Source organism: Oncorhynchus clarkii, chromosome 15 (assembly GCF_045791955.1).
Source record: "Oncorhynchus clarkii lewisi isolate Uvic-CL-2024 chromosome 15, UVic_Ocla_1.0, whole genome shotgun sequence".
Classification (NCBI taxonomy): domain Eukaryota; kingdom Metazoa; phylum Chordata; class Actinopteri; order Salmoniformes; family Salmonidae; genus Oncorhynchus; species Oncorhynchus clarkii.
In genome coordinates, this window is record NC_092161.1 from 20814542 (window position 1) to 21019847 (window position 205306).

General features: G+C 42.2%; 2 protein-coding genes across 7 annotated transcripts; both read left to right on the plus strand.

The window, feature by feature from the left end:
• The first annotated feature begins 1092 nt into the window (after positions 1-1092).
• On the plus strand, positions 1093-148525 carry LOC139367031 (lethal(3)malignant brain tumor-like protein 4). 6 transcript variants are annotated; one of them, XR_011626832.1, is made up of 21 exons: positions 1093-1165; positions 9077-9184; positions 25578-25663; positions 25785-25839; positions 26120-26208; positions 34634-34738; positions 35244-35379; positions 35958-36049; positions 44169-44320; positions 46853-46929; positions 52635-52720; positions 53377-53487; positions 56145-56259; positions 60507-60618; positions 74572-74751; positions 76483-76629; positions 91793-91866; positions 130280-130449; positions 142864-142926; positions 146695-147042; positions 147232-148525. XR_011626832.1 is itself a non-coding variant. In XM_071104935.1 (20 exons), the coding sequence occupies exons 3-20, from the start codon at positions 25595-25597 to the stop codon at positions 146848-146850; spliced, it is 1989 nt and encodes a 662-aa protein (XP_070961036.1). In that variant the 5' UTR covers positions 1093-1165; positions 9077-9184; positions 25578-25594; the 3' UTR covers positions 146851-148525. The 6 variants fall into 6 exon arrangements, 4 of the variants coding, with proteins under 4 accessions (XP_070961036.1, XP_070961038.1, XP_070961039.1 ...); XR_011626833.1 differs by having other exon boundaries at positions 26123-26208; positions 147232-148103; XM_071104935.1 differs by having other exon boundaries at positions 146695-148525.
• A 12518-nt stretch (positions 148526-161043) lies between these two features.
• LOC139366732 (transmembrane protein 200C-like) lies at positions 161044-171150 on the plus strand. Its single transcript, XM_071104424.1, has 2 exons — positions 161044-161307; positions 168475-171150. The coding sequence occupies exon 2, from the start codon at positions 168519-168521 to the stop codon at positions 170145-170147; it is 1629 nt and encodes a 542-aa protein (XP_070960525.1). The 5' UTR covers positions 161044-161307; positions 168475-168518; the 3' UTR covers positions 170148-171150.
• The last annotated feature ends 34156 nt before the right edge of the window (positions 171151-205306 follow it).

The window sequence follows — 205306 nt, forward strand, 5'->3', positions numbered from 1 at the left end:
AGCACAATTACTTTCCATTGTTCCTCGAAAATGCAGTGTATGATATACCATTTTGTAGCTCTGAGTCTCTACTTTTATCCAATGTAAAAAAAAACAATTAAAAATGTTGCTACATAAAACCGATTTGAGTCATATATTCTAACTCTGGTGTCTATTCTAACTCTGGTGTCTATTCCAACTCTGGTGTCTAGTCTATTCTAACTCTGGTGTCTATTCTAACTCTGGTGTCTAGTCTATTCTAACTCTGGTGTCTATTCTAACTCTGGTGTCTAGTCTATTCTAACTCTGGTATCTATTCTAACTCTGGTGTCTATTCTAACTCGGGTGTCTATTCTAACTCTGGTGTCTATTCTATTCTAACTCTGGTGTCTATTCTAACTCAAGTGTCTATTCTAACTGTGCTGTTTATTCTATTCTATCTCTGGTGTCTATTCTATTCTAACTCTGGTGTCTATTCTATTCTAACTCTGGTGTCTATTCTATTTGAACCCTGGTGTCTATTCTATTCTAACTCTGGTGTCTATTCTATTGTAACTCTGGTGTAACGTGGGATATAGGCCACTCTAGTTATAGAGATGTGTGCCAAAATGTGTTACATTTCATGATTGCATGTAATTCAATTAGATTACATTGTCAATTGAATTGACCCCATAACACCATTTTTATAGATTAGCACATACAGTATGCATCATATTGGCTATACAATCATATTATATGACATAGGCTACATTTCATTTAACTTTCTATCAATAAAACTGTTATAAAATCAAACACAGCTGAATTAGATTATTTTAATAACAGCACAGTAAGTAGCCTACACAAACTTGAAAATAGGTCATTTGATGAAGGTGACTTGATAAGGAAAGGTCAACTGCTTAGTCTTTTAATATTTTCTTTATAATTATATTTACACAGTAAGAAAGTATGTACATTTTATACAATCCCCTTTACTCTTTTTTTGTCTTGTACCTTTTAAAAATATATCCATATATCGTGTTCCCTGCCACGATATTTCACACCTGTTCGATCACAATCTAATATTTCGTTTTGACTCTTCCAGTAGAGGGCTGTTCGAGAGCATGCGCACAACCGCAGCAAGAGAACATTATTCCTCCTGTCACCAGTGCCTGTCACAACATTGAGGGGCAAAACGACAGCAGTGTGGGTAAGGACTTCAACATTTCATACAACTGCACTTTGTTTTTAAAAGATAATCAAGCACACACTATAGGGGTGCTCCAATATGTGGGACGAAAACAATTCGAATGGCGTGTCGGGTTTTGCCATCGTGTTCAGATGCGTTGATGACAATCCTCGCTCTAATCTCTCATGTTTTCTCCTGTTAAACTAGCGAACATATAAAATGCCCCTTCCCTCAACTACTGACCCACTAAATTAAGTAAAATAGCTGTCTATGTATTCGTCAATTTGTTGCTGTAACGTTTTCCAAACATGTGACACGATAGTGTAGGCTAAACAATGCGCAGCAAGGCAGTCAAGCTAAGTGAAACTATAATTTTTCTCGGAAATGTTTCGTCTTAACCTTGCACGTTAGGATTTTTGGTAGGTAACAATGTGTCATCGTGATGAGTTACTGTCTGTGTGCGAGGAGACTAGTTACAATTGTAACAAGTTATTAACGAAGCTTTGCTACGTTGTTTTTATTTCCTTGACTTCAGGGCTATCTTCTCATCCAGGTTGTTTTCTAGTTGGGTGGAGTGTCAGTTTTATATAGTTGTTTGGCCCTGATATTTAAATTACCTCTACATTTTGTTGAACAACATCTACATTTTCTGCTTATTCAAACCAACCAGGTTTAAGGTTTGTCATGTTTTGTTTGTAAAACCTTGGGCCTAAATGTCAACTTGTCAAGTGTTTTTTCAATTACACTGTAACATCAACCCATTGTTTGTTTCATTCCTGCAATTTATCCAGAAAGTGCATATAAAATACTATCTCATTCCCGAGATTAAGGTTAGTTTCCTTATTCTAACAATAATGATTTTCATTCAACCCAACTAATAATTGTCAACCCCTTATCCTATTCAAATGAAATGTTTTGATGCACTCTTATAATTTTACCTGAAGAAAACTGAAGAAAAATAGGTACATTGGGAATGATATACACCGGTTGAGTTAAGAATGATGTAAGCGCTTATTTTTTTATGTTATGCATAAAGATGTTGCCACAGGCAAACAAACAGTCACTAAAGTATCAAAATGAGAATAGATAGGCCTAAAACATACCAGTAGACACCCCGATTTATGTTTTGTTGCTTTTTCAAATATTGTTTTAACTTTAGTTCTCTAGTCATTCAATTATTATTACTCACTAAAACACTACTCATTAGTGTTTTAAGGAATAACCTCTGTTTGCTGTAATTTCTGAGAGAATAAACCCTTCCCACTGGGAACAGAAGTCAACTTCATTTCAATGAAATGACGTAGAAACAACTTTGATTCAACCAGTGTATGCCCACTGGGTTATGTCAAGTTTATACTATAGCATCACAACGTCATTCCCATTCAATATTTCATCATTTACATTCACTTTGAAGGAGAGTGATTTTGTGTCTTGCTGAGTGATTGTCAGAAAGACACATCAAAGGATAGATCGTTGTGGTGTTTATTTCGATGTCAGTGTCGGGAAGTTGTTCATAAGCTTCCTGCTTTCCACACTGCTCTATTGCTGCCACACAACACTTCCTGTTATAGCACACACAGATTAAACATGAATAAATTGTTTTGGCTTGAGAATCCACGATTCAGTTTATGTGTATCCATGGAAGAACTATTCAACAATAATAAATCACATAAACTGTGATTTTTGTCTCTGGTGTGTTAGTAATTGTAAATCTTATCTGACAACGTGTGGAACCGTATCCTAACTTACGTTGTGACTTCAAGATCTCTAGAGAATGTTGCACAGGCTTTGTGAAGTCATCCCTTAGTTTTTGCATTTTTCTTCTGCTGTCAAGCTAAGATGGTATGTCATATTACATTTATGATTATATTTATGTTGTAGAACTGACATTTTTTTCTAATCTGTTGAAATGGTATTGAACTTGAACTTTCATGTGCACTTCATGTGATTTGAGTGAAGGGAACCTTTCTCCTTTCTGATGGACATGCTTCTTGCTGATGGATCAAGGGCTTTTTTGGAGGCTGAGAGTACATTCTATTTACTTACATGGACACTTTATATCATAAATCAAGTATTTTCCTCTTTAAAGTCGTCTTGCAGGTTGTGTAGCCTACTGCCTGGTTGAGAGACATTTCATACTGACTGTAAAGCATATAAAACAATGCTATAACACTTAATTATAAGACTTGTAATGCAAGCCTAGGGTTTTTTAGTCATCTAATGTTTCAGCTTGAAAAATCTGTTAAGGAGCATCCAGCCATGTTTTCCTGCATTATTTGCTCTCATGGCACTTATTTGCTCTCATGGCACTGTACAGTACACACAGTTAAGTATTACAGAGTTTTCTGTCACGTAGACTATCCTGTTAACTTAAATACTTCAGTATTGCAGTATTGGCTTGGCTCTCTCCCTTCACAGAACGTGTCAGTGATCGCATCTGTTTAGGTTTATTAGTTATAGTTTTATTGTGTTTGTTAAAAACGATGTTGAATGGATGTAATTCTTTGTGTATGTCCATTTTTTGGGACATGGCACTAGTTGGCCATTGTTTTAGATTTCAATAGGAGGAAAGCCAATCACAGATCTGGGGCACATAGCCATTTTTGAGCAACATGCTGGCACCTCAATAGGGGAAAACACTGTTGATTTCAATTATGCGTTTAGCCTCAATTATAGAACCCAGGCATTACTAGTAATGTGACTGAAGTGTATAATTTCAGTCAAATCCCTGCATTAAATATGTGATTATTTAATCTAATGCAACAGGTTGAGCAATATATGCTGTATGTATCTGGAAATGTTATTCACAACTGAAATAGAGAAGGCATTGCCCTAAAATAGAAAAGGTCTCTCTAGTTTTGGATTACACTGTCTTATCTTTCTTTGACAGGATTACTGAAAGAGAATGCACTGACTTTCCAAAGCAGTTGTAAATGGGCTTTCTGGTTATCTACCACTATACAAAACAATAATAGATGTTGTTAAGTAATTTCAATTGATCAAGATCAGTTTTTCAACTTAATCTCGCAACAGACATGCTGTAGACATGAAGTTTCTACTTTGCCATCCCATTCATCTCTTGCCTCAGGTCCTGAAATCTTGATGATCGGAATTGTCATTGAAATCTGGTGATAAAATTATATGATGCATAGTCATTTAACGGATTCTTAATTCATGGATACGATGTGTTATCAGATACTGGACCTATTCATTTTGATTTGAGATTGAATTGAGTAGCTTAGTCAGTGCCAAGGCTGGTCTGACATTCAACTAAGTTAAATGATGTGGCCTTCATGTACAGAACAAAAGGGTGTCAGCATAATTATTTTGAACATACTTACGTATATGTCACTGAGAGAGACAAATGTGTGTCTTGAGTGTAGTTCTGCATCTATAATATTTATTCTCCTCATATATGCACTCTGATGTAGTCTATATGATAACATGGTGACATTTGTTGCCATTGTATGCCAAGGACATTTAAGCCTAACTGCTCAATTTCATACGGTGCTTAGTGTGCTATAAGCTTATATCTTCATGGCATTGACAAAGCAGATTGTCTTGAAACAGCAGGTTTCCCGTTTCAATAGAATGTAAATGTGTGCAAGTTACATTTTTCTCACCAGCCTCAGAGACCGACTATTGATCAAGCCTACGTTGACTTTGAATCAGGAGCCATTTTACTACACTTGAGGAGTATATTGAGAGTGCCACCAGCATGCAGTCTGGAGGCATTGTTTAGATTAAGAACAAATCAATTTTTTCCCTTTGCAACCGAATAAAACAGGACGTACCCTGTAGTCATTTGTGTTGGAAATCCAATCATTGTGCTTGGCACGTTTTGTCACAACTTGTTGGTGTGCTATTCATCACTCGCCAGGCATTTCCATAGGCAGTTCCCAATAAAATCAAAACAAATTTGATCCCAGTTTGCTTGGTTTCTTTGAGCCAGTTTCTATGAAAAATGAAAACCCAGGGCACAATAACACTCCGTTGACCCGGTTTGTCTATGGCCTCCAGGCTCTCTCCTTTTGTTGTGTTGAAGCAAATGAGACGCGGGTATCTGCTAAGTCCAGGAAAATGTGCGAATTTGTGTAGCCTCATGCTGTGTAGACTCAGGGGGGAGTGGGTGGTCCCTATTCCCTGAGCATACCGCATACTAAAGCTCCAAAAACCCTTAGCCAAAGTGCCCTCATGCATTACAGTGTTTGTACACTGTTGTAGACAAAAACAACTGTGTTTACTGATAATCCTCAAATAGAAACTAAGGATGAAGTGATTGGAGCCATAGGAGAAATGTGCCTTAAGCCTATAAAGCTAGTCTTTAAATGTATCTTTTGGCCTTCTTCCACAGCTTTAGACATTTTCTCCTTGCATAGGATAAATCAGACTTTGCAAGTGTTAAAATCTCGGTGTTACGGTTAAAAGTGCTGTGAGTGTTATATCTGAGTGTTGATTCTAGTGGGATTGAAATTGACACCACTTCTGGTGAATAAATGAAGTGTTATTTGAATCATAGTGGAATAAACACTGCGTGGTGTTGTTACTCCACTGTGTTTAGTTCATTTTCTTTAATTCTCTGAGTGAAAAAGTCCTAGGAGGGGCCTCTATCCTTTTTCCCAGAATGCTTTGTTGCAGGTAGATTTTTAGAATAGTTTGTTTTTATATCAATGTTTCTGCATGCATGTTGTTTGATTCATTGATTTTATACAATTTCTAAACTAATCCAACCTGTAACGGGTTGGACCTATTGCACCCGTTACTGAGATGGTTGTTCCAGTTTATATGGTTTAGGTAGTCTTGTTTGTCAAGTCCTTCACCTTAGCAGTCATTCTGAATGCAGGTTTTGGGTGATATAATATTCCTATTATTTGCTGGATTCTGAAAGGAATTACTAATCACTTCACAAACCAGTTTATTGTGATTTGCAGGTCTGATGTGGCCCATGAGCCAGGATTTTTAGACCACAATGTTGAGGATAACTAGTTCACAATTAAAGACCTTACCAAATTTGCAATATATGGTCATAAAGTGTTCACTTTAAATTGAAACATATCCACTTTGGCAGTCACCTGGACAGCTTCAGGATGAAGAGTTATTGAATGCAACAGGCATGTCTCTGTCACTAACAAACACAGTCATGGGTTGGTATCTCTCAAATTGACTTGAATGGCATGCTGGGCAATATTCAAATAAGGCTTTACTTTACTAACCTGTGATGTTACAATACCCCCCCCCCCCCCCCCAAAAAATACTGTAACCCTAAATAAAATAAAATCTAAGTTTATTGGTCACGTACACATTTTATGTTTTGCCTGTTCAATACAATCCTAATTTAAGTCCGAATTTGCCACACCCACGGTGTTAAGGCACAACACTCTAAGGGTGTTAGTTTGTGAACACTTTGAAAAGTGTTAGTTTAAATCTGTTTCGGTGGGTGACATATCATTTCTAAGAAAGTGCTACATTTAACACTGTGTGCTAAAATTCTGATCTCAAATTTGTTGTGTAGTAATTACATTTTCGAAAGGGAATAGATGATTCCCCAGCAGTAAATGTATGAAAAAGGGTTTGACGCCACCACATTCATTGTGTCTAGTAGGATGATATGAATTCCCCTTTTTCTTTTCTATTTTCCAGAAAGTATGCATTTACCAGGCTATATTTGACACTTAACAGCATTGCTTAATAATATCTGTACATTTAATTCAGCCTGCATTCAAATGTGCCAGTGAACCGAGAATAAGCATTCCATAAGTGTTCTATAAGCGTTCTGTGAATCCCCAACTATCGGACGCAGGGTGTATTCTCAGATGACACAGGAGATAATTGGGGATCCACTTCCAGCAGGAGTCGCAACCCAAATAATTTAGGGAGACCAATTATAGATGTCTCAGAGATATTTCATCTGTATGGCAGCCTACGGCAGGGCCTCTGCCATCAATCAGATTAGGACAGATTACAATTTGTCTTTCTTTTGTCCCACGGGCGGTTGAATAGTGATTTGTTTTGCTCCTCATTGTCAGCGCACATAGAGAGAGACTGAGCTAAGCTGCTCAACAGACAAAGGGAGAGTTTAACTGTAGGTTGAAAGGCTTGTACTGACTACACACACCAAGCCTTAAAACTTTGAGAAAGGACCGATTCACTTCCCTCCTTTTGCCATGAATGCACTGAAAACATCAGATAACCATTAACATATTTTCCTCAATGTCCCTGCTGGTATCTTTCTCTTTTCCCTTTTCCATCCATTGAACACTTTTGTCGAGTCTCCATTATAATGTGAATGCTGTTTTTGTGCAGTGTTTATTGGATGCTCTTAGCGAGCTCTGTTATTGTGAACAAAAATAGACCAGCCTCTGTGTGTCAGATATTTCGGTTTCTTGTTATTCAGAAGTGACATAAAGGAGCCGTGTTTATGATGGATCTGTCTTGGACGGATTCATTGTGGAGGCATGAAAATGGCCACCACTTTCAGTTAGATTTTTCAATGTAAGACATAATGGGTCCCTTTACTGTAAATGCATGTAGTGGGCAAAAAATACACCTATACATATCCTGCTGAGGTCTCTCTCTTTTTTTTTCCTCACTCTTTTTTAAAATCCTGCTCCCTCTTTTTCTTTTTTCGCTCTATCTAGATCTCTCAATTTTTCTCTCACACCTCTCTTTCTGTCTGGAGAATGATGTATGCTTGTAATGGCCGCTTGGCTGCCATTATCTTTTTTCGACTTATGCATGTTTGTGTAACACAGCTCATTTGTGACCAATGAACAATACCCAGGAGTAGTGCATTACGCCATCAAGGTAAATGGAATCTATTTTAGGTAGCACCCATTAATAACCCCCCCCCCCCCCCCCCCCCCCCGCTAGCATCAGGTCAAGGTGGCAACATCCATCCTATTATCTCTATGGAATTGGAGCCTGTTGATAACTTTATTAATTCCTGTCAGGTACACAGTTCATGCTGCATTACAAAGGCCTGTTGCTGTAGCTGGTCTCCTGGGGCTGGGGTGTAATTGTCTCTTTGGATAACAGCAGTGGAGTTGGCTGGAAAATATAAATTGTGCTTAGCTTTTAGTGTTGTGATGGGCTTAATAAGGCTATGTTGTTTACACGGTTGGTCCGTCGCCAACCACTTTACTGAAGGTCAAAGGACATGCTGTGGGCTGAAACCTCTGCTAAATGACTAAAATGTAAACTCGATGTGCAATGCAATATTTACATGAAGAGCTAGCCCTACTGTACTTAACATGCACACATGCAGTTTAGGATTCAGTTCTCTACTCCCACAAACCTGGTCTTCTCCGCTCTCTTCTGTACAGCACACACACATCATACACCTCCTGGTGGCTTTTTCACTGTCAACTGAAACAATTAGATCAACGTAGCCCCGCAAGGGAGGGTTACGCCACACAGCGGCACCCCATGCCCAGAGCCTTGGCAGCCACCCTCTCCCAGTTAATCAGATAGGCTGTAGTCAGATCATCCACACTCACCTTCAGGCCTCCTCAAGCACTAGCTCCCTTCCCCCTCTCTCTGTCACACCTCCTGGAGACCTTCCCGTCACTCCACCAATTAATTATAGGCCCTCCCTATCTAATATGGAAGGTTCTATTGACTGCCTGGGAATGCAGTGGCATTTAGAGGGAGAATATGGGAGCCATTCAATCAAATCCTCATTGCAGTATTATTTAAGCTGTAGTTTATAAACAAACCTTATTGATAACAACAAAAAAATGAAATCTCTAGGTCGTTTTGGGGAAACTTAACACTAGATAGCAGAGGACTTTGCCTCACAAGTAGTTGTTTCTACTTTTTAGAATATGGTACGTTTACATGAATTGGAGTGTAAACAAAGTAAAATGCATTGCATTAATTGACTATTGCATGTTTGCCTATCATTCTGAACCAATGTGTTTTTGTTGTTTTCAGTCTCTGGCTTCTAATAGATCTGTGAAGACATAGAATGTGATTGGAATGGAAGCTCGGAGAAGGAGTCCCTGATTGGCCGAAAGACTGGGCGGGTGCACATACCAAACGGTGAGTCACTTTGGAGGTTCACAGAACCGCTAGAGAGTTCACTTAACATTAGGGTGGTCAGAATGATGATTTGAGTCCCTTTCAGGGTCATACATGATTATCTTGTGGTTACAGTGCCTTCAGAAAGTATTCATACCCCTTGACTTATTCCACATGTTGTGTTACAGCCTGTATTCAAAATTGATGAAATATTTTTTTTAAATCTCACCCACTTACCTTACATTCAGTCCCAGATATACAGTGCTTTCGGAAAGTATTCAGACCCATTGACTTTTTCCACATTTTGTTACCTTACAGCCTTATTCTAAAATAGATTACGTTTTTTTTCCCCCTCATCAAACTACACACAATACCCCATAATGACAATGTGAAAACATGTATTTTTTTGAAATATTAAAACATTTATTGAAAATGAAATGCAGAAATAACAAATTTACGTAAGTATTCACATTCTTAAGTATTAACTCAAGGGTGTGAATACTTATGTAAATCTGATATTTGTGAGCCTTTCTTGGTGAAAGGCTCTGCATGGTCGTTCCAATGCAGAAATCAGGGCATTAATACTTATTGCGCTTCGCTGAACAGAGCTGTTATGAAGGAAGTTGTCAAGGAAGTGAGTTTGTGTTTATACTGGCCCTACCGTCAACCAATTATGTCAATGCAGTGCTATACGACGCTCTCCGCATTGTTACAAAATTTGGGCAGGACACGGCGATGCGGTACAGAGCTCAATTTGTCCTTATGTATGCCGATGGAGGCTCCGCAATTGCGTCACAATACGGCGCTTCTGACCACATTTTCGTCTCAAGCATAAATGGGCTTTTAGTCTCTAAGAGCTTTGCACACCTGGATTGTACAATATGTGCACATTTATTCTTAAAAAAATATTCAAGGAAGGTCAAGTTGGTTGTTGATCATTGGTAGACAGCCATTTTACATTTTTCCCATATTTTCAAGACGATTTAAGTCAAAACTGTAATTATGCCACTCAGGACCATTAAATGTCATCTTGGTAAGCAACTCCAGTGTAGATTTGGCCTTGTGTTTTAGGTTATTATTCTGCTCAAAGGTGAATTTATCTCCCAGTGTCTTTGGGAAAGAAGACTGAACAAGGTTTTCCTCTAGGATTTTGCCTGTGCTTAGGTCTATTCCATTTTATTTGTATCCTAAAATACTCCCTAGTCCTTAGATTCAAGATGGCGCCGATAAAGATGGCAGCTTCGCTTCAAGTCCTTAGGAAACTGTGCAGTTTTTAACATTTTTTATGTATTATTTATTAAATTGTTAGCCCAGAAAACCTTAAGTGTTATTGCATACAGCCGGGAAGAACTGTTGGATATCAGAGAGATATCAACTTACCAGCACAACCAGCACTACGACCAGGAATACGACTGTCCCAAAGCGAACCCTTTGCCTGCAACTCCCAGGGCATTTGAACTGATTCCAGAGGCTGACCACAAAACAATGCCGTCGGAGGAGAGGGTGCTGGCGCGGTCTTCTAGTGCGGCTTCGGATGCACGCACACCACCCACCGCTTCCGAGTATTTTACACGCTAATGTTCAATCCCTAGTTAACCTGTCTGGGAACGGGGTTCCGCTAGCCAACAGCCAATGAAATTGCAGGGCGCCAAATACAAATCAAGGAAAATCTCATAAATCAAATTTCTCAAACATACAAGTATTAGGTACCATTTTAAAGATACAATTCTCGTTAATCCCGCAACAGTGTCTGATTTAAAAAATGCTTTACAGCGAAAGCTCCACAAACGATTGTTAGGTCACAGTCACAGTCACCAAGTCACAGAAAAACCCAGCCATTTTTCCAGCCAAAGAGAGAAGTCACAAAAAGCACAAATAGAGATAAAATGAATCACTAACCTTTGATGATCTTCATCAGATGACACTCATAGGACTTTATGTTACACAATACATGTATGTTTTGTTCGATAAAGTGCATATTTATATCCAAAAATCTCATTTTACATTGCAGTGTTATGTTTAGTAGTTCCAAAACATGCAGTGATTTTTCAGAGAGCCACATGAATTTACAGATATACTCATTATAAATGTTGATGAAAATACATTTGTTTTACATGGAAATATAGATACATTTCTCCTTAATGCAACCGCTGTGTCAGATTCCAAAAAAACTTTACGGAAAAAGCATAATCTGCGTATGGCGCTCAGAGCCCAAAACAGCCAAAAGAAGTATTCGCCATGTTGCGCAGTCAACATTGGTCAGAAAGAGCATTATAAATATTCACTTACCTTTGATGATCTTCATCAGAATGCACTACCAGGAATCCCAGTTCGACAATAAATGTTTGATTTGTTCCATAAAGTCCATCAATTATGTCCAAATAGCTTCTTTTGTTAGGGCGTTTGGTAAACCAATCGAAACACGCGTTCAGGTCCAACCGAACGTCGGACGAAAAGTTCAAAAAGTTATATTACAGGTCGTAGAAACTTGTCAAACTAAGTATAGAATCAATCTTTAGGATGTTTTTATCATAAATGTTCTATAATGTGCCAACCGGAGAATTCCATTGTCTATAGAAAAGCAATGGAACGAGAGCTACCTCTCATGTGAAATGCGCTTGACTGAGAATGAGGCTGCTGCCAGACCCCTTAGTCAAACAGCTCTCATTCGGCCCCCCTTCACAGTAGAAGCCTGAAACCACGTTCTAAAGACGGTTGACAGCCTTAGGAAGTGCAAAATTACTCATATCCCACTGTGTATTCGATAGGGGCTGAGTTCAAAAGCTACAAACCTCAGATTTCCCACTTCCTGTTTGGATTTTTTCTCAGGTTTTTTCCTGCCATATGAGTTCTGTTATACTCACAGACATCATTCAAACAGTTTTAGAAGCTTCAGTGTTTTCTATCCAATACTAATAATAATAATATGCATATATTAGCATCTGGGACTGAGTAGGAGGCAGTTTACTCTGGGCACGCTATTCATTTAAAAGTGAAAATGCTGCCCCCTATCCCAAAGAAGTTAACAAAGTTGACGAAATTAGGGAAAGAGTTGCTTTCTTTACAAAGAGATATCCGGGATTGTAGTAACATACTCTGTTTCACGGAGACATGGCTAGCTGGGGACATGCTGTTGGAGTCTGTACAGCCAACGGGATTTTCAGTCCATCGCGCCGACAGGAACAAACATCTCTCTGGTAAGAAGAAGGGCAGGAGTGTATGTTTCATGATTAACAACTCATGGTGTAATTCTAACAACATGCATGAACTCAAGTCCTTTTGTTCACCAGAACTAGAATTCCTCAAAATCAAATGCCGACCGTATTATATCCCGCCTCGGTTATCGTCACAGCCGTGTATAGTCCCCCCGCAAGATGCCATCATGGAACTTTATTGGACTTTATGCAAACTGGGAACCATATATCCCGAGGCTGCATTTATTGTAGCTGGTCATTTTAACAATGCTAATCTGAGAACAAGGCTACCTAAATTCTGTCAGCATATCGATTGCAGTACATGAGCGATTAGCACACTCGACTACTCTAACTTCCGCGATGCATACAAGGCCCTCCCGAGCCCTCCTTTTGGTAAATCTGACCATGACTCCATCTTGTTGCTCCCCTCCTATAGGCAGAAACTAAAACAGGAAGCACCCATGCTTAGGTCTACCCAATGCTGGTCTGACCAATCGGATTCCACTCTTCAAGATTGCTTCGATCACGTGGACTGGCATATGTTTTGAAGATATAAGCCACCTGCATGTGTTTATTAGGCTACTGTGCAGTCTGACAAGTAAACATAGCCTACAGTACATACTGTAGTAAACATGGGAAAGTGCCAAATTCCTTACATAAGGGAGAGCAGGCCATGTCCAGACTTTCTCGTGACATCAAGTACTCATTAACTCTTTTTCGGGTTGCATCAGTCATGGACAGAAACTTCTGAGACACAGTGTTAATGATGAACACCCGGAGGTTCACTGGTAAGCCACATTTGCCTCGGGATCTATCCCAGTTGGTATTCTGTGCCCACTTGTGGTATTTCTCTTCAGTTACACATCCTTGGAATAACAGAGCAGAATAACTGTCTGGATGGCCCTTGCTGTGCCTGGTGAGCAGTTGGTCAAGTTATTTTTGTCAGAAGAGGGAGGAATGGAAATATCAGGGTGAACTGACAACCTGACGAACCCGGCAGGTATGTTGACTCTGCCTGTCGGAGGTGGAGTTCCAGAGCTCATAGGTGTGCCTGGTATGGATTGTGACTCCATCTCATTCCTCGCCCTCTTCAACGCGTCATTCTCCGCCTGACTCTCCACCAATGTCGCCTGGCTCTGGACCAATGCATCTGCTGTCGCCCGTGTCTCTGCCTGGTTGCCAAGAAAGCTGTTTGTTTCTAGTTATTTTATTAACGAAGCATAAAGATGTTGATGAAGAAATACTGTACTGCTGTTTTTAGTTAGAAATGTAAAACTTCAGAGTACTTAAGCATCGAATACATTGCAGGTAGGGGGATGTTCACACCTACAGTAGCTGGGCTATAAAGAGTCGTTTGTCCTGCTAATCGGGCGACAAGTGTTTGAAAACCTGCTTTCAAAATTCCACCAGCTGTCCATCACTACTGTAAATAAAAACACAGCATCTTGTTTACGTCTTGTTTACATTCTTTATTGTAACCACAATGTCACAAATCATTTGTATCTACCTTTCCAATTACTTTTAGAGTTTGGGATTAATTTCATTCATATTATGGTGTTTCTATTCTAAGAAAAATTAAAAACCCTCTGGGTTTCCGTAAGGATGGAATGGAAAATATGGTGCTGTACAACGTGACAGTCGGGAGTACAGTACTGGACTATTTAGCTAATGAATCCCTGTTTCGTGCCGGCCGCAGGAGACTGGGGTTAAATTCCCCGACATGGAGGAAGGAATAGGCTGTCCTTGTAAATAAGCATTTGTTCTTACTTGACTTGCCTACTTAAATAAAGGTTACACTAACTTCAATATGCTCTTTAAGTAAGACCTACACCACTTGTAACAAACAGTACATTACTCAACACTAGTGAGACTCAGGTCACCTACGGTAAGCCTACAGTATATTGGAAAATATGACGTGACTCTCCGCCAATAATTACATATACAGGATTGGAGGATATATACGTAATTCAGTGATATTTATTCCCATAGTAATTTGTTATGGATCCATACCTAAATAAACATGGGCATTTTGAAAGAGTATTTTGATCATTAATTTATTAACTTCTTATGTTGCTGGTGGGAGGCTACCGTCCCACCTGGCCAACATCCGGTGAAATTGAAGACCGCGAAATTCAAAAATACCAAATTCAAATATTGAACATTCTTGAAAATATATGTGTTATACATCAAAATAAAGCTTAACTTCTTGTTAATCCAGCCGCTGTGTCAGATTTCAAAAAGGCTTTACGGCGAAAGCAAACCATGCAATTATCTGAGGACAGCGCCCTGCATACAAACACATAAATCATATTTCAACCAGGCAGGTGCGCCACAAAAGTCAGAAATAGCGATATAATTAATGCCTTATCTTTTGAAGATCTTCTGTTGGCACTCCAAAAATGTCCCAGAAACATCACAAATGGTCCTTTTGTTCGATAATGTCCTTTATGTCCCAAAAATGTCAATTTATTTGGTGCGTTTGATTCAGAAATACACTGGTTTAAACTCGCCCAACATGCCTACAAAGTATCTAATAAGTTACCTGTAAACTTGGTACAAACATTTCAAACAATGTTCCTAATCCAACCTCAGGTACCCTAAAACATAAATAATCGATCAAATTTAAAATGGAATAAACTGTTTCTAATACCTGATAAAAACAATGTGAAGCGCGCTCCAGTTCACGCTCACCAAAACAGTAGAGTCCACCTGGAGTGACATTTACAATGAATAGGACTACTTCTTCATTTCTCAAAAGAAAAACATTGAACGACTTCTAAAGACTGTTGACATCTAGTGGAAGCCATAGGAACTGCGACAGGGTAGCCTAGTGGTTAGAGCGTTGGACTAGTAACCGGAAGGTTGCAAGTTCAAACCCCAGAGCTGACAAGGTACAAATCTGTCGTTCTGCCCCTGAACAGGCAGTTAACCCACTGTTCCTAGGCCGTCATTGTAAATAAGAATTTGTTCTTAACTAACTTGCCTAGTTAAATAAAGGTAAAATAAATAAATACAAATAATAAGGGTATCCCATAGAAAACAATTGGGAAATCCTATGACCTCAATTTTTTTCCCCCCTGGATGGTTTGTCCTTGGGGTTTCGCCTGCCATATCAGTTCTGTTATACTCACAGACATTATTTTAACAGTTTTAGAAACTTTAGAGTGTTTGCTATCCAAATCTACAAATCTAATTTTATGCATATCCTAACTTCTGCAGGTCCGGAGGTGAAAATACTGCCTCCTACCCAAGAGAGGTTAACGAAGCATAAAGATGCCATTATTAGTTACATTGTTTTAGTTTGAATCTGCAGACTGGCACAAAGAACAGAACAGCGGGAATGTTTCCCTAATCAGCGCCATTTATTAGTGCAATGCCCCTTAAAGTGTAGCCAGTGTAGCGCCAGTGTAGCCCCATGGGCTAGGTCGGTCTTCTGTGTGCGGCTCTGCGGCCCATTCTGTGCCCTCGTGCATTGAACCTCGTGCACTTTCAGTGGATACAGCTGGAGAACTGCAAGGCAATCCCATTGTGCGCCACTCAGGAGCCATGAACAATTTGACCAATATATATTGTCCTGCTAATAACAGGGTTAATAATATATCTGTGAGAATATCCAAGGGGCTTTTATATAATTTAAAATTAATAATAACAATTGCTTTGTTTAAAAAAATAACAATACTTTGGGGATTTTGTTTTCAAATAATATAAAATGAGAGAGGGAAAAGGTCATTCTTGAACATGGGGTGAGACATTGTTACTAATTTGTAAATAAAGCCAGTTTGTTATTTAGAATGATTTATTTCTGTTTTTAAGGAGAAAAAACAAAAACCTACAATCATATCATGGGTCTCCCCGTCGAGGGCGGCAGGGTATTGAACTTTTATTTTATTTTGAATTAATAAACATTTTTGCTTTGCTATTATGGGGTATTGTGTGTAGATTGATGACGGAGTAAAAAACTATTTCATCTATTTTAGAATAAATCTGTAACTTAACAAAATGTGGAAAAAGTTGAAGGGTCGGATTAGTTTCCGAATGCACTGTATGTACTATACATATAGGTAGGGGTAAAGTGACTAGCAGCAGTGCATGTGGTGAGTGTGAAGGTATGTGTGTGTGTTGGGTTGTCAGTATAATGTAAGTGTAACCTGTTCTGTACCGGTACCTTTCTGCATTGCGTTCTGGTAAGGTGTAGATGGAAGATTAGGCTCTGCGCCAATTCTGCCGGTTGTCTCTCTTTTAAGGACTGCAAGGAATGTGTACAAATACAAGGCAAAAGTTAATGCTGCCGTCTGGGCTCCCATACAAGTATATTCTCCTTTCCTCATCACGCTCTGAGCACACCTAGGAGTAAAAGCATCAACAAGAAAATGCACATTTCAGTTTATACATTTTGTACACTAATAATCTGCTAATAAGTGCTCAATATTCCTTAGAGAGTATACTATTGTACCATTATACCTGAGGCATACTAATGAAGCAACAACGCCATTTTTGAAATGACCGGACAGGTAACAAAATGAACGAAAGGTAACTAGGCACATTAAACATACAAAATCGTCACATTTCACAACATACCTGCATGGAATGGGTACAAATACAAGGCAAAAGTTAATGCTGCCGTCTGGACTCCCATACAAGTATATTTTATTTATTTATTTATTTATTTATTTATTTATTTCACCTTTATTTAACCAGGTAAGTTCTCATTTGCAACTGCGAGCTGGCCTAGATAAAGCATAGCAGTGTGAACAGACAACAACACAGAGTTACACAGGGAATAAACAATAAACAAAACAATAAACAAAAAAACAAGTCAATAACATAGTAATTTTTTTTCATCTATATACATTGTGTGCAAAAGGTATGAGGAGGTAGGCAATAAATAGGCCATAGGAGTGAATAATTACAATTTAGCAGATTAACACTGGAGTGATAAATGATCAGATGAACATGTGCAGGTAGAGATACTGGTGTGCAAAAGAGCAGAAAAGTAAATAAATAAAAACAGTATGGGGATGAGGTAGGTAAATTGGGTGGGCTATATACCGATGGACTATGTACAGCTGCAGCGATCTGTTAGCTGCTCAGATAGCAGATGTTTAAAGTTGGTGAGGGAAATAAAAGTCTCCAACTTCAGCAATTTTTGCAATTCGTTCCAGTCGCAGGCAGAGGAGAACTGGAAGGAGAGGTGGCCAAATGAGGTTTTGGCTTTAGGGATGATCAGTGAGATACACCTGCTGAAGCGCGTGCTACGGGTGGGTGTTGCCATCATGACCAGTGAACTAAGGCAGTGCTTTACCTAGCATAGACTTGTAAATGACCTGGAGCCAGTGGGTCTGGCATAGAACATGTAGCGAGGGCCAGCCGACTAGAGCATACAGGTCGCAGTGGTGGGTGGTATAAGTTGCTTTAGTAACAAAACGGTTGGCACTGTGATAAACTGCATCCAGTTTGCTGAGTAGAGTATTGGAAGCTATTTTGTAGATGACATCGCTGAAGTCGAGGATCGGTAGGATAGTCAGTTTTACTAGGGTAAGTTTTGCGGCGTGAGTGAAGGAGGCTTTGTTGCGAAATAGAAAGCAGACTCTAGATTTGATTTTGGATTGAAGATGTTTGATATCTGGAAGGAGAGTTTGCAGTCTAACCAGACACCTAGGTACTTATAGATGTCCACATATTCTAGGTCGGAACCATCCAGGGTGGTGATGCTAGTCGGGCGTGCGGGTTCAGGCAGCGAACGGTTGAAAAGCATGCATTTGGTTTTACTAGCGTTTAAGAGCAGTTGGAGGCCACAGAAGGAGTGTTGTATGGCATTGAAGCTCGTTTGGAGGTTAGATAGCACAGTGTCCAAGGAAGGGCCAGAAGTATACAGAATGGTGTCGTCTGCGTAGAGGTGGATCAGGGAATCGGCCGCAGCAAGAGCAACATCATTGATATATACAGAGAAAAGAGTCAGCCTGAGAATTGAACCCTGTGGTACCCCCATAGAGACTGCCAGAGGACTGGACAACATGCCCTCCGATTTGACACACTGAACTCTGTCTGCAAAGCAGTTGGTGAACCAGGCAAGGCAGTCATTAGAAAAACAGAGGCTACTGAGTCTGCCGATAAGAATATGGTGATTGACAGAGTCGAATGCCTTGGCCAGGTCAACGAAGATGGCTGCACAGTACTGTCTTTTATCGATGGCGGTTATGATATCGTTTAGTACCTTGAGCGGGGCTGAGGTGCACCCGTGACCGGCTCGGAAACCGGATTGCACAGCGGAGAAGGTACGGTGGGATTCGAGATGGTCAGTGATCTGTTTGCTGACTTGGCTTTCGAAGACCTTAGATAGGCAGGGCAGGATGGATATAGGTCTGTAACAGTTTGGGTCTAGGGTGTCTCCCCCTTTGAAGAGGGGAATGACCGTGGCAGCTTTCCAATCCTTGGGGATCTCAGATGATACGAAGGAGAGGTTGAACAGGCTGGTAATAGGGGTTGCGACAATGGCGGCGGATAGTTTCAGAAATAGAGGTTCCAGATTGTCAAGCCCAGCTGATTTGTATGGGTCCAGGTTTTGCAGCTCTTTCAGAACATCTGCTATCTGGATTTGGGTAAAGGAGAAGCTGGGGAGGAGTGGGCGAGTAGCGGGGGGGGGTGGGGGGATGGGGGGGGGGGGGGGGCTGGAGCTGTTGGCCGAGGTTGGAGTAGCCAGGAGGAAGGCATGGCCAGCCGTTGAGAAATGCTTGTTGAAGTTTTCGATTATCATGGATTTATCGGTGGTGACTGTGTTACCTAGCGTCAGTGCAGTGGGCAGCTGGGAGGAGGTGCTCTTGTTCTCCATGGACTTTACAGTGTCCCAGAACTTTTTGGAGTTAGAGCTACAGGATGCAAATTTCTGCTTGAAAAATCTGGCCTTTGCTTTCCTGACTGACTGCGTGTATTGGTTCCTGACTTCCCTGAACAGTTGCAAATCGTGGGGACTATTCGATGCTATTGCAGTCCGCCGCAGGATATTTTTGTGCTGGTCGAGGGCAGTCTGGTCTGGAGTGAACCAAGGGCTATATCTGTTCTTAGTTCTGCTTTTTTTGAACGAAGCATGCTTGTCTAAGATGGTGAGGAAGTTACTTTTAAAGAATGACCAGGCATCCTCAACTGACGGGATGAGGTCAATATCCTTCCAGGATACCCGGGCCAGGTCAATTAGAAAGGCCTGTTCGCAGAAGTGTTTTAGGGAGCGTTTGACAGTGATGAGGGGTGGTCGTTTGACCGCGGACCCTTAGCGGATACAGGCAATGAGGCAGTGATCGCTGAGATCCTGATTGAAGACAGCAGAGGTGTATTTGGAGGGCAATTTGGTCAGGATAATGTCAATTAGGGTGCCCATGTTTATGGATTTAGGGTTGTACCTGGTGGGTTTCTTGATGATTTGTGTGAGATTGAGGGCATCTAGCTTAGATTGTAGGACTGCCGGGGTGTTGAGCATATCCCAGTTTAGGTCACCTAACAGAACAAACTCTGAAGCTAGATGGGGGGCGATCAATTCACAAATGGTGTCCAGGGCACAGCTGGGAGCTGAGGGGGGTCGGTAGCAGGCGGCAACAGTGAGATACTTATTTCTGGAAAGAGATTAATTTTTAAAATTAGAAGTTCGAAATGTTTGGACATAGACCTGGAAAGTATGACAGAACTTTGCAGGCTAACTCCTCCCCCTTTGGCAGTTCTATCTTGATGGAAAGTGTTATTGTTGGGTATGGAAATCTCTGAATTTTTGGTGGCCTTCCTAAGCCAGGATTCAGACACGGCAAGGACATCAGGGTTGGCAGAGTGTGCTAAAGCAGTGAGTAAAGCAAACTTAGGGAGGAGGCTTCTGATGTTGACATGCATGAAACCAAGGCTTTTTCGATCACAGAAGTCAACAAATGAGGGAGCCTGGGGACATGCAGGGCCTTGGTTTACCTCCACATTACCCGAGGAACAGAGGAGGAGTAGGATGAGGGTGCGACTAAATGCTATCAAAACTGGTCGCCTAGAGCATTGGGGACAAGGAATAAAAGGAGCAGATTTATGGGCGTGGTAGAATATATTCAGGGCATAATGTGCAGACAGGGGTATGGTGGGGTGTGGGTACAGTGGAGGTAAGCCCAGGCACTGGGTGATGATAAGAGAGGTTGTATCTCTGGACATGCTGGTTATAATTGGTGAGGTCACCGCATGTGTGGGAGGTGGGACAAAGGAGGTATCAGAGGTGTGAGGAGTGGAACTAGGGGCTTCATTGTAAACTAAAACAACGATAACTACCCTGAACAACAGTATACAAGGCATATTGGTATTTGAGAGAGACATACAGCAAGGCATAAAGTAATCGCAGGTCTTGATTGGGAGAGCTTGCTAAAACAACAGGTGAGACAACAACAGCTAGTCAGCCAACACAACAACAGCAGATAAAATGGCGATGACTAGGCAGAGATGGTCCGATTATCTACACACAGAGCCTGAGTTCGCGGTTGTGGCCGACAGATAAAACATAAATAAACATAATAGAGTATCGTGATTAATGGACTGTCCAGCAGGAATCAGCTATGTAGCCAAATGATCATAGTGTCCAGTGGGCAGCAGTAGATGGAACAGGGAAGCTGCCACTACGCTAGCACGCGGGCAACACAGCGTTTAAAATTAGTAGCCCGGGGGTGGTAGGGGGGGTCTGCTCAGACGGAGGCCGGTTGAAGGCACAGCGGATGGAGTATTCGTCGGCAGACCAGTCGTGGTGGTGCGGCGGGGGGCCGTGTCGACATAGAATCCAAGCCAGATGGCGAAAGAGGTGTTGTATATTTTAGTTTGCTAGCAGGGAGATTTTCCTGGCTCACGGCTAACTGGTGCTAGCTTCGTGGCAGTGGCGTTAGCCAATATATCCAATCGGTAGCAGCGGTGATCCGGTGCCAAGGTCCAGAGTTTACAGCAAGGATCCGGTGGAGTATTGGGCTCCAGCCGTGTATGAGTGGGGTTCGGGTGAACAGCTGAGTAGGCTGGGACGTGGGCCTCAGGGATAGCTTCGGTACTGGGTGCAAGCTAGCTGTGAAGATCAGAAGAGGTGGTCCAGGGATTACGGCAGGAATCCGGCGTTGTTGTGGAGAGACAGTTCGATACTGGAGAGTATTATCCAGGCTAAAAACAGGGCTGGCTGTGCAGAAGGTAAAAGCCGCTAACCATGACTAAACAGCTTGTAGCTAATTAGCTGGTTAGCTTCTGGAGGTTCTTGAATGTATTCTAAAATAAAAAATAATAGCGATTCCGTATCACATTGGGGGAGGCAGGTTACCGGAAGGTATAATCGAATTAAAAATCGAAAATTGATTGAAAATAAATATGGGTCCAGTGAGTGGTTGGGCTGGCTGGGGACACGGCAATTCAGACAGTTAGCAGGCCTGTGCTAACAAGCTAACAGTTAGTAGGCCGGGGCTAAATAAGCTAGCAGTTAGCAGACCGGGGCTAAACAAGCTAGCAGTTAGTAGACCGGGGCAGGCTAGCAGTTAGCAGGCCAGGTTAGCAAGCAAGCAGATAGCAGGGGCTAGAAAGTTAGCCTTTGGGGGACGTCGCAATGGGGTTAAGTCTGTTTTTGGCTCTTCATGCGGTGAATTCGATAGACCGGTCGTGGAATTAGTAGGGTTCCAAGTAGCTCTAGGTAGCTAGCAGGCGTAGCTGGTTAGCATAATAGACCTTCAGCGGGCGTCGCGCCTGAGGGGCCTGTTGGAGTCCTCGGGCAGATTATGTCAGTATTCCAGTCGTAGGGGATCTGCGGGGTTCCATGCCCCGTACCGGCTGTAGAAGGGGTCCGGATATTGTAGCCCAGGAGTATGCTTCGGTGGTAGCACAGGAGCTCTGGCCGTGCAAGCTTCAAGCTAAGTGGATGGAAACGCTAGCCAGGAGTAGTCATCCGGGGTTGCGGTTAGCTAGTTGTGAAGATCCAGATGAAAATGTTCAGTTTGCGGTGGGAATCCGGGGATAAAAATAATAGGTCCGTTATGCTCTGGTTAGAGTCACGTTGTTCGAACTGGCGAGAGCTATTCGAGCTGAAGGTTAGCTGATGACCGCTGGCAATGGTTTGCTGACTGATAGCTGGTAGTTAGCTGGCTAGCTTCAGTTGAGGGATTCCAGATCCGAAGTAAATATAGATACTTTAGAAGAAGAAAAAAGCAGATCCGTGCTACATTGAGTGAGGCAGGTTGCAGGAGAGTATTTATATATTTTAAAAGATATGCGAAGAAAAATATGTAAAAAAGACATGGACACGGGACACGACAGGACAAAGACGTCTGACTGCTACACCATCTTGGAGTCAAAAAGACAGTGCAGAATACCCGTTAGAAAATCATCATAGAACACATGCTGTCTGCACCTGAAAGAGACCCTCCCCCACAACAAAGCTAACAGTAGCTGGACTAGCCTTGCAAAGTTGCACTCCAACATTATTCACCTTTAATATATTTTCCTATAAACAGCAATGCAACACTAAATCAGTGACGATATAACTTTTGCTTGTCATTTCTTGTGCATTTGTGAACATTTGCGAACATGTACATACCTCTCCTGTTCACGCTCTGAGCAAACTGAGGAAAAAAAGCATGGCTCCCGTTGATGACATCACAGCATTAACACAATTTAGAATAAATACAATCAAATAATTCACTCTTGAAAGTAGTGTAATCCACCTCAAAATAACTTTTAAAATAATAAATATGAGGGATTATCAGTGAAATACATAAAGTATATTTTACACCTGTTACATAAGTGTGTGGGTACAGTCCAGTGTGTGTGCCGAGTTAGTGAAACAAAGAGTCTATGAGGGTAGTCCGGGTAGCCATTTGATTAGCTATTTAGCAGTCTTGTGGCTTGGGGGTAAAAGCTGCGGTTCTAATCAAATTCTAATAAAAAACGAAACAATGACTTGTTTTTAAATATGCTGTCTACAGTTACAGGCACCATAATTGCTTTCCATGGGCGTATAATACAGAAAAGGTAACTTAGTCTATGGATGGTTTTACGCACATCCAAACCTTTCACAGGAGCTTGATAAAGATCCAATATAAAGACAAAGGGGGAATGCCAACTCACCCTTATACTGCTCGGAAATGTAATGCTCTATAAACATCATGGAACCATCTTATAAGATCATACTGGCACTTCTCCAGAAACAACAGACGAAATTCCATTGCATTCAGCCATGCACTTTCTCAGCATAAACCAATGGATGGTGAATCTTTCTAATAAGTTTGGTTTTTAATCAAATTATTATTTTATTTTTTAAAAACCAACAACAATATTTCTAAATAGGATTGGATCAGAAGCATGATATCATAAATCTCTTCTCTAACTACATGGCACTGTGTGCACAGGCCTAAAATGCCTTTACGCATAACATTCACATGTCTATACAAAATACTAGGCTCCTGTCAATTGTATCGTTGCCTGTGCGAAGCAGATTCATAAAAACAATTGCGGTTAATATAGCATTATAGAAGAACTGCGTAGTTTGGTGGAGCGTGTTTTTGGTAATCGGACGAGGGGTGCTCCATGAAAATGGGTACGCATAGCCTACTTGCACAAGCAAAATGCAGGTATGTGAATAGTGAATAAGTGTGAGGGCAAAACCTAAAATATTACAAAGCACTCGCCGTAGATCATTTAAAACCCCTTTATTTAAGGCTTCTTTTGGCTAATGGCCAGGAAAAAAAGACACCTACGTGATGTTGCTAAACCAGCCTTGATTAATGTGTGGGTAGGTTATGCTTGATTATTAATTCAATTAAATGGGGGAGAACCCCCCCCCCCCCCCCAAAAAAATGATGTTTCTAAATACGTGATTTACCAGCAGAAAATTTATTTTTCTCCCCATGGTCACTGTCTGTCATGGCTGAATAGGCTGTGCTTTCGCTCTCAAAATTCATTCGATTATAAAACTGCTTTACCTTTTAAGACCTGCTTTTTGTTGGTCTTAAACTGTCTCATGCACTCTAATGTTAGACAGGTAAATTGCAGAACCTGGTGTTAGGGCTGGAAAATGCCCTAACAATTTTAACGAAATTGAAAACTAACATGTGTCTGGCGTTTGCACCTCCTTAGCGCCAGACGAAAATGGACACCCATGACACATTGCAAAAAGGCCAGAAAGCAACAATTATTTTGTCAGAGCAACTGCAAACCATATACACTGAGTGCACAAAACATTAACAGCACTTTCCTAATATTGAGTTGACCCCCTTTTGCCCTCAGAACAGCCTCAATTCGTCGGGACATGGACTCTACAAGGTGTCGAAAGCGTTTCACAGGGATGCTGACCCATGTTGACTCCAATGCTTCCCACAGTTGTATCAAGTTGACTGGATGTCCTTTGGGTGGTGGACCATTCTTGATACACATGGGAAACTGTTGCGCGTGAAAAACCCAGCAGCGTTGCAGTTCTTGACACAGTTAAACTTGTGCGCCTGGTAGCTAATACCATACTGCGTTCAAAGGCACTTAAATCTTGTGTCTTGCCCATTCCCCCTCTGAATGGCACACATATACAAACCATGAGAGTGTCCTATTTGAGAGTGTACTATTGTATACAGTAATTAATATACAGGAGTCGGAGTGCAGTGAATCCATTTAGTTTCCGGCCAGCTACATACAATCGATTAATCTGCATTGGAAGGCAAACAGTTGCTGCTTCCCACTGCCTTCTGGGAAATCCGGGCCCCTCCAGCTGCGGCCGCCCCCTCCGCCACAGACCCAACTCTTTCTTAATTTGACTTTCATGGGAAGCAGTCCTTATCTCTTACCAGGAACTCAATCCAATTTACATCATATACTGCAGAAAGAGATGCATTAATTTCCTCTTTATACAGTAATCATGGGGTTGTTACTGTACTAGGACTTGAGAAAAAACATTTCACTTTGTCTCTTACAACAGGCAATAAGACAGCCAAGCTGCGTATGCGCCCAGTGAACAAATAAAGTAAAATGTAATTTGCTTTGCATTATATGGGTAAACTTCAGAGGACTTTTATGTTTTTATAAAAGGAATGGTGGTGGCTTTCATTGAGTCTGTTCAGAGTGAAAATAGAATGCAAGAGATGTTCTTACAAATAGGAGTAAATTGCGATGTCTCAACTTAAAGCGACTCACACCGTGGAACTTAAATAGTAATTGATTTGTTTTTGCATTCAAATGGCCTGCGTTTGTATATCATGTTGTAGAATCGATCCTGTCTCAAATGATGCAGGCAGAGGATAGGAAGAAAAGGAGTTTCAGCAAGGGCGTGGCGGAGGAATATTGTCTAAGAGTGAGTAGGCCTGGACCTGACCGCACCTGAGCTCATTATCATGACAACATTATACCTGTTGGCTGAAAAGTTAAGTGTTGCCCAAGTTTCTGTCAGCAAACTAACAACTGTGTCATTTCAGGAGCGACCAAACGAGGACACCGTAAAAATGAAGAACAAAGTGACAAGCACACAAGGTAAACTCTTGAAATGTAAACACTACTAACAAAACAATTAGAGCATTACTGAATGCTACAGTATTAGTGCTTATTGATATGAATGCGCAGACCATTTTTTAAAATTCCTATCAAATTATCTATCGCTGTCAAATGCTATTTAGAATGCATACATGAATTTACACACAGGAATTCTCCATTGAGAATGCTTTTTAGACTAGGACTAGACTTAATCTGGGTCCGGGAATCTGAACCGTGGTGTTATAAGGAAAGGTGTAATTCAGATCAATGTGGTGTGCAGCAGTGAGGGGTAAGAAGAAGGCATGGTCGTGGGATCAATATCTGGGAGAGAAGAAGGTCATAGCAGCTCCCCTAAGACTCTTCACTGAGGTAAGCATCACCTTCATCAACCAGTAGGTATATAGTGCATTCGGAAAGTATTCAGACCCCTTGACTTTTTCCACATTTTGTTACGTTACAGCCTTATTCTAAAATTGATTCAATTGTTGTTTTTTCCCCATCAATCTACACACAATACCTCATAATGAAAAAAAAAAAAAAAAATCTAGTAAAAATAAATAAATATCACATTTTACATAAGAATTCAGACCCTTTGCTCAGTACTTTGTTGAAGCACCTTTGGCAACTTGAGGCTGTTATCATTTTCTTGGGTATCAAGCTATAAGCTTGGCACACTTGTATTTGGGGAGTTTCTCCCATTATTCTCTGCAGATCCTCTCAAGCTCTGTCAGGTTGGATGGGGAGTGTCGCTGCACTGCTATTTTCAGGTCTTTCCAGATATGTTTGATCGGGTTCCAGTCCGGGCTCTGGCTTGGTCACTCAAGGACATTCAGAGACTTGCCCCGAACCACTCCCACATTGTCTTGGCTGTGTGCTTCAGGTCGTTGTCTTGTTGGAAGGTTCAGAGCGCTCTGAAGCAGGTTTTCATCAATGATCTCTCTGTACTTTCCTCTGTTCTTCTTTCCCTCGATCCTGACTAGTCTCCCAGTCCCTGCCGCTGAAAAACATCCCCACAGCATGATGCTGCCACCACCATGCCTCACCGTAGGGATGGTGTCAGGTTTCCTCCAGACGTGACACTTGGCATTCAGCCTAAAGAGTTCAATCTTGGTTTCATCAGACCAGAGAATCTTGTTTCTCATGATCCGAGAGACGTTTAGGTGCCTTTTGGCAAACCCCAAGCGGGCTGTCATGTGCCTTTTACTGAGGAGTTTATTTTTTACATTTTATTTCACCTTTATTTAACCAGGTAGGCTTGTTGAGAACAGGTTCTCATTTACAACTGCCACCTGGCCAAGATAAAGCATAGCAGTGTGAACAGACAACAACACAGAGTTACACATGGAGTAAACAATAAACAAGTCAATAACAGAGTAGGAAAAAAATAGTCTATATACATTGTGTGCAAAAGGCATGAGGAGGTAGGCAATAAATAGGCCATAGGAGCGAATAATTAGAATTTAGCAGATTAACACTGGAGTGATAAATGATCAGATGGTCATGTGCAAGTAGAGATAATGGTGTGCAAAAGAGCAGAAAGTAAATAAATAAAAACAGTATGGGGATGAGGTAGGTAAATTGAGTGGGCTATTTACAGATGGACTATGTACAGCTGCAGCGATCGGTTAGCTGCTCAAATAGCAGATGTTTGAAGTTGGTGAGGGAGATAAGTCTCCAACTTCAGCAATTTTTGCAATTCTTTCCAGTCACAGGCAGCAGAGAACTGGAACGAAAGGCGGCCAAATGAGGTGTTGGCTTTAGGGATGATCAGTGAGATACACCTGCTGGAGCGCGTGCTACGGGTGGGTGTTGCCATCGTGACCAGTGAACTGAGATAAGGCGGAGCTTTACCTAGCATGGACTTGTAGATGACCTGGAGCCAGTGGGTCTGGCGACGAATATGTAGCGAGGGCCAGCCGACTAGAGCATACAGGTCGTAGTGGTGGGTGGTATAAGGTGCTTTAGTAACAAAACGGATGGCACTGTGATAAACTGTATCTAGTTTGCTGAGTAGAGTATTGGAAGCTATTTTGTTGATGACATCGCCGAAGTCGAGGATCGGTAGGATAGTCAGTTTTACTAGGGTAAGTTTGGCAGCGTGAGTGAAGGAGGCTTTGTTGCGAAATAGAAAGCCAACTCTAGATTAGATTTTGGATTGGAGATGTTTGATAGGAGTCTGGAAGGAGAGTTTGCAGTCTAGCCAGACACCTAGGTACCTATAGATGTCCACATATTCTAGGTCGGAACCATCCAGGGTGGTGATGCTAGTCGGGCATGCGGGTGCAGGCAGCGAACGGTTGAAAAGCATGCATTTGGTTTTACTAGCGTTTAAGAGCAGTTGGAGGCCACGGAAGGAGTGTTGTATGACATTGAAGCTCGTTTGGAGGTTAGATGGCACAGTGTCCAAGGAAGGGCCAGAAGTATACAGAATGGTGTCGTCTGCGTAGAGGTGGATCAGGGAATCGGCCGCAGCAAGAGCAACATCATTGATATATACAGAGAAAAGAGTCGGCCCGAGAATTGAACCCTGTGGTACCCCCATAGAGACTGCTAGAGGACCGGACAACATGCCCTCCGATTTTACACACCGAACTCTGTCTACAAAGTAGTTGGTGAACCAGGCAAGGCAGTTATTAGAAAAACCGAGGCTACTGAGTCTGCCGATAAGAATATGGTGATTGACAGAGTCGAATGCCTTGGCCAGGTCGACGAAGACGGCTGCACAGTACTGTCTTTTATCGATGGTGGTTATGATATCGTTTAGTACCTTGAGCGTGGCTGAGGTGCACCCGTGACCGTCTTGGAAACCGGATTGCACAGCGGAGAAGGTACTGTCGGATTCGAGATGGTCAGTGATCTGTTTGTTAACTTGGCTTTCGAAGACCTTAGATAGGCAGGGCAGGATGGATATACAGTGCCTTGCGAAAGTATTCGGCCCCCTTGAACTTTGCGACCTTTTGCCACATTTCAGGCTTCAAACATAAAGATATAAAACTGTATTTTTTTGTGAAGAATCAACAACAAGTGGGACACAATCATGAAGTGGAACGACATTTATTGGATATTTCAAACTTTTTTAACAAATCAAAAACTGAAAAATTGGGCGTGCAAAATGATTCAGCCCCCTTAAGTTAATACTTTGTAGCGCCACCTTTTGCTGCGATTACAGCTGTAAGTCGCTTGGGGTATGTCTCTATCAGTTTTGCACATCGAGAGACTGAATTTTTTTCCCATTCCTCCTTGCAAAACAGCTCAACCTCAGTGAGGTTGGATGGAGAGCATTTGTGAACAGCAGTTATCAGTTCTTTCCACAGATTCTCGATTGGATTCAGGTCTGGACTTTGACTTGGCCATTCTAACACCTGGATATGTTTATTTTTGAACCATTCCATTGTAGATTTTGCTTTATGTTTTGGATCATTGTCTTGTTGGAAGACAAATCTCCGTCCCAGTCTCAGGTCTTTTGCAGACTCCATCAGGTTTTCTTCCAGAATGGTCCTGTATTTGGCTCCATCCATCTTCCCATCAATTTTAACCATCTTCCCTGTCCCTGCTGAAGAAAAGCAGGCCCAAACCATGATGCTGCCACCACCATGTTTGACAGTGGGGATGGTGTGTTCAGCTGTGTTGCTTTTATGCCAAACATAACATTTTGCATTGTTGCCAAAAGTTCAATTTCAAAAAAAGTTCAAATCATCTGACCAGAGCACCTTCTTCCACATGTTTGGTGTGTATCCCAGGTGGCTTGTGGCAAACTTTAAACGACACTTTTTATGGATATCTTTAAGAAATGGCTTTCTTGCCACTCTTCCATAAAGGCCATATTTGTGCAATATACGACTGATTGTTGTCCTATGGACAGAGTCTCCCACCTCAGCTGTAGATCTCTGCAGTTCATCCAGAGTGATCATGGGCCTCTTGGCTGCATCTCTGATCAGTCTTCTCCTTGTATGAGCTGAAAGTTTAGAGGGACGGCCAGGTCTTGGTAGATTTGCAGTGGTCTGATACTCCTTCCATTTCAATATTATCGCTTGCACAGTGCTCCTTGGGATGTTTAAAGCTTGGGAAATCTTTTTGTATCCAAATCCGGCTTTAAACTTCTTCACAACAGTATCTCGGACCTGCCTGGTGTGTTCCTTGTTCTTCATGATGCTCTCTGCGCTTTTAACGGACCTCTGAGACTATCACAGTGCAGGTGCATTTATACGGAGACTTGATTACACACAGGTGGATTGTATTTATCATCATTAGTCATTTAGGTCAACATTGGATCATTCAGAGATCCTCACTGAACTTCTGGAGAGAGTTTGCTGCACTGAAAGTAAAGGGGCTGAATAATTTTGCACGCCCAATTTTTCAGTTTTTGATTTGTTAAAAAAGTTTGAAATATCCAATAAATGTCGTTCCACTTCATGATTGTGTCCCACTTGTTGTTGATTCTTCACAAAAAAATACAGTTTTATATCTTTATGTTTGAAGCCTGAAATGTGGCAAAAGGTCGCAAAGTTCAAGGGGGCCGAATACTTTCGCAAGGCACTGTAGGTCTAACAGTTTGGGTCTAGGGTGTCTCCCCCTTTGAAGAGGGGGATGACCGTGGCAGCTTTCCAATCCTTGGGGATCTCAGACGATACGGAAGAGAGGTTGAACAGGCTGGTAATAGGGGTTGCGACAATGGCGGCGGATAGTTTCAGAAATGGAGGTTCCAGATTGTCAAGCCCAGCTGATTTGCATGGGTCCAGGTTTTGCAGCTCTTTCAGAACATCTGCTATCTGGATTTGGGTAAAGGAGAAGCTGGGGAGGCCTGGGCGAGTAGCTGCGGGTGGGGGTTGGGGGGGGGGCGCAGTTGTTGGCCGAGGTTGGGGTAGCCAGGAGGAAGGCATGGCCAGCCGTTGAGGAATGCTTGTTGAAGTTTTCGATTATCATGGATTTATCGGTGGTGACCGTGTTACCTAGCGTCAGTGCAGTGGGCAGCTGGGAGGAGGTGCTCTTGTTCTCCATGGACTTTACAGTGTCCCAGAACTTTTTGGAGTTTGAAATTCTGCTTGAAAAAGCTGGCCTTCCTGACTGACTGCGTGTATTGATTCCTGACTTCCCTGAATAGTTGCATATCGCGGGGACTATTCGATGCTATTGCAGTCCGCCACAGGATGTTTTTGTGCTGGTCGAGGGCAGTCAGGTCTGGAGTGAACCAAGGGCTATATCTGTTCTTAGTTCTGCATTTTTTGAACGGAGCATGCTTATCTAAGATGGTGAGGAAGTTACTTTTAAAGAATGACCGGGCATCCTCAACTGACGGGATGAGGTCAATATCCTTCCAGGATACCCGGGCCAGGTCGATTAGAAAAGCCTGCTCAGGACTCCCAGGTGGCTCAGTGGTTAAGGGCGCTTTACTGCAGTGCCAGCTGTGCCACCAGAGACTCTGGGTTCGCGCCCAGGCTCCGTCATAACCGGCCGCAACCGGGAGGTTCGTGGCATAGCATCGTCTGGGTTAGGGAGGGTTTGGCCGGTAGGGATATCCTTGTCTCATCACGCACCAGCGACTCCTGTGGCGGGCCGGGCGCTGTGCACGCTATCCAAGGTTGCCAGGTGCACGGTGTATCCTCAAACACATTGGTGCGGCTGGCTTCCGGGTTGGATGCGTGCTGTGTTAAGAAGCAGTGCGGCTTGGTTGGGTTGTGTATCGGAGGACGCATGACTTTCAACCTTCGTCTCTCCCGAGCCCGTACGGGTGTTGTAGCGATGAGACAAGATAGTATCTACTAACAAATTGATACCACAAAATTGGGGAGAAAAAGGGGGTAAAATAAAAAAAAATACAAAAAGAAATGTCTGCTCGCAGAAGTGTTTTAGGGAGCGTTTGACAGTGATGAGGGGTGGTCGTTTGACCGCGGACCCGTAGCAGATACAAGCAATGAGGCAGTGAACGCTGAGATCCTGATTGAAGACAGCAGAGGTGTATTTGGAGGGCAAGTTGGTTAGGATAATGTCTATGAGGGTGCCCATGTTTACGGATTTAGGGTTGTACCTGGTGGGTTCCTTGATGATTTGTGTGAGATTGAGGGCATATTGCTTAGATTGTAGGACTGTCGGGGTGTTAAGCATATCCCAGTTTAGGTCACCTAACAGAACAAACTCTAAAGCTAGATGGGAAGCGATCAATTCACAAATGGTGTCCAGGGCACAGCTGGGAGCTGAGGGGGGTCGGTAGCAGGCGGCAACAGTGAGAGACTGTTGGTGGCCTTCCTAAGCCAGGATTCAGACACGGCAAGGACATCAGGGTTGGCAGAGTGTGCTAAAGCAGTGAGTAAAACAAACTTAGGCAGGAGGCTTCTGATGTTGACATGCATGAAACCAAGGCTTTTTTGATCACAGAAGTCAACAAATGAGGGTGCCTGGGGACATGCAGGGCCTGGGTTTACCTCCACATCACCCGAGGAACAGAGGAGTAGGATGAGGGTGCGACTAAAGGCTATGAAAACTGGTCGCCTAGAGCGTTGGAGACAAAGAATAAAAGGAGCAGATTTCTGGGCGTGGTAGAATATATTCAGGGCGTAATGTGCAGACTGGTATGGTGGGGTGCGGGTACAGCGGAGGTAAGCCCAGGCACTGGGTGATGATAAGAGAGGTTGTATCTCTGAACATGCTGGTTATAATGGGTGAGGTCACCACATGTGTGGGAGGTGGGACAAAGGAGGTATCAGAGGTATGAAGAGTGGAACTAGGGGCTCCATTGTAAACTAAAACAATGATAACTAACCTGAACAACAGTATACAAGGCATATTGACAATTGAGAGAGGAGTGGTTTCCGTCCGGCCACTCTACCATAAAGGCCTGATTGGTGGAGTACTGCAGAGATGGTTGCCCTTCTGGAACGTTCTCCCATCTCCACAGAGGAACCCTGGATCTCCGTTAGTGAACATCAGGTTCTTGGCCACAAGGCTCTTCTCCCCCAATTGCTCAGTTTGGCCGGGCGGCCAGCTCTTGGAAGAGTCTTGGTGGTTCCAAACTTCTTCCATTTAAGAATGATGGAGGCCACTGTTTTCTTGGGGACCTTCAATGCTGCAGAACGGTTTAGGTACTGACACAATCCGGTCTTTGAGCTCTACGGATAATTCTTTCGACCTCAAGTCTTGGTTTTTGCTCTGACATGCATGGTCAGCTGTGGGATCTTATATAGATAGGTGTGTGCCTTTCCAAATCAAGTCCATTGAATTGAATTCACCACAGGTGGACTCCAATCAAGTTGATCATCTCAAGGATGTTCTGTTTTTTTTATTTGATAAATGTGCAAACATTTCTAAAAACCTGTTTTTGCTTTGTCATTACGTGACATTGTGTGTAGATTGATGAAGATTTGTAATTTTATTGAATCCATTTTACAGTAAGGCTGTAACATAACAAAATGTGGAAAATGGGAAGGGGTCTGAATATTTTCCGAATGCACTGTATCTACTACTATAGCCTGACTCCAGTCCGCATCGTAGCAAGTTCAAGTAGTCCCTCTGTTTTCAGTCCGAGATGTCATTTACTAAACTATACAGGCAATAAAGTTATGATTTGCATTTTAAGGCCATAAGCCAGCTGCATGATGTTAAAAACATAGTCTGTTGATTTAAAAATAAGGATGTTGGGGACCTTAAACTGCAGGACAGTACATGGTTTACTTTAAACTGCAATGCAATCTTCGCCACATGATTAATGTCAATGTATCTGTTTTGTTTTGAGCAAAACAAATCAAATTGCAAGCCGTTGTCCTTCATTAAAGGCTTCCCCTATCTCAGTAGCAGGATTTGTAGGCCACGCAGGCAGATTTCAGATGAGAGAGGGAGGAGAATGTGCTAAAACTGCAGAAAAATCCCACACCCAGCCTCGCCTTTCCTGCTGCATTTCTACAGCACTTATTTCTAATGGGCTGACGGGGGCCTGTAAAATAGAAGAAAATCCCAGTATGTGTGTGTGTGTGTGTGTGTGTGGTGGATACCAGGGTGTCTATTGTTTCTAATAACTGCCTTTGAGGACAGTCAGACTTCTCTGTCGCAGCACACCTATTAGACCGCAGGGAAGATTAAGCAAGGATTTGAGAATTGGCACTAAAATAGTTAAAGTATCAAGGTGTGCCACTGCCCCAGAGCCTGTATAGTCTAAAGGGGAGTAGCTTCACCTGCCAGGCTTCTAGCTTCTCCTAGAGAACAAGGATACATAGGGAATGCAAGGATATGTGATCTGGCTATGCATGACTTGTAGGGCAGTTTTTCCTATGCCATTTTAGGACTTATCCAGCCTTTGGACCAGCACTGCATTTGTTGTGTGTTCCTTACAGGAGAGTTGCTGCCTGGTGCAATGCTCCACTGTTTATCAGCCCCCCCCCCCCCCCCCCCCCCTCTCTCTCCCTGACAATGAATCATGCTGAACTAATTCCTCCGCTACAAACACGCGGTGTGGTGGAAGACATTTTCTATGAAGGGATTTGACGGGACATCTGTTCCGTCGGAGGCACAAACACTCATTTCTATGGCAACCGTGCTGTTGAGACACTTGAGTGTGGCGGTCCAACCACCATGACTTATATGTATGGCTTTTCTGGAGAGGATATTTTATTCATCAATATTTGGTTTATTCTCCTGCTTTCCTGTAATTTATTTTTGTGGTCTCCTTTTTCGCTTTCTCTGCTCCTTCCTTCCCTCTCTGTCCTTTGTCTCCATCACATTCGCTCTCTGTTATGCTCTCTATTCTCCTCTCCCACACTCTCTCACTTTGTCTTCATCCCTTTCTCCCTCCCTCCCTCCATCCCAGGCCCAGTCGTTCCCCCTTAGCAGAAATGGTTTCAAGGTGGGGATGAGGCTGGAGGGGATCGACCCTCTGCACCCCTCTATGTTCTGCATCCTGTCCGTGGCAGAGGTGAGCTGCAGCCGTCAGCGAGCTGGCCCAGCTCCAGACCAGCCTCAACCAAGGGCTCTCCCAGCACACTGGGCAGGTCACACTGTAATTGGATCTGTGATTGCAGTCCAGGCGCCACTGTATTGGGTGGAGGAAATGATCGCCCTTAACTGTCACTAACAAAGCCCTTGGTAGTTTTGTGTTGTCGATCTGTTTTTGATGTCATCCCTTTTGTGTTTAAATGTACAAGACGTTAGCACCTGGCATGATATCGACCACTTTACAAATGTACAAGATTGACATTAGCTGTTTGTTGTTGTATTTCCATTAGCAGACATTATTTTGCGTCATAGTCTCATAAAATTTGCAGTGGGAAAAATGATTGCTGTTAAGGGCAAGGCCCTTCAAGTAGCCTGCTCTATTGGTCATGGGAATAGAAAGCAGAATTACATCATGCCATGGATTGATGTTTGGGATAGTGACCGCATGTACATCCATACATAATACTGTGTTTTGTTTTTCAAAGGTGATTGGTTACCGATTACGTCTCCACATCGACAGCTACTCAGAATGCTATGACTTCTGGGTAAACGCAGACTCTCCGGATATCAGGCCAGCCGGATGGTGCGAGTCGACAGGACACCAGCTCCACCCACCAAAAGGTGAGCTACAGCAGATCAGCACACTTTTGTCTTTACCCATTTCACTGTGACTCGTGACTATCGTGTTGACCCAAACCAAACTGTGCTGGCTCTGATATATTATTTTCACATGGTCCTTGTCGTCTGAGACCAGCCACCGGGACAGCTGATAAAACGGAGGAATATTTATATTTGTCCTTTGTGGGGAAAAACTCATTCTGATTGGCTGGGCCTGGCTCCTCAGTGGATCAGGCCCTCCCATGGTTGTGGCCCTGCCCAGTAATGTGAAATCCATAGATTAGGGTCTAATTCATTCATTTTTTTCAATTTTCTGTTTTCCTTATATGAACTGAAACTCAGTAAAATATTAGAAATCAGTATTTAAAAAAATATATACAAATGAATATACAATAAATACAAATAAATAATGATATTTCCTGAAGTGGCGATTTACCAGCGGTGGGGCTTCTGACACAACAATATTTGTCACCACCCTAATCCCCATTTACTTTTTTTTGTTCTCTTTCTCCACCCTTCTCTCTCTCTCCATTTTTTTTCTCCCCTTTCTCTCACCCTCTCTCTGCACCATTTATTTTCAGGCTACAATGAAAGCGAGTTTAACTGGGAGAAATACCAAGAGGCTTGCAATGCTGAAGCTGCACCAAAGAATCTGTTTAAATCCCAAAATGGTGTAAGTGCTTGGTTGAGGTACGGGAGTCAATGGAGGCTTAGCTCTACTTTCACCTTTAAAGACAGCTGGGGCCAAATGCTGACCTTCATTCACACAGCAGAACAGAACAATATGTCCCAGTGGCTGTTGTAAAGCTCCCTCCACACTGCGGCAGAGATGCACCACTTTACTTCCTGTAGTTTTTTTACAGTTACAAAAGCTGAAATTTATATTGACTTGTCATAGTAGTAGATGATTTTCAAATCATGCCACAATATTTCCACTATATTGTCGTATGTACAAAGGGGGTTGAAGGCATGTGAGATACTGCTTGATTTTAATGAAAGGAAATTGATGAAGGGAAATTATAAATTATATGGTCATATCTCATGTTAAAACTCAACGTTTGTGCACTCAAGCCTTTCCCTTATGGAAATGAAATCTCACATCTGGAATAATGTGGAAATGTGTTTTTGGAACACTTTACATGTAACATTTAACTTCAAGTGTGACATTTCACATTTCACTTCAAGTGTGACATTTCACATTTCACTTCACATGTGAAAATGTGTTTTTGGAAAAATGTGTCATTATGATACACGCATTACTTTTAACAGTGTTTTCAAATGACATATTTGACACACTTTGACATACATGACTACATTGTATGTTTTATTGATACAGTAATTATTATTCAAAGTGGGATTTAAACACACTACCTCTTGTAAATGACTGATTTCACCTGTATTCCCGACACTTTAGATTTCAAAGTAAATCTCAGCTTCCTTAAAAATACACTCAAGAAAAACTGTTATATTTATCATAGGGATTCAGAAGTAACATTGAAACAGAATACTATGCCCCACCAACATTAGACAACTATACAGAAAACCCTCATATTGCTGAAATATGTACATCGATGATGAGAGAGACAATAGTCAGATTAACTGGCACTAAGTGCAGAGATGTATAATAGTTCATGAATGTGTAGGGGAATGTTAGACACTGTGGTGCAGCAGAAAGATCAGTGCACCTCAAATCCATAGATTCTGAGTTCAAGTCCCAGGTGGGGTAATATCTTATCTGAACAGCATACCACTTACTTTAAAACCACTATACCATTACTTTACTTATGATTGTTTGGGACATCTGGGACCATCGCGTGACATTCTGACGACTGATAAAATACATTTTTGATAACATCCTCACCCTTAAGGAAAAAACACATGAATTTCATGTGATGATGTGATCATATGTAAAGCAACGTGATAAGATGAAATTAAACGTGACAACGTGAGCACATGTTAAAATAAATGTGACATGGGTATACACATTTTCTCATGTGATAACATGAAATTACACGTGACAACATGTAAAAACATTCTCGTGTGAAGTGTTCCAAAATGCACATGATTTCACATGTGAAATTTCACGTGAATTGTTCCAGAAACACAATTCCACATGTGAATCATGTGATTTTTCACATAAGGGGATGCCAGCAACCTGAATTTTTTGCTATGTCACCAGAACATTGTATGGCTCTTTTGTGTAATTTGCATAGACTAGAGAACTGACAATGTACAAGCTTAGTGTTTATGAACAGAATACAACAGAACACATTAACTGGGATGACATTCCCTCTCATGGGAGACCAGAAAGTACTAGCGGAAAGACACACCTCCAATAAACCACACCTGCAATATTCTGATAGGCTGCCACTGCGACACCATGCTGCCAATCAGCAATTAATGTTGCATGTTGTCAACAGAAGAGTCAGTGAAGGTAAAGTAGGTCGCCTGTAGGTTACTGGCAACATTTTGCAAGTAAGTTATTGTGAATTTTACATCAACTTACTGACAAATGGTTTCCAGTTCAACTAGTTTCCATTAAGTTGCTGGAAAATGCACAATAACCTATTTACAGTGCTGTTCATAAGAGACAAATGCTCTTACAAAGGTTGCAGAACAGACAATGTCAAAGAAGGTGCTCAATTTGCATCTGCATAACCATCAAACACTTACACTGCCGGTTGACACACATACATAGAGTGCCTGCCTGTCACAACACCTACTCAATCAAGGGTTTTTCTTTATTTTTACAATTTTCTACATAATAGTGTAGAATAATAGTGAAGACATCAAAACTATGAAATAACACATATGGAATCATGTAGTAACCAAAAAAGTGTTAAACAAATCAAAATATATTTGAGATTTTTTTAAGTAGCCAGCCTTTGCCTTGACAGCTTTGCACACTCTTGGCATTCTCTCAACCAGCTTCATGAGGTAGTCAGCTGGAATGCATTTCAATGAACAGGGGTGCCTTGTTAATTTGTGGAATTTCTTTCCTTCTTAATGCGTTGGTACAAGGTAGGGGTGGTATACTGAAGATAGCCCTATTTGGTAAAAGACCAAGTCCATATTATGGCAAGAACAGCTCAAAGAGAAACGATAGGGTATTGTAAATTAAAGACAAAAAGGACAGTCAATTCGGAAAAGTGCAGTCGCAAGGTCCTCATGTCTCTCATGAGGACCTTCACAGGAAAGGAATACCCAGGGTTACCTCGCTGCAGAGGATAAGTTCATTAGAGTTACCAGCCTCAGAAAATGCAGCCCAAATAAATGCTTCACAGCGGTCACGTAACAGACATATCTCAACATTAACTGTTCAGAGGAGACTGCGTGTGTCAGGCCTTCATGGTCGAATTGCTCCAAAGAAACCCCTACTAAAGGACACAAAAGAAGGAGAGACTTACTTTGGCCAAGGAACACGAGCAATGGACATTAGACTGGTGAAAATAAGTGATTTGGTCTGATGAGTCCAAATTTGAGATTTTTGGTTCCAACCACCACGTCTTTGAGACGCAGAGTAGGTGAACTGCATGTGTGGTTCACACCGTGAAGCATGGAGAAGGAGGTGTGATGATGTGGGGGTACTTTGCTGGTGACACTGTTGGTGATTTATTTAGAATTCAAGGCACAGTTAACCAGCATTGTTACCACAGCATTCTGCAGCGATACACAATACCATCTGGTTTGGGCTTAGTGGGACTATCATTTGTTTTTCAACAGGACAATGACCCAACACACCTCCAGGCTGTGTAAGGGCTATTTGATCAAGATGGAGAGTGATGGAGTGCTGCATCAGATGACCTGGCCTCCACAATCATCCGACCTCAACCCAATTGAAATGGTTTGGGATGATTTGAACTGCAGAGTGAAGGAAAAGCAGCCAACAAGTGCTTAGCTAATGTGGGAACTCCTTCAAGACTGTTGGAAAAGCATTCCTCTTGAAGCTGGTTGAGAGAATGTGCAAAGCTGTCATCAAGGCAAAGGCTGGCTACTATAAACACTTTTTTGGTTACTACATGATTCCATATGTGTTATTTTACAGTTTTGATGTCTTCACTATTATTCTACAATGTAGAAAATAGTTAAAATAAAGAAAAACCCTTGAATGAGTAGGTGTGTCCAAACTTTTGACTGGTATTGGTATGTATTTGACCATGCGACAAAATATGCTAATGAGCCCCACCAGTACATTGCCCCCACTTATCAAAGCGCAGTGATGATCGTACCTTTTATATTAGAAATATTGGGTAGAAAAATGTCACATTATACCTACAAGGTACCGAACTATACCAATTGAGTTCATATGTGTGCCTGTGAAGTGTACCTTAGACTTTTTTGTACCCCAGAGAACAACACTATAACCCAATCATAACCTTATAGTGTGTTAATACATGTTCCAAGCAATAACTATAAACCTGGTGGCACTGCAGAAACATTGATGCACTCAAACAAGAGGTTGCAAGTTCAAATTACCAAAGCATCCATGTATACTCTGTCAAGTGTCCTTGAGCACTGCTAGTTTTACGTTGATGTTACATTTGTGGTGATAAATGGACAATTATTTATTTGATTCTGGGAAGTTTTTAGCAAAGGGCATGAATGTATTATTGCCAATACGTCTGTGGCCAGATCTCTTTTATGTTCACAGACCTGGTGTCATAGCAGGACGTACTGTAGTGGGACATTTCAGGTTATTTCCGACCATTAAAATCCCAGTAAAAGGAATACTTTGGGATTTTGGCACTTTATTTACTTCCCCAGAGTCAGATGAACTCGTGGTTACCATTTTTATGGCTCTGTGTGCAGTTTGAAGGAAGTTACTAACTAGCGTTAGCACAATTGCTGACTTGCATTAACACAATGACTGGAATTCTATGGTTATATGCTAGCAGATAACCATAGACTTCCAGTCATTACAGTAACGCTAGCTAGCATTGGCTCGTGAAACTACCTCTAACTTCCTTGGTACTGGACACCGAGCCATAAAAATGCAATCATTGCCAAAATCCCGAAGTGCGGTCCAAGTGTGGTCACAGTACAAAATTATCCAATATGTTTTACACTATTTGAAATCAGAATACAGCAGCACACTGTCATAGTAATGAAATAACACCTTCAAGTTGTTGTATATAATTTAAGCAAAGTGCAAAATGTATTCTTACAACTAGTGCCTTATTCATATCTAGTGCCGTATTCAACTAGTGCCGTATTCATATCCCTTGACTTATTCCATGTTTTGTTGTTACAGCCTGAATTTAAAATTAATTAAATGTTTTTTTCTCACCCATCTACACGCTATACCCCATAATGACAAAGTGAAAACATGTTTTTAGAAATATTTGCTAAATTATTGAAAATGAAATACGGAAATATCTCATTTAGATGTGAGTCCAATAGTTTGTAGAAGAACATTTGGCGGCGATAACAGCTGTGAGTCTTTTGGAGTAAATCTCTAACATCTTTGCACACCTGGATTGTACAAGCAGACTGAACCAGGTTTTCCTCTTGAATTTTGCTTAGCTCCATTCAGTAGATTTTTTTTTTTATCCTGAAAAACTCCCCAGGCCTTAACACTTACAAGCAAAACCATAACATGATGCAGCTTATATGAAGAGTGGTACTCAGTGATGTGTTGTGTTGGATTTGCCCTAAACATAACGCTTTGTATTCAGGACAGAAAGTTAATTTCTTATAATTTTTTGTTTAGTGTTAATGAAGTGCCTTGTTGCAAACAGGATGCATGTTTTGGAATATTTTTATTCTGTACGTCCTTCTTTTCACTCTGTCATTTAGGTTAGTTTTGTGGGGTAACTACAATGTTGTTGATCCATCCTCAGTTTTCTCCTATCACAGCCATTAAACTCTAACTGTTTTAAAGTCACCATTGGCCTCATGGTTAAATCCCTGAGCGGTTCCTTCCTCTCTGGCAACTGAGTTAGGAAGGATGCCTTTATCCAAAGCCAAATTAATAACTTCTCCATGCTCAAAGGCATATTTTTAACATCTACCAATTTGTGCCCTTCTTTGCGAGGCATTGAAAAACGTCCATGGTCTTTGTGGTTGAATCTGTGCTTGAAATGCACTACTCGATTGAGTGTCCTTACAGATAGTTGTATGTGTGGGGTACAGAGATGGGGTAGTTATTAAAAAATAATTTTAATCACTATTATTGGACAAGAAATGAGTCCATTCAACTTATGTGATTTGTCAAGCACATTTTTACTCCTAAACTTATTTAAGCTTGCTGTAACAAAGTGGTTGAGTACTTATTGACTGAAGACATTTCAACTTTACATTATTTATTAATTTCAAAAATGTTCTACAAACAAAATTCCACTTTGACATTATGGGGTATTGGGTGTAGATCACTTACAGTTGAAGTCGGAAGTTTACATACACTCAGGTTGGAGTCATTAAAACAAATTTTCCAACCACTCCACAGATTTCTTGTTAACAAACTATAGTTTTGGCAAGTCGCACCATTTTCCCATGATGTCAAGAGAAGAGGCACTGAGTTTGAAGGTAGGCCTTGAAATACATCCACAGGTACACCTCCAATTGACTCATATGATGTCAATTAGCCTGCCAGAAGCTTCTAAAGCAATGACATCATTTTCCAAGCTGTTTAAAGGCACAGTCAACTTAGTGTATGTAAACTTCTGACCCACTGGATTTGTGATTATTCACTGTATCACAAATCCAGTGGGTCAGAAGTTTACATACACTAAGTTGACTGTGCCTTTAAACAGCTTGGAAAATGATGTCATTGCTTTAGAAGCTTCTGGCAGGCTAATTGACATCATATGAGTCAATTGGAGGTGTACCTGTGGATGTATTTCAAGGCCTACCTTCAAACTCAGTGCCTCTTCTCTTGACATCATGGAAAAATCAAAAGAAATTAGCCAAGACCTCAGAAAAAAATTGTAGATCTCCACAAGTCTGGTTCATCCTTGGACGCAATTTCCAAACACCTGAAGGTACCACGTTCATCTGTACAAACAATAGTACGCAAGTATAAACACCATGGGACCACGCAGCCGTCATAACGCTCAGGATGGAGACGTGTTCTGTCTCCTAGAGATGAACATACATTGGTGCGAATAGTGCAAATCAATCCCAGAACAACAGCAAAGGACCTTGGGAAGATGCTGGATGAAACAGGTACAAAAGTATCTATATCCACAGTAAAACAAGTCCTACATCGACATAACCTGAAAGTCTGCTCAGCAAAGAAGAAGCCACTACTCCAAAACCGCCATAAAAAAGCCAGATTACAGTTTGCAACTGACAAAGATCGTAGTTTTTGGAGAAATGTCCTCTGGTCTGATGAAACAAAAATAGAACTGTTTGGCCATAATGACCATCATTATGTTTGGAGGAGAAAAGGGGAGGCTTGCAAGCCGAAGAACACCATCCCAACCGTGAAGCACGGTGGTGGCAGCATCATGTTGTGGGGGTTCTTTGCTGCAGGAGGGGCTGGTGCACTTCACAAAATAGATGGCTTTATGAGGAAGGAAAATTGTATATCTATTGAAGCAACATCTCAAGACATCAGTCAGGAAGTTAAAGCTTGGTCGCAAATATGTCTTCCAAATGGACAATGACCCCAAGCATACTTCCAAAGTTGTGGAAAAATGGCTTAAGTACAACAAAGTCAAGGTATTGGAGTGGCCATCACAATGCCCCAACCTAAATCCTATAGAAAATGTGCGGGCAAAACTGAAAAAGCGTGTGCGAGCAAGGAGGCCTTCAAACCTGACTCAGTTACACCATCTCTGTCAGGAGGAATGGGCCAAAATTCACCCAACTTATTGTGGGAAGCTTGTAGAAGGCTATCCAAAACGTTTGACCCAAGTTAAACAATTTAAAGGCAATGCTACCAAATACTAATTGAGTGTATGTTAACCTCTGACCCACTGGGAATGTGATGAAAGAAATGAAAGCTGAAATAAATCATTCTCTCCTATTATTTTGACATTTCACATTCTTAAAATAAAGAGGTGATCCTAACTGTCCTAAAACAGGGAATTTTTACTTGGATTAAATGTCAGGAATTGTGAAAAACTGAGTTTAAATGTATTTGGCTAAGGTGTATGTAAACTTCTGACTTCAACTGTACAGAAAATCAAAATTGTATAAATATTCAATTCAAGCTGTAACACAACAAAATGTGGAAAAATAAAAGGGGTGTGAATTCTTTCTGAGGGAATTGTATAGACAATCCATTATACCCATAGACGTGGTGGCACATCAGGAACTTGAGGAAGCTACAGTAGCAACCAAGAAGTTGTGAGTTCAAATCCCAAGTGAGGTTTTACTCTCTTACTGTTCTTTTAACATTAACACCTTAATTTAGCTGTACAAATACAGTAACTTATTATAGATTTGCTGTATTTTCACTGTAACTACACAAAAACCTACAGGGGAGCATAACACAGCGTTCTAAGAATGTTTCTGTAAAAACCGGGAACTAGACAAAACCTGCAGTAAAAGTGAAATATTCACAATTACATTTGACACCTGAGTTTTCACGTGCTTACATTTTTTTCATGTTAAGTGCTCAAATATTGTCACGTGTAGTTTCAAGTTATCAAATGTTGCTTTAAATTAAACCATGTTATCACGTATGAAATTCATGTGTTTTTTCTTAAGGGTTAATGGTAGAATCTGTGTATGGTATGTCAATATTTACTTAAATCCTCCATTGACATGAATGCATGATTTCTTCTTTTAAGTTTAAAGTCAGAAAGTATGAAGCCCTTTTGTGATTTGTCTCTCTGTGTCAACAGACTACGAGCACCTCTAAGTTTCAGGTGGGCATGAAACTGGAGGCAGTGGACAGAAAGAATCCATGCCTGGTATGTGTGGCCTCGGTGGCCGACATCGTGGACAATCACTTCCTGGTTCACTTTGACAACTGGGACGACACCTACGACTACTGGTGAGACACCTACAATTTAGTTAACCCTTTACACTTGTGGGAATTGGCCTATAAGCATAGGGCTACATTTAAATGTTTCTTACAGAAGAAATAATAAATGCATATGCATAAACATGGTAGCATTTAAAAGGGAACAGTTTGGAGATTAGGGGGACACAACAGTTCTCCTGACACAAGACTGAATCCAAACATGACACTGTTGATTTTATGTGCATTTTACATTTTATGTACAATTTGCCGCATTTGTTGATAACGAAATCTGAAAATACATTCAGTAACATAAGAACATTCCTGGAAAATGTTGGGGTAGGTGCAACATAAGACATAAAAATGACAAAGGTTTGAGTGAGAAGACTAACTGGTATCTTCAAGGGGCCACACACCTCTCCAAAGTGTGCACAGTTCTTAAGTTATTTCAAGGAATTTCTTATGACTCAAAAAAAAGTATTCAACTATAAGGACCTAAAAATGTTTATAACCTCTACTACAGTAGAAGTACTAGAGTTGACCACAACCCTACGTCCCTGCCATCACCCAATTACTGTTGTTGTTTACGCAATCCAAAAACTGCCCATTTTTAAAGCTCGTTCTGTTACCTACATCACTAACGAAATTATAAAATAGGATCTTACAGTGCTAGGCTTTCACAAGGCAATTCAGAGAAATGGATCGTAATTTTGGTGCGCATAGAAAGGAGTCATGGGTGCATTTTCCGCAGTAAATCTTCTTCACAATAGACAAACAGGCTCATTCTGTTCAGAACAACCCAGGGTATGTGGCCATCATAAACATTGCCGCTGTATATGACGTGAGTTTTATGATATGGAAATGTGAAGGGCACATTTGGCTTGCTTGTATTACATCAAAGCAGCATTTACTAAAATCCTCCACGTCTCAGCTTTCATAATTAATCGAGTCCTCTTAGTTTATAGCATTTCCCAGAGCTTTGACGTCATTTGTAGCATGTTACTGTTCAGTCACTGTGTTACAATTTAGGCGCTTATTAATGCCCAAATCTGCCATTTTCAACACGTGCACGAGTGTAAAGGGTTAAAACAGTTTTTATTCTTTTAAATTCAGCTTTTTGTGAGTTAGAAGTTGATGAGAATATGGAAAACTGCGTGTGTGTGTGAAATTGATCATTTCAGTTTAACTTCTCAGACTATGTTATGATACACTATTTTTGATATAACTGAAGTAAACTTCAGCAGAACTTCAGTCTTCTCAAAGTTTAAAAGGAAGTGTCTGTGTAGCGTTACATTTTGGGGATATTGTTGCTACTTTGAATGTTAAATGAAGGAATTTGTCAAAATCAGACCAGAGGTTAAGGTGTTCGAGCCAGAGGAGATGTGATCAATATTTGTTTATTGATGTTTGCTGTCAGTAACTGATAGGTTACACTTCAATGTTGTTTTGTAGCTGTAGTGAATGTGTCATTCAACTTTATATTACATTGTGTATAATTAGCTTTGTTACCTTATAGAGTGTGTGTGTGTGTGTGTGTGGGTGGCTGGGTGCGCCCATATGTGTACCTGTGTGTACATAATCTTTGTGTGTGTACATGTATCATCTTCAATGTAACATCTCTCTGAAGTTCTGTCGTCAGTGACTCAGTGACAGTTTACCAGCTAATTGCTAAGAGGAGTTTGATTGATTACATAGCATGTGACATGGCCCAATTCATCCAGTGAAAAGCTTGATGTGGGAGAAAAATAGAAGCTGTGTAATTAGATATAATGTAATGGTTGAAGAGGAGAACTGACAGCTGTCTCTGGGAAAAGACAAACGTTTGTTCTCAAGAGTTGCCTGGCTGAGATATTTTCAGGGTATTTTATTTTTCATTTTTTCCTGTATTTTTCCTCTTTCCCTGTGTCATACCGAGACATTCCAGTAGGAGAAGCTCCTAGCTTCCTAGCCTCCTAACTGCCTACAAAGACATGCAGAAATCATGGTTCCCCACAGCTCATTACATTCACACACACATGCACACACTCAACATGTACACCCACACTCACAGTGTCTCTTACACACAGGCTCAAACACACTTGCATGCTCACACGTTCACAAACTCGCGCACACCTTGCACACAATTGCATTCTCTCAGACACTCCACTGGCTCACCAGGGAGCATGTGTGGAATTGTTGGTCAAATACCATGGCTGTCGGAACATGGCAAGCCCCATGATTGGCTATTCTGCAAAATGACACAGCTGCTGTGTCATTTCAAAGCACACCGAAGATGAATGGAATTCCTATTGTATTGTCTGATTGATTGTGTTTGTAGATACATGTTAATCTAGCTGGCCTGTACAATAAGTGAAATTGCAATATTCTCTCGGTCACAAACCGGGTATTGTACATGTAAATTGCATTTAGAGGTTGTTGTAATATCTTACCTCAGGATGATTGAAATCAAATTGTACGTGTGCGTGTAGATGAAGAAGTGGGTGTGTAGATGAGGAAGTGTATGTGTGTAGGAAGATGATGTAAAGTATGCTATGGTAAAGTGTAGTGTGTGTCTCTATGTTTTAGGTGTGATGCCAGCAGCCCTCACATCCACCCAGTGGGCTGGTGCCAGGACCACGGAAGACCTCTCACTGCACCTCAGGGTGGGTAGCTAGTCCAGCACACACAGTATACTGTCATTGAGGATGCTATTTGAATAGTGTCTGCTAAAATGACCTTGGCTCCTCCCCACTTCAGCCATGTTTTGCTATTCCTCCCTTTAGTCCCCATATTAGTACAAAGATATGAACCTTTATCTTAAATCCCCCTTCATCTTCCATGTAAAATCATGAGTTATTCATTTAATTTCCCCTCTAATTTGCTGGTAAATTGCCCCCTTCCACCACACACTTTATAAAGACCTTGAAAGAACTCATATTGTATGGAGATAGGACATCAAACACCTTGAAAGAATCATAACTCATATTGTATGGAGATAGGACATCAGTAGGACATTCATTTCTATGTGCAATATGACACGTGCATCATCCTGAATGAGACTTCATCACAGCTGTTCTTTAGTAATGCATGCCCTTCAATGCATAACATAAATCTAAACATTAACTATTTACTTGACAATTGTTTTTGTTTATATACAGTTGAAGTTGGAAGTTTACATACACCTTAGTCAAATACATTTAAACTCAGTTTTTCACAATTCCTGACATTTCATCCTCGTAAAAATTCCCTGTCTTGGGTCAGTTAGGATCACCACTTTATTTTAAGAATGTGAAATGTCAGAATAATAGTAGAGAGAATGATTTATTTCAGCTTTTATGTCTTTCATCACATTCCCAGTGGGTCAGAAGTTTACATACTCTCAATTAGTATTTGGTAGCATTGCTTTTAAATTGTTTAACTTGGGTTAATCATTTCGGGTAGCTTTCCGCAAGCTTCCCATAATAAGTTGCGTGAATTTGGCCCATTCCTCCTGACAGAGCTGGTGTAACTGAGTCAGGTTTGTAGGCCTTCTTGCTCGCACAAGCTTTTTCAGGTCTGCCCACACATTTTCTATAGGATTTAGGTCAGGGCTTTGTGATGGCCACTCCAATACCTTGACTTTGTTGTCCTTTAGCCACAACTTTGGAAGTATGCTTGGGGTCATTGTCCATTTGGAAGACCCATTTGCGACTAAGCTTTAACTTCCTGACTGATGTCTTGAGATGTTGCTTCAATATAGCCACATCATTTCCCTTTATGTCGATATAGGACTCGTTTTACTGTGCATATAGATACTTTTGTACCCATTTCCTCCAGCATCTTCACAAGGTCCTTTGCTGCTGTTCTGGGATTGATTTGCACTTTTTGCACCAAAGTACTTTCATCTCCAGGAGACAGAATGCGTCTCCTTCATGAGCAGTATGACGGCTGCGTGGTCCCATGGTGTTTATACTTGCATACATTTGGAAATTGCTCCCAAGGATGAACCAAGACTTGTGAAGGTCCACAATTTTTTCTTTTGATTCTATGATGTCAAGCAAAGAGACACTGAGTTTGAAGGTAGGCCTTGAAATACATCCACAGGTACACCTCCAATTGACTCAAATGATGTCAATCAGCCTAACAGAAGCTTCTAAAGCATGACATAATTTTCTGTAATGTTCCAAGCTGTTTAAAGGCACAGTCAACTTAGTGTATATAAACGTCTGACCCACTGGAATTGTGATACAGTGAATTATAAGTGAAATAATCTGTCTGTAAACAATTGTTGGAAAACTTACTTGTGTCATGCACAATGTAGATGTCCTAACCAACTTGCCAAAACTATAGTTTGTTAACAAGAAATTTGTGGAGTGGTTGAAAAACGAGTTTTAATGACTCCAACCTAAGTGTATGTAAACTTCCGACTTCAACTGTGCCATGACATCGCAGAAGAAAGTGGTAATAAGATGGTACACATCAGATCATGTAAAATGTTATCACAATGCCTTAGTTGTCAATAGCATTTCCATTCAAAGTGTAGCTTGTGTTTTAATCCAGACATCAGCACACTTGTCAGCATTCACCTCCACCTCCTCCTCCGCAGTAGATGTTACTGTAGGCTACATCATGCCCCATAGCTCTGCTTTAATCTCATCATATGGAACGGTTGATCCTTTGACAGCCCAGCTCTAAGATTTCTCTCTTGATTTACATAAAACCAAGGATCTCATATCAGCACCCCATCAGTCCTGATTCTGTCAATCATTTAAAAGTCTCTGATCTGCAGTCAGTAGCTACGATGATAAAGTAAAGTTTGTGGGTTTGTCGGTGTAACGTTCAATGGGACTAGGCAACAGGAGGTGTCTAGAATTTCACCTTGTGTTTCCGACATAAACATTACATACAGTGGGGCAAAAAAGTATTTAGTCAGCCACCAATTGTGCAAGTTCTCCCACTTAAAAAGATGAGAGAGGCCTGTAAATTTTCATCATAGGTACACTTCAACTATGACAGAAAATCACATTGTAGGATTTTTTATGAATTTATTTGCAAATTATGGTGGAAAATAAGTATTTGGTCAATAACCTAAATTCTCTCTCTCTCTCTCTCTCTCTCTCTCTCTCTCTCAGCTAGGGGGCACAATTTTTTTATGTTTGGAAAAATAACGTTCCCAAAGTAAACGGCCTATTTCTCATGACCAGATGCTAGAATATGCATATAATTGACAGATTAAGATAGAAAACACTCTAAAGTTTATAACAAAACTGATATTGCAGGCAAAATCCAATCAGGACGAGCCTCTTATTTTGAAACCTCTGTGTTCCTATGCGTGCCTGTCCTCCATTTAAAGGGATATCAACCAGATTCCTTTTTCTGTGGCTTCCCTAAGGTGTCAACAGTCTTTAGACATAGTTTCAGGCTTTTATTTTGAAAAATGAGCGTGAAGGATCACATTGCGTAAGTGGAGAGGTGGGGGCTACACACTCGGTTGATACATTGAATATATATTTTAAAAACTACCAGAGGAATGATTATAAAAAACGTTTGACATGTTTCTGTGGACATTATGAAGACTATTTGGAATTTACGTTTGCGTTGTCGTGACTGCTCTTTCCTGTGGATTTCTGAACATAACGCGACAAACAAACGTCGGTATTTTGGGGGGTAAAAATAATCTTTATGGAACAAAAGGAACATTTGCTGTGTAACTTGGAGTCTCGTGAGTGAAAATATACAAAAATCATCAAAGGTAAACGGTTAATTTGATTGCTTTTCTGATTTTCGTGACCAAGCTTCCTGATGCTAAGTGTACATAATGCTATGCTAGGCTATCGATAAACTTACCCAAATGCTTGGATTGCTTTCGCTGTAAAGCATAATTTCAAAATCTGAGACGACAGGGTGATTAACAAAATGCTAAGCTGTGTTTCAAAATATTGCACTTGTGATTTCATGAATATGAATATTTTCTAGTAATATTATTTGACTGTTGCGCTATGCTTTTCAGCGGTTGCAGACTAAAATTATCCCGCTACAGGGATTGGTAGCGTCAAGATGTTAACAGCTCCGCGTTACACTCGCTTTAAAGCACAAAAATGATGAATATTTCAGTTTTATGACATACAGTTCACGGGGAGAACGTTAGCCAAATGGCACAACTGAGCACCTTTGCATATTTTATTTATTTATTTAACCTTTATTTAACCACAAAGGGCTCATTGAGATTAAAATCTATTTTTCAAGAGCTCCCTGGCCAAGATAGGCAGCACCAAGTCATTACAAAAAAATTAGACAGACAACATGAAAAACTACAAGTAATCTAGTAAAAACCATTGAATTCACAAGAGTATAAAACAGCAAATTAAAAACATTGACAGGTCATGGAATCAGCCTCAAAATCCTTCATCAGTGATTTAAAAACACCAATCGGGACAAGTTCTTCCAGTTTACAAGTATTTTGTAAGGTGTTTCAAGACGATGGCGCAGAGTACATAAAAGCCCTTTTACCAAATTCAGTTCGGACATTTGGAACAGTTATCAGGATAAAGTCCAGCGAACGAAGAGAGTACCCACCACATTTCTGAACAATAAAAATACACAAATAAAAAGGTAGTAAACCCCAAATGGCTTTGTAAATAAAAGTATACCAGTGACTGAGCCTACGAGTGACTAGAGAAGATCAGCCAACTCTGGAATAACATTAGTGTAACTCCTTGATCCATGCCTTGTCTTGTGCAGAGAGCATTTAATTGACCATTTTGAATAGGTTTACACTCTCGCTGTCTCTCTCTCTCTCGCCAGACTCCTATCAGCTCCTATCAGACCAGATAGACCTTAGCTCAGCTAAAGCCGTTACAGTGGTGCATACAGTATGAGGTAGTTTGAAATGCAGGTGCTTTTCTGGCTGGCTTTAGTGAACACCAACATGATGGTATCTGTCTGTTTGGACTGAATGTTTTTTTTCTTGTAAAATAAATGTTGTACATAAACTGATTGCATCAAACATCAATATGAAGTGAATGTGTTGAAACCACATCCCTTGTTTTAACTTAATATGGACTCATCATTTCTGCCATGTGCAGTATGATGTCACATCCTTTTCCTCAAGTAATTTGAGATCAAGTGAACAACTGCTGCTCTGGTGTACTTATATTATATTATACACTGAGTATACCAAACATTAGGAACACCTTCCAAATATTGAGTTGTACGCCCTTTTGCCCTCAGAACAGACGCAATTCGTCGAGGCATGGACTCTACAAGGTGTCGAAAGCGTTCCACAGGGATGCTGACCCATGTTGACTCCCACAGTTGTGTCAAGATGGCTGGATGTCCTTTGGGTGGTGGACCATTCTTGATACACACAGGAAACTGTTGAGTGTGAAAAACCCAGCAGCATTGCATTCTTGACACAGACCGATGCGCTTGACACCTACTACCATGGCCCTTTCAAAGGCATTTTCATCTTTTGTCTTGCCCATTCACCGACAATGGCACATATACACAATCCATGTCTCAATCGTCTCGAGGCTTAAAAATCCTTCTTTAAAATGTCTCCTCCCCTTCATCTACACTGATTTGAAGTGGTTTTAACAATAAGGGATCATATCTTTCACCTAGCTTTGTTTCCCTGAGAATCTGGGTAGGTGAAAGTTCTCATTACTTTGAAATAGATGCATCTATAGGCACTTTACCAACATATTTACTACCACTACTTCCAGCTGCCTCTATGCACAGAACATATTTTGTCTAACATGCATTTAATGTTTTATACATTCTTTGTGGCTGAAGCATCTGCCAAATTGTGAGAAGGAGTCACTTTAGCCTATTGAGATGCACAAATGCGTTTTCTCTTGGATGTTTTACTGGAATGAAATCGAGTTTCAAAGTTGAGTTTCATCATAAAGACACAATATATGAACAGTTCCCAAGTAGCCATTCAAGTTTATTATTGAACCATTTGCGATTGGCTCAAATGCCCAAGGCCTCTAACTTCCTCTTACTCCTCTCTGGCTTGGGACTGGAGTGTGTTATTTCTGTACAGTCATTTTCCTCTCTTCTATATTAGTTCAACAAAAACTACTGAGGCAGTGTCCTGTAGAGCCAATCACTTACTAATTGGAGCCTCCACAACTCAATCTCCAATAGCTAACTATAATTATCTCCGCAACCAGGCGATATGTGTACATTTGGTTCCCCTGCATATGTTGCACCCATCTGTGTGTGTGTCGCATTCAAGTTTTCAAGCACATTTTTTTTTTGATGAAATTGTCACAGCCGTTAACAGTCACAGTTTGAAGTTGTTGCATGTGTTTGTGTGTGCATGTGCGTGCGCGAGCTTGCAAGTGTGTGATTAATTTGATTTGTGTTTTGGATTGTGTTCAAGGACACCCCAATCCAGAACATTTCCTGTGGGAGGAGTACTTACAAGACAACGGTTCCACGGCGGTTCCAAGCCAGGTTTTCTGTATGGTAAGCAATAGGCATGGAACAGCAGGCTAGCCTTGTATCAGCCAACTGTGTGTGTGTTGCACAGCGCCATTGTTATTCCCAGCCTCTGCTGCAATCTAATGGCTGATTTAGTGTTTCATAATGATTCCTTTTATTGTCTAAAAATAACTACGAAAAATTGTAATTGAAGGCAGTTTAATAACTGTTGTGGTTCAGTTCCTTTTCACAATAATGACACAAGTCATGTTTTTCTCAGTTTGACATTAGTTTGTCTCTTTCCCAGACCTGTCTTTCTCATTCAGAAACTTCTGTTTCAAAACGGTTCTTTCCCATAAAGAACTCCACTGTCAGCCTCCTCTTCCCCTGTGACATCTGCACAGCACAATTTCACACCCTCAAATCCTCACCTCTGGCTGACAGGGCCTGTCCTCTCCTCTGCTCTCCTCCACTCTGCATGTTCTGCTATTCTCTCTCAGAGATGTGTACAGTGTCCTGTCTTCTGCCTCCTCCCTTCCTCTTTCTCTCTCACTCTTTCACATGTCCTCTCCTGTCTTCTTTCTCTCTCCCTCTCTTTTGGCTGGGAAGTGCATGGGCCTTTTTGGGAGTCTCGACAGGCTTGACTGCCATCTCTAACGCCCTTTCTCTCCGCCCCCTCTCTTCCTCCTCTCTCGTCACAGAGAGCGCCTCACAGTTTCCAGGTGAACATGAAGCTGGAGGTGGTGGACAGGAGGAACCCCATGCTGGTCCGCGTGGCCACCGTCTCAGACACTGAGGACTACAGGGTCAAGGTGAGTGGAAAGGAAAGGGAGATACCTAGTCAGTTGTACAACTGAATGCATTCAATTGAAATGTGTCTTCCGCATTTAACCCAACCCCTCTGAATCAGAGAAGTGCGGGGGGCTGCCTTAATCGACTTCCACGTCATCGCCGCCCGGGAAACAGTGGGTTAACTGCCTTGCTCAGGTGCAGCATGACAGATTTTTACCTTGTCAGCACGGGATTCGATCCAGCAACCTTTCGGTGACTGACCCAACGCTCCTAGCCGGTGAAGGGTTGGGGTTAGAGAGAGAACAATGTAGTGAGAGAGAGAGAAGTGAGGAAATGAGTAATAGATGAAATGAGAGGAAGAGCTTTTTAGAGTGAAAAAAGGAAAGAGTGAGGCAGGGGATGCGAGGAGGTTGTGCATGTGGGAAGAAGTGAGGGGAGTGGTAGTCAGAGTGAGGAGGCCTGCTGAAGTGACATGGCAGATGGAGGTTTTAGGGTTTGGTACGTCTCTGTGAAATGAGCAGGCTGGCAGTCTGCAGAAACCACTTGGTGGTGCTGCTCTTGTTAAACCACTAACAAGCTTAACAAGCCTTGTACTGAGACTTGATAGGTTGTAGTGTGTGTGTGTACTGCATGCCTATATGTTTGCGCATGCATGATGTGTATATGCATGTGTGCATGCAGGTCATAATTGACAGAGCAGAGTGCCTTGTATCTCACCATTTTCGTCCTATGACATCACACTGCTCAGTCAGTAGAGGAGGAATCCACTGATTCTTTCATGATTACGTGATCAGGCAGGCGCCATTAACCAACCATGGCTTTAGCATGGGTCAAAGCAGGTTATACAGGGCCTTCAGAAAGTATTCACACCCCTTGACTTTTTCCACATTTTGTTGTGTTACAAACTGGGATTCAAATGTATTTAATTGTTATTTTTGTCAACGATCTACACCTAATACGCTAACATTTGTAAATAATTAATGAAAAACAACACTAATATATCTTGATTAGATAAGTATTCAACCCCCGAAGTCGATACATGTTAGAATGACCTTTGGCAGTGATTACAGCTGTGGGTCTTTCAGGATAAGTCTCTAAGAGCTTTCCACACCTGGATTGTGCAACATTTGGCCATTTATTATTTAAGCACTGTCAAATTTGGATGTTGGTCATTGAAAGACAACCATTTTCACGTCTTGCCATAGATTTTCCAGCAGATTTTAAGTCAAAACTTAACTAGGCCACTCAGGAACATTCACTGTCTTCTTGGTAAGCAGTGTAGATTTGGCCTTGTGTTTTAGGTTATTGTCCGGCTGAAAGGTGAATTCATTTCCCAGTGTCTGGTGTAAATTAGACTGAACCCGGTTTCCTCTGGGAACTTGCCTTGTGCTTAGCTCCATTCTGTTTCTTTTTTTATCCTGAAAAACTCCCAGTCCTTAACGATTACAAACATAACTATAACATGATGCAGCCACCATTATGCTTGACAAAATGGAGTCATACTCTGCAATGTGTTGTATTGTATTTGCCCCAAACATAACTTTTTCTATTCAGGACAAAAAGTGAATTGCTTTGCCACATTTTTTGCAGTATTACTTTAATGCCTTGTTGCAAACAGGATGCATGTTTTTGGAATATTTTTATTCTGTACATGCATTCTTCTTTTCACTCTGTCAATTAAGTTAATATTGTGGAGTAACTATAATGTTGTTGGTCCACCCTCAGATTTTCTCATACCACAGCCATTTAACTCTGTAAATGTTTTAAAGTCATCATTGGCCTCATTATGAAATCCATGAGCGGTTTCCTTCCTCTCATGCAACTGAAGCTGGAGACCCATATCTCCCTCTCTAACTTTTAGCGTCAGCTGTCAGAGCAGCTTACCGATCACTGCAGCTGTACACAGCCCATCTGTAAATAGCCTATCCAACCAACTATTTACCTCATCCCCATATTTGTTTTTGTTTTTCTGCTCTTTTGCACACCAGTATTTCTACTTGCACATCCTCATCTGCACATCTATCACTCCATTGCTAATAGGCCACTATTGGCCTATTTATTGCCTTACCTCCTTACTTCATTTGCACACACTGTTGTGTTATTGACTGTACGTTTGTTTATCCCATGTGTAACTCTGTGTTGTTGTTTTTGTCGCACTGCTTTGCTTTATCTTGACCAGGTCACAGTTGTAAATGAGAACTTGTTCTCAACTAGCCTACCTGGTTAAATAAAGGTGAAATAAATTAAAAAAAAATAAAGTTTCAAACAGTGCTCAACTAGGAGCAGAAACAACTGTGGATTTGGAACTGGGTCTATTATTGTTAATCCTGGTGTCTCAAAACGTTATTTTTTTTGTTACTGTCTCTTTATACGATTGAAAGAGCATTTTAAACATGATTTCAGTGCTCTGTCTTTAGGAAGGCTTTCTGTTGATAGCTGTGCTCTTTGGTGTCCTTGTCTCCTGTAGCGTCAGCTGTGTTCTTTGTGTATGTTGGCCTGTTTAATTGTCCATTATAATACATGTTTTTCTATTTGGTTTAAATGTTATATTTTCTGTACAGTATTTTGAGATTATTCTGTATAGAGAAAAGCCCTTTATGAATGTCAGATATTATTTTTAGTACTAATGTTGCTGTCTCTCCCTTTTGCTCTCTCTCGCTCTCTCTGTATTACTCAGATCCGTTTTGACGGCTGGCATGAGAAGTTTGACTTCTGGGTGGACTCTGACCTGCCGGACCTTCACCCTGTGGGCTGGTGTGCCCGGACAGGTCATCCCCTGGAACCCCCCCTCTGTGAGTTCACCACCCCTGTATGTGTGTGTGCTCTTCGCTAACCATTCCAACTCAACGCTCACATGTACACACAAATCAATGCACTCGTCCATGCATCTCAAGGACCTCTCCATCCATTAAATCCCCACTATTGATTTTGTCCCTTTCAGAGGTGAATCTCACTGACATTAGAGCACAGCTATCTGATGTATGGGTGCAAAGTATTTTCTATGGCACAAGGCTTTGTACTGCGCTCTAAATCCTAACCACAACTCCACAGCCAATAGCACAGTATCCCTGCCCTAAAAACAACTTTAAAGTAACTGTCCAGTGAAAATCTCACTTTTTAAATGTTCATATTCACTTATCCAAATAATGTAGTTGACTCGTCTTATAATCATATTTCTGGCCAAAGCATAAATTGGAGATAAAAACACACCTCAAACATTTATCTCAAAACATTAAAAAGAAAAACACTTGAAATTTGCTTGGATAATGACATCATTATCTTTGGCGGAGACAGGCCCGTGTGTCACTAATCCAGCAACCTTTTCATTTTTTTCAAATTCTCCGGTGGGGAGAAGGATTTTTCTCGAGACTAGGTGAGACATGTGCTCACTGCACACAGGCAAGGTAGTTAGCTAGCAAGCAAGCCAAGCAATCCACAGCTGATCTTGGCAAAAAGGACAAAGCCTATCTCGCCAGTCACTTCTATTTCACGTTATGTGGTTTGTAAAAGTTGGCCTGCTGGCAGTTATCTAAGGTTAGCATGCTAATGGTAGCAATCGTTAGCTAAGAAAGCAAGTCAAAGCAGATCTTTTACACAACAACCATCTTGCCATTCCATTTTATTTTAAATCCTGTAGTTTGTAGCTAAAAGTGTTATGTCAAGAGAACTTCGCTGTTGTGTTAGCTGTTGTTGACTGATATAGATAGCAGTAGTAGCTAGCTAGCTTCATGACTAACGTAAACTCACGTAAACTCGTACATCGCCTTGGTCCGTACAATTGCCCTTATTTTAGCGCCCCAAAAATGTAATACTTTCAGGTCAACTGTAATGTCAATACCATTGTAAACCACAAATTCCAACAGAATCAATTACATGACCTAAACACTGCCCGTTTCTGCATAATTCAAGCAGGCAATGAGCCCATTGGGTCTTTTTAAAAATGGCAGGTGGGGAAGCAAAACTAATGCGTGATAGTGAGAGTGTGGGAAAATTGCTTTTTTTCACTCAATCTGTCCAACTTATCACCTTATCGCCTCTAAAATGTAAATAAAACACTATTAAGAGTGTATATAATGTGTCATTAGATACCTATTTGAAGGTTTGTGTCGAATTTGAATCGGGTTTTTATGGCGGTGCTAAAGTGATCTAAGAAGTAAACAGCGGCTTTGAGAATGATGATCGCATGCAATGATGACGCAAAAAATGACTGTCCATTTCTTGTTTTTAAAGGATGAGAGAAGTGCTACACCTGGTGGAGAGAGATTGTAAGACAGAAATAGTTGCTTTATATGCGTGCTGTACTTTACGACATGACACGTCTAGATGTAATGGAGGGTCCGTTTTTTAAACTTTTCTCCATACTATAGAGCCGTTACCATGTCGATCAATGCTTGAATAGAAACCTAGTTCACACCCCCGATTTTGATGTCAACACAGTCGCTACAGTCCCATTAGTTTTCTTTGTAGCCTCGCTTGAATGTTGCGGTTGGGGTGAGTTTACGTTAGCTAGTTACGTAGCTAACAACAAAAATATCAGCAATATAGTGACAGTGAAGTAAAGAACAGAAATGACTCACACTTGTGAAATAATCAGACTGCATTTATTGCTGTTATAGTGACGTGCCCTAGTAGTTCCATTGTGCATTTCCATATTCTGAATCCATCCATACTATTTGACTTGGTGCAGACAGGCTCGGGCAGTCTGCCCCAGTGCCCCCATGTGGGAGCTAATGTGAATATCCAAGTGTATACATGTCTCATTGGCTGAGCAGTCAAATCAGTAAAAAAAAAATGTACCAGTATACACCCAAACCACTCAGGGCACAGGGAAATATACTTTTTATAACATCCAAAATTAAAAAATTTTGGAAGGACATCTATTTAATTCATATTGTATTTCATTTTAAAATCTGGAACACTGGACAGATACTTAAATTTATAACAAAGTAGTCGTTGTGATTGACAAGTTGGCACAGTGCGAGAAATCGACAAAAGTATTTTTGTCTGCACAGACTAATCACTTGACCTTTGAAGAATGCCTTTAATTTTTCTTCATTTTCGATGTTGGCTGTGATTTGTTTTTCTTGATGTATTACCATTGACAGTTCCATAGTGATTTAGGGATACAATATAAATGGCTGCAACAGAAATCATATTAGAAATAAAAAAACACAACTCTAATCTTATTCCAAGTGGAGGACTTGTGACTAGTGGAATAAATCTTTTCAATTTCCCCTTTTGGTAAACACATTTGTGTGTGTGTGTGTGTGTGTGTGTGTGTGTGTGTGTGTGTGTGTGTGTGTGTGTGTGTGTGTGTGTGGGCTTGGCTTGGCTTGGCTTGGCTTGGCTTGGCTTGGCTTGGCTTGGCTTGGCTTGGCTTGGCTTGGCTTGGCTTGGCTTGGCTTGGCTTGGCTTGGCTTGGCTTGGCTTGGCTTGGCTTGGCTTGGCTTGGCTTGGCTTGGCTTGGCTTGGCTTGGCTTGGCTTGGCTTGGCTTGGCTTGGCTTGGCTTGGCTTGGCTTGGCTTGGCTTGGCTTGGCTTGGCTTGGCTTGGCTTGGCTTGGCATGGCAATACAGGCCATAAACGTGACTTGAATTCTATGTCTTATTTGGTTCAGAAGCTTGGTGCTTGATATATTATGGCAAGATAAATGTTTGATGTTGCTCTAGATGTCTTAATCTAACACATAAGCAGAACCATAAGGGCTATTTGTCTACCCTGACACTCAAAAGACTTATTGATCTACCCCAGCTAATCCTCTGTAAGGTCTCATTCATTGTAACTTCATTTCAAATAGATACTCATAACGCATGGGTTTGCACAGTTGGATAACTAAAACCCATGTTATAGGCGATGAGGCTATATAGGCTAAAACATGGGTTTAAGTTATCCAACAGTGAAAACCCTTGCATGATGAGTATCCATCTGAAATTAAGTTACAATGAATGACAATTTATGGAATTCAAGTTAGGTTTATGGCCTGCACAGTGCCTTCGGAAAGTATTCAGACCCTTTGACTTGTTCCACATTTTGTAACATTACAACCTTATTCTAAAATAGATTAAATAATCAGCAATCTACACACACTAACCCATAATGACAAAGCGAAAACAGGTGCATCCTGTTTCCATTGATCATCCTTTAAATGTTTCTACAACTTGATTTGTGTCCACCTGTGGTAAATTCAATTGATTGGACATGATTTGAAAAGGCACAAACCTGTCTATATAAGGTCCCACAGTTGACAGTGCATGTCAGAGCAAAAACCAAGCCATGAGGTCGAAGGAATTGTCCGTAGAGCTCAGAGACAGAATTGTTTCGAGGCACAGAACTGGGGACGAGTAACAAAACATTTCTGCAGCATTGAAGGTCCCCAAGAACACATTGCCCTTCATCATTCTTAAATGGAAGAAGTTTGGAACCACCAAGACTCTTCCAAGAGCTGGCCGCCCAGCAAAACTGAGCACTCGGAGGAAAAGGGCCTTGGTCAAACTTCCAGAAGGACAACCATCTCTGCAGCACTCCACCAATTAGGCCTTTATGGTAGATTGGCCAGACGGAAGCCACTCTTCAGTAAAAGGCACATGACGGCCAGCTTGGAGTTTGCCAAAAGGCTACTTAAGACTGTCAGATCATGAGAAACAAGATTCTCTGGTCTGATGAAACCAATAACTCTTTGGCCTGAATGCCAAGTGTCACATCTGGAGGAACCTGGTACCATCCCTACGGTGAAGTATGGTGGTGGCAGCATCATGCTTTGTCAGTATGGGGTATTGTGTGTAGATTGATGATAAAACTATTTCATTCATTTTAGAATAAGGCTGTAATGTAACAGAATTTTGAAAAAGTTAAGTGGTCTGAATACTTTCCAAAGGCACTGAATGTAGTTAATATACCACTGAATACATATGCTGACCCAATTTTACCTACTTGCCTGTTGACTAAATCAATCAATGAATAGCAAGCGTTATCTTCAAACTCTTTCTTGCCAGCCTCAAGCAAGCCTTGTGATTGGTTTGTTGGTTGTCATCCCCATCTAGCACACGCAGGACCTTCTGACCTTAAGAGCTCCGTGACCCAGGGAGTGTGCCCCACTCCGGGCTGCAGGGGTGTGGGCCACATCAAAGGAGCCAAATACACAGGACACCACAGGTAAGACACCTATTGATGACTACATTGTCTGACAATATCTGCCGGTCCAGAAAAATCGCCAAGCCCCTAAACCCTGTAGATCTGAAGGGATTAGAAAGGTATCAGCAATATGATAGTAGTTCCACCTTGCTCTCTGAAAGGCTTGGTAGCATGTTCACCATGTTGCTTATACCCATCAAATCAAACACATCCTTTCCAATCCCTACAAGTTCTTAGAGGGTAGCAGCTAAGAATTGTTTCTGGGCCAGACCTATCCCCAGCTTGGCTTTTCTGATAGCATGTCACCATTGTTTAGAGGCATATTTAGTTTGCTCAATTTGCTTCTTGTGTGCCCATTGACACCCAGATCAGGAAGGACTGTCACGATTGTCGTAATTAGCGGACCAAGGCTCAGCATGATTGAAGTTCCACATCTTTATTACGGTGAAACTTGAAACAAAAACAATAAACCAATAATGAAACGTGAAAGTAGTGGTGCACATGCACAAACACAAAACAATATCCCACAAACACAGGTGGGAAAAATGGCTACCTAAATATGATCCCCAATTAGAGGCAACGATTACTAGCTGCCTCTAATTGGGGACCATACAAAATACCAACATAGAAATATTGAGCTAGAACACCCCCTAGTCACGCCCTGACCTACTACACCATAGAGAACCAAGGGCTCTCTATGGTCAGGGCGTGACAAGGACTAATTACACAAATTAAGGTATTATCCACCAACAGCTGGCTTTGGCAAGGTGAGATGTGGATGCCATTGTCTGTGGGTAATAAATATGCTGCTGTAACTGCAGCATTGCATGGCCTGTTGGTTGGCTCCATGCAACAATAGTGAGAGTATGTTGCTAGCATTAACATCTAGCTGACCTGGGCTTCTCTGTGGGGGAGAGGGCTGCAGCCAGACGGGTTCTAAGATGTTTACCTAGGGGAGCCAGAGGTGCCTCCACAAAGGAGAGGAGAAAAAGGGATGATGGAGGAGAGGCACTCCTGGACCATGTTCACTCACGGAGCTCACATACGAGTAGCCTAGAGAAGTTAATCCTGCAGCTTGCAGGCCTGCTCCATGCTCTTCTCCCTGCCAAGACTCTGCCTGACTAACTGCCAGAGCAGCAGCGCACAGTCTATCACCGGCTGTCATACCACTGAGGTTATGGCCCTCTCTAACCCATTTGTTTTACAAAACACACCGCTTTGCAGAGTGCTTGGTGGAAATTCTTAGTTTTTGATTATTGAAGAGGATGTGTCTGAATATATGGCACTTTAGGTGAGAAAATTAGGAATCTTGCCGACTAATATTAATTTTATTAATTAATTTTATTTTGACAATGCCAGGTGTTGACTTTTTCAATAAACAAACTGTAGATCTCTCTCTGTTTTTATAATGTAGTTGTCAATACTATATCACAATGATAGTAGTAGTCCTTACATTCACCCCTCTGCTCCTCCCTCTCTCCCTCTCTCTGTCTCCCTGAGCGTCTGTCTGAGGATTCAACTCGCCCTCTGCTATTTTTGTGCCTCACCTTTTCCAAGGATATAATCAACTCTGAATGGAATGAGGGTGGAGTGTGCATATCCCCCCCCCCCCCCCCCCCAGCACACCCCTCTCCACAGCCCACTGGTGGATCCTTCTGGTCAAGAAACAGAAAGACATTCATTGACAGAGTCCTCCACATCCACAGTGCCATGCTTTAAGCCCTGTTACTGCAGCAAAATAAAAACTCTCTAGAAACGTGGCTCTAACCCAACTTCATTAGAAAATAATTTGAATTTCATCTGCATCAATTATCATAAACTCAGAACTTCAGTTTTATGTGGAGAATAACATATGCGGGTAGGAATATGTGACCGACCGGCTCGATTCGGTCTTATGTAGCAAAATTTCAAATTGTGTATTTTACATTGGATAAAAGTAGAGACTCCGAACTAGAAAATGTTGCTAAACTTGTAACGTCACTTTTTGAGAAAATGGACCTTGAATGTTTTGGTACACCTACTGGAGAGCTCTTCTTTGTCTACACCCATACAGCATAATTCACACCCTCTTAAGCCTTAGCCCCACCCATGTTTTTATGTTATCCAGAGCATTGGTGACTGCAACTGTGCTGCAGGCAACAATTAAATTGCTATTTTTTGCCAACGTTTACTGACACCGGAGGTATTCAACTGGTGTTGATCATTTGTAAATTCGTATACATAGATGGATGTTTCTCCCTCTTTCACGGATGGATGATTGCACTTGGTTTGAAGATGTCATCCGGAGACAGGTGTTTTATACAACAGTCTACTGTGTGTTCTCTTTTTGACTCCGTCTGCATATTTGCAATCAAACGCCAGCATTTTCTCAATTTCCTTAACTATCAAACTCTAATGCCACTGATTTAAAACTCGGTTCTCCAGAAAGTGGAGAGCAACACTTTTGCAGTTCTCCTACGTGATATCTTTCAAAAAAGCTCTGTTACTAAGGATTACCTACACAAACTGATCAGCGCATGTTATAGACCGAAGCGTGCTACATGGCAGAACAATCTGAACTCATCTCTCGGCATGTCCAACCCACCCATTATCTCAGCCAATCATGGCTAGCGGAAAGGTTCCTGCTTTTTCTATGGCTAAACCAACTAGACTCGTAATTTAACAAATTGTATTCCTATTTACAGATGGCATACAAGTGTGTTATTAAGGCACATGAAAGTTTGCATGTTCCAGAAGGCATTTCTGCCCCCCAAAAAATATTTTTATAAAAAAAAAGTTTAAGTTCAAATGGCTCTTCTATGAAGTAGTGATGCGCGACATACGTGTAGTTTCCTGAAACGAGTCACATATAATCACTTATTTTATGTTATTGTGGCATGTTTTCATTCTTTAATGGCCCCCGTCATTTGAGTAAACGGTTGTGACTGCTCAGATGCTGTTGGGAGCAGAGACACTGAGGCTCACATTATTACGACTCACACACAAACACATACGCAAACACACAGGAACACAAACACACACAGCTGTATTCAGTCATCTGTGCAGTGCACGGTAATAAAAACATCATTCGACATCCATATTAAAATAACTAATCAGGAAGCTGAGAGCTATTTCATACCCCCACACGACATTATGCTCCGGCACCCTCAATGATTTTGATGAAAGTATTATTTTTAATTCCAGAGGCGTTATTGGTGAAGAGGTAATATTATCCAAGTTTGAATTTTGGCATTAGCCTGAAGGTTTGGGAGTGTGGGAGCTCATCTACTGCTCGAGTCGAGCGTTATGCAATCTCATTATAATAATCTCATGAATATTTATAAAACGGTGACTTACTTTACTTTGAAGAAAAATAAATGTACATTTGTATGTGTTGAGGGACCTTCAGGGTGTTATACAATTCACCTTTCAATGATTATGGGTTTAACTTTTGACCTCAAAGGGTCAACTCATTTACAGAATACGACGCCGCACAAAGACAGGGCATGTTCATTTCCATTGAGATAACATTTGAATGGAAAGTGCCCACTTTAGCGCCCTGCCTGGGCGTTAGAAGAGCCCAGCACGGCTCTTTCCTGCAGTACAAATTGATCTTATCTCTCTAAACCATCTGCAGTGGAGGAAAGGGCTCAGAGTGGGGCGACCAACCCCTCTGAACAGCGTCATTTTAGCTTCTCAACACTCAGACTACTGCTGCAATCTATTTTTGAGCTACTAAAACCCTCCCGCTTCAGTCGCCTGTAGTTCCATCATGCAGCATTTTGTTTTAATGAACGCAAGCATGGTCGATTTCCACAGCTGGCGTCAACATAAATTGTCTCATCCCGACTTAAAGTCTCCGGTCTGCTGAGAGCGCAGTTTCCTCCCCTTATCAAAATGCACAGATGCATGTGTTTTTCCTTGGCCTGTGCTACGGTTAAGTTGGTTCCAAGGTAGAAGTGTGTCTGTGTCTGTCTGTATGTGTGTCGGCTCAATTTATGGCAACAGATGCAGGCCTACAGTGCATTCGGGAAGTATTCAGGCCCCTTGACATTTTACACATTTTGTTACGCTACTGCCTTATTCTAAAATGTATTACATTTTTTCTCATCAATCTACACACAAAACCCCAAAATGACAAAGCAAAAACAGGTTTTTAGACATGTTTGCAATTTTATAAAGAAAGTATTCAGACCCTTTACTCAGTACTTTGTTGAAGCACCTTTGGCAGCGAATACAGCCTCAAGTCTTCTTGGATATGATGCTACAAGCTTGTAGCCCTGCATTTGAGAAGTTTCTCCCATTATTCTCTGCAGATCCTCTAAAGCTCTGTCAGGTTGGATGGGGAGTGTTGATGCACAGCTATTTTCAGGTCTCTCCAGAGATGCTCGATTGGGTTCAAGTCCGGGCTCTTACTGAGCCACTCAAGGACATTCAGAGACTTGTCCTGAAGCCACTCCTGCGTTGTCTTGGCTGTGTGCTTAGGGTCGTTGTCCTGTTGGAAGGAGAACCTTCGCCCCAGTCTGAGGTCCTGAGCGGTCTTTTTTTCATCTTTTCCTCGATCCTGGCTAATCTCCCAGTCCCTGCCGCTGAAAAACATCCCCACAGCATGATGCTGCCACCACCATACTTCACTGTAGGGATGGTGCCAGGTTTCCTCCAGACGTGAATGCTTGGCATTCAGGTCAAAGAGTTCAATCTAGATTTCATCAGAATCTTGTTTCTCATGATCTGAGAGACGTTTAACTTCTTGGTGACAGGGAGGCAGTATTGAGTAGCTTGGATGAATAAGGTGCCCAGAGAAACTGCCTGCTACTTTGTCGCAGATGCTAATATATGCATATTATTTGTACTATTGGATAGAAAACACCCTGAAGTTTCTCTAACTGTTTGAATGATGTCTGTGAGTATAAAAGTACTCATATGGCAGGCGAAAACCTGAGACAAATCCAACTAGGAAGTGGGAAATCTGAGGTTTGTAGTTTCATTTAAGTGATTGCCTATCCAATATGCTGTGTCTATGTTGCCAGATTGCACTTCCCAAGGCTTCCAGGAGATGTCAACAGTCTTTAGAAAGTTGTTTGAGGCTTCTATTGTGGAAGGGTGTCGAATAAGAGCTGTTTCATCAAGTGGACTAGGCTGAGGCCAATCAGTTGTTTACTGCGTGGTGACACGGGTGTGCCATTCCTTATTTTTTCTCTGTAATGAATATGCTATTGTCCGGTTGGAATATTATTGAAGATTTATTATAAAAAGACCCTAAGGATTGATTGTAAACATCGTTTGACATGTTTCTACAAACTGTAATGAAACTCTTTTGACTTTTCGTCTGAATTTTGCCCTCGCGCATTGTGCCTTTGGAAGAGTGAACTAAACGCACAAACAAAAACATAAATAAATAAATAAATATGGACATAATTGAACAAAACAAACATTTCTTGTGGAAATTGGAGTCCTGGGAGTGCATTCCGATGAAGATCAGCAAAGGTAAGTGAAGATTTATAATGCTATTTATGACTTTTGTTGACTCTACAACTTGGCGGGTAACTGTATTACTTGCGTTTGTGGCTGAACACTGTTCTCAGATTATTGAATATTGTGCTTTTGCCATAAAGCTTTTTTTAAATCTGACACAGCGGTTGCATTAACAACAAGTTTATCTTTAACTCTATGTAAAACATGTATCTTTCATCAAAGTTTATGATGAGTATTTCTGTTATTTGATGTGGCTCTCTGCAATTTCTCCGGATGTTTTGGAGGGATTTCTGAACATGGCGCCAATGTAAACTGAGGTTTTTGGATATAATTATGAACTTGATCGAACAAAACATACATGTATTGTGTAACATTGAGTCCTGGGAATGTCATCTGATGAAGATCTTCAAAGGTTAGTGATAAATTGTATCTATATTTCTGCTTTTGGTGACACCTCTCTTTGGTTAGAAAATGGCTGAATGCTTTCTGTGACTAGTTGCTAACCTAACATAATGATATGTTCTGCTTTCACCGAAAAACCTTTTTGAAATCGGACACTGTGGTTGGATTAAAGAGAAGTGTATCTTTAAAATGATGTAAAATACTTGTATGGTTGAGGAATTTTAATTATGAGATTTCCGTTGTTTTGAATTTGGCGCCATGCAATTTCACTGGCTGTTGGCGAGGTGGGACGCTAGCGTCCCGAACGATCCCAGAGAGGTTAAGTGCCTTTTGGCAAACTCCAAGCGGGCTGTCATGTGCCTTTTACTGAAGAGTAGCTTCTGCCTGGCCAATCTACCATAAAGGCCTTATTGGTGGAGTGCTGCAGAGATGGTTGTAATTCTGGACGTTTGACCAAGAACCATTGGGTTCTTGGTCAACTCCCTGACCAAGGCCCTTCTCCTTCGAGTGTTCAGTTGGGCAGGGCGGCCAGTCTAAGAAGAGTTGGTGCTTCCAAACTTATTTTATTTAAGAATGATGAAGGCCACTGGGTTTTTGGGGACCGTCAATGCTGCAGAAATACTTTGGAACGCTTCCACAGATCTGTTCCTCAACACAATCTTGTCTCGGAGCTCCACGGACAATTCCTTTGACCTTATTACTTGGTTTTGCTCTGTCATGCACTCTTAACTGTGGGACCTTAAATAGATAGGTGTGTGCCTTTTCAAATCATGTCCAATCAATTGTCTCCTTATCTATGCCTGTTAACACTGTTTCCAGTGGACATTTTTTTTTAGTAAAATTCATGGCCGGATTTGAGATGCATCGAGGGAGCTGGGCTTATGGACTGTAATGGAGCGTGAAGAAGTGGGCTTTTGTGATGTGTCAGAGGAACCTTTTATTGTTCTCTGATCTCCCACTCCAAACCAGCTGTAAGTTCCAGTGTTTCCTTTAGCATTGTATAGGCGGATGTGGCCCCCAGCTAAGAGAGTTTGGCCTCTATTGGTTGACAGTTGTCGTGTCAGAGCATGGATGTTGCTTTGGGGGACTTAATTAAGAGGTGCCCAGCCTTGAAAGTAATCTTGGTGGGGTAAACATGTACAACAAATGAGAGCAGTTGGCCCTCACCACCCCATTGACTTGCTTGCTGTTACACTTATAGTGAGTGACCCCTCATTTACTCGTTGCTGTATATTTCTTTGCAGCCAAAATAATGTAAGAGTTGTCAACTATTGTTGCCTATCAACAATGACAAGCCACCAGGTTCTGACAACTTGGATGGAAAATTACTGAAGATATTGCCACCCATATTTGCCATATCTTCAATCTAAGCCTACTAGAAAGTCTGTGCTCTCCAGGTAAAATCAGGAATTCCCCAGGGCAGCTGTCTAGGACCCTTAATTTTCAATCTTTACTAATGACATGACACTGGCCTTTAGTAAAGCCAGTTTGTCTATGTATGTATGCGGATGACTCCACACTATACATGTCAGCTACACCAGGGAGTGAAATCACTGCAGCACTTAACAAAGAGCTGCAGTTAGTTTCAGATTTGGTGGCAATGAATAAGTTAGTTCTAAATATTTCAAAAACTAAAAGCATTGTATTTGGGAGAAATCATTCACTAAACCCTAAACCTCAACTAAAACTTGTAATACATAATGTGGAAATTGAGCAAGTTGAGGTGACTAAACTGCTTGAAGTAACCCTGGATTGTAAAACAGTCATGGTCAAAACATGTTGATACAACAGTAGCTAAGATGGGGAGAAGTCTGTCCATAATAAAGCGCTACTCTGGCTCCTTAACTTCTCTAGGGTAGGGTGCACTATTTTCACCTCCGGAAGAGAAGCGTGCCCAAAGTACTCAGGCCCAGAAGCTAGGATATGCATATAATTGGTAGATTTGGATAGAAAACACTTACAAAACTGTTAAAATAATGTCAGAGTATAACAGAACTGATTTGGCAGGCGAAAACCTGAGAAAAATCCATCCAGGAAGTAGGATTTTTTTTATTTTTGTAGTTTTCTATTCAATGCCATCACAGTATCCATTGACTCAAATTGCATTTCCTATGCATTCCACTAGATGTCAACAGTCTTTAGAAATTGTTTCAGGCTTGTATTCTGACAAATGAGGGAGTAAGACCAGTCTGAATGACTAGATCCTAAAGTGTCAGAGTTTTTTTCATGCGCAATCCCGAGAGCGCGCCTTTCTTGTTTACCTTTTATATTGACAACGTTATTGTCCGGTTGAAATATTATTGATTATTTAGGCTAAAAACAACCTGAGGATTGGATATAAACATCGTTTGACATGTTTATTTGAACTTTACAGATACAATTAGGATTTTTTTTTTGTCTGCCTGTTGTGACTGCATTTGAGCCTGTCGATTACTGTAGAAAACACACAAACAAAACAGGGTTTTTGGATATAAAGAGAGACTTTATTGAAGAAAACAAACATTTATTGAGTAAATTAATGTCTTCTGAGTGCAACCATATAAAGATCATTAAAGGTAAGTGATTAATTTTCTCTATTTCTGACTTGTGTAACTCTTCTACGTGGCTGGTTACTGTTTGTAATGATTTGTCTGCAGGGCGATGTTCTCAAATAATCGCATGATATGCTTTCGCCGTAAAGCCTTTTTGAAATCTGACACCGTGGTTGGATTCACAAGAAGTTAATCTTTAAACCTATGTGTAACACTTACTTGAAGGGCCTCCCGGGTGGCGCAGTGGTTAAGGGCTGTGCCACCAGAGACTCTGGGTTCGCGCCCAGGCTCTGTCGTAACCGGCCGCGACCGGGAGGTCCCTGGGGCGACGCACAATTGGCATAGCGTCGTCCGGGTTAGGGAGGGATTGGCCGGTAGGGATATCCTTGTCTCATCACGCACCAGCATCTCCTGTGGCGGGCCGGGCGCAGTGCACACTAACCAAGGTTGCCAGGTGCACGGTGTTTCCTCTGACACATTGGTGCGGCTGGCTTCCGGGTTGGATGCGCACTGTGTTAAGAAGCCGTGCGGCTTGGTTGGGTTGTGTATCGGAGGACGCATGACTTTCAACCTTCGTCTCTCCCGAGCCCGTACGGGAGTTGTAGCGATGAGACAAGATAGTAGCTACTAACAATTGGATACCACGAAATTGGGGAGAAAAAAGAGGGTAAAATTTAAAATAAAAAAACCCACAAAAAAACACTTACTTGTATGTTTTCTGAATTTTTATAATCAGTATTTCTGTTTTTGAATTTGGCGCTCTGCAATGTCACTGGATGTTGGTCAGGTGGGACGCTACCATCCCACGTACCCTAGAGAGGTTTTAACAAGGCAGGTCCTACAGGCTCTAGTTTTGTTGCACCTGAACTACTGTTCAGTCGTGTGGTCAGGTGCCACAAAGAGGAACCTCTGAAAATTACAGGGCTGCACTGCTGGCCCTTAAATGGACACAGAGAGCTAATATGCATGTATATTTCTCATGGCTCAAAGTGGAGGAGAGACTGACTCCATCACTACTTGTTTCTGTAAGAAGTTTTGAAATGCTAAATGCACCCAGGTGTCTGTTTTAAATTACTAGCACACAGCTCGGACACACATGCATACCCCACAATACATGCCACCAAAGGTCTCTTCACAATCCCCAAGTCAAGAACAGACATTGGGAGGCGCACAGTACTACATAGAGCCATGGCTACATGGAACATTCTTCCACATCAGGTAACTGATGCAAGCAGTAGAATCAGATTTTAAAAAACAGATCAAGATACACCTTATGGAACAGCAGGGACTGTGAAGAGACACACACACATAGGCACAGACACACATACACATGATAAGACACACACTCTACACACATACACATGGATTTTGTATTGTAGATAAGTGGTGGTAGTAGAGTGATGGCCTGAGCGAACACACAATGTTTTGTGAAAAATGTTATGACATGTAATGTCATGTATTATTTTAAATTGTTTATAACTGCCTTAATGTTGCTGGACACCAGGAAGAGTAGCTCCTGCCTTGGCAGCAGCTAATGGGGATCCTTAATAAATGCAAATACAAAACTGTATCTGTAAATATATACACTCACTCTGTTAGCCAAGGCCTTAAAAGATAGCTATAGCCTCAAGTTTAAAGAAATAGAGCCAGCTAATTATGCAGATTAGAGTCCATATTATCAAAGGAAATTGAAGGACTAACAGAACAGAGAGATAGCAATAAAAACTGTACCATAAAGGCTCAGAGTAAGTTGGAGAAAAAACAAAACGAAATGGAGGAACTTATACAAGAAATATCCAGTGTAATATATTATAAAAAAATAAAGCAAACTGGATGGAATATGGGGAAAATGCACCAAATTCTTTTTCAATTTTCAACATATAAATGCTACCAATTTTTTATTTTTTTTACTGAAACTTGTTACAAATGATGGAGTCACTCATGATTCACTGAACGATATTTTGAAAGAGGAGGTAAAGTACTTTAAGAATATGTTTTCATTTCAGTCTCCTCCATCTCCACTAACCTCAGCTAATTGTATGGACTTTTACCCTATTAATAATGTAAAATTAACATCTGTACAGAAAGACTCATATGAAGGCCAAATTACAGAGGGGGAACTTCTTGATGGAATTAAAGCCTTTAAGTATGGGAAAACTCCAGGGCTGGATGGCATACCAGTGGAAGTATACCAGAGGACCATTATAAGCATGTTTTAGCCACTCTTATATAAACACTAGATTATCGGACACGCAACAAGGTCTGATTTCAGTATTACTGAAACAAGATCCAAGTGGTGTATATATAAAGATCCAGTCCATTGAAAAAAATTGAGGCCTCTTACACTTCAGTGTTGTGATGCAAAAATTCTAGCTAAATGCTTGGTGCATAGAATTAAAATGTTATTATTCATCCTAATCAGACAGTTTTTTTTACATGGACAATACATTGGAGATCATATAAGACAAGTACTGGAAATAGAATACTATGAAATATCGGGGAAACCAGGCCTGGTTTTCGTAGCTGACTTTGAAAAGACTTTTGATAAAGTACGACTGGAGTTTATATATAAATGCCTGGAATATTTCAATTTTGGAGAATCTCTTCTAAAATGGGTTAAAGTTATATATAGGTGTAAAATATTAAATAATGGCTACATCTCAGAAAGTTTTAAACTGTCAACAACGTTTCTATTTATTATTGCCATCGGAATGTTAGCTGTTAAAATTAGATTCAAAAATAATATTAAAAATCCATGGATTAAAAACTAAGGTGTCATTGTACGCTGATGATTCATGTTTTCTTTTAAAGAAATGTTAATTATTATACAAAATTCATTCTACCAATAGAATGTTATATGTGGGGATACAATCTTCCCAGCTCTGCAGATTTTGCTGCGAGGAGGCAGAGTCAATAGATCATTTATTTTGGTACTGTCCATATGTAGCTTGTTTTTGGTTAGAGGTCCAGGAATGGCTGAAGAATTGCAACATTTACCTAGAACTAACGCTGCAGATAGCACTACTGAGGGATTTGAAAAGTCATAGTCAATCGATCAATAATTTAATAATTATTTTAGCAAACATGTTTATCTTTAATTTACAATCTTTAGAAACTATGAGAATAGATAAATTCAGAACTTTTGTGAAGCATCACAGCACAGTTGAAAAATATATATGGCAAATAGAAATCCAAAATGGATGGTGTTAAGAGATAGATGGGAGGGGTTTAATTAATGGAGCTGAAAGGTGGGACTAATAACAACAAGGTAACAAATGTAAAACATACGAGGTCTGTGAAATGTATATAGGTTCAGAACTTTTGTGAAATAGCACAGTTACAAATAGAAATCAGATGGACATCAGAAATAGAGGAAGGACAGGACTAAAAATAAACAAAATATAACTATTGTAAAATAGATTGTCTGTAAAATGTGTATAGTTTGTATAAACTGAAGGTAGAAGCCTACGTGTTATTGTTTATTAGTTTACTCCAATTGGGGGAGGGGTGGTAGGGTTTACAGGGAATAATAAAGGTATATTTAAAAAAAGAAAAAAATAGTGTGTACAGTTGAAGTTGGAAGTTTACATTCCAACCTAATTGTGTCATAAACACATAAACACAGCCTTTAAAAAGCTTGGAAAATTATGTCATGGCATTAGAAGCTTCTGATAGGCTAATTGACATCATTTGAGTCAATTGGAGGTGTTCCTGTGGATGTATTTCAAGGCCTACCTTCAAACTCAGTGCCTCTTTGCTTGACATCATGGGAAAATCAAAATAAATCAGTCAAGACTGAAGCTCAGGAAGGAGACGCGTTCTGTCTCCTAGAGATGAATGTATTTTGGGTGCGAAAAGTGCAAATCAATCCCAGAACAACAGCAAAGGACCTTGTGAAGGTGCAGGAGGAAACGGGTACAAAAGTATCAATATCCACAGTAAAACGAGTCCTATATCGACATAACCTGAAAGGCCGCTCAGCAAGGAAGAAGCCACTGCTCCACAACCGCCATAAAAAAGCTTGACTATGGTTTGCAACTGCTCATGGGGACAAAGATCGTACTTTTTGGAGAAATGTCCTCTCGTCTGATGAAACAAAAATAGAATTGTTTGGCCAAAATGACCATCGCTATGTTTGGAGGAAAAAGGGGGATGCTTGCAAGCCGAAGAACACCATCCCAACCGTGAAGCACAGGGGTGGCAGCATCATGTTGTGGGGTTGCTTTGCTGCAGGAGGGACTGGTGCATTTCACAAAATAGATGGCATCATGGCGCAGGAACATTATGTGGATATATTGAAGCAACATCTCAAGGCATCAGTCAGGAAGTTAAAGCTTGGTCACAAATGGGTCTTCCAAATGGACAATGACCCCAAGCATACTTCCAAAGTTGTGGCAAAATGGCTTAAGGACAACAAAGTCAGGGTATTGGAGTGGCCGTCACAAAGCCCTGACCTCAATCCTATAGAAAATGTATGGGCAGAACTGAAAATGCGTGTGCGAGCAAGGTGGCCTACAAACCTGACTCAGATACACCAGATCTGTCAGGAGGAATGGGCCAAATTTCACGCAACTAATTGTGGGAATCTTGTGGAAGGCTACTCAAAACGTTTGACCCAAGTCAAACAATTTAAATGCAATACTATCAAATACTAATTGAGTGTATTTGAACTTCTAGGAATGTGATGAAAGAAATAAAAGCTGAAATATATCATTCTCTCTACTATTATTCTGGCCTCTTCATTGAAGTTTGTAATGAATATTTCTTGTTTATTTCAAGGTTTGTCACGTTGTTTTGTGGAATATTGTTGTCGTCTCTTCCGTGTGAGTCATGATCCAAAGTAGAATTCGCTGAACTGAACCAAAAGGAGGGAGAGAGAGAGAGAGAGAGAGAGAGAGAGAGAGAGAGAGAGAGAGAGAGAGAGAGAGAGAGAGAGAGAGAGAGAGAGAGAGAGAGAGAGAGAGAGAGAGAGAGAGAGAGAGAGAGAGAGAGAGAGAGAGAGAGAGAGAGAGAGAGAGAGAGAGAGAGAGAGAGAGAGAGAGAGAGAGAGAGAGAGAGAGAGAGAGAGAGAGAGAGAGAGAGAGAGAGAGAGAGAGAGAGAGAATTTTTAAAACAGTGGTTTGCTGCAGGAAAAGTGCTCTGGCTCAGCAAAGCCTAGAGATGTATATAATTAATTTCTTTCAGCACAATAGCAATGTGTCTCTACTCTTTACTGTTTCTGGTTGACCGGACCTCAGCACCACATTGTGGCCAGATTCACACTGTGACTTTCTCCACATGGTAATTTTGAAGGGATGGTTTGACTGATGCGCTGTGACATGCCGGGCCAAATGAACTCTCACACACAAACATGTCCTGCTGCTGCTGCATGGACTGGCCGGATGAGAAGGGCATGTTTTAACAGCCAGGTCTATCTAGCACCATTTATTTTCTCTCTGTCTTTCTCTTTCTTTCTCAATCATGCCTTTTCTTCTCTTACTGGCTCAATCTTTAAATCTGTCTACTTCTTTCTTTGGTCTCACTCTCTCTCTCCATCCCTATCCCTTTCTCTCACCCCTCCCCCTCCTTTTCTTTCATTTCTCCACAGTGCCTTCGGCTGTCCCTACTCCGACATCAACATGAAGAAGGAGGCTGTGCTGCCTGACCGGCTGGGCGGCGAAAAGCAGATCACCTTTGTCCCTGTGCACTTTGTCCAGAAGACCAAGAGGCTGTGCACTGCCGACGAACAGGAGGAAGCCACGTCCCAGGACACTCCCATGGAAACCAGGTGGGGGGAAGTGATGTCATTGTGATGATGTGTCAAGATGGCCAGCTGGCCCTGTTTCCATCCTCACTGATCTAAAATGATTGGATAGGTAAGAGCAAAGGTTCAACTTCATAGCTTTTACCCATCCAGACATGTCAGATCAGGGAGTGAAGAAAGGAATAATGCAATTTCCAATTATTTAAACATTGTCCGTGTCGCCACCCAACAGATATTTCTAATTGGACCTGCAGCCTTGGATGGAGAGGAGGCTTGGCTAAATGCAATCCCAATGTCATTGAACCTCTGTTTCACTTTCAGCTGAGAGGCCCTGACACTGTTCCAAACTAGAACAATTACAGCTGTCTTGACATTTTCAAAGTATTTATCTTAAAGTCATAACAGAGGACTGCACACTACTCTCTGCAAATTTAAATTTTTCCAATGTTACAGTGTTGGAGTCTGAGACGAGGCGGATGACGTGCCGTTGGCTCCTCGGCAGAGAAGTTTAAGGGTGGCATATTGTATTTTTTCACAATGTCCACAGCAGAATCAGAAGCGTTTCGAATCAGAAGCGTTGGGTTAAACGCCGACTCAGCACTGCCGATCGGCTTAACTTACGCACTGCTCAGAAGGATTTTCTACTATTGCAGTGGGCTTGCTCTATTTGTCTAGACCTGGCTGGGCTGTGGATGGCTGGCTGCCAGAGTTTACAGTCGGAAGCTTGTCAAGTGTAATAGCGGAGCGGGAGCCGAGCTGTGATGAACGGTTTTAATATAAAACTAACTTGATTATCAACTTTTTAAATTCCCGCCAGAGGAGTCTTTAATGTGTCGGTTGTAATCGTACATTGTTCTATTAATACATCTTTGCCGTGCCATTGCCAAAGGTTGATTTCAGAAGCCTGCCAAGAAGTCTGCTAGAGTAGGCCGTACTCTACTCATAAATAAATACTGAAAAGGTTTTGTTCGAGGTCAGCATTTGTGTAAGGGACTATTGATCACTTACAGTACATGAAAATGTTTATTTCAAGATATATCTTTGGTCTGGGCAGGTAGTAACAAAGCACACACAAATGCATCTATTACAATGAACTATGGACTACGGCCGTCATTGTAAATAAGAATTTGTTCTTAACTGACTTGCCTAGTTAAATAAAGGTTAAATAAAATTTAAAAAATACCTTCTACCTGTCAGAGGTGTCGGAGATAGTTTTCTTACAGCATCTAAAACAGTATTTTTTTGGACTGTACTGCTGATAAAGTATGTTTACCACCGTACATCACACTACTGGCTTGCCATTGAAGCTAAGCAGTGTCGGTCTTGGTCGGTCCCTGGATGGGTGACCATATGTTGCTGGAATTGATGTTGGAGGGCCAGTAGGAGGCACTTTTTCCCCTGATAAAGAAAAACAGATCTCAATTCCCCAGGGCAGTGATTGGGGACTTTGCCCTGTGTAGGATACCCTCTTTCGGATGGGATATTAAATGGGTGTCCTGATTCTCTGTGGTAACCATCTCTGTTCAATGCCTTTTCTCTCTCACTCTTAACCTCTCCCTTTTATCCTCTCTCCCCCCTGCCCCTCACCCTATCTTTCTCTCTGTTTCTACCTTTTGCTCTCTCTATATTTCTTTCTCTCTCATTTTTATCCTCCCTCACTCAATCTCTCGCACTCCCTCCCTCACTCCCTCTCTCGCTTTCTCTCCCTCTCTCCCTCTTTCTCTCCCTCCCTTTCTCTCTCCCCGTCGCTCTCAGGGCTATGTTGTCAGGGTATGAGGAGGCTGGTCGTCTGAGAGGACGACCCCCAGCCAACCCCCTGGTGAAGAGAGAGCCAAGGGAGGAACCAGCCACAGCTCAGGGACAGAAGCTCCTCTCTCTGGGGAAGAGAGGCCTACCCAGCAGGTAAGATAAGATGACTGTATTTGTAAATTGTACACAAGGTCCAACCGAAATGTGACTTCCGCTTTTAACCCAACCCCTCCGAAAGACACACTACCGGTCCAAAGTTTTAGAACATCTACTCATTCAAGAGTTTTTCTTTATTTTGACTATTTTCAACATTGTAGAATAATAGTGAAGCCATAAACTATGAAATAACACATATAGAATCATGTAGTAACCAAAAAAGTGTTAAACAAATCAACATATATTTTATATTTGAGATTTTTCAAAGTAGCCAGCCTTTGCCTTGATGACAGCTTTTGCACACTCTTGGCATTCTCTCAACCAGCTTCACCTGGAATGCTTTTCCAACAGACTTGAAGGAGTTTCCACATATGCTGAGCTTGTTGGCTGCTTTTACTTCACTCTGCGGTTGGACTCATCCCAAACCATCTCAATTTGGTTGAGGTCAGGGGTTATCGAGGCCAGGTCATTTGATGCAGCACTCCATCTCTCTCCTTCTTGGTAAAATAGCCCTTACACAGCCTGGAGGTGTGTTGGGTGATTGTCCTGTTGAAAAACAAATGATAGTCCCACTAAGCCCAAAACAGATGGGAAGGCATATTTCTGCAGAATGCTGTGGTAGCCATGCTGGTTAAGTGTGCCTTGAATTCTAAAGAAATCACTGACCGTGTCACCAGCAAAGTACCCCCACACCATAACACCACCACCTCCATGCTTTACTGTGGAAAAATACGCATGCGGAGATCATCCGTTCACCCACACCGCGTTACATAAAGACGTGGTTGGAACCAAAAATCTCCAGACCAAAGGACAAATTTCCACCTGTCTAATGTCCATTGCTCATATTTTTTGGCCCAAGCAAGTCAGTTGCACAACTGAATGCATTCAACTGAAATGTGTTTTCCCTATTTAACCCAAACCCTCTGAATCAGAGAGGTGCGGGAGGCTGCCATAATCGACATCCACGTCTTCAGTAGTGGTTTCTTTGCAACAATTCAACCATGAAGGCCTGATTCACACAGTCTCCTCTGAACAGTTGATGTTGAGATGTGTCTGTTACTTGAACTCTGAAGAGTTTATTTGGGCTGCAATTTCTGAGGCTGGTAACTCTAATGATCTTATACTCTGCAGCATAGGTAACTCTGGGTCTTCCATTTCTGTGGCGGTCCTCATGAGAGCCAGTTTCATCATAGCTCTTCAAAGTTCTTGACATGTCTTAAAGTAATGATGGACTGTCGTTACTCTTTGCTTATTTGAGCTGTTCATGCCATAATATGGACTTTTACCAAATAGGGCTGTCTTCTGTATACCACCCTACTGTGTCACAACACAACTGATTGGCTCAAACGCATTAAGAAGGAAATAAATGTTACTTTTAACCAGGCATACCTGTTAGTTGAAATTAATTCCAGGTGACTACCTCATGAAGCTGGTTGAGAGAATGCCAAGAGTGTGCAAAGCTGTCATCAAGAGAAAGGGTGGCTATTTGAAGAATCTCAAATAAACAAATCAAAATATATTTTATAACACTTTTTTGGTTACTGCATGATTCCATATGTGATTTCATAGTTGTGATGTCTTCACTATTATTCTACAATGTAGAAATTAGTAAAAATAAAGAAAAATCCTCCCTTGAGTAGGTGTTGTGACTGGTAGTGTTCATATACAGGTTTTGGAGAGGTGCAAGGGCTGCCACACTGGGTGCTCTAAGAGCTCTTGTTGTACGGCAGCCAAGTGCCTTGCTAAAGGGCACAACGGCAGACAATGGCATCTCATATTTGATACCAGTACATTATACACTATATTATACACTATATACCTCAGGCCATAAGGACTTCTTAATCATTTTACACTACTGATCCGTCCGAGCTGTACTGAGCTGACCTGGTAAGGCATTCTCCATAGTTGCTGGAACCATGCTGCAAAGGACAATGTGAAAGGAATATTACAAGTCAGCACTCTTTGGTTCGGGTCAACAAAATAAGTGAAAATGTTTTATACTTTATTGCCGTACTCACAGCAGGTCAAGGCCGTGAGGCCTTCCTATCTCCCTACTTACTATCACCACCATGCTGGGAGAATAGAAAAAAATATGTTTTATTGTCACTTACACCGGATAGGTGCAGTGGAAAGTGTTGTTTTAAAGGGTCAGCCATAGTAGTACAGTGCCCCTGGAGCAAATTAGGGTTAAATGCCTTGCTCAAAGGCACATCGACACATTTTTTCACCTTGTCGGCTTGTGCATTCGAACCAGCGACCTTTCGGTTACTGGCCGAACACTCTAAGTACTAGGCTACCTGCTGCCATAATATGACCTGTAATTGTGTGGATGTGGGTAACGCAAATCTTTGGCTAGTGTTTCACCACTCTGCATCTTCAGATTAAACCGGTTTCTCTGGTGAACCATACAATAGCATTTATTGACCATGCTGTGGCAGGTGATGTGTTTTTGAGTGAGAGAAGTTCATTGCTGATCTCAATTTCTTGAAATGAAATCAGCATGCTTTCTTTTTGTTTTAAAATAGTTAGCAGTACTTCAGAAGGTCAGGGCCTGGTTTCCCAGAAGCATCTTAAGGCTCAATGGTTTTAAAAATAAACTTAACCTTTAGATGTTTTTGGGAAACCAGGTCCTGGTCATTTGTACTGTACATCTTCCAAACGGCAGCCATCTTGTCATAGAAATTCTGAGATAGAGATTTCCGAATCCTACTTTTTGTGAATTGGTTTCACCTCCAAATCCAATTTCCTGTTCTGTCAATAATTTATAAAAGTGTTAGTCATCTCTTCATATAGCACCACCTGCATTTCCTATCTCAGCGTCTCAGAGCTCTGTGTCACCGTCACAACTCTCTGTACTCTCTAACAGGGCGTTTTGAGACAGGCGCTTGCTCTGCCACCCGGCTCTTAGCGAGGCCCCCCTGGGGTTCCTCTCGGTCGGGTTGACATGGTGTTAATGCAAGGGCACTGATCCAGAATCGTCCATGGGCCACACTCGCTCTGTCTGTCTCTGTGGTTACTGTGTTTAGAGCACTGAGATGCAGTGCAGATCACAGAGACACGAGGCAGGAGTTTACACACACACACACTCTCACCCATAACGCTGGATTGTTTCAATTGAACCCCCAATCTCCCTAAGCCCACAAAACCTATTTAAAAAAGAACAGATATCTACTGTATCTGCGGCATCGATTCAAGTCAAACCAAATACTGCCACAAAATATTTATAGCTACAGTCTGATTTATCACTACTTCAGCCATAAAATGGCTACAGATCCCTTCAAATTGTGTTTTAACCCCTATCATAACTCAGCCACTGTGATTTCACTTCCCTGTCACCATACTGTCACCATACTGATGTCAACGACCCACACACCCACCCGTCCAAAGCTCATGGAAATACAAATGCTCTGTCATTTAAAGAGCCATACTGTCGCAGATGGCTCCTCAGAAAGAGACGGTTGAGAGGGGAAGAGACGGTTGAGAGGGGAAGAGACGGTTGAGAGGGGAAGAGACGGTTGAGAGAGATGGGAGAGAAGGAGAGACGGGGGGGAGAGAGAGAAGGAGAGACGGAGAGACGGAGAGAGAGACGGAGAGAGAGACAGAGTGTGTGTGTGTGTACAGTAATGCCGTATAGAGCGAGCAGATTAGAAAACTCTACATCCCAGTGTGATTGAATTTGTTTTCCCTCATACGGCCCGCTCTAGCCAGGTTCTCCTGTGTGTACGTTTACGACGAGGAGCTGATTTATTAAAGATTTACCGCATGCCTTGAACATTATGTAAGGCTGCTGTTATATAAAAAATGAAAATAAAAAGTGTCACACAAGCCTAAAATTAGGAACAGTTACCTGACATATCCATCGTGGTTGATCCGGCTATATTTTACCGAAATACATTGGAGCTTGTTATGTAAGATACTTGTATCAATATTTCCTGATCTGGCATGCCTCCCTCGATGCAGTGAAAATAAAACCCAGTATTGCGTTATTCTCTAGTCCATTGTTTGAGTGCAGCAATGCAGCAGAGATGTACACTACCGTTCAAAAGTTTGGGGTCACTTAAAAATGTACTTGTTTTTGAAAGAAAAGCAACAAAAAAAGTAAATTCAAATAACATCAAATTGATCAGAAATACAGTGTGGACATTGTTATCGTTGTAAATTTACTATTGTTGCTGGAAATTATTTTTTAATGGAATATCTACATAAGTGTAAAGAGGCCCATTATCAGCAACCATCACTCCTGTGTTCCAGTGTTAGCTAATCGAAGTGTATAATTTTAAAAGGCTAATTGATCATTAGAAAACCCTTTTGCAATTATGTTAGCACAGATGAAAACTGTTGTGCTGATTTAAAGAAGCAATAAAACTGGCCTTCTTTAGACTAGTTGAGTATCTGGAGCATCAGCATTTGTGGGTTCGATTACAGGCTCAAAATGGCCAGAAACAATGCACTTTCTTCTGAAACTTGCCACTCTATTCTTGTTCTGTGAAATGAAGGCTATTCCATGTGAAAAATTGACAAGAAACTGAAGATATCATACAACGCTGTGTACTAACTACTCCCTTCACAGAACAGAGCAAACTGGCCCTAACCAGAATAGAAAGAGGAGTGGGAGGCCCCGGTGCACAACTGAGCAAGAAGACAAGTACATTAGAGTGTCTAGTTTGAGAAACAGACGCCTCACAAGTCCTCAACTGGCAGCTTCGTTAAATAGTACCCGCAAAACCACAGTCTCAACGTCAACAATGAAGAGGCGACTCCGGGATGCTGGCCTTCTAGGCAGAGTTCATCTGTCCAGTGTCTATGTTCTTTTGTCCATCTTAATCTTTTCTTTTTATTGGCCAGTCTAAGATATGGCTTTTTCTTTGCAACTCTGCCCAGAAGGCCAGCATCCCGGAGTCGCCTCTTCACTATTGACGTTGAGAAGTTGAGACTCATTAATCATTCAATGTTTGTCGGCTCGACTTTCAACCGGGGAGACAAGACCCCTTGAGAGTTTTGAAATAATGAACTTGATACTCTTTGAGCTGGTTTGTGTATTATGAAACATCAACAACGTAGTCCTCTGAGATAGCTTTGGCTTCATTTTGGCTGATCCTCAAGGTTATTTCTGTCTGTGGCCAGTCTTGGAAATACTGTCAGGACTTTTCCATGGGAACTTCCTTTAGTGCCTCAATTTATTTATCTCCTATTCACTGTCACAATCAATTCAAAAGCATGGCTTTCACTTTACACAATGTATGCAGTGTCATGGTCTGAAGTAGACCTGTGCTGTAGCTGTAGACTCTAAAATCTATTATAACATAATAAATATGGCCTTTTTGTTTTTTTAATTTTCACTATATCACTGGATTATTGAAGCTGTAAATCCCGTACTTCCCATTGACAATGATAGAGTTAGCTATAGCTAATGCAGGATGGGAAGTTACTGTAGTCTGAATTAGAAGTGTATCATTTCACTGGTTCTTAATAGTTTGTGCTGGAAGTGTTTGACTGGACCTTTTTTTATTTAAATGTTTTTATTTTTTATTGATATGATTTATTTAAGTGTCATACACCTACCGGTGCCCAGTCCACATGGGCTTACAAGACACTAGTAAACACAGTAACATTTTCCTTGTACTCAACAAAATAACATTTAACAAATGATATCCAGTTGAAGTTGGAAGTTTACATACACTTGGGTATGAGTCATTAACTTGTTTTTCAACCACTCCACAAATGTCTTCTAAACAAACTATAGTTTTGGCAAGTCGGATAGGACATCTACTTTGTGCATGACATGACATAAGTCATTTTTCCAACAATTGTTTACAGACAGATCATTTCACTTATAATTCACTGTATCACAATTCCAGTGGGTCAGAAGTTTACATACACTAAGTTGACTGTGCCTTTAAACATCTTGGAAAATTCCAGAACATGATGTCATGGCTTTAGAAGCTTCTAATAGGCTAATTGATATCATTTGAGTCAATTGGAGGTGTACCTGTGGATGCATTTCAAGGCCATCGTTATGTTTGGAGGAAAAAGGGGGAGGCTTGCAAGCTGAAGAACACCATCCTAACCGTGAAGCACGGGGGCTGGCAGCATCATGTTGTTGGGGTGCTTTGCTGCAGGGGGGACTGGTGCACTTCACAAAATAGGCATGAGGCAGGAACATTATGTGGATATATTGAAGCAACATCTCAAGACATCAGTCAGGAAGTTAAAACTTGGTCACAAATGGGTCTTCCAAATGGACAATGACCCAAGCATACTTCCAAAGTTGTGGCAAAATGGCTTAAGGACAACAGAGTCGAGGTATTGGAGTGGCCATCACAACGCCCTGACCTCAATCCTATAGAAAATGTGTGGGCAGAACTGAAAATGCGTGTGCGAGCAAGGAGGCCTACAAACCTGACTCAGTTACACCAGCTCTGTCAGGAGGAATGGCCAAAATTCACCCAACTTATCGTGGGAAGCTTGTGGAAGGCTACCCAAAATGTTTGACCCAAGTTAAACAATTTAAAGGCAATGCTACCAAACAGTAATGTAATGTATGTAAGCTTCTGACCCACTGGGACTGTGATGAAAGAAATAAAAGTTTAAATAAAAAATTCTCTCTACTATTATTCTGATATTTCACATTCTTAAAATAAAGTGGTGATCCTAACTGACCTAACACAGGGAATTTTTACTAGGATTAAATGTCAGAAATTGTGAAAAATTGAGTTTAAATGTATTTGGCTAAGGTGTATGTAAACTTCCGACTTCAACTGTACATACAATAATCATGACAGATAGCATCTCGCCACATGTTTACATAGTAGATAGAATTCTAACTGTTCTTGTTCCCCTCATCATCTGTCACTATATTCTCTTTAACGGTAGGACCTAGCATTTCTGTATCTGTGGATGGGATTTGCATTGTGCAGTAGATTTGATTGGCGATTCAGGTATGGTCTCTGACTGCTTAGACCTCTGTCAATATCTTCCTGTAGAGGTAGCATCATCCAGGGGGAAGGGCAGAGGCTCACTATAGTCTCCTTTAAATCCCTGTCTGATAGAACATAACAATGAGAGGACTTCTCCCAAATGGAGCAGACAGGTCTTATGCCTTTGGAGGAGACGCATTAAAAGTTGTGCTGCCGTAGAATTACTTCTGTTGAACATACATTCCCATTTAAGTCAATTTAATTTATGTATATAGCCATGTCCTTTCCAGTTATGCTACTCTAATGCGCTCCCCTGAGCTCAATTGTTCCCCCAGGCATATTCGGGACATGCATTCATTTCATTGCCTCTAAGCACGTACTAGAAGATGTCTCGCAGTTATTACAAGAAGAATTCTGTAGCCATCCATATTACCATAGCCATAACTTTTTAAAATCTGCATTGCCAAAGTATTGTGCACTGCTGTAGTTTGTCCCCATAGACACCTGGTCCAGGTCATTTAGAATATGTTTTGGGGTTTTATATTTCTCACCTTTTTATTATTTTATTTGTTAAGCACTTTGAAATGCATCCGCTGTAAGAGATTTTACTCTACAAATAATGTTTGATTGATTGATTTCTCATAGAGAACACAGTCCCACTGTAAATGAGGTGCAACTTATAAAGGCTTCATAAGCCCTACATAAATGCTTCACAAATCATCTATAATTGTATGTCATACTCTATAAATGGTGTACAAGAATACATAGTATTTTATGTCACGTTTGGCAAATCACCCTACAGTGGTAATGGATGTCATCCTTTATACACCATTTATAAAGTATTGGATAGACTTATAGATGATTTATGAAGCCTTTATGTAGTGTTTATGAAGCCTTTGTAGTGCTTATGAAGTGTTTTATGTATGCTATATAAAGCCTTTATAAGTTGTAAAATCTGTTGTTTTACCTTCATGGGAAAGACCTGCATCAGGTGTGGCTCTATGGTGTTTCTCCTACAGTCTTCTTTACTGTCATACCTTAAGGGAACATTTCGGCATTTCGTGTATGATCAGTGAGAAAGTCCATATTGCAAATGTACGGTCCCTTACTAGACGTCCGAAATCGTTTGTAAAATTCGCGGTCGGCGTCGGGCCGTGCGGTAGGGCCAGACCTACCGGGAAGTCATCAAATGAACTTTGTCGGACATTCGGTTTCCGTTTTATAAAATAAACAAGTTTTTGACCGTTTTTCCGCTATCCCGGAATTTCCCACAAGAGGGCATACGGAATCATATGGCAATTTGGCAAAACATCACGAATCACGACGGGGCCTTATCTCGAAAACGGAAAATATTTCGAAGCCTAAACTTGGTGAGCGTAGGTTTGGCATAATGGGCAGTTGGCCCCGAACAAGATGGCGTCTAGGCCTCGACGGTTTTTGAGTTATGGCCGTTTTTCTGGGATTAAAGGTCCTAAATGGAAATAGAGAAATTATTTTTCCACTTCAGGTCAAAGTCAAGGAGCCTCCGGTGTCAATAAAAAAAGAACCAGCCATTTATCTATCGTCATTTAAGAGAAACGGAACAATGACAACTTGGCGATGGTCACAAATAGGCGGGGTTTTTTTTCAACGGTTACAGATCCAGTTGCAGGGTGTTCATACGAATCTTTTTAAAGTGTGCTGCGGAGCTCTGCGAGATTTCTGTGATTTTCTATGATTTTCTGAAATAACACACACATACTAAACCCTCCGTAAATAACTCAGTTGTTAACGTAAAGACTTAAAACTCAGGATTCTGTAACAGCATACCCCAATGAGGATATGTGGTGATTTATAGCTTCCTGTGCCAACCGGAAGTGCCATAATTGGTGTCTCAGGGGCTGTTTCAAAGGGTTAAAAAAGTCTGATCTGTCCAAAACTTCATATATGTGATTAGGCAACCCCCATGAACTGTAAATCAGTCATTTTTCCCCAAAAAATTCAAAGGAAAAAAAAATCACACTAAAACACAACTTGAATGGAGGGACGTATTGGGGTGCGTAGAGACAGACAGTGGCTGCAATAGTTAGCTTTGTTGGAGCTAAAAAAGAACCGTCAGACCTAGAGTTCCGAAACTTTAGAAACCTGTTCTAGACCTCCGGTCGATGGTGCGTGGTGAGTTACGTGGCTCTAGACGGTTCTCGGACCGAGAAACAGCCTCGTACATTTGCAATACCTTCAATTCATTTTGACCATTACGAAAATGACGACGTTTAGAAAAGTCTCAGAGACGCAAGGCTAGGTGCATTGAAACCGGCTCGGCCCATAGAGACAGACCCCAACGTTTCTGTCCGATAGCTCGTTCAAGGACCCCGTAGCAAGGCATGGAAAGAAGTGGATTTTCAGCACCAATTAGGGTTTTTCTCGGACACCAAATGACCTATCGAGCCGAAACTCGGGATTCGGGGTCGCCTCACATAGGACTTCACATAATGTCCGAACTGGACCCGCAGCTAGAACGTAACTATGTGTTTTACCTTTTTATTATGTTTTAAACTAAAGGCGCTGTGAATTATGGGACTGCTCTGACATATGTGATAGTTGGCTTCTAAATGAGTAGTAAAAAGTGGGTTTGGTGTCATAATGACATCTAATTGACTGATGGACACTGACTTGCTAGTTGACTTTTGTGCATTTGCAATATGTTTAAACGGAGAGGGACCATCACCAAAATGGCATTCTGAAATCAACACAAAAAATGGCATCACCATAGTCTCCAGACTGTGCCGAGTTCAAGGAGACGCCCCGCTTGACCGTAGCTCGTTCTGAGTGCAGCAAACTTGAAAAAAAGAAGGCCCAAAATGAAGCCTGCACCACAATGTCATTTGATTTTGGGTGGCAGTGAGAGAACCGTTAGGGTGAGAAGCACAATTCCACCACATGAATGTTCCTAAGGTCCTCCCGATCTGAACAAGCCTAACCTTGACCGTGTGGCATTAACCCTTCACAGTAAAACAGGGTTTTTTGATCTCACAGATTACAGTGACATCTCTCCCCATAGGAATACATAGCCTGCACCACAAAATTCAACCTGAAGCCTATATGGGTTATGAATGCCGTATGAACCTGTCTTCGGTACCAGTCCATCAGGCCACTATGAGATCTACCTGTGTCGAATCTAAGCTTCCTGGAGCAACCGGAAGTGGTTAAAATGCCCCTAAAAGTGTTTACCCATACACTGCCTGCAGTTTGATAGACATAGTGCATTCAACCCTGTGTAGATCAGTCAATTCTTAACGTAAAGACTTAAAACTCGGGATTCTGTAAGTGGCTATGTAAATCAAGACGTGTTTACTTATAGCTTCCTGTGCCAACCGGAAGTGCCTTTAATTGGGTCACACTCTCTGTTTCGAAGGGTTAAAAAAGTCACATCTCTCCAAAACTTCATATGTGTGACTAGGTAACCCTTCTGAACTGTAAATCAGTCATTAATCCCAACAGATGTCAAAGAAAAGCTCCCTCACACACACACAGGAAGGATGGAGTGATAAAGTGCGGTGCTTAAAGACACAGAGAGCAGGAAATGGCATTACCATAATCCCTAGGCCGTACCGAGTTCAGCGAGATATCCCGCTTGACCGTAGCTCGCTCGGTCTAGGCGCAGCGAGCATTAGAATAGTAGGCCCAAAATGAAGCCTGCACCACAATGTCATTTGCTTTTGGGTGACAGTGAGAGAACCGTTAGAGTGAGAAGAAAAATTGCACCACATGAATGTTCCTAAGGTCCTCCCGATCTGAACAAGCCTAACCTTGACCGTGTGGCATTAACCCTTAACAGTAAAACAGTGTTTTTTGATCTCACAGATTACAGTGTCATCTCTCCCCATAGGAATACATTGCCTGCACCCCTAATTTCAACCTGAGGCCTATGTGGGTTATGAATGCCGTATGAACCTGTCTTCGGTACCAGTCCATCAGGCCACTATGAGGTCTACCTGTGTTGATTCTAAGCTTCCTGGACCAACCGGAAGTGGTTAAAATGCCCCTAAAAGTGTTTACCCATACACTGCATGCAGTTTGATAGACATAGTGCATTCAACCCTGTGTAGATCAGTCAATTCTTAACGTAAGGACTTAAAACTCAGGATTCTGTAACAGCATACCCCAATGAGGATATGTGTTGATTTATAACTTCCTGTGCCAACCGGAAGTGCCATAATTGGTGTCTTAGGGGCTGTTTCGAAGGGTTAAAAAAGTCTGATCTTTCCAAAACTTCATATGTGTGATTAGGCAACCCCCATGAACTGTAAATCAGTCATTTTTCCCAAAAAAATTCAAAGGAAAAAAAAATCACACTAAAACACAACTTGAATGGAGGGACGTATTGGGGTGCGTAGAGACAGACAGTGGCTCCAATAGTTAGCTTTGTTGGAGCTAAAAAAGAACCGTCGGACCTAGAGTTCCGAAACTTTAGAAACCTGTTCTAGACCTCCCGTAGATGGTGCGTGGTGAGTTACGTGGCTCTAGAAGGTTCTCGGACCGAGAAACAGCCTCGTACATTTGAAATAACTTCAATTCATTTTTGCATCACGAAAATGACGACATTTAGAAATGTCCCAGAGTCGCAAGACTAGGTGCATTGCAAACGTCTCGGCCCATATAGACAGACCCCAACGTTTCTGTCCAATAGCTCATTCAAGGACCCCGTAGCAAGTCATGGAAAATAGTGGATTTTCAGCACCAATTAGGGTTTTTCTCGGACACCAAATGACCTATCGAGCCGAAACTTGGGATTCGGGGTCGCCTCAGCTAGGCCAACACATAACATAAGAAATGGACCCGCAGCTAGAACGTAACTACGTGTTTTATGGTTTTTTTATGGTTTGAACCGAAGGGGTTGTGAATTTTGGGCCAGCTCTGAAGTATGTAATAGTTGGCTACTAAACGAGTTGGAAAAAGTGGGTTTGGTGTCAGTTTGTATCAGTTTGGTGGTCAGAATGATATCTAATTGACTGATGGACTCTTGTCCACTTGACTCTTGTACATTTGCAATATGATCCTATAGTGAAAAAACATCACCAAAAGCGACATTCTGAAATCAACCCAAACGAGCGATTGAGATGACCCAGAATCACTGCAAAGCCATCCCGAGTTCATCGGGCCAGTCAATTTCACATTCCTGCAAGATTTTTATAGCATGACAAATTCGTGATGGTACCTGCCCTTTAAAACATATTGCAAATGCACAGTGACTTTGAAAAAGTAAGAAACAAAAAAAAATACATCTAAAAAATTTTGAGCATGACAAATTCGTGATGGTACCTGCCCATTGAAACATATTGCAAATGCACAGTGACTTTGAAAAAGTAAGGAAACATAAACAAATTCGTGATGGTACCTGCCCATTAAAACATATTCCAAATGCACAGTGACTTTGAAAAAGTAAGGAAACAAAAAAAAATACATCTAAAAATTTTTGAGCATGACAAATTCGTGATGGTACCTGCCCATTGAAACATATTGCAAATGCACAGTGACTTTGAAAAAGTAAGGAAACATAAACAAAAAAAATCTCAATTTTTTGGGGGGGGATGACCAGTTGCATGTGCATTTGCAATATGATTCTATAGTGAAAAAACATATTGCAAATGCACAGTGACTTTGAAAAAGTAAGGAAACATAAACAAAAAAAATCTAAAAAAATTTTTTGGGGATGACCAGTTGCATGTGCATTTGCAATATGATTCTATAGTGAAAAAACATATTGCAAATGCACAGTGACTTTGAAAAAGTAAGGAAACATAAACAAAAAAAATCTAAAAAATTTTTTGGGGGATGACCAGTTGCATGTGCATTTGCAATATGATTCTATAGTGAAAAAACATATTGCAAATGCACAGTGACTTTGAAAAAGTAAGGAAAAATAAACAAAAAAAATCTAAATTTTTTTGGGGGGGATGACCAGTTGCACGTGCATTTGCAATATGATTCTATAGTGAAAAAACATATTGCAAATGCACAGTGACTTTGAAAAAGTAAGGAAACATAAACAAAAAAAATCCAAAATTTTTTGGGGGGGGTGACCAGTTGTACGTGCATTTGCAATATGATTCTATAGTGAAAAAACATATTGCAAATGCACAGTGACTTTGAAAAAGTAAGGAAACATAAACAAAAAAAATCTAAATTTTTTTGGGGGGATGACCAGTTGCATGTGCATTTGCAATATGATTCTATAGTGAAAAAACATATTGCAAATGCACAGTGACTTTGAAAAAGTAAGGAAAAATAAACAAAAAAAATCTAAAATTTTTTTTTGGGGATGACCAGTTGCACGTGCATTTGCAATATGATTCTATAGTGAAAAAACATATTGCAAATGCACAGTGACTTTGAAAAAGTAAGGAAACATAAACAAAAAAATCTAAAATTTTTTTGGGGGGATGACCAGTTGCATGTGCATTTGCAATATGATTCTATAGTGAAAAAACATATTGCAAATGCACAGTGACTTTGAAAAAGTAAGGAAAAATAAACAAAAAAAATCTATTTTTTTTTTTTGGGTGACCAGTTGCACGTGCATTTGCAATATGATTCTATAGTGAAAAAACATCACCAAAAGCGACATTCTGAAATCAACCCAAACGAGCGATTGAGATGACCCAGAATCACTGCAAAGCCATCCCGAGTTCATCGGGCCAGTCAATTTCACATTCCTGCAGGATTTTTATAGCATGACAAATTCGTGATGGTACCTGCCCATTAAAACATATTGCAAATGCACAGTGACTTTGAAAAAGTAAGGAAACATAGAATCAAATTATTTTTTTTTGGGTTACCAGTTGCACATTTCAGATCACCAGTTGCACATTTCAGATCACCAGTTGCACATTTCAGATCACCAGTTGCACGGAGGAAAATCGTTACTTTTGACTTTGACTTTTGACTTCCTATGACATCATATTGCAAATGGACAAAACATATTCCTTATGCACAAGTAAAAAAAATAAAATTATGATAATAACATTTTACAAAAGTATATTCATACACTTCTTACACATGATTAATTGTCTTAAAATCGAAACAATTTCGAAAAACGGTCCAGAAAGCACTTTTTTAAGGATGTGTGAAGTTTTTTACCAAATTTTGACATTTTTGACTTTTGACTTTTGACTTCCTATGAAATCATATTCCAAATGGAGAAAACATATGCCTTATGCACTAGTAAAAAAAAAAAAAATAATGATAATAAAGTATGACTAAAGTATGTTGATAAAGTTCTTATACATGTGTAATTGACATAAAAATTGAAAGAATTTTGAAAAACGGTCCAGAAAGCACTTTTTTAAGGATGTGTGAAGTTTTTTACCAAATTTTGACATTTTTGACTTTTGACTTTTGACTTCCTATGAAATCATATTGCAAATGGACAAAACATATGCCTTATGCGCATGTAATTAAAAAAAAAAAAAATTTATATCAAAATTGGACAAAAGTATATTCATACAGTTCTTACACATGTGTAATTGACAAAAAAAGCGAAAGAAATTCGAAAAAAGGCCCAGAAAGCACTTTAAGGGGTAAAAAGTTTTTGAAAAAAATATCATTTTTTCAAAATTTTTCTTTTGGATGTTGACTTGGGTTGCATTTCCAATATGAAAAACCCAGGTGGAGCGCACTCACCCCCTGTTGGATTTTTGAGGTGTTACAATTGGCAATTGCCATATGGCATTTGCCATATACTTTGCACGAATCAACGCCGCTTTGGGTGGTATTGGACATCGTGTACATGGTTTGTCCAATGCCAATATCTTGACATTCATTTTTGTACAAATCAGGGGGGTATTCCCTTACAAGAGAGACTGCCCTGCCAAACTGCATCACAGTCCCCCTTTCAGCTAGCACCCAATCACTGTGGACATGCTATCATAACCACTATCCATAGAGCTATCATTACTGTATCCTCAGTACTGGTGTTTTTCTCTGCCAAGAGCACATCGATGTACAGCAGTTTGTAAGATGGTGCAATGATGTGAATGCTATAAAGTAGATACGTATGTGTGCTTTATAATAGGATATATTTTTATACCATGACGATATATAGATTTTATGTAAGCCATCTCAGGTTTATATTCGCTCTGTTGTTAGGACTTAAAAGCAGTTCCACCTCAATGCTTGTTTGCTTGGTAATCTTCTAGCCCCAATAGTGAATCACTTTCTCGCTGTAAGATCATCTCTCTCTCTCTCTTTCTTTATCTCCTCAGGCTCTCCCAGTCAACAAAATATCTGCGAGTCAAAGAGGAGGAGGAAGAGATTGACTTGAATAGCATGATCACAGGTAATGGAAACAGCTGGGGTAGATGGTTCAAAGGTTGTCGTTAATGGTATTATTGACATCCTGGATGCTTTCCCTCGCTCTGCTTGCTCTTTGGATTGTCGTATGGGCTGGAGATACTACATTACCTCCAGTCATTTCCCCCCGTACCTTCTGGCAGCCGGCACCCCAAGTGACTCAAGGCAACGAGAGCATAGACCTATCTATGTTCCTGTGGCACCTTTTTAGTTGTTTTTATATATATATAGAGAGAGAGAGAGATGCCTGGCCACTAAACACTCACTAATGATGACACTGTAATGCCCTTTTATAGTCGAGTCTCCTCACCCAAAGCTATTCAGCTAGTGACAGGTTTTTATTTTTAAATTGTGTAAGTGGCTTGCCGGCTGCTTAGCATCTGACAGGTAGTTACTCTCCACGAAGATGGCTGGTTGTGTGAGCGAGCAATCACTGGAGAGTTGGATACCCAATTTCACCTGAGGTAATTGATGTCAATCACGGTTGCTACTGGGGTGATTTCTCTGTGAAATTGGGCGTTTTCAAGTAGCAAGGAAGTATTAGTCCTAAGTCACTGGATCACCTGGCCTCGCAGTCACTCATTTTGATTTCAGTGAGCACAGGTGTAATGGAGTTTTGAGACTGGTTCAAAACCTAGTGGGGAAAAACACAGATCTTTTAGTTTAGTTTTTCTTTTTACTACATTGGCGAGGCCCAATAACATCTAGATTCCTCTATCTATTTGGATAGCTGCATTGATTGCTATGATTTGGTGGGTGGTTTCCATGGCAACCTGGCCCAGTCAGCAGGAGAGAGGTGGGGGGGCACAGGGAGTGTGTGTGTTTTTTTGTGTGTGCGCGCGTGTGTATTTTTTCCGTTAAGCTGTCAGTTTCTCCCAAGGAAAAAGAGACGACGTAGTCTGGAAGGAGCCCTGTTTCGTATCCTTTCAGGCCGAATGCATTTCACCGGCTGTGTATCGGAGTGAATAACTAATTTTAGGTCCACTACCCGCGACGACAGCTCTTCCAACTCTGTGAGGACGATAAGAGGAGGTGAAAGAGCTCTAGTTGTGACGACAGAACGCATTACTGCTACAGCCGGAGTAGCCAGTCAGGCAGGCCACACACACACACACACACACACACACACCAGATACACATACCCAAACACATACTTGTGCACACAAACCATACCACACTCACCTTACCTCCAGGCCACAAGGACCCAATTGCTTCTGCCATGAGTTTGTTCTTTGCTGCCTCAACGAACTAACCAAACTGATCCGTACTCTACTGTGAAGGATGATTCTGGAACCTGGATTTCATTCAGTACATTCTGTACCGGCAATGTGATAAGATAGTTAGAGAACACCACACAATGAGAAATTAAACTGAAGAACACTCAAAAATCTCATTCTTCTCACTCCATGCAGGAATGTCCATTCTTGTCATTCTTTCCTCCTTTGTTTTGTGGGACTTTTTCGGTAACTGTGGGATGGCAAGTGATCAGAAGAGACTTGTCGGGTCACCCCACCCTTGGACTCCTTTACAGCTGAAATCCCTTCTGAAAGGGACAGATGAGAGAGAGAGATTCACCTCTTTTCTATCCCTTCTCTCCTCCAGCCTGTCCTATTCTCTCTCCTTTTTCCTTACCTCTCTCTTCTTCTTTCCTCTCCTCCATCCTCTCCTCTATCTTCCTGGTACAGGAAGAGACAGTCCACCCATGGCCTTGGCTACAGCATACTTTTCAAACTGGACTTTTTGTAGTTATAACAAATATTGTTGCTAAAGCATATAGTTATTACTCACTATGAGTTTATATGGTAGTTATACTATAGTTAAAGCATTTGTGTAAGTGGTACTGCAATGTTCATTACTGAGCTGTAGTTTACATTTCTTGTCCCACACTAGCAGATAATCATATTCTGGTCTTGATTCATTCATAACTGTCGTAGAGTTGAATACACTTCTGAGAGTCATGACAATCCATCTCTATGAACAATGTTAAATATGTTAATGTACTGAATGATTGTGTTAGTGAGAATGATCTGATTGCAATATCATCCATTGAAGATCTTGACTCATGACTTGCGTTCATATATCTATATCTCACACACACACACACACACACACACACACACACACACACACACACACACACACACACACACACACACACACTGGGACAAAAAAGTATTTAGTCAGCCACCAATTGTGCAAGTTCTCCCACTTAAAAAGATGAGAGAGGCCTGTAATTGTCATCATAGGTACACTTCAACTATGACAGACAAAATGAAGAAAAAAAATCCAGAAAATCACATTGTAGGATTTTTTTTGAATTTATTTGCAAATTATGGTGGATATCGACATAACCTGAAAGGCTGCTCAGCAAGGAAGGGAACCCGATGGTCACTCTGACAGCATTCTAGAGTTCCTCTGTGGAGATGGGATAACCTTCCAGAAGGACAACCATCTCGGCAGTACTCCACCAATCAGCCTTTATGATAGTGGCCAACCGGAAGCCACACCTCAGGAAAAGGCACATGACAGCCCGCTTGGAGTTTGCCTAAAGACTCTCAGACCATGAGAAACAAGATTATCTGGCCTGATGAAACCAAGGTTGAACTCTTAGTCTGGATCGAGGGAAAGATGAACAGAGAGAAGTACAGAGACATCCTTGATGTGAAAGCCTGCTCCAGAACCTCAGACTAGGGTGAAGGTTCACCTTCCAACAGGACAACAACCCTAAGCACACAGCCAAGACAATGCAGGAGTGGCTTCAGGACAAGTCTCTGAATGTCCTTGAGTGGCCCAGCCAGAGCCCATACTTGAACCCGATCGAACATCTCTGGAGAGACCTGAAAATAGCTGTGCAGCGATGCTCCCCATCCAACCTGACAGAGCTTGAGAGGATATGCAGAGAAGAATGGGAGAAACTCCCCAAATACAAGTGTGCCAAGCTTTTAGCGTCATACCCAAGAAGAGTCCATATTTATATATTTTTTTTTTATTTAACTAGGCAAGTCAGTTGAGAACAAATTCTTATTTACAATGACGGCCTCGGAACATTGAGTTAACTGCCTTGTTCAGGGGCAGAACGACAGATTTTTACCTCAGGGATTCGGTCTAGCAACAAACACTCTAACCACTAGGCTACCTGCCGCCCAGAGTCGAGGCTGTAATCACTGCCAAAGGTGCTTCAACAATGTGCTGAGTAAAGGGTCTGAATACTTATGTAAATGTGATATTTCAGTTTTTTATTTTGTATACATTTGCAAACATTTTTAAAATCCAGGTTTTGCTTTGTCATTTTGCGGTATTATGTATAGATTGATGAGAAGGAAAAAAATGTTTTAATCCATTTCAGAATAAGGCTGTAACGTAACAAAATGTGGAAAAAGTCAAGGGGTCTGAATACTTTCTGAATGCACTGTATATACAAATCTTTTAAAAATATGTATTCCTTTATTATTTTTCACTAACCCTCCCCTAATTGGAGTAAACTAATGAACATGAACGCTTCTACTTACAGCTCAAACATACTATATCAATTTTACAGACACAATCTATTTTACATTGGTTAACTTTTGTTTGTTTTTAGTTCTATCCTTCCTTTACCCTCAACTCCTCCCATCTATTTCTGAAGACCATCCAGTTTGATTTCTATTTGCCATATATTTTTACCAGTGCTGTTTCACAAAAGTTCAGAACATATTAAAAAAAGTGTGTCTTTCATGTGTCTGATTGGGCCTTCCACGCATGCAGAATGACACTGCGCTCTATCACGCGCACTACTCTACACCATTTTGAAGATTCACTAAGTAATGTGCTGCTCTCTTCTTTCTTTCTTCCTTTCTTTCTTTCTTTCTTTCACTCTTTCTTTCTCTCTTTCTCTTTCCCTCACTCTCTATTTCTCTTTCTCCACCCAATCGTGAAGAGCAAGTGGTCTCGCAGTCTCATAACTGTGCAGGGAAACAGATGGTCCCTATCTGACACTCGCTGGGGAGAGAGCCACCCCATACACAGTCATTTTCTAGTGCGCCAGTGGCCCCCACCTACTGTGGCCTGCTCACATTTCCCTGCTGCTGTTCAATATGGGCTAATGCTGCTGGGATCCTCAATGTCTAGTCTCACATGAAAAGTATCTGGGACTCTTTGTTTACATACCAAGCTGATTTGGAACAGTGGAGGCCTTTGCTATTGTTGAGCTTCTGAGGGAGTTGGAATTTCAGGGTTGAGGTGAAATCCATGTCTGAAGGGATGTTTTGGTTGGCATAGTGCTAGTTAGGACTGTCCCCGACAAAAAAAAACAAAAATGGTGGTCGACCAAGATTTGTCCTGTTCAATCGATTGGTCGAAATGTTTAAACATATTTTTCCATATATAGACAGACACACTCTGTTTGAATAAAATAAACTACATATGCACTGAGCTTGTCTGATGCTTTAAGCACACTGTTTGATTAAATAATTAAGACACACAAATAACTCAAGAGCCCGATGGTCACACTGTGTTGAAAAGAATGACAGTGAGTACCTGTGTAACTGGCGCACGTTGTCTCGCTGTCCTCCCTACTGCAGCGAAAATGCACCACAGCACAGCAAGTGTTTATTGTGCTGTCCGTGCTGAAGCTGGAAAATCATTTCAGCCATTTGGTTTCTTACTGTCTTTTCTGTCTGTTTGGAACAGTGTAAACAACACTAAATCAATTATACGTAATACCAGTCTGTTCTAACCCCAAAAAATGTAAAGCTTTTATTACAGCATAGCAAAGATTAAGAACAGACAAATCTGTGAAATTGCTTTATCCAACATTTTGCTGTTGCATGAGGCTTGGTGCTCACGGAATCAGTAGACTAAACACTCAAACAAGCAACAGAAGCAAGATCTGTCTTATTTTTGTTGATATATATATATATATATATATATATATATATATATATAGATATAGATATAGATATAGATATATAGATATAGATATATAGATATAGATATAGATATATATATATAGATATATAGATATATAGATATATATATATATAGAGATATATATATATATAGAGATAGATATAGATATATAGATATAGATATATATAATAGATATAGATATATATAGATATATATATTAGATATAGATATATATATTAGATATAGATATATATATAGATATATATAGATATATATATATATATATATAGATAGATATATATATATATAGATATATATATAGAGATATATATATAGAGATATATATAGAGATATATATAGAGATATATATAGAGATATATATATATATAGAGATATATAGAGATATATATATATATATATATATATGAGATATATATATATATATATATGAGATATATATATATATATATATAGATATATATAGATATAGATATATATATGGATGATTTATAAAGCCAGGCACATCTTAACAGTTAGGCTATTGATTATAGACCTAATTAAGTTGGGGGTTTCCTCTCTCCTCAATATTCTTAGACAATAAGGCTAACATGCTGACCACACTGGTCGCGCACGTGCGTCCGCCCGCCATTGCGCACGTGTTGATTTTGTCCACCCACACCAGACGTGATCAGGACATGCAGGTTGAAATATCAAAACAACCTATTAATTTGGGGACAGGTTGAAAAGCATTAAAAATTATGGCAATTTATCCAGCTAGCTTGCTGTTGCTAGCTAATTTGTCCTGTGATATAAACATTGGGTTGTTATTTTACCTGAAATACACGAGGTCATCTACTCCGACAATGAATCCACAGATAAATGGGTAAACCGAGTTTGTTTCTAGTAATCTCTCCTCCTTCAGGCTTCTTCTTTGCAACTTTAAGGTGCATTACCAATACCAACTGGAATGGAGTTAATCTTTCAATCACCTAATGCTCCTAAAAAACAATGAGGAGATGGCACGTGCGTATATGCTCCTAAAAACCAATGAGGAGATGGGAGAGGCAGGACTTGCAGCGTGTCATGGGTCACAAATAGAACCAAGTTCTATTTTAGCGCCTGGCTACGTCGACGCTTGTTGGCGCAAGCAATGATTGAATAACATGTATGTGTACATTTATTTTGCATCGCACGTGATGCGAGCGGTGTGGTCAGCATGTAAGGCAAGGACTGTTTCCTTGTCTGCTGCTGCTGCCTCCGCCAGATTCGTCTCATTCCCAATATGTTGGTTAACTTTGCTATTAAGCACACATCAACATAGGAAAATGCGGCAATTCTACGGCGCACTGAAGATTGTTTCCGAACCGCAGACAGCGACTGTATCCAATGCGGAAAGAAGTGCATTTGTTAGAATATTAGATATATTATTTTTACATAATATAACCATATACAATGTCAGTATCACATGTCTTGCAGTGATGGACTGTGCCATTCCCGTGACCTCCGCAATGGATTAGTCCACAGAGATAGGGGCAAATCAGACAGGTGTCTTGTATACCATGAAACATTTTTTTTATATTTGACTGCTCGACTAAATAAATCTTGGTCAACCAACAGCCTATCGACCAAACAATCGACCAGTCGGCTAAATGGGGTCAGCCCTAGTGCTATGCCATTTACGAAAATCCTAGTTTTGATACCAAGTTGGTATAGACAGCATTGCCAGTCACTGTTGTGAGGACAGGGGGATAAGCAATGCCATTTTTAATTACCATTATTTTGGCTTTAGGTGGCTGTAGGCAGCCCTAGCGGTGTGTAATCTGTCTGTTACTATAGCAGCAGAGGGGGAATTGTATGGCCAACTCGACCAATAACTAGGGCGAGACCACCGCCACCCAGTCACCACCTAAACAGGGTCTGCATGTCTTACCAGCTGCTACTTTCGGGTTGAGGAGGAGGGAGGCGGTCATGAACTGGTTATGCTTAGTAATGACTAGTCTCTTTGCTGAGCTGTCTGTGTCAATGCAGTAGTGCTGCGGGTGTGTGCCTGCGTGCCATGCATTAATTCAGAACAGTTCAGAACAGTTGTTTATTTTGACTTAGTGAATTAAAAAAGCTGTAATTGCAATGCAGTTTGTAGACTCTGCCTGTCACGGATTCCCCTGGTACTGCTGCTCTTTCCGTGCACCAGTTCCAGAGGTCTACATCACCGGCCTCTAGGCTTCACTGAAGTTTCTAATTACGCACTTGATGGTTCCCATATCCCCTGATTAGTAATTGTATATATGTGCCCTCTGTTCCCCATTGTCTTGTCGGTTATTGTTCCCATGTCCGTTGGTCTTGTGAGTACCTGTGCTTTGTTGTTTCAGCTTTCGTGCTGCGTGTATTGTGTTCTCGTTATTATATGTCTCGTCCCGTGTATTGTTGTGTACTTGTTATTACGGGTCTCGTCCCGTGTATTTGTTAGGGGTTTAACCTCACTCTTTTGTTTGGGTTACATTCCTGTGTTTTTCTATACGTGTTTGTTTTGGGCTTCATCCCCGTGCCTTTTCATGACTGGTTGTATTTTGGGGTTGAGTATTAAAACTCCCCATTACGTATTCCTGCACCTGTCTCCAATCATTTATACAACATGACACTGCCGACTTGATTTGAGTGCTTTATATGTGTGTAGCTAGTCTTATGTACCCAGTAGCCTTTGTCATAATATCTTGAGTCTGGTAGAGGGTATACTGTGGTTGTTGTTATGGTACACATATGGTACCACATATGGTACCAATTCTTGACATCATTGTTTTATGCTAAACCAATTTCAAAAACTCCTTAACCTCATTGAGACGCACCTACCCTGGCGGGCCAATAACCGAAAGATAGCAGGATCAAATCCCCGAGCTGACAAGATAAAAAATCTGGCATTCTGCTCCTGAAAGACAGTTAACCCGGTGCTGATGACGTGGATGTGGATTAAGGCAGCCCCCCACACCTCTTTGATTCAGAGGTTAGGTTGGGTTAAATGCGGAAGTTGTACAACTGACTAGGTATCCCCTTTTCCCATTCCCTATCTCACCATCTCGCCCAGTGCCATCTCTGAAGGAACATGTTCATCATTTATTTTATTGATTTTACCCCCCTTTCTCACACAGCAGAGGGTGAGAGGGCTGTTGTAAACCAATCAGATTAGCTCCCGTCTCGTTTGTAGTGGCGCGCTAGAGGTGATTGGATGATTGTCCATGGGCCTCTGGTGGAGCAGAGGGCCACTATCAGGGGTCCGCTATCTGACTTCTGTCTGACATGACTGATGGCTCTTATAAAGAGTGTCTGAGGAGAGGTTTCACTTGATTAACAACCAGTAGTGGTGTGTGGGTAAAATCATTGAGGAAGCCAAGCCAGTAAAACAGCCATATTACAACCTGTTGTGATGATAGTGTTGTTTGCTCTATAACCCATTTGTTCATACGCCACCATGATATACAATAAGGCAGTGACAACAAAAAGACAACAGTCACACAGTGGCGGAATAAATTCAACTACACGTACGTTTGTTTCATCACAAAACCGAAGAGCAACATCTGTTCAGTGACGTCCACAAAGCAAATATTGCATATAAAAGTTATATAAAAAAAAATATTTCACCTTTTATTTAACCAGGTAGGCCAGTTGAGAACAAGTTCTCATTTACAACGGTGACCTGGCCAAGATAAAGCAACGCAGTGCAACACAAACAACAGAGTTACACATAGACGTACAGTCAATAACACAAAAGAAAAATAAAAAAATTTATGTACAGTGTGTGCAAATGTAGGAGAGTAGGGAGGTAGGCAATAAATAGGCCCTAGAGGCAAAAAATAATTACAATTTAGCATTAACACTGGAGTGACACGTGTAGATGATGTGCAAGTAGAGATACTGGGGTGCAAAAGAGCAAGAGGGTAAGTAATAATATGGGGATGAGGTAGTCGGGTGTGCTAATTACAGATTGGCTGTGTACAGGTACAGTGATCGGTAGGCTGCTCTGATAGCTGATGCTTAAAGTTAGAGAGGGAGATATAAGACTCAAGCTTCAGAGATTTTTGCAATTCATTCCAGTCATTGGCAGCAGAGAACTGGAAGGAAAGGCGGCCAAAGGAAGTGTTGGCTTTTGGGATGACCAGTGCAATATACCTGCTAGAGCGTGTGCTACGGGTGGGTGTTGCTATGGTGACCAGTGAGCTGAGATAAGGCGGAGCTTTACCTAGCAAAGACTTATAGATGACCTGGAGCCAGTGGGTTTGGTGACAAATATGAAGCGCAGGTCGCAGTGGTGGGTAGTATATGGGGCTTTGGTGATAAAACGGATGGCACTGTGATAGACTACATCCAATTTGATGAGTAGATTGTTGGGGGGTTATTTTGTAAATGACATCGCCGAAGTCAAGGATCGGTAGGATAGTCAGTTTTACGAGGGTATGTTTGGCGTCATGAGTGAAGGAGGCTTTGTTGCGAAATAGGATGCCGATTCTAGATTTACTTTTGGATTGGAGATGCTTAATGTGAGTCTGGAAGGAGAGTTTACAGTCTAACCAGACACCTAGGTATTTGTAGTTGTCCACATATTCTAAGTCAGAACCGTCCAGGGTAGTGATGCTAGTCGGGCGTGAGGGTGCAGGCAGCAATTGGTTGAAGGTCATGCACTTAGTTTTACTAGCATTTAAAAGCAGTTGGAGGCCGAGTGAAGCTCATTTGGAGGTTTGTTAGCACAGTTTCCAAAGAAGGGCCGGTTGTATACAGAATGGTGTTGTCTGCGTAGAGGTCGATCAGAGAATCACCAGCAGCAAGAGCAACATCATTGATATATACAGAGAAAAGAGTCGGCCTGAGAATTGAACCCTGTGGTACCCCCATAGAGACTGCCAGAGGTCCGGACAACAGGCCCTCCGATTTGACACACTGAACTCTATCTGAGAATTAGTTGGTGAACCATGCGAGGCAGTCATTTGAGAAGCCAAGGCTGTTGAGTCTGCCGATAAGAATGGAGTGATTGACAGTCGAAAGCCTTGGCCAGGTCGATGATGGTTATGATATCGTTTAGGACCTTGAGTGTGACTGAGGTGCACCCATGACCAGCTCGGAAACCTGATTGCATAGTGGAGAAGGTACCGTGGGAATCGAAATAGTCGGTGATCTGTTGGTTCACTTGGCTTTCAAAGATTTTAGGAAGGCAAGACAGGATGGATGTAGGTCTGTAACAGTTTGGGTCTAGAGTGTCTCCTCCTTTGAAGAGGGGGATGACCGTGGCAGCTTTCCAATCTTTGGGCATCTCAGACGGTATGAAAGAGAGGTCGAATAGGCTAGTAATAGGGGGATGCAACAATTTCTGCAGATAATTTTAGAAAGGGAGGGTCCAGATTGTCTAGCCCAGCTGATTTGTAGGGATCCAGATTTTGCAGTTCTTTCAGAACATCAGCTGTCTTGATTTGGGTGAAGGAGAAGTGGGTGAGTGGGATGGGGCGCAAGTGTCTGCAAGGGGTGCTGAGCTGTTGGCCGGGTTAGGGGTAGCCAGGTGGAACGCATGGCCAGCCGTGGAAAAATGCTTATTGAATTTAGCGATTATCGTAGATTTATCGGTGTTGACAGTGTTTCCTAGCCTTAGTGCAGTGGGCAGCTAGGAGGAGGTGCTCTTATTCTCCATGGACTTTAGTGTCCCAAAACCTTTTGGAATTAGAGCTACAGGATGCACATTTCTGTTTGAATAAGCTAGCCTTAGCTTTCCTAACTGACTAGGTATATTGATTCCTGACTTCCCTGAAAAGTTGCATATCGTGGGGGCTATTCGATGCTAATGCAGAACACCACAGGATGTTTTTTTGCTGGTCAAGGGCAGTCAAGTCTGGAGTGAACCAAGGGCTATATCTGTTCTTAGTTGAAGAGCAACCAGGCATCCTCTACTGACGGGATGAGGTCAATATCCTTTCAGTATATAAAGTGTTTTAGGGAGAGTTTGACCAGTGATGGGGGACAGTTTGACCTCGGACCCATTACGCACGCAGGCAATGGGTCAGTGATCGCTGAGATCCTGGTTGAAGACAGCAGATGTGTATTTAGAGGGCTAGTTGGTCAGGATGATATCTAAGAGGGTGCCCATAGTTACGGATTTAGGGTTGTACCTGGTAGGTTCCTTGATAATTTGTGTGAGATTGAGGGCATCTAGCTTAGCTTGTAGGACGGCCAGGGTGTTAAGCATGTCCCAGTTTAGGTCACCTAACAGTACGAACTCTGAAGATAGATGGTGGACGATCAATTCACATTTGGTGTCCAGGGCACAGCTGGGTGCTGACGGGGGTCTATAACAAGCAGCAACGGTGAGAGACTTGTTTCTGGAAAGGTGGATTTTTAAAAGTAGAAGCTCAAATTGTTTGGCACAGACCTGGATAGTATGACAGAACTCTGCAGGCTATCTCTATAGTAGATTACAAAATGTTATAGTTAGGGATGTGTGTTGCTTCCTAAGCCAGAATTCAGACACGACTACGACATCCGGGTTGGCGGAGTGTGCTAAAGCAGTGAATTAAACAAATTTAGGGAGAAGGCTTCTAATGTTAACATGCATGAAACCAATGCTTTTATGGTTCCAGAAGTCAACAAATGAGAGTGCCTGGGGAATGGGAGTGATGCTTGGGGCTGCAGGGCCTGGGTTAACCTCTACATCATCAATCAATCGAGTGATACTCTTTTGGTCCAGACAGCATCAGATACATGGGCTACACATACTGAGACAGAGCTGTTTCCCTTGCTCAAATTATTTCTCCCGTGCGAATTGACTGAAAATGATGAAAACACGGAGAGAGAGACGAAAGATAAATTATTTTATCATTTGTATTTTTGTACAATTCAAGTTAAACTTTGTGGGTAGCACTTAGTTTATCAAGTACTGTTTCCACTGGTATTTCCCTGGTTTTTCCTTGGTATTGACTAGGAAATTGTGGTAATAATGGCTACTTTTTGTTTTTTACATAATTGTCCTCTGTTTTCTCTGTGCGAAAGGCTGTCAGTTGGAGAGAATATTTGACAATTATTAAATGGATGTAGTCTTTGTTTGTATTAGGATAGTTTCTTAGGGGGTGAGAAAATATTTCAAACTTCTCCAAAGTTGCTATTTGTTTTCAAGTGGCAAAAAGTAGACTGGGCATATTTTGTTGGCACAAGCAGAAATGTACGGTCTTCTTTGTCACTGAACAAATGCAACATGCTGATTTGTGTTTTTGGTACTGTTTTATACTTTTCTCTTCAGCCCCAGAGAAGACAAATATCTGACATATTTTGTGTTGGCATTTACAGCACATCTAATTTGTACACTGAGGCTTCCATGAAGAACTGTAGCCTAGGGCGACAGGTAGCCTAGTGGTTAGCGCATTGGGTTAGTAACCGAAAGGTTGCTAGATCGTTCTGCCCCTGAATAAGGCAGTAAACCTACTGTTCCTAGGCCATCATTGTAAATAAGATTTTTTTCTTAACTGACTTTCCTAATTAAATAAAGGTTTAAAAAAAGTTTTTTTAGATCCTTCACCCTCTATACCCTTTCACCCTGCATTTGCTAACTTGGGTGACAATATTGTTGTTCTCAGTAATTATAAATCTAGACAGCTCGCTTATCTCACCTCTTTGAAGCGGCTGTATCCTCCATTCTTCTCTATTCTCCTGTTTAGCCTGCGTTTAGCCTGCGTTTAGCCTAGATAAAAGGTGGAGACGGCGATCCTATCTATCTCCTGCATCAAAGCTCGGAGCATCGGAGCTGAGCCCTCATGTAGAAATCACAGGAATACATTATGCTAATCTACAACACCAGAGCCTCAGAGCTGCCTCAGTAATAAAGCCACCTTGATGTCTACGGGGGCACGTTTTTATGAAACACATCATCATCATTGTCGTCATCGTCTCCATGGGTCGAGAGGCTGTCTTTAATTTAATCTTGTTTTTGAAGTGCTCTGAGCTGAGGGAGGAGGAACCTGGGTTGCTTTTGAAAGAAATGCAACAGGAAATGGAGTGAATGTGTAGATTGGAATGGAGTGTCTCATACTGTTCTCATCTGACTCCATCTAGGCACAATTACACTCAGAGATGGTGAGGTAACACATGCAACAGAAGTCTGCAACTGTCAGTCTGATAGCAAAAACAACCAAACACCTGATGATAAACACCTTTTAAAAAATACATGGCATGATGATGATAACTGTTGAATCCAGTTAATTGACGAGGAACTATCAGCAGAAAGGGGAATGTGTTTGAAATCTGATACCACTATGGGACAATAATGAGACCTCTTTAAGATGAATTGTGTCTGGCCCCTCTTCAAAGTACAGTTCTCCAAGGTTTAGCTCTGTGGGGGGGGAGAAAACTTGGCCAAATTAAGCCTTAAAAGCCCTTTGATCTAGATAGACAGAAGGATTTTACTTGAATGTGATGACACTCACGACAACTCATAGTTGTTCTAGGACTCTAGGATTGAAAGGAATATCAAAAGCATTGTCATTGACAAAGATGAAAGTTAGTCTTAAGTGAATGTAATTTGATAAAACACCCAACAGATGGTTTCAGTTCATGAGCTGGTTCCATTAATCAGTGTGTCGTCCGTCAATATTCATCCGTGTGCCCTCCGTCAATATTCATCCGTGTGCCCTCCGTCAATATTCATCCGTGTGCCGTCCGTCAATATGAATCAGTGTGTCGTCCGTCAATGTTCATCCGTGTGTCGTCCGTCAATATGAATCAGTGTGCCGTCCGTCAATAATCATCCGTGTGCCGTCCGTCAATATGAATCAGTGTGCCCTCCGTCAATATGAATCAGTGTGCCGTCCGTCAATATGAATCAGTGTGCCGTCCGTCAATATGAATCAGTGTGCCGTCCGTCAATATGAATCAGTGTGCCGTCCGTCAATATGAATCAGTGTGCCGTCCGTCAATATGAATCAGTGTGCCGTCCGTCAATATGAATCAGTGTGTCGTCCGTCAATATGAATCAGTGTGCCGTCCGTCAATATGAATCAGTGTGCCGTCCGTCAATATGAATCAGTGTGCCGTCCGTCAATATGAATCAGTGTGCCGTCCGTCAATATGAATCAGTGTGCCGTCCGTCAATATTCATCAGTGTGCCGTCCGTCAATATTCATCAGTGTGCCGTCCGTCAATATTCATCAGTGTGCCGTCCGTCAATATGAATCAGTGTGCCGTCCGTCAATATGAATCAGTGTGCCGTCCGTCAATATGAATCAGTGTGCCGTCCGTCAATATGAATCAGTGTGTCGTCCGTCAATATGAATCAGTGTGTCGTCCGTCAATATGAATCAGTGTGCCGTCCGTCAATATGAATCAGTGTGCCGTCCGTCAATATGAATCAGTGTGCCGTCCGTCAATATGAATCAGTGTGCCGTCCGCCTAATTTTTTTAATTAAAAAAAAACAACATTATTTCAACCTTATTTAACCAGGTAGGCCAGTTGAGAACAAGTTCTCATTTACAACTGCGACCTGGCCAATATAAAGCAAAGCAGTGCGACAAAAAACAACAGAGTTACACATAGGATAAACAAAAGTACAGTCAATAACATAATAGAAAAATCTATGTACAGTGTGTCTAAGTGGAGTAAGGAGGTAAGGCAATAAATAGGCCATAGTAGCAAAGTAATTACAATTTAGCAAATTAACACTGAAGTGATAGATGTGCAGATGATGATGTGCAAGTAGAAATACTGGTGTGCAAAAAAAGTAAATAAATCCAATATGGGGATGAGGTAGGTAAATTGGGTGGGCTATTTACAGACGGGCTATGTACAGCTGCAGTGATCGGTAAGCTGCTCAGATACCTAATGCTTAAAGTTAGTGAGGGAGATATAAGTCTCTAACTTCAGTGATTTTTACAATTTGTTTCTGTCATTGACAGCAGAGAACTGGAAGGAAAGGCAGCCAAAGTAGGTGTTGGCTTTGGGGATGACCAGTGAGATATAGAGTTGAATTCAGAAGTTTACATACACTTAGGAGTCATTAAAACTTGTTTTTCAACCACTCCACAAATTTCTTGTTAACAAACTATTGTTTTTGCAAGTCCGTTTGGACATCTACCTTGTGCATGACACAAGTAATTTTTTCCAACAACTGTTTACAGACAGATTATTTCACTTATAATTCACTGTATCACAATTCCAGAGGCTCAGAAGTTCGCTGTACCTTTAAACAGCTTGGAACATTCCAGAAAATAATGTCATTTCTTTAGAAGCTTCTGATAGGCTAATTGACATTATTTGAGTCAATTGGAGGTGTACCTGTGGATGTATTTCAAAGCCTACCTTCAAACTCAGGGCCTCTTTGCTTGACGTCATTGGAAAATCAAAAGAAATCAACCAAGACCTCAGAGAAAAAAATTGTAGACCTCCACAAGTCTGGTTCATCCTTGGTAGCAATTTCCAAATGCCTGAAGGTACCACGTTCATCTGTACAAACAATAGTATGCAAGTATAAACACCATGGGACCACGCAGACGTCATACCGCTCAGGAAAGAGACTCATTCTGTCTCCTAGATATGAACCTACTATGGTGCGAAAAGTGCAAATCAATCCATAACAACAGCAAAGGACCTTGTCAATTAGCCTATCCTCCAGCATCTTCACATCATTTGAGTCAATTGGAGGTGTACCTGTGGATGTATTTTAAGGCCTACCTTCAAACTCAGTGCCTCTTTGGAGGAAAAAGGGGGAGGCTTGCAAGCCGAAGAACACTATCCCAACCGTGAAGCACCGGGGTGGCAGCATCATGTTGTGGGGGTGCTTTGCTGCAGGAGGGACTGGTGCACTTCACAAAATAGATGGCATGATGAGGAGGGGAAATTATGTGGATATATTGAAGCAACATCTATCAGGAAGTTTAAGCTTGGTCGCAAATGGGTCTTCCAAATGGACAATGACCCCTAGCATACTTCCAAAGTTGTCGCAAAATGGCTTAAGGACAACAAAGACAAGTATTGGAGTGGCCGTCACAAAGCCCTGACCTCAATCCTATAGAAAATTTGTGGGCAGAACTGAAAAAGCGTGTGCGAGCAAGGTGGCCTACAAACCTGTCTCAGTTACACCAGCTCTGTCAGGATGAATGGGCCAAAATTCACCCAACTTATTGTGGGAAGCTTGTGGAAGGCTACCCAAAACATTTGACCCTGTAACGGCAGATTTCCTCCTCTTCGTCTGAAGAGGAGTAAGGATCGGACCAAGATGCGGCGTTGTAAGTGTCCATATCGTTTATTATAAAACATAAACTGAACACTAAGAAATACAAAACAATAAATGTGACCATGAACGAAAACCGAAACAGTACCGTGTGGTGACAAACACAGACACGGAAACAAACACCCACAAACCAACAGTGAAACCCAGGCTACCTAAGTAGGATTCTCAATCAGAGACAACTAACGACACCTGCCTCTGATTGAGAACCATACTAGGCCGAAACAGAAACCAAACATAGAAACACAAAACATAGACTGCCCACCCCAACTCACGTCCTGACCATACTAAATAAAGACAAAACAAAGGAAATAAAGGTCAGAACGTGACAGACCCAAGTTAAACAATTTAAAGAACTGGTTTAGATTATTAAATAGGCCTACAGTAATAATCATGATTTACAATAATAATAACGACTAAACAACTGATAATAAATACAAAAATAAATTAGGGAAAGGTCGAAAATTACATCGAACCTGAATAGCAAGTTGCACACAGTCCATTTGGTCGTGCCAACTTTCTTCTCATCTTGTCAACTACAATATTTAAACTTGTCCCCGAGGACATTCCCCTTGTCGGCTTCTTTTCACTATACCCTTTCTCCTTGAACTTTCCTTTATTTCAATAAAAAATAACTCCATCTTCGCAATCAAAAGTAGGCTAGCCTAGACCAAAGCTCCTTTTACTCACTCACTTGCAACTGATCCTCAGCAGCAGATGCATGTGAGGTGAGCAACCAGTTGCAATTGGCTGACACATAACAAGCTCGTGCAGTTTTCTTCCCACAAACACTAAATTAACAGAGGACTAAATTAACAAAGTCCAATCGGGTCCGGTCGATAAATACATTTTAATTGCACTAGGGCTGACTGGATTTACTTGGCTGGTGGATTGTTTGGTCGATGTGCTGAGGCCGCGGGGATGGCACACCAGTATCCCCAGCACCATCATTTCTAATCTACAATGTTTGTTGATTACGTCATTTCTGTTCATGCACTCAATATATTATTATTGCAGTTACCGTTGTCATTTTCGGAGTAGACATGTTGTTTACAGAGTGCACAACCCAGGCTACACTTGTGAGAAAAACGCTTTGGTTTATTTCATTCCATTTATGAGTTGTCAATTCATGCATTGACTTTTTTGTTTGGAGCGCTTCTGTCAATTTTGAGTAAGGCCTCAAACCAGATTATGCATAGAAGTACAGGTAGGCCTAGGCTACCTGGCCCTCGTGCAAATGTAGAGCTGTGTTCGAATACTCATACTAACTGCACTATTTGTGATGTAAATTGAGTATGTAGTATGCTTATTGGTTACCCCCTTGGGTCCCGGGTCAGATCTCGAATTTCGAGTCTGTTGGACCCATTAAGACCTCTAGTTTATAGTCAACGTTTTCACTGACTTTTCCCCCCAAGCAAACACTTTGACTCAAACCGTTGGGCTATTTGAAGTTGCATCTGGCTTTACAGAGATGATTTGTACAGAAAGTTAGCTACACTAGTCTGACTGAATGAGACTGTCTTTTGACTGACTATACAACAATGCTGACTAAAGTGAGTTTATGTACACTCAACAAGCCATACCAAGTCCGTATCTGAGTCGGAGTAATGAGACATTTGTGTACCAGGCTCAGATCCATTTAAATTGCCTACAAAAATAACTTAGATCAGCTTGGGAAACAGACGTCTACATAAAACAAAAAGACAATAGACAAAATGTCTAAGTTGCAGCCATATTGACGTTACTCATCTAATTAGCCACTTGCTTTTTGGAAATTCTCTGTAGTCATGGTGTTGGGTTAGTGAGACTTTTAGTGAGTCGTGACACATATGCATTCCCCTTAGCACAGCATGTCCCCAGGAATCTCATGCTACATAAATGCCCTTTAAAGCACTCACACTTTGGAGTCAACAAATATCTAGGGAGCATTGATTATTTCAGGATTGCGTCACTACACATTTTTCAGCAGAGTTTCTCTGAAAAGCTTTGTCATGTCCCCTTGTCTCAATCGATCTTTCGTGTCTGTTCTTTGTCACTGTCTTCGACCTGTCACTGTCAGTCTTTGTCATCTTATTCATCATGAAAAACCTAAAGTAGGGGATTAAAGGCTTTCTCCACATTCCTTTTCATTGCTGTCCATAAATGAATAAACCCTTGATTTAAAATCAAAGTACTAAGGATGACATAAAATATGAAATAAAAGTTATTCTAGGTCCCGAGAATCATTATAGAAATACTTGCCTGAGGGCCTGAAGGCTTCCAAAATGCATGAGCAGTTCTGAGAAAAGACTATTAATCATTCGGCTCAACAAACAGAGAGACTGTCGGCAGGCAGAAGATAAATATCTCTGTTTGACAAGATAAGTTGGCTTTTCAAACCCACAGCCTGCATTGTATTCACCAGCATGGGGGTTTATATTCTCCCGAGTGGAGCAGCGGTCTAAGGCACTGCATTTCAGTGCAAGAGGCGTCACTATAGTCCCTGGTTCGATTCCAGGCTGTATAACACCCAGCCGTGATTGGGCGTCCCATAGGGCGGCACATACAGTGGTGAGAACAAGTATTTGATACACTGACGATTTTTCAGGTTTTCCTACTTACAAAGCATGTAGAGGTCTGTAATTTTTATCATAGGTACATTTCAACTGTGAGAGACGGAATCTAAAACAAAAATCCAGAAAATCACATTGTATGATTTTTAAGTAATTAATTTGCATCTTATTGCATGACATAAGTATTTGATACATCAGAAAAGCAGAACCTAATATTTGGTACAGAAACCTTTGTTTGCAATTACAGAGATCATAGGTTTCCTGTAGTTCTTGACCAGGTCTGCACACACTGCAGAAGGGATTTTGGCCCACTCATCCATACAGACCTTCTCCAGATCCTTCAGGTTTCGGGGCTGTCGCTGGGCAATACGGACTTTCAGCTCCCTCCAAAAATATCTATTGGGTTCAGGTCTGGAGACTGGCTAGGCCACTCCAGGACCTTGAGATGCTTCTTATGGAGCCACTCCTTAGTTGCCCTGGCTGTGTGTTTCTGGTTGTTGTCATGCTGGAAGACCCATCTTCAATGCTCTTACTGTGGGAAGGAGGTTGTTGGCCAAGATCTCGCGATACATGGCCCCATCCATCCTCCCCTTAATACGGTGCAGTCGTCCTGTTCCCTTTGCAGAAGCATGTCCCACAAACCCTAGTGAGATTGACCTGTTTGGGATAGGGGGCAGCATTTTCATGTTTGGATGAAAAGTGTGCCCAGAGTAAACTGCCTGCTACTCAGCCGCAGTTGCTAATATTTGCATGTTATTAGTAGATTTGGATAGGAAACACTCTGAAGTTTCTAAAAATGTTCGGATGATGTCTGTGAGTATAACATAACTCATATGGCAGGCAAAAACCTGAGAAATATCCAACCAGGAAGTGGGAAATCTGAGGTTTGTAGTTTTTCAACTCTTGGCCTATCGAAAACAGTGTCTATGGGGTCAAATTGCACTTCCTAGGGCTTCCACTAGATGTCAACAGTATTTAGAACCTTGCTTCCACTGTGAAGTGGGGGCTCATAAGGGCTCTTTGAGTCAGTGGTCTGGCAGAGTGCCACAAGCTCGTGATGCTTGTTCACATGAGAGCGAGCTCTGTTCCATTGCATTTCTACAGACAAAGGAATTCTCCGGTTGGAACAGATTTATGTTTAAAACATCCTAAAGATTGATTCTATACTTCGTTTGACATGATACAACGGACTGTAACTGAACTTTTTTACTTTTCGTCTGCTCGTGCGTCATGAAGTTGGATTACTGGGCTGAACTCGCTAACAACAAGGAGGAATTTGGACATAAATTATGAACTTTATTGAACAAATCAAACATTTATTGTGGAACTGGGATTCCTGGGAGTGCATTCTGATGAAGATCATCAAAGGTAAGTGAATATTTATAGTGTTATTTCTGAATTCTGTTGACTCCAACATAGCGGATATCTCTTTGGCTTGATTTGTCGCCTGAGCGCCGTACTCAGATTATTGCATGGTTTGCTTTTTCCGTAAAGTTTTAAAAAAATCTGACACAGCGGTTGCATTAAGGAGAAGTATATCTTTAATTCTGTGAATAACAGTTGTATCTTTTATCAATGTTTATTATGAGTATTTCTGTAAATTGATGTGGCTCTCTGCAAAATCACTGTATGTTTTGGAAGCAATACATTACTGAACGTAACGCGCCAATATAAACTGAGATTATTTTATATAAATATGCACTTTATCGAACAAATTATACATGTATTGTGTAACATGATGTCCTATGAGTGTCATCTGATGAAGATCATCAAAGGTTAGTGATTCATTGTATCTATATTTCTGCTTTTTGTGACTCCTCTCTTTGGCTGGAAAAATGGCTGTGTATGTTTTTGTGACTTGGCTCTGACCTAACATAATCATATGTTGTGCTTTCGCTGTAAAGCCTTTTTGAAATCAGACACGATGGGTAGATTAACAAGAAGTTTATCTTTCATTTGGTGTATTGCACTTGTTAATGTGTGCAAGATACATATTTCAACCAAAAAAATTGAATTTCTTGTGCTGCCTTTTCAGTGCAATGTTTTCGAAAAAAAGTGTTTTGTTTCATTTTGTTGAGACATTTTCGTTGGCTGAATTAAGGTGTAACTGTCATTTTGATTTTGTGCTCTGTATTTAGTTTAAGGTTAAAAGTAGGCCTGTTGTAAAAAGACATAGCATTAGCCTATTGCTGTCATTTGTTGGGTAGGCAATCCCTTTGTTGGTAATAGCTGCCATATAGACCTAGCAAATAGGTTTCATTCTGTTGAGCCATTTTCATTGTTCAAATGAAGTTCCGGCTATAATGTTGTGTTTGCCGCAATATAATAGAATTATCGGTAGGCGTACTATGCTACTCGCATTCAAACCATGAAAAGGGAAAACCAAAGAGGGCAAGATGCAAAATGTAATTTAATGACCCATTATAATAACCTGTTTGTATTTTCCTTACAAACAATGACTTGACTTGACTTTTGATATTATCATAATAAAGTTAAGAAACGTTTTGTTTAGGTTTGGTGTGGAATGTCTATCAGGCTATGCAGGCCTATGAAGGCAGTGCACAACTGACAGTTGAACATGAGGTGGGGAAGAATGTTTTAGGCCTACCAGGTGTTACTCCTTTAATCTAATAATATAATCATTATCTTTAAAAAAAATACCCAGATCAAAAATGTATGAATTAGATTCCTTCTGTACACCTATATCTGCATAGCAGTAGTAGCTGCTATCTGACAACTATGAAGAAATCCATGTCGATATCGGGAACATGGTGCCGGCATATCTCCATCTTTGTCTCTGTCTCTCTAGGGCTTTGCCTAAGCTTGTCTCCCTTAATATTTGATTTAACAAATATGAATATCATGCAGTGGATGCCTAGGCCTGTAGGTCTATATGCATGCAATGCCCTGATACATTTAGCTCTCAAATCTTTGACTGCTGAACCGTGAGTTAGACAATTATTGTTTTAGGAAGTAAAAACCAATACAACGATAGACTATGACGTTTTGAATATGCTATACATCCAACTTTGCAAATCATGTATTTGGGAGTAATTCTAATGATGAACTAGGTTCTCTCTGGGAAAACTGAATAAAGGTTTTTCGCAGGGGTGTGCTCCTTTTATTAGTCTTCCACCCGAAAGGGGCAGATCTGCAGGACTCTCGCCAGTCTCCTCTGGGAGAGAGATTCAACCTTCATTTTCCCTACCTTAAATGTATTCAGACCTGGACAGAGGCCCTGGGTCCAATTCATCAAGTCATTCCCCCTTTTAAGCAGAGGCCACTTCTAAAGATGGCACTTGGCTGATTGCGTTAAAAGTCCCCCATCCTTGAGGACAGCGTTTTGAGGTTACGCAGCAGTTGGTTGGAAAGCTGGGGTGTTTCTTCCTTTTACATTATACATTATTGATGCTGTAGCAGAGCGGTCCATTGATGCTTTTATTCTTGAAGAGAAGCTCAAGAAAAATAGTTTGTCAGTCACACAGTTCTTCAGTCATCATTACATTGGTTTTAAAGTGCTGCTTTGTGTGTACAATCAGAATGATGATTATTGATGTGCTATGATCAACGTCATCTGTTTGTGTGTGATTTACCATGATAATACATAGCCATTCATCTTTGTTATAGCCACTCAGGCAACAGCGTGACGCATTCCCATTACCTGGGGAGGTACAAATCTATGCACCAAAAAAAACAGTCATGACAAGCCGCCAGCCTCCTGTAGTCGCCCAGGTAATACATTGTGACCGTTGCCATGGCAATCATATCCAGGGCCTTTCTGTGTGTGCCTGCTAGCAGTGCAGTGGTAGCTTACCTGGGATACCACTGTCACTGTCTGGCAGGCTGACATGTACGACTCTCTTCTCGTGTCTACTCTCTCTCCGCCCAGGCACAAGCAGCTAGAGTTTAGCTGGAGGCTGAAGGCCTCAGCCAGTGCCAGAGAGTGTGTAGAGTGTGTAATATGTGACATGTTTGTCCCAAGGTACCCCAGTGCTCAGCTGAGAGGACCCAGGGCGTCTTCATGTAACATACACGTCTGAGCTGCTACCACAGACGAGTATGCTGGGGTCACACAATCCCAGCTGGCGCCACAGTGAACACATACACACACATACAGACTGGCTCAGCGCGATGAGCAGATCTTTTATTTTCAGATGTGGCTATTATCTCATTGCCCTGTGAGTATTCTGGATGACTATTGAAATATGTTTTTTGTTTGTTTGTTTGTAGTGTGCTTGTGTTCAGGTGAAGAGAAGTAACTTATCTAGATGTAGAATAGCTCCTTAAGATTCACAGTACAGTCCACTTTGTTGTCTTTTATAATATTTTCTAAGAAAAGCATTGCGAACTACCAATGATTAATCTCCTGTAACAGCCAATAACTGTTTCGCTAGCATAGACAAGAAGATATTCTGGGATGCGCATCGACGATGTCCGTACGTATATACTGTATCCCAACCAGAAGCCATGGATCACAGGAAACATCCGCACTGAGCTAAAGGTTAGAGCTGACACTTTCAAAGAGCAGAACACTAATCCAGATGTTTATAAGAAATCCTGTTTCGGGGCTATCCCACTACGGTTCGATCCCAGGCTGTATCACAACTGGCCGTGATCGGGAGTCCCATAAGGCAACGCACAATTCGCCCAGTGCCGTCCGGGCAGGATTGTGGCTCATCGCACTCTAGCGACTCCTTGTGGCAGGCTGGGCGCTTGCAGGCTGACTTCGGTCATCAGTTGAAAGGTGTTTCCTTCGACACATTGGTGCAGCTGGCTTCCGGGTTAAGCGGGCGGGTGTTAAGGATTGCGGTTTGGTGGGTCATGTTTCAGAGGGCGCATGACTCGACCTTCGCCTCTCCCGAGCCCGTTGGGGAGTTGCAGCAAGATCGTAATAACAAATTTAAATATAACCTATTACACCAGCTCTGACGCTTGTCAGATGTGGCAGGACTTGCAAGCTATCAATGATTACAAAGGGAAATCCAGCCATGAGCTGCTCAGTGATGCAAGCTAATCAGACAAGCAATTCTGAACAAAAATATAAATGCAAAATGTAAAGTGTTGGTTCCATGTTTCATGAGCTGAAATAAAAGATCCCAGAAATGTTCCATATGCACAAAAAGCTTATTTAGCTCAAATGTTGTGCACACATTTTACATCCCTGTTAGTGAGCATTTCTCCTTTCCCAAGATAATCCATCCACCTGACAGGTGTGGCATATCATGAAGCTGATTAAACAGCATGATCATTACACAGGTGCACCTTGTGCTAGGGACAGTAAAATGTCACTCTAAAATGTGCAGTTTTGTCACACAACACAATACCGCAGATGTCTCAAGTATTGAGGCTGCTAACAGCAGAAATGTCCACCAGAGCTGTTGCCAAATAATTGTATGTTGATTTCTCTAGCATAAGCCGCCTCCAATGTCGTTTTAGAGAATTTGGCAGTACGTCCAACCGGCCTCACAACCGCAGACCATGTGTAGCCACGCCAGCCCAGGACCTCCACATCCGGCTTCTTCACCTGCAGGATCGTCTGAGACCAGCCACCCGGACAGCTGATGAAACTGTAGGTTTTCAAACCAAAGAATTTCTGCACCAACGGTCAGAAACCATCTCAGGGAAGCGCATCTGAGTGCACATTGTCCTCACCAGGGTCTTGAGCTACTGCAGTTCTGCATCGTAATTGACTTCAGTGGGCAAATGCTCACCTTCGATGGCCACTGGCACGCTGGAGAAGTGTGCTCTTTTTGGGTGAATCCTGGTTTCAACCGTATCGGGCAGATGGCAGACAGTGTGTATGGCTTTGTGTGGGTGAGTGGTTTGCTGATGTCAATGTTGTGAACAGAGTGCCCCATGGTGGGGGTGGGGTTATGGTATGTGCAGGTATAAACTACAGACAACGAACACAATTGCATTTTATTGATGGTAATTTTAATGCATATAGATAACGTGACGAGGTCCTGAGGACAATTTTCATGCCATTCATCAGCCGCCATCACCTCATGTTTCAGCATGATAATAGCCACAATCAACAGCCTGATGAAGTCTGTGAAGATGTCGTGCTGCATGAGGAAAATGGTGGGCACACCAGATAGTGGCTGTATTTCTGATCCACTCCCCTTATTTTTTGGGAGGGTGTCTGTGACCAACAGATGCATATCTGAATTCCCATGATGATTCCTTAGTTGTTAATTTTCTTGATATCTAAAAACACAGCCTACATTCGAGCCAATGTCTTAAGTAGTCAAACATGTTATTACTCCAACCTCGTAAAAGTAACAAACTGACACGTTTTCATTTTCGTCAAAAACATCAATCGAAGGAGTGCCTTTGATTTGACAGCTTGCACATGCGCGAGACGACCGTTAGACCCGATGATGTGTTTCTGCACATGAGCGTAGCTAGCCAGCGATGCTATGACATCGCCTACAAGTGTGATTGGGGATTTCTATTGGAGAAGCTGGTTCTATCTTTATACTGTACTGTCTTTGTTGTTTCTTTGTAGACAATAATAAAGATCAGTGCTAAACAGTGGAGCGTACATACTGTGAAAAAAAACAAGAACAGGTTATCTTTTGTAAAACAAAAAAGATGGCCATGGCCATGATATGTGAAAATGGTTGCATATGTAATTTTTGGTTCCAACATAATGATAAATTATTCATTGTGCTTTAAATCATGTGCATTGTCTCTCTCTATATGAGAAAAAATAATACCTATCCTCCAGAAAAGGCATTGGCAAGTATAACTTTAAATTGCCTCCTCTCCGCGAAAGGCGTATCATGCCTCAGCAGAGATTGAGCTTCAAAGTGATTTTCTGGCTGCTCCCATCATTTCTTATTTATTGTTGCATCATTAGATTCATATTTCAAGGAGACAACACGAGTAAGGCTGTGGTTTGGAGGTCTTCCATTTGTGCCACGTGAAGACTGTTCCAAACCTTAATTCAACTTGAATTCACCCTTATTCTGTTATATCGCCTTCACATAATTAATTTACGTCAGCACATTTGACTTTGGTGATGCAGCCTTTCTGAACTGGGATTGAGGTTCCGTTGAATTTGGAGTGACTATTTAAAGCCACGGACTCTGCAGTAAATCGGCTGAAGCACTGGATTCTTCTTCCCTCTCTTTTCCCTCTTCTCTTGTAATAGCAGATCAGGCCTGTTTTGTGATCGAGAGGGAGGAGGAGCGGAGATAGATTTAACAGAGCTGACTGGTAGCCATCTCCACAGCGGGAGTGTAATTTAATTACTGTGCCTCGCTTTGCAGGTCGTGCTGCTGTACATCAAAAAATGATCCTTAAAGCTGAGAACCACGATAGGCCAAACGGCGTCACTGCCCGCCCAAGACGTATGTGTTTTTGTTTGAGGAAATGAGCATCCAGCGCTGTGGTTAATAAAACATAGTACATACCAGTGGCGGTCACTGTCGTTTAACATGAGGGAGGATGATTCTTTTTTTTAATGAGCATGGCCTTATTTCTATTACAGCAAGTTTGATGACTGTCATTCATATTTCATTCCCCCAGCTCAATGTAACATCGATAGGTTTAGGCTACCACATGATACTCAAATTCTCCCTGTACCCAACATGAGGTTGCTACAACCTAGTCTATGAATGAAAGTTTACAACGTAGGTAGACGGGTTGAGAGAATTTTGAGTAATCAAGGTGACAAGCAGTGACACATTTAGTACTGCCTTGCACACTCTTGCCTGCATCTAGCTGATCTGTTTCCAACAGAATTGGCGGAATGAATACACCTCTGATCACTCGCAAACAGTTAACTTTCATACAGCCACATAAAAACAGCATGCTCACTTTTCTGGTTGTACATATAATTCCTTCTCGCTACTATCTACAGCCTCTCATCTTACCTTTTCCCTTCGCTTCTGGATATCAGTGCACAACACATCAGCTGTCTGTGACCAGATGAAAAAACCTTTTCAAGCCAAACCTTTATATCATGACAGCTAACCACTACACACAGGGTACATTGTTGTCTCATCATAGTCAACTAGAACTACTACAACTAACACATTAGTAAACCCGCTACAATAATGCAGTACGGTGTACAGTCAGAAACCGGTTTAGCAGTTACACTGGTGGCAATAAATTAATAAAACCAAAAGGTGCATGGCAACAGCCGGATAAGATGAGGAAAAAGAAGGAACCCGCACACTGCTCTTGATCGTATTACTGATCTTTAATAAGCTTTACGTATCGTCCTTACGACCTTCGTCAGAGCTTTTGTGAGTTAAAAAAAAAATAGCACCCTTATGTAGACCTAGCCCCACCCACACCCGTTCCACGCATCTAAAGGGGTTGCAGGTGAAGGGGAAAAAAATAAGTGCTACCAAATAACAATATGCATTTCAGAAATATTCAAATAAAGTGTGTACATAAAACGTATTAAACACGTCTGTAAAACCACAATGACTACATTGACCTACCAAGCAAGTTTTCATAAATCATTGTGTACAGTGTAAGAAAAACGTCAGAGTAATCTGAAATAGAGACATAATTCCTGTTCAAATTTACAACATAACATACATAGGCATTTCATCATTAAGACCTTTTAGGAAATAATATCTGGAGGGTGAAAATCCCAAAACATTCTGGCTGATTTTCTTTTTGTGGCTGACAGACCAATTTATCGCGTAAATAAAACATGCCAGTGTTTCCTGACTGCATCTCCCACTTTTTGCAAGTTCAAAGTATATGTAGTTGTGAACATTACAGAGTGTTCTTTAGCTTTAGCGGGTCTTTTTTGTAGCAGTTCATCTCGTGTTTTTCCCAATGCCAAATGAAGAGCTTCATCCACACATTGTGGAGAATAGCCTCTTCTTAGAAACCTATTGCGCATCTCTGCTGCTTTCTCTAGAAAGTCCTGACAATGATTTGTTGCAAGTAGGGGAGGAGGGGGGGGGGGTTCACACCTAACTCAAGTTGGGGAGGGGTTCACACCTAGCTTGGCTATTAGACAGTTCTTTAGTAAAGGTTAAATAGTCTACTGTTCAGCTAATAGACCATCCTGCTATGCTTGTGAAAAACGAATAATACTTTTTCCCCTTTCCACATGTTAATGATTCCAATTGATAATGTGTTTTTGGCCACAATCGGCCCCAACCCCAATTAATACATTTGGGCACAGTCGATAGCGTGCTGGACTTCAGGCTAGAATGTTGAGGGTTCGAAACCTGCTCCCTGCTTTCTATAATTAATGCGTTTGTTTCTCCTGGTATTGGATATGGCTGACAAAAAACTTGCTAAATAGCGATTTTTGTAAATTAACTTTATGACAAAAAAATATGCACAATCGTTTGTCTCTACGTTAACTAACATATTCCTCTCAATTGTACATGTTTTGCTTGACTCGTGACGTTATAAATAAATACATTTGCTTCCCCGTAATGTTGTGTCAGCCATCTTTGCTGAAGTCACCAGGGACGGGTGGCCCGCGTCAAATTCATCATTCAACTCGATATGGTTGGTAATATAAAAACTAGAGGTCGACCGATTAATCGGAATGGCCGATTAATTAGGGCCAATTTCAAGTTTTCATATCAATCGGAAATCTGTATTTTTGGACACCGATTTGGCCCAACTAGGCAAGTCAGTTAAGAACACATTCTTATTTTCAATGACGGCTTAGGAACGGTGTGTTAACTGCCTTGTTCAGGGGCAGAACAACGACAGATTTTTACCTCGGGATTCAATCTTGCAACCTTACAGTTAACTAGTCCAACGCTCTAACCACCTGCCTCTCATTGCACTCCACGAGGAGCCTGCCTGTTACACGAATGCAGTAAGAAGCCACGGTAAGTTGCTAGCTAGCATTAAACTTATCTTATAAAAAACAATCAATCATAATTACTAGTTAACTACACATGGTTGATGATATTACTAGTTTATCTAGCGTGTCCTGCATATAATCGATGCAACGCAGGGGGATGATTAAACAATAGAGCATTTGCGAAAAAAGCACAATTGTTGCACGACTGTGCCTAACCATAAATACCAATGCATTTCTTAAAATCAATACACAGAAGTATATATTTTTAAACCTGCATATTTAGCTAAAAGAAATCCAGGTTAGCATGCAATTTTAACCAGGTGAAATTGTGTCACTTCTCTTGCGTTCATTGCACGCAAAGTCAGGGTATATGCAACAGTTTGGGCCGCCTGGCTCGTTACGAACTAATTTGCCAGAATTTTACGTAATTATGACATAACATTGAAGGTTGTACAATGTAACAGCAATATTTAGACTTAGGGATGCCACCCGTTAGATAAAATACAAAATGGTTCCGTATTTCACTGAAATAATAAACGTTTTGTTTTCGAAATGATAGTTTCCGGATTCGACCATATTAATGACCAAAGGCTCATATTTCTGTGTGTTATTATGTTATAATTAAGTCTATGATTTGATATTTGATAGAGCAGTCTGACTGAGCGATGGTAGGCAGCAGCAGGCTCGTAAGCATTCATTCAAACAGCACTTTCGTGCGTTTTGCCAGCAGCTCTTCCCTGTGCTTCAAGCATTGAGCTGTAGATGACTTCAAGCCTATCAACTCCCGAAATTAGGCTGGTGTAACCGATGTGAAATGGCTGGCTAGTTAGCGGGGTGCGTGCTAATAGCGTTTCAAACGTCACTCGCTCTGAGACTTGGAGTAGTTGTTCCCGTTGCTCTGCAAGGGCCACGGATTTTGTGGAGCGATGGGTAACGATGCTTTGAGGATGGCTGTTGTTGATGTGTTCCTGGTTCGAGCCCAGGTAGGGGCGAGGAGAGGGAAGGAAGCTATACTGTTACACTGGCAATACTAAAGTGCCTATAAGAAGGTATAGGTATATGAAATACAAATGGTATATAGAGAAATAGTCCTATAAATACTATATTAACTACAACCTAAAACCCATTACCTTGGAATATTGTAGTCTCATGTTAAAAGGAACCACCAGCTTTCATATGTTCTCATGTTCTGAGCAAGGAACTTAAGCGTTAGCTTTTTTAAATGGCACATATTGCATTTTTACTTTCTTCTCCAACACTTTGTTTTTGCATTATTTAAACCAAATGGAACATGTTTCATTATTTATTTGAGGCTAAATTGATTTTTATTGATGTATTATATTAACTTAAAATAAGTGTTCATTCAGTATTTTTGTAATTGTCATTATTTCAAATTCATTTTAAAAAATCGGCCGGTTAATCGGTATCGGCTTTTTTGGTCCTCCAATAATCGGTATCGGCGTTGAAAAATCATAATCGGTCGACCTCTAATAAAAACTTTGGGACCTAAATGCATAATGGGTGCTCTAACTCCCCCTTGTGGTGTTCTGGAGCAATGAAGCCGTGATGCTGGGTACCTCTAAGTCCCGCGGTGTAAGCTCGCAGCTTTTAAAGGAGGAATCACTGTAAGTGTGTCCAAACCTTTGACTGGTACTGTATATAAATATTAGGACGAGCAATGTTGGAGTGGCATTGACTATAATTCAATATAATAGAATACAGTATATACATTTGAGATGAGAAAATCAGTATGAAAACATTATTTTAGTGATAGTGTTCCATTATTAAAGTGGCCAGTGATTCCATGTCTATGTATGTAGGGCAGCAGCCTCTAAGGTGCCAGGTTGAGTAACCGGGTTTGCCCAAACATCTGGTTTTCATTCTCGCCACAGGTACTGATTCAGACCTTGGACACCAGGTGAGTGCAATTAACTACCAGACAGAAGCAAAAACCATGTTTCAGCCCTCCATGCAGGACTTTAATTGGATATCCATACAACATATTGCGGCATTGTTATTTTTGTGGAATTGCACCCGTATGTCCATACCTTTTTATATAACTAGTGTATGTCATTTTGAAGCTGTTGATTGTTAATGCACCTTTTAGAGGTTATTTCTCTCTGAGACCATGGATGGGCCTTTCTGCTGTCCTGGCTCTCTCTCACTCTCTCCTGGCTCTCTCTCACTCACTCCTGGCTCTCACTCACTCTCTCCTGGCTCTCTCTCACTCTCTCCTGGCTCTCACTCACTCTCTCCTGGCTCTCTCTCACTCTCTCCTGGCTCTCTCTCACTCTCTCCTGGCTCTCTCTCACTCTCTCCTGGCTCTCTCTCACTCACTCCTGGCTCTCTCTCACTCTCTCCTGGCTCTCTCTCACTCTCTCCTGGCTCTCTCTCACTCTCTCCTGGCTCTCTCTCACTCTCTCCTGGCTCTCTCTCACTCTCTCCTGGCTCTCACTCACTCTCTCCTTGCTCTCACTCACTCTCTCCTGGCTCTCACTCACTCTCTCCTGGCTCTCACTCTCTCCTGGCTCTCTCTCCTGGCTCTCACTCACTCTCTCATGGCTCTCTCTCACTCTCTCTCACTCTCTCCTGGCTCTCACTCACTCTCTCTCACTCTCTCCTGGCTCTCTCTCACTCTCCTGGCTCTCTCTCACTCTCTCCTGGCTCTCACTCACTCGCTCTTATCTCGAGTACATGTGGCCGTTAGGGGGATACTTAAGGCAGTCACTTGATACGCATTTCAACCCCTCTGTTCACATCTCTCTGTGAATATTTTGAAACGGTGTGAGCTGCACTGTGTTAGTTGAGGATTCAAAGCCTCTTTAAGCTTCTCCACTTAGATAAACCTCTCCTCAAGCAGTCTGATGATTTAATGCATTTTATTATTAACTTCATCACGATTGATTAGGCTTACTAATAACCATAGGCATCTATCTCATTTAGCGTAAGTAACCTCAAAGCATTTTTAAAACAAATATCTTGTTTCACTAATCACGATTAATAGTTACACTCAAATACACAGCGTGAGGTCGGCGCTATCGTGTAATTAACGCTACGAAACACATTGTTCTGGTTTCTGCCTGGCGTTGCTGCTATCAATACATCAGTCCAGTGACAACAAAGACTGCTTGCATCACCGGGGGAATAATAATGGGTGTAGGTTGAGTTGTGGGCTCCAATTTGAAACCAGGGGTCAGCGGCTTATAGATTTTCCCACATTCACGAGTGAGCGAAGCGTCACGAGATTAGCTTTCATTAGCTCTAGCACTAGCCCGGCAGTAAGTAATTGTTTTCTCGGTGGCGGTGCAGGTAGTCAGTATACGGTTAAAGCTCATGCGGCGGCTTTGGTAGCAGCAGTCTGTTTTGGATTGAGAGAAGTTTCACGCTCACTGGGGGATGAAAAAAACATGTTTCACCACCACAGGGGATTCTTTGAATGAAGACGTGTTTGCCAGGAATAAATGTTTAGCGCTTTTCTTTTGTGTTGGTGAAGTGTTTGAAGTCTGCAGGGCTCGCAGCATTAAACAAACAAACTGTCCTGACTTCACAGGACTCCATCATTTTCGGATTTACAGTTGAAGTCGGAAGTTTACATACACTTAGGTTGGAGGCATTATAACTCGTTTTTCAACCACTCCACACATTTCTTGTTCACAAACTATAGTTATGGCAAGTCAGTTAGGACATTTACTTTGTGCAAGACAGAAGTAATTTTTCCAACAATTGTTTACAGACCGATTATTTAACTTATAATTCACTGTATCACAATTCTAGTGGGTCAGGAGTTTACATACACTAAGTTGACTGTGCCTTTAAACAGCTTAGAAAATTCCAGAAAATTATGTCATTACTTTAGAAGCTTCTGATAGGCTAATTGACATCATTTGAGTCAATTGGAGGTGTACCTGTGGATGTATTTTAAGGCCTACATTCAAACTCAGTGCCTCTGTGCTTGACATCATGGGAAAATCAAAATAAATCAGCCAAGACCTGGTTCATCCTTGGGAGGAATTTCCAAACGCCTGAAGGTACCACGTTCATCTGTACAAACAATAGTACGCAAGTATAAACACCATGGGACCACGAAGCCATCATACCGCTCAGCAAGGAGACACGTTCTTTGATGCGAAAAGTGCAAATCGATTCGAGAACAACAGCAAAGGACCTTGTGAAGATCCTGGAGGAAACGGGTACAAAAGTATCTATATCCACAGTAAAACGAGTCCGATATCGACATAACCTGAAAGGCCGCTCAGCAAGGGAGAAGCCACTGCTCCAAAACCACCATAAAAAAGCCAGACTACGGTTTTCAACTGCACATGGGGACAGAAATCGTACTTTTTGGAGAAATGTCCTCTGGTCTTATGAAACAAAAATAGAACTGTTTGGCCAAAATGACCATTGTTTTGTTTGGAGGAAAAAGGAGGAGGCTTGCAAGCCAAAGAACACCATCCCAACCCATGTTGTGGGGGTGCTGTGCTGCAGGAGGGATTGGTGCACTCCACAAAATAGATGGCATCATGAGGAGGGGAAATTATGTGGATATATTGAAGCAACATCTCAAGACATCAGTCAGGAAGTTAAAGTTTGGTCACAAATACGTTGTTCAAATGGACAATGACCACAAGCATACTTCCAAAGTTGTGGCAAAATGACTTAAGGACAACAAAGTCAATGTATTGGAGTGGCCATCACAAAGCCCTGACCTCAATCCTATAGAAAATGTGTGGGCAGAACTGAAAAAGCATGTGCGAGCAAGGAGGCCTACAAACCTGACACAGTTACACCAGCTCTGTCAGGAGGAATGGGCCAAAATCCACCCAATTTATTTTGGGAAGCTTGTGGAAGGCTACCCGAAATGTTTGACCCAGGTTAACAATTTAAAGGCAATGCTACCAAATACTAATTGAGTATATGGAAACTTCTGACCCACTGGGAATGTGATGAAAGAAATAAAAGTTTAAACAAATCATTCTCTCTACTATTATTCTGACATTTCACATTCTGAAAATAAAGTGGTGATCCTAACTGACCTAAGACAGGGAATTTTTACTAGGATTAAATGTCAGGAATTGTGAAAAACTGAGTTTAAATGTATTTGGCTAAGGTGTAAGTAAACTTCCGACTTCAACTGTAGGTGAATGGAAATCGGTCTGGAACATTCAATCAATTTAAAGACGTCACTGAAGTGACAAATGTGTGTTTGACGAGGCTTCATGGTCGAACCATTATGTCATACTGCACGGGACACCAGCAGAGTTTCAGTCTCCTGACAAAACTGTGTGGTATTTCTTACATAGTCACACACAGACAAACGGACACACACACAAGTCGAGATGTTTAGTCTTGAGGGAGAAGCCTTCTCTGGAGCCAGGCTGTCTCTCTAGTGTGGCACACCATGTCCACTCTGTCCCCCCTGCAGCTCACTGACTGACTCCTATACTGCCCCAGAAAATGGCAGCCAACACATCCCCAGTCTTCAAGTCCCACTGTCTCTTGGTTCTCCACACTTTTGAAATTCAGCTCTGCTCGCCAGTAACATTTTAGCGAGATGCTTCCCGGGCTATGCCAAAATACTGTGAAAGGCCATTTCTGTTTTCCCCTGCTCTCCCTGTTTCTCTCTCTCTTTCTCCATCTCTCACTCTCTCTCCACCTCTCTCTTTTTCTCTCCTCGTCGCTCCACCTCTCTCTCTTTCTCTTGCGCTCTCTCTATATCTGCCTCTAGAGCCTACAAGCTGGGAAATCGCCGTTTCACTCAGAGTGGTGTGTGTGTACTTTAGTCATTGAGGCACAGCAGACAGATCCGCAACACAGAAAAGTCGCTGCTTTTGAAGGAAACATTGCCATGGTAACTACAGTATTGTAGGTAGTCTTTTTTTCTCCCGAGCTTGTTTTATTGATGGAGCAAAATAGGTCAGGTTAATTGAATTTGTTTGTCTAAATATACAGACGCCAGATGTTCCCATTATTGATAGTGTATTTTTCATAGCTTAATACCTTTTCCATTTGATCAATCTCTTTTGTTGTCAAATCAAATAGCAAAGTGACGGTACACCTTGTGACCATTCTATTAATAGAAAACACAGGAGGAGGATGTTGGTTCAAGAACAGGAGGGTAAAATGCTAGAGGGATCCAATCAGGGATCCAATCCGTGATCCCTGTCTAGTTTTTTGGCCCTATATGTTGTTGTGGCGTAATTGTGCGCTACACATTATGGAGCTGTGCTGTGTACTTCCTGTCTCTGGGGGTGCTGTGCCACGGCCCCATCATCAAAGTTTTATGATCAAAGTGGGCCTGTGTTCGTGTAGTGACATTAAAGCTTTTTGTGTCGTGCCCTTTTTCTACAAACAGGAAGGAGGTGACTGGGTTTTCCCATGTCACATTGAGGCTGTGGTGGGGTTTGTGGCTGTGGCTGCTGTTAGCAGGAAGTCAGCTAAATGGAGGGAGCCCTAAAGTTGAATTGACAATACTTTTTTAGTTTTTTTTGTTGTTGTTGATGTTTTGTATTGTACTAGGTCTTAGCATCTCAAAATCCACATTCATGTTGGTGACATTATACTGTCATATAGCCCTTATTTAACCAGGATCAAATCCCTTGAGGTTCTTTTTCGCAGGTTGACCTTAATTGTTATGAATCTTGTGCTGAAGGCAGAACTTAGTTATTTCCCCTTAGAAAGTCAAAATTGATTATATTGTCAAAATTCATAAATACAAGCATTTGCTTTTTGGTCTTAATTTAAAGTTAAGGTTAGGCATTAGGGTTTGTCATGTGACAAAGGTTAGGATTAAGGTTAGGATTAGGTTTAAAATATGATTTTATGACTTTGTGGCTGTGCCAGCTAGTGATTACTCTGCAGAGCTGCCTCCAGAAGAAGATTCATGACGAAAAACGCTTACCTGCTTCTTTGTCGAGGGAGACCTGAAAGATGTCGAAGAATTATGGCGTTCCAAAAGAAAGTGCTTTCTTAAGAAAAGTCTGCTCGATCTTGCTGCGTTTTCTTGGCTCACACTGTACTCATGTAATCCTTTTAACGTCTTGCTAAGAATGCTCTGATACGATGGACCAACAAAGAGATAAAGATCTACCATGCAGATGTCAGACATCATATGCTGCTTCTTTTATTTAGCAAAAAAACAACAAAAAAACATCTTAATTAGGCCGCACTTCAAAGCTACTGAGTTGTCTCTGCAAGTTATTTGATTGTTCTTAATAATAATAGAGTACACCACAAAATGCAATAGGATCAATGCTTCAGAGAGAGTAGAAGTGCAATAGAAAGGCAATATCAAACAAGGCACTCGAAAGGGTAGTATATCTGTATGTTTTAAGTTCTCACAGAAATCCACTTGCATTATACAGTATGATTGTGTCTAATATAACACTGATTTGAATCCTATTAATCATAATCCTCTTAATAACTACTAAAAACCCTTTGGGGACTCATCGTAGCGTTGCTTGGGTTACAGATGTTAGCCATGTTTGGCCATCGGAGCAGCAAACGTAGACAAATGTCACGGTTAACAAGCATGTCAAACCCAGCTCTACTCCTTCGAGACATAGCTGGGAGACAACTGGAAGAAAAACCACATGTCCTGTAGCTGACCCTGTTCCTGCTGTCTGTACACACACACACACACACACACACACACACACACACACACACACACACACACACACACACACACACACACACCACCCCCTCAAAGCTTGCTTTGCTGCCTGCCAAGACAGAGGGTGCATCTGGGGTATAGTAGGGCATCAGTCATTACATAACAATTTGGTATCTCCCCTAGTCCATCAGCCTACTAAGAGCTCAGGAACACTTGATTCTTCTTATCTACTGCTGCGGTTAAGGGAGAAAGATGCATCTACATTGTGCTGTCAAGAGGGACTAGGTAGTGGATCCTTCCATTAGAAAATGAAGGATTAGAAAAGAAAAGAAAAGAAAGACAATAATGAAAGGAAGGAAAGGAACCTCGTGAAGCTGAAAGCAAAACGGTTTGTTTGTTGATGCACAGTAAAATCAAAAAAAGGAAGAAGAAATGGAACAAAAGTCGAGGTCGGTCGCCTGTCATTTTTTGTTGAATAATGTGGACAAAGCCTGTACCATTGCTTATCAACCTTCAGCCCTACCCCCTGCAGCCCTACCCCCTGCAGCCCTACCCCCTGCAGTGATCACACTCCCACTCTACTATGCAGGTCATTGTAACTTTTGCTTAGCAGACTATGTTAATCTTCCCAGCAGGCCTTTGCTGTACTGTGCATTACCTCTACAGTGCCTTCAGAAACAATTCATACCCCTTGACGTATTCCACATTTTGTTCTTACAGCCTTAATTAAAAATGTTTTTTCTCACCCATCTACACACAATAACACCATAATGATAATGTAAAAACATGTTGTTTTTACATTTTTGCTCATTTTAAATGAAATATAGAAATATCTAATTTACACCCACATGTTATAATCACCTTTAGCAGCGATTACAGATGTGATTCTTTCTGGATTAGTCTCTAAGAGCTTTGCACACCTGGATTGTACAATATTTGCACATATTTTTTTAAATTCTTCAAGCTTTGCCAAGTTGTTGGTTGGTCATTGCTAGACAGCCATTTTCAAGTTTTACCCAAGATTTTAAAGCTGATCTAAGTCAAAACCGTAACTAGGCCACTCTAGGAACATTCAATATTGTCTTGGTAAGCAATTCCAGTTTATTATTGGCATTGTGTTTTAGGTTATTTTCCTGCTGAAATGTGAATTTGTCTCCCAGTGTCTGTTGGAAAGTAGACTGAAGCAGGTTTTTCTCTAGGATTTTGCCTGTGCTTAGCTCTATTCCGTTTTTTTTTCTAAAAACTCCCTCGTACTTGCTGATGGCAAGCATACCCATAACAGGGTGCAGCCACCACCATGCTTGAAAATATGATGAGTGGTACTCAGTGATGTGTTGTTGGATTTGCTCCAAACATAACGCTTTGTATTCAGGACATAACATTTATTTCTATGCTACATTTTTGCAGTATTACTTTAGTGCCTTGTGGCAAACAGGATGAATGATTTGGAATATTTGTATTCTGTACAGGCTTCCTTCTTTTCACTGTCATTTAGGTTAGTATTGTGGATTAACTACAATGTTGTTGATCCATCCTCAGTTTTCTCCTTTCACAGCCGTTAAACTCTTTAACTGTTTTAAAGTCACCATTGGCCTCAAAGTGAAATCCCTGAGTGGTGTTCTTCCTCTTTGGTAACTGAGTTAGTAAGGACGCCTGTATGTTTGTAGTGACTGGGTTTATTGATACACCATCCAAAGTGTAATTAGTAACTTCTCCATGCTCAAAGGGATATTCAATGTTTTTACCCATCGACCATCGTTGTTGAGGCATTGGGAAAATTTGCTGGTCTTTGTTGTTGAATCTGTGTTTGAAATTCACTGCTCAAACGAGGGACCTTACAGATAATTGTATGTATGGTATACAGAGAGGAGGTAGTCATTCTAAAATCATGTTCAACACTATTATTGCCCATGCAACTTATTATGTGACTTGTTAAGCAAATCTTTACTCTTGAAGTTATTTAGGCTGACAATAACAAAGGGGTGCAATACTTATTTACTCAAGACATTTCAGATTTACGTTATTAATTTGTAAACATTTCTAAAAACATAATTTCACTGGCATTATGGGGTATTGTGTGTAGGCCAGTGACACAAAAGCTAAATTTAATCCATTTCATTTCAGGCTGTAACACAGCAAACTGTGGGAAAAGTCAAGGGGTGTGAATACTTTCTGAAGGCACTCTCTCCTCACTCTCTCACTAGCTCACTTTCTCTTTCTTTCCCCACCCTCTTTTTCCCTTTCTCACTCATTAACAAATTCACATTGGCAACCCACTAATGACATGTACACCCTTCCCCCTCCAGAGCACAGCGTGGACAGCCTGCAGCAGGCCCTCCACCAGTCGGTGTTCCTGTCGGCAATGTCGGCCCACCCTGGCCGGGACCTGCCCCTATGCTGGGAGCAGCACTGCAAGCTGCTGCCTGGAGTGGCCGGAGTACAGGCCAGCCGTGTGGCCCACTGGACCGCGGACGAGGTGAGAGCACACACACATCCACACATGGATATGTGAATTGATGGTTCAAATTATGTAGAGACAAGCAGTGGCACATTTAAGTGATAATGCCCTCGATGCCGGTGTTTGGAGGATATATTGGCACGGGTGTTGTTAGGCCCAAGACGTGGCAATATATCCTCCAAACACCAGCTTCGAGGGCATTATTACTATATTATTGACATTTTCATAAATAAAACTTTTATTTTGATTAATTTATTCATACTATTTCATCCTTCCACAAGATATAGTCCTGACACAATTCTAGGGTTTCTACCCAAACTGGCTGTCGTTGTATCGGTTCGCTAGCCAACTACGAAAATAACTTACAGTCACGTCAAAAAGTGCAGGCAGAGTAACAGCAAAGTAGCTGCATTTGCATTTGTTGAAGCTGTTTCCTAGTGACATTTATTTGGGTACATCCATAACTTTGAGCTAATGAGGCGCAATTTCACCTGGCAAAGAAAATGGGCTCACTTGTCAGTACACTGTTGTTCAAAGGAGCTAGCCAACAACACAGCTAAAACATTCACTTCAAACTGAAGCTGGAAAGACTGCAAACTAACTGCACTTTGTTTCATTTGACCTTTTTTCAATTGACATTTCTTTGTATATATCCATAAAATGATGCCAGCTGACTCATGATTTTGACTGGCTGAGAAACGCTGCCTGCCTATTTGTCTCGTCCTGACTCCCGACACGTTCATTACAATGGGACAGCTGGAGATCGAATTTGAATATTGAAACAATGTTGAAAATGTCAGAGAGACAAACAGCAAGGTTTATACAAATCTACACTGTTGAAAACTAAATGTTAGTCTAAAAGAAACGTGAGATAATGTCTATATGTTTTTTATAGTGGAGATCAAGTTTGGGCTTGATGAGACTGGCTGGGCTGATGAGACAGTGGATTGCGCAGTCAGATGGAACAGAGTAAATAGGCATTTTAACATCATAGATTTAGCCGGTGGTAACTTGTGGAATAGACACCAGCTGGAATGCGGTTTTAACCAATCAGCATTCAGGATTAGACCCACCCGTTGTATAAACTCATACAGTTCACACGCATAGACACACACACACTCACACACACACAGACCCGTTGACATATGCTTGAGGATGTCTCACCTTAGTTTATTTCATCATCTGGTATAGATCCCTGTATTGTTGAGATTGCTCTACATGTGGCTTTGCAATGTGCTGGGATTCTATTGCCTCTGACTTCACTTATAGAAAACCTTAACCCAGTCGTCTGTCAGTTGGGTTTATAGTGAACCAGAGTCTCCTCACATACAGTACTGTCCTGTCTGTTTCCACTTTGTCATTTCTCTTCTACTGCTGATGTCAGTTTTCACGCTCCAGAGAGAGCTTGACACCATAGCAACCAGGTGTGACAATAAACTTTGACCCTTGCAGCCAGAGAGCCTAGTTGTAAATAGACTCGTGTGTGTGTGTGTGTGTGTGTGTGTGTGTGTGTGTGGACAGAATAAATAAGCAATCTTGGGGTCGCTGTGTCTAATCATACCAGATATGATCAACTGTTTATTTACAGTTGATGAATTATGAACATAAGGAGAAATGCAATGACGCTAATGTGTAGGTCTATGAATCATAATGTTTTTAACCATTTTATTTATGCGGTTCAATGCATTGTGCTTCATAATTTATCGTATGTCTACTCCATTGATAGTCTGTCAGTCCTCTCGTATTGTTTCAAACCTCCTCTGTCAAGCCAAATTGATATCAGTCCAAATCAATTGAAATGTCAGCTGTCACTCGAGAGAGAAAAAAAACAACCTTGGAAGTTTCCCTCTCTGGTTAGAATACGAGACACAAATTAAATGTCAGGATCCCTCAGCGGGCACCGCTCCACTCTAAGAATGAATTTACATGCACGACGTCCCGGTCTAAATGGCATGTGCGATGTGGCCAATGCCAAGGTCTGCCGTGCCCCATGCCATGATCCTCCTGTGGTTGCTAAGCACTCTCTCCATCTACGGGTGACTTTGATTGATGAGACGAGGACGGCTACCGGACACAAAGTGATTTTTCAGCTTTCGCTACATACACACCACACCTTCTCCATTCCACACCGCTATTGAGCATCTCCAATAGGCTTGGACAGCATAAAGTATACAGTGGAGCAAAAAAGTATTTAGTCAGCCACCAATTGTGCAAGTTCTCCCACTTAAAAAGATGAGAGAGGCCTGTAATTTTCATCATAGGAACACTTCAACTATGACAGACAAAATGAGAAGAAAAAAAATCCAGAAAATCACATTGTAGGATTTTTAATGAATTTATTTGCAAATGATGGTGGAAAATAAGTATTTGGTCAATAACAAAAGTTAATCTCAATACTTTGTTATATACCCTTTGTTGGCAATGACAGAGGTCAAACGTTTTCTGTAAGTCTTCACAAGGTTTTCACACACTGTTGCTGGTATTTTGGCCCATTCCTCCATGCAGATCTCCTCTAGAACAGTGATGTTTTGGGGCTGTTGCTGGGAAACACTCCCTCCAAAGATTTTCTATGGGGTTGAGATCTGGAGACTGGCTAGGCCACTCCAGGACCTTCGTAAAGGGGGTAAAATATAAATATTAAAGTTTATCTTGCATTGACCGGAGAAAATAGCCTGGCTACAAGAGAGAAGTACAGAGAAAAGTAGCAACACATCAGTCAGAGCACTGTCTGCTGATAGAATACCCTTTTGTGAATTCTTATCCGAGTTTAGAAGTACAACTGAAGCACAAAATTAGTCTGATGCAGAGCAACAATTACAATAAGAAGTATTTTAGATCTGCGTTTACATTTATATTTTTTCCTGCGTGAAAATGCAGAATTCTGCATTAACACAACCCCTAAGTTTAACTTGCTATCTAAGTAAGTGGCTGAATAAATAAGGTGACGGGGCATCATAAGTTTGAGAAGTCAAAGCCCTTTTGGATGAGTTATTTGTACAGCTGCCACTGATATCTTGATTTCCGACGTTTTTTCTCCTCTCTGTTATGGGCCGATCTGCTGCTCGCCTATCTTCTCTGAGCAGAGCAGGCAGGCCCATTGCCCTAGCGACTCCAGACTCCACACAGAGACGGTGTGTAGACATGCTGTTAGAGATCCAGTACTGCTCTTCCTTCAGACAAGCATGCGTCAAAACTTTGTTCATTTGTACAATGTCTCTCGTTCACATTCGCTTGGAAATGTCTAAACTCACCAGAAATTATTTTCGGTAGCTCCTACCTATATATGTATAACTTTAGGAGCTGGATTCCCTGACTTGGCAATTGTTAGCATATTTAGCTAGCAGCCTCCATGGAAATTATCAATTACTTGTGCTAATTTTGTTAGCATTCTAGTAATAGACGTTCAAAGGACTTTTTTGCGGTTTTGGGACTCCCTTGTGTACTAAGCCGGTACGGTAAATACGGTAAATCCCAGGGTGAGAGAAGGATGGTATGATGATATGAAAGTCTGGATACCGCCCAATCCTAATCTCCAATGGTAACGACAAATAGGTCACCCACCATTTGTAACGGGTTGGAGTTATTTCCAAACACCACGGCAGTGTTGAGAAAAGGGGGGGCAACAAGGTACCCCTAGGGAAAGAAAGAGAGCGAGAGAAGGGATGGGGAATGTTAAGATGTTATGAGTTAAGACTGAATAGTAGTGCTGAGCGATTAGTGCTTTTTGAGGTCGGTTTGATCATAAAAAAATTTATCACAGTTTTCAAATACGGTTTCGATTATATTTTTAGACATTAAATGTACTATGCATTTGGTGTGTATATAACATTTGTTTTATTTGATTGTTATTATTTCATTCCAAGTCATCATCTCTGTTGTCTGACCAATTCACTATTTTAGTAGTTCTTCAAAGTAAATAAGGCATACTTTTATGACAGCTGAATACTAACTGTCAATCACTTAGATCATGTATTTTCAGGTAGAGATACCTCTCAAAGAATCTGCTTAGCATGTGCTGTCTTCTTTCTTGATCGCGCGCTCTTCTGTCCGTCTCTCAATGGCCGGCGCTCAATGGATTATGGTCATTGTAGTTAGTAGCGCAGACAACGTGGCAATTATGTTGGCCTGTTGGAACTACAGTATTGGCCTGTTGGAACTACAACTCCCTACTACATCGCACAGTTCAGGCTTGATCCGATTTATCTCTAGAGAAACTGAATCGAGCTCACAGAAAAAAATTATAATAATGGAAGTCAAATAATGGAACCACCGGCAAAATTTCAGTAACCGTCATTTCAGTTCATCACTCAGGCGCACTGAACAGAGACACAGGCAACTGTGGCTTTAGTTAGCCTATTCGTTCACCATGTTAAGAAACGGGTTAACCGTGCTTTATTACAGTAACCAAGCACCGTAGTACACGTATCAATGTGCAAACTGTACACTTGTATCAATGTGCACCATTACAGGGAAGATAGTTAGGAGAGCAATAGGAGAGAGAGGAAGATTGAGGGATCGGGCCCCCTCGGAGCACAGACTGATGAGAGATGGTCCAATAGAGGTAACCAAGACTCACAAAAGCAATGCACAGTGTTGTGGCACGTTCAGATAGAACTATATGATGTACTGTAAAACAAACCCCTCTGACGTGTAGAAAAGGGCATCTTGTCAGTTCTATCTGCAACAGTGTTGTGCCTACCGAATGTGGCCCAGGCTTGTCTTGTGACTGCAACCTGCAGAGAGGGGGCAGCACAGAATGTCATTGAGTTGTACCAGAAGATGTTTTATCTTGGCGGTTGTGGGGATTTGGCAGAGTGGAAGGAGCGAGATTGCAGTAGAGAGAAAAGGGGAGGGAGAGAGCAGAACTGTAAAGGGATCGACTAGAGGGAGAGGAGCAGTGCTTATATAGGCTTTTATAACACCCACTAACCCCCCCTAAGACTACAGATGTATCCATACTTCACCACCCACGTCCCTTAAATCAAGTCCTTAGCCGAGGTTCTATAAAGTGAGCCTATAGCTTAATAGCCTTGAGCAGTGCTGAATGGGCACATTTCACTATCTCCATCAGCCATCACTTCTCCAACCTAACCACTAGCTAATTGGGTGGGGTTAGCATTGCACTATGTACTATCATCCAAAGCTTGAGCATACATTTTTAGTTTGTCTATGTGATCCCTGTGGGAATTTAACTCCCGGCCTTGGCGTTGCTAACATCACACTGGTTTGCTAGCAATGCCATTTCCTTTCAACATTAAGCTTGACGTACTCTAATTAAGATACAAGAACCCTAGGAGCTATTTCCTTGGGAGTTAGTTTATCTGCAAGGCTTAGTCTTTAGTTCATTGGGTTCATAATCCTGCCAGCCCTTGATCCCCGTCATACATGATGTACATTTCCTGTTGCTGTAAGATTTTATATGTATTATGTGGATTATAATTAATGGACATTTTTGTAGGGTTTGATGAATGTTTTGTTAGGGCCAATCAAAACTGAAATGTCAAAGTGGAAATTACAAACGTTAGAAGCCTTTTTAAACCTCAAATACACCCTTTTCTTTTCCTGCCGCACAGGAAAATTCTCAGCAATAAAATAGTGATCAAATTATTTTTTATTTTATTTAACCTTTATTTAACTAGGCAAGTCACTTAAGAACAAATTCTTATTTGCAATGACGACCTAGGAACAGTAGGTTAACCGCCTTTTTCAGGGGCAGAACGACCGATTTTTACATGGTCAGTTCTGGGATTCGATCTAGCAACCTTACTGGTCCAATGCTCTAACCACTAGGCTACCTGCCATCCCAATTAAGATCCTACATATGGATCATTGCTCTCATTCCACTAAAGTTACACCTGTCCTTCTACTCCCACCCTCCCTCGCTCTCTCTCTCTGTCTCTCAAAGCAAGAGTCAAAGTTCTTTAAAAGTGGTGCTTTCAAATGGAAAAGTCAATGTTTCTGCCCCTTTGCCTGGATTCCTAGCCCATCATATTTTCCTAAAAGCAGAAAAGAGAGGGTGTCCGCAGGGGAGAAGAATGTATTTTGCCACCGTCCGTGCGAGTATTGGTAGTCACAAAACAGCCATGGGAACAGCCTCGCAAAAACACCGCTCCTTGACTGCTGCTCTATCACCCAGCCTCACCTGGGACTCTGTCTGTAACAGGCTTTTTCCTGGTCCACTACCCACTCCTGTCACGCTTTAACGCACACTGGCTGGAGACGTTTACCACCCAAAGATGACAAATGAAATGCTTAGCTGGCCCCCCGATTTGCATTTGTTGGGCTGGAGCACACACTTGGAATTGTACAGTGTGTTAGTGTGAAACTTGGATCAAGTTGTGTGTTGACCAGGATTTACAGTGCCTTCAGAAAGTATTCAGACCCCTTGACTTTTATCACATTTTGTTACGTTACAGCCTTATTCTAAAATGGATTAAATCAAATATTTCCCACAGCAATCTACACACAATAATGACAAAGCAAAAGCAGGTTTTTAGAATTTTTTGCTAATTTATCATAAACATTTTTTTTAAAGATACCTTTCATAAGTATTCCGACACTTTGCTATGGGACTTTATTTTTTTACCTTTATTTAACTAGGCAAGTCAGTTAAGAACAAATTCTTATTTTCAATGACGGCCTAGGAACAGTGAGTTAACTGCCTGTTCAGGGGCAGAACAACAGATTTGTACCTTGTCAGCTCGGAGGTTTGAACTTGCAACCTCCCGGTTACACTCTAACCACTAGGCTATCCTGCCGCCCCAAAATTGAGCTCAGGTGCATCCTGTTTCCATTGCGATGTTTCTACAACTTGATTGGAGTCCACATGTGGTAAATTCAATTGATTGGACATGATTTAGAAAGGCACACACCTGTCTATATAAACTTCCACAGGTGAAAGTGCATGCCAGAGCGAAAACCAAGCCATGAGGTCAAAGGAATTGGCCATAGAGCTCATAAACAAGATTGTGTCGAGGCACAGATCTGGGTAAGGGTACCAAAAAATGTCTGCAGCATTGAAGGTCCCCAAGAACACAGTGGCCTCCATCATTCTTAAATGAAAGAAGTTTGGAACCACCAAGACTCTTCCTAGGGCTGTCCACCTTGCCAAATGGAGCAATCAGGGGAGAAGGGCCTTGGTCACTCTGACAGAGCTCCAGAGCTTCTCTGTGTAGATGGGAGAACCTTCCAGAATGACAACCATCCCTGCAGCACTCCACCAATCAGGCCTATATGGTAGAGTGGCCAGACGGAAGCCACTCCTCAGTAAAAGGCACATGACAGCCCGCTTGGAGTTTGCCAAAAGGCACCTAAAGACTCTCAGACCATGAGAAACAAGATTCTCTGGTCTGATGAAACCAAGATTGAAGTCTTTGGCCTGAATGCCAAGCGTCACATCTGTAGGAAACCTGCCACCATCCCTAAGGTGAAGTGTGGTGGTGGTAGCATCATGCTGTGGGGATGTTTTTCAGCAGTAGGGACTGTGAGACTAGTCAGGATCGAGGCAAAGATGAATGGAGCAAAGTACAGAAAGATCCTTGATGAAAACTTGCTCCAGAGCGCTCAGGACCTCAGACTGGGGTTAAGTTTCACCTTCCAACAGGACAACGACCCTAAGCACACAGCCAAGACAATGAAGGTGTGGCTTTGGGAAAATTCTCTGAATGTCCTTGTATGGCCGAGCCAGAGTCAGGACTTGTACTCAATCAAACATCTTTGAAGAGACCTGAAAATAGCTGTGCAGTAATGCTCCCCATCCAACCTGACAGAACTTGAGAGGATCTGCAGAGGAATGGGAGAAACTCACCAAATACAGGTGTGCCAAGTTTGTAGCGTCATACCCAGGAAGACTCAAGGTTGTAATCGCTGCCAAAGGTGCTTCAACAAAGTACTGAGTAAAGGGTCTGAATACTTAAGCTTTTTTGCAAACATTTCAAAAACCTGTTTTTGCTCATTATTGGGTATTGTGTGTAGATTTTTGAGGGGGAAAAAACAACTTAATCCATTTTAGAATAAGGCTGTAACGTAACGAAATGTGGAAAAAGTCAAGGGGTGCACTGTATATGATTGTTTGGGATTTTTTTTCAAAAGCTACAAATTGATGTTGTTGGTAGTAAGTGGGTGATTTGTGTATGCAAAGTATTCTCATTGTTAATAACATCCTCATAGGAACTGGAGAACTGTTTCCGCTCATGAATAATTCCAACACAAATTAAGATTTCTGATTGAATTCCAACCCACTCTAGAAATATGTAATGGAATGTTTTGAACTTCCATAAATGGCACTTAGCTAGTAGAGAATTTTACTAATCCTGTCCTGGAGACTACAGTGTGTTTCAGTTCAGATGCCTCTCCTCACTATAATGTGCTGTATACAGACTGATATTTATGCTCTCTAATGTTGAGGCCAGGTATTTGACATGACACTCAGGTAGCAGGCAGTCCTCTGTAGCTATTGTTAGCAGAATAATTCCTCCTGAATAGACCTACCACTGCAGACCTGGGTTCAAATAGTCATTCGGATTCTGAAAGCAATAGAATTAAAGGTGCAAACACCACCCATCTGGCACTCTAGGCAGACTCAATCAAACACTCAAAATATTTCAAGGAAGCCAAATATTACTTGAGCCCAGGTCTGCCTCAGTACAGACTACTGGCCAGTTGCTTCAAGGCGGCAGCTTTGGGCGCTGCATTATCATGATTCTGCATTGCAGATATACAGTGCTTTCAGAAATTACTCACACCACTTTTTCTACATTTTCTTGTTACAGCCTGAATTTAAAACTAATACAATTTAGATGTGTTTGTCAATGGCCTAGAGACAATACCCCATAATGTCAAAGTAGTATGATGTTTTTCTAAATTTTTACAAATTAATTAAAAGCTGAAATGTCTTGAGTCAATAAATATTCAACCCCTTTGTTATGCCAAGCCTAAATAAGTTCAGGAGTAAAAATGTGCTTAACAAGTCACATAAGTTTAATGGACTCACTCTGTGCAATAATAGTGTTTAACATCATTTTTGAATTACTACCTCATCTCTGTACCCCCCACATACAATTTATCTGTAAGGTCCCTCAGTTGAGTTGTACATTTCAAACATAAATGCAACCACAAAGACCAGGGAGGTTTTCTAATGCCTCACAAAGAAGGGCCTGTTGGTAGATGGGTAACAAATAAAAAGAAGCAGACATTGAATATCCCTTTAAGCATAGTGAAGGTATTAATTACACTTTGGATGGTATATCAATACACCCAGTCCATCACTTGGTCAGTCTATGTCATGGAAAGAGCAGGTGTTCCAAATGTTTTGTACACTTAGTGTATACAGGGAGTACCAGTACCAGATCAATATGCAGGTGTACGAGGTGCTCTATATATACAAAAGTATGTGGCCACCCCTTAAAATTAGTGGATTCGGCAATTTAAGCCACACACGTTGCTGACAGGTGTATAAAATCGAGCAAACAGTCATGCAATCTCCATAGACAAACATTTTCAGTAGAATGGCCTTACTAAAGAGCTCAGTGACTTTCAACGTGGCAGTGTCATAGGATGCCACCTTTCCAACAAGTCAGTTTGTCAAACTTCTGCCCTGCTAGAGCTGCCCCAGTCAACTGTAAGTGCTGTTATTGTGAAGTGGGAAATGTCTAGGAGCAACAACGGCTCAGCCGTGAAGTGGTAGGCCACACAAGCTCACAGAACGGGAGTGCTGAAGCGCGTAACGCGTAAAAACGTGTCTGACCTCGGTTGCAACACTCACTACCGAGTTCCAAACTGCCTCTGGAAGCAGCGTCAGCACAAGAACTGTTCGTTTGGAGCTTCATGGAATGGTTATCCATGGTCGAGCAGCCGCATCACCATGCACAATGTCAAGGGTCGGCTGGAGTGGTGTAAAGCTCGCCGCCATTGGACTCAGTTGCAGTGGAAATGCATTCTCTGAAGTGACAAATCTGGGTTTGGCGGATGCCAGGAGAATGGTACCTGCCTGAATGCATAGTGCCAACTGTAAAGTATTGGTGGAGGAGGAATACTGGTCTAGGGCTGTTTTTCATGGTTTGGGCTAGGTCCCTTAATTCGAGTTAAGGGAAATTTTAACACTACAGCATACAATGACATTCTAGACAATTCTGTGCTTCCAACTTTGTGGCAACAGTTTGGGGAAGGCCCTTTCCTGTTTCATCATGACAATGCCCCTGTGCAGAAAGTGAGGTCCATACAGAAATGGTTTGTCAAAATCAGTGTGGAAGAACTTGACTGGCCTGCACAGAGCCCTGACTTCAACCCTATCGAACACCTTTGCGATGAATTGGAACACCGACTGCGAGCCAGGCCTAATCGCCCAACGTCAGTGCCCGACATCACTAATGCTCTTGTGGCTGAATGGAAGCAAGTCCCCACAGCAATGTTCCAACATCTAGTGGAAAGCCTTCCTAGAAGAGTGGAGGTTGTTATAGCAGCAAAGGGGGGGGACAACTCCATATTATTGCCTGTGATTTTAGAATGAGATATTCAATGAGCAGGTTTCCACATACTTTTGGTCATGTAGTGTCTTTGAGGTAGTTATGTAAATGAAGGCAGGGTAGAATGACTAGGCATTCAGGCTACATAATAATGAGAAGTACAATAAATAACAGAGTAGCAGCAGCATATGATGAGTGTAAATGTGTGTGTGTGTTTGTGTTGTCCTTATGCATGTGCATATGCAGTGTATGTGGATGTGTGTGAGATGTCATGTCAGATCGGCGATAACGACAAGGAAGGAAGGCAGGAAGGATCCATTTGTAAGAGTACTCAAACAGGGCCTGTGCTTAACACAGGGTGAAAAGGGACATTTGTGTTTATTTTGTACTGGTCAGTGATGCACAGTGAGGTAATAGATTTTGGGAGATGTTAGCTGGGTGAGATGAGGACCTAAGGGTCTTGGACTGGAACAAACAGCTGTTTCATAATGTACTATATTAAATAGCTGTTTATCACACCCTCATGTAACACGGATGCAGCCGGGGTTCTCTTCACGTGTGACTTTTGTTTTAGCTGTTGGGACCATGCTCAATACAATACATATTTTTTTACCCATTTGCACAAAATTGATACATTTGCAGTCAGCACTGGGATTTGAACCGACAACCCTCCAGTTACTGGCCTCGTTTCTCTAACCTCGAAGCTACCGCCAACTGTACTGAGATGGTTCAATATGACTCTGAATAAACTGGTTGTTCTGTTGGTGTCCGGTAATTTAGCTTTATGACTAATTTCCATGTTTTCATTACGGTAAGAATGTCCTGACAGAGGAGGAAGAGTTACCTTGTTGTTTTTTGGGGTACTTAATTGAAGTCATTTTCACTAGCAAGTCCTGTGGCACTTTACGCCTCACCATCTCTTTCATTCCATTTTTTAAAAGCCTCATTTGACAATGTTTTGGCAGGATACAGGCTTTCTAAAGGCTATTGTCTTACGTCAGTGGCTTCCAGCAGATTGTCTTCTGTTGTAAAGCAGTCGATATCCATCATACAGGAGCTTCTTACGCTCTCTGACCCCCCTTTATTCCCTTGGCTGTTATCCCAGTAACAGCTGCAGTCAGGCCCACTAGAACCCCAGCTACCCTGGGCTATTATTGGAAGTTTCCAAACCCCTCTTCAGAAAGTTTGAGTTTTCTCACTCTTTCCAACTCCTGTAGCTTAAATGGTTCAATAGAAGCCCAAGGAGGCACTGGATATGTGCAGCTTTGGATTGAACGCTATCCCTTCACTTTTTTTTCCCCTTTTGTATTGATGGAATGGCAATATCGCTAGCTTCTTTAGAGCATCAGGAAATGTCAGTGCCCACAGGCAAACACGTTCTCAATATCAACATGATTTGCTCTTCTGAGTGGTAATAATTAGGCTATAGCTTCACACATCACTCACTGATCCCCTTATGTCTGTTGATTTTCCATCAACAGTTACAACCCCTCATCATAAGGCCTATATTACATTGTCATAACAACGACATAACGGATGTCATAACCAGTCATGACTTGTGGTGTTGGCCTTATGACTGGGAAGGTTCAAGCAAAGTGTTACTCTGGTAACTCCACCAGATGCTCTCCATTGAGATGGTCTCCCAAACTGTAACGTCCGTCGTTAAATGAAGACCAAGGTGCAGCGTGGTCATTTTAAATGTTCCACCAAAAACAATAAACAACTCAACGAACGTAAAGCTAGGAGTGCAACACATGCAACACACAAAGACAAGATCCCACAACAGAAGGTGGGGAAAAGCACAGTCTAAGTATGATCCCCAATCAGAGACAACGATAGACAGCTGCCTCTGATTGGGAACCATACTCGGCCAACAAAGATATATAAACATAGATTTCCCACCCTAATCAGACCCTGGAGTGACACAAACACTAACCAGTGTGTCTGTCTTCTACATGTCTTTGTCCAGGTGGCTGACTTTATCCACTCTCTTCACGGCTGTGATGAACAAGCCAAGCAGTTCAAAGAGGAGGTAAGAGATGACACACCCTCTATCCACCCTCTGGTCCCCCTCCTCTAGTCCCCCTTTAGTTGCCCTCTAGACCCCTCTGGCCCCTCTCTAATCTCCCTCTAGTCCCCTTCTAATCCCCTCAAGTCCCCTTCTAATCCCCTTCTGGTCCCCCTCTAGTCTTCCCTGGCCCCCTCTAATCCCCTCTGGTACCCCTCTGGCCTCCCTCTAATCCCCCTCTAGTCCCCTCTGGTCCCCCTCCTCTAGTCCCCATCTGGCCCCCCTCTAGTCCCCCTCTGGCCCCCCTCTAGTCTCCTCTGGCCCCTCTCTGGCCTGCCTCTAGTCCCCTTTAATCCCCTCTGGCCCCCCTCTAATCCCCTCTGGTCTGTATCTGGCCCCCCTTTAGTCCCCTCTGGCCCCCCTTTAGTCCCCTCTGTCCCCCCTTTAGTCCCCTCTGTCCCCCCTTTAGTCCCCTCTGTCCCCCCTTTAGTCCCCTCTGTCCCCCCTTTAGTCCCCTCTGGCCTGCCTCTAGTCCCCTTTAGTCCCCTCTGGCCCCCCTCTAGTCCCCTCTGGCCCCGCTCTAGTCCCCTCTGTCCCCCCTCTAGTCCCCTCTGTCCCCCCTCTAGTCCCCTCTGGCCCCCCTCTAGTCCCCTCTGTCCCCCCTTTAGTCCCCTCTGTCCCCCCTTTAGTCCCCTCTGGCCCCCCCCCTAGTCCCCTTTAATCCCCTCTGGCTCCCCTGTAATCCCCTTTGGTCTCTATCTGGCCCCCCTCTAGTCTCCTCTGGTCTCTATCTGGCCCCCCTCTAGTCCCCTCTGGAACCCCTCTAGTCCCCTCTGGAACCCTTCTAGTCCCCTCTGGCCCCCCACTAGTCCCCTCTGGCCCCCCACTAGTCCCCTCTGGTCCCCCTCCTCTAGTCCCCTCTGGCCCTCCTCCTCTAGTCCCCTCTGGCCCCTCTCTGGCCTGCCTCTGGCCCCGCTCTAGTCCCCTCTGTCCCCCCTCTAGTCCCCTCTGGCCCCCCTCTAGTCACCTCTGTCCCCCCTTTAGTCCCCTCTGTCCCCCCTTTAGTTTCCTCTGGCCCCCCTCTAGTCCCCTTTAATCCCCTCTGGCTCCCCTGTAATCTCCTCTGGTCTCTATCTGGCCCCCCTCTAGTCCCCTCTGGTCTCTATCTGGCTCCCCTCTGGAACCCTTCTAGTCCCCTCTGGCCCCCCTCTGGAACCCTTCTAGTCCCCTCTGGCCCCCCTCTAGTCCCCTCTGGCCCCCCACTAGTCCCCTCTGGTCCCCCTCCTCTAGTCCCCTCTGGCCCTCCTCCTCTAGTCCCCTCTGGCCCCTCTCTGGCCTGCCTCTAGTCCCCTTTAATCCCCTCTGGCCCCCCTCTAATCCCCTCTGGTCTGTATCTGGCCCCCCTTTAGTCCCCTCTGGCCCCCCTTTAGTCCCCTCTGGCCTGCCTCTAGTCCCCCTCTAGTCCCCTCTGTCCCCCCTTTAGTCCCCTCTGTCCCCCCTTTAGTCCCCTCTGTCCCCCCTTTAGTCCCCTCTGGCCCCCCTTTAGTCCCCTCTGTCCCCCCTTTAGTCCCATCTGTCCCCCCTTTAGTCTCCTCTGGCCCCCCTCTAGTCCCCTTTAATACCCTCTGGCTCCCCTGTAATCCCCTCTGGTCTCTATCTGGCCCCCTTCTAGTCCCCTCTGGCCCCCCTCTAGTCCCCTCTGGCCCCCCACTAGTCCCCTCTGGTCCCCCTCCTCTAGTCCCCTCTGGCCCTCCTCCTCTAGTCCCCTCTGGCCCCTCTCTGGCCTGCCTCTAGTCCCCTTTAATCCCCTCTGCCCCCCCTCTAATCCCCTCTGGTCTGTATCTGGCCCCCCTTTAGTCCCCTCTGGCCCCCCTTTAGTCCCCTCTGGCCTGCCTCTAGTCCCCCTCTAGTCCCCTCTGTCCCCCCTTTAGTCCCCTCTGTCCCCCCTTTAGTCTCCTCTGGCCCCCCCCTAGTCCCCTTTAATCCCCTCTGGCTCCCCTGTAATCCCCTCTGGTCTCTATCTGGCCCCCCTCTAGTCCCCTCTGGTCTCTATCTGGCCCCCCTCTAGTCCCCTCTGGAACCCTTCTAGTCCCCTCTGGCCCCCCTCTAGTCCCCTCTGGAACCCTTCTAGTCCCCTCTGGCCCCCCACTAGTCCCCTCTGGCCCCCCACTAGTCCCCTCTGGTCCCCCTCCTCTAGTCCCCTCTGGCCCTCCTCCTCTAGTCCCCTCTGGCCCCTCTCTGGCCTGCCTCTGGCCCCGCTCTAGTCCCCTCTGGCCCCCCTCTAGTCCCCTCTGGCCCCCCTCTAGTCCCCTCTGTCCCCCCTTTAGTCCCCTGTGTCCCCCCTTTAGTTTCCTCGGGCCCCCCTCTAGTCCCCTTTAATCCCCTCTGGCTCCCCTGTAATCTCCTCTGGTCTCTATCTGGCCCCCCTCTAGTCCCCTCTGGTCTCTATCTGGCTCCCCTCTAGTCCCCTCTGGAACCCTTCTAGTCCCCTCTGGCCCCCCTCTAGTCCCCTCTGGAACCCTTCTAGTCCCCTCTGGCCCCCCTCTAGTCCCCTCTGGCCCCCCACTAGTCCCCTCTGGTCCCCCTCCTCTAGTCCCCTCTGGCCCTCCTCCTCTAGTCCCCTCTGGCCCCTCTCTGGCCTGCCTCTAGTCCCCTTTAATCCCCTCTGGCCCCCCTCTAATCCCCTCTGGTCTGTATCTGGCCCCCCTTTAGTCCCCTCTGGCCCCCCTTTAGTCCCCTCTGGCCTGCCTCTTGTCCCCCTCTAGTCCCCTCTGTCCCCCCTTTAGTCCCCTCTGTCCCCCCTTTAGTCCCCTCTGTCCCCCCTTTAGTCCCCTCTGGCCCCCCTTTAGTCCCCTCTGTCCCCCCTTTAGTCCCCTCTGTCCCCCCTTTAGTCTCCTCTGGCCCCCCTCTAGTCCCCTTTAATACCCTCTGGCTCCCCTGTAATCCCCTCTGGTCTCTATCTGGCCCCCCTCTAGTCCCCATCTGGCCCCCCTCCAGTCCCCTCTGGCCCCCCTCTAGTCCCCTCTGGCCCCCCTCTAGTCCCCTCTGGCCCCCCACTAGTCCCCTCTGGCCCCCCTCTAATCCCCTCTGGTATCTCTCTGGTCCCCCTCTAGTCCCGTCTGGCCCCCCTCTAGTCCCCTCTAGTCCTTCTCTAGTCCCCCCCCCCCCCGTCCGAAGTAATCTAAATAGTTTTAATGCTGGCCCTCCTCCATACGGCGAAACAGGTGTGGGTGGAGTAGCCTTTGCCCGTATAGTTGTTAGGCTGCCGTCTGCAACAAAACACTCAGAGAAATGGATTCTCTTCCTTCGTCTCCACTATGTTTGGTCCACTATGTTTGGTTTGTTTGAGTTGATAATTATACCGAGGTAAGGAGACATGACTGGAATCCAAAGCAATTCATTAAATGCTAGTAGCAGTAGCGATTAGCATTCCGAGCACAGCCATCTTTCCCTCAGCTAATCTGACTCTAGTATTTGCCATTGCTCTCTTGGTTATTGAAATCCCTTTTTCACCAATCGCAGTTAACACTCCACAGTTGTGCTTTTTACATACACAAAATGTGAGTTGCACGTTTAGTCGTTGAACAAGCATTCACCATCTGATCCAACTGATAAATACATGATTACTGTTTCATAAATGATCAAACGGCTCATACTCTCTGTATAGTGGCAGATAAGATCTGTAGCCCTTAGAGAGTGAGAGGGATTTTTTTTTCTAAGTCTCACTGGATTCAATTGACTGTATATCAGCTGTTGACCCATGCTGTAATCTGATTGGTTGTCGTCCAACAGCAAATTGACGGGAAAGCCTTCTTGCTGCTGACCCAGCGCGACATCGTCAAGATCATGAGCGTGAAACTCGGTCCTGCCCTCAAGATATACAACTCCATCCTGATGTTCAAGCACGCTGAGGACAACCAATCGGCAGCTGGCAACGCCAACACATGAAGCATCGGAAGCCACACCCACCAGGCCCACCCTATGTGTCTGTCAAACACATAGATTTACTGTATGGATTCATTCCAAAATCCCTGACCCCTGACTCCTGCTCCTTCACCTTGGCCTACAGGCACTTTAGTTAAAGGACTTGAACTTCAACTAATGCCGCTACATGATCTGTCCAGACCGATGGACTTTCAGGTTTGTGTGTGTGCATGTGCGTGCGTGTGTGTGTCTTCTTCCTTGGACACAGCCTCTAATTCTGCCTTTAATACTCAAATGTGGGTGTCATGAAGGTCAACTCAACAAAACCCGCATTTACAGCTACACAGCACAGTTTTCTATGTCTTTTACGCTGTAGCTTCTCCATGCTCTACTTTTCTCCTTCAGGATCAAAGAAGTGACAATCACCATCAACAGTACAAAGCCGTGTACTACATCATGACAAACTGGGCTTTTTCTGGGTCATCACGGTGCTATGTGTATTCCGATTACAGTCTACATCACAGTACGGGAGTTGACCTCTGGTACTACCAGCTTACGATCTCTGTCTATCGACTCAAACAGGGATACATATTCCAAACGTCTCTGCCATTTTGATTTGTTTTGATTCTATTTTGTATAAATGTTATGTCACTACCTATATCCACTCACCTATATTTATTGTGAAAAATATCTTGGTGTTTGCATAGTTGAAGGAAATTAATATATTATATATGAGGAAATTGTTTTAAATTTAATTTGATAATATATTGCACATTAGAAGAACGAAAAATAACTTTACTTACGTTTTGGAAAATGTAAAACCTTGGGATAGCTTTGAGCTGAAGATAGTCTAAATAAGTGTAATTTATGTTATTATAATGTTAAGGTAGTTAAGATATCTTACGTAGTCTTACTTTCTGTGGTACTGCAGCTCGAGACAATGTACGTTTATCATGATTTACCTTTTGATCCATACTCGTTGAAAAGGACCAATATTGTATTTTCTGTTCTCCTTCATTTTCATTTTTGCTCTCCTTTTTACCATTGGGGTAAGTTTTCTCACAGTCCTGATAGGTTGAAGTTGTTTTCTTATTATCAAAGAACAGCATACTTGATCTTCTGCACAATTAAGAGTTTAATCGTATATTTTGCTATAACTTGGAACTTAAGCTATATGTTGAAACAACTGTGCTATATCATTTGTTCTCTAGTCTTAATATGAATGTTGCTACTAAATTTCAACAGAACTCCATTGAAACTTCAGGAATATGAAGAAACCGTTTACTGTACTTTCTGCTTTTTTCCTATAGGGACTTTTTCTCTATCCCAAATGTCAAGCATCCGGAAACCCATATTTTATTCTGATGCTGCTTGTCTTTCTCAATGCTGTAACGCGCAAGACTGCTGTTTAGTGCATGGACAATAGTGCTACGTCTTGGTACAACCTCCAATATGGAGTTAGATATCTGCCCTTAACATATTCTACACGTATTTAGGTGACTCACAATCTATTTTGGCGGATATCTACCTCCATATATCAACCACTTATCTATGAAAATGACAACTAATTGAACCATAAAGATGTGTTGTACATATTTGTAAACCTTGTTTCTTACACTGAATTTACACTTTGTACACACTTAATGGATTCAGATCACATGACTTCACAATCCAAATAAACAGTGCAAAGTCCCTGCCATCTCCACACTCCGTTTTAGTTCTCCTCAAGACAGTTTTGCATTATTTATTGTTTGACTACTACAGTGCGAAGGCTGCACGCCCATTTCCAACTTCCAAGGTCCCCCTTGACATTATGTACAAAAATGGAAATTAATGGACTGTGGCTGGGATTTATTCAACTGCAGATAGTGGTCTTCCGGATTGCACTTTCTATTTGATTTGCACAGCAGTGTGTTTCGGATGGTTAATTTAGATACTGGCAGTCCTGTGGTGTGACACATTCAGTTCTGACTGCAAACCAGTCATCCACTGCTGCAAAACCAGACTGACAATTTCAGGGACACACTGCTTTGAAAATCAAACACACTTTGCAGTCCCATTTCTCTCTGTGACCACCCTGAAAGGGACAGAAGGTCAACACGACATTGACCCTGCATACTCTACTCTACTCATAACCAGGATCCCCGAAATACATCTCAGTCCTGTACTATACATGGAAGCAGCAGAACTGATGATGCGAGACCAAGATACTTCATACATTATTCAAACAAAATTTTAAGAAAACAATGTGCTTGTTCAGTATCCCAGAACTATGCCTCCAGGACATATGAATACCTATTATGAATATATTGAATTGAATACAATAGATTGGATATTTTTATACTTACATGAAAACACACTGACTGAAAAAAAATAGAAAGCACATGAACATGGCTGGTATAGAGTGTTTTGATGTAACCCCAAGGGCATTTGACCCCAAGAGAGTATGGTGGCACATCCCACATCATATGCAGGCTTTATCCTCTGTAGCCCTAAAATTAAACTTGGGACCTTGAAGCCAGTTCCACTGCATTTTCTTTCATTCTTCCCCTTTAATCAGGGACTGATTTTGACCTGGGACACCAGGTGGGTGCAATTCATTATCAGGTAGAACAGAACCAGCAGCCTCCGCACCTCAGAAGGTAAGAGTTGAATACCTGATACTCTATAGAAGCAGTCTTATTTACTGTTCTTTCTCTTGGTGTAGTGTGTGCAGTAAGCCTATGTATCAAAGCTATATTCATGTAATCCTCTTATAGAAATTGTAGGTGGTCTCCTGGAGCCCTTGGACCCAAGCTCGTTTATATAAAAATAGATATACAACAACAACAACAAAATATATACACAGTGCCTTGTAAAAGTATTCAGACCCCTTGGAAAGGTTCACATTTTGTGTTACAAAGTAGGATTAAAATAGATTGAGTTGTCTTTTTTCCATCGACAATCTACACATAATATTCTGTAATGTCAAAGTGGAAGAAAAATTCAAAAAATGAAATAACTAAAATATAGTCGTTGCATAAGTATTCAACTCCCTCAGTCAATACATGTTAGAAACACCTTTCCCATTGATTACAGCTGTGAGTCTTCTTGGGTAAGTCTACTGTTTAAGAGATTTCACAACTGTATTATGCAATATTTGCTCATTATTCTTTCAAAAATTATTTAAGCTCTATCAAGATGTTGGGGATCTGGGCTAAACAACAACTCATGTCTTGCCATAGATTTTCATGCAGATTTAATTCAAAACTGTAACTTGGCCACTCAGGAACATTCTTCTTGGTTAGCATCTCCAGTGTGGATTTGGCCTTGTCTTGTAGATTATTGTCCTGCTGAAAGGTGAATTACTCTTACAGTCTCTGGTGTAAAGCAGACTGAAACAAGTTTTCCTCTAGGATTTTGCCTGTGCTTAGCACCATCCTGTTTCTTTTTATCCTGAAAAAAAACAGTATTTGCCAATGTCAAGCATACCCATACCATGATGCAGCCACCACCATGCTTGACAATAAGGAAGCAGTTACTCAGTGTTGTTGTGTTGGATTTGCCCCGAACATAGGCTTTGCATTTAGGTCACAAAGTGAATTCCTTTGCTGTGTTTTTTCTTCTTCAGTATTACATTAGTGCCTTGTTGCAAACAAGATGCATGTTTTGGAATATTTTCTATTCTGTATACATGTATTTTTCTTTTCACTCTCTGTCATTTAGGTCATTATTGTGGCGTCACGACAATGTTGATCCATCCTCCGTTTTCTCCCATCACAGCCATTGAGCTCTGTAGCTGTATTAAAATCATGGTAACATCCCTGAGCCGTTTCATTCCTGTCTTGCAGCTCAGTTCAGAAAGATGACTATCTTTAATGTGTCTGGTTTAATTCATAATCCACAGCATAGTTATTAACATGACCAAAGAGATATTCAATGTCTGATATGTTGTTGTTACCCATCTACCGATCACTGCCCTTCTTTATGAGGCTTTCAAAAAGCTCCCTGGTCTTTGTAGTTGAATCTGTGCTTGAAATTCAACATTTGACTGAGGACCTTGCAGATGTATGCATGGAGGACATAGGAAGGGTTGGTCATAAAGAAATGATGTCAACCCCTATTATTTCAGTGAGTCCATGTAATTTATGTGATTTGTTAATTACCCCTGAACTATTCTGGCTTGCCTAAACAAAGAGGTCGAATACTCATGCCAGGACAATATTTGAGTTATTGAATGTTTTATATATCAAAAAATTATAATTCCTCCACTTTGACATTACAGAGTATTTTGTGTAGATTGTTGACAAAAAATAACAAATCCATTTTAATCCCCCCTTTGTGACAATAAAATGTGAAGAAATCCAAGGGGTCTGAATACTTTTGCAAGGCACTATATACACTGAGTATATAAAACATTAGGATCCACCTGCTCTTTCCATGACATAGACTGACCAGATGAATCCAGGTGAAAGCTATGATCCCTTATTGATGTCACATGTTAAATCCACTTTAATCAGTGTAGATGATTGGTTAAAGAATGATTTTTAAGCCTAGAGAAAATTGAGATGTGGATTGTGTATGCGTGCCATTCAGAGGGTGAATGGGCAAGACTAAATATTTAAGAGCCTTTGAAGGGGTTTGGTAGTAGGTGCCAGGCGCACCAGTTTGAGATCAACGTCAAACTACAACGCTGCTGGGTTTTTCACGCTCAACATTTTCCCGTGTGTGTCAAGAATGATCCATCATCCAAAGGACATCCAGCCAACTTGGCGCAACTGTGAGAAGCATTGCAGTCAACATGAGCCAGCATCCCTGTGAAACGATTTCGACACCTTGTCGAGTCTATGTCCAGACGAATTGAGGCTGTTCGAGGGCAAAAGGGGGTGCATCTCAAAATTAGGAAGGTGTAAGGTGTTCCTAATGTTTTGTACAGTCAGTGTGTATATGTATGTGTATATATATGTATGTGTGTATATATACAGTTGAAGTCGGAAGTTTACATACACTTAGGTTGGAGTCATTTAAACTTGTTTTTCAACCACTCCACAAATTTATTGTTAACAAAGTATAGTTTTGGTAAGTCGGTTAGGACATCTACTTTGTGCATGACTCAAGTAATTTTTCCAACAATTGTTTACGGAAAGATTATTTCACTTATAATTCACTGTATCACAATTCCAGTGGGTCAGAAGTTTACATACACTAAGTTGACTGTGCCTTTAAACAGCTTAGAAAATTCCAGAAAATGATGTCATGGCTTTAGAAGCGTCTGTTAGCCTAATTTACATCATTTGAGTCAATTGGAGGTGTACCTGTGGATGTATTTCAAGGCCTACCTTCAAACTCAGTGCTTCTTTGCTTGACATCATGAGAAAATCAAAAGAAATTAGCCAAGACCTCAGAAAAAAAATTGTAGACCTACACAAGTCTGGTTCATCCTTGAGAGCAATTTCCAAACGCCTGAAGGTACCACGTTCATCTGTACAAACAATAGTACGCAAGTATAAACACCATGGGACCACGAAGCCGTCATACCGCTCAGGAAGGAAACATGTTCTGTCTCCTAGAGATTAATGTACTTTGGTGCAAAAAGTGCAAATCAATCCCAGAACAACAGCAAAGGACCTTGTGAAGATGCTGGAGAAAACGGGTACAAAAGTATCTATATCCAAAGTAAAACGAGTCCTATTTCGACATAACCTGAAAGTCCGCTCAGCAAGGAAGAAGCCACTGCTCCAAAACCACCATTAAAAAGCCAGACTACGTTTTCCAACTGCACATGGGGACAAAGATTGTACTTTTTGGAGAAATATCCTCTGGGTCTGATGAAAAGAAAATATAACTTTTGTAGGGACCTGTTTCCTCCAGCATCTTCACAAGGTCCTTTGCTGTTGTTCTGGGATTGATTTGCACTTTTTGTCTTCAGTGCGCCTCCACAGTCCAGTACGTCCTGCGCCTACTCCCCGTACTCGCCCTGAGGTGCATGTCACCAGCCCGGTGCCACCTGTACCGGCCCCACGCATCAGCCCTACAGTGCGCCTCCACAGTCCAGAGCTTCTGGCGACAGTTCCCAGTCCAGAGCTTCCGGCGACAGTTCCCAGTCCAGAGCTTCCGGCGACAGTTCCCAGTCCAGAGCTTCCGGTGACAGTTCCCAGTCCAGAGAATCCGGCGACAGTTCCCGGTCCGGAGCTTCCGGCGACAGTTCCCGGTCCGGAGCCTCCGGCTACGTTTCACAGTCCGGAACCTCCGGCTACGTTTCACAGTCCGGAACCTCCAACGACGCCTTTGCAGCAGCTAATGAGGATCCTTAATAAAGACAAATGCATACCACAGGTTTTATTGTGGAATAGGTTTTATCACAAGCACGTACAGGTAACTGCCAAAATAAAGGAAACCCCAACATGAAAGGGAAAGGGGGATACCTTGTCAGAAGCCTCTTAATAGGGTGTTGTTGGGCCACCACGAGCTGCCAGAAAAGATTCAACGCACCTCGGCATAGATTCTACAATGTGCACCTAAACCATGCCAGGAAAATGCACCTAACCCATAATATACTTTGAATTCCCTCATTTATTCAAGTGTTTCCTTTATTTTGTTAGTTACCAGTGTGCCTACAGTCGGGAAGGCCACATATAATCCATAGAAGGGTTTTGGAACCTCTTCCTGTAGAAATTGAAGTGTTAAACTCATTGGTACACTAGCAAAGGCTCCCAGTCCTGACTTGAATGGGAACTGTCATCTATGGATTGTAGAAAACTTAGCTCTGGGGCCTATGACTTCTTAATACGGCCCTGATTGTCTCTTAGTGTGTTTGGATGCAAATATGTTCTGCACAGAACTGTATGTGGTGGCTCGAGAAACAATGCCTCTGTGTGACTTAATATCTTCCCACTGACTTTGTAATTTAGAAGATAGTCTTCAACTCCGTGCTATTCAAGTAATGCTAGCAGGAGGTAGTCTTAGGCTTAAACAAGTCTACCACAGTGTTCATTTGATTATAACGCTACTGAGAATGAAGATATAGAGTCCCTTTGGAAAGTTTTCAGACCACTAGACTTTTTCCACATTTTGTTACATTACAGCCTTAATCTAAAATTAAATAAATAAAAATACTCAGCAATCTACAGAAATACCTTATTTACATAAGTATTCAGACCCTTTGCTATGAGAATTGAAATTGAGCTCTGGTGCATCCTGTTTCCATTGATCATCCTTGAGACATTTCTACAACTTGATTGGAGTCCACCTTGGGTAAATTCAGTTGATTGGACATGATTTGGAAAGGCACACACCTGTTTATATAAGGTCCCACAGTTGACAGTGCATGTCAAAGCACCAAGCCATGAGGTCGAAGGAATTGTCCGTAGAGCTTCGAGGCACAGATCTGGGGAAGGGTACCAAAAACGTTTTGCAGCATTGAAGGTCCCCAAGAACACAGTGGCTCCATTATTCTTAAATGGAAGAAGTTTGGAACCACCAAGACTCTAGAGCTGGACTCCCGGCCAAACTGAGCAATCGGGGGAGAAGAGAGGTGCCCAAGAATCCAATACTCACTCTTACAGAGCTCTAGGGTTCCTCTGTGGAAATAGGATAAACTTCCAGAAGGACAACCATCTCCGCAGCACTCCACCAATCAGGCCGTTATGGTAGAGTGGCCAGACGGAAGCCACTCCTCAGTAAAAGGCACATGACAGCCCGCTTGGAGTTTGCCAAAAGGCACCTAAAGATTCTCAGACCATGAGAAACAAGATTCTCTGGTCTGATGAAATCAATATTAAACTTCTTGGCCTGAATGCCAAGCGTCACGTCTGTAGGAAACCTAGCACGATCCCTACGGTGAAGCGTGGTGGCAGCATTATGCTGTGGGGATGTTTTTCAGCGGCAGGGACTGGGAGACTAGTCCGGATCAAGGGAAAGATGAAAGGAGAAAAGTACAGAGAGATCCTTTATGAAAACCCGCTCTAGGACCTCAGACTGGGGCTAAGGTTCACTTTCCAACAGAACAACGACCCTAAGCACACAGCCAAGACAATGCAGGTGTGGCTTCGGGAAAAGTCTCTGAACCCAGCCAGGGCCCGGACTTGAACCCGATCTAACAACTCTGGAGAGACCTGAAAATAACTATGCAGCAACCTGACAGAGCTTGAGTGGATCTGCAGCTAAGAATGGGAGAAACTCCCCAAATACAGGTGTGCCAAGCTTGTAGCGTCATATCCAATTAGACTCGGCTGTAATCGCTGCCAAAGGTGCTTCAACAAAGTACTGAGTAAAGGGTCTGAATACTTATGTAAATGTAATATTTCCTTTATTTATTTTATTAGCAAAAATGTCTAAAAACCTGGTTTTGCTTTGTTGTTATAGGTTATTGTGTGTAGATTGGTGAGGGGAAAAAATGATTTAATCAATTTGAGAAAAAGGCTGTAACCTGATAAAATGTACAGGGGTAAAGGTTTACCCCCCAATGTACAGGGGTAAAGGTTTACCCCCAATGTACAGGGGTAAAGGTTTACCCCCAATGTACAGGGGTAAAGGTTTACCCCCAATGTACAGGGGTAAAGGTTTACCCCCAATGTACAGGGGTAAAGGTTTTATAGTTAAGCTCTAGTGACCATGAATGTTATAGCTTTTTTTAACTGTTGGTTAATGGGGGAGGTAGACAACAGATAATGGAAATAAATGACTCCGGGTGTAAAGTGGGGAAATTGGTGGTGTAATTTCGCTCAATGCAATGTTCCCTGTTGTTGTCTCTCTCTCTCCCCTCACATTCTCTTAATCTCTCTCTCTTTCTTCCTCCCTCACTCTCACTCTACCCCTCTAATGGTCTCATTCTCTTACACACACACATTCACACTTACATTAGCAACTTATAAATGGCATTCGAATTTGACGAGTGCCCTGCCAACATCACCTAGGTTGCAGAACATGAATAACCTACCTACTGTATGTGCAACCAAACCTCCCGAATGCTTCAGCCCTGGTCAATAGCAGAGAGTTTGCTGATCTAGGTCTTTCTATGAGTGCTATGGGAATATTCTGGCCGCAGGGCATTTTAATTCTCATATCTCCCATGGTTGTGTGGAAGTGGCGGAAAGAGCCAAGGATTTGGGTACAGCAGTGAAACAGTAGTACAAAGCATCAGACCAAGTACATTTTAGCTTGGACTGGATCCAGGCTCCCAGGTGCTTTAGTGGAAAGAAATGCAAGGCAGACATGACTCCTCGGGGAGAGCGAGGAACCCCCTGAGATGTGTGTGTGTGTGTCTGTGTGTGTGCGTGCATTCTCAATGCCGTGTGTACGTGCATGTTCTTGGAGGTATTGAGGGCACCTGCGAGCAGGAGAATGAATGATTGTCGGTACTGTATGTTCTGACAAACAGAGGCTTTGAGAACAGAGGGTTTGGCTTTATTAAGGCTCTTTCTAGGCACATAGGTGTTTTCCACTGCACCAGTGGCTGGTTCAACAACCTGGACCTTGTTACCAGCAAGCTTCTTCATCTTTGAATCCAAGCTTATCTGGATAAATTGCTGGCTTGGTGTTATGTGGAGTTGAATTTCAAAGGGCTTCATTGTAGATGCTGTATGTTTTAGCATATGGTGGATGGGAAAGTGCAGTGGTATGAGTATCAATATGGTTTTTCAACGTATAGTTAATCTATTTGAAAATACAATGCCAATACAGGGATACCCATTTCCATCCTACCCTATTCGGATTTAAGTATGGATATTTTAAAGCATTCAATAATGCATTTATAGTAGATAGCTGCCACATTTGATCATACACCATGATATAAACTTCAGATTAATTGGATTTTACATGATAAATTGCTTTAAAGTTAGCTGCACTCATGACCATATACATAGATAAGTTGCCTATACATGTATATTGGGCTCCCAAGTGGCGCAGCAGTCTTAGCCACTGCATCTCAGTGCTAGAGGTGTCACTACAGACCCTGGTTCAATTCCAGGATCTATTCCCATAGGGCGGCACACAATTGGCCCATCGTCACCCGGGTTAGGCCGTCATTGTAAATAAGAATTAGTTCTTAACTAACTTGCCTAGTTAAATAAAGGTTATATTTTGCTCTGATGGAGGTATTTTCAATCCTAGTGCTTGAGAAACACTGGGTGCAGGCATTTGTTCTGGCTCAGCATTGACTAATTAACAATCTAACTAATGATTAATTCAACTAATTAGCAAGCACATGTTTAGCTGATTCAGATGGGTCAGCACTGGATTGGATCAGAAGCCTCTACATACTATGGCTCAGACCAGTACTGAAGAACACCAATGGATTCTAACTTCATGTGGACCAGTATTGTACTGCTTAAATTACTGTAGGTAAAATGCAGGTGACATAACTTTCACAGAACAGAGAATGCCTACTGCATTTTTCTGTGGGTTCTGGGTATATTCACCAACACCAATAGGCTACCTGTTTTCCCACAAAGAAAATCTTACCCCCACATGCATTTCTTTAGAAATATTAAGGCTACTGAATAAATACCACATAACATAATGACATAATGAATGCATCATAATCATAGTGCATGTGGTCCTGAGCACACAGGGTTGGGGAGTACAATTAACAGATTACAAAACACGGCAACTGTAATAGGTTACCAGCTAAAATATTGTACTCAGATTACAGATACTTTTGAAAAACTAGATGATTACTTTTAAAATCAGAAAGGATGTTTGCGAGAATTGTTTTTATTTGACACTTCTCTGTTTTCTCAATGGCATTCAAATCAGCATTGAAAAAAGGCGCAAATTTAAGTTTGTGCCACCTGAGCGAGTCTGACCAAAAGCCAGAGACCACTTTAATGACACACCAAATGTTTGATGGATCGAAGGAAATGAGCGCAAATAGTATTTTTTAGGCTACAGTCCAATTCTATGTCTTCCAATGGTGCGACTGCTGTCAGCATCCAAAGATTATCCAACTTGAATAAATGCTCGGAGGTCAGGATGACAGCAGGGGTGTAGTCTATGGCGACACGGATATCACTTATTATTGATATCTACATAGCGCATTGACGTGAATCCCACTACTGCTCTCTCATTTAGCTATTTGCGGTTGTGGATGGCTGTTCACAAATCTAAATGTGTATTTGAATCCAATAATGGTTGAATTCAAGAACTTTAAGCTGTCTATCAATCATTGTTTTTTAAACCAGTGGACAGCCAGTGAAATAGTCCCTCTTGCAACGGCTGCATAGTGCGGATCCCAGCATATGGAATAAAAGTGGGGCTTTAAATGCTCAATCCCCCAAAAAATGTTTTTGTTTAACTAGGCAAGTCAGTTAAGAACAAATTCTTATTTACAATGACGGCCTAGGAACAGTGGGTTAACTGCTTTGTTAACAGGGCAGAATGACAGATTTGTACCTTGTCAGTTCGGAGATTTGATCTAGTAACGTTTCGGTAACTGTCCCCAACGCTCTAACCACTAGGCTACCTGCCGCCTAATTCATGCTGATAAAAACATCCATAGGCCTAATGGACACATGCTCAAACTCGCACACTTTTGATAGACTTAACCCTTGTGGGTTAAGGGTCAAAAATGACCCGCCACTATTTTTAACAGTAGAGAAAGCCCCCTAAATTATATATTTTTTCAACTTTAAATTTGATGACTTTTCCTAGAATGACCCCAAATTAGAAAAAGTGAAACATCGCTTTTGTTCATATTTCCATGAAAGCTGTACAGCACCAGGATACAAATATTGTCTTAGGGTCATTTTTGACCCAGCAGTTATAAAATCATTTACACACCACAAAAACCACAAAGACACACATTGATAAATTGAGATTGTGTGCTACTGATTGAACTCAGACAAAACTAAAACTTCCTTGTGCATGTACAGCATCTCCCCTCCACGACCCCACACATGACTCAAGTTCACAGACAAAATAAACATTTCTTGAAAGCATTGTTTACTAATCGGGAATGCAGTCAGAGGCTATAAAGGTGCTGCAGATGACAGTCCCCCAGTTCTCTCTTTGCTGAAGCCATGAGTGCACGTTTCAGTTCCCAACAGGTCATAGATCTGATTTTATCAGATGTCCAGGAGGAACAAGAGAACAATGATTTAGAAGAGGAGGAGGTGTCTGAAGAAGAAGGTTGGGAAGAATACAGCATGATGGATCATCTTCAGATGAAGAAGGAATCCGCCAAGCTGAAAGAGAGACATTTTTGTCAAAGAACAGCAAAATAACATGGTCCTTGTCACCATATGACAACCAGGGCAGGGTGGCACCAGGGCCCACAAGACATGCAGTTGCCCAGGACATCGCCTCAACATTCTACATGTTCATTACATCAGCCATCGAAACAATCATCCTGGAGATGACAAATTTGGAGGGTTTCTGTAAATATGGAGACAACTTAAAAAGGATGGATGAGATTGACCTTACATACGGTAGGGCTGCTAATCTTAGCGGGTGTGTATAGGTCCCGAGGTGAGGCTACATGTAGTCTCTGGGATGCAGAGAGTGGATGGGTGATTTTCCGTGCCATGATGCCACTGACAGTCTTTCACACTTTTTCAAGAATGCTACGATTTGATAACCGTGAGTCAAGACCTGCAAGACGCGTGAGAGACAAACTGGCGGCAATCTCCACCATCACCCAACTTCAACCTAATTGAGATGGTTTGGGATGAGTCCGGACCACAGAGTGAAGGAAAACAGCCAGCTCAGCACTTAGTTTTGAGGTTATGCTCAGGTAAAACAATTTGGCTAATCTATACTTCCAAGTCCAATTCTTGAAGATCAAGGGGTATAACATTTATTGGAATGACTGGAATTCTGATAGACTTTGTTAAACAGCCATCACTAACATAGAGAGGCTGCTGCCAACATACAGACTCAAATCTCTGGCCACTTTATTAAATGGACCTTTATAAAAGGTATCACAAGTCACTTTAAATAATGCCACTTTAATAATGTTTACATACCCTACATTACTCATCTCATATGTATGTACTGTTCTATACCATCTACTGCATCTTGCTTATGCTGCACAGCCATCACTCATCCATATATTTATATGTACATATTCTTATTCATCCCTTACATTTGTGTGTATAAGGTAGTTGTTGTGAATTTGTTAGATTACTTGTTAGATATTACTGCATTGTCGGAACTAGAAGCACAAACATTTCGCTACACTCGCATTAACTCTGCTAACCATTAGTATGTGACCAATAAAATTTGATTCTATTTTTTTATGTAAAGATATAACTGAATTGTATTATTATATGTAGTAGAAAGCGATGGGTTAGAAGAAGCCTACATATCCAACCCCTAAAGTAAAATTGAACATCCATATATGGCCTGCTATGTAAACTTTAACATTGATTTATCCTGCAATAGATGGCATTCAATTGGTAACATACATTTTTTTCTTTCTAATGCCTAATAAGGATAAAGTAATCTAAAAAGTAACTGAATGTAATCAGATTACGTTACTGAGTTTCGGTAATCCAAAAGATACTTTACTGATTACAATTTTGAACTGGTAACTAGTAACTGTAACAGATTACATTTAGAAAGTAACCTACTGGTACAGCAGTAGCTAGTAGCTGTAGGTAAACTTGTTACTGATACGCCTAACGTCTCCGGCGCAATTGATCGTTGGATGTACTTGCTCCACCTGCAGAAATAATCTCTTATCAAAATGCGTACTCATCTTCCCCAGAATCAGTTTGAGAATTAAAAGAAAATTGCGCAATGCATATTTCGATTTGGCCTCTGTTATTGGTAAACCACTAGCCATTCTTCCCATATATAACTAGATTCCGCAATCCCCCGCAATTTTGGAACCTAGGTGATGCGGTTCCATGTGGTGAAGATGCAGATAGAAAGCTCTGTAAAGATGTTTCTGAGTGCGCCAGGTGCCTTGCGCAGGTCATTTGCAGACACTAACACAAGTCCATCGTTCCTACTTCTAGCCAAAAACGTTGGAGAGGTCTCACCACACGTTAGCAGCAGCACAACGCTTCAGATCCAAACATGGATGGGGAGTGTTCGTTACCGAGAGGATAGTTAAGAAGGCAATTATTCAAATCCTGCAGCAATTTCAGTCGATGGCTGCTGTGGTGGTATCATAGCAACAACACCCAAGAATTAGAAAAATATTAACAATAGCCCCGTATCACCCGCTGCCTGCCAGCACAAAACTCTCCATTACAAACTCGGCGCGCTGCTCTCTGACAAGACACTCCCTGGAGAGGAGCGCGGGTGAGCCGGATAAAAAGGATAGTATTTTTCTCCCAGACGCAGGTTGACTTGGAAAGGCTTAAGCCTCGATGAAAACTACATCGCCGAGTGACTGTGACTGGATCCTCTTGCTAAAGAAGATCGCCAGATCCTTTGCAAGAATGGAATTACATGGAATAAACGAAGTTTCCTTTTACGACATGAGATATCCGCGCCCGGGAATCGAAACTTTCTTTCAGGGTTTTTAATATGTGGTTGCATTGCCTGTATTCTATGGTAAGCTTACCATTATATAGGCGTTTGGATATGATACTGAAGTAGCCTACTAGTGCTAGAATAAGCGGCTCATCTGAATTTCATGCATTTTTACTGTGCTTGTTTATTATGTGTTATAGATAGCTCCTGTCACGACCGCAGGACGCCTATTGAACATTATTTCTTTGCTCCTGCTCAATTGGGAACAAACCCGTATTTCCTTCCAATTGAAGACATTCTGTTTATGTTTTATCTATCTATGTAGATTATGTCGTGGCCCTAATGCACTATATCAATATAGCCATATCTGACCATTTATATAGATAGGCCTGTCAATAGAGCATAAAATGTAATGTTATCATAACCATGAATAGCCTACTAAATATACACCAACTGCACCTATGAATCCTCAGTTTCCTGTCCTAGGACTGGATGACTGAATAATTGACAGACATCATGCATTTGGATGTGGACTGCTGGTAAAATCACAATGCGCATCTGTTATCATGACATGAGCTTGCCTTCCATACTTGGAAATCCACAAGCCTTACTGACTGTCCTCATAATGTGTTATATACTGAATAGTTGTTATACTCGGCTACAGTAGGCATACTATTCTCTGTTTAGTTCAAAGTTAAACTCATTTGTAGCGTCAAGTGAACATTGTTTAATGGCACTGTAGGTGCGTTTCACATCAAAGTCTGTGGCATGGTCATAGATATTCTCACATGACTGGCTGCTTTGTCTGGTTGCCTCGCCATTGGCACCCCAGTGTTCCTCTTGACTCAAATTGTTATTATCATCATCATCTGTGTGTATGTGTCTGTGTGTGTTGTCGTGCATCTGCAAGTGTATATGTCTTAGCATGCCTCTCGTGTGTGTGTGTGTGTGTGTGTGTGTGTGTGTGTGTGTGTGTGTGTCCGTTTGACAGGGTTCGGTGGTTCACTATACATTGTGACTGAGTGTGATTGAAAGAGGGAATATTCATGTAATCAGAACCCCACTTTTGTTACCAGCAATTTGGAGATCAGTTACCAAGTGAGCGAACTAAACCTGTGTCATTATTAGGCTAATTATGTAATCAATTATTAAAATGTGAAGATATACTCAGGTTCTTTGTAAAGTGCATCAATTATGTTTGGAAATTGTCTCTTGAACATAAACAATAGGATTAAGATTGTTGGGGGAAAACAGCTGACATTGAAATCCTCTAATCATATAGCAAATAGAATTCTGATGAAGTAGACAATTGTGTTTGGCCATTGCCTAAGGGAACATAGGCAAACATTATGAAAATCCCTCAGATAAACAGACACAGACTCCTCAGAAACAACATTCCTGCTATTCCCCAACACAGTTTGAGATACACCTTCCCAGCACAACATGTCCCACCCCACGGGTAAACTAACCTGGCCATAGGACTCCTGTACAACCCCAGGGCATGTTTAGCACCATGACCTCATGCATGTGCAATAGAGGTGGTTTGGTGACCTTAGTAAGCTTGCCTTAGACGAGTTGCTCTGGGTCAGAGAGGATCTCCCTGCGGAGAGACAATGGCTAGGCTTCGGCTCAGCAGGCTAATGTGCTTTTCTGGCAAGCAAGACACCTGGGTTCAAACCCTGTCATTCACACAAGCATTAGAGCCCAGTAGAGTCCAGTTATAGCAATGGAGAGTGTTTAGAGGCTCTGTGAGGTTGGACAGAGCTATGGACCTGGTGAATTTACTGCAAAGAACTAAATGGTGATGAATGTGGATGTTTATAGGATACAGGTACAGTAGTCAAGTCTCTGTGTTTGACAGAGGGGGATGAGACCACAGAGATAAATACAGTATAGTGTATCCAACTCTATTGGTGAGACATGGTGAAAAGACCGATGCAGTGCAGTAGAAAAGCTGAGGACTGTTGAGGTATGTTTCAAGTTATGTTGCTATTTATGGAGAGATGGGCGATAAGATGAGCGTTGGTGGCGGGTATATCTATCTATGAAGAGGAGAGTTTGGAGGTGTGGGAGTAGTAGATATTAATAGCAGAACTTAAATAACCAATATGCTGTATATAACCAACATGATGAAGGCTCCCAAGGAGCGCTGGAGGGACTGGTAGAGAATAGTGCCCCACAGGTCGTCGGCAGAATGAAAGGACCAACTCAATTGTACGAAGGTACACCTTTGCTATTTCCTCAACACCAAAATGTCACCTTACTTTTACTTTTAGCCTGTTAAGTTTCCCTGTGTCATTGGAATTTCAACACATCAGGTGCCCATTTTTGAGATCATAATGTACGTCATGTGTTTACTATTCACCCTTGTTTATATACCAGCTCTGGGAGAATGGAGGAGAGATCAACCGCGTTATGATGCAGGTTTTATAGTTTTTGTCGATGTTTATGATGGATAGATGTAATCAAAGATGACTACAGTCTCTGTTTGCCTTTACAGCACTGACATGCTTGGAATTTCACTATTTTACTTCTCATTAAGCATAGAATAAATCCCTCATCAGTGTGTGTGTGCATGAGTGCTTTTGTGGTTGTGTGTGTACAGTGCGTGTGTGTGCATGACCTTGTACTTGTGTGTGTGTGCGTGCCAGCGCTCATGTGTTTAATGATCTCAGACATCATTTGACACAGGAGTTAAGGAGATCAATAGAATAGCGGGCGAAAACATCAGCACATCAACGTTTCAATGCCAGCAGCCTTCGATCCAATCCTGCATCCTTATGATGCATAGCTTTGAGGGAAATTGCACAGTGTGCTTGTTTGAGATAAGATTTACGAACTCTATTTGATCTCACATGTCATTCCTACATGACAGTTTAAATGTATCTCATTCTCCCACTGCGACGCTGAGGTTACAGATCAGTTTGCAGTTCAAAGGTTCATTCAACAATCCATAAATGCCTTATTGACTTCACAGAAGGTTGACAATACAACCCTGTCATGCTTCAGTTCCTCAAGAAATGTATTTACTGTCCAGAGTGCATGTCATATTATTTATCTATTTGGTACATCTCTTGTAATTTACAATTCATTTAATCAGGAATTTCAGGAATCGATTTGTCTCTGCCTGACTCATTGGCTATTGATGGATTGCCGTGCTATATGAATTATAGAACGGTTTTATTCCTGCCAATATATTTTTTCCCTGGTATTCAACTGAATTACTGTCTTCACAGAAAAATGACCGGTATGCCTTTTGTCGGAGGATGGCGAGATGATGTAAAGAACATGGGTTCTCTGTCAGGGAGGAGAAGAATGTTCTGAGACCAGTGCCAGTAGCGGTTTGTTTTTACATATGCTTAGAGGCCCATTATCAGCAACCACCACTCCTGTGTTCCAATGGCACGTTGTGTAAGCTAATCCGAGTTTATCATTTTAAAAGGCTAATTGATCATTATAAAACCCTTTTGCAATTATTTTAGCACAGCTGAAAACTGTTGTTCTGATTAACGAAGCAATATAACTGGCCTTCTTTAGACTAGTTGAGTATCTAGAGCATCAGCATTTGTGGGATCGATTACAGGCTCAAAATAGCCAGAAACAAAGACCTTTCTTCTGAAACTCGTCAGTCTATTCTTGTTCTGAGAAATTAAGGCTATTCCATGCAAGAAATTGCCAAGAAACTGAAGACAGAAAAGTGATGACAGGTTACATCACCTCTGTCTACAGATTGATACAGTCCCCAACTTGAACACATTGCTTTAGCTACACCCATAGGTGCCAGGCAATAGTTGCTGACCCACGTACCCCCTACAAAGCGTGCCTTCAAGCTTATATTTTCTCTATGGGAGAGATGTACGCTTGCACTCTCATAAAAAATGGTTCCAAAAGGGTTCTTCATCTGTCCCCATAGGACACCCCTTTTTGGTTCCAGGTAGAAACGTTTTGGGTTCCATATAGAACCCTCTGTGTAAAGGGTTCTACATGGAACCCAAAACAGTTCTATTTGAAACCAAAAGTGTTCTACCTGGAACCAACAAGGATTCTTCAAAGGGTTATCCTATGGGGACAGCCAAAGAACCCTTTTAGTTTCTAGCATCTTTTTTTCTAAGAGTGTTTATGCAGCTCAGGCAACAATGGTTTAATGAGACCTGTAACTGGACACATTTGTCATCACAAATGAAGAATTATAGTTGCAATATACAACTAGGAGGCTATTCCCACCAAATGTCAGCACTGTGTGTTCTCTCGCTCCCTGCTGATTTACAACTGGGAGATATTTAATGTTATGGCTACTCCAGACTCCTTTTCAGCTCATTTATCACCTGATTTACTTAACAAAAGGTACATCTCAATAAGTGGTCCAAGTATCCTCATGACATGGCACAAGTGTGGGGGTGGGCCTTTCCTCTTTCGTTCTCTATTGTTCCTCAAGCAAGGGTGGAGACAGATGACATCGCAAATTCCCATCAGACCAACTCCTTGAAGTTTGATAATATACACTAATAATATACAGTAATTCACTGTTAATAGCACCAATCTGATCAAATTCACAGGAGAGTTCCTTGTCCTCATCATTTGTGAGCTGACAAAAAATGTCTGGTAGTGAAGTGAGAAAAAAAACAGATGAGTTTTTTTCAATGCTAATATTGAAGTGATCACATTAACCTAAATGAGCTAGCCTACAGACAGCTAGCCATTTTAATTGGACTGGCCTCCTGTGACCAAGGGTTAATACAAAAAGGCCAACACAAACACAAACACTCCCGAGCCTCCCTGAAGGCGTTAGCTACTAGCTAGCTTCTTCACTCCTCCATTTTGTTAGTCGCTACTCGCTGTGTTGATAAGCCTCAGCTGGGTCTAGGATGCCACGTGCAGGGGTATAGCCCTGAAAGCGCTCCTGTGGGCCCAGCAGCCATTTGATTTGTCCCTTTGAATTAGCTCCGACACCAGGTGCTTCTTTCTGCTCCATCTGTTTGCCAGCAAGGGGAGAATTAAAAGAGGCTTATTTTTCATCCAGGAGCATGTTTTTTTTATTAGCGAGCTAAAGGGCTGTGTCCTCTAATTTAATTTCTGTTGAGCGTGTGAGTTTTTTGGGGGGGGATAAAAGTGTGAGTCTTTTTGATTGAAGTACACTTTCAAAATGGTCATATTTCAGGGATGTGTTGTGTTCTTTCTCTCACTACTTTGATAAGAGGGTTCATTTATAATAAAGTATGTGCAATCAACATCGTTTGTTTTGCACACAGGGGTGTAATGCATAATTGAATAATTTATTTATGATTGATTGATTGGACTTGGTATTCACCCTTACATCGTGGTTTGTTTCAGGGGGACTATTGGAACTAATTACCATTAGACTGAAGCCATTATACCCATGTGTTGATTGGTAACCATCAATAATCAGCTGTGTCTGTGAGCTAATGAAACACCTTCAGGCAGAGCGAGGTGTGAGTTCCTCTGGATCACACCGTTATCGTCTCCTTCTCTCATTAGCATTATTCATCCTGTGGTTGCTGACTGTTTCACGCCACCAGAGAGTCACTCGCTCCAGCTGGGAACTGCAGTGTGCACCAATCTCCATGCATCTACATTAACCTTTGTATGATTAGAACTCCTGTGGACAAGATTTAGGTCTTGGATTATATATTTGAATATGCCCTCCTGAGGTGGTCGATGTGCCTATGTTATGGAGAATCATATTTTTACTGGCTCTTCACAGTAGTCAGTGGAGTAGTCAGAGAAAGGAGAGCATTTCCATGGCAAATCTCCACAGATGGCGAAGATCTTTGTATCAAAGCATAAGTGTGACGTGTCCAGATAGACTAGGTCAGCTGAGACAGCAGCAGTCTTGTGAGAGTGTTACTCCTCTCTGGTTGAGGTGAGGAGGCCTGTATGGGGAGCTTCAATTTCTTTGGCTCTGCTTGGCTTCTTCAAGGTGGTGCATTTAGCTCGCTGTATGTGCACCATCACCAGTTGCACAATAACATCAAAAGAAGCTCAATTGGGCCAGAATACCGCCATGTCTGGTAACACTGACTGCTCACATCAACACACTTTTTAGACCACATTTTCAGGCACATTGACTTTCACTGGATGCTTTTAAACATCTCCTTTTAGTTTCGTTATCTGCCTTTAGCTCAAGGGGATAGCTCAGTGGTATATTTCTCCACTCATTGTATAGGTATTGGCATTGCTGTTGGTTTCGCTATTGATAGTGATGGTGTACCTAATTCAAAGTTTTAGAGCTTTTCCGGCCCAATGATTTATCACCCAACTGCAGGCATCCCCCAAGGTTTAGTCTCAAATCCGTTCCTGATGTGCCGGGCATAGCAAGAGCCAGTAAGCACACTACACACACAGTGTAGGCTTTTAAGGGACAGCCTTCTTACTGTATTCAGTGTTTTCTATAGGGTTCATTTTCACAATGTGCACAATGTAGTAGAGTTTCTTGATGCATTACTCTATGCAGCTGTCAACCGTAGTATTTGGTAAAGGTGGTACCTGGCGTGTAGAAACCAAAGTGGCGTGGCAGTGGACGACCAGCTGTTTTCTTTCTTCACACTCCACTTAGGCTTTATAGCCGGCGAGCAAGCAGTCGGTGAGATGTGTGTGTTGCTCTATATTTCCCTGTTGTTCTTGCAACACTGTATTGTGAAGCCACAGAATGTCTGCTTATCCCACTCTGCTATGCCGCTCTGTCATTTTGGTGCATTCATCCCAGAGCGCATGTGTGTGTGTGTGTGTGTGTGTGTGCACATGCATGTGTCTCACTCCGCTCCCTGTACTGTGGCGGAAGTCTCATCACTCCCACACGTCTGGAGCTGTCACCCAGTGAGCAAGTGCCTCCGGAAAACAGGCTTCACTTTGTATTGATTCTCATTGTTTTGCTCCTCCTTCATCCTGAAAGAGCTTCATTTGGCATGCATATTTCACTGGGATGATCTAAATTAGTCAGAGCATAGCGGAAGTGTTGCGCTATTGCACTGAATAGGAATGTAGTAGTTTGTGTTGGCGTTTGTTCAAGTGTCTCTTCTCTAAATGTATCACAAACTTATGACCATATCAAATTCAGCAGTGGAATAACTATTATGGACCGCTTGAGTATCATCATCAGTATTGCACATCTAGGTCTATTATCTAACCCTGTCTCTTCCTCTCCTTTTTCTCTTTCTGTCTCTATTTCTCCCCTTTCTCTGACCTTCTCTCCCTGCCTACCTCTCACTCACTTTCCCCCTCTCTCTCTAGCCTCAGGATGAGTGAGTGAGCAGTCCGTCTGCCGAGTCCCAACCATGATCGCCACTGGAGGCCTGCTGCGGATCAACAGGAGGCAGGACTCGCTGCGCTCTAAGAGCCGTGCCGAGAACAAGCGTAAGAGAAAAGCCCAGAAGAAGCGGAAGAATGAGGTGGTGGTGGTCAAGGGCAAGCTGAATCTCTGCTCCATCTCGGGGGTGGTGGCGGCTATTGGGATTCTAATCCTACTGGTGGGCATTGCCATGGCCATACTGGGTTACTGGCCCAGGGAGAGCCCACTGTACCCGGATCCGCCCAAAATCCAGATAATTTACAACAAAAAGGAGGAGTCAGGGCTGACAGGCAACTGGACGAATAACGCGAAGGACGGATTTCACTTGGATGGGGATTTGGTCAGTAACAATCGTTCCAACGGCACAGGTTTAGAGCAGCCGTCTATGGGCTTCCTGGCTGAGTTCTTGGATAAGTACCTGTACTCGGACAAGTTGAAGGTGTTCGGTCCCCTCATCATGGGCATTGGCATCTTCCTGTTTATCTGCGCCAATGCGGTACTGCATGAGAACCGCGATAAGAAGACCAAAATCATCAACCTGAGGGACATCTACTCCACTGTCATTGACATCCACAGCTTGCGGACTAAGGAGAACATGCCGCTCAATGGCTTTGTGAACTACATGCAGTCCAAAGGGGTGGAGGGCAAACCTAGCGCTGCATATACCGCCGCCCTACTAGCTAAAGGCACTTGGCCCTCGGGAGGTTCGCCGGACGAGGGCAGCCTGGGCCCCTCCAGATGCCACTCCCTGACTAGGTCAAGGGTGTCATCTCTAGAGAGGCAGACGTTCACCGACACAGTCTACACTATCTCCAGACACAGCGGGGCCGGCCAGCAGAGCAGCCCGATTTCAATCCCCAAACGGTGGGAGACCCGGACAATAGTGGCCTCCTCGGTCAACGCCTTCACTCTCCCCATGACCAAACCCAACTATCGGGCCAACCAGCATCAGCGCAGGCCTTCAGCCAAAGCAGAGGCAGGGAGGAGCAGGGCTGCCCTGTGTGACTCTGGCGAAGAAGACGAAGCCTGGGTTGGGTACGGTTTTCCAGAAACCACCACCCAGGCAAATGTGGAGACTTTGCAGACGGCTATGCTCCTGCCTCAGGACTCTGTGGAGGTGTACAAGAGCAGTGGTAGCCTCCAGGGGGCGCTTCAGGGCTCCCAGATCCAGCTGCTCCCCTCGTCCCCCACTGGCCCCAGGGTGATGGGTTCCCACTTGTCCCTCAGCGCCCTGACGGACTACTCCAGGTCCATCGACCTGGGCATCACTCCATCCACCCCCACCGAGTGGAAGGTGGAACGGTCCCGGCGACTCAGCTGCCCTCGTTTAGAGGTACCGGGAGGCGGTGGGTACATCAAACTGGGCGACCTGGGGGGGGAGTCCTTTGAGTCAAGGGAGTCATGTGAGGTGACCGCCTTCAGCCAAGTGACCTCAGAGGAGGGTCTGGCTAAGAGTCAGAGCGAAGGAGGAGTAGCCAATGACCAGGAGGAGAGCAGCCCCGGGGAACGACAGGACAGGTGCTCAAGACGATACTCCAACAAAGAGAAACTTCTCATGATCTCTCAGTCAGACTCCGTTTTGGACGATGAGGAAGTGGATAGCACAGAGATATGATTGGACAATTACTGATTGGTGGATTGAGTTTATTTGGAGAAAAAAAATGGACACATGATATCTCGCAGTTGGTTGAAGACACTTGACAGCAGTTTCATGGAATTATGACAACGACAATACTGCATAGGATCTGAGATCTAGAGGATCTTGTGGTTCGTTGCAAATGCAATTATTGATATGTGACCAAAAACTGAACATGGTCTTTGGAGGCTATGAAAACAGAAGACTGTGTGTATAGTATTTTGTCAAGGGTTTGTTTGTGTAGGTTGGAAGCATCGCACCCAACTGAAAGAGTTTCAAAGCAAAAAGATAACATTAACCAAAAAAGGGTCCGTTTTAAAATGGTGATTGAACCGTTAGTTACTGTACCATCCACTTGATGTAATAGTTTCTCTAATTTGTAGAAATATAGTGTGTCTGTTCCACCTACTGTCACAACTGATACTGTAGTAGTATATTGATTGAGAGTTGCTGTCTCAACAGCATGTATTTTGTACTTTAATGTCCTTGCCGTTTTTATTAGTTTGAATTCAAACTTTAATAGCAATACATCATTGACCATCTCTGTTTGCTTGTGGGGGAAACAATGTTGGCATATTTGCCTGTGTGTCTTTTAAATTCTCTGAGTAAGGCTTGTTGGTTATTGTTTAGAACTTTCTTGCTTGTTAAGGAATCTCCTGTATATCTTTGCTATCGCTTTTGCCTGAGCGAAATTAAAAACAACACTCTAACTAGCACAATTCACAGCTGAACACTTGTATCTCTGTACAAGTAGCCTAAGTACCTTAGCACAAGTAACCATCTGTGGAAAAAAATACTTATCAAATCAATGTTATCCTGTGCAAAAGCAGCTGGATTGTTTTTGTAGTTGGTTCTTGTTCAATAACACACCTGCAGTAAATAATTGTATTCCAATTGTTCCTGGTGCCCATGGTCAATTCAACCATCCCATGGTCGTCCTATGGCTCAATCAGTCTTCAAATAAACTTATGAAGCTGTCTCATTATCTGTACCATCTGTTATTCCGACATGTCAATCAAGTTATCAACCCAAAGGTGTGAGAACACTCTCCAAATTGAGTACTCAGCCTAGCCAAGCAGATCTTGATGTGCCAGTGTGTTAAAAAAATATTAGTTCAGCAATGTATAGCTGAGAGAGAGAGAGATGGAGAGAAATAATGGAGAGAGAGAGAGATATATAGAGTGTGAGAGAAAGAGAGGGAGCAAGAGAGAGATATAGAGAGTGTGAGGGAGAAATAGAGGGAAAGAGAGAGATATAGAGGGAGAGAGAGAAAGGGAGAGAGCGAGAGAGAGAGAAAGAAAGGGAGCGAGAGAGAGAGATATAGAGTGAGGGAGAAAGAGATAAATAAAGGGGGAGAGAGAGGGGGGAGAGAGAGAAAAAGGGAGAAAGCGAGAGAGTGAAAGAAAGGGAGAGAGAAAGAGCAGAAGAGAGAAAAAGAGGGGTGATGGAAAGCATGAGAGAGAAAGCTAGAAAGAGGGAGAGAGATGGAGCATGAAAGAGAGCTGGGTGTAAGTGTAAGAACAAGTGTTTTCCTGTCAATGGGAGTAACAGAGTCCCACATTTGGTACGGAATCCTGGTTTCCATCTGTTCATGGGGAGAAGGAGCTTTATATACAATAAAATACAATTTTATTGGTCACATACACATGGTTAGCAGATGTTATTGCGAGTGTAGCGAAATGCTTATGCTTCTAGATCCGACAGTGCAGCAGTATCTAACAGGTCATATCTAATAATTCCACAACAAAATCTAATACACACAATCTAGTAAAGGAATGGGATGAGAATATATAAGTATAAAATATATGGATGAGCAGTGACAGAGAGGCTAAGATGCAATAGATAATAAATAATAGATAGTGAAGGATACAGTATATACATATGAGTTGGTAATGCAAAATACGTAAACATTCTTAAAGTGGAATTATTAAAGTGACTAGTGTTCCATATATTAAAGTGGCCAATAATATAAAGTCTGTAGGTAGGCAGCCGCCTCTGTGCTACTGGTGGCTGTTTAACAATCTGATGAGATAGAAGCTGTTTTTCAATCTCTCTGTCCCAGCTTTGATGCACATGTACTGACCTCGCCTTCTGGAAGGAAGCGGGGTGAACAGGTAGTGGCTCGGGTGGTTATTGTCCTTGATGATATTTTTTACCTTCCTGTGACATCAGGTGTTGTAGATGTCCTGGAGGGCAGGTAGTTAGGCCCCGGTGATGCGTTGTGAAGACCGCAACACCCTCTGGAGAGCCCTGCGGTTGTGGGTGGTGCAGTTGCCGTACCAGGCGGTGATACAGACCGACAGGATGCTCTCAATTGTGCACCTGTAAAAGTTAGTGAGGGTTTTCGGTGACAAGTCAAATGTTTTCAGCCTCCTGAGGTTTAGGAGGCTTTGTTACACCTTCTTCACCACACTGTCTGTGTGCTTGGACCATTTCAGTGATATGTACACCGAGGAACTTAATACTTTCCACCTTCTCCACTGCTGTCCCATCGATGTGGATAGGGGGGTGCTCCCTTTGCTGTTTCCTGAAGTCCACGATCATCTCTTTTGTTTTGCTGACATTGAGTGAGAGGTTATTTTCCTGACACCACACTCCCAGGGCCCTCACCTCCTCCCTGTAGGCTGTCTCGTCATTGTTGGTTATCAAGTCTACAACTGTAGTGTCGTCTACAAACTTGATGATTGAGTTGCAGGCATGCATGGCCATGCAGTCATGGGTGAACAGGTAGTACAGGAGAGGGCTGAGAACGCACCCTTGTGGGGCCCCAGTGTTGAGGATCAGCGGAGTGGAGATGTTGTTTCCTCCCTTCACTACCTGGGGGCGGCCAGTTGCACAGGGCGGGGTCGAGACCCAGGGTCTCAAGCATCAATGAATGAGTTTGGAGGGTACTATGGTGTTGAATGCTGAGCTGTAGTCGATGAACAGCATTCTTACATAGGTATTCCTCTTGTCCAGATGGGATAGGGCAGTGTGCAGTATGATGGCGATTGCATCGTCTGTGGACCTATTGGGTCAAATTGGAGTGGTTCTTGGGTAGGGTAGGGTGGAGGTGATATGATCCTTGACCAGTCTCTCAAAGCACTTCATGACGACAGAAGTCAGTGCTACGGGGCGATAGTCAGTTACCTTAGATTTCTTGGGAACCGGAACAATGGTGGCCATCTTGAAGCATGTGGGGACAGCAGACTGGGATAGTGATTGATTGAATCTGTCCGTAAACACACCAGCCAGCTGGTCTAGGGATGCCGTCTGGGCCAGCAGCCTTGCGAGGCTTAACGTTTAAATATTTTACTCACGTCTACCATGGAGAAGGAGAGCCCGCAATCTTTGGTAGCGGGCCGTATTGGTGGCACTGTATCGTCCTCAAAGCGCAAAAAGAAGTTGTTTAGTTTATCTTGGAGCAAGACGTCGATGTCCGAGACAGGGCTGGTTTTCTTTTTGTAATCCATGATTGTCTGAGGGCCTGCCACATACGTCTCGTGTTTGAGCCGTTGAATTGCGACTCAACTTTGTCTCTATACTGACGCTTTGCTAGTTTGATTGCCTTATGGAGGGAATAACTACACTGTTTGTATTCGGTCATGTTTCCAGTTGCCTTGCCATGATTAAATGCGATGGTACGTGCTTTCAGTTTTGCGCAAATGCTGCCATCAATCCACAGTTTCTGGTTAGGGAAGGTTTTAATAGTCACAGTGGGTACAACATCTCCTATATACTTCCTTATAAACTCGCTCACAGAGTCAGCGTATACGTCAATGTTATTGTCTGTGGCTACCCGGAACATATCCCAGTTCATGTGATCGAAGCAATCTTGAAGCGTGGAATCCGATTGGTCAGACCAGCGTTGGATAGACCTAAGGAGGGGAGCAACAAGATGGAGTCATGGTCAGATTTGCCAAAAGGAGGGTGGGGGAGGGCCTTGCAGTGTGTTACTTGCTTGTGTACTGCAATCGTTATGCTGATAGAATTTAGGTAGCCTTGTTCTCAGATTAGCTTTGTTCAAATCCCCAGCTACAATAATTGCAGCCTCAGGATATATGGTTTCCAGTTTGCATAAAGTCCAGTGAAGTTGATGGCCGTCTTGGTATCTGCTTGCGGGGGGATATACATGGCTGTGACGATAACCGAGGAGTGTTATCTGAGGAGATAATACGGTCGGCATTTGATAGTGAGGAATTCTAGGTCAGGTGAACAAAAGGACTTGGGTTCTTATTTGTTGTTACAATTACACCATGAGTCGTTAATCATGAAACATACACCCCCGCCCTTCTTCTTACCAGAGAGATGTTTGTTCCTGTCGGCGCGGTGCACTGAAAATCCCGTTGGCTATACGGATTTCGACAGGATGTCCCCAGCCAGCCATGTCTCCGTGAAACAGAGTATGTTACAATCTCGTATATCTCTTTGGAATGCAACTCTTGCCCTAATTTCGTCGACTTTGTTAACAAAGGACTGGACATTAGCGAGTAATATACTCGGAAGCGGTGAGTGGCGTGCGTGCATCCGAAGCCTCACTAGAAGACCGCTCCGGCACCCTCTCCCCCAACGGCGTTGTTTTGGGTAGCCTCTGGAATCAGTTCAAATGCCCAAGTCCGCTTTGGGAAAGTCGTATTCCTGGTCGTAGTGCTGGTTGTGTTGGTAAGTTGATGTCTCTCTGATATCCAAAAGTTCTTCCTGGCTGTATGTAATAACACTTAAGGTTTTCTGGGCTAACAATGTAAGAAATAATACATAAAAATACAAAATACTGCAGTTTCCTAAGAACTCGAAGCGACGCTGCCATCTCTCGGTGCCAGCGTGCATACAATTACAAGCAAAACGATTCCCCACATTTTAGTGCCAATCCCCAAGCTGTCAGGCGTCTTATGTAAATGTGACTGGCCGCTCTGATTGATTATTATGGATTTAATCAAACCTTTCTGTGGATAGGACACCGCGTGTTTCTCCACTGTATTCGTTTGAGGGCCTTTGAAGTGTGCGTGTGCTCTTTGAACATGTATTTATTTATTTTAGTTCTGCAGCAATCCAAGAGCAACATAAATTCAACCCTAAAACAGATTATGCACATTAAACCCATTTATTCAGCTTCGTCCTTCCTCTCCCCTCCACTGCACTGCTGCTGCATTCAAACTTGACCTCTGCAGTCATTTTTTCCCCCACCTGTCTGACCTTTCTCTCAGCCAGCCAAAGCAGATGTGTGAAAGATTTAAGGTTCTCTCTCTCTCTCTCTCTCTCTCTCTCTCTCTCTCTCTCTCTCTCTCTCTCTCTCTCTCTCTCTCTCTCTCTCTCTCTCTCTCTCTCTCTCTCTCTCTCTCTCTCTCTCTCTCTCTCTCTCTCTCTCTCTCTCTCTCTCTCTCTCTCTCTCTCTCTCTCTCTCTCTCTCTCTCTCTCTCTCTCTCTCTCTCTCTCTCTCTCTCTCTCTCTCTCTCTCTCTAAATCTTCCAACATGTCTCTCAAACTCTCATATTATTGGATATTTCAAACTTTTTTAACAAATCAAAAATTGGGCATGCAAAATTATTCAGCCCCTTTACTTTCAGTGCAGCAAACTCTAACCAGAAGTTCAGTGAGGATCTCTGAATGATCCAATGTTGACCTAAATTACTAATGATGATAAATACAATCCACCTGTGTGTAATCAAGTCTCCGTATAAATGCACCTGCACTGTGATAGTCTCAGAGGCCCGTTAAAAGCGCAGAGAGCATCATGAAGAACAAGGAACACACCAGGCAGGTCCGAGATACTGTTGTGAAGAAGTTTAAAGCCGGATATGGATACAAAAAGATTTCCCAAGCATTAAACATCCCAAGGAGCACTGTGCAAGCGATAATATTGAAATGGAAGGAGTATCAGACCACTGCAAATCTACCAAGACCTGGCCGTCCCTCTAAACTTTCAGCTCATACAAGGAGAAGACTGATCAGAGATGCAGCCAAGAGGCCCATGATCACTCTGGATGAACTGCAGAGATCTACAGCTGAGGTGGGAGACTCTGTCCATAGGACAACAATCAGTCGTATATTGCACAAATCTGGCCATTATGGAAGAGTGGCAAGAAGAAAGCCATTTCTTAAAGATATCCATAAAAAGTGTCGTTTAAAGTTTGCCACAAGCCACCTGGGAGACACACCAAACATGTGGAAGAAGGTGCTCTGGTCAGATGAAACCAAAATTGAACTTTTTGGCAACAATGCAAAACGTTATGTTTGGCGTAAAAGCAACACAGCTCATCACCCTGAACACACCCTGAACACACTGTCAAACATGGTGGTGGCAGCATCATGGTTTGGGCCTGCTTTTCTTCAGCAGGGACAGGGAAGATGGTTAAAATTGATGGGAAGATGGATGGAGCCAAATACAGGACCATTCTGGAAGAAAACCTGATGGAGTCTGCAAAAGACCTGTCACGCCCTGACCATAGTTTACTTTGTATTTTCTATGTTTTGATTGGTCAGGGTGTGATCTGAGTGGGCATTCTATGTTTCATGTCTTGTTTGTCTATTTCTATGTTCAGCCTGATATGGTTCTCAGTCAGAGGCAGGTGTTCGTCATTGTCTCTGATTGGGAACCATATTTAGGTAGCCTGGGGTTCACTGTGTGTTTGTGGGTGATTGTTCCTGTCTATGTGTTTTCACCAGATAGGCTGTTTAGGTTTTCGTTACGTTCGTTACGTTCTTTATTTTGTAGTATTTGTATTGATTCGTGTTTTACATTTGTTCATTAAAACATGGATCGCAATCTACACGCTGCATTTTGGTCCGACTCTCCTTCTCATCAAGAAAACCGTTACAGAATCACCCAACACCAACGGACCAAGCAGCGTGTCAACAGGCAGCAACAGCAGCGTAAAGAGGAATGGACATGGGAGGACGTTTTGGATGGCAAGGGCTGTTACACTTGGGAGGAGATACTGGCTGGAAGAGATCGCCTCCCATGGGAACAGGTGGAGGCACTTAGGAGAGCTGAGGCAGCCGGAGAGAGGAGCCGGCGATATGAGGGAACACGGCTGGCAAGGAAGCCCGAGAGGCAGCCCCAAAAATTTCTTGGGGGGGGGCTAACAGGGAGTATGGCTACGCCAGGTAGGAGACCTGCGCAAACTCCCTGTGCTTACCGGGGGGCTAGAGAGACCGGACAGGCACCGTGTTATGCAGTGGTGCGCACGGTGTCTCCAGTGCGGGTGCATAGCCCGGTGCGGTATATTCCAGCTCCGCGTGTCTGCCGGGCTAGATTGAGCGTCGAGCCTAATGCCATGAAGCCGGCTCTACGCAGCTGGTCCCCAGTGCGTCTCCTTGGGCCGGCTTACATGGCACCAGCCTTGCTCTCGGTGTCTCCGGTTCGCCTACATAGCCCAGTGCGGGCTATTCCACCTCTCCGCACTGGCAGGGCGACCGTGAGCATTCAACCAGGTAAGGTTGGGCAGGCTCGGTGCTCAAGAGCTCCAGTGCGCCTGCACGGTCCGGTTTTTCCAGTACCACCTCCACACCCCAGCCCTCCGGTAGCAGCTCCCCGCACCAGGCTTCCTGTGCGTGTCCTTGGCCCAGTACCACCAGTGCCAGCACCACGCATCAGGCCTACAGTGCGCCTCGCCTGTCCAGCGCTGTCGGAGCCCTCCTCCTCTCCAGCGCTGTCGGAGTCTCCCGCCTGTTTAGCGCTGTTAGAGCCTTCCTTCTCTACAGCGCTGCCGGAGTCTCCCGCCTGTTCAGAACTGCCAGTTAACATAGAGCTGCCAGTTAGCATAGAGCTGCCAGTTAGCATAGAGCTGCCAGTTAGCATAGAGCTGCCAGTTAGCAAGGAGCTGCCAGTTAGCAAGGAGCTGCCAGTCTGCAAGGAGCTGCCAGTCTGCAAGGAGCTGCCAGTCTGCATGGAGCTGCCAGTCTGCATAGAGCTGCCAGTCTGCATGGAGCTGCCAGTCTGCAAGGAGCCGCCAGAGCTGCCTGTCTGCAGGATGCCGCCAAAGCTGCCAGTCTGCAAGGAGCCGCCAGAGCTGCCAGTCTGCAAGGAGCCGCCAGAGCTGCCAGTTAGCATGGAGCAGCCAGGGCCGCCAGTCAGCATGGAGCAGCCAGGGCCGCCAGTCAGCATGGAGCAGCCAGGGCCGCCAGTCAGCATGGAGCAGCCAGGGCCGCCAGTCAGCATGGAGCAGCCAGTCAGCATGGAGCAGCCAGTCAGCATGGAGCAGCCAGAGCAGCCAGTCAGCATGGAGCAGCCAGAGCTGCCAGTCAGCATGGAGCAGCCAGTCAGCATGGAGCAGCCAGAGCTGCCAGTCAGCATGGAGCAGCCAGTCAGCATGGAGCAGCCAGAGCTACCAGTCATCATGGAGCAGCCAGTCAGCATGGAGCAGCCAGAGCTGCTAGTCGTCCAGACTCTTCCAGATCTGCTAGTCGTCCAGACTCTTCCAGATCTGCTAGTCGTCCAGACTCTTCCAGATCTGCCAGTCGTCCAGACTCTTCCAGATCTGCCAGTCGTCCAGACTCTTCCAGATCTGCCAGTCGTCCAGACTCTTCCAGATCTGCCAGTCGACCAGACTCTTCCAGATCTGCCAGTCGACCAGACTCTTCCAGATCTGCCAGTCGTCCAGACTCTTCCAGATCTGCCAGTCGTCCAGACTCTTCCAGATCTGCCAGTCGACCAGACTCTTCCAGATCTGCCAGTCGACCAGACTCTTCCAGATCTGCCAGTCGACCAGACTCTTCCAGATCTGCCAGTCGACCAGATTCTCCCAGATCCGCCAGTCGACCAGATTCTCCCAGATCCGCCAGTCGACCAGATTCTCCCAGATCCGCCAGTCGACCAGATTCTCCCAGATCCGCCAGTCGACCAGATTCTCCCAGATCCGCCAGTCGACCAGATTCTCCCAGATCTGCTAGTCGACCAGGATCTGCTGAAACCGCCAGCCAGCCAGGTTCTGGTAGTTTCTACTACCTGCCTGGGCTTCCTCTCAGTGCTGAGCTTCTTCTCAGTGCTGAGCTTCCTCTCAGTGCTGAGCTACCCATCTGTCCCGAGTTACCTCTGTCCCGAGCTGTCCCTCTGTCCCATGTTATCATTGTGGTGGGTAACCTATTTAGGGACGTTTAGGAGGGGGATTAAAACTGTCATGGAGTGGGGTCCACGTCCAGCGCCAGAGCCGCCACCGCGGACAGATGCCCACCCAGACCCTCCCCTATAGGTTCAGGTTTTGCGGCCGGAGTCCGCACCTTGGGGGGGGGGGGTACTGTCACGCCCTGACCATAGTTTACTTTGTATTTTCTATGTTTTGATTGGTCAGGGTGTGATCTGAGTGGGCATTCTATGTTTCATGTCTTGTTTGTCTATTTCTATGTTCAGCCTGATATGGTTCTCAGTCAGAGGCAGGTGTTCGTCATTGTCTCTGATTGGGAACCATATTTAGGTAGCCTGGGGTTCACTGTGTGTTTGTGGGTGATTGTTCCTGTCTGTGTTTTCACCAGATAGGCTGTTTAGGTTTTCGTTACGTTCGTTACGTTCTTTATTTTGTAGTATTTGTATTGATTCGTGTTTTACATTTGTTCATTAAAACATGGATCGCAATCTACACGCTGCATTTTGGTCCGACTCTCCTTCTCATCAAGAAAACCGTTACAAGACCTGAGACTGGGACGGAGATTTGTCTTCCAACAAGACAATGATCCAAAACATAAAGCAAAATCTACAATGGAATGGTTAAAAAATAAACATATCCAGGTGTTAGAATGGCCAAGTCAAAGTCCAGACCTGAATCCAATCGAGAATCTGTGGAAAGAACTGAAAACGGCTGTTCACAAATGCTCTCCATCCAACCTCATTGAGCTCGAGCTGTTTTGCAAGGAGGAATGGGAAAAAAATTCAGTCTCTCGATGTGCAAAACTGATAGAGACATACCCCAAGCGACTTACAGCTGTAATCGCAGCAAAAGGTGGCGCTACAAAGTATTAACTTAAGGGGGCTGAATAATTTTGCACGCCCAATTTTTCAGTTTTTGATTTGTTAAAAAAGTTTGAAATATCCAATAAATGTCTGTGATTGTGTCCCACTTGTTGTTGATTCTTCCCAAAAAAATACAGTTTTATATCTTTATGTTTGAAGCCTGAAATGTGGCAAAAGGTCGCAAAGTTCAAGGGGGCCGAATACTTTCGCAATGCACTGTATAAAGCCCTTTTTACATCAACAGATGTCACAAAGTGCTTATACAGAAATCCAGCCTGAAACCCCAAAGAGCAAGCAATGCAGATGTAGAAGCACAATGGATAGGAAAAACTCCCTAGAAAGGCAGGAACCTATAGGTAAAACCTAGAGACCGACCAGGCTCTGAGGGGTGGCCAGTCCTTTTCTGGCTTGGCCCGGTGGAGGCCAGTTCATTCTTTAAGATATTCAAATATCCATAGATGACCAGCAGGGTCAAATAATAATCACAGTGTTTATAGAGGGTGCAACAGGTCAACACCTCAGGAGTAAATGTCAGTTTGCTTTTCATAGCCGAACATTCAGAGATCGAGACAGCAGGTGTGGTAGAGAGAACGGGAGAGGGAGAGGGAGAGGGGGAGGCGGTGGGAGAGTGAGGGAGGGAGGGAGGGAGGGAGGGAGGGAGGGAGACGGAGGGTCGAAACAGCAGGTCCGGGACAAGGTAGCATGCCCGGAGAACCGTTCAGGGTTCCATAGTATAGTCATAGGCAAACATCAGAAACTAGATCAGCAGCACGACCAGGTGGACTGGGGACGGGGACAGCCAGGGGTTGTCAAGACAGGTAGTCCTGAGGCAAGGTCCTAGGGCACAGGATGCTGCTGAGGGGAGGACGGCTCAAAATAATGGCTGGAACGGAGCGAATGAAATGGCATCAAACAGATGGAAATCATGTGTTTATGTATTTGATACTATTCCACTAATTCTGCTCTAGCTATTACCACAAGCCCGTCCTCCCCAATTAAGGAGCTACCAACCTCCTGTGTCCTAGGGCTCAGGATGCACCAAGAGGGAAGAGAGAGAGAGAGAGAGAGAGAGAGAGGGAGAGGGAACATACTTTAAAAGATCACACAGGACACCAGATAACAGGATAATTACACCAGATAAGACAGGATAATTACACCAGATAAGACAGGAGAATTACACCAACACCAGATAAGACAGGAGAATTACACCAGAAAAGACAGGAGAATTACACCAGATAGGACAGACTGATCCCCCCCTCACCCGACACATAGACAATTGCAGCATAGATACTGGAAACTGAGACAGGGGGGCCGGGGGACACGGTGGCCCCGTTCAACGATATCCCCGGACAGGGCAAACCAGGCAAGATATAACTCCACTCACTTTGCCAAAGCACAGCCCCCACACCACCAGGAATTTAATACCCTAAAACAAGGCGGAGTATAGGCCACCAAGATTTCCTCCACCGCACAAGCTTGAGGGGGAGGGGGGGGGGATTCAGCCCCCGTAATAAGGTCAGAGGCAGAGCATCCCAGTGGAGAGACAGAGAGGAGCCTGCCATGCAGAGACAGCAAGGGTGGTCTGTCACTCCAGTGCCTTGCCGTTCTCCTTCGCACCCCGGGGCAGACTACACTCAATCACAGGACCTACTGAAGAGAAAAGACTTAAAGGTCGAGACAGAGTCTGCATCTCTCACATGGATCGGCAGACCATTCTATCAAAATGGAGCTCTATAGGAGAAAGCCCTGCCTCCAGCTGTTTGCTTAGAAATTCTAGGGACAATAAGGAGGCCTGCATCTTGTGACCGTAGCGTACATCTAGGTATGTGCAGCAGGACCAAATTGGAGAGATAGGTAGGACAAAGTCCATGTAATGCTTTGTAGGTTAGTAGTAAAACCTTGACATCAGCCCTAGCCTTAACAGGAAGCCAATGTAGAGAGGCTAACACTGAAGTAATATGTTTTTTAAACCTCTAATTAACAGTGTTATTGCTCAGTTGTCTTTAACGGCAGGCGGTTATATAATTGGTAAAGCCTACCATATGCAGACTACCCCACTATTCCTGCAAATTCACTTATCAAGTCTCCTGGGCACTGTTTCTCACTTGAGGTGAGTGGTTTTCCTCTATTCTTTAAGACTTTTTCAGCTGACATGATGGTTCTTTGCTCATTAAGATAATGAGCTGTAAGTCCTCTTGACGATTGTCATTAAAGTGAGATTAATTACAACAACCAGAATGAAACATCACATCTCAGTGGATAGGATTAATTTTGAAGGCCAAATCCAATGCCATATATGGTATAGATCGCTGGCCATATAGGCTACTTCACAATGAAGAAATACATTCCTCGTGTTACATTGTACCTAAATCCTAGGCTTATTTCCACCACTTTTTTAAATCCTTGCCCTTTCCATTGCCCTGTCTACATTCAGATAAGGTACACAAACACATTTACTTCATCTTAATGTAGGCCACACAAAGGCTAATGCTACAGGGCCAGCACTCAAGTAATCCCTACTATATTTTATTCATTAGACCTACTTTGTAATGCATTTTCCTGTCGTGAATCTCTTCGCCTGGATCTATTTGACACTGATAAAAGCGGACACATCTATCCCATGTTCAACTCGTCTCAGTACATTTGACGGGACGGAATGAGAGTATCCACAGTCACATCGTTTGTAACATCTGATCTAAATGACATCCTCATAGAGCTCCTGACATCCCACTGACAGAAGGAATCAAGCTCCCTGCCCTTGTTGTAAACAACATCAAAAATCAGCTTGGCCCATCAATACGTAGTACACGTTTATCATCTTAACAGCCGAGCTGCAAAATAAGCCTGTGTTTAATGTTGACAGCTTGGTAAACATTTGCATCAAACTATTTAGTGTCAGTGACTCACAGAGGAAATCAAGTCGCAATATACGAAGTGTGAATATACAGTGTCTTCAGAAAGTATTCACACTTCTTGACTTTTTCCACATTTTGTTGTGTTACAGCCTGAATTTTAAATAGATAAATAAAATTGAGATTTTGAGTCAGTGATCTACACACAATACCCCATAATGTAAAAGTGGATATTTTTGAAATTCATAAAAAATGTACAGCTGAAATGTCTAGAGTCAATAAGTATTCAACCCCTTCGTTATGGAAAGCCTACTGGAAAGCCTAAGTTAATTAGTAAAAATGTGCTTAACAAATCGCATAATAAGTTGCAATGACTCATTCTGGTTAGTAGTTAACATGATTTTCGAATGAATACCCCATCTCTACCCCATACATACAATTATCTCTAAGGTCCCTCAATCGAGTAGCGAATTTCAAAAACAGATTCCACCACAAAGACCAGGGTTTTTTTTCCAATGCTTTGCAAAGAAGGGCACCTATTGGTAGAATAGAGCTGACAATGAACATCCCTTTGAGCATGGTGAGTTATTAGATACACTTTGGATGGTGTACCAATACAATTACCAGAGAGTAAGGAAAATGATCAGGGATTTCAGCATAAGGACGATGGTGATTTTAAAACGGTTACAGAGTTTAATGGTTGTGATATGAGAAAACTGAAAATTGATAAACATTGTAGTTACTCCACAGTACTAATCCAAAGCCCCATATACCACCCACCACTGCAACCTGTATGCTCTCGTCGGCTGGCCCTCGCCACATATTCGTCGCCAGACCACTGGCTCCAGGTCATCTATAACTCTTTGCTAGGCAAAGCTACGCCTTCTCTCAGCTCACTGGTCACCATAACAACACCCACCCGTAGCACGCACTCCAGCAAGTATATCTCACTGGTCATCCCCAAAGCCAACACCACCTTTGGACACCTTTCCTTCCAGTTCTCTGTTGCCAATGACTGGAACGAATTGCAAAAATCGCTGAAGTTGGAGACATATCTCCCTCACTAACTTTAAGCATCAGCTATCTGAGCAGCTTACCGATCGCTGCAGCTGAACACAGCCCATCTGTAAATAGCCCATCCAATCTACCTACCTCATCCCCATATTGTTTTTATTTACTTTTTGCTCTTTTGCACACCAGTATTTTTACTTGCACATCATCACTCGTGTTATTTTGCTAAATTATAATTTCTTTGCTACTATGGCCTATTTATTGCCTTACCTCCTTACTCCATTTACACACACTGTATATAGATTTTTCTATTGTGTTATTGACTGTACTTTTGTTTATCCCATGTGTAACTCCGTGTTGTTGTTTTTTGTCACACTGCTTTGCTTTATCTTGGCCAGGTCACAGTTGTAAATGAGAACTTGTTCTCAACTGGCCTACCTGGTTAAATAATGGTGAAATTAAAAAATAAATAATAAATAAATGACAGAGTGAAAAGTATGAAAACAAGCCACATAAGTAATAGTGCAAAAAAAAATGTGGCAAAGAAAATGTCCTGAATACAAAGTGTTATGTTTGGGACAAATCCAACACAACACATCACTGTGAACCACTCTTCATTTTTTTACAGCAGGGTGGTGGCTGCAACATGTTTTTTTACCATAAAAATAAACGGAATCCAAGAGGAAACCCTGGTTCAGTCTGCTTTCCAACAGACACTGGGAGACGAATTCACCTTTCAGCAGGACAATAACCTAAGACACAAGGCCAAATCTACACTGGAGCTGCTTACCAAGATGACATTGAACGTTCTTGAGTGGCATAGTTACAGTTTTGACTTAAACCGTCTCGAAAATCTATGGCAAAATTTGATAATGGCTGTCTAGCAACTTAACAGAGCTTGAATATTTTTTTATGAATAATTGGTAAATATTGTACAATCAAGGTGTGCAAAGCTTTTAGAGACTTACCCAGAAAGATTCACAGCTGTAATCACCGCCAAAGGTGCTTCTAAAAAATATTGACTCAGGGGTGGGAATACCTATGTAAATGAGACATATTTGTATTTCATTTTCAATAAATGTGCGAACATTTCAAAAAACCTGTTTTCACGTTGTCATTATGGGGTATTGTGTGTAGATGGGTGAGAAAAAAATGATATTTAATGCATTTTGAATTCAGACTAACACAACAAAATGTGGGATAGATCTAGAGGAATAGATTATTTCTGAAGGCACTGTATTAGTGTGATCCAGGGTTGGGGAGTAACTGATTACATGTAATCAGTTACATGTAATCTGAAAAGAAGAGGAAAACTGTAATCAGTTACGTTACCAGGAAAAATATTGTAATCAGATTACAAATACTTTTGAAAAACTAGATGATTACTTCTTCGATTACTTTAAATTAAGAAAGAATGTTGGCAAACAATACATTATGACACCTTTCAGTTTTCTGAATGACATTCAAATTAGCTTGTTCCACCTGAGCGAGTCTGACCACAAGTCAGAGACTACTATGATGACACACCAAATGTATTTTGTATTCTTCTTATGCCTCTTAAGGGGAAAGTAATCCAAAAATAATGGGAAGTAATTACTGATTACAATTTTGGACAGGTTACTAGTAACTGTAATGGATTACAATTAGAAAGTAACCTACCAAACCCTGGACTGTGATCAAATTACTTTCTATAAGGTATATCAAATCAAATGTTATTTGTCACATGTGCCGAATACAAGAGGTGTAGATCTTACTTTGAAATGCGTACTTACAAGCCCTTAACCAACAATGCAGATCGTTTTTTAAGTGAGAAAATATACAGTACCAGTCAGAAGTTTGGACACACCTACTCATTCAAGGGATTTTCTTTATTGTTACTATGCTCTACATTGTAGAATAATAGTGAAGACATCAAAACTATGAAATAACACATATGAAGTAACCAAAAAAGTGTTAGCCACCCTTTGCCTTGATGACAGCTTTGCACACTCTTGGCATTCTCTCAACCAGCTTCACCTGGAATGTGTTTCTAACAGTCTTGAAGGAGTTCCCACATATGCTGAGCACTTGTTGGCTTGTTTTCCTTCACTCTCCTTCTTGGTCAAATAGCCCTTACACAGCCTGGAGGTGTGTTGGGTCATTGTCTTGTTGAAAAACAAATGATAGTCCCACTAAGCGCAAACCAGATGGGATGGTGTATCACTGCAGAATGCTGTGGTAGCCATGCTAGTTAAGTGTGCCTTGAATTGTAAATACATCATAGACAGTTTCACCAGCAAAGCACCCCACAACCATTACACCTCCTCCTCCATGCTTCACGGTGGGAACCACACATGCGGAGATCATCCGTTCACCTACTCTGCGTCTCACAAAGACGTGGCGGTTGGAACCAAAAATCTCAAATTTGGACTCATCAGACCAAAGGACAGATTTCCACCGGTCTAATTTCCATTGCTCGTGTTTCTTGGCCCAAGCAGGTCTATTCTTATTATTGGTGTCCTTTAGTAATGGTCTCCTTGGAACAGTTGATGTTGAGATGTGTCTGTTATTTGAACTCTGTGAAACATTTATTTGGGCTGCAATTTCTGAGGCTGGTAACTCTAATGAACTTATCCTCTGTAGCAGAGGTCACTCTGGATCTTCCTTTCCTGTGGCGGTCCACATGAGAGCCAGTTTCATCATAGCGCTTGATGGTTTTTGCGACTGCACTTGAAGAAACTTTCAAAGGTCTTGAAATGTTCCCGATTGACTGACCTTAAAGTAATGATGAAAGTATTTTTTTCTTTATGTGTTATTTCATAGTCATGCCTTTTCCAGCATGACGGAGCACCTTGCCATAAGGCAAAAGGGATAACTAAGTAGCTCGGGGAACAAAACATCGATATTTTGGGTCCATGGCTAGGAAATTCCCCAGACCTTAATCCCATTGAGAACTTGTGGTCAATCCTCAAGAGGCGGGTGGACAAACAAAAACCCACAAACTCCAAGCATTGATTATGCAAGAATGGGCTGCCATCAGTCAGGATGTGGCCCAGAAGTTAATTGACAGCATGCCAGGGCGGATTACAGAGGTCTTGAAAAAAAAGGGTCAACACTGCAAATATTGACTCTTTGCATCAAATTCATGTAATTGTCAATGAAAGCCTTTGACACTTATGAAATTCTTGTAATTATACTTCAGTATTCCATAGTAACGTCTGACAAAAATATCTAAAGACACTGAAGCAGCAAATTTTGTGGAAATTAATATTTGTGTCATTCTCAAAACTTTTGGCCACGACTGTACACTTACAAATAAGGGGTCTAAAAGGATTTTTCAGCTGTTCCCATAGGGGATCCCTTTTTGGTTCCAGGTAAAATCCCTTTTGGGTTCCATGTAAAAACTCTCTGTGGAAAGGTTCTACATCATGGATTTGAAAAGGGTTCTACCTGTAACCAAAATGGTTCTACAAGGAACCATGTCGGCGGGAAGATTTTTTGGCGTGGGGGGTGCTGTCGACCATGAGTAATAAACCACTTCCTCCGAGGCTATGCCTGGAATCTAAAAGGCTTCTTCAAAGGGTTCACCTATGGGGACAGCTGAAGAACCCTTTAAGGTTGTAGATAGCATATGTTTTTCTAAGAGTGTATGTCAGATATTTCCATAGACTTATACAACGACCTCAACAATAGCAGGAGGTCTTTGACATAAGAAGTAGGAATAGGGGCGGGGGGGGGGGGGGGGGATCCAAACATCCAAAAGATGTACAGTGGGTTTCTGCTATAACCTGAGTTGGATTATGTAACGACAGATGCTATTTATGAAGCCCAAACATCTAGCAGCATCTCCCCTAACTCTCTCTCACCATCACTTGCACATTATCGCGGCACAGCGCAATAGCTCGTATCCAAGCACTGTGCACATTACAACTTATATTATCCGCTAAAAAACAGCCGTTCACCATCCCACACATTCACTTGAATAACAACCAGTGGGCCTGGACGCCCTCCAGGTCCACAAATAGCTCCTTTGATGTATGACTCCTCGTGTTCGTCATACCCAGATTAATTTCTATACATACCGCATATCAATTTGACAGTGTGTGCACGCGAAACACATGTGGACATCTAATAATGTGAGTCACATTTAGCCTAGTAATTGTGAGGAAAAGCATGATATCTTGTAATTAACTCCTGGATGGCCATGCATTGGCTGCTGTCTTAAAAGGCTGCGTTGGCTTCGATAAATAAACGCTGCTGTCTTTTTGCACCATCTAGTGGTCATTTTTTAAATGTTTTTTTTTCATGCAGCCCCTCAGGTGGGACGATACAGTACTATATACCAAAGCTGCTTTAATGTTTTCATCTTTACCTATGTTTTAAAAAAATGTTTTCATCTTAATCATTTCTACTAAAATACCATTATGTTTTACTCAAATGTTATAGTTTGAATAATGATTTCATCTAGGTATTGTCAAAATGACGAAAACAGTGGCCATTTTATGAAACTAAATGCCCTTTAATTTTAGTCACATTTTAGACACATCACATTTGTATTGCCTCATTAACCTATAGAAACATAAATCACTGACTTCCATGTGCACAAACATACAGCCTTGTCCTACCAAAATATTTTTCTGCATACAACCGTATTCTCTTTCCAACAGCATACATATGACAAACATATAGAAGAAGAACATCATGGAATATAAGAATTATCTGGCAATGTAAATTCCCAATTCAGCCTACATATTACACACACAAAAACAGACTCACAAGTGCAGAGAGAGAGAGGGAGACATAATCACCAGATTGTGCCTCAAAGTGCTGCACCTCCATCACATAATTGCCATTGTTATCAATGTTCCACAGACACCGCAGCCTCATTGATATCCAGAAGTAGAACGGGGGCTAATGACTGTTTCACCCAGTGATGTAGTCGAGTCATTCAACCTCCAGTTCGAATCAAGTCCCAAGTCCCCTCTGCCTGAGTCCAAGTCAGAGTCACGAGTCCCTATGGCTAAAGTCAGAGTCCCAGTGCTTGAGTCTTGGTCCAGGTGCTCATGTCTGAGTCACTGGGTCCACATTCACTCAAAATAAAGTTATTTAGCCAGTCAGATAGCCTATAGCATAGTGGCAAGAGTTAAATAAAAGTTAAATAAAAATCGGAAATAAAAGAGAAATTTTGTCAATAAATTGTTTGCTATCCTTTTTTCTTTCTGTCCCACCAAATGTTTGCATATACAGTTGAAGACAGAAGTAAACACACATTTTAGCCGAATACATTTAAACTCAGTTTTTCACAATTCCTGACATTCCCCATCTTAGGTCAGTTAGGATCACCACATTATTTTAAGAATGTGTAATGTCAGAATAATAGTAGAGAGAATTATTTATTTCAGCTTTTATTTATTTCATCACATTCCCAGTGGGTCAGAGGTTTACATACACTCAATTAGTATTTGGTAGCATTGCCTTTAAATTGTTTAACTTGGGTCAAACGTTTTGGATAGCCTTCCACAAGCTTCCCACAATAAATTGGGTTAATTTTGTCCCATTCCTCCTGACAGAGCTGGTGTAACTGAATCAGGTATGTAGGCCTCCTTGCTCGCACATGCTTTTTCAGTTCTGCCCACAAACTTTCTATAGGATTGAGGTCAGGGCTTTGTGATGGCCACTCCAATACCTTAACTTTGTTGTCCTTAAGCCATTTTGCCACAACTTTGGAAGTATGCTTGGGGTCATTGTCCATTTGGAAGAACCATTTATGACCAAGCTTTTAACGTCCTGATGTCTTGAGATGTTGCTTCAATATATCCCCATAATTTTCCTTGCTCATTATGCCATCTATTTTGTAAAGTTCACCAGTCCCTCCTGCAGCAAAGCATCCCCACAACATGATGCGGCCACCACAGTGCTTCACGGTTAGGATGGTGTTCTTCGCTTGCAAGCCTCCCCCTTTTTCCTCCAAACACTGGCCAAACAGTTCTATTTTTGTTTCATCAGGCCCAGAGGATATTTCTCCAAAAAGTATGATCTTTGTCCCCATGTGCAATTGCAAACCGTAGTCTGTCTTTTAATGGTGGTTTTGGAGCAGTGGCTTCTTCCTTGCTGAGTGGCTTTTCGGGTTATGTCGATATAGGACTCGTTTTACTGTGGGTATAGATACTTTTGTACCTGTTTCATCCATTATCTTCACAGGGTCCTTTGCTGTTGTTCTGGGATTGATTTGCACTTTTTGCACCAAAGTACCTTCATCTCTAAGAGACAGAACTCGTCTCCTTCATGAGGGGTATGACAGCTGCGTGGTCCCATGGTGTTTATACTTGCATACTATTGTTTGTACAGATGAACGTGGTACCTTCAGGCATTTGGAAATTGCTCCCAAGGATGAACCAGACTTGTGGCGCTCTACAATTTTTTTCCGAGGTCTTGGCCGATATCTTTTGATTTTCCCATGATGTCAAGCAAAGAGGCACTGAGTTTGAAGGTAGGCCTTGAAATACATTCACAGGTACACCTCCAATTGACTCAAATGATGTCAATTGGCCTAACAGAAGCTTCTAAAGCCATGACATAATTTTCTGGAATTTTCCAAGCTGTTTAAAGGCAACTTAGTGTATGCAAACTTCTGACCCACTGGAATTTTGATACATTGAATTATAAGTGAAATAATCTGTCTGTAAACAATTGTTGTAAAAATTACTTGTGTCATGCACAAAGTAGATTTCCTAACCGACTTGCCCAAACTATAGTTTGTTAACAAGATATTTGTGGAGTGGTTGAAAAACAAGTTTTAATGACTCCAACCTAAGTGTATGTAAACATCCGACTTCAAATGTAGGCTGCTGGTAATGTTACCAGGGCCACATTCAGTTGAAAAACATTCTCCAAAGTTGCACATAGAAATTCCATGAATAGAGCCAATGTTTTTCCTTATTCAACATGCCAGAGAGGCATGTTTGTTCTACGTAGCATGTGCTAAAAGCGCCCCCAGGTTGTTAGCTATAGCCAACTTTTGAGGTGACATGACTGAACAAGGTGTAGGCTAAACAAATGTATCCTAGTTTTAGGACGGCCTGTGATATGCTTTATGAATGTGAAACTGCGGCCCACCAATGCACAATAAAAAGAAAAAACATTGCACCATTATGGGTAATGTCTTTTGATTTAGAATCAAGCCATTATCTCTTAGGAAATGAGAGAGACTCGGCTACATCTGCCGCAGAACCTGGATATTAAATGCAGTGGGAAAAGTGAGAGGGTTGAGCGAGAATACAAATTCTACAAATTCAAAGACAATGTCTTGTCTGCCCACATAAACCACATAGAATTACAGGAATTTTGCTTTAAAACTGAAAAATGTTCTCTCTGCCACATTGCAAAATGAGTAGAATTGCATTGCATTTGTCATAAAATTGCTAAAAAATATTTTGCCCATTACAAAATGTGTAGAATTGCAGGAAATTAACTTTAAAACGTACATTTTTATCTCTGCCTTCAACAGTTTTTCCCAAAACCAAACTCGCTTAGGGCCCCCAAAAGGCTAGCCCTGCCCACAATCCTAGGCAGCTCACCAGCTGATATAGGCTGTTTGCCGGGTGTGACAAGTCCTTCCCACTGCTGAACAGAACTGCCCTGCGCATCTGTTCTGCTAATATTAATTGTGCATATCACTGAAAAGCTCTCAATCTCTCCAAAAACTTCAGTCCATCAGATTTTAGTCACATAGAACATTTTGTCTCATCTCGTTTTAGTCAACTGAAATTAAAAATAATTTTAGTTTAGTAATAGTTTTTTCTGGGTCTATTTAGTTGATGAAATTAACACGGCTGTGTGTGTGTGATGATAATTTATGAACTCACACAACTTTCTGGACATCACCGGTCTACCATTCACCGGTCCTGGCAACCCACATTACGCAGACCTTGCAACCATCATTCTGCACACCTGCTCCCCATCGTTATGCACACCTGGACTTCATCAGGACCTTTATTACTTCCCCTTGATTTAGCCTTCAGTAGCCTCAGTCTTCAGGCAGTATTGGTTTTGTTCATGTTCAGTGTGACTCTCCTGGTTTGTTTATCTGCTTATTCTCATTATTAAACTCCCTTTCTTCACCTGCTTCCTGACTCATAGCATATACGTTCCAGTCCTATATCTAGGTGACATAAAATATATATATATTTTTTTCACATATATATAAACCCTTTTTTTCCCAGTAGGCACAAAACTACCTTCATACTTCCGGTTACATTCAGACTCATTTGTAGCCCAATACTTCCAGTTATCTTCACATTAGTTTGTATCCCAAATGGTTCGGACGCTACAAACAGAAGTTGGCACGTTGACAGTATCCACTTCAGACGAGTCCCTTGACACTTGTGGGGTTTGTAGAGCAAAACATGAAATACTAGCAGCACTCTGTCCTAACACATAAAATACTAGTGGCACCCTGTCCTAACACATAGTCCTAAATCATGGATCTGATTCATTTGATTGATTATTTTAGTTTAATGATTGCACCTTAATTTCTATAACTCCTATCAAATGCACCATGGTTGACAGCATGACTAATAAAAAACCTATTCTACTGGCCTCGCCTGTTTCAGCTATAGTGATCATGACATTGCAGCCATCACCCTTCTGTTAGTTGTAAGACACATCTAGAGGCCATATTAGTCTGTGTGTTGACCATAAGGTGGCAGGAGAACCACATTTTCCTCCATATTTAATTATTTTACCAGCCACCATATCTACAGTATGTACAATTTCCTGTAGTTGGCCCATTATATCTGAGATCTGAAGATCTGCCACTTTTGCACTCCTCTGGTATAGTAAACCAGCTCACCCTAGCTCCTTTAATGGTGAGTCAGGACAAGGTACCAGATTCTCCCTTTAGTTGACTGAAAAAAACAGGCCAGTGGATAGTATCTAGCCCTTACAAAGCTTACGGACATTTTTTGTGACTGTGTTCTCTCTGTATTAACATACCTGACGGTCTTGTGAGCTCCAGCTCTTCTTGGTGAGTCTTTTATTGTCATTTATTGACATTTTGCTGAAATGTCAGCTGCCACAATCTGCCCTTCTTGAGCCTGGAATCTGTTGGTGCTCTGGTTGAGGAAAATAGCAGTCATGAAAGAACTGTAAACGTATTCCCCCTGTTGCCTGTCCTTATCTATTCCCCCTCACAAATGCAATCAGGGTCAGAATTCAGAAAGCTTCATAGAGTAGGAGTGCTGGTCCAGGATCATTTTTTTGAATGAGCTTATATGGACAAGGGGAACCTGATCCTAGATCAGCACTCCTACTCAGAGACAATTTGTCAATATGAGCCCGGAGTAGTTATGGCACACAAGCCATAAAGTACAGAGGAGCTGGCCTCTTCACAGCAGAGTAAAACCTTTCATCCCTCTGCTTAGCCCAATTCTTCTTATTTTGACATAATATCACCACTGATAATGGTGAGGCTATGGTTACATGTTGAGAATAGTTGACCTTTTATCATTTTTTGGGGTGATGTTTGTGTATTGTGCTTGCCAGTGCCGGTAGTGTGTAAAAAAATATATATATAGTCCAAAAATATAGTCCATAAAGTCCAAAAATTGATGTAGCAACTACAGATTGCCCCTTTAAGTCTATCAAAAGTGTACAAGTTTGAGCACGTGTCCGATAGGCCTATGGAGAAAAAAATGTATCAGCATGAATTAGGAAGAGAAATAAAAGCCCCACTTTTATTCCATAGGCTTGGATCCACACAATGCAGCTGTTGCTAGAGCGCATTTTTCACTCGTTGTCAACTGGTTTCAAAAACAGTGATTGATAGGCAGCTTAAACTTCTTGAATTCAACCAATATTGCGTTCAAATACATATTTAGATTTGTGAACAGTCATCCACAACAACCACAATCTGTAGAGTGCAAATAGGTAAATGAGAGAGCAGCAGTGTGATTCACATCAATGCACTATGTAGATATCAATAATAAGTTATTGTGATATTGGTATCGTCATAGTCTACACCACTGCTGTCATCCTTACCTCCAAGCGTTTATTCAAGTTGGATAATGTTTGGATGCCGACAGCAGTCGCACCACTGGAAGACATAGCTTGGACTGTAGCCTACAAAAGCCTATTCCTGCTCATTTCCCTTGATCCACATTTGGTGTATCATCATAGTGGTCTCTGATTTGTGATCAGACTCGCTTAGGTGGAACAAATTTAAACGTCAGCCTATTTTCATTGCTGATTTGAATGACATTGAGAAAACAGAGAGGTGTCAAAGATCTTTTTCTCGCCAACATCCTTTCTGAATTTAAAAGTCATCTTTGAAGTAATTGTGTAGTTTTTCAAAAGTATCTAATTTGATTACAATATTTTGTACTGGTAACGTAACGGATTACAGGTATCTTTTTTTGTAATCCCATACATGTAAAGGATTACACGTCACCCGTTACTCCCCAGCCCTGCCTATTCAGACAAACCCTGCATATTCAGAATTGAAACGAGTGAAAATGTATATCATGGTGGCTGTTTTCTTTACTCAGAGGATAGCTTTGCATTCTAATGTGTATAACACCTCACTTTGATCAAGTCAGACAACATGGCAGCTCCATGTATGGCTGCCTCACTCTCTGTGGGACCTGATTGATGAAACTGAACTGGGAATGAAAGCCTGTGAAGAGACATACAGGGATTTATAATTGAAGGGGAAATGCAGGGAGATGGGGAAGATTATAGCAGATATGCTTCTAGAAAAATAGCACTGGGAGGAAGTCTTTAATATCCCTTGACTTTTTCTCTGCATCTTGACTTACAGTGACTTCAGAAAGTATTCAGACCCCTTGACATTTTCAAAATGTTGTTAGGTTACAGCCTCATTATGAAATTTATGAAGAAAATTTTTTTTCTCATCAATCTACACACAATACCCAGTAATGACAAAGCACAAACAGGTTTTTAGAATTTGTTGATAATTTATTAAAAATAAAAAAACGGAAATATCACATTTACATACAGTTGAAGTCAGAAGTTTACATACACTTAGGTTGGATTAAAACTCGTTTTTCAACCACTTGTTAATTAACAAACAATAGTTTTGGCAAGTCGGTTAGGGGAAATCAAAAGAAATCAGCCAAGACCTCAGAAAAAAATTGTAGACCTCCACAAGTCTGGTCCATCCTTGGGAGCAACTTCCAAAAGCCTGAAGGTACCACTTTCATCTGTACAAACAATAGTACGCAAATATAAACACCATGGGATCACGCAGCCGTCATACCCCTCAGGAAGGATACGAGTTCTGTCTTACTTTTTTTATATTATATTTTTTTATTTTACCTCCTTTTCTCCCCAATTTCGTGGTATCCAATTGTTAGAAGTTACTATCTTGTCTCATCGCTACAACTCGCGTACGGGCTCGGGAGAGACAAAGGTCGAAAGCCATGCGTCCTCCGAAACACAACCCAACCAAGCCGCACTGCTTCTTAACAAAGCGCGCATCCAACCCGGAAGCCAGTCGCGCCAATGTGTCGGAGGAAACACAGTGCACTGGAAACCTGGTTAGCGAGCACTGCGCCCGGCCCGCCACAGGAGTCGCTAGAGTGCGATGAGACAAGGATATCCCTACCGGCCAAACCCTCCCTAACCCAGACGACGCTAGGCCAATTGTGCGTCGCCCCACGGACCTCCCGGTCGCGGCCATCTGCGACAGAGCCTGGGCGCGAACCCAGAGTCTCTGGTGGCACAATAAACCACTGCACCACTCGGGAGGCCCCGAGATGAACATACTTTGGTGCGAAAAGTGCAAATCCGTCCCAGAACAACAGCAAAGGAAGATGCTGGATGAAACAGGTACAAAAGTATCTATATCCAAAGTAAAACGAGTCCTATGTAGACATAACCTGAATGGCCACTCAGCAAAGAAGAAGCCACTGCTCCAAAACCACCATAAAAAAAGCCAGACTACGGTTTGCAACTGCACATGGGGACAAAGACTGTACTTTTTGGAGAAATGTCATCTGGTCTGATGAAACAAAAATTGAATTGTTTGGCCATAATGACCATCGTTATGTTTGGAGGAAAAAGGGGGAGGCTTGCAAGCTGAAGAACACCATCCCAACCGCGAAGCACGGTGGCGCTAGAACCATGTTGTAGGGGTTCTTTGCTGCAGGAGGGACTGGTGCTCTTCACAAAATAGATGTCATCATGAGGGAGGAAAATTATGGGGATATATTGAAGCAACATCTCAAGACATCAGTCAGGAAGTTAAAGCTTGGTCACAAATGGGTCTTCCAAATGGACAATGACCCCAATAGATACTTCCAAAGTTGTGGCAAAATGACTAGAGGACAACAAAGTCAAGGTATTGGAGTGGCCATCACAATGCCCTGGCCTCAATCCTATAGAAAATGTTTGGGCAGAACTGAAAAAGCATGTGCGAGCAAGGAGGCCTACAAACCTGATTCAGTTACACCAGCTCTGTCAGGAGGAATGGGCCAAAATTCACCCAACTTATTGTGGGAAGGCTACCCAAAACATTTGACCCAATTAAACAATTTAAAGGCAATGCTACCAAATACTAATTGAGTGTATGTAAACTTCTGACCTACTGGGAATGTGATGAAAGAAATAAAAGCTGAAATAAATCACTCTACCAGTATTCTGACTTTTCACATTATTAAAATGAAGTGGTGATCCTAACTGACCTAAGACGGGGAATTTTTACTAGGATTAAATGTCAGGAATTGTGAAAAACTGAGTTTAAATGTATTTGGCTAAGGTGTATGTAAACTTTCGCTTCAACTGTAAGTATTCAGACCCATTACTCTGTACTTTGTTGAAGCACATTTGGCAGAGATTACAACCTCAAGTCTTCTTGGGTGTGATGCTTCAAGCTTGGCACACCTGTATTTGGGGAGTTTCCCCCATTCTTCTCTGCAGATCCTCTCAAGCTCTGTCAGGTTGGATGGGGAGCTTTGCGTCACAGCCACTGGGCCACTCAAGGACATTCAGAGACTTGTCCCGAAGCCACTCCTGCATTGTCTTGGCTGTGTGCTTAGGGTCGTTATCCTGTTGGAAGGTGAACCTTCACCCCAGTCTGAGGTCCTAAGTACTCTGGAGCAGGTTTTCATCAAGGATCTCTCTGTAATTTGCTCCGTTCATCTTTCCCTCGATCCTTACTAGTCTCCCAGTCCCTGCCGCTGAAAAACATCCCCATAACATGATGCTGCCTCCACCATGCTTCACCGTAGCGACAGTGCCAGGTTTCCTCCAGACGTGACGCTTGGCATTCAGGCCAAAGATTTCAATCTTGGTTTCATCAGACCAGAGAATCTTGTTTTTCAAATCAAATTGTATTTGTCACATGCGCAGAATACCTTACAGCAGGGGTGTCAAACTCAAATACCCAGTGGGCCAAAATGTAAAACCTGAACAAAGTCACGGGCCAACATTGAACAAATTAACCTTTTAATATGGACCCAAACAAGTTTTGCTTTAACATTGAATATGGAACAAGCATCGCTTATTACCATACAATATATAATTTAATAGTGGAGACATGCAAAATCGAATTTCAAATGAAAAAACACATCAATGGCATTCATTTATTAAATAAATAAAATTTAAATAAAAATTGTATGCCTCTTTTCTATTTGCAGCCTTCTGATTTAAATACCAAAATAAACGTTTTCCACTGGCTAATAGTTTTACAAATAAAATGATAATAAATCAATCAACCATTCAAGCCCATGCCTTGTAGCAAGAAAAAGTGCATAAAGAAAACGTTAATTATTGCACACTGGTCTAATCTGATGTGCCCAAGCCAGATACCTGGCATATCTTCTTGGATGCTAGTTCATCAATGTCTGGGCTCAAGCTCTGAGCTGAAGAAATCCTCAGTATCGAGCAAAGATGTTCATCAGTCAGACGTCTCCTGTGAGTTGTTTTGGTCATCTTCATCGAGGAGAAAAGTTGCTCGCATAGATAAGTGCTGCCGAACATGGAGAGCATCTGAGCAGCTTGGGTGCGGAGCTGAGGCATTGTGTCAGGGATGAACCGTGGAAACTGTGCAGCGCCCACAGCATCATACTTTGACTTCAGCGTGTCGTTGCACTGGAGTTCAATCAGCTCCATTTGGATGTTGGTTGGTGCATTTTCCACATCAACTGCGAAGGTTACTAAGCAGTTCAAACTTGTATTTCTGGGCATCGAAGTCGGCAAATCGCCGGCTAAACTCAGCGGCGAGAACACTGAGTTTTTCAGCAAACTGTGCGCATGGGAACACGGCGGTAGAGATCTGCGCTTTTATGGATTGGCAGCAGGGAAAATGGCAAGGGTTTCCTTGCAGCATCTGATTCTCCCACAGGCACAGTTTAGTTTTGAAGGCCCTCACTGCAGCGTACATGTCTGTGATGATGCGCCCCCGCCCCTGAAGCTGCAGGTTCAGCGCATCGAGATGGCTCGAGATGTCACAGAGAAAGGCCAGCTCACACAGGAACTTTTGCTCCTGGAGCTCTGCTGTATCCTTCCCTTTGGTTTCCAGGAATTGACATATTTCCTCACGCAGCTCGAAACATCTGTTCAGTACTTTTCCTCTGCTTAGCCATCTCACCTCTGCGTATTCCGAACCACACTCCTCCAGAAAAGATTTAAACTGGCGGTGATTTAGACCTTTGGCTCTTATAAAGTTAACTACCTGTGTTACTGTGGTCATAACATGTTCCATCTTTAGGGCTTTGGCACACAGTGCTTCCTGATGTATGATGCAGTGGTAAACAGTTAGCTCACCTGCACAGTTCTCTTCCCGCATCTTCTCCCGAACCATGCCCACCAGTCCACTCTTTTTACCGCACATCGCTGGCGCACCATCTGTCGTTAATCCAACGAGTTTATCCCACGGCAGCTTTATTTCAGTTACACATTTGGAAACCTCCTCAAAGATTTCCTTTCCTGTGGTTGTGCCATGCATTGATTTGAATCCTAATAGCTCCTCCGTAACACACAGATTTGAGTCCACTCCACGGATGAAGACTGACAGCTGAGCAGTATCAGATGCGTCGCAGCTCTCATCCACAGCGAGGGAGAACGCAACAAAATCTTTTCCCTTTTCCATCAGCTGGTCATACAGATTGGTGGCAAGATCACATGTGCGATCAGCTACTGTGTTCCTGCTCAGGCTCACGTTTGAAAATGCTTGTTTTTTCTCTGGGCGTACGAGGTCACAAACCTTCATCATGCACTTTTTCATGAACTCTCCCTCATTAAAGGGCCGGGCTGATTTTGCGATCTCTGCTGCCACTATATAACTAGCCTTTACAGCAGCCTCGCTTTGTGATGTGGCTTTTTTAAACATATTCTGTTGTGAAACCAAACTTCTTTTCATCTCCTCTACTTTCTGGCTCCTTTCAGTCATGTCCAGGTCCTTGTATTTGTCATGGTGTTTCGTTTCATAGTGTCGTCTAATGTTGTACTCCTTACTTACAGCCACGTTGACTCCACAAACAAGACAAACAGGTTTGTCTTTTACATATGTAAACAGATATTCTGCCTCCCACTTGTCCAGAAAGCTCCTGTTTTCTGCCTTTCTTTTCGCCATTTTTGGGAAGGGTTAGCTCGCTGACAGTTGTAGCGTCTATGTTGCTATGACTACTGTCACAGAGGAGAGAGCGTTTCTGGGTCCTGTCCTGATTGGCGTGCGAAAACAGCAGAGCATTATGGGATTCGTAGTATTAGTGGTGAATGCGCTGTATAATACCGGCAGGCCAGCTCTAGTAGTAATTTGGTATTGTCTCGCGGGCCAAATATAATTACCCCGCGGGCCAAATTTGGCCCACGGGCCAGAGTTTGACACCCATGCCTTACAGTGAAATTGTTACTTACAACCAACAATGCTTTAAGAAGTTTTAAGAAAAAAAGTGTTAAGTAAAAAATAGATAAGTAAACATTTTAAAATAAAGGTGACAAATAATTAAACCGCAACAGTATAGTAACAATAGCAAGGCTATATACAGGGGGTACCGGTACAAAGTCAACGTGCTGGGGCACAGGTCAGTTGAGGTAATATGTACATGTAGGCAGGGGTGCGCCAGGGATTTTGGGCCCCATGAAAGATATCACATTGCGACCCACCACCACAGGCCACATCAACCCTGCGCAATTGCTGTAACCACACATCTCCAGAAGCCAATCGACCCATTCAAGGCTTTAAATAACTCTACCTTTGCAGGCTTGCAACTCTCTTGTAGTGCAATATTTACTGTACTATATTTACTGAGAGTGAGCTGTGAAAATATAATACTGCAGACATGCATGCAACATTCTGCGTACAGTGGAATTCACTATTTGATGCAAGACAGATACCCTCTATAAGAAATGTGCTAAATGCCATCTTTTACAGTCTAAATATAATTTTAATGGTAAAGTTCTTGAACGGAAAATTCTCTTAACATTAATGAATAACTTAAAACAAATACAACTTAAATATGCATTAACCTCTTCAATTAAAATAAATTAGCATTATCATCTATAGAATGATATAACAAACAGAATAAAATCAGAAGCAGATTTTTGAACTAAGTATACAGACCAACTAAAAAAATAAGTAGCTGTAAAGTGGAAATGGAAAACAAAATGGAAATGAAAAGGCCTGATGGTGGCGCTAGAGGAAAGGTCAAGAGGTCACCAAATCAATAGGTTTTTTCCACTTGGGGTCTTGATTGTGCACAACACATTTGATGTGTTTAATCCAGCCATTACTTTGAGATATATCTTGTTCTCAGTCTGTTCTCAGTCTGTTCTCAGCCTGTGGGCATCATGTGTGTAGTGATCCAATATCCATAGCCATTCCATTTAACAGTTATCACTGGCCCTTGCTCTGCTTTACTCACCAAGAGCCCAGCGCCCAGCCTTCTTGCTAGCAAAGTCACTGATTAAGTCTTTGAAGTTCAGCTTTCTAGCTATCTGACTTTCAATGGAAAGCATGGCAAGACTGCAAAGTCTGTCCCGGGACAGATAGTGGACCTAAAATAGTTTTTTTTATCAGTTTTAGCTTACTGAAAACTCTCTCGCCACCAGCAACAGTCACAGGCAGTGTGCAAAATATACGGAAAGTAATGCACACGTCTCCAAAATGCTTTGCAGCTACATCTTACAAACTGCATTCAGAAGACCAAGAGGGGGCTAGGGTCAGTTTGTTATATCTGGAGTACTTCTCCTGTCCTATTCAATGTCCTGTGTGAATTTAAGTGTCCTCTCTCTAATTCTCTCTTTTTCTCTTTCTTTCTCTCTCTCAGAGGACCTGAGCCCTAGGACCATGCCTCAGGACTACCTGACATGATGACTCCTTGCTGTCCCCAGTCCACCTGACCGTGCTGCTGCTCCAGTTTCAACTGTTCTGCCTTATTATTATTGGACCATGCTGGTCATTTATGAAAATTTGAACATCTTGGCCATGTTCTGTTATAATCTCCACCCGGCACAGCCAGAAGAGGACTGGCCACCCCACATAGCCTGGTTCCTCTCTAGGTTTCTTCCTAGGTTTTGGCCTTTCTAGGGAGTTTTTCTTAGCCACCGTGCTTCTACACCTGCATTGCTTGCTGTTTGGGGTTTTAGGCTGGGTTTCTGTACAGCACTTTGAAATATCAGCTGATGTACGAAGGGCTATATAAATAAATTTGATTTGATTTGAGAAGTTAGGGGGGAAAATGGCAGCATATACAGTGTTCAGGTGTCTTACTTTATTTTGAAACTCAGGTGTAAGATCTCTGGAATACTTCATGACCAGTGGTTGGCACACAGAAGAGACTTTATCCTCACTAATCTGCCCAACTTTCAGAATAGCAGAAAATGATTCTACAATTTTTCCAGTGGCGTAGAACCTAGTGTCCAAGTCACTTATGATGTTGTCCATAGCAGTAAAAAACACTGTGTTCCAAAACACCGTTGCATCACTGTCCTGAGCTGTCTCCTCTTAAGAGGTCTCATGGAATCTCTTTCCTTTCCGCTGGCAAATGTGTTCCTTGCTAAATTGAGATGCAACATCCATTTGCATAGCAATCAGTGTTGCCTCAGACAGGAGAGACTCCCATCCATCTCTAAGAGCCTGCATCTCTTCCTTTAAGGCTCTGATATTGGCTGCCTCTGTGTCAATGGAGACTTTTCCTGACTGGAGAATCACATTCCTGTCCTCAATGCATTGCAGTCCCTGCAATTATGTCAACTGACATGTCATTCAATACAATGCTGTTCACCTCCTTCTTCAGTTGGGAGTAGGGCTGGTTCAGGGGTATGGAGATGGGGAGACAGGGCTGCTGAGTCTGAAGCTGCATCTGTTGGGCCTGGCACCAGGCAGGGGCAGAGGCTCTCTGGATGTTTACTTTTGACAAAAATAAAAAAAGAAACTATTAGTTTTATTAGTACATTGTAAATAAAATATTATATTAATGATGAAATGTACTATTTAATTTTTTAACCTAATGTTCTAATAATTGTTTAGGACCCCTGTCAGTCACAGGCCCTTAGAATCCCCCTCACCCACCCCACTATGCATAGATAATAAACAGAGTAGCAGCAGCGTAAAAGACGGGTCTGGGTAGCCCTTTAATTAGCTGTTCAGTAGTCTTATGGCTTGGGGATAGAAGCTGTTAGGAAGCCTTTTGTACCTAGACTTGGCGCTCCGGTACCGCTTGTGTGCGGTAGCAGAGAGAACAGTCCATGACTAGGATGGCTGAAGTCTTTGACTCATGGTCTGAGAGTCTTTAGGTGTCTTTTGGCAAACTACAAGCAGGCTGTCATGTGCCTCTTACTGAGGAGTGGATTCCCGTCTGGCCACTCTACCATAAAGGCTTGATTGGTGCTGCCGGGATGGTTGTACTTCTGGAAGGTTCTCCCATCTCCACAGAGGAACTCTAGAGCTCTTTCAGAGTGACCATTGGGTTCTTGGTCACCTCACTGACCAAGGCCCTTCTCCCCCGATTCCTCAGTTTGGCCAAGCGGCCAGCTCCAGGAAGAGTCTTGATGGTTCCAAACTTCTTCTATTTAAGAATGATGGAGGCCACTGTGTTCTTGGGGACCTTCAATGCTGCAGACATTTTTTGCTTACCCTTCCCCAGATCTGTGCCGTTACATAATCCTATCTCGGAGCACTACAGACAATTCCTTTAACCTCGTGGCTTGGTTTTTGCTTTGTCATGCACTGTCAACTGTGGGACCTTATGTAGACAGGTGTGTGCCTTTCCATATTATGTCCAATCAATATAATTTACCACAGGTGGACTCCAATCAAGTTGTAGAAACATCTCAAGGATGATCAATGGAAATAGGATGCACCTGACCTCAATTTCGAGTCTCATAGCAAAGGGTCTGAATACTAGTGTAAATAAGGTATTTCTGTTTTAGATTTTTTTTTTATTTGCCCAAAAAATATAGAATCTGTTTTCACCTTGTCATTACGGGGTATTGTGTGTAGATTGCTGAGGATTTTTTTTTATTCAATCCATTTTAGAATAAGGCTGTAACATAACAAAATGTGGAAAAGGTAAAGGGGTCTGAGTACTTTCCGAAGGCACTGTATCTTATGGCTGACTTGACTGGTAGGCCTGTACTCTCTTGTGATATACTTTTATTGTACATGCAAACTATGTGAAAGCCACATCAGTCCTTCAATGTCAGGCAGTGGTGGAAAAAGTATCAAATTGTCATACTTGAGTAAAAGTAAAGATACCTTAATAGAAAATGACTCAAGTAAAAGTGAGTCACCCAGTAGTAAACGTTTAAATGTATTTGTTTTTAAATATACTTAGGTATCAAAAGTAAATGTAATTGCTCAAATATACTTAAGTATCAAAAGTAGAGGTAAAAGTGTAAATCACAATATTTTTTAAGGATAGCCAGCTCTGGACAGGCGGGAGACTCTAGCAGCTCTGGACAGGCGGGAGACTCTAGCAGCTCTGGACAGGCGGGAGACTCTAGAAGCTCTGGACAGGCGGGAGACTCTAGCAGCTCTGGACAGGCGGGAGACTCTAGCAGCTCTGGAGAGATGGGAGACTCTAGCAGCTCTGGAGAGACGGGAGAATCTGACGGCGCTGGTGGTACTGGGCCGAGGACACGCACCTCAGTGCGAGTGCGGCGAGGAGGAACAGGGAGTACTGGGCTCTGGACACGCACAGGAAGCCTGGTGCGGGGGACTGCCACCGGAGGGCTGGTGCGTGTAGGTGGCACTGGATAGACCGGACCGTGCAGGCGCACTGGAGCTCTTGAGCACTGAGCCTGCCCAACCTTAACCGGTTGAATGCTACCGGTCGCCCTGCCAGTGCGGCAAGGTGGAATAGCCCGCACTGGGCTGTGTTGGCGAACCGGGGACACAAGTTGGCGCAGGTCTCCTACCTGGCTTCGCCATACTCCCTGTGTGCCCCCCCCCAATACATTTTTGGGGCTGACTCTCGGGCTTCCAGCCCTGCTTCCGTGCTGCCTCTTCAAACCGCCGCCTCTCTGCTTTGGCTGCCTCCAGCTCTGCCTTGGGGCGGCGATATTCCCCCGGCTGCGTCCAGGGTCCATCTCCATCCAGTATCTCCTCCCAAGTCGAATAGTCCTGATTGCGCTGCTCCTCCTGCCGCTGCCTGTCACCACGCTGCTTGGTCCTGGGTTGGTGGGTGATTCTGTCATGGCTGATTTCCTCCTCTTCGTCTGACCAGGGATGTTCTCTGGAGAAGAGCGTGATTTGGACCACTTTCCTGTCCTGCCAAGGATTCGAAATGTAACGAGTAATTTTCAGTGTCAGGGAAAATGTATGGAGTAAAAAGTATATTATTTTCTTTAGGAATCTAGTGAAGTAAAAGCAAAAGTGTAAATGGTCAAGTAAAGTACAGATACCAAAAAAACTACTTAAGTAGTACTTTAAAGTATTTTTCCTTAAATACTTTACACCACTGATATCAGGTCTCTTTATTTATTAGCTAATGTTGTAAATCCATTTTAATGAAATGTTGTGTGTCATTGTGTTCTATATCATTCTGAAACATAAATCAGAATTGTCTGTGTGAAAGCTGTTTTCAGCTGCACTTCCACTGGTAGCCACATGAAGCCAGTATTCCACTTCACACCAAAGTGCCAGTCCAAGAAGCAATGGCAGTGAAGAGCAATGTGTTCCAATGATTATGCTACTGCAATCTGACCACACAGATAGCTGACTCTACCTTCTGTTACAATACCACAGCCATTTACATGTCATAACTCCCTGTGGATATGCCCTAATAAAATAGTGCACACACCAACGCTCCAGATCAAGTTAGATGGCTATACTGTAGTTATCCATAATATAAATAATTACTTTCAAGAGATTATATCTCTGTGTGTGGGAGAGGGTGGGAGGAATTTATTCC

Bases quoted from the DNA above. Each gene is read 5' to 3' on its own strand.
- LOC139366732 (XM_071104424.1), top strand. From the start codon at position 168,519: ATGATCGCCACTGGAGGCCTGCTGCGGATCAACAGGAGGCAGGACTCG.
- LOC139367031 (XM_071104935.1), top strand. From the start codon at position 25,595: ATGATGCAGGCAGAGGATAGGAAGAAAAGGAGTTTCAGCAAGGGCGTG. The intron at 35,380-35,957 runs GTGAGCTACAGC...ATTTATTTTCAG, and splicing joins CCAGCTCCACCCACCAAAAG to GCTACAATGAAAGCGAGTTT. The intron at 74,752-76,482 runs GTGGGGGGAAGT...CGTCGCTCTCAG, and splicing joins GACACTCCCATGGAAACCAG to GGCTATGTTGTCAGGGTATG.